The 281,028-nt window shown below is 53.3% G+C and overlaps 6 protein-coding genes and 3 non-coding genes across 19 annotated transcripts; 3 read left to right on the top strand and 6 right to left on the bottom strand.

Moving 5' to 3' along the window:
• The first annotated feature begins 6,236 nt into the window (after window positions 1–6,236).
• VPS16 (VPS16 core subunit of CORVET and HOPS complexes) lies at window positions 6,237–33,754 on the top strand. Its single transcript, XM_039541061.1, has 24 exons — window positions 6,237–6,391; window positions 9,484–9,572; window positions 10,873–10,970; window positions 12,240–12,368; window positions 13,569–13,713; window positions 13,790–13,905; window positions 15,580–15,702; window positions 16,738–16,793; window positions 17,601–17,690; window positions 18,658–18,752; window positions 19,809–19,885; window positions 21,758–21,889; window positions 21,969–22,096; window positions 22,962–22,997; window positions 23,584–23,692; window positions 23,784–23,918; window positions 24,162–24,270; window positions 26,224–26,321; window positions 26,570–26,677; window positions 28,447–28,524; window positions 28,932–29,101; window positions 29,970–30,066; window positions 30,568–30,671; window positions 33,037–33,754. The coding sequence occupies exons 1-24, from the start codon at window positions 6,339–6,341 to the stop codon at window positions 33,179–33,181; spliced, it is 2,520 nt and encodes an 839-aa protein (XP_039396995.1). The 5' UTR covers window positions 6,237–6,338; the 3' UTR covers window positions 33,182–33,754.
• Window positions 33,755–38,089: 4,335 nt separating this feature from the next.
• IDH3B (isocitrate dehydrogenase (NAD(+)) 3 non-catalytic subunit beta) lies at window positions 38,090–57,911 on the top strand. 3 transcript variants are annotated; one of them, XM_039541082.1, is made up of 12 exons: window positions 38,091–38,222; window positions 39,186–39,266; window positions 41,758–41,850; window positions 43,540–43,660; window positions 45,539–45,599; window positions 46,104–46,236; window positions 47,059–47,192; window positions 50,219–50,321; window positions 51,373–51,519; window positions 51,763–51,857; window positions 52,011–52,071; window positions 57,697–57,911. In XM_039541082.1, the coding sequence occupies exons 1-12, from the start codon at window positions 38,187–38,189 to the stop codon at window positions 57,772–57,774; spliced, it is 1,143 nt and encodes a 380-aa protein (XP_039397016.1). In that variant the 5' UTR covers window positions 38,091–38,186; the 3' UTR covers window positions 57,775–57,911. The 3 variants fall into 3 exon arrangements, with proteins under 3 accessions (XP_039397017.1, XP_039397016.1, XP_039397015.1); XM_039541081.1 differs by lacking the exon at window positions 57,697–57,911 and adding an exon at window positions 52,825–55,412 and having other exon boundaries at window positions 38,092–38,222; XM_039541083.1 differs by lacking the exons at window positions 51,373–51,519; window positions 57,697–57,911 and adding an exon at window positions 52,825–55,412 and having other exon boundaries at window positions 38,090–38,222.
• A 1,802-nt stretch (window positions 57,912–59,713) lies between these two features.
• On the bottom strand, window positions 59,714–68,011 carry NOP56 (NOP56 ribonucleoprotein). Its single transcript, XM_039541072.1, has 12 exons — window positions 67,882–68,011; window positions 67,364–67,453; window positions 66,426–66,540; window positions 66,159–66,320; window positions 65,467–65,665; window positions 64,972–65,159; window positions 64,175–64,326; window positions 63,830–63,930; window positions 62,883–63,031; window positions 62,413–62,534; window positions 62,064–62,204; window positions 59,714–60,490 (listed from the first exon to the last, which is right to left on the bottom strand). Exons 1-12 carry the CDS (start codon window positions 67,882–67,884, stop codon window positions 60,314–60,316), a joined length of 1,599 nt encoding a protein of 532 aa, XP_039397006.1. The 5' UTR covers window positions 67,885–68,011; the 3' UTR covers window positions 59,714–60,313.
• On the bottom strand, window positions 62,292–62,360 carry LOC120407214. Its single transcript, XR_005599844.1, has one exon. It is a non-coding gene; the product is annotated as a small nucleolar RNA SNORD57 (small nucleolar RNA).
• LOC120407215 lies at window positions 62,682–62,752 on the bottom strand. The gene has a single exon (XR_005599845.1). It is a non-coding gene; the product is annotated as a small nucleolar RNA SNORD56 (small nucleolar RNA).
• On the bottom strand, window positions 65,230–65,365 carry LOC120407217. The gene has a single exon (XR_005599847.1). It is a non-coding gene; the product is annotated as a small nucleolar RNA SNORA51 (small nucleolar RNA).
• A 1,048-nt stretch (window positions 68,012–69,059) lies between the features above and the next one.
• Window positions 69,060–200,046, bottom strand: DCTN1 (dynactin subunit 1). Of its 9 annotated transcripts, none has more exons than XM_039541053.1 (31): window positions 178,012–178,207; window positions 162,485–162,733; window positions 146,731–146,809; window positions 141,985–142,016; window positions 129,419–129,442; window positions 112,907–112,924; window positions 107,082–107,102; window positions 101,637–101,828; window positions 97,809–98,006; window positions 93,665–93,869; window positions 90,494–90,572; window positions 89,400–89,559; window positions 87,262–87,366; window positions 86,705–86,896; window positions 85,588–85,704; window positions 84,681–84,833; window positions 83,379–83,539; window positions 82,560–82,728; window positions 81,639–81,707; window positions 81,062–81,124; window positions 80,724–80,873; window positions 79,396–79,557; window positions 78,932–79,063; window positions 78,280–78,408; window positions 77,735–77,877; window positions 76,982–77,148; window positions 74,141–74,274; window positions 73,035–73,224; window positions 71,777–71,850; window positions 70,474–70,563; window positions 69,060–70,023 (listed from the first exon to the last, which is right to left on the bottom strand). In XM_039541053.1, the coding sequence occupies exons 1-31, from the start codon at window positions 178,042–178,044 to the stop codon at window positions 69,889–69,891; spliced, it is 3,825 nt and encodes a 1,274-aa protein (XP_039396987.1). In that variant the 5' UTR covers window positions 178,045–178,207; the 3' UTR covers window positions 69,060–69,888. The 9 variants fall into 9 exon arrangements, with proteins under 9 accessions (XP_039396987.1, XP_039396985.1, XP_039396994.1 ...); XM_039541051.1 differs by having other exon boundaries at window positions 71,777–71,853; window positions 178,012–178,206; XM_039541057.1 differs by lacking the exon at window positions 178,012–178,207 and adding an exon at window positions 199,912–200,046 and having other exon boundaries at window positions 69,889–70,023; window positions 71,777–71,853.
• Window positions 197,754–207,742, top strand: LOC120406893. Its single transcript, XM_039542069.1, has 5 exons — window positions 197,754–197,849; window positions 199,933–200,057; window positions 204,481–204,638; window positions 204,901–205,067; window positions 205,944–207,742. The coding sequence occupies exons 1-5, from the start codon at window positions 197,754–197,756 to the stop codon at window positions 207,267–207,269; spliced, it is 1,872 nt and encodes a 623-aa protein (XP_039398003.1). The 3' UTR covers window positions 207,270–207,742.
• Window positions 207,743–219,910: 12,168 nt separating this feature from the next.
• Window positions 219,911–257,729, bottom strand: LOC120406353 (retinol dehydrogenase 12-like). The gene is made up of 7 exons (XM_039541088.1): window positions 257,479–257,729; window positions 241,621–241,775; window positions 240,364–240,448; window positions 230,667–230,756; window positions 229,177–229,365; window positions 224,332–224,438; window positions 219,911–220,227 (listed from the first exon to the last, which is right to left on the bottom strand). The coding sequence occupies exons 1-7, from the start codon at window positions 257,633–257,635 to the stop codon at window positions 220,033–220,035; spliced, it is 978 nt and encodes a 325-aa protein (XP_039397022.1). The 5' UTR covers window positions 257,636–257,729; the 3' UTR covers window positions 219,911–220,032.
• Window positions 257,730–281,028: the final 23,299 nt, after the last annotated feature.

The raw sequence follows: 281,028 nt of genomic DNA on the forward strand, positions 1-281,028 counted from the left end.
CCTCACTGCCCCTGGGCTGGCAGGGCAGGGCAGGGTTCGGCCAGCGGGCACAGAGAAGTGATTCTCCTAAGGGTGCAGAGACAAGAAACCAGGTGTCCTGCTTCAGCCAGCCAGCCCTGTCTCTCTGGGCATAATACCACCCCCGGGAGGTGGAGCTCTCGACTCTGAGTACCTCTCCCCTGTTGCTCTGTTTCTTTCCTGAGACCTGCCCCTTCACTGAATCACCCTTTTAGCGCCTGCCTTAAAGCCTGGCATGGGCCCAGCTTTGCCAGGAGGAACCAGTCAGTGGGCCAGAGCCCCAAGGGGGTCTCACCCTGCAGGGTGAGCCGCACGGCTTCACAGCCTCTACGCTGGACCTGTGGGCCTGCACCAGGGCCGTCCTTAGGATTTATGGTGCCCTAGGCAGGATTATTAAACTGGTGCCCCTGTGCCTGTCTTGTTCTTAGCAACACAAACATAAGCTTACACTACTGGAAAACTTGCCACATGCATGTTATTAAAACCAGTTTAACTTAATGAAGCACACTGTAGTGCTGATGGACTAGAGCTAAAGAAGTAGCACTATAGAAAAAATTCTGATTTGACAGAATGATGCAAATAATGTAATTTTTTTAATTTGTCAACATTTTATTGGAAATTTATATGAAGAGGTATTGAAACAAGGATTAGTTTTTAATTAAAAGCATCTTTCTGGCTTTTTTGGCTGCAAAATCAGTAATAACGTAATTGTATGACAAAGACAAAGTGATGTCTTGTTTGACTGCAAGAATAGCAAGACCAGTCAAGTGTTCCTGACTCCTTGTAGAGCGGAGATAGTTTTTAATGAGCTTTAGTTTTGAGAAACTCCGTTCTCCTGATGCTCCTGTTACAGGAATTGTCAGTAGAATACGAGTGGCAATGTACACATTAGGATATATGTCAACAAGTTTGCTGGTATGAGTAAACTGTACAATGTCCATCATCGATTTTGCATGTGGCAACATTGATGACAGTGTACTCAATTCTTCGTACAGTTCAAGTCCATTTAAATCAAAATGATTGCTGTGCTTCAGGAGGCTCTCTAGGTCAGGGGTCCACAACGCGGTGCCTGCGGGTGCCATGGCGCCCGCAGGGGCCTCTCAGTGCACCTGCGTACTGGCTGGCAGATGAGCATCCGCCGAAATGCCGCCAAAATTCGGTGGCATTTCGGCGGCGACGCCTCTGGATGATGCTGCTTGCCGCCGATAAGCAGCGTCATCCAGAGGCATCGGCGCTGAAATGCCTCCGAATTTCGGCAGATGCTCGTCCACTGCCACGGTAAAAGGTTGCGGACCACTGCTCTAGGTTCTTGCACTTTGTCATTAGTTGCTCTTGTTTTCCTATTTCATTGAATTTAGTCCTGCTCAGCCCGCTACCAGCTAAGTGAATGGAACCCCAGGCCGACAGCGGGTTGAGTGGCTCAGCCAGGGTATCAATTGCCAGCCTGCTCATCCCGCTGCCAGCCTGGGGTTCCTTGGGGGTCCCCAGGCCAGCAGTGGGTGCTGAGTGGGGCTGGCGGCCGGAACCCCGGGTGGCAATGGGGCAGCAGCCAGAACCCCAGAGCAGCGGCAGGCTGCGCCGCTCAGCCCGCCGCCACGTGCCATCAAAAATCAGCTCGCGTGCCACCTTTGGCACGTGTGCCGTAGGTTGCCGACCCCTGCTCTATACACTAGTAAGGAGAGGAGCATATTACAGTTGCTGGAGGGCTCTATTGAGCAGTAACAGGCTATAGGAAAGTCAGTCAATATTTTTTGTTTCTCTGATGAAAACTGGCCCACTCCCTTCCTCATACCAAACTTGTCACAAATAATTGTCAACAACTTAATTTTCTGTTTTTGGCTAAGATATTGATTTTTTAAAACAAAAATATTGAAATTGAATTCAGGATTGTTAGCAAGCTCTTTTGGCAAACAAAGTTGTTAAATGACAATCTATGGCAACACAGCACTGCTTTCATGCTTGGCTCACCCCCCAGCCTGCTGGTCCAACAGCTGCAGTAGAGGAGGAGATAGGTGGAAAACTGCAGGACCCCAAAATCCACCTCTTGGGGTGCAGAGTGGCAACAGCAGCAGCAAACCCTCATCTCCGATCATACGCCAATGGGCACCACCGCCAGCCCAACGACCACCGTGAAGTCAGCACAGCATCTGATCTCAGGGACGGGGCACCCATGGAGCCACAGCAGCTCCTCCTGCCCTGTGCAGCTCCCCCTGGATGAGGTGGATCACTGCCAGCCTGGGGGAGAGACGTGCTCCCCACCTAGGGTGACCAGATCCAGATGTCCTAATTTTTTAGGGCCAGTCCCAATATTTGGAGCTTTTTCTTATATAGGTACCAATTACCCCCGCCTAGGGTTACCAGACAGCAAATGTGAAAAATTGGGACGGGGGTGGGGGGGAAGAGGAGCCTATATAAGAAAAAGACCCAAAAATCGGGACTGTCCCTATAAAATCGGGACAGCTGGTCACCCTACAGGTGAGTTCCTTCCCCCACCCCTTCCCAGAGACCCCAGCAGCCAATCCCCTCCCTCAGACTGTGCTGCATTCGGCTCTCTCTAGGACCCAGCAGCCCTGCTCTTACATGCTCCACTGCTTCCCGTCTGTCCGGGCTCCCGGCAGAGCGGTGCCCCCAGACCTAGTGGTGCCCTAGGCAGCTGCCTGTTCTGCCTATGGCTAAGGACGGCCCTGGCCTGCATCCCCCCTGCTCCACAGCGTGAGCGCCGCTCAGCGAGTCCCATGGAGACGGGCCCCGGTGGAGACAAGTACGCTCTGCAGGGATGAATGCCCCTCACCCAGCACTAGGGCTGCCAACTTTCTAATCCCACAAAACCAAACACCCAAGGCCCTGCCCCCCACTCACTACATTCCCCCACCCTCTCTCACTTTCACTGGGCTGGGGCAGGGGGTTGGGGCACAGGCTTACCTCCGGTGGCTCCTGGTCAGCGGTGCAGTGGTGGGGGCTAAGCCAGGCTTCCTGCCTGTCCTGGCACCATGGACCGTGCCGTGCCCTGGAAGCAGCCAGCAGCAGGTCTGGCTCCTAGGCGGAAGCGCATCCGGCAGCTCTGCACGCTGCCTTTCAGCCGCAAGCATCGCCCCCGCAGCTCCCATTGGCTGGGGTTCCCAGCTCATGGGAGTGTGGAGCTGGTGTTTGGGGCAGGGAGCCCTGTGGCCCCCCTGCCTAGGAGCTGGACCTGCTGCCCACTTCTGGGGTGCAGCGTGGTGCCAGGACAGGTAGGCACTAGCCTGCCTTAAAGCTGCAGCACTGCCAACTGGGCTTTAGAGGGCCTGATCGGCAGTGCTGACCGAAGCCACAGGGTCCCTTTTGGACCCAGTGTTCCAGTTGAAAACTGGACCCCTAGTCACCCTCAGCAACATACCGTGTTTATTTGCTAACTGGCACATGGCACAGGGAGCCTTCGGGTAGTCTAGAGAACTGCAGCCTCCAGCACAGTCCATCCTGGTCAGCAGAGCCCAGCCAGGCTGCAGTGACCCCTTGGTGCAAGCTCTGTCTGACCTGCTTTGTCAGACTCCAGGTGAGAGCCTGACTCCTGCCAGCAGCAGCTCTTCTCTCTCCCCTCCCCACCCCCCTTGGATCTTCAGCTGGGGAAATGCTGCCCAGCCTCCCTGGGAGAGGCCAGGAAGAGCAAGTCCCCCTGGGGTGTTGGCTGCTGGGTGTCAATGGCCTGGTGATTGGATTTGCCATTGTCTTAGCAGACACTGCATTGAGATGGAGACTCAGGCCTGGTCTACAGTGTCCCTTAGGGGTGTGAAATCCACACACATTAAACTGACCTAAGGCTCCAGAGTTAGTGCTAAACGGCCAGGGGAAGCTGCTGCCTCTCCAGGAGGCGGATTACCTCCTAGGTGGACTTCACTGAAGTGTACAGTGATGCCAAACAGCTCCTTGACACCTGCACCTGTGTCTCCCAGCCTGCCGTGAGCACAACCACCCCCTTGCACACGCTGGCTAACCATGGAGCACGCAGGGGAAACTGAGGCACACACAGGACTCATACAAATATTCCTGTTTCTTCAGCCAGCCCCCGGAGCCCGATACCCAAGAGACAGACAGCCATGCACGCCAAGTGGACACTGGCCAGTTTGTACAGACCCTGCTTCCCAGAGAGGAACAATACTCCAGAAATACTCCCTTCCATCTGCTCCTCCGGGAACCCATCAGCCCTACAATCCTGCTACCTTTTAATTGGCTGTGTCTTTGGAACTTAATCCAACAACCATTTACAGAAGCCTCATCCCCAAAATGCCCAAGGGCGACCACAACCGTGCCAGGCCTGTGCTCTAGTTCCCTCCCTTCATAGAGTGGCTGGGAATTTCTCTCTCTCCCCCCCTCGTGGTCGTCTGTCTCTGGGAACTCATGGACGAGGGTTGAGGTCCTGGAGGACTGAGAAGGGCAAGCGTTGTACCTATCTTTAAAACGAGTGTAGGGGCTGTAGAATGTATGTTTGAGGTGCTGGGACAGCTGAAAGGACGCCTGGTTGTACGGCAAGGAAAGAAAGCAGCCAGGGACAAGCTGAGCCAGCAATCTGACAGGTAAACAGCTGGCTCAGCAAACCAACCTTAGTGCCAGGCAGAAAAAAGTGTTTATCCAATATAATGAGTAACTCTGTGCGTGTATTTAAGGCGTGCACCCGAATGTGGGGGTGCTCTTGCATTTAGCCCTATGCTGGGCCCCATTTCGGCAGACTGATCATTCACTGAAGCAGCACATAACATCTTTCTTCAGCTCAAGAGTCTGTCTGTGAACCCAGGCATTTTGGGTGGCAGAAAAGAACTGGTCCACAATGGGAACAAAGAGGCCCCAGGGAATTACAGACCAGTCGGCCCAACTTTGATACCTGGAAAGATACTGGAACAAAATTATTAAACAACCAATTTGTAAGCACCTGAAGGATAATAAGTAACAGCCAATGTGCATTTGTCAAGAATAAACTGTGCCAAACCAACCTAATTTCCTTCTTTGCCAGGGTTACTGGCCTTATGCAGGGGGAAGCAGTAGACATGTTAGTGAGACTTTTGACACTGCACACCTCCGACGTGGCTGCTGGTGTCTCCCACGTGAGCTCACAGGGGCCAATGCACCCGGGCTGCAGTAAGCTCTCTTGTGTGGCTGCTCCATACTGGCGGGAAAGAGCTCCCCCATTGACATAATTACTCCACCCGCAACGAGCGGCGCTGGCTGTGTCGGTGGGAGCAGCTCTCTTGCTGACACAGCGCTGTCAGCACTGCCGCTTGTATCAGTGTAACTTACCCTGCTCAGGGGCAGGGCCCGCTCCAGGCACCAGCACGCCAAGCACGTGCCTGGGGCGGCAAGCCACGGGGGGCGCTCTGCCGGTCGCCGCGAGGGTGGCAGGCAGGTTGCCTTTGGCGGCACGCCTACAGAGGGTCCGCTGGTCCCGCGGCTTTGGCGGACCTCCCGCAAGTGTGCCACCGAATCCACGAGACCGGGGACCTCCCGCAGGCAAGCCGCCGAAGGCAGCCTGCCTGCCGTGCTTGGGGCGGCAAAATACCTAGAGCCGCCCCAGCTCAGGGGGGTGGGTTTTTTACATCTCTAGCAGCATAAATTATCTCCAGCTAAGTGGCAGTGTAGGCGGACCCCACCTGGCTGTGCTGAGGGCCAGCCGAGCCCTGGGGGCAGTTTCCTGTTGTTGAGGGATACGTGTCTGTTACACCGATCGCCCTACGTTACAGTTTGAACTTTTCTTCCATCTTTATTGGAGCCCCGGTGCATTCGCTAACAGCACCAGCTTTCCAGTGGGGGCTCTGCTGCAGCCGGGGGGAGCTCCATGACGTCCGACGACCAAACTCAGCTCTAATCAAATATCGGAAGCACCAGTGGGACCCCAAACCTGCTTCCTTAGGGACAGCACCGTCCTTCCTCCCGCTGGCCACACTGCCAGCCTGGAGAGCGGCTCAGCACCCACAGGTGCCAGGCCTGGCAAACCCTGCTGCCCCCTCAGTGCACAGGGCCCAGCCCCTGCCAGCAGCCCGTCCCTCTCCCCCGCACCGAGTCCCCTGGCTCCTGCCCCTCCCCCCCCGCCCCCCGCGGCCCAGCCCCCGCTAAGTCCCCTGGCCCCTGTCAGGACCTTGGCTCGGCCCCTATGGCCCCGCCCCACCTTAGTCCCGGCCCCGCCCACTCCCTCCCCAGCGCCTTCCCCTTCCCGGGGGGCGGGGCCGCGCGCGCTGCCCTCACTCAAGATGGCGGCGGCCGCGGCGGCCTCAGGCGCGGGGCGCTGAGGGGAGAAGCGCGGAGCGGCCGGGCCCAGCCGCGCGGGATCGGGGCCGTCGGGCCGGGCCGGGGCCATGGCCTGTTACACGGCGAACTGGGACCCGCTGGGGGAGGAGGCGTTTTACCGGTCAGTGCCGCGGCGGGCACCCGGCACGGGCCCGCCCCTGCCGCAGGCCCTCCTCGGCCCCGCCCCAGACCCCTCCGTGCCCCCGCTCCGACCCCGCCCCAGACCCCTCCGTGCCCCCGCTCCTGACCCCCGCCCCAGGCCCCTCCTCCGTGCCCCCCGCCCCTAACTCCCCGCCCCAGGCCCCCTCCTCCGTGCCCCTGCCCCAGGCCCCTGCCCCAGCCCCCTCCTCCGTGCCCCACCCACCCCTAACTCCCCCCCCCCAGGCCTCCTCGCTCCCGCCCCAGACCCCCTCCTCCGTGCCCCCTGCCTCCCTGCCCCAGGCTCCTCCTCCGTGCCCCCTACTGCCCCATCGCCCAGGCCCTCTCCTCTGTGCCCCCTGCCCTGAACCCCGCCATCGCTTCACATACCCCACTGCCCCCGTCCCCTCCGTGCCCCCTCCCCAGACCCCATCCTCCGTGCCCCTGAACCCCACCGCCCCAGGCTCCCTCTCCGCCCTCCCTGAACCCCGCCGCCCACATACCCCACTGCCCCATCCCCTCCATGCCCACCACCCCAGGCCCCCTCCTCCATGCCCCCGAACCCCTGCCCCAGATCCCCCTTTGTGCCCTCCTCCGTGCCCCAGAACTCCCTGCCCCAGGCCCCCTCCTCTGCCCCACCCCGAACCTGCCATCGCTTCACCTACCCCCACTGCCCCAGATCCCCTCCATGCCCCCTCCCCAGACCACCTCCTCCATGCCCCCGCCCCAGGCCCCTCCTCTGTGCCCCTCGAACCCCACTGCCCCAGGCCCTCCTTTGTGCCACCCTGCCCCTAACTCCCCTGCCCCAGGCCCCCTTCTCCATGCCCCCAAACCCCCTGCCCCAGATTCCCTTCTCCGTGCCCCCTGCCCCAGGCCCCTCCTCCGGCCCTGAACCCCACTGCCCTCCCTGCTGCCCCAGACCCCTCCTCTGCCCTCCTCGAACCCCAGGCCCCTCCTCCGCTCCACCCGAACCCCACCATTGCTTCACATACCCCCACTGCCCCTGTCCCCACCCCAGGCCCCTTTCTCTGTGCCCCCACCCCGAACCCCATCGCCCCAGGCTGCGCGCTGAGCTCCACATCACCGGCCCCCTGGGCCTCCCATCACCCTAGGATTTTCCTATTGCCTCCTTCCCCCAGCCTCCTTCCTGTTTCCAGCACCCTCCCCCTTGTCCCAGGCTTCTGCTTCCACCCCCAGGTCCCCACTCTGTCTTTGGGGGCCCCCTAGCTCCCCCACCATCCTTCTCCTGCCCTCTCCCCTCCTGGGTGCCCCATGCCTCTCTGCAAACACAGCTTGAGCCATCCCCTTGCCCACCCCAACCGTCCTCTGATGTACCCCCAAAGTGCTTCCTCCCTTCCCTACAGTGTGCCTCTTCCCTCTCAAACCCCACACCCTCGCCCAACCCAGCTTCCTCTCCTGAAACTCTCCATCCCTTTAACACAAGCCCGCCAACCCCCTCTGCTCCCGGCAGGGGGACGGGATCAGCACAGTATAGATTTTATCCCCTCCACCCCAAATGGCCCTTTGTGAGACACCCCAGCCTCACCCTACCCCACACTTCCTCCTTCCCAGCATGGCCCTCAATTGTCCCCTAAACACCCTGCACTGCTGAGCCGGGAGCCCCGAAGGTGCTGGTGCTGCCCCTTTTCTGCACCAGTAGCCGGTGGCACCAGTCACTGGTGGAGCCAGGATAGTGGAGTGGTTGGCCCACAATGGCTGCGCCCCTGGGAGCGAGGCTGGGCAGCAGTGGCTCTGGGTGTGTTTGTGTGCAGCTCTCTCCATCTCCAGTGACACCTGCCATTTGGTTCCAGGTGTTCCCACCTTCTGTGGCAGCAGGGCCAGGAAATGTGTCCAACCCTCATACTAGTGCAGGGTTAATAAATGCTGCATAAAGGAGCCACGTGTCCCTGAACACCCCCCCCCCCCAATAGAGAGAGATGCACTGCTGTTTGTGGGCCCCCCCCAGGTATTAATACATACTCTGGGTTAATTAATAAGTAAAAAGTGATTTTATTAAATACAGAAAGTGGGATTTAAGTGATCCCAAGTAGTGACAGGGAATTGTTTTTACTTTGGAAAAGGATTTGATTTTTTTTTTGCTTTTAGCTTCAGGGAGACACTTATGGGGTCAAAATAATGTGATCTCTGGTGGTCTCTTGGGAATCTCTGAGAACTACAATAATAATAGATCCATAGATTTTAAAACTTAAGGCCTGTGTCTTTGTAATCTCCACCCCTCCCCTGTTGCAGTCAGGATTTTATAACAGTATGTACACAGGACTTATTTTACCATCAGTGAAATGCAGCTGCCTCAGAGGGAACGTGACAGCTGATTAACAGCCCTGAGTAACACTACAGAGTAGCTCAGAGCCAGGAGTGAACACAATCCTTGTTCAAACTGCAGAGGGAATTGAGGGAGGCTGAATGAAGTTACCCAGACTGGAATTTAATCATAACACTGGGTCTTAACCCTTTCACATCAGGGGTTGGATTTTCCTTGGATGGTTTGTCTGCAGCTGATCAATAAGGTGCTCTAATTATGGCAGTAACCACAGTTGTCAGCTGAGATAGAAAAGGAGGGAGAAGGTCTCCGGGCACTGAAGTTTCAGGTTATCCCCTAGAAGGGGCCAAGGGCTGAGTTCTCAGCCACTGAACGGACACCCATCATCAGACCAGTGGGGCAGCCTTTAGAGCCGCTGCCTGAGCTCCCTCCTGTCTCCTCACCCAAGCCCTGGAAGCTGGTTGCTCTTTGCTGGGGTGAGAGGCCTGGCTCCAACTGGGAAATACCATCCCTGACAGAGCAGCTGGTAAATAACGGATACCAGGGTAACGATTTGAATCCTGAGTGTTGCGTGAGCATGCTGAAGGCAGGGGGCTGCTCTGTGGAACCCCCGTCTGCCTCCCTTGTTAGTTACCCTCCCGGCCTGTCATCCTGTGCCGCAGGGGGCTGCCGGCATGGAGTTTAGAGCAGGATTGGGCCTTGCCGAAGGAATGGCTCCGGAGCTGACCGGGAAGGAAGAGTGAGTGATCACTCAGGTCCCTAACTTCTCCTCTCGTTTGTTTGCTTTGCTGCAGGAAGTTTGAATTGTACAGCATGGCATGGAACCTGAAGGAGGATCTGCGGGATTGCCTGGTGGCTGCTGCACCTTATGGGGGCCCCATTGGTACGGGGGGGACAAGCAACCTCTCCTAATGGAGAGAGGGTTGTGGTGTGGGTTGTGTGACCTTTGGATGTTCTCATTCTCCAAAAGCTGCTAGCTCTGCTCCAGGCCAGGGTGGGTGCCCGGTTTGCAATAGGTCCATTTGGATCCTGAGGTGCCAGTTTGTCTCCCTGACCACACGTGTCCCTCTCTCTCCAGGGCTAGAGCTTTAAAGCAGGATGCATTGATTTCAGTCAAAGGGATTTAAATCACTGATTGTAATCCTGGTTTAAATCAGCCAGCTGGAAATCTTTATTTAAATCATCCATTTGAATCATATTTTGCATTTGTACTTTCTAGTTGTTTTCCTAAATAAAGGTTGATTCTCATTGGTTGGTCACTATTTAAATATGTAGATTTCCAACCAAGTTTAGCCTTTACCCTAAACTTCATGCTTCTTTTTGCTAACCAAGAGGCTACACTGTACCTATATGCGTTTAATTAGCAATTATATTTTTTCATATTAATTTTTACATTTTTTATGATGATGGAAAATGGTGAATGATGCATTTCTTATTTACTAGATGGTTATTTTTTATTGTGATTTGGCTCAAGCTTTATTTGGATGGAAATTAAAATGCACAAAACCAACATTTAATTTTTATTTAAGTAAGTAAAAAACCTTAAATGTGCTGGATACTTTTTTCTTATGTATACAGCACGTATCAGAGTTTATCCAAAAAAAACATTTTGCATTTAAACGTGATTTATTAAACAATAATAGGGATGGTGTCCATAGCATCTGTTTGCCAGAAGCTGGGAATGGGCGACAGGATGAATCACTTGATGATTCTCTGTTCTGTTCATTCCCTCTGGGGCACCTGCATTGGTCACTGTTGGACTTTTAAAAATAAACCTGAATTAAATTTTTTTAAAAGAAAATCATAGATTTCCCCCCCCCCCCCCTTCATCCTGCTTTAAAGTGAGTCTCGGTTGGGAAGAGGTTATTCTGTGCCAGCCTTTGTGCAGAGTGCGTCTCAGCTAGACTTCTCACATCTTCCTCTGCAGCCAAACCCCGCAGCACAGGATCTAATGGGGAGAACCCCGAAGGGAAAGCGACCAGACATGGGACACAATCTGAGCGGGACTGAGGGGCAAGGAAGGATTATGTAAATTAGGTGTGGGAAATGGTGATGCAGGGGAGGAGGCTGAGCCTTGTCCCGCTGGGGAGCATGGGGCCTTTTGACATTCTCCTGAGAACGGGGGGGTTTGGGTTTGGGTTTGGGTTCCCTGTTGTTGTTTCACTGCAGATTGTCTCTTGCAGCTTTGCTGAAGAACAACTTCCGGAAAGAGAAGTCACCCGCGTCCCGACCGCTGCTGGAGATCTACTCGGCCTCGGGCGTTCCCCTGGCCAGCGTTCTGGTGAGTGCCTAGCTAGTGCCAACTCCCTGTGGGCCTGTCCTACTGGTAGCACCTGGACACAAGCGATACCCTTTTAGCTCCACCATGTTCATAGAATCATAGAATCTCAGGGTTGGAAGCGACCTCAGGAGGTATCTAGTCCCGCCCCCTGCTCAGAGCAGGACCAATCCCCAAGTAATTCACTTTCAGTTCCTTCCTGTATGTCCCTCCAAGGTGTCTTCAGGAGCTTGGAACTGATTGGGCTATCGGGAAGTCTGGAGCACAGGGCTGCCTAAGCAGAATGGAAGCAGTGACGTGTGTGGTGGTATCCCGCCTCCAGCAGTGGGCAAGGCCCGGTGCTTCAGATGCCAGTCTGACAGTGGCGTATGGGAGGAGGGGCTGGAGACAGCCCGCCAACCCTGGCAGCAGTCAGGAGACGTCCTGAAGCAGGAGGGTGGATTATCCAAATTTTAGCTGCTATTTATTTCCAGTGAAGCCCACAATGCACTCCGTACCGAACAGACCTAAAGGCAGGCTCGGGCCCTGCCCCCAGAAGCTTGCAGCCGGGGTGGACTAGGACTTACGAGATCATGTCTCTGCCCCTGCCTTCCTGTGAGGCCTTGGGCTAGTCATTTAGCGTCTCAGTGCCTCACTCCCCTATCTGTCTGGTCCATATTGATTTTAACGCTCTGGGGCGGGGCCTGTCTCTGACTATGTGCACGGTGGGGCCCCAATCTCAGCTCGGTCCACGTCTGTAACAATGAATACCGCAGCCTGGGGGAGCCAGAGCTAGTGCCCAGGGTCCGGGTGTGGGCAGCCAGGGTGGTGGTGGTACCAGCAGTGACAGAAGTGGTGACGTGGGGAGGGCCTGGCCATGGGACGTTGACCTCCTGGAGAAGACAGACTGAGTTGGAGGCGGAGAGGCTGGGAAGGGAGGGGCAGATCAGTGGGTCAGCAGCACAAGGACGCACTTGAAGCTGTATAGGGGGGAATATGGGGAGAAAAGGAGGGGGCCTGTGGGACCCCATGGAGATGGGGATCAGCTGGAGGGGAAGGAGGAGAACCAGGGCAGGGTGGAGTCGTGAAAGGCCAGGGACAGCCAGGTGCCAAGGAGAAGGGCCTAATGGCAGAGGCTGGAGGCCCAGAGAGGTGGCTTGTGGCTCCAGCTCTGCTGTGCTGGCTGGTGTGAATTCCGCAGCGTAGTCACAGGGGTTTCCTGTCACTGTATGAAAGTGACCCCTCCTGGCAGCGGGACTGATGTGCAGAGCGTGGTTCTATCCTTCCCCGCAGTGGAAGAGTGGCCAGGTGGTGCAGCTGGGTTGGACTGCCAGCGAGGACCTGCTCTGCGTCCAGGAGGATGGCACCGTCCTCATCTACAGCCTCTTCTGTGAATTCAAGCGGCACTTCAGCATGGGCAACGTGAGTGTGGATGGTGCGGGCTGGGTGGCTTTGTCAGCAGAGGGAGGCTGGGCTGGTATTTGGATCAAGAAAGTGAGAATCAGGACTCCTGGGTTCTGTTCCCTGCTCTAGAAGGGAGTTGGGGCTGGGAGGGGGGGGTTCTGGGATCCCAGGACTCCTGGGTTCTATTCCCATCTGTGAGATGGACTGTGTAATCTTGTGGTTAGAGCATGGAACCATGAGCCAGGACTCCTGGGTTGTTTCTTTATCTGCCATTAATTGCTGCATGACCTGGAACAAATTAGTTCCACTTGGGACTTCATTCTCCTTTTTGGAGCTGAGGAGTGATGAGCCTGGCCTGGCCTGCCTCCCAGGGGATGATGTGAGGCTGACTCAGTCACAGTGTGTACCGAGCTTTCACCCTCGAATGGCGGGGGCAGAGGGGAGGGTACTGTGTTCTGCTTGCCAACAAACTGGCACGTTATACGCCTTTGACTCTGCGCTGGGGACGGTGAGGCTCCCAAATCCATCCTTGGCCTGGATCCACGCATGAGTCACTGCCTGGGCCCTGGGAGGGGGCGGCCAGGAAGCTGGGCACAGCTGTCACTAGGGCTGCGAACTGGCCTGAGGGACCCTGGAGGAGCTGTCAGCAGGTTAGGGCCCCGCTCATCTCAGAACATCCTTTGAATTGAGGCGCGAGCTGTGTGCGATTTCAGGTTGGCTGGGACGGCAGGTGTCCCTTGGGCAGAGCTCCTGCTGAGCCTTTCCTGAGGAGACAGGGTGGAGCTGGGCTCATGGTATGAGCTGGAAATGCGATTGTGCAAATGGCATCTCTGCCGTGCTTCTCAGGAGCCCTGCCAGTGCCAGGAGACCGGGATTCCTGTTGGTGCCGGGATCTCACCTGGGCACTGGGCTCTCTCTGCCTCTGGCACCGTGACCTGCAGTACCGGGGGTTTAGCTGACAACCGCGGCGAAGAGGCTGAGGCCTGTACCGCCGGCTCACCCACCCCTAACAGGCTGGTCGGAGTGAGAACTAGCTAGCGGCAGTGCTGGCCGTGGCTGTGATAGAGTGAGAAGGGGCTGCCCCAGTCCCTCATCCGGCCGTGTCCGTAGTTCAGGGTCTCGTTCTCTGGCCCCCCGCTGGCGATCCCATTGTCTCTCTGGCGCTGAGCTCTCCCCAGTCTCCCTGGGCCATGCCCCTGTCTCTGTCTCGTGGCTCAGGAGGTCCTACAGAACCACGTGCGGGAGGCGAAGGTTTTCCACACAGAGTACGGCACGGGCGTGGCCATCCTCACTGGAGCGCACCGCTTCTCCCTCACCACCAACATCGACGACCTCAAGCTGCGCAGGATGCCGGAGGTACCAGGTACGCCACCCCCGCCCCTGCCCTTTCCTTCGGGGCTGGGCAGGGGGCCTGACCACCTGTGTCTGCCCTCCGGCAGGTCTGCAGAAGCTCCCCTCCTGCTGGGCCGTCCTGTCCCAGGACAGAGTGACCATCATCTTGTTAGCTGTTGGCCAGGACCTGTACCTCCTGGACAACACGTCCTGCTCCGTGGTGGTGAGTGAGCGATGGGGAAACTGGTGGGAGGGGTCAGATCCAGACCTGGAGACAAAAGGCCTGTACCTCCCCGCACAGCTCCAGCAACGCGGCACCCTCCCTTTATGTCATAAACTCTTGAGCAATAGTCAACATGGTTTCTGTAATGGGAAATCGTGTCTTACTAATCTATTAGAGTTCTTTGAAGGGGTCAACAAACATGTGGACAAGGGGGATCCAGTGGACATAGTGTACTTAGATTTCCAGAAAGCCTTTGACAAGGTCCCTCACCAAAGGCTCTTATGTAAATTAAGTTGTCATGGGATAAAAGGGAAGGTCCTTTCATGGATTGAGAACTGGTTAAAAGACAGGGAACAAAGGGTAGAAATTAATGGTAAATTCTCAGAATGGAGAGGGGTAACTAGTGGTATTCCCCAAGGGTCAGTCCTAGGACCAATCCTATTCAATTTATTCATAAATGATTTGGAAAAAGGGGTAAAGAGTGAGGTGGCAAAGTTTGCAGATGATACTAAACTGCTCAAGATTGTTAAGACCAAAACAGACTGTGAAGAACTTCAAAAAGATCTCACAAAATTAAGTGATTGGGCAACAAAATGGCAAATGAAATTTCATGTGGATAAATGTAAAGTAATGCACATTGGAAAAAATAACCCCAACTATACATACAATATGATGGGGGCTAATTTAGCTACAGCGAGTCAGGAAAAAGATCTTAGAGTCATCGTGGATAGTTCTCTGAAGATGTCCACGCAGTGTGCAGAGGCGGTCGAAAAAGCAAACAGGATGTTAGGAATCATTAAAAAGGGGATAGAGAAGAAGACTGAGAATATATTATTGCCCTTATATAAATCCATGGTATGCCCACATCTTGAATTCTGTGTACAGATATGGTCTCCTCACCTCAAAAAAGATATTCTAGCATTAGAAAAGGTTCAGAAAAGGGCAACTAAAATGATTAGGGCTTTGGAGAAGGTCCCATACGAGGAAAGATTAAAGAGGCTAGGACTCTTCAGCTTGGAAAAGAGAAGACTAAGGGGAGATATGATAGCGGTATATAAAATCATGAGTGATGTGGAGAAAGTGGATAAGGAGAAGTTATTTACTTATTCCCATAATACAAGAACTACGGGTCACCAAATGAAATTAATAGGCAGCAGGTTTAAAACAAATACAAGGAAGTTCTTCACGCAGCACACAGTCAACTTGTGGAACTCCGTACCTGAGGAGGTTGTGAAGAGTGGACTATAACAGGGTTTAAAACTGGATAAATTCATGGTGGTTAAGTCCATAAATGGCTATTAGCCAGGATGGGTAAGGAATGGTGTTCCTAGCCTCTGTTCGGCAGAGGATGGAGATGGATGGCAGGAGAGAGATCACTTGATCATTGCCTGTTAGGTTCACTCCCTCTGGGGCACCTGGCATTGGCCACTGTTGGTAGACAGATACCGAGCTAGATGGACCTTTGGTCTGACCTGGTACGGCCATTCTTATGTCCCTGGGGTGGCCCTGCCGCTGCTTGCAGGCTGGAGAGAGAGCGTCGCTCTTTGGGGCTCTGCCCTTTCACAAGCACTAGTGGTGTGTCCGGTGCCAATCCCCCCAGCCTGCGCCCTGCTGAGCTGCCGCTGTGTCCGTCTGTCCCTTTATCACCTGTGTCTTGTTCTCCCTGCATTGTAGACTCCACCTGGAATCAGCCCCCACGCTGGTGCTTACGTGCAGATGGCAGTGTCCTTCAACTACTACTACCTTGCCCTGTTCACCGACACGGGCTCTATCTGGATGGGGACATCCTCCCTGAAGGTGAGTGCTGCCCCTAGGGCACTGCCTGTCTGTCACCTGCCGGCCGCGGCTCCAGTCTGCTCTCCTAAGTCCCCGGAGCCTGGGGTGCAGGCAGCTGGGTCTGAGACAGCCTCAGTGAATCCTAGAATATCTGGGTTGGAAGGAACCTCAGGAGGTATCTAGTCCAACCCCCTGCTCAAAGCAGGACCAAACCCAACTAAATCATCCCAGCCAGGGCTTTGTCAAGCCTGACCTTAAAAAACTTTAAGGAAGGAGATTCTACCACCTCCCTAGGGAACCCATTGCAGTGCTTCACCACCCTCCTAGTGAAATAGTGTTTCCTAATATCCAACCTAAACCTCCCCCACTGCAACCTGAGACCATTGCTCCTTGTTCTGTCATCTGCCACCACTGAGAACAGTCTAGGTCCATCCTCTTTGGAACCCCCTTTCAGGTAGTTGAAAGCAGCTATCAAATCCCCCCTCATTCTTCTCTTCTGCAGACTAAATAACCCCAGTTCCCTCAGCCTCTCCTCGTAAGTCATGTGCTCCAGCCCCCTAATCATTTTCATTGCCTTCTGCTGGACTCTTTCCAATTTTTCCACATCCTTCTTGTAGTGTGGGGCCCAAAACGACACAATACTCCAGATAAGGCCTCACCAGTGCTGAATAGAGGGGAATGATCACGTCCCTCGATCTGCTGGCAGTGCCCCTACTTATACAGCCCACAATGCAGTTAGCCTTCTTGGCAACAAGGGCACACTGCTGACTCATATCCAGTGGTGCATTGCTGGGTGGGGATTGTCCAGCTTTGGGCTCTTGGCCAGGGCAGATGGAGCAGAGCCGTACCCTGATCTCTGTGTGGACGTGGCGCTGGTGTTCCTGGGGGCACAGACAGCACCAGGGTGCTAGTGACCAGCTCAGAGCGGCACGTGCTGCCAGGGAGGTTCCTACAGTTGCCCCGGCGGAGGATCCTGTTGTCCCCATCTGAGCAGAGCCTGCACTCCTCTTACTCCTCAGATGTATCTCCCTGTAAATCGCATCTTCTCCCCTGCAGGAGAAGCTGGGTGAATTCAGCTGCGACTTCCGAGCTCCGCCCAGACAGATGGTTTGGTAAGTGGGGCTCTTGTTTCGTTCTGGAATGTGGCATCTGCCCCCTCGAGCTGTCTGGGCCCCCATCCTCCTCTGGGGTGCTGGCCTGGAGCAGGTACCTTGCCAGTGGCTGTGTGGCTCCAGGATGGCGCCGATGCTGCCGTGGGCTGAGAGTGACTCTGGGAGGCTGGCGGGGCAGTTTGGGAACGTCTGCGGAGCAGCAGGAGCAGGCCGGGGAATTTGGCTGAGAGGGGCTGAGTGGAGGGAGGCTGGCGGGGAGGTTTGGGAACATCTGCGGAGCAGCAGGAGCAGGCTGCAGCAGGCCAGGGAGTTTGGCTGAGGGGCTGTGCGGAGGGAGGCTGGCGGGGAGGTTTGGGAATGTCTGTGGAGCGGCAGGAGCAGGCTGGGGAGTTTGGCTGAGGAGCTGTGTGGAGGGAGGCTGGCAGGGTGGTTTGGGAACGTCTGCGGAGCGGCAGGAGCAGGCTGGGGAGTTTGGCTGAGGAGCTGTGTGGAGGGAGGCTGGCGGGGAGGTTTGGGAACGTCTGCGGAGCGGCAGGAGCAGGCTGGGGAGTTTGGCCGAGAGGGGCTGTGCAGAAGGAGGCTGGCTGGCGGGGAGGTTTGGGAACGTCTGCGGAGCGGCGGGAGCAGGCCGGGGAGTTTGGCTGAGGGGCTGTGCGGAGGGAGGTTGGCTGGCGGGGCGGTTTGGGAACGTCTGCGGAGCGGTGGGAGCAGGCTGCAGCAGGCCGGGGAGTTTGGCTGAGGGGCTGTGGCGCTGGGCACAGCCTCACTCCATTGTGTCCTAACGGAACAGACTTCTCGTTGCGACAGGTGCACGCGTCCCCGGAGCAAGCAGCGGGCAGTGGTGGTGGCGTGGGATCGCCGGCTCGTGGTGGCTGGGAACTCCAAGGAGTGTATTCAGTATCCTTTGGAGCGGGGCAGCAGGGCAGATCCTGGGGTGTCGAGGCAGGAAGTGCTTGGGGGGCTGGGATCAGATGATTGAGAAGCACTTTGGGGCCTCAGCCCGTTTCCCCAGGGGCCGCTGTGGGACGGTTGCCTCTGTTACGTTTTCAGTGCTTTGCCATTTCCCTCTGGCGCTGCGCTGGCCATCAGGAGCCTGATCATCCTGTTACTTCCATTTCTCCTACCCCTACATCTACCCTCCTGCCCCGCCCAGCACAGCCCCCCCTCCGGTGCAGCGTTTATCTCCTCAGAGCTCCTAGATGGCATCACATCCCCTTGGCCCCGGGTCAGCCCAGCTGGGTGTGACAGCAGAGGCTCCTTCCTCACCATCTTTTCTCTCCTCATATGGGACCCATTCCAAACCCCTAAGCATTTTAGTTGCCCTTCTCTGAACCTTTTCTAATGCTTAGTCGTTTCTGAACTGCAGTGCTTGTTCGAGTCAGAGACGTGAGTCGAGGGACCCCCGGGGAGTAACACTCGGGTGGTTAGAGCATGGGATTGCGAGCCAGGAGACCTGGATTTGTGCCTCCCTCTGCCACTGACTGGGGCTTGTCAGAACGTAGGAGCTGCCAGACGGGCTCAGCCCGGGGGCCTGATGCGGCCCCACCAGCTATCCCAGAGGAAGGTATAAACCCCGCCGTAGCCAATGGGAGGGGAGGGGGTGTAATCGGGCCCCCATGAAAGTCTCCTGATCCCTAATAGGTGGAGATCAGCTGAGTCCTGTGAGCAGCAGCCTGATCTCCTGTCCCAGCGTGTTCGCGTTAGCGATTACCACTCTGGAGAGACTCGGTCTCTCCACTGGGCCCTCTCCTGAGCAGGGCTAGTGCCCCAGCCTTGTGACAGGGCTGGCTCAGCGGGATGGCCTGGCTGGGAGGGGCTCCTGGAGGCATGTTGCACAGCTGTGGATCCTTAGTGGAGAGCGTAGGTTTGTTCTGGACGAGGATTCCTACCTGGTGCCGGAGCTGGACGGGGTGAGGATCTTCTCTCGTACCACGCACGAGTTCCTGCACGAAATCCCTGGTGAGCCTGCGGAGGTGGGGATTCGGTTGCTGTTGGACGCGGATTTCCGAATTTCCAAACCCGATTGAGATCCAGGGAGGGATGGGGAGGCAGCCTGAACGACACGGACTCTGTTGGATGCCAGATTGCATGGCCTCATCGTCCTTAGCAGCCGGCAGCCAGTGCTGGCTCTGGAGGCGAGGGAGCTGATAACCTGGGGTCGAATGTCGAAAAACTCCCTTCCTCCCTGGTGCCCCCTCCCTGCCTATGCCCCTCGCTCCGAACCCCTTCCCCTCCCCCCCCCTGCTATTCCAGACCTGGTGCCCCCTTCCCACCCAGCCCTGGCCATGCCCCTCAGACCTGACCTGCAGCACCCCAGCTCTTCTAAGCTTGAGCCCTCCTCCCTCTGCTGCTGATGCCCCTGGCTCCTGAGCAGCAGAAGTTGCGGCTGAAGCCCTGCCTGGCTCAGCAGCACCTTCTTCCTCTCCTGAGCAGCTGTAGCCAGGTGTGTCCTGGTGGCTTGGCCATGCAGGAAATTTCTCCTGGAGGTTGGTCTGAGACCCAGACGGCTCCTGTCACCTGTCAGACAGGTCAGGCTAACCTGCAGTGCCCCCGGGAGAGCCCTTGTTTCCTCCCTGGTGGTGTGAAGCCAAGGCCAGAAGCCAGGCCTGTGCTGGGGGATTAGGGGAGCTCGGTGTCTCCGCAGAGCGCCCCACGGGGCTCTCTCTTCCCAACGATCGCGGCCTGTGGAACACAGCGGGGCGAGGGAATTGCTGCAGTGAGCTGGGAAAGAAGCAGCTGCAGTGGAGAAGAGCCTGGGCTGGAAGTCAGCACACCAGGGTCTGGGTCCCAGCTCTGCCCTGGACTTGCGGGCTGGCCTTGGGCAAGTCACTTCCCTGGTCTGTGCCTCAGTTTCCCTATCTGTGAAATGGGGCTGTTGGTACCCACGTTCCTCTTTAGAGCTGCGTGTGTGTGGAAAGGTCCATGGAAGATGCATGTGACGGTGGGCTCACCCAATGGCGGGTGGCTCACCCCCGGTCTGGGGCAGCATCTGAGGATGTTCCGTCCTTGTTTCAGAGGCCAGCGAGGAGATCTTTAAAATCGCTTCCATGGCGCCTGGGGCTCTCCTGCTGGAAGCACAGAGAGAGTATGAGGTAAGGGCAGGATGCCATCGCAGAAGTGTCCCGTCCCCGCCTTCCCCTTTGAAATCAGCAGGGGCAAAGGGACAGCCAGTGATCCAACGGAGGGGCCAGGGAGGGTCACAGCAGCCGATGGGTCCCACGGAAACCCCATCCAGAGCTATCCCAGCCCCTCCATAGCCCAGTAACTTGCAGGGACCAATGGCCAAGCCAGAGGGGAGTCTGGCTCTAGACAGGGTGGTCCCTTCTCTTAGGGATCTCTCGGGTACAGCTAAATCTATAGATCATTAGTGGTTTGGTCTTAGCCGGTAACAATAAAATAGGAAGACAGAAGCAGTCAAGCTTGATTGCCTTTATTAATAAAGTTGCCTTTGTTACTTAAGAACAGCGCATACGAAGAATGGAAATACAGTACCCAGGCTGATCCCAGGCCTGCCGGTTCGCCCAGTAACTCAGCATTGCATTTTATCGATAGCCATGGCTGCCATTCGTACACACGTGGCAGTTGCACATGTTCCCTTTTGTCTGTTACATGTTGCAAATTTCCAAGCATGTTGCACTCTCCGGACATCCCATGCTAATGGGGTCAGTGCATTGGGGGTTGTGACAAACAGGATATTGTACCGAGCAACTAACCTTTCCACTCTCACGAACGGTTACACCCCTATTGCAAACGACGCGGAAAGCTCGTTAGGGGGTTGGCCTTTTCTTAGCCATTAAGCCAAGGGGCCTACAGCTGACCTCTGTGAAGGGGCCGTGCAGAGACGGAGCCGCACGTCTCATACTCCTTGCTCCACCCTCGCTCCTGTCTGCTCCTGCCCTGCTCCGAGGTGCAGGGGCCAGGCTTGCTCTGCAGTCCCTGCGGCCCCATCCATGGAGACACCGAGGCGGTTGGCGTTCAGGGCGGGGGTGGGTGTTCTCGAGGGAAGGCCTCTGAGTGTGGAAGTCAGCGCTCGAGGGAGCCGGCTTTGTGTCCTGAGGGTGGAATTTCAGAGCAGGCTGTTTGCACAAATCTTGCTCTCCGCCCCCCAGCAATGCCCGGTGACGTGCCTGAGCCACTTCTTAACCAGTGCGGGGCAGAGGGGCCCCTTGCTCTGGAGTAGGTGGCGCCGAGACGGCCTGGTGACGGCAGCGTGAGGCACCGGCTTGAGGGAGGCTGGGCAGCACGTTGGAACAGCCTCTACTCGGTTCAACATGGCCCTTGGGGGTGCTGAAAACCCAGCCCCCGCCCCCCTTTTCTTTATAGCCTAAGACTCTTTGAGCTGCATGGGGAGGTGGATTCCCAGCCTGACCCCACCGTGCCGAGTGCGTGGGAAGCACCGGGGCTCCTGAGTTCTGCCCAGGCTCAGGTCCCACGCTCGGCTCTTCCCAACCAGGCAGCGTCCCCAGTGGGGAATCCCTGTGTCTGTGCGTGGGAAGCACCGGGGCTCCTGAGTTCTGCCCATGGGCTCCCAAGCACCCTGTACTTGGGAAGCACCGGGGCTCCTGAGGGAATCCCTGTGTCTGCCCCCTCGGCCCTGAAAGATCCCAGAGAAAAGGGGCTGCCTCCACCCTGCACCCAGTGCCTGACCCCCCAGAGCATGGTCTGGGTTTGCTGCATGTTGCTGGGGCCGGGAGGGAACAGGAGACCCCTTAGCGACGGTGCTTTGAGCCCCGGGCGGGGCGTGTCCCCTCGTCAGTGGTCGCTCTGGCTCTAACAACCTGCTCTGCAAACAGCCTGGAGGCAGAGGCCGTGCCAGGGACAGGAGCCCAGCTGAGCCTGGTGGGGCTCCAGCCACGCTGGTCATGGCTCTTCTCCCCGCCGGGCGAAGGTTGCTGAGGCAGAGACGGGTCCTTCAGCTCAGGACGTCCCTGGCCTGACCGAAGGGTTCTCTCGCCCCTTCCCAGAAACAGAGCCAGAAGGCGGACGAGTACCTGCGGGAGATCAAGGACCAGAATCTGCTCGCGGAGGCGGTGCGGCAGTGCATCGAGGCAGCTGGCTACGAGCATGAGCCGGAAACCCAGAAGTCTCTGCTCCGGGTAAGTAGGGGAGGATCTGGGGTGGGGGGCGTCTCAGCGCCCGTTCCCTCCCTGAGCGCTGGCACATCTCTGTCCACAGGCTGCCTCGTTCGGGAAGTGCTTCCTCGACAAGTTCCCCCCGGAGAGCTTTGTGCGGACGTGCCGGGACCTGCGTGTGCTGAATGCCATCCGGGACTACCAGATCGGCATCCCCCTGACCTTCGCCCAGTATCCTTTGCTGGCCGAGGGGTGGCGCTGCAGGTGGATCAGGCTGGATCCACTGGTGTCGGTAGCTAGTGCAGGGACAGGGGCCCAAAAGCCCCACCCCAGTGTAACTTCCCTGAAATCAGCAGTTACACCACAGATGAGTTTGGCCCTGGGAATCAGGACTCCTGGGTTTCCTGACTGGCCATGTGACCCAGGCAAGTCACCTGTTCCCTGTGTAAAATGGGGTGAGGAGTCTCCCTTGGATAAGGAAACGTGGGGGCGTGGCTGGCTGGTTCCTGCTCATATGCTCAGGGTCTAACTGATCGCCAGGTTGGCAGAGACACTGGGGGGGTCTCACCTTGCTCTGAGTGGGGCCACGGGTCGCTTGCCAGGAGCGTCTGGGCATGTCTCACCTACTTGGCTTCGGGCATTGGTGTCCCCCGGTCCCTCCTGTTCTCTGTCCAGTCTCCTGCGGGTGGTGAGACCTTGGCCTAGTCCCAGCTGTCTGGGGGGTGGGGGGGGGTGGCCTATGCTGTGCAGGAGGTCAGACTAGGGGATCTGGGGGCCTCTTCTGGCCTTGCACTGTGAGAAGAACGTGCAAGCCGAGGGGAGAGATGCCGTGACTGCTCAGGCTGTGGGATTGGCTAGCTCAGTGGTTTGAGCACTGGCCTGCTAAACCCAGGGTTGTGAGTTTAATCCTTGAGGAGGCCATTTGGGGATTGGTCCTGCTTTGAGCAGGGGGTTGGACTAGATACCTCCTGAGCTCCCTTCCAGCCCGGATATTCTAGGATTCTATGATTGTTGCTCGTGGTGGGAGCTGGAACTCGCCAGCACAGCTCAGCCCCCGCCGTTCCTTCACCCTGCTGCTCCTTAACAGGTGCTGTAGGTACAAACAGCTCACCATTGAAGTCCTGCTGGACAGGTAACTGCCCCCTCCTGGCTGCGCATGGGACCACTGCATCCCAAATATCCCCTCTGGCCAGGGCCACAGTCACTTGTGTTACTGCATCAGGAGCCCCTGCTCTGACATTCGGCTCGGACTGGCCCTGCCAGGTTACTCAGCCCCCTCCCTGTCCCCATCCGTCTCATAGAAGTGTGGGGAGCGTTGCTGTCTGCACCGTCCAGCAGCCAGGGGTCTCTCGACAAACCTCCATGACACGCACCAGCCTCTGCCGGTGTCCTCCTAGGGCTGGAACTAGCTTCAGTCGCCAGGGCAGCTGCCAGGGACCTTTCACCCCGAGCGTTACGGCTGGGCCCTCTTACAGGGGCACAGCCCTAAATATTTCTCCCCGTCCCCTGCGGGGAAGTGGGAACTAGTGTCACCCCCATCATGGCCCTTTGTGCTGCCCTGGCCAATGCCTAGCAGAGGCGGATGGGGTGTGGTGGGGAAGGGCCGCTCTGGGGAGCTCCGAGGGCTCTGGGGAGCTGGCTGAGTTCCCGGCTGTGCTTGCAGAGCTGCTGATGTTCTCGTCCGGGGGTGTTTGACGTTCCCTTTGCCCGTGTCTCAGGTTAGTTCTGCGGAGGCTGTACCCCCTCGCCATCAAAATCTGTGAGTACCTGCGCCTGTCGGAGTTCCAGGGCGTCAGCAGGATTCTGGCTCACTGGGCCTGCTACAAGGTAGGCGGGGAAGCTAGAGCGGGGGCAGTTCTTGGAGCACTCCCCTTGGGTGCCAAGAGCTGGGCCCAGACCTCCCCTCCCGCCCCTCCAGGTGCAGCAGAAGGACAAGTCTGATGAGGAGGTTGCACACGCCATCAATCAGAAGCTGGGAGACACCCCTGGCATTTCGTACTCGGAGATCGCTGCCCGGGCATATGACTGTGGCCGGACGGAGCTGGCCATTAAGGTGTGTGTGTGGGGAGGGGACTGGGGGGCGCTGACAGGACTCCCAAGCACATGGAATTTGGCAGGGTGGCTGGTGATACCCCCTGGCCCACAGTGCCCCTGTTTAACTCAGCTCACGGTGCTAGAGCAGCACACGGGTACCTCTCTCGGCAGTGCCCTCTTGCCCAGCACATGGGGCCGGGGGTCTGGCTTTGTGCTGTTCCTGGAGGCCTGTGCACTGAAGGGGCTTCTCTCTTGGGGGCAGTTGCTGGAGTACGAACCCAGGTCCGGGGAGCAGGTCCCACTGCTGCTGAAGATGAAAAAGAGCCAGCTGGCCCTGAACAAAGCCATTGAGAGCGGAGACACAGATCTAGGTACGGCTGTGCGGGGAAGGCTCCCAGGGGCTCCGGCGGCCAGGATATGCTGGAGCCTTTCCACTCCAGGTCCTGGCTCCCAACAGGCCCAGGTCTCTGGTGTCTGAGCCATTCTGGGCTGGCTCCAGCGGTCTCTGGGGAATGAGATTGGGTCTTGGACCCATGTGCACCCCAAACCAGCAGGATCAGGGCCCCCTGTGGCCAAGAACTGAATGGGGCAGAGCTGCACCCTCCCCCCCACGACCTGCCCTCCTGCCCCGAGGAATCCCTGCTGGCGTGGGGCGGGCTCCCCCCAGACCAGCTCAGGGCCAGGCTGAGCTCTACAAAAACATAAACTGTTGAGCAATAGTCAACATGGTTTCTGTAAAGGGAAATCGTGTCTTACTAATCTATTAGAGTTCTTTGAAGGGATCAACAAACATGTGGACAAGGGGGATCCAGTGGACAATAGTGTACTTAGATTTCCAGAAAGCCTTTGACAAGGTCCCTCACCAAAGGCTCTTACGTAAATTAAGCTGTCATGGGATAAAAGGGAAGGTCCTTTCATGGATTGAGAACTGTTTAAAGGACAGGGAACAAAGGGAAGGAATTAATGGTAAATTCTCAGAATGGAGAGGGGTAACTAGTGGTGTTCCCCAGGGGTCAGTCCTAGGACCAATCCTATTCAATTTATTCAGAAATGATTTGGAGAAAGGGGTAAACAATGAGGTGGCAAAGTTTGCAGACGATACTAAACTGCTCAAGATAGTTAAGACCAAAGCAGATTGTGAAGAACTTCAAAAAGATCTCACAAAACTAAGTGATTGGGCAACAAAATGGCAAATGACATTTATCCACATTAAATTTAAGGTAATGCACATTGGAAAAAATAACCCCAACTATACATACAACATGATGGGGGCTAATTTAGCTACAACGAGTCAGGAAAAAGATCTTGGAGTCATCGTGGACAGTTCTCTGAAGATGTCCACGCAGTGTGCAGAGGCGGTCAAAAAAGCAAACAGGATGTTAGGAATCATTAAAAAGGGGATAGAGAATAAGACTGAGAATATATTATTGCCCTTATATAAATCCATGATATGCCCACATCTCGAATTCTGTGTACAGATATGGTCTCCTCACCTCAAAAAAGATATTCTAGCCCTAGAAAAGGTTCAGAAAAGGGCAACTAAAATGATTAGGGGTTTGGAGAGGGTCCCATACGAGGAAAGATTAAAGAGGCTAGGACTCTTCAGCTTGGAAAAGAGAAGACTAAGGGGGGATATGATAGAGGTATATAAAATCATGAGTGATGTGGAGAAAGTGGATAAGGAAAAGTTATTTACTTATTCCCATAATACAAGAACTAGGGGTCACCAAATGAAATTAATAGGCAGCAGGTTTAAAACAAATAAAAGGAAGTTCTTCTTCACGCAGCGCACAGTCAACTTGTGGAACTCCTTACCTGAGGAGGTTGTGAAGGCTGGACTATAACAGGGTTTAAAAGGGAACTGGATAAATTCATGGTGGTTAAGTCCATAAATGGCTATTAGCCAGGATGGGTAAGAATGGTGTCCCTAGCCTCTGTTTGTCAGAGGATGGAGATGGATGGCAGGAGAGAGATCACTTGATCATTGCCTGTTAGGTTCACTCCCTCAGGGGCACCTGGCATTGGCCACTGTCGGTAGACAGATACTGGGCTAGATGGACCGGTACGACCGTTCTTATTAGCTGCCAAGTGGTGGTGCCTCCCAGCCCCTGGAGGTGGGGAGCTTCTCCCCTCCCCCCCCACCTCTCTGAATTCAGCAAGCCCTCTCCTCCCCCCAGGACTTTGCACCCCACATTCTGGGCCCCACTGAGAGCTGGCTGGCTGGACCTCCCCTGATTGCTGTATGTTGCTCACTGCCCTGGCCACTGGGGGTGGGGGAGTCTCGCTGCACCTGTAGCCCCTCTAACGCGCTGTCTCTGCCCCAGTTTACACTGTCGTGTTGCACCTGAAGAACGAACTGAATCGTGGCACTTTCTTCATGACTCTGCAGAAGCAGCCGGTGGCTCTGAGTCTCTACCGCCAGGTGAGAGGCCGGCCACCCTCTCTGTGCCCGTAAGCGGGTGGGGCTCATGGGTGTGTTAAGCTGCCGGGGCACTTCCAGGGCTGTGCTGCCCGCTGTCGCCCCCTGCTGGTGGTGTGAGAGGTGACCAGTGCCGTGCTGGGCCAGGGGGCTGAGCGAGCAGGGCTTCCTGTGACTGTCTCTCTGTAACAAGCCCGTCGACTCTCGTGGGGGCGGGGGTGTCGGCTGTAACCTCGTGTATCATGTCCCAGTTCTGCAAGCACCAGGAGCTGGAGACACTCAAGGACCTGTACAACCAGGACGACGATCACCAGGAGCTCGGGAACTTCCACGTCCACTCCAGCTACTCCAGTGAGAAGGTGGGTCTCCTCGGAGCTGGCGGGGCCTTGCGGGGTGGAGGGAGGGGGCTGCCAGACCCTCTGCTGGCGTTTGCTGGAGGATTCACCCATCTGAGACCAGGGTTGCCAGCCTCTGAGGAGGACTGGACGAACTGGTGCAGAGGGATAAAGATGTGCTGAGACGGGAGATGCCTCTGTGGTGCTGGCCTCCCTGTGGTACGGGGCTGGGGTGGACTCGGGGCCTGACACTAAGGGGACTCTGGCCTCCCTGTGGTACGGGGTGGGGCTTGGGGCCTGACAATAAGGGGACACTGGCCTCCCTGTGGTACGGGGCGGGGCTTGGGGCCTGACACTAAGGGGACGCTGGCCTCCCTGTGGTACGGGATGGGGGTGGGGCTTGGGGCCTGACACTAAGGGGACGCTGGCCTCCCTGTGGTACGTGGGGGGGGACTTGGGGCCTGACACTAAGGGGACGCTGGCCTCCCTGTGCTATGGGGCGGGGGACTCGGGGCCTGACACTATGGGGACGCGGGCCTCCCTGTGCTATGGGCGGGGCTTGGGGCCTGACACTAAGGGACGCTGGCCTCCCTGTGCTATGGGGCGGGGGACTCGGGGCCTGACACTAAGGGGACGCTGGCCTCCCTGTGCTATGGGGGGGGCTTGGGGCCTGACACTAAGGGGGCGCTGGCCTCCCTGTGGTACGGGGCGGGGCTTGGGGCCTGACACTAAGGGGACGCTGGCCTTCCTGTGGTACGGGGGGGGGGGGGGGGGCTTGGGGCCTGACACTAAGGGGACGCTGGCCTCCCTGCAGTGTGGGGGAGAGGGGAGAAGGCTGCTCACATGAGGAAACAGAAGGATCATGGGAAGATTGGAAAGTGCTTTCTCCTTAAACCCCCAGCCTTGGGGCACCGGGCTGGGAGTTGGGTGGCTCCTGATGTGCGATGTGGAGTTGTCCTTCCCCCGAGGCTGGACAGGCTCAGCCTGGCTGGCCCCAGCCCTTTGGGGCAGGCACAGCTGGGCAAGGGTGTGCCCTGCCTGGCACAGAGCCCGAGGGGGTTCCCTGCGCAGGGAGCAGGTCCCTCCTCTCCGTTCCCTGGGAAGGCCTTAGTGTGCTGGGGAGGGGTGCACGGGAGCAGCCTGGCCCCTCTCTTCCCTTGGTGCAGGCTGAGCAAAGACGGGGGCACTTGGGGAGGGAACTGGGCTGGGTGGGCGAATCCCTCGGGACTGGGGTTCTGTCGGGCTGCTCCGTGCCTCTGCAGTGATCTCTGCCTGCTGCTTTGAGCCCGGTGAAGTGCCCATGGGTGGGTGTAACTGCCCGCCCACCCCCCCAGGTCTGTTTAGCCTCCTAGCTGGCGATGTTTGCCAGGAGGCTGGGGCCACTGGGGGCGAGTTTCCCTTGTCTGTGCCTCTGGGCTCCCAGGAGTTCCCGAACTTGTCTGGCTCCGCTGGGGGGCGGGAAGGGGAATTAGCTGCCCAGGGATACTGGACAATAAGGAGCTTCCTGGTCGTTGAATGAATAGTGGGAGGAGCCCAGGTCCCGGAGCCCAGGCTACAGCTCCCACCCATCGGCCATCGCTAGGTAGAACCGTGCCTGGGTAGCCAGCTGCCCCCGTTCCTGTCTCATGGGCGGTGGGCGAGTCCTGCAGGGATGGGACCTTCTCTCGTCCGTTTGTCACAAGTCCTGACCCACAGGCACCTCCACCCAGAAGCGCTGGCTGGCTCGCATGGCTGCCTCACCTAGTGTGTGGGGGAGGCTGTGACTAGCCCGGCGGTTGCTGTGTCCCTTCCAGCGGATCGAGGGACGTGTAGCGGCGCTGCAGAATGCAGTGGACGAGTACTACAAGGCCAAGAACGAGTTTGCTGCCAAGGTGAGCGTGGCTGGAGGAGTGGGGGCATCTGGGTGAGCCGGCAGGGGCCAGCTGGTGCTGCCTCCGGCCAGGCCTGCCTGCAGAGGGCCTTCCTGCTGTCGTTAGGGGCTTGGGGCCCGGCTGGGAGCAGTGCTCGGCGCTGCCAGGTGGGGACCCGGGCAGCAGGGGCTGAGGAAGCAGCGTGCTCTGCTCCTGACAGCCCGTGGGGCCGAGGGGGCCCTGGAACTCCCCTTGGTGCTGAGCTGCATAAAGCACAGTCCTCTTCCAGACAGCCCGAGCCTTCCCTTGGGAGCCCTTCATGTCTCCGGGGATGCCCTGGGGCGGGGTAGCCTTGCTCGTGGAGATGGACGCCCCAGGGGAGAGGCCCAGCCCCTCTGAGGAGCCCAGTCCTGGTGTCTGCTTCACAGGCCACAGAGGATCAGATCAAACTGCTGCGGATGCAGCGCCGCTTGCAGGACGAGCTGGACAAACCCTACGTAGATTACTCCCTGCACGACACCGTCTACGGCCTCATCCTGGATGGCAACCACAAGCGGGCGGAGCAGCTGTACCGCGACTTCCGAATCCCCGACAAGAGGTCAGTGCGGGGGGCGCGGGGCAGGCGGGCGCTGCTCCCAGGAGGCCTTTTGGCACCAGATGAGCCGTTACAAGTACACGCGGCTCATATGCGCACGGCCCCTGGTCAGAGGCTGGGGCAGGAACCAGGGCTAGGGCAGGGTGCTGGGTTGTCAGCCCTGGAGACTGGTGGCCTGTGGTTATCAGCGTCCCTGCGGTGCGGACAGCAGCCGTGGGAGAGCATGTACATGTGGTGAGCTTCTGCTGCTGCTCTCTCACCCGGCTTGGGGAGCAGCACTTCTCCGTTCTCTGGCCCCTGCAGCCCTTGGTGCCCTGACCAGCCCCGGGGAGTAAATACCAGTGTATGTGTGTGATGGGCAGGGGGGTCGGGGGCACGGACGAGCAATTGGACCTGTTGTTGTTTATCTGTATTGCCACAGTGCCCAGCGGCACTGCACAAACACAGAACAGACAGACAGCCCCTCCGGGCTTCCAACCAAAGTGGAAGATGACAGCGGCTGCAGACAGAGGGGGCGGGTACAGGGAAACAATGAAACCCATTGGTCACATGACAGGCAGCCGTTTGCGTAGGGCGCAGGGCCGGCTGGATGCACGCAGAGCCCTAGGCTGCCTGTCCCATTGTCACTCTCTGTTGTTGGGGCCTTTCTCCCCTCACTCCTGACCGTCAGTCGTTGGGGGTGGCACTGCCCAGCGTTGCTGGCAAGGCAGGGTGGGGTTTGCTTTGGGTGGATATGGGGCTGGGCTGATGATTGATGTACTGCCAGCTCCTTGGGAACTGGACTCAGCAGTCCTCGGGGGTTGGGGAGGGAGTGTGTTAAACTAGTTGATCTGATGGCCCCAGTAACAGCCGCGAGGTGTCTGCTCCCCAGGTTCTGGTGGCTGAAGATCGGCGCCCTGGCCGAGCGGGAGGACTGGGAGGAGATGGAGAAGTTTTCCAAGAGTAAGAAGTCGCCCGTTGGGTACCTGGTAAGAGATTCTCTTCACCATAAGAGACCCCCTGGCTGGGAGTGTCCTGCCCCGGCTTGCTCCCAGCTGTCTGCCTTTGGTATGGGTCCCACAGACCAGGCACCAGGCCTTTGGTCTCCACTGGCCAGGAAGGGGGAGCTGAGTGCTGAGCTCAGGCTGCTGGCAGGGAACGTGGGCCTAGGGATGCAGCCCCCTCTGGCCAGCTCAGATGCAGCACTGGCAGATCCCTGATGGGGGCTCAGGTTGTCCCAGCGTGGGAACCTGGAAGCTCACCTCTCCTCCAGCTCCCAGTAGAATTCCACCAGCCCAGGGGACGGAGTGTGAGGTTCCAGGCACAGGCACTAAAGAACCACCCCCAAAGCCGAGGGCAGAGGCAGGTGCAGCGGGTGAGGGCGCGAGGGTTGAGATGAATGAGGTTGGTGGCAGCAAGCCAGAAGAGCGGCCCCATGAGCCAAGCCTGCCGCCTGCACTGATTCCCGTCTCCCTTGTTCTCCATACCAGCCCTTTGTTGAAATCTGCATGAAACATCACAACCGCCATGAGGCCAAGAAGTACGCCGCCCGCGTGACCCCGGAGCAGAGGGTCAAGGCCCACATCCTGGTGAGGTACGTCTGCTGGAGCGTTCACGGGGAGCCGCCCCCTGCTAAGGCAGAGCAGAGTGCTCCAGCTCCCCAGGAGACCCTGCATGGGCAGCGTGTCTGAGCGCGCAGGTGGGGGCGGGAGGGGGTCAGCAGATGGGCATTCCCTGTGTGAATCACAGAATATCAGGGTTGGAAGGAACCTCAGGAGGCATCTAGTCCAGCCCCCTGCTCAAAGCAGGACCAATTCCCAACTAAATCACCCTAGCCAGGGCTTTGTCAAGCCTGACGTTAAAAACTCCTAAGGATGGAGATTCCACCACCTCCCTAGGGAACCCATTGCAGTGCTTCACCACCCTACCAGTGAAATAGTGTTTCCTAATGTCCAACCTAAACCTCCCCCACTGCAACTTGAGACCATTGCTCCTTGTTCTGTCATCTGCCACCACTGAGAACAGTCTAGATCCATCCTCTTTGGAACCCCCCTTCAGGTAGTTGAAGGCTGCTATCAAATCCCCCCTCATTCTTCTCTTCTGCAGACTAAACAATCCCAGTTCCCTCAGCCTCTCCTCATCAGTCATGTGCTCCAGCCCCCTAATCATTTTTGTTGCCCTCCGCTGGACTTTTTCCACATCCTTCTTGTAGTGTGGGGCCCAAAACTGGACACAGTGCTCCAGATGAGGCCTCACCGATGTCGAATAGAGGGGAATGATCACGTCCCTCGATCTGCTGGCAATGCCCCTACTTATACAGCCCAAAATGCCATTAGCCTTCTTGGCAACCAGGGCCCACTGCTGACTCATATCCAGCTTCTGGTCCACTGTAGCCCCCAGGTCCTTTTTCTGCAGAACTGCTGCCCAGCCACTCGGTCCCTAGTCTGTAGCAGTGCATGGGATTCTTCCGTCCTCAGTGCAGGACTCTGCACTTGTTCTTGTTGAACCTCATCAGATTTCTTTTGGCCCAATCCTCTAAATTTGTCTAGGCCCCTGTCTGTGCCCCATTCTGTCAAATGCCGTGACCCCTCTCAGGGAAGGGGGGATTGCTCTCTGCAGGGGAGGAGCTCCTTTCGATGCAGTGGCATCTGGCTCTGTACTGCGACTAACACCTCATCCTGTCGTTCAGAGAGAGGGTTGGGGTTCAGGGTCCCCCACCCCAGCGTGGGAGGAGTGTCACAGGAAGATGGGGAGCAGGTGGGCAGTTAAGCTGGGGTGACAGGGTTTTATGAGCAGGGAAATACCCACCCCTTGCAGAGGAGGCGGGGCTGCCCTCTCCTGCACCTGGGGCACCGAGGTCTGTGTGTGGTCAGTGTGTATCAGGTACTGGGCTGCCATGATTATAGCAGGGCTCTACCCCCGGAGCTAACAGAGACTCAGTGAGCTATTAACTCCAGGGTGAGTCATTCTGCTTCTGCACACTAACGGGCAGTGGGGCACATCTGCTCATCTTCCCCCGCACTGTCCTGTGCACTACAAGTGTTGTGGAAAATCAACCACATGTTGAGTTTGGATCAGATCAGCCTGAGGCTCCTTTATTGATTACAAGCGCAGGGAGGTAACGGCTCTCAGGAGCTGCCCCCCCGATTCAAGAAACACACAAGCCTTTTAAAGCACCGACAAATTACACACACATTTCATGTCGATTACCTTATTTGGAATACAATTACAAAATGTAATAAAGGTCCAAAGCAGAAAGAAACAATCATCTCCCTTATTTGGCTTTTCCTGTTGTTGTTGTTCCCTCTCTAGCTCTTCTGTGGTTTGACTTTTCTAACTTTCTGTGGTTTGACTTTCCATTGTGCTTATAGAAAAACAAGCTTGGCTATGGCAAATTGTGTTTGGGGACTTCCCACTTGGCCGCCTCATGCCGCCTGTACACAGAAGGCCATTTGTTCTGTTTTTGGGGACTTTCCATCCCACTTTTGCCTCTTCCTGCCCCTTACACACACAAGCAAGCTCAGCTAATACTTCAGGCCTACTACCTTGACCAAAGCCTGAGGCTCTCTGTAAATTTTCCTTCACACAAGGAACAGTCCGGCCGCTGTCTGCATGCAGCCAGGAGGTGGGACATGTGCCTGCCTAAAGGAAGGAGTTTCCTCTCCGAGTGCTCAGCCTCTTGTGTGTGCTGCATGGGCCTGTCTGTGTCCCTGGTGGCAGCTGCATACCCCCAGCAGCATGCACCTCGGCAGGGGGTGCACATACCCGCAGCAGCGTGTGCCCTATGGGGCGGGGGGTGCCAGGCATCCCTGAACTGGCTGTGAGATCGCCAGCTAAGGCAGGGTGGTGTCGGTGGGTGGGATGGGGTGGTCCCACAGCAGAGGGAACCAGGGGGAGATGGAATCTGCCTCCCTGACTCTGCCCTGCATGACGCTGACTCTCCTATCGTTTACCGGCAGAGAGTTGGACCAAGCTGCTGACGCTGCCATCGAGCACAAGAATGAGAATGAGATGAACCTTGTCCTGTCCAAGTGCACCGCAGCCACCGACTCCTCGGTCGTGGAGAAGATCAACCGCGCCAAAGCTCAGATCCTGAAAAAATAATCCCTCCCGCCCTGCGCCTGTCCCCTCACAGCAGTCTGCTGGAAGCCGGCCTTCTGTATATTCCCAGGGGGTTGGGGTGGGGGGTAGGGGACATAGTCTTGGTGCTGGTGTTATAAGGACAGGAGGCCTGGAGCTTCTCACACATGCAGATCCAGCCCAGGGGCCCACCAGCATGACCTGGGGCCTTGTATTGGGGAATCTTAGGTGGCAGCAATGGCTGTACCTGGCGTGTGGTGGACTCCTGCCCTCTGGAGTTTAGGGTGCTTGGCTGGAGGTGGGAGAAGAACTTGCCTGCTATGTTATGCTGCAGCTGGCCATCCTGTTGCATCCCTGCTCATGAGTGACAGCCCACCCTGCTTCGCCCCCTGGAGGAAGCTTTATCCCTGCCCTGCGCAGGTGCATGTACCATCTTCCTCCCAAGACCCCCCTTGCCTCCAGCAGTTCTGCCTCTCCCTCTGCTGCAGCAGCTTCCCCCTCTCAGCACAAAAGCTGGTGAAGGAGCCACTGTTCAGGTAGCACTGGGGCCTCTGGCAGAAGCAGCCTCCTCTCCAGCATAACTGCAGTTCGAGCAGGCCCAGCATCCCCCATCCTGGGGGGGTGGGGAGATCTGCTCAGCTGGGTGAGCAAGGGAGGGGTTGTTACTGCCCCCACCACCAGGCACCACATCTGAAGCTGCGTGACTGGTGAGCTGGGGCCTCTGGTGTCTGGGTTCAGTGGGGGGGGGGGGGGGAGGGGATATGGTGTGTCACCCTGTAACCTTCACTAGGGTAAATAAATGGCTGAGACCCTCCTCCCCCCCATGCTGTGTCTGACTGCTGCCGCCCAGGGGGAGAAGCTGGGATTTCCTAGGGCACGTGTTCCTCAGCTGCCACCTTTCCCGAGGGGCAGGCTCCCTCTTCCTGCCACAGTGCCAGGCAGCGAGCGCTGCCCTGCTCGCAGCCCCCCGGGAGCTGGGCAGGGCAAGCTCCAGCCAGGCTCTGTGGGCATGGGCGGCGAGTTCTATGGGCCCGTGGAGCCCAGGCCCCACCAATAATCCTAAAGGTGGGCCCAGCTCCAGCAATGTTTGGGCCCCAGGCCCTGTGCTTTCCGGGGTCCCCGCGCTGCCATGCCGGGCGCTCTCACTGCAGCAGCAGCTGCCGGCAGAGGCCCCAGCAGCGACAGGGCTCACAGCCATTGGCCGGGAACCCCAGCCAATGGGAGCTGCCGGGGGCGGTGCTGGAGCTGCCTGGCCACGCCTCCACAGCAGGGAGGGGGAGCGAGCCACCGGCAGCGTCTGAGCCCTGAGCCGAGCAGCAGCAGGGTCTGTCCCTATCGGACAGACTCAGCCGGTGAGCTGTGGGGGCAGCCTGAGCCAGAGAAACAGCCGGGGAGGGGGGTTTGGTGGGGACAGACAGACACAAAGACACAGCTGGGGGGCGTTGGTGGGGACAGACAGACACAGCTGGGGGGGGTGGGGACAGACAGACACAAAGACACAGCTGGGGGGGGCGTTGGTGGGGACAGACAGACACAGCTGGGGGGGTGGGGACAGACAGACACAAAGACACAGCTGGGGGGGCGTTGGTGGGGACAGACAGACACAGCTGGGGGGGTGGGGACAGACAGACACAAAGACACAGCTGGGGGGGCGTTGGTGGGGACAGACAGACACAGCTGGGGGGGGTGGGGACAGACAGACACAGTCGGGGGTGGTGGGGACAGCCAGCCAGACACAGCCGGGGGGTTGTGGGACAGACAGACACAAGGACACAGCCAGGGGGGTAGTGAGGACAGACAGACGGACACAGCTGGGAGGTTGTGGGGACAGACAGATGGAGCCGTGGGCGGGGAAAGGAGCAGCAATGGGCACCCCGGGGCTGGTATAAAATACACAGGATGGGGGGAGCTTCCTGAGGGGACTATAGCAACACCCCCCGCAGAGCAGACCCAGGTTGCAGCTGGCTCTGCCCATCACAGCCCCCTGCCCCACAGAGACCCACACAACCCTCTGCCCCCTCGAGAGACTCCCAATGACCCCTGTGCCCCTGTCACTCCTCTCCAGAGAGCCCTCCCCTTTGTGCCAGACCACTCCCCTCCTCCACTGCCTCCCCTCCTCCAAAGCTCCCTACAATCTCCCCCTTTGCCTTCCGCCCCCCAGTCCAGCCCATTCCATTGTCCGGGAGGCTCCCAGTCTAGTGGCTATCAGGGCCCACGGGAGCTGCACATGAGGCAGGGTGCCTGCCTGCAGATGCAGACCTGCCTGGCTGTGCCTCCACAGCACGGGGAGCGGGAGCCACAGGTGAGCAAGCCCTGGTCATCTCACAGGCCCAGTAATTCTCTGGATATTTAATTTCACTAAGGCAAAATGTGTGCAATTTTATGGGTTGAATGATTGAATGACATAATACCCACCTGCCCGCATTGTCCGTCACTAAGTCCAGTAATTTTGTCAAGTGTTTGTTGCACAACATGGTGGTGCCTCCCCCTTACCTTGTGCTTCAGGGGGTGATGGGGTCCAGGGCAGCCTGTTATAGAACTACCTGATTAGTAATTGGATATGTTGGCTGGCATCTTTTTTTACGTGTTTGCTCCCCCTGACGTTAGAACCTGGCTACACCACTGGGGAGGGGAGCTTCCTAGACCTGTGCAGCTGGGGCTTAGGTGAATTTTGTGATACTGTGCCCCTCCCCAGCTACCACCCTGCAGTCCCCTCTCCTGCACCATGCTGGGCAAGGGGCAGCCCCATCCCCAGTGGCAGCAGGGGAGGCCACACGTGATGGCAACCTCCCCCCTCGGTACCCACCATAGGGGAGGCGAGTGGGCTTTCTGGACCTGAGAGGGACCTAGGAGCATGTGCAGTGAACTGCGGGGGAGAGGAGGGGTCCCTCCCCTGGAGCTTGCTGCTGCCAGGGAGGGTGGAGGGGAGTCCTCTTTGGCCCTAGCCCTGGGGCAGCCTGTCTGCACCCCAAGTTCCTTATCTCCAGCCCTGCCCCAGAGTCCTCACCTGACGGGAAAAACACGCAACTTAAATTTGGTGGTCAGTTTAGAGTATAATAGAATATCAGGGTTGGAAGGGGCCTCAGGAGGTCATCTAGTCCAACCTCATGCTCAAAGCAGGACCAAACTCAACTAAATCATCCCAGCCACGGCTTTGTCAAGCTGGGCCTTAAAAACCTCTAAGGAAGGAGATTCCACCACCTCCCTAGGTAACCCATTCCAGTGTTTCACCACCCTCCTAGTGAAAAAGTTTTTCTTAATATCCAACCTAAACCTCCCCCACTGCAACTTCAGACCATTACTCCTTGTTCTGTCCTCTGCTACCACTGAGAACAGTCTAGATCCATCCTCTTTGTAACCCCCTATCAGGTAGTTGAAAGCAGCTATCAAATCCTCCCTCATTCTTCTCTTCTGCAGACTAAACCATCCCAGTTCCCTCAGCCTCTCCTCAGAAGTCATGTGCTCCAACCCCCTAATCATTTTTGTTGCCCTCCACTGGATTTTCCAATTTTTCCACATCCTTCTTGCAATGTGGGGCCCAAACCTGCACGTAGTACTCTAGATGAGGCCTCAACAATGTTGAATAGAGGAGAATGATCATGTCCCTCGATCTGCTGGCAATGCCCCTACTTATACAGCCCAAAATGCTGTTAGCCTTCTTGACAAAGGCCAGAGGAGGGAGTGTTAGTGCCTTTGCGGACTTCTGGGAAGTGCATGGGGTGGAAGGGGATGCTGGGATGCTCTGGAACCACTCCTTCAAAGCCAGTCAGGACTCTGGGGGAGCCTCCTCTCTGAGCAGACTGTCTCCAGGGCAAGAAGCTTACACCTTCCTGGGTCTGACCTCAGAGCATTCAGCATGCCCTTCCACACCATGCACTTTCCGCAGTGAGTCCGCCCAGGCGGGTCCTGGGCAACCAGAGGTCCCTGCACCCCAATTCCACAGTCAGATGTGACTCTCAGCCAGACAGTAAAACAGAAGGTTTATTAGATGACGGGAACACAGTTTAAACAGAGCTTGTTGGTACAGAAAACAGAACCCCTCTGTCAGGTCCATCTTGCGGGGTGGGGAGCCCAGAACCAAGTTCTGAGTCTCTCCCCATTTCCCCAGCCAGCTCCAAACTGACACTCCCTCCTCTGGCCTCTGTGTCTCTTCCGGACAAGGAGGCCACCTGATCTCTTTGTCCCCAACACCTTCAGTTGGCATCTTGCAGGGGAAACTGAGGCACCCACACAGTATTCAGAGAAAATATTAAGAACATTCCCACTTCATCACAACAGGTGCAACAAAATATAATACTGTATATTGAAGTAGGCAAGTGCTGCTTCTGACTTTCCACTTTTAATTGACCCTTGTAATCTTGTGGCGCTGACGCGTTGTAGCTTCATTTTATAACGGCTTACAGGGCGGGAGCGGGGGGGCACCACCATTTTGGGCCCCACCAAAAATTATACAAACCTGCCGCCTATGTCTGTGGGGTGTTTCCTCTCGGGGCGGGGGGGGGAGGTGCTGGGGGGCAGCCCTGTCTCCCCCTTGCAGAGCTAAGTGGGACATTGTCCGTCCTGTTTCCTGGCATTAGGGCCAGGCCCCTGGGGGGGGCTAGTTGCCCCTCCTCCTCCTCGAGCCTGGCATAGCCGGCGGGGGGGGGGGGGGCAGCCCAACGCCCCGGTGCCCACGAGGCTCTGCCCCACTCGGGTCGGGGGAGCTGCCCCCCGGCCTCTCACCTGCCCCTAGGGGGCTCACTGACCCCCCCCCGGGCCGAGACCCGGCTGCAGCCGCCCTCCCCCGCCGGGCCCGGGGTCACAAACTGGCGGGGGGGGGCACAGAGGGGGCACAAGCACGTGGCCAGCGACCCCCCCTGCAGGGAGCCCAGCCCGCGGGGGGGGGGTGGCGGACCCGGGCTCCTCCCCCTTGCAGCCCCGCCCCTCCGGCGCTACCGCCTCCGCAGAGGCATCAATCGGAAGTGACGTAGCTGCGCTCGGACGGTGCTGTCGTCATGTCCGGAGCTGCTTGGCCTTGTGGGATTGCAAGATGGCGGCGATCAGCGGCGTCCGGGCAGTTGCCGGGGTGAGACCCGCGCGGGGGCCGGCGGGATGGGCTCGGGCTCGGGCTCCTCCTGAGGCGGGGGTCGGGTCGTCCGGGACTGGGGCGGGGGAGTGAGGCCGGGGGGGAAGCCGGGGCTGGGCCCGGCTCAGGGGAGGGGACGGGGGAGTGAGGCTGGGTGGAGGAGGGGTCAGGGACCGGGTCGGGCTGAGGGGAGGCCGGGGCTGGGCCTAAGGTGGGGACGGGGGAGTGAGGCTGGGTGGCGGGCGGCGGGGGTCAGCGGACTGGGGTCGGGCTGAGGGGAGGCCGGGGCTGGGCCTAAGGTGGGGACGGGGGAGTGAGGTTGGGGTCGGGCGCAGGGGAGGGGACGAAGCGGGGAGGACGGGCTGAGGGGGAGGGAGGGGTCAGGGGACCGGGGTCGGGCTGAGGGGGCCGGGGCTGGGCCTAAGGTGGGGACGGGGGAGTGAGGTTGGGGTCGGGCGCAGGGAGGGGACGAAGGGGAGGTCGGGCTGAGGGGAGGGTGGGGTCAGGGGACTGGGGTCGGGCTGAGGGGAGGCCGGGGCCGGGCCTAGGTGGGGACGGGGAGTGAGGCTGGTGTCGGGCGAAGGGGAGGTCGGGCTGAGGGGAGGTGAGGTGGGGTCAGGGGACTGGGGTCAGGCTGAGGGGAGGCCGGGGCCGGGCCTAGGGTGGGGACGGGGGAGTGAGGCTGGTGTCGGGCGAAGGGGGGAGGTCGGGCTGAGGGGGAGGGTGACGGGTGGGGTCAGGGGACTGGGGTCAGGCTGAGGGGAGGCCGGGGCTGGGCCTAGGGTGGGGACGGGGGAGTGAGGCTGGGTGGCGGGTGGAGGGGAGGCCGGGGTTGGGCTGAGGGGGAGGGTGGCGGGCAGGGACGGGGGTCGGGGTGGGCAGGGGAGTGAGGCTGGGTGGTAGGAGGAGGGAAGGGGAGGCCGGGGCTGCGAGTTTCTCATTTTCTGTCTCCTTCCCTTGCAGGCTCTTCTGCGCGCCCAGGGTCGTGGGGCCTGGAGGACCCTCAGTGCCTCCGCCGCCCCCCAGCAGACACTACGAAGCCAGGTGAGAGACCTGCTCGGGGAGATGGCGCCTCCCATCCTTCCCCGCTCTCCTGGGGAAGCTGTGGGAGCAGGCGCCAGGGGAGAGAGAGTCCCTATTTCAGGGGAGCAGGGTTGGGCCAGGCACTGCTTGGGAGGGTTTATCAGATTCACTATGGCTCTGCTGCCAAGTCTGGTTCCTGGCTATTCTGTTCTTATCCTATTTAGAGCCCTGTTCCGTGCTCATCACCCTAGTAGCTAAGTGCCTCCCAGTCACTCACGGAGCGATGTGCTCACATATCCTGCATGTGGTGTTTGATCTCCCAGCGGCTAACGCGTGGGCTCTTCCATGGATTTGTTTTCAGGGGTCTGAGTCTTTCTCCAGCAGAGTCAGATTGGGAGTGTAGCAGGTAGATGGATATTTTTCTCTATTCAAGGAGCAAAGATGCAGTGACCACAGCAGAAGAAATGAAGTGCTGAGGATGCATTAAGGAGCCACAGGAAGTAATACGGAAAACACTGTGTGGGATAAAGTGGACTCATCTGAAGAATGATGAGGCAGGGGCTGAAAGAACCGTTTAGTGGCTGCTCTGTGCAATGAAAGGGTAGCCATTGGTGACTGTATCTTGAGGATACAGCTGTGATTGTGAAGGTCTTAGTGTTGCTAACTCATGGTTGTATTGTGATTCTGATAATACCTGGTGTTTTTCTTAAAGCCCCAGCACCCGATGTCAAATGTTAGCAGTTCTCATGATGCAGAGAACTTAAAATTGTGAACCCAAAATGCTCAAAATCCAGAAGGCAAAGAAAGAACCCCACATTATTATTTAAATGTTAAAAGACCTATTTTTTTAACCCATGACTTTTTGGAACTTTGCCCTGGGCTTTTGAATGCTTGTATAGAAGTCCAGAGAGGATAATTACGAGTCCTGAGGTGGAGTTTACCTATGGGGAGAGATTGCAAAAGCTAGGGCTGTTTAGCCTAGGAAGGAGAAGACCTATAGGGACTTGACGGATGGGATTTTATGACTTCTTGTGGAAGTTGGTTAGTGCCTTTTTTTTTTTAACTTTGTCTCATGGGTCATTGAATATTAATGACAGGTAAATCTAGAACATTCATTCATCATTCATGCCCAACCACAGATCTCCAGGGTCTTCTATCCTGGGCCATTCGCCTAGCTGGTTCCAGGTATAGCCCATTTTGCTATCAACCTGAAGGTAGGTATTTCTGTGCCTGTCTGGTGATGTTGGTTGGCTGCATGCCTCATCTCTGCTGCAACCTCATGGTCCTCACGTTCCATGTGCCGATGGTAATCCTCCTGGTTGTAAGAAGGGTGATCAGCCCAGGCTAAAAGTCTCTGTTAACTCTATTGTTGGCATTTCCTGACTTGGGACAGGCAGATGGCCCCAAAGGACCTCTCTGGTGGAGTTAAATCTAGAACAACTAAAAATAAATTGTTTATACAGAACATGGCTAAATAATTTATAGACACATAGGGTCAAGGTCTGATACTAAGATCAGATTTTTAAAAGGGCTGGCTAAGCTTGTAACGAAGACCATTCTATAGAAGTTTGTGCTAAAATGGAGTAATAAAATCCCATGCTTCAGGATCTCAATTGATCACTACAGTTATTAGGAAGGGATATTTTGCCCTATATACAACAGTGGACAGGTGCGCTAAGGTTTTTCATCTTCCTTTAAAGCATCAGGTGTTGGCCAGTGTAGAAGTGGATGGACTAATGGTCTCCTGTGTTAAATATGGGTGCCCTGGTAGTCTTTGTCTTTCTCCATCATGGGCTGAGGAAAAGTTTATGCAAAATCTCCATCTCAAGTGCTTGTTCTCTGACTCTTTAACTTGTGATGCGTGTTGACTGACATTAACTGAACTGTTGTATATAAAGATACCCATTAATTTTGTATATGGGTCAATGTCCTGTGGTTTAAATTAAAGGTAAAGCTGTCTCCTGGGTACAGGGAACAAATACCATGCAACCTCTGAACCTCTGTGCTACTTTCTAGTAGCAAGCTTTGCCCTGTGCATTGGGTCTTATCTGATTTAATCCATCAGAGAGAGTTTCATGGAGGAACTGAATGTTACTATAGAGAGTCTTGGGTCAGTTTCTTCTGGAAGATTCCTGTATTCTCCTGCATCAGAGGCCAGGTGTTTCCCAGAGACATTGACCAACAGAGAGGGTCTTAGCGCCTCCCATTCACCCTTTGAAAGTTGTAAGGACTCAAATCCTGGTACCAGCTCCACCAAGGGGCTTGTCCCTGAGCATACCTGTGAGATCTAGAGAAGTAGGTAAAGGCATTGATTACCCCCAACATTTTGAGAATGGCAATTCTCATCTTGCTGTTTCTGGCAGTAGCGTGAGAGCCACCTCTGACTGGGCTTGCTGTCTCAGAAGAGGTGGGTGCAGTATTGCAGATAGGGCATGCGCTGTCCCACTCTCGTTGAGTGATGTTGTGTAGGATGGTGGCAGGAGAATTAACCCCTCTCTATTTCCTGTTCCAGACAGAGAAACATGAAGGGCTGTTCAAGGTCACCATGCTGCCTGGAGATGGGGTTGGCCCGGAGCTCATGCATTCAGTCAAAGAGGTGTTCAAGGTAATAGCCACTTACTCCTCATTCAGACTGAGGGGGAGATGGAGAAATGACGTAATGGCAGGAGTTGTCTTGCAAGGCACTTGGATTGTGTATGTGACTCTCGCCATATCCAGGCGGGACTGTTATCTTCCGCTTGCTCCCAGACGGTTGTGGGTGGATAAAGCCATTTTAGTTCTTAAACCCTTTTCTGTAAGTTAATTGAAGCTCAACTCACTTCTTCTCTTTAGTGCTGAGGTAGGGTTCTAGACTGAGAATCCTGGAGGGTGATGTCCCCTGTTCTCCCCAGAACAGGTTCAACATGGGTAGCAGCCATGCCAAGCTTCCCACATATACCCCAGGGTGCACCGACCCTAACCTACAAGGGCCCATTTCGAAGAGTGAGAAGATGAGTTCAGTTTCTGTGTCCCAGTCAATCCTTGTGTCTCTGATGTGACTGCCGACAAAATCTCGCACCTGCTGTGGCGGTGGGTCTGATGTTGGGTGCTTGAGTCATCTACACCAGTTGTGTTAGGGGTTACAATGCTGTTGTTGCTCAGATGTTTGGAACCCTCTTAACTGTGTTTTAACCATACCCCCAATCCATCCTACAGCCCTGCCCTGACCAAGGGAGTAGCACAGTTTGGGGACAAATTTAAAACGCAGTTAGACACTGGCTTTTTTACAAGACAAACTTGCCTTTAACCATGGCAGGGGCAACTGTTGTAAATGAATCTCCTGACATGGAGGTAATTGTATAAAGTCTCGTGTGAACTATACTAAGAGACTGGACTGAGATCTGGGACCCAAGTAGTCATCAGATGGCAGAAACTTTCATTTGGAAAAATAATTTAAAATATTTCATGATTGGAGACACAAAAGGAAATGACTTAATCTCTCATAGTAGCTGTTAGGTTACTGATCACCTCCCTTTGGAAAAAGAATCCAACTCCAGAGGAATGGCTCAAAAAAATAGGAGGTGGTTGTTATGGAAAAATTAATACACCAGTTATGTACCCAGAAAACTAGCCAGAGGACAAATAGATACTTTGGCATTTGGTTGCCATTTATTAAATACTCAGAATACATTCACTTTCTAAGAAACCAGCACACCTCTCCAATTTTTTTGAAAGTTAATATTTGATAGACATGATTGGTTTGTTAAATATGCATAATCAGATAATTCACTCAATTGAATAAAATCACTGAAAATGATAAGTCCCGAGTAGTGTCAAGATGCTCTCTCTCTAACACTGCAACACCCTATTACAGAGACCCATTGTTCGTATTTCAGTATAATGTTTATCTAAACCAAAGTTCAGTGGTGTGATGATTGTCTGTCTCCTATAGTTACATGCCTAGGATTTGTAAACCTGTTATAACTTATTAAAAAAAGACATAGTTTCAAAAACAACAGCATTTCACTATGAATCTAGAGCTGGATTGAATAAGTGACCTAGAGATCAGAGGCTCTGATCCCATTCCTAATCCCTAAAACTATCCAGTCCCCTCCTCCTCCCAGTACACACCATCCTCAGCCTATGCTCAGAGAGGAACCAGAGACTTGATGGTGAAAGGCTCCATATCCCAATCTCTTGATCCACCAAGTCACCAAGTTCATTTTGGCTAATACATATAAAGTGATGTAATGAACAGCCTCTGAACTCTGACCCAGCAAAGCCCCGTCTTTATGTCTGTGTCTGTGCTGGGCAGGCTGCTGGCGTCCCTGTGGAGTTTGACGAGCACCACCTGAGCGAAGTGCAGAACATGGCATCAGAGGAAAAACTGGATGAGGTTGTCGACTCTATGAAGGAGAGTAAAGTGGCCATTATAGGTACGGGATGGTGGCAGCTCACTGACTGCATCTGGCAGGTGTACACGGATCTTTGCCCACTCCATGCTACAGAATCTCCCCCAGCCTCCAGACCGCGCTTTCAGACTGCGGGGCTTCTTGTGGGCTGACAATTGGAGAAGGAAACCTGGTGCCAGTTTTCCTGGTTTCTATCTCCAGCTCTGTCACTGAGTTGCTCTGTGACCTGGGAGAGGCTCACTTAACTTCTGTGCCTCAGTTTCTCATCTGTAAAATGAGACTGGTACTTATCTGACCAGCTGGGGAGTCTCAGGACCTTTCTGACCCTTGGATGGAAAGTGTTTGGCATATTTAGTAATAAAAAGGGGGCACTGAGGGTTTGTGACATTTGGTGCAGGAAGATGAGGTGCTTCTATGGTAATCTTACCCCTCCCCACACAAGGAGGGGTCATACTGCTGTCACGTGTCAAGATGGGAAGGAGCAGAAGAGCTTTTAGCTTTCTCTGCTCTGATGTGTTTCATACACCAGGGATCCCAGCGCACTTTGCTCAATGCCAGTTCGGCGGTGGTAGTGCAAGGTCTGTGTAAAGCAGACTCAGCAGCCATAATGCACTTAGCAGTAGCTCATACAGTTCAGGACCACTTTATCTTACACAGTACCTTCTGTACAATCTGGAGCGCACGCCGGCTTACAGATCTAATACAAGGGCACTGCAGCTTGGAATGCTAGAACCTGCTGATGGCTGAGGGAGTTTCCGTCAGGACACCGGAATTGTGCCAGAGTCTTAAAAAAGTGCCAGGGGATTTCAGTCTTCTTCCCAGAAGTTGCCATAGCTGGGTAGTAGTTGTAGTGGTCTGGGTAGTCTTGTCTTCTCCAGCCAGCACTCCTAGTGTCATCCTAGAGCCCTAGATTTTAAGAAGATTTTAAATCATCATTATGATGATTTAGGTTGGCTCATTCATGATGCTGGGCAAAAACCTTCACCCAGTGATTCTTACATAGAGCACCTTAGGGCTCAGCTTTAAACACCCTTTTAGAATGAGAGCCAATTCTCTATGTAAAGATGGAGGATTTACCACATCCGTTGGTGAGCTGTTCCAAAGGGTAATTACTCTGACTGCTAAAAAATTGCATCTTATTTCCGGCTTGAATTTGTTTAGTTCCAACTTCCAGGCATTAGATCTTGTTCTACGTTTGTTTGCTAGATAAAGAGCCCGCTAGTATCTGATGTCTTCTCCACGTATAAGTACTTATAGACGGAGATCAATAAAAAAAAATATTAAAAATTATTAAATTTGCCTCCTAATCTTGTCTTTAGTAAATTAAATAGATTCAGCTTCTAAATAGCCCGTGAAATTCCTTGTCAGAGGATGTTGTGAAGGCCAAGAGTATAACAGGGTTCAAAAAAGAACTAGATAAATTCATGGAGGATAGGTCCATTAATGGCTATTAGCCAGGATGGGCAGGGACAGTGTCCCTAGTCTCTGTTTGCCAGAAGCTGGGAATGGGTGACAGGGGATGGATCACTGGATGTTTCCCTGTTCTGTTCATTCCCTCTGGGGCACCTGGCGCTGGCCACTGTCAGCAGACAGGATACTGGGCTGGATGGACCTTTGGTCTGACCCAGTCTGGCTGTTCTTATGTTATCCTGACCGGGCATAAGTTCAGATTCTGCTGTGAGACTGGCTCACATAATATGCGGCCCAGAGGTACCAAGGGGCCAGTCCCCAGTGAGCTCTACACATGTGCAGCACTATAAGCTCCTTACGCAAAGGTAGAAACAAAATCCCCTTTCATCCCCCCATGTCCCATGCTGTGGGGTTCCGAGGGTTTCTAGTGGCTGGTAGTTGATTTTGTACATGTGCTTTCTACTAGTTCTGCTGACATTTCTGTCATCACAGGAAAGATTCACACTCCCATGGAGTACAAAGGAGAACTGGCTTCCTATGACATGAGGCTCAGGTATGTTTCTGCCTTGCACGTTCAAAGCCCCCTGCACGTCAACAGAAGTCAGTAAGAAATCTCCTACCGCAAATGAGCTATTCAGGGTGTTCTGGACACCTCATTTATGAATGGCATTTAGGCACTAAGCCCAGGGCAGGGGTGAAGCTCATGGGTTATCAGAGCACAAAAAGGCATCAGCAAAACCTTCACTGGCCAGACACTTTTTGTTTTTCTTACTCATGATCTGTTGACTCTGCTTCCTGCCGTGTCTTGGAGATCCTCCAGGAAAAGTCGGTAGGTGGGGTTTGGGATGACGGTTTATGGACACGTCTCACAGAGGGCCCAAGAGGCCTCACTGGAGAAGGGAAATGGAGTTAGCAAGTGGCCAACAACGGAGGCTAGGCTTGTATGGAAGAGTCTCTCTTTAAAATTCAGATCAAGACGGGTCTGTACCATCACACGGGGTTTATTGCTGGCCTGGAGGTGGGAAGAACTCTCCTGATCCTGATGTTCCCCGCACAGGCGCAAGTTAGACCTGTTCGCCAATGTTGTCCATGTGAACAGTTTACCTGGTTTTAAAACACGACACAACAACTTGGATCTTGTGATCATCCGGGAGCAGACGGAGGGAGAGTACAGCTCTCTGGAACATGAGGTAGGGAAGGCTCTGTCCTGCACCCCATCCCTTTCTGTGCCATATGGGGAGGCCAGTTCCGGGCCTTCTATCTAGTACTGCCCTGCATTAGACCTTGGTGAGTGTCGCTGCCCTGATGGCCTCATCCTCAGTTTGGCTCACACCCTTCTCGAGTGGTGGTGCAAGGAGCGTGGGGATATGGGAAGAGCCATCCTGGGTGATGTGGGTGTTCGGAGGGAAGAGGAGAAGATGCTTGTAACTAGACTGTGTGACAGCCAAGGGGGTGAAAAGGGACTAGAACTATCTACGAGGACTGGAAGCGTGTAAAGCCCAAGAAGGAAGCGGGATCAGTGTGGGGCCAGGAGCTGTAACCAGGCGCGGTGGCCTGACTCCAAGGAAAGGAAGAAGGCCAGGGACTGGGAGAAGCTTCCTGCCAGCGTTTGGCTGGAGAATGGTCTCCCAAGGAGAAGTGGTGCTTTGGGGGACATACTAGTCTGGTCAGAGCCCTGGAGAAATGACTTTTGGGGCCAATTCTGCAGTGATGCTTGAGGAGATGGGCTGTCTGGAGTCCCTTGGGGGCCTCTCCCTATGGCGTCATGTGTTTGCTCGAGGGGATGCACTACGTCTCTTCCTCTACTTTGGGGAGTTAAACTCCGCTTCCCTTGGAGCCTGAGCCCAGTGTCAGTCCAGGGGCGATAGCTGCAGCCCAATGCCTTGCAGGCTGGCGGGGCTGAGTGGGATCTCCTCGTTAGGTGTGCGCTGCCAGCTGTGACAGAGCACGGGGATGTGTGGGACCTGGTCGAGCACAGCCAGAGCCGCTAATTTGTTTCCGTCAATGTTCAGAGCGTGAAGGGAGTCATTGAGTGCCTGAAGATCATCACCCGGGACAAGTCGCAGCGCATCGCCAAATTCGCCTTCGACTATGCCACCAAGAAAGGGCGTTCAAAGGTCACAGCAGTGCACAAAGCCAACATCATGTGAGTGTGATGAGACGGGTCTGGTAGCACAGGGATCAAAGAGGGGTGTCTAGCAGTTACAGGATACGCAGCAGCTGCCACCCAGTGCCCTGGGTGTAGGTCTTTGAAGTCCCCTCTTTGTCTCCTGGAAGAGCCTTTCAGTGCAATTCGGAGTTGAGTGATGTTGACGCTTCCTTGGTGTTAAGTATCAGAGGGGTTGTCGTGTTTGTCTGGATCTGTAAAAGCAGCAAAGAATCCTGTGGCACCTTATAGACTAACAGACGTTTTGGAGCATGAGCTTTCGTGGGTGAATACCCACTTCGTCGGACGCATGTAGTGGAAATTTCCAGGGGCAGATATTAGTGCTCTTTGCACATGCTTAAAACAACAGCATGGAGTAACTGAGAGCCCAGCAGTGTGAGACAGTCATAGAATCATAGAATCTCAGGGCTGGAAGGGACCTCAGGAGGTATCTAGTCCAACCCCCTGCTCAAAGCAGGACCAAACCCAACTAAATCATCCCAGCCAGGGCTTTGTCAAGACGGGCCTTGAAAACCTCTAAGGAAGGAGATTCCACTACCTCCCTAGGTAACCCATTCCAGTGTTTCACCACCCTACTAGTGAAAAAGTTTTTCCTAATGTCCAACCTAAACCTCCCCCTCTGCAACTTGAGACCATTACTCCTTGTTCTGTCATCTTCTACCACTGAGAACAGTCTAGATCCATCCTCTTTGGAACCCCCTTTCAGGTAGTTGAAAGCAACTATCAAATCCCCCCTCATTCTTCTCTTCTGCAGGCTAAACAATCCCAGTTCCCTCAGCCTCTCCTCGTAAGTCATGTGCTCCAGCCCCCTAATCATTTTTGTTGCCCTCCACTGGACTCTTTCCAATTTATCCACATCCTTCTTGTAGTGTGGGGCCCAAAACTGGACACAGTACTCCAAATGAGGCCTCACCAGTGCTGAATAGAGGGGAATGATCACATCCCTCGATCTGCTGGAAATGCCCCTACTTATACAGCCCAAAATGCCATTAGCCTTCTTGGCAACAAGGGCACACTGTTGACTCATATTCAGCTTTTCGTCCACTGTAACCCCTAGGTCCTTTTCTGTGGAACTGCTGCCCAGCCATTCGGTCCCTAGTCTGTAGCAGTGCATGGGATTCTTCCATCCTAAGTGCAGGACTCTGCACTTGTCCTTGTTGAACCTCATCATATTTCTTTTGGCCCAATCCTCCAATTTGTCTAGGTCCCTCTGTATCCTATCCCTACCCTCCAGCGTATCAACCACTCCTCCCAGTTTAGTGTCATCTGCAAACTTGCTAAGGGTGCAGTCCACACCATCCTCCAGATCGTTAATGAAGATATTGAACAAAACCAGCCCCAGCACCGACCCTTGGGGCACTCCACTTGATACCGGCTGCCAACTAGACATGGAACCATTGATCACTACCCGTTGAGCCCGACCATCTAGCCAGTTTTCTATCCATCTTACCGTCCATTCATCCAGCCCATACTTCTTTAATTTGCTGGCAAGAATACTGTGGGAGACTGTATCAAAAGCTTTGCTAAAGTCCAGAAATAGCACATCCACTGCTTTCCCCTCATCCACAGAGCCGGTTATCTCATCATAGAAGGCAATTAGGTTAGTCAGGCATGACTTGCTCTTGGTGAATCCATGCTGACTGTTCCTGATCACTTTCCCCTCCTTTAAGTGGTTCAGAATTGATTCCTTGAGGACCTGTTCCATGATTTTTCCAGGGACGGAGGTGAGACTGACTGGCCTGTAGTTCCCTGGATCTTCCTTCTTCCCTTTTTTAAAGATGGGCACTACATTAGCTTTTTTCCAGTCATCCGGGACCTCCCCCGATCGCCATGATTTTTCAAAGATAATGGCCAATGGCTCTGCAATCTCATCGGCCAACTCCTTTAGCACCCTCGGATGCAGCGCATCCGGCCCCATGGACTTGTGCTCATCCAGCTTTTCTAAATAGTCCTGAATTACTTCTTTCTCCACAGAGAGCTGGTCACCTCCTCCCCATACCGTGCTGCAGAGTGCAGCTGTCTGGGAGCTGACCTTGTCTGTGAAGACAGAGGCAAAAAAAGCATTGAGTACACTAGCTTTCTCCACATCCTCTGTCACTAGGTTCCCTCCCTCATTCAGCAAGGGGCCCACACTTTCCTTGACTTTCTTCTTGTTGCTAACATACCTGAAGAAACCCTTCTTGTTACTCCTAACATCTCCGGCTAGCTGCAACTCCAAGTGTGATTTGGCCTTCCTAATTTCACACCTGCATGCCTGAGCAATACTTTTATACTCCTCCCTAGTTATTTGTCCAATCTTCCACTTCTTGTAAGCTGTTTTTTTGTGTTTAAGACGAGCAAGGATTTCACTGTTAAGCCAAGCTGGTCGCCTGCCATATTTACTTTTCTTCCTACACATCGGGATGGTTTGTTCTTGCAGCCTCAATAAGGTTTTTTTAAAATACAGCTAGCTTTCCTCGACTCCTTTCCCCGTCATGTTATTCTCCCAGGGGACCTTGCCCATCAGTTCCCTGAGGGAGTTGAAGTCTGCTTTCCTGAAGTCCAGGGTCTCTGTTCTACTGCTCTCCTTTCTTCCTTGTGTCAGGATCCTGAACTCGACCATCTCATGGTCACTGTCTCCCAGGTTCCCATCCACTATTGCTTCCTCTACTATTTCTTCCATGTTTGTGAGTCGGGCCTGGCCGTGTGTCTGCAGGGTGTTGATGGGGAGGGTGAGATGCTTGTTCGCTCTCTGGGTGAAATTCTGGCCTCATTGAATTCAGTGGCAGAACTCCCACTGACTTCACCTCTGTCTATCATACATACACATACGTCGGTGGGGTGCAGTGGGACCTGCCCGTCTTTGTGCTGTTCTGGGTTCAGTTTAGACAGTGAGTGTTTTGAAAGGAATGGGTTAGAAAGCTTGTTGGGCGGCTGAGTCCATCGTCACGCCTCTGCTCTCCCTGCAGGGGATGCTGGGGCAGCGTGGAGTCTGTTGAAATGAATCTGTCGCTCTTTTTCCTCAGGAAGCTGGGGGATGGGCTCTTCCTCCGATGCTGTGAAGAGGTGGCAGAATTGTATCCCAAGATCAAATTTGACACCATGATAATTGACAATTGCTGTATGCAGGTGAGGTCCCGTCCCCTAGTGCACCCCTCTGGTGCTGATGATTTGCTTGAGCAAATCATAGAATCATAGAATTCAAGGTCAGAAGGGACCATTATGATCATCTAGTCTGACCTCCTGCAAGATGCAGGCCGCCCCATGCCCTCCAGGGCCACAGCCAATCTTCCCTGGAGGAAAATTCCTTCCCGACCCCAAATATGGCGGTCAGCTGAACCCCGAGCATGCGGGTAATCAGGTAAAGAACCTAGCTTGGTAGCCAGCAAGCTCAGGTGCCACTTGGAATGCTGCCTGTGAGCTGCTTTGTGAGGGACACGGTGTTAACTGGGCTGTCGCATCACTTTGTATCATGTCCGGTGTCATGCACATGGACACGCAGCGCCTTCCTTTCAGGGCTATGCCAGGAGCTGTAGGTGCCCAGCACCTCTGGTAATCAGCCCGTCGGAATAATTCCAGATAATCTCGTCTTACAGAATTCAGCTTCCTGCAGGAGCGATTCTGACAGATGAGTACGTTCTCTGTTTCACCATCAGTCCCCCCAGGAAAGCTTGGTGGTACCCAGGGTTTCCGGGCTGGTACTTCTCAGTGACAATTTTGCCAGGTTTCTCTGATTTTCTTTCTGAGAGCGCATAGGATCTCAGCCCTGGCGGTGGGATGTATGGGTGGGTGGCTTTATTTCAGTAATATTCCCAGTGCCTCTTGGTCCTCGGCTGCTGGGGCTCTGGGAGCAGCCACCCATCTCGCTTCTGTTCTGGGGACTCTTGAGGCAGCTACATTGTCATCAGTTCTCCTCTCGGCCCAGTGCGGCTGCTGAACCTGGGTGCGTCCCAAGAAGATGGTTTACCTGTTAATGCCCAGGTGCTAATCTGTGAACGTCATTGCTTGGGCCCCTTGTTGGCTAGTCTAGGGCATGGTGAGATCTGCCCCTTGGGGTGACCCCATCAGCACTGGTGTGCCCTGAAGGCCCCGAAGTGCTGCAGGGTATGCTAGCCCATGCTGATCTGTAGAGGGGAGGGAATGGTCTCATGCACGTCCACTTCTGTTCCCCTCTGCCTAGCTGGTGCAGAACCCCCACCAGTTCGATGTCCTGGTCATGCCAAACCTGTATGGAAACATCATTGATAACCTGGCTGCTGGCTTGGTGGGAGGCGCCGGCGTGGTTCCCGGGGAGAGTTACAGTGCCGAGTACGCGGTGTTTGAGATGGTAAGGGACCCAGCTGTGCCACGGCTTCAGTGTTCCGCTTGGGTGACTTCCCTTGCTCATCCCCTCTCCGTCACACAGCAGCTTTGTACCCTAGCTTCTGTCGTCTTCCCTGTCTCCTGCCACGGGCCGGCAGATCCAGAGAGCCCCGCCCAGGATGGGGCTGGACATCCCCTTCCCCCCACCCCACACACACCCCATGGCAGCAGTGTAGAACATGGTCTGATTGTGGTTCTCTTCGTGCAGGGTGCCCGCCATCCCTTTGCCCAGGCCGTGGGCAGGAACATTGCCAATCCCACTGCCATGCTGCTCTCCGCCGCCAACATGCTGCGACATCTCAAGTAGGTGCTTGTTCTCGGATGCGTGCGCATGCTGCATTCCACGTGTGCGGGTTGGGGGAGCATGCCGGCCTCTGGGTGGGCCAGCCGGGGGGCGGGGGCGAATTCCACTGGCATACACAGGGCTGGAGCTGAAATGTTGGTTCTTTTTGCTAGCTTGGAATATCACTCCAATGTGATCTCCGATGCGGTGAAGAGGGTGATTAAAGTCGGTAAAGTGAGTACCGGGCAGCCCTGAGCCCTTACCTCTCGCCTGTCCTGGTCCAGAGCTCCCGGAGTATCTGCTTCCTTTCTGGAGCCTGCTGGCTGGGACTTCTCTCAGGCTCCCGTCCCCGGGGAGGGCGGGAGCAGCGCACTGGGTTGAGTCTGCAGGGGAATTCCTTAGCCCGGGACTGGCCTTGCGTAGCGGGGGCCTTACTGCACCAGAGGAGACTGATTCGCAGGCCCTGTCGCACTCGTCTCTGGGTCGTTGTTACCTGCACCAGACTGAGTTCCTGTAGTGACAGCGGTGGAGATGTTTGGGCCCCTCCCCAAGGAGTTCTCGGGTAGAGTTCACTCTCCTCAGGAGAAATCAGATCCCCAGGCAGAGGTCACTGTCTCGCCATCTCCATGGCCAGGTTATCAAAGCTTCCACTGAGCCAGGCCGGCCACCTCGTCTGAGCCGTCCGTGTTTGTAGAACGGGACGCAGTTTGTAGAGGTTGCTGTGTTTAACGTCTCGCTCCCTGCTTGTCCTCACACCTGAGGCTAGTCCCTGCTGGCTGTGGGGGGGCTTGGTGTGCTTTAGTGTGTCTTCCAGTTTGCAGCAGGGCTGTGGGGGGAGTGCAGGAGGTTTTCAGGAGGAGGATCAGGAGCTGGGGGAAGCTGCTTTGCTGTCACCATGTTTCCTGTCCCACCTTGTGTTCATTTCCCTGGGTTCACATCCACATTTCTCCCTTTTTGTTTCTCCCCCTCCCTGTGTTGGATTTTTAGGTTCGGACACGGGACATGGGCGGTTACTCCACCACCTCGGACTTCATCAAGTCTGTGACTGACAACCTGCACCCACACTATGGTGTCTAGGTCCCCACCTGAGTGTGGGAGTTCCTTGGACTTCACTCTGTTCTCCAGCACCCATTTCTGGTGTACAAACCAAATGGACCTTTCTCGCCCTGCTCCCACCCCTAGGGGAGAACCTGAATCATGTCACCCACGCTTGGGCTGCTGGAGCCAGCCCGCCTGAAACCGCAACCCAAAGAGGGAAGGGACTCGCCTCTCCCTCAGCCCAGTTATCTGTTACCAGCCTCAATCATGGTCAGATGGTCACCACAAAGAGACGTGGTCTGAGTGCCTGGGATCTGATCCTGGCTCTCCCACTGGTTCATTGTTCAGCCTGGGACGAGCCAGTTCACATCTCTCAGCTTCCCTCTCTGTGCAGTAGGGACAGCACTCACCTCCCTGCATTGCACGGGAGTTCGGGTCAGCTAGTTCACGTTTGTACCGTGCTTTGCAGCTGAGAGAGGACAAAGCCTAAATATTCCATTGCTGCTGTAGCTAAGGCCCCCTGCAGTGTGGCTGGCGGGGCCTATTACGTCCACGTGGCCTCGTCTCGTCCCTGATTGCTGCTGCAGGAGCATCTGCCTACTCCAGAGAGGCTTAGCCGTAGCTTGGGACCACCCGGGGTGGAGACCCCTGTCCACAAAGTGACAAATGAAGTCTAGTATTGGCTTGGAGTGAAGCAGAATTTCATCCCCATTAATCTGAACAATGGAAAGGAGGAAATTTCAGTCTTTCCGCGCGTGTGTGTGTGTGGGGGGGAGCTTTTATCTCCCTGTGTCCTCCTAATTTCATCCCCCTCCCAAGGGACGATGCTTTCCCCACTCTGTTAGCAATAAAATTCAGCAGTGGCCTCGGACAGAAGTCTTAGGCACTGAGCAGAGGGCAGCAGGCCTGGCCCACTGCTCCCAGATCAGAATGGCACCCCACCGGCAGGCTGGCACTCCAGGAGACGTTGATCTTCCCAGCTGACGCAGACCATCCTTGCGGCCTGTCTACCTCTAGGCTGCTGTCCTGCCAACCAGCCTCCCTGACGATGCTCAGGCCCTTCCTCTGGCTGGCTGCTGGGCAGTGCTCTAGGCCGGTTCGTGTGCCTCTGTCTGGTGTGCTTCAGAGCAGAGTGCAGTCCCCATTACTGTAGCATCGTCCTGCCTGTCGTGCACCCTGCCGCCCAGCGTCGTTCACTGAAACACAGTGTGTGCTGGGCAGCCTGTCCCCTTGCATTCAGATGGGGCTGAGTTGTGGGGCGCACCTGGGAGAGGCAGGGGGGTTATGAAGAGCGCAGGGCCCTACAGTGACTTGTCGCATTCCCCACGAGAGCAGAACAGCTGCTCGAGCCAGGCCTCTAAGGAAGAAGAGGCCAGGCCGCGCATGGCTGCATGTATGTCAGAAGGGAGGGGCTTCCTGGGCCGCATGTTTAAAATGTGGCGTGAATGATGCGCTTGCTGCTTTGCATGCATGGTGTGCACTGGTGTCATTGATGCCGGATGCCAGCACCACCCCGTGCAGGCAGTCGTGCTCAGAAAACACACCCACGAGTGCACGTGCACTAGTGGGAGCTTCTGAAACACTGATCCTAACCGGGAAGTCTGGCTCTGAAGGGGTAAGGGACCAAGACTTCTTCCCTGGGTAGAATTCCAGCTGGGCCGGGGTGGGGTCTGGCTGTGGTGGGAGACCCAAAGGACCCTAACAGCAAGGCTGCAGGTAGCTTGTAGGTGATGGATTAGGCAGGCGGGGCTGTGCCAGGCATACACCTCTCTCCGGCCCCTATGCGGTGCTGGGCCACTGCCATGCAGGCCGGGAGCTCCCGTCAGGAAATGCAGGATGTATTTATTGGGCTTTGTAGTAATACTCATGAATAAAGTGTCAAACTTGCCTGCCCCTCCCTCCCTGCCTCTTCTCAGGTGCTGCATGTCTCCGTGAGTTCTAGTTCCAGCCCTGCACGTGGGGCTCTCCCCAACACGTTACTGGGTCTGGCAAGAGGCACCCTCAGCCCTGCCCTGGTAGGCCAGAGCAGGAGCCAGATCGCTCCATAGTGAGAACCTGGCTGTGCTGAGCCCTGAGGGAGTCGGCCCCAGCAGGAGGGCAGCTCCTCAGTGGTGCTTTTTTCCTGGTGGCTGGAGCCATAGAAGTGAAAGCATTGCCTCAGGGAGCCGGCCGACGGTGGAGTATGCCTGGGTCTCTGCGTGGGTCATAGGGATTGGCCCAATACCTCTGCTAGATGTAGTGATTCCTGCTGAGAGCCTGGGGGAGTCGGGTGCCTTGGGAGCAGGAGAGCCTGGTACGCTCCATCCCTGGAGTTCTGTGCCTGCCATGTAGCAAGTGTGCAATGTGTGTGCAGGGGATGAACACGCGCCAAGGACCCTGGTTACAGACCAGAGCCCCAGCCTGCCTGATGCTGTACCCAGAACCAAAAGATGGTTCCTGCGCATTTAAGACCAGGCAGGTGGGGAATGCAAGGAACCAATGAGAGAGTAGGGCTAGGCCGTGGTATCAGTGCCCCAGCAGCCTAACCAGCATCACAGGAGTTCTGCTGCTGATGTCCCGGTGGAGGAGGATGTGGTGGTTTTGTAGCTGTTTACGGGGACCTAAGGGGGAGGGCAGCAGAAGAGACAGCAGCCTGGGGCTCCTTTGAAAATGTAGCATTGGGTGATGGAGGCTCAGCTCATGGGCTGATTGGTGGGAGGAGCTGATAGCTCGGCTGGGGACAGGCTGAGAAGGGCCTTGATGTGCCAGGGGAGGTGTACGGCAGCCTAGGAAAATGAGCCCCAGCAGCACTCTGCATGGGTGGAGGTGGGGCAAGGGGAAGGCTGGAGAGAAGGGCCTGGCAGTGAGTGAGAGCCGGGGTGGGAATCGTAGAGGAAGGCTGAGAGGGCGGAGCTGGGTGGATAGCAGATGGCATCAGCAGTGATGAGGCAGGAGCAGGAGAACCCCCCCCCCCCGCCCTGGTCTGCCCTAGGTAAAGGAGCCTGCTGCAGAGGCTGCATCAGCCAGAGGGACCCAGGTGTCCTGTGCTCCAGGCCTGCTGCCCACACAGCAGCTTTGCCCAGTGGGGGGCACGATGAGCCTGTTCAGACGCGGGGGGACCAGGGCTACTGTCAGTCAGAGCAGGGGGTGTCAGCTGCACACACACCGCCTGCCTCAGACTAGCTGCTGGGCTCCCCTCCCGGCTCGCTTACTTTCTTTAGCCCGATGACGGGGGAGGTCAGTCAGCCTGCAAAGCCCGTGCGTTTGCCCTACCACTGAGCTGGGGCAGCGCAGGCGGAGTCCAGGACACAGTGCGGGGAATTGCTGAATAGCTCAAACTGATCGTAACTGGCCTTGTTACAGTTACCCTCAGGGCGCAGCTCAGCCAGGAAGCTGGTGCCCAGAGCTGGGCGAGGTAAGCTCTCAGCGAGTGGGCAGACGCTGGCCCACCCCTAGGCCTGGTGGGTTTCTGGCCAGCCTGGTTTCCGGTCTCCAGCAATGTGACGTGTCTCTTTGCACGCCCACGGGCAGGAAGAGTTACTCCTAGTGCTGAGCCTCAACTGTCCCCTTCAGCCCATCCCATTCGTCTCGGGGGGTACATCACCTCCCTGCCCCATCATCCCGGTCTGGGGTGGTGGGTGTCACTACACCGCTCAGGGACGTGTGACATCCACACTCCCCGCATGAGGCTGTTACACTGACCTAAGCCCAGGTGTAGACAGCGCTAGCTCCCCAGGAGAATTTGCCCAACTACGGCCTGGTGGGGCGGTGATGTCCCGAGGCTGCCAGGAGACACCCCCCCCCCTTCCTGTGGGCACAGGGCGTATCGACTGTGAAGTGCTGCAGCAGCGCATGTGTAGACAGGGTGTCAGCAAAGCTGGCGCTAGAGCTTGGCTTTCTCTAGCTAAGTCACTTGGCCCAGTCTCTCCCTACCCCTTGTCGCTGGGACGCTCCCGTGCACCCACCACAGCCCCCATAGTGAGGCATGACCATGTCCTTGCTCTGCCATGAGGCTTGGCAGATGCAGCTCACGAGTATGTGACTGTTCTTTGCTCCTAGCTGTAGTGCTCCAGAGCCGCTGTTCCCCACGAGGTCGGTGGGGTTTAAATGCTTGAGGGCAGGTTGGGCGAGTGTTAGAGGCTGAGCCTGGGCGTGGGAGGGGAACGGAGAGACGGTGGCTGCTGGGCACAGTGTGTGTGTGTGGGGGGGGGGGGTCTGTGTGCCAGGGCAGGGAGGAAGGCAGCACACGGGACAGGGATTAGCATGGCACCCTGAGAGCAGGCGTTTGTAAACACTTGCCTGGGGGGAGCCTGGTTTCCATAGCGTGTGGGGGAAGCAGGAGCTGGGTTTACCTGCACGTGCCCAGCTTAATCGTGTGTGTCTGCTCATGTTTCGATTCGTGCTCAGGCTGATGGGCTCATGGCGCTGGTCTCACAGGTGTTTGCGGCTCCTGCCCATTTCGTTTTCTCTGAGAGTGTCATTAACACGCTGCAGGCAGTGTCCTGCTGCAGCAGCGAGCCTGGCCCTTTCCCCGCCACCCTTCGCGATAGGGCGCTTTATTCTCACCCCAAGCTCTCTGGCGGTGGGGACTTGTCCCCAGTGCATAGCCTTGGGCCAGCCCTGCGCTGCTGGGAGTGGGTCTGCAGCTGGCAGGATGCTGACAGGCTAAGGGGCTTTGTCTAAACAGCTGGAGGAACAGATGCCGTCTCCTAGCATCGGGGAAAGCCCTCAGCAGTGCCTGTTTCGAAAGGCCTGGCCTCGGCGCACGGTGCAGAATGCACTGAGGGCTCCTGCACGTACCTGTCTGTGCCATGCTAACAGGTCCCACCCCTCTCTTTGCAGGTGCGCACGGGAGACATGGGTGGATACGCCACGTCCATTGACTTCACCCAGGCTGTGATGGCAGCCCTGGCTGACTAGGCCCCGCAGAGGCTGTTGTTCCTCCCGCGCTCCTGCTTGCTAATCCAGCTGCCTGGTAATTTATTGCCTTCAAGGGGGAGCATCCCCCTGCACAGGCCTGTCTGTGTCACGCACAATAAAGCAGCCTGCGGGCCACATCTCTTGCTGTGGGGGTTCCTGTCAGGAGGGGGGCTGTTTGATCTCAGCACTCCCTGCACCTGACCCTGTGGTGGAGCCCAGGGCAGACACTGGATGCCACATGTGGGGAGATAGAGGGGCTGGGCATACAGCCCCCTCTGCCCCCAGGATGGGGGGGAAATGTAGGAGGGGCTTATAACCACTTCTAGGGAGAGTGCATCCCCCCACCCCCCCTTCAGCAGAGGCCCAGCTGGGTGGGGGCACAGACTGGACATCACTCCCTAGCTGCTAGTTGTAAAAAGGGTCACTCCAGTAGTGTGAGGGGGAGGGGAGCTGCCACCCCTGCTGGCATGGACTCAGCAGCCTACACCTGCTGCTGCAGGGCTCCCACTCACCCAACCCCAGCCTCTTTCCATCCCCTTGCCACCTTCCCCCTGGGAGCAGAGCTCAGGCAGCCGGCCAGGGGCTCTCAGCAGCACTGGTTGTAACAGCTGCTCTGCATTTTGTCAAAGCACCCCCAGGCCTGGCTCAAAGCTAAGAATTGAAACAAATGTTTGGTGCCCCACAGCCTCGAGTCACAACCGCTGTCTGATTCCCCCACCCCCCTTCAGCCCTCTGGCCCCTGGTTTTTGCTGTGCCATCTTTGAGCAGCAGTGACCTGAGTAGCAGCAGTTACACAGTTAGCTCTGATCACACATGACACAGGCCCAAGCCAGGGAGATTCAGATGGGAAACCAGCAGGCAGTGACAACAGCTATAAAACTACACATGCCTGGCAGCAGGTAAGGCCAAACGGGCCCCTGAGATCAGCCAGTCTGTGCTGCTGCTTTCACACCATTAACTGGGACCTGGCTCCCTGCTGCTGAAGCCAGCGATTTTAGTTTGGTTCTCAGGTACCTAGACTGTTCTGGGGGACAGGCAGAGACTGAGGTGCAACCAGGGACTGAGACCCCAGCCATTGCAGGGGATAGAGGTGTTTGAAAACCTGCCCACCTCCATGGCATTTGTCTAACACAGACAGTGCTGGATGCCACTTCTGATCAATTCCACCATTTCGGGGGGCGTTCTAGGCAGCAGTGGCTAGAACCCAGATGTTGGAGAAAATGGGAAGGCCGGGCCTGCTCACTGGCCCTGAGGCTGGGGATGTGCTGTCTCAAACTGGGTGCAACAGCCCTTAACACCTGCTCACCCTCCCTGCCCGGGAGAAAGCAGGCCATCTTCTGCCCTCCTGGCTCAGGGAGGGAGCACCACTGCGACCACGGAGAGGAGAATTGAAGAGTTAAGCAAAGGGACCTGTCTCTGCTGTCAACAAACAGACAAAACCGAACTGCTCATTTCCAGCTTCTGGTCATCTCTGAATCCCCCCGCCCCCCAAATCCCACTGAGGTTTTATCCTCTCCCCCTTGCTTGCTTTTTAGGACAGGGGTTGTAAAGGGCCCCGTTGGGTAATCTAGCACGCGGAGGCGGCAGAGCCAGACCAGTCACCCCAGGGAGAGCACACAACCGTTATCATAGGCAAACGTACAGTGCTGGGGGGCTTAGCTATGATGATGGGGGGGGAACACCCCCAGCTTCACTGTGCACACCATTGCTGGGGTCCTGCCCACGACTCAGTGGGGCAGCCTGAAGGACGGACTCGCAACTGGACACAACCAGCCCTATTTTAAATCTTTACCCAAGAAATTAAAACCCTCTGGCCTTGAGCAACTGTCTTCCCCCAGCTCATGCCCTGGGCAGCTGCAAACCTGCAGAGCTAGAAGCCTGAGGCCAGGCCGAGCTGCGGCAGCACAGGGAAGTCTTGCTCTTAAAAACACACCGAGGCTTGAAAAGCTCGAGACATTTATTGTTAGTGGAAGTTTGATTTCAGTCACAGGTAGGGCCAGGAGGTCGTTCCACTCCCTCTGCTTCCGCAGTAACACCCTGTGCAGAGGACGGAGCTCAAGGCTTGAACAGAAACACAAGCACTGGTCCCTGGCCTAGCTGGCCTCTGGACGCTGCAGTGCAGAGGGGAGGTGGCATTGTCCAGTGGGAGCACACACTGCCGCAGCCGCCCGAGAACGGAACAGCCCAACGCAGGCAGCTCCAGAGGTGCAGGCTCCATGGTCCCAGGCCAGACGCGCTCCAAGGAATAACTGTCTCGGCCACGTCAAACCAGTGGCTAGGCACAGCCCGACGTGCCGTGAATCGAGCCCAGCACTGGAAGTTCTGCCCAGACTCATGGGAGACACCAGAGACCAAAACGCATTTAACGCGGGCTGCTCCGGCTGGGTACATTCTAAGACACGCAGCTGCCTTGAAATGCTGGACAAGAAGCAACAGGTTTAGAGAGCCGGGAAAGGTAAGTGTCCTGCCACTGTCTGGGTGCTGGGCAGCCTGTGCTGCTGCAGCGCAGGTCCCCCGGCACGGCCTGGTAACGCCCCTGCTAATCCTCCTCCTGGACCTTTCGCTTCTTCTTCTTCTTCTTGTCTGACTGGGGGGGCTCTTCCTGGGCCAGTTTCTTCTGTTTCTTGGGCAAGGGCTCCTCTGCCAGCCCGTTCTCGTCCAGTGAGGTCTCCTGGTGCCGCTTCTTTTTCTTCTTCTTGGGCTCTGTGTCGTTTTCCTGGAGCAGAGAGGGGGGGTTAGAGGGGCCCTGTGAACCCCCTGGGGTGTAGCACTCACAGGCCCACGCCCTGCTGGTGCTGGAGGGCCCTGCGGAGCAGCTCAGGCATTCCCTGGGCTAAAGCGCAGTGCTCTGCAGAGGCTGGCATTGGCTGATGCCTCCGCTGTGTGGACATGTGGGTTTCTAGGCCACATCCCCTAGCAAGTCCCCTCAGAGCCACAGCCCACCATGGAGAGCAGCAGCTGAGAGGAGGCTGGCCAGGACTAGGAACAGCCCATTTCACACAGCCCAGGATAACGGCCGCACATCAGGCAGCCCGAGCAAGGTCTGGTGGTCCCAGCCCACTGTTCCCTTTGCTTTCTCCTCACTCCCTGCCATGTGCTGGCTGCCCTGCCTGAGGATCTGAAACCTGGCAGCCAGGGGCTGCTCCCACACTGCACCTGCCATTCAAATCACAGGACTGCCCAGCACGTCGGCCCCAGAGCACCTGGGCTCTGGGACATCATCCCCTGCAGGCAGGACTTGGGCCCTCCAGTCACTAGAGGGAGACGTGCACCCCAGACACATCCCCTGTGGAGGCAGGACACGGACCCAGGAGCAGGCTGTGTGAGCTCACTGGGGCTCCAGCTGCATTCTCCCTTGTCCTCAAACTCTTCCTTTGCAACCCTATAGGGCAGGCCAATTAACAGTGTCGCCAGCCTGAGTCTGCAGGCAGAGGTTTTTAGGACAGGTTGTAAAGGGCCCCGTTGGGTAATCTAGCACGCGGAGGCGGCAGAGCCAGACCAGTCACCCCAGGGAGAGCACACAACCGTTATCATAGGCAAACGTACAGTGCTGGGGGGCTTAGCTATGATGATGGGGCAGGGGAACACCCCCAGCTTCACTGTGCACACCATTGCTGGGGTCCTGCCCACGACATGGGCTCAGTGGGGCAGCCTGAAGGACGGACTCGCAACTGGACACAACCAGCCCTATTTTAAATCTTTACCCAAGAAATTAAAACCCTCTGGCCTTGAGCAACTGTCTTCCCCCGGCTCATGCCCTGGGCAGCTGCAAACCTGCAGAGCTAGAAGCCTGAGGCCAGCACTGCACTGCCCAGACTCATGGGAAACGCCAGAGACCAAAACGCATTTAACGGGGGCTGCTATATTTAACCTAGGAGCTATATTCCCACGTTACGCCCCTTGACCGGTCAGCCCTTGCACTGATTAAAGCCTGCGGGCCAGATCTGTGCAATCGGAGGCATTGCCTTGGGTGTCGTGGGGGCTCAGAGCATCTGTCTGAGCTGCAGGCCCAGGCCCCACTGCACCACTCAGCAATCCCCAGAGCCACCTGCCTCTGCCTTTTGCTGCTGTACGCAGGGGCAGAATTGAAGCCAGGAAACTGCATTGTTCAAGCTCCCTAGGCAGGCAGTGGACCCGAGCCTCCTCCTCTCCCTCTGCTGGGTGAGACAGGACCTGTCTGGGGCACACAAGTCGTGACGGAAATACCAGGTCCAGGCCTCCCAATCAGAGAGCAGCGTGAGGGCCTCTGCAGCCAGCCTAGGCCCTAGGGCGCATTCCTGGTTCTTTACCTCTGCCTCCATGGTTGTCTCCAGCACAGAGTTCTCGGCTTCCTCAGCAGCTGCTGCCACTGCCAAGGCTTCCAGCCGCTTCTTCTCCCGCTTCTTCTTTTTCTTCTCTTTCTTTTTGATTTCGGCAGCCACCTCGGTAGCCTGGCAAAGGGACAACGGAGGCTCCATCAGCACTGACAATACAGACCATCGTGACAGGCAGGCCGGGCTCCCCACTCCCGAGGTGTCGGATCAGCCTCATTAAATCAGTTTTTGCCTCCAGCAGTCGGTCAGGCAGGAAATTTCACATCATGTCCGGCACCCACCCAGGAGTCCTGCAGCATCTCAGGCCCTCTCCCAGCCCCCTCACCTCCACCATGGCCTCCTTCATGACATCCAGATTCTTGCGGGGAGGCTCCCCTGTCTCGTAGAAGGCCAGGCGCTCCTCGACCTGCTCCCGGAGCTTGTCCCCAAAGACGCTCGTCGGGACATCTGCAGAGAGGGGGCAGCGTGAATGACAGGCTGCTAGCTACAGCAAAGCCAACCCACCCCATTCACAGCCAGCTGCCCACTCCCCATCAACCGCCAGCGCCTGCCATCCAGCTGGCAGCTCCCCGTTTCCCAGCCCCAGAGCCGGCTTTGCTCAGAAAACAGGTGTCACCATTCACCACGTGAAATGCTGTTGACGAAAAATATTCCCATCATTGCAGAAGCCGCTGGGATTTGTGTGACTGACACTCCACTGGCCTCCAGCTCAGTGTCTCGTGCCACTGGAGGGACAGCGCCCAGGCAGGACCCTCCCCCAGCCGGGCTTGGCAGGGGCTCGGGTGAAAGCGGCACCTGAGAAGCAGTCTATCCTGGAGGCGATGGTGCACTTGTTGGCCAGGTAGCGGGAGATGCGCCCCTTGTTGCGGGTAGCAGCTCGCCCGATGAAGGTGGAGTGGAATATCAGCCCGTACTTCGGGGTGTTGCCACGAGTCTTCAAGGCCCTGGAACAAGTATGGGAATGAAGGTTGCTCTGGAGCCCTGATCCTGCTGGGCCTGGCGAGCGGCCTCTGGCCAGACACTGCCAACAAAATCCAACCTGCTTGGCCTGGTACAATGCAGCAGCCCAGTGCTCTGGGGGGTGAACGCACCTAGGTGGCTGCAGCTGTACTGCGGGTCTGAAGGCCGCCACCCCCCCGAAACCACCCAGCTCTGCTCCTTCCTGCACCCCCAGAAAGCAGCAGAACTGCAGCTAAGGCACTAGCTCTGCCAGACACTGGGAGCCAGAAGGCGTCGCACTCCTCACACAGCCTGGCAGATGACAGGAACAACGAGAGCAGCTTTCCCTGTGACCAGAAGGCAGCTGGCAGTCACCCTGGAGCAGCACTGACTATGGAGCCTGGGGGAGCCATGGCTCACCAGTACCCAACATCCCAGCTGCAGCAGAAGCTGCCTGGCCCCGTCTCCTTCCCAGGAGTCAGATACATGTGACAGCCAGGCCTGAAATCCAGGCCAGGTGCTGGTCACCTCCCCGCTAGCCCTGCATGGCTGGCACTAGTCTCTCTCAGACACTGTCCGTCACTCCCCCCGCCCAGCGATCAGAATAGCTAACCTGCCGCATGGGTTCCCTTGACAGACCCAGCACCAGGACCCAACCGTTCAGCAAGAGCGAAGGAAAAGCCTCGGTGGTCGCTCAGAGACTGGGGCTGGTTTATCACTGACGCATGCAGCCATGTCTGGCCAACGTGTCAAGCCCAGCGGCCCAGGAGCCTGCCATCACCACGACCACCTTGCAGCTGTACCTGAAGAGGGCCTTCTCCGCCCCCAGGATCTGCACCGTTGAGGCCGGGTACTTGGCCAGGTTCGTCAGGCTGCCGGCGTGGGAGATCAGGCGGGCGCCCACCTGCAGAGACACCAAGGAGACAAGCAGGGTGGTGAGAGCCGAGGTGACTACAGGCCCCAGCATGCAATGCTGCATTCGGTGCCACCTGGGCACAGCTTGGGGGCCAGTATGGGCAGGCTCCCCAGGGCACGGATCAGCAGTGACCGCGTCTCAGCACAGAGCTCAGTGGATTGACAGATTCACACTAGAACATCATTTCTGTGGCCTGGGGGAGCACAGACCACCCCTGCCCCCGGCCACTCACCACTTCTCCGATGAGGGCGGAGAGACTGGGCGCCACCTGGCCCATCTTGGAGCGCAGATACTCCTGCAGGCCCTTGCGGTACTCGGACAGCGAGATCACCCGGCTGGAGAAGCTCTCGATGTTGATGAGGTCAATGGGGGAGATATCCATCCCTGCAGAGAGCAGATGTCAGCGCACGACACTGGGCCAGGGCGACCCCCGGGGGGCGCTGCAACCTAGGAACCGCCACCCCCAAGAGAAGCAGCCGGTCAGAGTCCTGAGCCTCCCCGCCAGCCGCAGCCAGTACTAGCCAACGGGGGTGGGGAGAGAACTCCTCCCGAGCCCCCGCCCCTCCCCATCAGCCTCTGGTCAATGGATTTCCTAATCAAGAAGGAACAGGTCAGATGATATGGGGAGCCCAGAGCAGCTCTGCCCCCCCACCCCACACCGCGAGCCACGTGCAACATACTGAGCCCTCAGACCCCAGTGCCAGCACTACTGATCTGTCCCTCCCCCCACCCCATGAGCCCTCAGACCCCGGTGCAGAGACCCCAGTGCCAGCACTACTGATCTGTCCCTCCCCCACACACATCCCATGAGCCCTCAGACCCCAGTGCCAGCACTAGAGACCTCCCCCCCACACTCATACACATCCCATGAGCCCTCAGACCCCAGTGCCAGCACTAGAGACCTGTCGTCCCCCCCGGCCCACACACACACACATCCCATGAACCCTCAGACCCCGGTGCAGGGACCCGGGTGCCAGCACTAGAGACCCACCCTCCAGCCCTCAGGATAATTTTAGAAGTGCTGCTAACCCATGGATGACCGAGAGGCATCCAGAATAGCCTGGGCCTTGGCGCTGTCCATCACAATCTCCTCCAGCGCCTCCAGCCTCTCCTCACTCAGCTCCTTGCGGTTCCCGATGCACTTGGCCAGGCGGCAGTAGGTGTAGTTGTCACTCACAATCTTGACAAGCTCTGGGAAGTGATACCCGTACCACTCTCTGCAGGAGGCCAGAGGGGAGCAGTCAGGGAGGGGAGATGATGGACCTGCCATCTCCTCCCCCGCAGCAGACATGTCTCCCTGCTAACAAGACAGCCCAGGTCACAGGCTCCCTGGCTGGGGTGTACACAGGGCAGATGCTCTTCCTCCCCTTTCTATGCAGTCAGCGGTGGGCGTCGCGCTGCCTGCGGTAAGCACGGGGAGGAGACGACGCCCGGGCTCCACACTAACCCCCCCATGCCGTTCAGGGCACAAGTGTTCTCCGCACACAGCGCTACCCCCGACCCCGCGGCTGAGAGAGCCCTCACCTGACGCGCATGGAGAAGGTGTTGATGTCCTTGTCCAGCTGGTCCAGCAGGCTGATGGACTGGATGATCATGTTGTCAACTCTGTTGACGTTGAATTTCACTTTGGCACGTGAGTAGCTGTGCCCCAGGCCCAGCTGCGCCTTGGAGGCCGACTGGGCAGTGAGGCCCTTCACCAGGGTGTGGAAGTGCAGGCGGATCCCTGCAGGCACAGAACTTCTGGTGAGCACCGAGCCCCCGCCCGCCCGCGGGACAAGCCACGGAGCGAGGGCAGCCTGGAGTGAGCACCGAGCCCCCGCCCGCCCGCGGGACAAGCCACGGAGCGAGGGCAGCCTGGAGTGAGCACCGAGCCCCTGCCCGCCCGCCCCTGGGACGAGCCACGGAGCGAGGGCAGCCTGGAGTGAGCACCGAGCGCCCGCCCGCCCGCAGGACGAGCCACGGAGCGAGGGCAGCCTGGAGTGAGCACCGAGCCCCCGCCCGCCCCCGGGACAAGCCACAGAGTGAGGGCAGCCTGGTGTGAGCACCGAGCCCCCGCTTGCCCCCGGGACAAGCAAGGCGTGAGCATTGGGGTCCCCTTAATATCCCATCACCTGCCCTCCAACGCAAACAGGGCACTGGGGGACAGACCCAGACGTATCACCCCCAGGGGGCCAGCTGCATCTCCAGGCCTTACTAAAGCCCCCGTCTCCTCTCACCTCGCGTGATCTCTGCCACGACCCCTCCAGTCTGGCACTGGTAGCCCAGCTCCTCCTGGACGGCAGCCCCAATCTTGGCATCGCTGACTCCCAGCAATGTTTTCTTCTTCTTGGCTGGCAGGTTGGTCTCCAGCAGCAGCCTGAGGTCCTCATGGAGAATCCCTGCCCCGGGAAGAGGGAGATGTTAATGGGCTGTGCAGCTACAGGGCAGCAAGTCTCCGAGGCTGTTGCCAGCCCAAAGGGCAGCAGCCGTGAGCCCAGCCTCACCTTCCGAGATGGCATTGACATTCTCCAAGGCACTCTGGGCAGATTTGAATGGGGAGAAGGCCACCAGTCTGACGATGCTGTGGAACTTGCCGATGTTCAGGATGCTCTCCTCCACCTGGAAGGGGCCACAGGGAAGCGGGTGAGTATCACACAGGGCAACCTGGGACCCCAACCCCGCAGGGGGGCCAGCATGGGGCCCAGCAGCACATATACTGACTGAGCACAAAGCCCCCATGAGTAATGCGGCTAAAGCACAGGCTGCAGCCCCAACACACACGGCTTCTCTGTGAGATACCTCGGGGACACTGGATGCTGGGACCTGGCTGTAACCCAGCACCAGCTCCAATCACAAGCACCCTGGGAGCAGCGTAGCTGCAAATACCTCCCAGCCTGGCAGGGCCCCCGAGTGCTCAGACACAGCGTGACATCACTGCTTTCAGTGGATTGACAGATCTCGGATGTTCATCACTGCACTCGCCAGGAGCCCCATTGGCTGGGCCCCCACGCAGCCCAGAGCGACCTCCGGGTCCTACCGCCATGGGACAATCCCACTCCCAGCAGCCCCCCTCCATGCACCTGGGCTTGAGCATCTCGGCTGCTTTCCCTCCCCCCACCCACCCCTGGGGAGGCCAGGGACAGATGGGGGAAGCCCCCGTTGGGCCAGGCACCAAGCTCAGCTCAGGGAGCACGTGTTCCCCATACGCAGTGACAAGCCTAGGACGGGGCTCCCCAAAGAGACCCCGAAACCTCCCGGGGCCCATCCAGCTGAGAGCTGGGCCCCGCCACGCACGTGGGCACCCACTGGCGCTGCTCCAGGGGGAACCCACGAGTGGCTCCAGCACCCCGCGGTCTAAGGTGACCGAGCCGGGGCAGAGGGGCGCGGCCTGGGGCCGGGCCACCCACGTGGCGGCGGCGGGCGGGCGAGCGCGGCTCCGCACCTGGGGCAGCAGCAGGCTGATCTCCTCCACCTCCCGCACGGCGAAGAGCGCGTAGCCGGCCGCGTGCTCGAACAGCACGTGCAGCAGCACCTGCGAGAGGGAGCGTCAGAGCCGCGGGGCGGCCCCAGGAACAACCTCCCCTCCCGGGCCGATCCCCATCCCCGCCCTGCCCCCTGCCACGGAGCCAACCTCCCTCCCCGGCCCGGCCCCCTCCCGGGCCGAGCCCCAGCCCCCTCCCCGGCCCAGCCCCAGCCCCCTCCCCGGCCCAGCCCTCCCGGGCCGAGCCCCAGCCCCGGTCCAAGCCGGTCCCCCGACACCCTGCCCCAGGCCAGGCCCCTCACTCCACCAGCCCCCCCAGCCAGTCCCCCCGACCCGGGCCCACGTCCCCCGGGCCCGCCGCCCCATCCCCCCAGCCAACCGCCCGGGCCCGCCGCGCCCCCCAGTCTCCAGCCCCCCGGGCCGAGCCTTAGCCCCGCCGCGGGGGGGATGGGCTCGGATGGGCCCCGCAGGCCGCTCACCATCCTGCTGCTGCCTCCCCGCGCAACGGGGCCGCGAGAGAGCCACCGGAACCGGAAACTGGCCTCCCCGCCAATCAGAGCCCGTCTTTCCCGTCATCCGCCAATGGGGTAGCGAGAGCGCCCTCAGAGCCCGCCCCATTTCCTCATCCGCCAATGGGGTAGCGAGAGCGCCCTCAGAGCCCGCCCCATTTCCTCATCCGCCAATGGGGTAGCGAGAGCGCCCTCAGAGCCCGCCCCTTGTCCTCATCCGCCAATGGGGTAGCGAGAGCACCTCAGAGCCCGCCCCATTTCCTCATCCGCCAATGGGGTAGCGAGAGCGCCCTCAGAGCCCGCCCCATTTCCTCATCCGCCAATGGGGTAGCGAGAGCGCCCTCAGAGCCCGCCCTGTCTCACTCAGTGGAACCGCTGTAGCTCCCGCGCGCCTCTGACCCCGCCCCCTCCCCCCGCGCACGAGCCGGGATTCGTCCGGGTCCCTCTGGGTCCTGCCCCCCCCCCGCGTGTCGACCTCTGACCCCGGCTCCGGTCACCTGGCAACCACCGGGGCCTTTCCCAGGCACCCGGCACCTCCCCCCTCGCCAGGGGCTGATCCAAGCTCAGGGCCCAGGGCTCTGCGCGCGCATCCGCCAGCGCCCTCAGCGCCCTCGGCTGCAGCGCGTCCGGCCCAGGGACCGGTGCTCGTCCGGCCCCGAACCCCTTCCTGCCCCCCGGGGGCTGGTCCCCGCCCCCTCCCCCGCCGGGCTGCCCAGGGCGGCCGGCTGGGAGCTGAGCGCGTCTGTGCGGACAGAGGCACAAACAGCATCGAGTGCAGGAGCTTCCTCCACATCCCTCCCTCGGTCAGCGAGGGGCCCGCGCTCTCCCTGACCCCCGTCCTGTCGCTAACAGACCCGCAGAAACCCTCCCTGTTACTGCTGACAGCCCCGGCTGGCTGCCACTCCCAGGGGGCTTTGGCCTGTCTGGTTTCACCCCTGCAGCCTGGGCAATGGCTTTATTCTCCTCCCGGGCCGCTTGCCCGGTCCCCCCCTTCCTGGGAGCTGCCCTTTGGGGTCCAACGACCGTTCAGGCCGAGCGGCTAACGAACCTGGGACATCCTCCCACCCAGCTAGTCCAGCCCAAGGCTGGCAGGCAGCCGGCACCACAGGCCCAGGGCAGCCTGGGAATTGCAGCCCTGGCCCTGGGCCCAGCGGGCGGAGCGGAGAATAACCTCACTGGACCACGCTGGGTTTAACATTGTAGCTTTATTCATTTCCAGAGCGCGGGAGTGCTAAGAACTGGTTACAGCAGGGGATGGTGCAGCAGCGTGCGCATGTACCAGCAGACCCAGAGCCCCTCCGCGCACTCACCCACTAGCCATGGGGGAACTCAGCTCCCAGCCCCCTGCACTGATGTGACAACCACAGCACTGGGGGGAGAGAGGTTTGACACCAGCAGCTGGTGGGCCGAGCTTTGAACTCCCCCCACTGCGGGTATCTGTAGTGTTCAGAGCAGGAGCCCCAGGGGCTCCCTTTCCCCTCTGGCATGAACCCTTCATCCAGTGACAGGCGCTAGAGGCACAGCCTGACCGCCTGGCCAGGAACCCAAACCCCTCAGCACCGAGCAGGGCAGAACGGGGGCATCTCTGGCTGGGTTTCTCGTGTTGGTCAGTTAGGCTGAGCTGAGCTGAGCTGAGCAGGGTTACAATGCCGCTCCCCCCCCCCCACCCCCAGGAGAAAGGCAGCTCTCAGACGCCCCAGGAGGGCAGGGAGGAGGAAAGGCAGCTGAAGATCCAGGCAGGAGCGAACTCATACGCACACACAGCTATGCCAGGGTCCCCCTCGGCAGGGCAGCAGGGCGAGTGGTTTCATTAGCTGGAACCTGGTGCTCCAGCCGGGGGCGCTCTGCTGGGGTCTGCTGCACACACAGGCTAGCAAGTCCCTGCCAAGAAGGGCCTGGGAGAAGAGACTCAGCAACGGGCTGGGGAGAGGGGCTGTGCAAGGAACATCCGTCTCTGTGGGGGGGCGGGGGGGTCCCTTAGGAGATGAGGCGGCCGTGCAGCTCACACAGCTGCTCCGGCGTCAGGACGAGCTTGTGCACTTGGCCATGCCCAGGCTGGCAGGGGAAGGTCACTTTGCCGACGTACACGGTGTCGTCCTTCTCCTCTCTGGCCTGGAAGAGCAGAGCGGAGGGTCAGAGGCAGCAGGCCTCAGGCTGATAAAAACCAACCCGAGTGCCAGGAGGGTAACACTTATCTCCTAGGGGCCAGCTCCAGAGGGTGTTTCACACACCCCAGGGCCCGGTCGCCTTTCCTCCCTGCCAGGGAGGGTTGGCAGCAGGCCCATGGAGCTCCATTCAGCCCAGAGCCACGCTGCATGGGGATGGCCTGTGCGACCCCCCATGAACAGCGAACAGCTCCCCCAGCTACAGGTGCTGGGACCCTGCGGCCCCCAGACTGCTAATCCGAACCCTCCAGATCATGGCAAGGGAGCTCCTGCGCACAGGCCATGGGAACTCAGCGCAGACCCTTCTGGGCTTGGCGAGGACACCTGCCAGGCCACGTGCTCCCTCAGCCGTCACCCCAGAGCTGTGGGGAACCCTCCCCGGAGAGCAGCGTCTCACCTTGAGGAAGGCAGAGGATGGGAAGGTGGCGAAGTCGGTGACGACATTGGCCCCGGGGTGCTGCAGGACCGTCTCCTTCATCACTTCATCCTGCAAGGGAGGAAAGGGGAGCAGGGCAGCAGCATCCCTCCAGATGTGCACCCTGCAGGGCACCCGGCACCCCTGCACGCAGGTGTGGGGTGGGGAGCTCCCTGCCTCCCCTGCCAGGGTCTCCAGCAGGCAAGAGCAGCTCCCCCCATCACCCAGGAAGGGTGGGAGGACGGGGATGGCTAACCCTGCCTTGCCCAGGGTAAATGACAAGGTGCCAAAGCGGCTCCACAGGTGGAGTTCCCTTCTCCCCCCGCCCCCCGACACCTGAGTATGCAGCATGCCCAAGGCAGCGTGTGCACAGACCACATGGGCATTTTTTGGAGGGCGGGCGGGGGGGGAAATGTGGCTATCTGGGGTCATAGCCACTTTATTCACAGGTCTAAGGAAATATTTGTTCACATCAAAAAAGCACCACGTGTAACAGTCTCCCCTTAGATAGCAGGGGCTGCAGGTCGGGAGTGAGGGGCACCGGCAGAGCTGGGGGGGAGGGGGGCAGGGCTGGGCTAGCAGGGGCTGCGGGTCGGGAGTGAGGGGCACCGGCAGAGCTGGGGGGAGCCCTGGGCTGGGCTAGCAGGGGCTGCGGGTGGGGTGTGTGGGGCCCCGGCTGGGCTGGGGGGGTCAGGGCTGGGCTAGCAGGGGCTGCGGGTCGGGAGTGAGGGGCACTGGCAGAGCTGGGGGGAGCCCAGGGTTGGGCTAGCAGGGGCTGCGGGTCGGGAGTGAGGGGCACCGGCAGTGCTGGGGGGCCCAGGGCTGGGCTAGCAGGGGCTGCGGGTCGGGAGTGAGGGGCACCGGCAGAGCTGTGGGGGAGCCCAGGGTTGGGCTAGCAGGGGCTGCGGGTCGGGAGTGAGGGGCACCGGCAGAGCTGAGGGGCAGGGCTGGGCTAGCAGGGGCTGCGGGTCGGGAGTGAGGGGCACCGGCAGAGCTGTGGGGGAGCCCAGGGTTGGGCTAGCAGGGGCTGCGGGTCGGGAGTGAGGGGCACCGGCAGAGCTGGGGGGAGCCCAGGGTTGGGCTAGCAGGGGCTGCGGGTCGGGAGTGAGGGGCACCGGCAGTGCTATGAGGGACGCGGCCCCCCAGCCCATGGCAGACTCAGCAGCGCGTTGCTCTCCTGGAAGCACCAGCTGCTCCCTGCCGCCCGCTCGCTGCCTCGGCGTCAGGCGGGGCTGGGGGGCGTTTGCCGAGATGCTTACGGATCACGGGCAGTTGCTGCATTTACCTTCAGCTTGTCGATGGTGCTGCTCAGGGATTTCAGGCGGGCTGTCTGCTCCAGCAGCTGGGCGGCCGGGCTCCCTGCTGCCAGAGAAGAGACCCGGTAAGGGGGCTCCCCGCAGAGAGGGTGCCAAGTCCCCCTCGCCCAGCTGGGAGGAGCTGCCCCGAGCCGGGGTCTCTCAGTGACCGTGGCTAGCAGCTTTCAGCCCCCAGCCCCCAGCCCGGAAATGCAGCTGCGCCGCAGAGACGGGGGAGCACTGGAGAATCCTGGATCCAGGTTATCGAAGGAGAAACACGACACTGCAGGGACGTTCCCGTCCTGGAGGCCCATTGAAAGCAGGGGGAATAGGGCGACTAAGCCCCCGCTCCCCCAATCTCCAGGAGGGGCCAGGATAGGAGAGGCCGGAGTGGGGGTGAACGGGTCAGCGGGACCCTGGCACGCAGCTCCCAGGGCCAGGGCATGTGCCGTCCTTCAGCCCGCGGGAGCTGAGCCCATCCAACAGCTCGGCCCGTCCTGGGCGGGGGCTGATCAGTGTCGTGGGGGCAGTTCTGGGCCCTTCAGAAGGAAACCATCACAGCCCTGAGCCTGGCTCTCCTCGCTCTGCCTACCGGGAGCGCAAGGGAGGCCTCCCGGGGGAGGGCGCCTTTCGCAAGCGGAGGCAGGAAATGGCCAGCCCCACTAGGGGCACGGGGCACGCTGGTGGGCCGCACAGCCAGGCACGGCCCTGAATTCCTAGTGCCCGGCTCCCGACCGGGGGGTCTCAGCGTTCGGTCCCCGGGGATACTGAGCGCAGATACACACAGCGGGGGCACAGTGACGGCACCAGTCATCTCCAGTGAAAATCAAAACCTTGACAGGGGTTAAAGTAACAAGCAAAAGTCTCCAGCCTGCTTCCCCGGACGTCCAGACGTCCCCAGCGCTGGCCCCAGCGCTCACCCCTCGGGGAGCCGGCTGAACGGGCGGCCGCAGCGAGGCGGGGGGGTTACGGACCAGCAGACGGGCTTCGGCCAGAACCCTATGGGACAGCCTGGGCTCCGCCCCAGAGACAGCAGCCACCCCCAGGAGAGGACAGACGTCCCCGGCCGGCTCTGCCCTGGGCATGGGCCGAGAGACGAGCATGCCCACGGGCCCGTCCAACAAGGGCCCACCCGGCCTCTGGCACTGAAGCTGCTACCGCCAGGAAGTTCGCTAGCAGGCCTGGACCTGGGTCCCAGCTGACTCCGCTGACCTGCCTCCTGGAGGCGCCTGCGCCAAGGAGCTGTACCTGAGCTCCTGCGCGTGACGTCCACCACCTTGGCGTTGGCGCTCATCTGGTAGAGGCTCTGCAGCAGCTGGCTCGTCTTCCTGTACAGGGAGCCGGAGGCCACCTCCTCCCCCTGCCGCTCTTTGGGAAGCGAGAGCTTCGGGACGTGCAGAGGGGGCAGCGCTGCCAGCTCCGCCTTCATCTGGGCTCCCTGAGCACGAAGCAAGACAAGCGTGTAGGCCCCGGCCCCCAGCCCCAGCGCGCCGGCCAAGGGACGGGACTTGGAGGGCGAGAGGGGCCCGGCCCATTCTCCGATCGGCAGCCACAGGAGGCAAACAGAGGGACCCAGGGCTCCTTCCCCAGGGATACCCGGCCACCAGCCGAGCCGCACAGTTCCCCTCGTCAGGGGGAGCCAAGACCCTCCCTCCCACTCACCCCAGTGCAAAGCGCGGGAGCCCAGGGACCCAGCCCCCCACCCTGAGACGCTGCCCTTCACTCCACACCCCAGCAGCTCCAGCCGAGGAGAACTGGAGCTGTCCGCCCAGAACAGAGCCTGGGGCCCCGGAGCTGGGGGCTGCTGGCCTGGTGTCGCCTCCGTGCCGAATGGCACAGAGGAGGGAGGGGCCCCTCCCCACTGCACAGCCCTGGGCCCTGGAAGCTGGCGGGGGAGGGGAAGGACAAGGAACAGCGGCCTGAGGCAGGGGAGCCCTTGGCATTTGATCCTTGCGAGCGGCTCTGCCAATGCCCCTCGCAGGGCAGAGAGTCTGACGTGCCTGTGAGTCTCAGTTAGCCATTAGCTTCAGTAATGCCCTGCAGCAGGGAGGGCCACAGGTTAACGGTACATTTCCTTTGCATACCACCGATGGCCCTTTGCTCCTATAAACGGGCCCAGTCAGCCTGTCTCCTCTAGATTCTCACTATAGCTCCAGACTAAACCATCCCAGCTCCAGTGCGGCTGACCAGGCGCACTGCCCTTCCCTGCTCCCCCCGGGGGGGACCGGCTGCAGAGCAATGGGTGATTCCCGGTAGCCAGTCGGGGCGTGTGCAGCCCAGGCCTGGCCGGACGAATGCCCGGAGAGCCCAGTGGCGCAAACCCCGAGAGATGCCCCCCGGAGAGGCCCCCTCACCTTCAGCCGGTTGTTCTCAGTTTTGAGGCGCTCAATGGACAGCCGCATGGCGTCGATCTGCTGGAGGAGAAGAGGCGAATCCTTCACCTGGACAGGTCCTGAGCCACCTCCCATCACCTGGCCAGCGCTGACACCTGCAAACGAGGCGAGAACATCAGTGGGCAGAGGAGACTCCGGAGCCGGCGTGGGCTGTGCATGCAGGGTCGGAGGAAGAGATCAGTGGGGCTGTGCCAAGGAGCAGCAGCAGGAGCGACCCACACGCACGCCCCTGGCCGGGGCACACAGCCATCAGTCACGCAGCCGGAGATGGAGAGCCCTGGGGTCGAACCCATGCAAATACCCTGACAACACCCGTCCCAGGCCAGGATCCCACCCCTGCAGAACAGCCTCTTGGCTCACTCCTGGCGCTGAGTGGCCCTGCACTTCCCCCGGCGGAACCAGCTCTGGGTGGATCCAGCTCCCCTCTGTTCCCTGCCCCTCTCGGACACTGGGTAGCTGCAGGACGCTCTGGCCAGTGAGCCACGCGGCTTCAGAGCAGTTGAAAACAGCAGCACTGGAGTAGGATCCCGCTCCACCTCGACTTCCCAAAGCCTCGGAACCCCCTTCTCACATGCACTGGGGCCTGCCCTCCTGGGGCCTAGAGAGTAGGAGCGTTGGCAGGCCGGAGCAGGTACCGTACCTCTCTGCTGCTCCTCTGCAGCGGAAAGCACAGGAGAGACAAGAAGCAGAATGAAACGCTGAGGAGCAAGGCTCGAATGCAGCTCTGGCCAGAGAAGCCATTGTAAAAATGGCCCCCCAGATCTGCCCCCTCTGCACATTCACACCCAGTCTGCTGCCTCTTACTCCAGGGACCCTCACGGGGCCACGCGGCTTTGGAGAAGGAGCTGGAGTCCATCCTGGCTCCCGGACCGCCTGCCGCAGGGGTGCAGGACCGGAGAGCACAGCAGGCAGTTTCCAAAACCACACACTTCACCACCGGAGCCAATCTGGCAGGACAAGCACGCAGCCCAAGGTGCCATTCCTAGAGCAGCTGCATCATGGGATGGATCCTGAGACCTGCTGACACCTCCCACCGCCTCCGCTGGGCTCAGCCCGCTCCGGATCTGGCCCGCAGGGAGCACGAGGCAGCCAGACGGCCGTATGAACCACAGGCAGAGAAGGAAAGATGCCAGGGCACCAGCAGTTCACGAGCAGTGAGCCAGAGCCGTGAGCGCAAGGAAGTGGACATGGGACTCGCTGTTCCCAGCTCTGCCACTGACTCACTCTGGGGCCTTGGAAAAGTCCCTTTGCTGTCCTGTACCTCGGCTCTCCTGCTGCAAACCGGGGACACCCCCCCACCCCCGGCCGACGCGCGGTAAGCACAGGTCAGCGGGGATTGGAGCAGTGCTCTGAAGATGACAAGGGCTCCTGCTGCAATCCGCACAGCCTAGTGGTACCTGCGCAGTGCGGTGCCGCTGCCTTTCCCGCTCTCACCAGACACAGCACAGACCAACGGTCACTGCAGCTCTGGGGGGAAAACAGGCTAAAATCCAGGGATCAGACCCGCTATGGCCAGCAGCCCACCAGCAGCGGCACTTCACTGAATCACAGCGAGGGTGGTGTGCCAGGAGGCCAGCAGCGGCCAGCAGCACGCTCCATGTCCACGTTAGCACACAGCTGCAGGCATCAGCGCTGGGCATCCCCCTCCGTATAAACACCAGTGGGATCAGGAGTCCCGACGGGCTCCCAGGAGCCCCCTTGGCCAGTCCCAGGATCCTCAGGTTTGGGCCACTGTTGTGCAAGGCAGGCAGCTGAGAACAATGGCGCCCTGGGAATCGCATGGCTCCGGCTCTACGCTAGAGCCTGCAGGGAGCAGAACGCAGCCCCTGTAACGGCCCAGCACTCAGCTCTGCCCCGTGCAGCTCACGCCGAGTGGAGAAAGCAGGGCCGGACCCGAGCACCCCACGCAGCTCAGCACCTCAGGCCGAGGGCCTCGGCCGCCCACCTCTCCCCCAGAGCTGGGGCTGGACGCCTCGCCGCCTGCCATGGCTGGAGAGTTGCCCGTGCCCAGGGGGTGAGGCCAGCGGCTGTGCTTCTCCGCCAGCAGGGGAGGAGAGCCCGGGGAACCGCAGCCTCTCTCGGGAGCGACAGCGGCTGGACGCAGGCCAGGCCTGTGCTCGACATGGGGCTCTGCCGGGGCAGAACGAGACTCTTCCAGGTCCATAGGAACCTGCCACCCCAGCCATGGGAGCCAAGGGGAAGGAGGCAGAGGGATTCCAGCAGCCTGCCAGGGCCTTTCCTCTCCAGCTGTCTGCTCGCTGGGGCGCAGGTCAGACCACGGACTGGCTCTGAACTCACCAGCCAGTCGTCCCCCCACGTGGCTGAGCCCTGCAGCGTTCCCGGCCTCAGGCAGCGGCAGCACGCGGAGAGGATTTCCCTCAGCTGGCTCCTTTCCGCAATCCAGGAGTGGGCGGGCGAGCGCCCAGCTGAGCGCGCGCTGCACGGAGCGTCAGAGTGCAGGGAGGCAGTGCCGGGCCGTCACGCATCCCTCGGCTCCTCCACTGATGCCTGGACATCTCGCTCAGGGCTTCCAGCCTGCGGAGCCACCGCGCGCGCGACCGGCTCCAGATGTCTGGGGAAGCGGCCGGTGCTCATCGAACTGAGTCAGCAGCAAGGCCCCCGCCCCTCCTCTCCCTCAGGTCCAGAGCATTGCTCCCTTCACGGGGCTCACGCCAGCAGCCGCCCACCCACACTGCTCTGCCTCCGGTAGGGTCCCACTCCCCTCCCCGCAGGGCCTGTGCCCCGGGTTCCCTGCAGTAACAGCCCCAGATGCTAGGGAGGGGGCACGGGCGGGTCGCTCACCTCCCGCAATGCCCGAGACGATGGACGCGATTCCGGAGGCAGGGGATCCACGCAGCCCCTCGATGGTGCGCTTGGACTGGTTGTTCAAGCGCTGCTTTAGCTCCATCTTTTCCGACTCCAGCTGGTCAATATCAGCCTGAAGAGCATCCATGGTCTCCTCAAACTCCCTGCAGGGGGAGAGAAGCCACCAGCCAAATGAGAGACGCCCCCAGGAAACGGCACACAGCTCAGCTGGCAGAATTCACAGCCTCTACCCAGCAGGCTTTGCAGGATCTCCTCCGGTTCGGTAACTTCCAGCCTCCTCCCGCATCCATACGCTCCCCAGCCCACTCAGGAGAGAGGGGGGCCTCCACCCATTTCCCTGGGAGGCTGGTCTGTTCTGCAGGTGAAGATCTCACGCACAGGAAGCATCTCCTGACAATCAGCCCTCCGTCCCTTTCCCTTTATCCTGGTTCTAGCTCCATCAGGCTGACCACTGCTCTCTCCCCAGGAGTTCACTCCGCACCAGCACCGGGGTTCGGATACCGGGTCTGGCAATGGTGTGAAATGCCAACGTCCGGCACCTCACAGAAAGCAGCCAGAATGCAGCCTGAGATGTGTCCTCTCTGCCACTAGCTGCCCCGGTTAACGCCACCCCTACCCTCCAGAACAGCCCTGGAAACCATGGCAAGCTGCTATCGCTGCTCCCCTTCTGCACAGGCGCCTCCCTTAGCAGGCCCACCCCAAACCCCTGGCCCGGAAACCCACACTCACTTCTCCTTCTTTTTGAGCAGAGCCTGGGTCTCGTCCAGCTTGGTTTGGATCTTCTCCACCCGGTCATCCGCGTCCTTGGACGCGCTGTCAAGCTTCTTCTCCAGGAGACTGAGGCGCACGTTTGCTTCACTCAGCTCCTCGCCCTGGAGCAGCAGGGGAGAAAGCGAAGTGCTCCAGGCCCCTGGGCATGGCCAGTGTGTGCCGGTGCCCTGGAGTGCCCGCCCCGGCTCCACGGGTGCAGCCAATAGCTGGCACACACCACCATTCCTTACTGGCTCCGGGGCTCAGGTTAGGCGTACACGGACCACCCACCGGGGGAAGGCTGGTGAGTCCCTTATGGCTGATGCCACAGGCCTCTGCTACGTGGGCAGCTCGTGTCTCCCCCAGGCAGCCTCGTGGTCGCTGGGGAAACCGATGCAAAGGGCTGACAGCTCCGCGGGCAGGCAGCTGCTACTGGCCAGGCGAAGGGGGCACCCCCAGGGTACAGGGGTCTGCACCGGCCAACAGGAAAGGCACATTAGGGAACAGACCACGGATGAGCTCACCTTGATTTTGAGCGATTTCTTCAGCTCTTTGATGACGGTCTCTCTGTCTTCCAGCTTCAGTCCCAGGCCCTCGGCATCTGTGATCTCGGCCCGGAGTGCGGCTGCCCTCAGATTGACAGGAGGAGGGGGCTGCAGGGACGAGAACGGGGGTTGCTCGGATATTGCCGGCTGATGGATTCCAGTGCTTGCTCATGGTGAAAATGGGCAGGACGCTGCTGAGGGGACGTCCCCCCAAATCCGCACACGACAGGCAATTGCCTGGCTCCCCGAGTCCCTGACAATGCAGGGAAGGCTGCTCTCGCTGGCTGAGAAGGCGACGGAGCCTCGGCAGGTTACACGCCGTAAGGCTGAAGGCTAAGACACACCTGCTGGTTTGGAAGCATCCGCCTAGCTGCACCGACAGCAGGGGGGGCTCCTCACCTGCTAACAGTGTCCAAGGAGAGCCCGCTGCGCCCAGAACACACCCCACCAAACCCGGCTCCGAGGGGCCGTGCCATCGGTGTCTGCTGGGTGCGCTGCAGCCTGACCATCCTTGTCACCAGACTGCCCAGGTTTTCCATCTCCTCCCGCCATCCACAGGAACCCAGGGCCTCGCCTGGCTCTGTTCGGCTGCCCTGGCCCAGCCTGAAGGCGCCCCCCAGCCGTGCCCCACCTTGGTCTGCGGCCGGTCGGCGTCGTACTCTCCCTCCTGCATTGCAGTGGCCATCTTGTTCATGGTGGCAATGAGGATGTTGCAGGACTGGCGCAGGCACTCGTACGGGTTGACGCCCTGGCTGCCGTAGATCTGCAGAGGACGGTGAGAGAGAGAATTGCCCCGTTTCAAGGTGCGCTCTGCACCCGCTGAGCCAAGTACCTCTGCTAGGTAAGGCTTCCTGCCCTCGCTCCACTGACCCCAGGCCTTGGCGGGCAGTCGGCCCCTCTGCCGACGAGGAGGCTGCAGACCGAGGGGGTAGGTGAGGGGCTGGTCCCTACGCATCAGCGTTCACTGGCTGTCGCTCCACCCAGGCTCATCCCAAGTGCCCAGGGGCTGACGTGAGATACAAGCCCCTCTGAGGCTAACAGGCTTTCGTTCCCCGGGGCAGAGGGCTGTAGGGAAGCTGAGAACTGGGTTCCCACCTGCTCGCTTGCTTTGAAGGCCAGATCTTCCAGCTTCCCGGCCAGGAGCCCTTCGTTCTCCGTCAGCGGGGCGATCATCTGGGCCCCCGCGGCAGCCACTTCCTGCAGCACCGCCACCACCCAGGTCAGGTGCTTGCGGCAGTCCAGCAGCGTGTCCGACACCTGGGGTCAGGCAGACACACGGCGATGACGGGATTCGCTCCCAGCAAAGGCAAGCGGAGGCCTGCCAGGCGGCACAGCACTGCACTCGCCCGACGGCTAAGATCGCGGAGGGCAGTTCAGTTACCATCAGGGAGCAGAGCCGGGCGGCAGGAGGAAGGACAGCCCAGGAAGCCAACAGGGCGGGCAATTCTTGTCACCACCTGAGCCCAAGGTTCCTGCTCTCTGCTTCCCTCACCAGGCTCCTTCCCAGGGCTTCGTGCAGTCCCTGCTGTGACACAGGCCACGTGGGCTCAGGCTTCTTTACCCAGGGAAGTTCCGTTACCAGGGCCACGTTACAGATGGCAGCTCAAGGCCGTGGCTCAGGCAGGAAGACGTAGTCAGGGCGCTCCTAGCTCTGTCGTATGCTCTACCCGCTACCTAACCCCTGTGACTCCTGGCCGCGCCTTTCTCCTCTCACAGCGAGGGCTCTGCCCCGCCCCGCAAGGTGACTCTGCAGTGTCAGCGTCCCACTCCTCCCGCCCCGCCTCTGCGTCCCTGCTCGCGGTTCTCTCCAGCGTGCTCTGATCTGCCCCGCCCCAGCCCCAGGACATTCAGGAAAAGGGCCGGGGCAGACACTGCATAGCATGTTTGACGCACGGCCCAGGCACGCGTGTAACACAACACAGAGAGAAGAGACCCGAGCAGTGAACGCCGCTGGTCCCAGCCAGGCAGGCAAAGACGCCCGCTGGCTCACCAGACAACGCACCGACTGCACCGGCTCTCCCCCACTGCGCACTCTGCCTCTGCTCTGCCCAAGGGACCCTTCAAGCCAGGCAGGTGACAGCATCCCTAGCACCAGACCGGTACTAAAAGCCCCTTACGCCGGCGGGGAGTCACCGGGGGGGTCGGGGGAGGTGAGCGAGGGACAGAAGATGGCGCCTGTTGTGCGGGACTACAATGGAGCTGGCACAAGTGGGAGCCTCCCCTTCAGCGGAACCCCAATGAGCACGGCCTGCTGGGATGTGTATTCTCTGCAGCTGCCTCGCCCAGCAGGAGGGTGGCTGCAATGTTCTGCACCTCATGGTATTTGCGGTGCCCGTGCGGCTCCTGGCAAGCTGCCAGCGCAGCCCCTGGCACAGGTGTTCGGCTGCCCTTTTCCCTGGGACTTTGGCGCTGGCTAGTCCCACCTGCTGTCCGAAGCCGAGTGCTGCGGGTATCCCAGGTGCGTCTGTTCCCGGCATGCGGCGTCTGATCTTCTTGCAGAACTGGCGGATGTCGCTGCAGGAGGTCTCCAGGTCCTTGAGGAGGATGGCGAGGTCGGACGCCTCCTGCCCCGTCTGCCAGGCACACGGAAGGAAGGAAGGGGGTGAGAAAGCTCAACACCTGAGATGCCGAGGGCCAGCGCATCAGCTGGCTCACGCCGGCGTAGCTGCTGACGTCAATGGAGCAACGCCAACGTACGCCAGCCGAGGTGCTGGCCCCGAATGCAGAGGGGAACCAGGGTGGCAGGAAGTCGGCTGCTCACCTGCAGGAAGGACCGCAATCGACCCACCTCCACGCCCATGCAGTCCAAGGCACTCTGGGTGAACTGCGGGACAAGCACGAGCGCCATTAGTTCAGGGCAACGAGACGCCCTTGCCTGGGGACAGAGCAGGGCTGAGCTCTCGGGGATTCCAGGCGGCCAGAGCTCGGGGATTCTGGCTCCACAGGAGCCTGGGCTGCTTTGCTCTAGGGGTGGGAGGCAGCAGGACACAGGTGCTCTCTGACGGGAGGCCTGGCAGCGCCGACTGCTCCGCTGCAGGGACCGGGCTCAGCGCTGTGATCTCAACTCCTCTTCCCGCCCTTTACTCACCAGCGCATTGGCAGGGTGCGAACCCCGAGGGATGCCCGCCCTGATCCCAGTGCTGGTGGGTGAGAGGGGGGCTCGGGCGGGGAGCGGGCAGCTGGTAAGCCCACGCTAGCAGGGGATGCACCCTGGGAAAGAGGCAGGAGTGCGTCTCAGGAGGACGTTTTCCAAAGCCCTCATGAAGGAGGCAGCAGCAGCCGGTGCAGTGACTCCTTCCCAAGGGCCTGCAGCACGGGCCGCACCGCTGCTACTCCACCTTAATGTGGTCCGCCAGCTGCATGGTGCAGTCTTCGGCTTGCTCCACCAGGTGGATGCTGTACAGGTGCTGGAAAGGAGATGGAGAGAGGCGTTAGCTTCCCCAAAGCCCTGCCACAGCCACGAACTGCAGCCAGCCCCGTCTGCACGCAGCCTGCTGGGAGCGGGAGGAGGGCGAACGTTGTGCTGCAGACGAGAACACGGCAGCACAAGCACGCTCATGGGTCTGCCCTTTGGTAACAGCGATAGGAACAGAGGAGTTAATCCAGCAGAGCCACACGCTATCCCAGCTCCCTCACCTGGCTTCAAACGTTTGGGGAGAGGGAAGCGTGCTGGGGCAGGGGGCAGAGGACAGCAGACGCTAAGGGGCTCTCTGGGATACTTGGAGTGGACAATCAATCAATCTTGGGAAGGGGGCCTGATCCCACGGATTTAGCAGAGATTCTCCTGCTCCAGTATCCTCCTCTGTGCTGGGATTACAGGAAGTTCTGGGAGGTCTAGTTCAGTCTCTGACGGGCGGACATGGCCCTGTGGGCTAGCGGTGCCGGTTTCTGCAGCCAGTGTCCTAGGGTGCCCAGATAAGGAATCCTGGCACAAGGGCGGCTAGGCATCTCCCTTCTCTAGGAGGGAATTCAGAGCACTCGGGAACGGGAGATCTAGTCGCGGGCCAGCAGGGGAACCAGATCTCGGTGTCCAGGAGGCAGAGGGGAAAGAAGGAAAGGTGGTGACGGGAACCTAGCTACTTAGCCGGCAGCCTGGGAGGTTTCCCTGAAAGCAGCAATGCCACCTGGGGCTCTGCAAAGCTCAGCCCCACTTCGCTGCTCCCACCCCCCACAGCTCAGCTTGCCCTGGGGCCAGTGCCCGTAGTGCAGAGAGCGGCACAGAGCCGGCACCCGCCTGCGGCACAGACCGCACCTCCTACCTGGTAGTATTTGATAGCTTTGGTGAGTGGCTCCACGTTGACCGTCTCATCCAGCTGGTCCTTGTGCAGCAGCTGAATCAGGAAGTCCAGCGAGCGCTCATGGACACTCATCTCCGGGTAGAGCATCCCCACCTTCTTATAGACCTCAACGCTGCACTTGCTCAGGGCCCTGGCGGAGGAGCAAATACTGTCAGCTAGGCTGGGACATGGGTCTGGTCGCTACAGGGGCCCTGCAGTCTCACGCGGGCGCTCGTTCTGGATGCTGGTCAGAGGTGCTGAGCAGCTCATGGGAGCTCAGCATCCATCCTAGGTCCAGGCCCCCAGGCCAACCCAAGGAGAGGGCACTTCTGGTGACTGGGACCAGCAGCGGCACTAGCTGCGCTGGGGCTACGGGGAAGGGCCACCGCAGGAGAAAGTCTGTTCCAGTCTCTGGGCTGGCTGTCAGGCTTTCAGCATGGACCTAGTGCCGCTGGAGGGGCGCTGGGGAGGTTTCTTTGGGTTTCAGTGGCGCACGTGGGAAGGTGCAGCTGGAAGGATTCTCTGTCTGACCTCGGCAGCAGTACCGTGAAACGCCTGAGCACCGGCTGCGGCAGGCAGTGCTTAGATCTCTGGCAACGCCTTCCTGGAGACCAGAGCCCACCACACCCCTCCCTCGGCTGCGGTGCTCCGGATGAGGCGCCTCCCTGGCCCTCAGCCATTCTGGACACGTGAGAGGTTTCCCCACCCTCTGCAGGAACGGGGGCACCCTAGGTGCTCTCCTCCCCGAGCGCCGGGGACCCACAGGCTGCGTGCACGGTGCAGGACGCTCAGGGTACTCACTGTTCGTATTTGTGCAGCGTCGCTTGCAGGAGGCTGAGCGAATACACCAGCCCCGCAGCAAAGCTCAGCTGCTCCCCTGGGGCACCCCGGAGGCCCGTGCGCTCGGCACAGTTCTCATTCAGCTCGAACTTCTCCTGGGCCTGTTTGCTGATCAGCTCGGCCTGTTCCAGAAGGGACAGAGCAGTCTCAGTCCCGGGCTGCCCAGCACGGCAGCACATCCCTCCTGCTCCCCGCAGCCCAGCATCCCTGCCACAGAGCTGCGCTTGCTGGGACAGGCTCCCCTGGCATTTCACACACTCTGCCATGGGCCTGACCTGGGCAGGCACCAGCTCACGCAGCTTCAGTCAGTCACGGCGGCCATTTTCTTGTGTTTCCATCAGCTTCACTCCCCTGCAGCCTGCCAGCCAGAGACCTCTCAGCTCTGCTCCCATCTCTGGGGGGCCCTGAGACACCAGGACTGCCCCCCAGGCCTCCCCCCTTTTCGTCCCGGGGATGGGGTGTGCTCCCCACACTAGCCCTGCAGGAGCTGAATTAGGCCAGGTGGGCCCACTCAGCTGGTTAGGCTGCAAACGGGAGCTTTAGGCTGGTGGCAAGTGATCAGGGAGACGCTCACCGCTGGAGACAGGCAGGGAGCAGAGGGGCTGCAGAGGCGAGCAGCCTGGCGTTACGCCCTGGGAGGAGGGAGCTGAGAGGCCAGCAAGCCCAAGGAGTGGGGAGGGCCAGGAGGTATGAAAGCGGCTCAGGAAAAGGCAGCAAGGAGCCAGCAGGGAATGGCCCTTGGCTGCTGTGTGGAGGTCCCTGAGCCCCCGGGCTCCCAGGAGTGGCACTGGGACCGCAGGAGAGCGGGATCCTCGATGCCCTGCCCCCGGAAAGGGACGAGGATGCTGCTCCTGCGTGAGAGGAGCTGCAGTGGAGATACTGAGGACGTACCTGCTGGAAGGGCTGTCAGCCTTGACAGACAGAGCAATCCCCAGAACCACCAGGAGGCGGTGCCATCGAGCCGTGAGGCGAGCACCCCCCACAAGCCCCCAGCCCCCATCCTTCCGGCAGGCGCCGCCCAGATCTGATGCCCTTCAGAGCCCAGCAGTGCCGCTCGGGTGGGCGAGAGGGGCTCACTGAAGCCCTGCCGGAGGAAGGGCCTGGCTCTGCCGCACAGCGCCACCCGGAGGCAATGGAGCGGCCCTGAGCACCTCAGCTCGCGGCACAGAGATAAGCCGAAGTGGGATGAAAACAAGCGGCTCCCTGCCCTAGCCATGTCAAAGGAAGAGGTGCTGGGGCAGGGGGGCGCGTGCGCTTGGCTACCTTGCAGATGAGCCGGGGGATGAGCAGCAGCACCAGGATGCAGTCGTGGTCCCCGCCGTGGCGCAGGAAGCTGTCAGGCATGAAGGAGGTGAGGAGGGAGACGTGCTGGTTGGCCTGCTGCACCTCCATCTGGCGCAGCTCCATCTCTATGGCCTGAGGAGACAGAGGGAACATCAAACGGAGCCTGGAACATGTGAGGCGTCTCCCCGGGCCTCCCGCCCGCTGGCTGGCACTACACGGGGGCCCAGCCGGGCCAGTCAGTCCAAGCCCCTTTCCGCCCCCGTCCCAGCACCACATTCCCATGGCTGCTGGAGGGAAGGAGCTTCCCTCTCGCTGGTCCAGGGCAGGCCCTGAAGGGCAGGGTCCCTGCTCCGAGGATGGCAAACGTCAGACACTTGTTACCGTCCTTCCAGCCAGCGCGAGTTCACGTCGGGGGCAGGACACGTTTGTGTCACAAAACCCCATTTTCAAGTACTTGCTGCTGTGCGAAAACCGTTACAGTCTGGGCCCCCGTTTCTCAGAGCAGAGGTTACGCCCCATTCCCGCCCCCACCCAGTAATGCTGGATTTCTCCAGCCGCACCACTCACCCTTCCAGCACCCCTGCCGAGCAGCTCCAGGCTCCGTTTTCACAGCCTGTGCCAGAGCGCGCAGGCGGCCCTGCCTGCCAGGCTCTGCGAGCCCACACGCTAGCCAGTGGGGAAGGAGTGCTTCGCAGCAGTTACGCTGTTCTGCAGCCTTTTGGGTGCTTCACTCACTAGTGACACAGCCCTGGGGGAGGCCTCTGACACCCTCAGAATAACATGGCAGCCTTTGGAAGCGGCCCGAGCACAGGAAGCGATGCCGTCCGCTCGTGGGAATACACACACCTGGGTCCTACACAGCGACACATACAGCTGCTCACCGTACCTTCGCATGGGCCTTGGTCTCTGCAAATTTAATCTTGAAGTCGAACATCTCTGGTGGAGGCTGCTGTTGTCTCTCAACAGAAGCTTCTTGCTGGTTCGTGAGCTCTCGGTTCACGTCCTGATTGCAGGAGGAGAGGGGAGGATTAGCAATACAACAGAACATGAAGGAGCAGAACTGCCATCCCCTCGCCCCCGAACACCGCCGGGGCCAGGCCTCCCTGTGGTGTGGGCAGGCAAGGAGGAGGAAGGGGAGTTGACTATCTGGGTGCATTCAGCTGAGGCGTCTCCCCAGCGCTGGGCCTAGCGCAGTTCCCAAGAGGACACAGGGCAGACTGCTGCGGGCCCAGGAGAACAACCGCGCAGGGCGGGGAGGGTAACTAGATCCGTCTCCCCACCCGCATTTCCATGATGGTCTCACTTGCCTGCTGCCAGCGCCCCCAGGTCCCTTAGGGAATCCCATCCACCTGCTCCCACCTGCAGCCCCCGAGACACAAGGCAACGCCCACGCTTGGGAGCACGTTCGCCCGCTGGTTCCAGAGCTCCCAGCCTGCCCTCCCCCACCGCAGGAGGCAGCTGAGGCACAAGCAATCGGAGGAAGGTTCCCTCAGAGTAAACTAGTGTTCAGGTTGCTCTGGCTTAGCCGGATGTTCTCGGTAAATCCCGTCTAAACCAGGAGCCCAACTCCCAGGGCACCAGCCGCTCGTTCCAGGTGCGTTTGCGGTGCCAGCAGCAGCCCCTGCAGGGCCAGCGTTTGCGGTGCCAGCAGCAGCCCCTGCAGGGCCAGCGTTTGCGGTGCCAGCAGCAGCCCCTGCAGGGCCAGCGTTTGCGGTGCCAGCAGCAGCCCCTGCAGGGCCAGCGTTTGCGGTGCCAGCAGCAGCCCCTGCAGGGCCAGCGTTTGCGGTGCCAGCAGCAGCCCCTGCAGGGCCAGCGTTTGCGGTGCCAGCAGCAGCCCCTGCAGGGTTGGTCCCGTCCCCTCTCCTCTGCAGTGCTCTTGCCTGCTGAGGCCTCTGCCCCCTTGGCACTAAAGCCCTGCCCTGAAGCGGCTGCTGCTCCGATGGGTGCTGGGCACGTCAGCCAGCCCCTCCCCTGGCCCCGCAGGAGGTGCTCGAGGACTTTACCTGCAGGTGTGCGGTCAGCTCCCTGTACTTCTTGATGGTCTGCTGGTAATCTGCCACCGTCTCCTGTGCCGCCTCCACACGCTTCTCCGCCTCGCGGACCCGCGCCGTTGCCATGTCCAGCTGCTCACGCAGCTCCAGCTCAGTCTCCCTGGCATTCTCCTGCAGCTCGTCGTTCATCTCGTTCATGGCTTCCTAGCAGGAAGAAGGGGAGGGGGCTGCCGCTCACAGCTCGGCCTGCCAGGCCCCAGGAGCATGGGGCTTTCAGAGGAGGGAAGGGGCACAGCTTCGGGGCTGACCAGGAGATCAGCTGCGGCCATCGTGCCCAGCAGGAGCGTGGGAGATCAGCCAACCCCGGTGACTTCATTGAGCCTCGCCGGAGCCTGTCCAGCATGGCTCTGCCGTGGCAGGCGAACAGCCCGCCCAGCGCAGCTCTCCCGCTGCCGCACCCCGTCCTGTGGCCAGCCTGGCTGCACACCATGCAGACAAAGGAACACGCGTGGGTTCTGTCTCATCCTCTCTGACCCATGGCAGAGCGCTCTGCCTGCTGGGCAGCTTACCAGGTCGCCGACGGTCTCGCGCAGCTCCCGGACCTTCTCCTCCAAGTCCAGGTTTCTCTCTGTCAGAGTCTCCACCATCTCTTCAGCACCCAGCGCAGCATCCACCTAAGGACACAGGGCTCAAAAGCTTAACCCTGACCTGGCCTCCCACATTCCAGCACCGCTGCATAAGCATGTAATATCCACCATCCTGGGTCAGGCCAATGGTTCATCTAACCCAGTGTCCTGTTTTCCCACAGCGGCCAGTGCCAGACGCATCAGAGAGAGTGACCAGAACGGTAATTATCGAGTGATCCATCCTTTCTCAACCATCCCCAGCTTCCGGCAGTCAGAGTTGTAGACACACCTGGAGCACTGGGCTGCATCCCTGACTAGCTTGGCTAATAACCATGATGAACCTGTCCTCCTTTAACTTATCTACTTCTTTTTTTAACCCAGTTATACTCTTGGCCTTCACAACATCCTCTGGCAAGGAGTTCCACAGGTTGACACTGTGCTGTGTGAAGTTTGTTTTAAAGCTGCTGCCTATTAAATTCATTGGGTGACCCCTGGTTCTTGTGTTATGTGAAGGGGTAAATAACACCTCCCTATTCACATTCATGATTTCACAGACCTCTATCCTATCCCCTCCCTTAGTTGTCTCTTTTCTAATTGAACAGTCCCAGCCTTTCTAATTTCTCCTTGTACGGAAGCTGTTTCATACCCCTCAGCACTTTCGTTGCCCTTCTCTGTACTGTTTCTAATTCTAATATAGCTTTTTTGAGATGGGGCGACCAGAACCGCACGCAGTATTTGTGATGTGGGCGCACCATGGCTTTATATTGTGGTCATAAGAATGTAGTCTGCCTTATCATCTGTGCCTTTCCTAATCACTGGTAACACTGGTCGCTTTTTTGACTCCTGCCGCACATTGAGTGGATGTTTTCAGAGAACTACCCACAATGACTCCAAGATCCCTCTCTTGAGTGGTAACAGCTAATTCAGACCCATCGTGTTATAGGTAGAGTTGGGATGATGTTTTCCAATGTGCGTTACTTTGTTTTTATCAACACCAAATTTCATCTGCCGTTTTGTTGCCCAGTCACCCAGTCCCTGTGGCCCGCACCGCTTCCCCCTGCTCCTATTGGCTGGGAACGGTGAACCGCGGCCACTGGCAGCTGCAGACGGTCAATGTAAAGAAACCGTCTCATGGCCAACAGCGCCTTACCCTGATGGGCTGCATGCGGCCTGCGGGCGCAGGGTGCCCACCATTGCGCTACAGGAACACTCAATGTTCCAGCAGGGTGAGGAGACGGGAAGAGACACCTGGCTTCAATCCTCACAGAACCTGGAACATCGTGACACTAATACCTAATGTACTTTTATGCAACCTCCAGTCAGTTTCCAGTACCTCAAAGAAATCTGTCTTCTCCTGTTTTGCCAGACCTGAGCCCAGCTTTCCAAAGCTCTCTGCTCTGCACCGAAGCCCAGGACAAGTTATGGGTCAGATTTATCAGAGGCATAATGGGAGCTCGGTCTCTTTACATGGGAACAGGAGTCACTCTCTCTCCCTTTGCACGTTATCAAGTGGTGTCAGTGATAATTACCGCTCTCCTACCAAGCCAGGATCGTGCTAGAGCTTCCGCACTGTATCAACTGCTTCTTCCGCAGCAGACGGTCCGTGCCTGCCTCTAGGGAACCCGTAAAATGCAAAGGGGAGCACACTGCCTTGTAGTCGTCAAGGGACCTTCCCCCAGGGGCCCCACAACGTCACTAGAACCTCTGCATGGCTGTGACTCGCCCGTCCTCCTGACCGCGCCATGCTAAGACAAGCATGTTAGGTGGTGCCGAATTCCAGAGGTAAGAAGACATCAGTTAGACTCTCCTTTGGAAAGGTTCTAAGGCACCAGGTGCAAAGCGTCTCTTACATTTAAGGAAGCCAGCCTGCAGCCAAGCATGAACCACAGCCCAGAGTCCGGCACGGCTCGTGCTGGAGAAGGGCAGACTACAGCAGGATCCCCAGGGACTCCTTCACTGCTCTAAGCGTGCGATTTCTAAGCGAGAGCCCCACACCCAACAGTTCACAGGAGACACCGATTTGCCTGGCAGTGGTTCCCTGACCCTCTTTGAAGCCCCAAAGCACCCTGGGGTTGACTCACCTGCTCTTTCAACTCATCAATGGTTCTCTCTGCCTGCTTCACCTCCTCCTGCAGCTTCTCCTTCTGCTGACGCAGGCTCTCCAGCTCTGAATTCTTCTTCTCCATGTGTTTCTGAAGCTTCACGTGCTCCTGCTTCTCTGATGCAGACAGATCCCGCATCCTGAAACAGAGCAAACACACTCAGAGCAAACGAAAAGGGACCCAGGGACTGTGATCACAGCAGCCATCCCCTGTCCTTCCTCAGATGTCTGCAGCCCTTCCGAGTCAGCTGGCTAGGACATCTAGCAGTGACCATCCCACACAGGACAGCTTGCGGTCCCAGTGCTGAGATACGGGGGCAGCCATGCTGAGTGCAAAGGGAACTCATTTACCGGGGGGGCTCAGATTGCCGCTCCGTGGTAAAGAGACAGCTTTGTAGCCATCAGTGCACATTCAGTCAGAACAGAGACCTGCCTTGTAACTTAACTCTTCATGGGAACAGGGCAGATCAGACTCTCGGGCTGTGACCTGAAGAGGCTAGACAATGAAGACTATAACAGGTACATTGGTGGGACCATGCAGGGGAGGCTCTCTCCTAGGACCCTCGGAGGTTGTCCCTGTTGGGGCTACAGAGAGATGCAACATCCATTTCCCAATGCGAAGCAGTTCAGTAGACACCTGGCCAGGAGGTGTGCAGGACACTGCCAGAAGCCATCCTAATCTGGTCACCACAGCAAACACACGCACAGTATCAACCGGCTACTGTATTTAAGTAGCCTGCTCATAGCCAGAGTATCAGAAGAAAGAGTGGCTGCTTTCTGCAGCATCTCACGTTCTCTGCATGTATAACCTCAGCAGACCCACAGAGACCTACCCCACTTCCTACTCCTCTGCGGTTTAACAGATGTGCCCGGAGTTAGAAAGGGACTGAGGGGCATTTGGAGGCGTGTCTGTGGGGGGCTAGGGGGTTAATACCCTGGCTCGAGAACAAGGTCCATGGGTCACTGCTTTGAGGCCGGTTTTGTTGCCAGGTGGCAGGGCGTGGGAGCTTGCAGTGAGGCTCTGCAGAGGTGATATCACAGAGGAGGAGATCTAACAGGGAGGAAGCGTTATACCTGACAAGAGCTTCCTTAAGCCTTGCGTTTTGCTCTTCTAGCTGTTTGACCTGGTAGCTGGATGCAGCCCCATCCGAGCCTGGAGAAAGGGAGAAGCAGAGAGACGTTACCCAGCATTTGCAGGAAAATCAGCTCTTGTCCAAGGCAGGTCTCTCAAGAGCAACTAAGATTTTAAACCTGGGAGTTGGGAGGACAACACTCAGGGGGTTAACCCCACCAGCCTATCGCCTCCTCAGCAGAGCAGCCCTCGAATCTAGTGTATGTCGCAAGCTGAGGTCAGTCGATTAGTGGCCAGGGACTCAAATTAACAACTGCTGCATGGTACAGCACAATCTGCAATCTCGGCTCAGGGGAGCTGCATGGCCAGAACTGCTGGTGCAGGTCAGGCCTGGGGTGCCTAACGTACTCTAGATGATGCTTGTGGGTCCCTTCTAACCCTATGGTTCTATGTACTTACCTGGCTGTAGCCAATGTGATCCCAGTAGCTGCAGCCCCCCATTCTCCTCCTCCATCCACCCCACCGAAGATCCCACATCCCCTTCACTCTGTCCATCTCCCCCATTCCCCCCTTTGCGGCCCCCCTCAGTGCATCCATCTGCCAGCTCCTCAATCTACTGCTCCTCTGGCAGATGCAGGTTCTGTCTAGTGAGCAGAGTCCTGGGGCTCCCAGGTGACCATTCCGCAGGCCTCTGCCATGGAACTCGGCTCATACTGTCAATATTCAATGGCTGCTCACTTCCTTGTCTGTAAAAGCAGCAGAGAGTCCTGTGGCACCTTATAGACTAACAGATGTATTGGAGCATGAGCTTTCGTGGGTGAATACCCACTTCGTCGGATGCATTCACCCACAAAAGCTCATGCTCCAATATGTCTGTTAGTCCATAAGGTGCCACAGGACTCTTCTTTGCTTTTACAGATCCAGACTAACACGGCTCCCCTCTGAAACTTGACTTCTTTGTCTGTGTATTTTTAAAGTCTGCCTTGGCTAGAAAGCCCATTAGGGAATCAAAACAAGGACAAAATATGTGAGATTGTTCCGCGTTTTGGTTTCGATGTCCTGTCCATCGAGGAGCCGAGCAGCTGGTCTGAAATCAGCAAAACGAGCAGACCCTGTGCACTACAGCACAAACAGCTTGTCCCAGAGACACTCCCAGGAGCCGGCATCCCCTGTCTGGGCGAGGGGCAATGAGCGCTGCAATGGCCCGTTTAGCCATAGTGAGAGAGACCTGCATCCCGCCAGCCAGACTCCCACTCAAACTCAGAGGTGATGGGACATGGTGAGTTGCTGATTTGCTGCTTCCTACTGACCTGTCTGTGAATAAGGGTCCTACCACTTCCTACAGCCCAGCGCTGCAAAGCCGGTAATGGGACTGCATGCAAAGGGTTGAAAGCATTTAGCTGGATGTCTAAGGAGCTATCACAGCAATCCCACAGGGGCAAATCCTAACATCAGAACGGCCGTACTGGGTCAGACCAAAGGTCCATCTAGCCCAGTGTCCTGTCTGCCGACAGTGGCCAGTGCCAGGTGCCCCAGAGGGAGCGAACAGAACAGGGAATCATCAAGTGATCCAGCCCCTGTCGCCCGTTCCCGGCTTCTGGCAAACAGAGGTTTAGAGACACCCAGAACATGGGGTTGCCTTCCTGACCATCTTGGCTAATAGCCACTGATGGCCCAGCCTCCAGGAACTTATCTAGTTCTTTTGTGAACCGTTATAGTCTTGGCCTTCACAACATCCTCTGGCAAAGAGTTCCACAGATTGACTGTGTGTTGTGGGAAGAAAACTTCCTTTGGTTTGTGTTAAACCTGCTGCCTAGTCATTTTGTTGGGTTACCCTGGTTCTTGTGTTATGTGAAGGGGTAAATAACACTCCACGCCGCTCATGATTTCATAGACCTTTAGTCGTCTCTTTTCTAAGCTGAACAGTCCCAGTCTTTTTAATCTCGCCTCATACGGAAGCTGTTCCAGACCCCTCAGCATTTTTGTTGCCCTTTTCTGTACTTTTTCCAGTTCCAATATCCCTTTTGGAGATGGGGCCACCAGAACTGCAGGCAGGATTCCACATGTGGGTGCACCAGGGATTTATACAGTGGCATTGTGCTATTTATTATCTACCCTTTTCCAAACATTCCTAACATTCTGTGCCGCTGCACATTCAGCAGATGTTTCCATAGGACCATCCACGATGACTCTAAGATCCCTTTCTTCAGTGGTAACGGCTAATTGAAACCCCATCATTTTATATGTATAGTTGGGATGATGTTTTCCAATGTGAGTTGCTTTGCATTTATCAACATTGAATTTCATCTGCCATTTTGTTGCCCCGGCACCCAGTTTTGTGAGATCCCTTTGTAGCTCCTTTCAGTCAACTCTGGACTTACATGTATTGAGTCATTTTGCAACATCTGCAAACTTTGTCACCTGGTCACCCCTTTTTCCAGATCACTTATGAATATGCTGAATAACCGTGGTCCCGGTACAGATCCTTGTGGAACCCGCCATTCACCTCTCTCCACTGTGAAAACTGATAATTTATTCCTGTCCTTTGTTTCCTCTCTTTTAACCAGTTACTGAGCCATGAGAGAACCTTCCCCATTGTCCCATGACTGCCTCCTTTGCTTAAGAGCCTTTGGGAAGTGATCTTGTCAAAGGCTTTCTGAAATTCCAGTGCACTATATCCACTGCCCACCCCTTGTCCACATTTGCTGATCCCCTCAAAGAATTCTAGTAGATTGGAGAGGCAGAAGTTCCCTTTACAAAAACCATGGTGACTTTCCCCCAACAAATCATGTTCATCTCTGCGTCTGTTGATTCTCTTCTTTACTAGAGTTTCAACCAATCTGCCTGGTACTGAAGTCAGGCTCACCAGTCTGTAATTGCCGGGATAGCCTCTGGAGCCCTTTAGTTATTTTAAAGCTATTGGGTGAATACCATCTAGTCCTAGTGACTTATTACTGTTTATTTCATCAGTGGCAATTAACTCCTCAATGGCAAGGTTCCCACTGACTCCAGCGGGTGTAGGAGAGACCAGTGGAGCTTGGTATTTATGCTGCACTCATCACAACAATGGGATCTCCCCCACACGTAGATTTACTCCCCAACCCAGGTTTGCATTAAAACAGGAGACCCTCCTCCAAGCCCATTTCACAATGGGTGGTCCCCGCACCTCTCACCTTTCTCTTCTATCTCGTGTTTCAGGATCTCCAGGTCCATCGTGAGATATTCCACCTTCTCTTTCAGGGAATCCACCTCCTGCTGCAGGGATTCGGCCCGCTCTTCTGCCATCTCCTTGTCCAGAGTTGCCATCTCGATAGCATCAGCCGTATCAGCCATTTCCTCCATGTAATGCTCCTTGGCTTCTAATGCATCTTTGGCTTCCTGCAGTCAGGCAGAAACAGGGTGAGGACACCTTGGGATGGAAGCCTGATGGAACGGGGCGCTCCTCGGACTCAGTCACTAGCCGGATCCATTACCCAGCTGTACGGCTCAGATAATCCTGGCTGTGACAGCATTCCTGTAGGGGGTCTGCATGGAGTCAAATCCCAGCTAGTAACTGCTTACCGGGCGTGCAGGGGGAAAGGCCACTGCCACAAAAACGGTCTTATTTCTGTTCCAACTCAGCACCTCTTCCCCACTCAGCCCAGCAACTGCACTCCCAACCCCTCCCCGCTCTCCCCAGGACCAGTAACACAGGCTTGAGTGGCCAGGGATTCCTCCCACCCCACTTGGAACAATAAGAGAATCAGTTCCAGTAGAATCATAGAATCCTAGAAGATCAGGGTTGGAAGGGACCTCAGGAGGTATCTAGTCCAACCCCCTGCACAAAGCAGGACCAATTCCCAACTAAATCATCCCAGCCAGGGCTTTGTCAAGCCAGGCCTTAAAAACCTCTAAGGAAGGAGATTCCACCCCCTCCCTAGGGAACCCATTCCAGTGCTTCACCACCCTCCTAGTGAAACAGTGTTTCCTAATATCCAACCTAGACCTCCCCCACTGCAACTTGAGACCATTGCTCCTTGTTCTGTCATCTGCCACCACTGAGAACAGTCTAGATCCATCCTCTTTGGACCCCCCTTTCCAGTAACGCCGCCAGACGCATGCCTGGTCTACACTATAGAGTTAGGTCAAAGTAAACTGCCTTATGTGGACCTAACTCGAAGCATCTACACTGAACTGTCGCTCCCACTGATGTAAGTCACCACACTGACTTCATAACCCAGGCGCTACGCCTCGCGGAGGTGAAGTCAATGTCGTTACGTTGACTCATTGTCAGTGTAGACAGTGTGCTACTTACACTGACTGTTGCTGCCTTTCAGAAACCATCCCTCAGTGCCCCACCCTGGCAGGTCAATGGGTGCATGTGCTCCTGGGGAGGACTCATGCGGCTGACACAAGCAGCGTAGTGTCACCCATTCAGTGACTGTGGTGGCTTAGGGTTGACTTAATTTTGTAGTGTGGACTTGCCCTCAGATTTAACCTCTGCATGATGAATTCCCGACTGCGCCGGTAACCAGGATGGGAGGTACTGACAGGTTACATTCTGACGCATTACATGCAACAGGACACAACTGTTTCATGTTCATTAAGGGAGGTTCCCCAGACCCTAATTGGGGATCACTAAAATCTAAGCAAGGCGTTAGCCTGGCAAAAGGCAGGTGTGTTAAACACACACAAGGATTTGGGCTGCTTTGTTTGTGCATCTTACAGAAGGCGGCAAGCCCCGGCACTGCCTCACGGGCCGGGGCTGCATTTTCAGTGCGGACACACACCAAGCACATTTCATACCTTTCTTTGTAGTAACGGCATTTAGCCGACTCCGTTAAAATGGAGCAGTGACCTCGGCTCATCCTGCCAACCAACCAAACAGCTGCTGGCCCATTCCGGGGGGGTAGCGCCAGCAGACAGTATGAAGCCGTTTGGCAGCTGTATTAGGTTCTAAACTTCTCTTTTATATTGACCCAGTGCCTGCCCCCACTCCACCCCTTCCCCCAAGGCCCCAACCCCCCCCTCCAACTCCCCCCAGTGCCTCCCGCCCACCAAAAGGCTGCACAGATCAGCACCTCCCCCTCCCTCCCAGCCTCCCGCATGCCGCAAAACAGCTGTTTGTGGTGGGTGGGAGGGGGAGGTGCTGATCTGTGTGGTCTTTCAGCAGGCAGGAGGCACTGTGGGGAGTTGGGTGCTGAGCACCCCCAGCAGCCCCCCCCATCATTTTTTCCCCATGGGTGCTCCAGCCCCAGAGCACCCACAGAGTCGGCAGCTATGGCTGGAAGCCGAAGAGAAACTCGCTCATCAGGTACTACGTGGAATCAAGGGAACAGAGCTCCAGGACCAAATACACTGGCTGCTAAACTTGTGATATACGAGGTGGGTGAGCTAATATATTTTATTGAACCAACTTCTGTTGGTGAGGGAGACGAGCTTGGAAAACAGAACTTGGTCCAACTGAAGCTATTCCCTCCCCCACCTGGTCTCTCTAATATCCTGGGACCCACCCGACTAACAACGCTGCCAAAGGCGTGTGACAGCAAGGGGAGGAGGCAGGCCCATTCGTACTTTCAGGTTAAGCGGCACTGGAGGAAGAAAACCCTCGCCCAGAGGGAGCGCACTGAGTGCGTGCAGCCGAACGTGGCCAGACAGGAAGCACAACATTAAAATGCGATCCTGTAACTGACAGCTCCAGCATCCTGGATCCGATCAGAGGCTTGTAATGTGTCTGTCTGATTGCCGGATGGAGCCCAGGCCACGGCATCTCCTCTCCTCCTCCTTTAAGGAATCTGACTGATTGATTAACTACAAACAAAATTTGCCCCCTAGGGCAGATGAAAGAAAAGGATGAGGGAAGCGTTGAGGACGGTGTGTGTGACTGGAGCTGTCAAACAGATAGTTAAGGGTTAAGGTCTCTTTTACCTGTAAAGGGTTAACAAGCTCAGTGGACCTGGCTAACACCTGACCAGAGGACCAATCAGGGGACAAGATACTTTCAAACCTCGGTGGAGGGAAGCCTTTGTTTGTGTTCTTTGTTTGGGGGCTGTTCTCTCTTTGGATCTAAGAGGGGCCAGACGTATATCCAGGCTCTCCAAGCTTCCTGAACTATTCTCTTCTATGCAGTATAGTGAGTATTAGAAAGGCGGATTAGTCTTATAATTAATCTCTGTATTTGCAAATGTGTGTTGCTGGACCAATATTTTACCTCTTTGCTGTACCTGTACTTAAGCTAGAGTCCCTCTAGTTTTTATAAGCTGGACCCTGTAAACTTCCATCCGGATTTTACAGAGATAGTTTTTTACTTTTTCTTTCTTTAATTAAAAGCTTTTCTTTTTAAGACCCTGTTTGATTTTTCCCTTGTTTGAGACCCCAGGGGATTAGTCTGACTCACCAGGGATAGGTGGGGGGAAGAAAGGGGGGGGGGGAGGTGAATCCCTCTTTGTTTAGATTCAAGGAGTTGAATCAAGGTAATCTCTCCCAACAACTAAGGGAGGGAGAAAGGCGGGGGAATGGTTTATTTCCCTTTGTGTTAAGATCCAAGGAGTTTGGATCTGTGTTCCCCAGGGAAAGTTTTGGGGGAACAGAGAGTGTGCCAGACACTAATCTCTGGCTGGTGGCAGCATTACCAGATCTAAACTAGGATTTAAGTTTAGAAGGATCCATGCAGGTCCCCATCTTTTGGACGCTAAAGTTCAAAGTGGGGAATAAACCTATGACAGGAGCCCGTTGCACTTTCCGTGGTTAGGAAGAGAAGGGGGAACCCCTGGGCCCCTCCAGGATGGGAGCGTGAGGGGAGAGGCCTAATGGCCACCGCTCTCCAGAAGATTCCCCCAGGGTCAAGGTGCTTCCATCATGAGCCACAAGTGGGAATCTGCAGACGCCCCTGGCGGAAGGGACACATTATCCAAAGCCGGCCAGCGTGGCTCCATGACAAAATTCTTGCCTCAGATATGGGGAGAAAATAGGCCAAAATAAACCACAGGAAGATGCCACCAGGATAATGGGCCCAGACATATCTAGCGCCTTGTACAAATTAATTCACCACTGAATGTAGTTAACTTCCATTGGGCTTCTGCATTCTCAAGCCAGTACGTGAGTCAATGTTTGCTATGTTGTGGTCACAGGTTGCTTTAGGGCCCACATCTCCTCAGAAGACAGGATTTGGGGGAGTTCGTGTTTTTATGCTAGTGGATGTATCAAAAAATAAAGTAAGAACGCCCCAGTCTGATTTCCAACAATTAAATAGCCTTGAATGTACTGGCTCCCTTGACGCGGCATTAACGAGAGCTGCACAGCTCTGGGGCTGCCACATGCCGCCAGGAAGATGCTCACCTTTTTGGCCTCCTTTAGACGTTTCTGGAGGTCAACCTGTTGTTCCTGCATTTTGCTCTTCCACTCCTGCACCTGCTCCAACTGGATCTTGTATTTCTCCAGCTCTTTCAGCTTTGCTTTGTCTTCATTTCGCTTCATCTTCAGAGTCTCCAGCTTCTCCTCCAGGTCTCTGACTTGAGAACGCAGGTTCTCCTCCTCCTGCACAGCCAGGGGAAAATGGGAGGTTACTCTGAGAAGTAGAGATGTCATGTAACAATGGATTTCTCCAAATACTTCCAATTTAATGCACAGGCAACAAAACCTAAGTCTGACCCAGTCCTCAGAATTCAGTCAACCCTTTTCCAATAGCAGCATCATTAAAGGCCTCTTGGAAGAACAAAGTGAATGAAATTATTCCACTTCCAAAGCCTGTATAATGTTTTAATCTCACTGGGTTTCATTTCACCCACAGTACACGGTTAACACTTCGATGTGCTGAGAGACGGCCTGACCTACAAACGTGCTGTGCACCTGCACTTCCAAGGGACTTCAGTGGGATTTGCGAGTGCTGAGCCCGTCTGAAAACCAATAAGGTACAAAATTAACTCCTCTAATTCCCCTCTCCTGCCCCTAGGGGTCAGAGTAATGACACATGCAAGGAAAACGTGTCTCCACTAACAGGACTGGGGCTCTAATGTGACAAGCGATGTGATTTTAAACTATAGCCTGTGTAATGGCTAATGCTTTAAGGCTTATTTAAATGAAGTTTAACAACTCACAGACACACACAAACTGTGCCCACTGTAAACTGGAGAGTTATTAACTGATGCCAGGGGTTACTCTCCTGAGCACTGAAGGCATCCTAACCGTTTCCCATCTCTTCCCCCGTCAGTCGCGCCAATACAATGGGCGATTACTATACCAAAGGGGGTTAAGCACAGCTAAGAGATTTTGTAGGCTGGATTCTGAAGGTTTTGGAATCATGGCTCTGGACACTTTCATCTCTAGAAGGAAAGGCTCAGTGCAACATCCAGCACACATGTAATTCTTCACCCAGGTAAGGATGGAGCACGGCCCTGATCTCTCGGCAAGTGACAGTGCCATAATGGCATCTCCACTCTGACCCGCAAACTAGCCATTGCGTCTGACTGCAATGCCACTTCCAGGCTTTTCTAACCAGCAGGCTCTGCAGAGACAAGCAGGGTAGATCTTTCCCAGGTAACCAGCATCAACAGGAAGTCACTCAGCTCTGTTACGACAAAGAATCGCTGCCTGAATTTGGGCTGTATCAGTTGGGTTTCAAAACCCAGTTCAAAGACATCCTGAGCTTTTACAGGTGTAGGCCACAGAGGGGTCTGGTGCCAGCAAGCAACACTCCATCTTGATCTGAGCAAAGGCGGCTCAAAGATGGAGCAGCGTCTGCTGGGACCTGAAGTGTCTCCTCCACACCAAAGTTGAAGGTGGCTGCAATCTACTCCAGTGCATGAGAATTAGGCACAGTCCCCAGGCTCCTGGCAAGCTTCTAATGCAGCCCTCTTGCGTCCCACCCCCTTGAGGTGAAACATCCCTTCCTGAAGCCCTTCATGCTCCAAGGGGACTCTGCCTCTCCCTAAAACGTGTGTAAGGCTAACACGTTGTTCCCCGAAAACCTACCTGCCTGGTCACTGGAGAGCTGCCTGCACAGGAAGGAGGCAGCACAAAGCCTGCAAGGTATTATGCAGCCGCGCATGGGATTTTCCTGATGGGAGAATCATAGATCCAAGTGGAACTCCCAGCGCCTGGGTGACCGAGCAGACAAAGCCGTTCTCCCCCTGCACAAACGTTCAGTGAGCAGGCAGTCACCTGCCCTGCGTGAACAAATGGGGTGCTGCTCAGCGTGCCGACGGCACAAAATCCCTTCGGGTGTTTCGGAAGAGTCTTTGCTTGACTACAAATCATACAGCTGCAACGCTGGAACTCGCTCTTGATTTAACCTGGGGTCCCCCCATCCATTGGAAGTGTAGTTCCTTTTTTTAAAAAATAGCTGCAACTAGTTTGGGGTCCTACACCTGCTCCCAAGCACCCCACCAACACCTCGGCATTTTTACAATCACATTTTCCTATTTTCTCTTAATTTCTCCCCCTGCTGCTGTGTGAAAAACCCACACAAACAACAGCACGAACTGACTGACTCTGCAGAGCAACCAGTGGAACTGATGAGGCTCTAAGTGCTGTCAAATACCAGAGGTTTTTTCTTCTGTGTTCTCAGCTGATTTAAGCATCAGTAACAGCGCTAGCAAGTGAGCCGGGTTCAGGCACAGGTCCAGCTGAAGATGAACCCGGGACGAAATGAGAGGCTGGAACGCCTTTTCCCTCCACTAGGTGGTGCTTTTTCCAGCTCAGGACTTCACACAAAACCTCAAATGCTTTTTCACACCTTGCCCTCCTGGCCTAAATCTTTCATAAGCTCGAAATTCAGCTAATTAAGAAGGTGCAGGAGGGAAGTAATGAAAAACTATTTTAAAGAACAAAATTGGCCTAGATAGTAATTATCGGCCATCAAACAAACACCCATTAAGTCACCCAGCCCACCTCCAAGGCCAGGGCAGGTTGTTCCCCACGGGATACTCCCTAGCAGTTTGCCTCGTCCCAGAGAGTGGGGCTTCTCCAACGTCCCTGGGGGAGAATATTCCTCAGCCCAGCACCCTCTCAAGGTCAGGAGATCAGTCTTGATATTCAGGCAAAACAAAACAAAAACCAAAAAACACCCTTTTGACTTTCTCCACCCAAGAGACCTAGAGTTTAAGCCATGGGACAGAGTTGAGAGCCAGGGGTCTAGTCCCAGCTCCAATTGGTGTGACCTTGATCTCTGTGCCTCAGTTTCCTCATCTCTAAAATGAGATGCCGCCATATTCCAGTCTCACAAGGATGCTGGAAGGGTTAATGGTTTTGGTCCCCCCCACTACAGAAGGGACGTGGACAACTTGGAGAGAGTCCAGCGGAGGGCAATGAAAATGAGTAGGGGGCTGGGGCACATGACTTACGAGGAGAGGCTGAGGGAACTGGGGTTATTTAGTCTGCAGAAGAGAAGAATGAGGGGGGATTTGATAGCAGCTTTCAACTACCTGAAAGGGGGTTCCAAAGAGGATGGATCTAGACTGTTCTCAGTGGTGGCAGATGACAGAGCAAGGAGCAATGGTCTCAAGTTGCAGAGGGGGAGGTCTAGGTTGGATATTAGGAAACACTATTTCACTAGCAGGGTGGTGAAGCACTGGAATGGGTTCCCTAGGGAGGTGGTGGAATCTCCTTCCTTAGAGGTTTTTAAGGTCAGGCTTTACAAAGCCCTGGCTGGGATGATTTAGTTGGGGTTGGTCCTGCTTTGAGCAGAGGGTTGGACTAGATGCCTCCTGAGGTCCCTTCCAACCCTGATCTTCTAGGTTTCTACAAATGTTTGCAGAGTGTGAGCTAAGCAGCGGTATTCTCACCACCCTGAATTCCTTTCCAGCCTTGGGGTTTCGCCCCACGTCTGGCCTTGGTCTACTCTTAGCCACGCTACACAGACTCACCTCAGAAGACAATCCATTCAAACCCCCGGATTGTTTCTGCAGCTCTTCTCTGTATCGCTTTCAGGCTGTGGCAGTGTGGTGCCCAGAACTGACTGGGATTTTCCAGGTGCAGTCACACGAGTGCTGTACGGAGACGGAACGAGAGCGCTCCCTGGCCCTTTTTGTCGGAGCATGGATTAGGGTGGGCAGATAAACGGTTCCCCCGCCAGCCTGTTCTCTTGCCTTTGAGCACTCCCCTCCCCCTTTCGCTGCCCCTCCGCCCCCCACTCGGCGAGAGCAATCAGACAGCCACGCACTGTTTTACCTTGGTGGGGGAAGGAGCTGAAGGAGGTGCCACTGGAGAGGTCAGGGAAGGAGTTGGAATGATGGGCGCAGCCAGAGGCGTCTGGGCAGGTGTGCTGGGCTCACTGCTACTCATCTCACCCGCTGAGGCGGAAGCTGAGCCGGAGGGCCCAGCTGTACCACTGGATGCTGCAGAGTTGGGAGTCCGGGTAGGCTGCAAAACAACATCGTCAAGGAGGAAAAGAGTCAGAACAGGGATCTGCCATCACTCACCGCTGTCTCCACCTTTCAGTCGAGCCTCGCTTTGAACTTTGCCTCCATGTTATTCTTAAAACAAGCCCTTCCTGGGACAGAGCATCATTACCAATTCGTCTGGCTGAGGGCCTGAGACTCCCAGGGCTGGTGCCAACACAGACGAACCCAGGGAGTGAAACCCTATAGGCTGTAATTACTGCAGAACCTAAGGACTTGCTGCTGATCCTAGAACACGCAGGCACTGTGCGAAATTCTGCTTACCTGCAAGGGCCTGTGCTGGGCATCAGCACAGTCCTCCCTAAGCGTACCCGGTACCTTCAGAAAAGGGCGTCTGGCAGCGCGAGGGCAGTAACAGTGGGCAAGGGAATCGTAGGTGCTAGCCCAGCGGATCCACGCCACACCTTGAGTCCTATATGCTGATAGGAAGGGACAACGCTATGTTTTCAGTATCCTTTATTCTGAGAGCCCTGCAGAGCTACCACTGCTCTGGGTGAGGGAGCTGGGACCCTGTGCTCAGGTCTGGTGCCTACAAGGCAAGAGGGATGCTGATAAATTGGAGTGACTGAAGGGTTAGAGCTCAGTCTATTTAGCTGAACAAAGAAGTTGAAGAGTGATTTGATCCCAGCCTGTAAGTACCTACATGGAGGAATAATGGGAGCAGAGGAAGGTCTAACATGATCAAATGGCTGGAAGTCAAAGCTAGACAAACGAGCTTTGCAGCAGGTCAGGCTAGATGACCACAATGGTTCCTGCCGGCCTTGGAATCTCTGAATTTTAGGGGAGTAGAGAGGGGCGGATCCCAGGAGTGACAACAAATGAAGCAGCAGTGAGGAGTTTGCTAACGTCTAGCAAAGGCTACACAGAGAACTAATGGAGGTGGCAGAAGAAGAGAAAGCCTGACACGTGTGACAAACAGACCAGCCTTTGGACCTGCAAAACGGGGTCCAATCCCCCAGCCTGGGTCCAGCCAAATATAGCTTTGGATGGAGACTCTCCTACATAACCCCTAAGTCTGCAAACGTCAAGCCAGAGTGCCCCCGAGGCCTCCAGAGCCAGAGTGCCCCCGAGGCCTCCAGAGCCAGCCATTTGTAAATGGCATTTGCCAATTTGCATTTTCTGAACATTTTCAATGTATTATTCAGAATTCAGCAAACAGCTGGTACTGGGTACTTGGAGAGTTTCAATTTTGAAGTCTGAATTGTTTTAATTTCCCATTTCAATCTTGTTTCTTCAGCATACCCTTGCAGATTTCACTCCTGCTTCTTGGGAGAGTTCAGTCGTCTCTCTTGTATACTGTTCTTTGTCTCTAACTTTAGGACACAACATGGAAGTTGGTAAACTCTGACTTCATCTAGAAGGGGCAGGGTTCCCCAGGAAGAGCCGTGCTCGGTAATGAAGCAAGCCTACGACGCGCCATCACAGGCACGGTAACAACGGACATCAGACTGTGGAACGGTGCCTATGCAGCTGTTCTTTGGACGGGTCGGGGCTCCCAGCAGCGTGGCGTAAGAGGGCTGCAGTACAGGTGAGGAGACAAAGGGAATCTGGGGTCTACAAAAAAGCAGCAAACGTCTCAGAAAGTGCTGACTAGAGCTTACCTTCAACTCCTCTCTGACGTGCGTTTCTAACGGCCCCGTCACTGGGGCATCCAGGTGTGTTACAGTCAGTCAGCTAATTTACTGAGCGTTAGCTTAATTTTATCCCTTGGCATTGGGCCTTCAGTGCATACGCCGTATTTATCAAGTCTCAGGGCTGGTAAATACTGAAAACTACCTTGGCAAAGCCAGTTCTCAGGGCTGCGACTAACCCGAGTACACTGCACTAGGTCAATGGAAGGATTCTTCCGTCGACCCAGCTATCGCCTCTCGGGGAGGCAGATTAGCTACAGCCATGGGAGAACCCCTCCAGGGCTGCAGTGAGCGTCTACACTGCAGCACTACGGCTTTGTCGCTGTAGCATTTTAAGTGTAGACGTGGCCTAAGTCCCAGCTGAGCTATACGTTAGCTAGGGTACAGCCACACCATCCCTCCAGATCAGCATGTGCACACGCACTTGAGAGCCATTTACGGCAGTGAACCAATGCTGCCTGCGCAGCAGTCGTTCAACAGGACACTGAAGTCAGGCCCCAGCAAGCGCCACACTGCGGAGTCTCCATGATGCAGAAGTCTGGCCTACCCAATTAACTGACGGAGGTACAGTGCCCTGTGGAGAAGCAGCCTGCTCCATGTTTCCCTCTGAAACTGGGAGCATCCAGCCTTGGTCCTGGGAAGAGCTCTGGGGGCACCAGCCTTTGCCAGGCACATCCCACCTCTGAGAAGCAGGCTACTCTGCACAAGCAAATCTCTTTGCTGAAAGGAATTTCCACAGCACTTTGCAGATAAAACCGCGTAGCCAGATTGAGCCGTCAGCGTCCGCGGGATCAGGGCAGCGTCACCAGTGGAAAAACCCAGGCGAGTCTTCAGGGAGTAACACTGCTGAATGGCTGGAAGTGTTTGGGGTGCTTGAAGGCCACCAACTGCAGCTTGGAGCCTGGACCTCCCTAGATGGGTAGGGCCTGGGGGAGATGTTGGACTCAGAACCTGTTGAGACTGGTAACACCTCTCTAGGGGGGGTAGGACACCAGGCGTTCTGAGAGCAGCATTGCAAGGCCCCTATTCAAAACACCACTGGGAACTAACAACCCTGCTAGCTACCAAATGATCCTGACGCTCCCATTTTGGGAAGCGTTCATGGTGAAGCAGCCCTGGCATTGCCTAGAGCCCTCTGACTTCAGACCTGGGTCTGGGGGAAATTGCATTAGTGGCTCCAGCCGATGGACTCTTCTTAGCCAAGGCTGAGGATATGGTGTTCAGGCCGAGTTAGACTATTTACCATTGACCACAAGGGGCTGTGGACACATCTAAGGCCTGTCAGAGTTAGCTGGAATCCCACTAGTAAGTGTGAGCGATAGCTTTGGTTCTGACAAACACTTGTCTGGGGTCCTGCAGGATTTAACTCAGTCTCCTCTGCTGATCACGGTGTACCAGGGGACACTAGGAGGGGTAGTAAGGAGACATGGGGTATAATGTGATACTCAGCTCTGTGCAGGGTGTATCTGCTAGCGGCCTTGCCCTGGAGGAGCTGGCCAGTGGAGAGAACGCTGGCAAGGCTGGGGGAAGGAGCTGGCAGAACTGGCTAGTATTGGATCAGCATCTGCAATGGGCCACTATGGTTTGTAACCTGGGCTTTAGTTAGATCCCAGGTGCTACTGGATGTGGAAGCAACAAACATCACCAAGGTGCCATGTGACTATCTGGGTGGAGTGGGGTGACTCATGGCCGCGTCGGTCAGATGCGAGCCTACTACCCTTACCCATGCCTTTGTTTCCTTGCGATCAGACCAGCACCAAGCGTTCTACATGGGGCTACATCTTAACATCACTCAAACTGAAGGGGATGCAGAAAGCAGCAATCCATCTGTGCAGTCTCTCTCTCGCTGGGAGCACCCTGGGAACTGCACCGGCTTCCAGGTGGAATTCAAAGTGGTGGCTCAAACTTCACACCCTAAATGGTCTGTCCCATAATTACCCCAAGCAGCCACCTCTCTCCCTTGTGCCACCTGATCAGAGCAGCAATCAGGCAGGAACCCTCTTGCTGTAAGCGAGAGTTTGCTACTGGCAGGGTACACAGGCTGCAGGACTCCAACCGGCCTCGCTTCTTGACCCCTAGGGCAGGTACCTTAACTCTGGTCACACAGCAAAGCCCATCACTTCTCCCCGGCATCTGGGAGGGGACGTTTGAGGGGACGATTTTATTAACTATTGGAGAGTGTGAGTGTAATTCATTTACTTTTGGTGCTAGCAGCAGTCTTATCGGCTGGACTGTCAACTCCTGAAGGCAGGAAGTGTTTACACATATTTGTGCCACACCTAGGTTGGTGGGACCCCAGGCCACACTGGGGTTTCTGGATGCAACTGCCGTATGAACAAACTTCCATGGGGTAAGGACTGAAGATTTCCAGTATTGTCAGAGCACTGAATGGGAGCCCATCGGTGGAACAACAACATCTTTTTATAAACTGAATGAACCAATAAATACATCTTCCCTGCCTGGAGTTACCCACGCAACCCAGTGAAATCAGAGAGACGATCAGAGCCCACCACCTCATGAAATAGAATGCACCCGTTTCGAGAGACGAGGTGGATGAGGTAACATCTTTTACTGACCAATGTCTGTGGGTGAACAAGACAAGCTTTTGAGCTACAGAGTTCTTCTTAGGTCGGCTGAAGAGCTCGTGTAGCATAAAAGCTCGACTCTTTCACCAACACAAGTCGGTCCAATAAAAGGTACCACCTCACCCACCTCGTCTCTCTCATAGCTTGGGACCAACATGGCTCCAACAACACTGCAACCCAAGCAAGGGTTTGCCATTTACAAATCATCATGTAGCCACAGGCGTTTGGAGGATCTGTGTCCAAGCTGTAGTCTCCCGCAACCCTGCTTTTCCTCTGCACTGCTAGCAGCAGATTTTGTTACACACAGCAGGCTCTCCCGACAGCCTTACGAAATCCTGGATAACTGTCATTTTCTCCTTAAAAGAGACTACTCAGAACTCACCCCCCCCACCCCCAAACAACCTCAAGCCTCCTGCAGCAAAGTACTCCATAAGGTAAGGAACAGCAATCAGTGACAGCCAAGGTATAACGTTACCACAGGGATGCCTGGAGGGGAGCTTCGGCCATAAAGTGGAAATAGGATCACCAAGGCATTTTTATGCTCTAATTCATTAAATTAGTTCTGGGTAACAGCAGAGAGTAACAGCCTTGATCAGGGCTGGCTCCAGGCACCAGCCCAGCGAGCAGGTGCTTGGGGCGGCCAAGAGGAAGGGGTGGCACGTCGGGCTCTTTGGTGGCAATTCGGCAGCGGGTCCCTCGGTCCCTCTCGGAGGGAAGGACCTGCCGCCAAATTGCCGCCGAAGAAGGAAGCGGCGCAGTGAAGCTGCCACCGATCACGGCTTTTTTTTCTTCTGCTGCTTGGGGCAGCAAAACCCCTGGAGCCAGCCCCGGCGTTGATGACAATTTGACCCTTAGAGATGCTTCCCTGGGGTGAATCTCTATCTGTAGAGCTTTCCTAGGTTTCACCAAAGGACGGGAAAAGGGCCACAGGAAACAGACACTGGAGTTTAGCCCTCCAGTAATGATCAATGCCCACTGACCACAGCTGTTGGTTCTCACCTTGGGCCGCCTGGTGGTGGTCTGGAGGGCAACAGGAGCAGAAGGCAGAGTAGGAGAAACATTCATACAGGGAAAGACAGGAACAGAGATACAGAGACAGCAGCAGCAGCGGCAGCAGATGCAGCAAAGAACGAGGTAAAGGAAACAAAAAGACATGACCACAATTAGTGTGCATAGCATCAGGTCTCCATGCTCATTCCCCCATGCTCCCACGACAGTCCCAGGTGAAACAGACCCCTGATGTGGCTCACCTCACCCCCAGACTAGAAAAATCTTTCGGTAATTTGCACTGAAGACACCAAAGTTCTACCATGGCCACCCCTATCTTTAACATGCAGCTGCAGGACCGCAAAGATCTTCCCAGCAGGAAGTCTTCCATCCTGACCACTTGGACAATGGAGACGCCCTGCACGCTGAGACCTGCTGTCCTTGCAGCTGCCCTCGGGGCATCCACAACCTGATCCATCTAGTGGACTCCTGGAAAGATCTCAGAAAGGCAAAGGTTGGACTCCCTTGGCTTAGCCAGAGAAACACCCTGCTGAGTTGTTGTACTGCCCAGGACTCTCAAGGTTCTGCTGGCAGGATCCTGGATTTTACGCACACACGCCCTTTTCTAAACGAGGTTACTGAAGCTCAAGTGTCACTAACTGCCCAAAGAGAAGCAGGAGCAAAAGGATTCAAACTACTTCAGTTACAACACCACAGGCTTCGCATTTTGTGATGCTTCACCTCAAACACGGAGGCATTTTCAAGGCAGCACTGCCATTTCTCCCTCGGCTCTGAAGAATAAAATGTGTCATGTTATCAGGTAGGCCCATTCAGCCTAACGCACCTGTCCTCTGTATCAAGGAAGCTGATACAAGATTATGACAACCAATCTGGCAACCCCACACCTACGAATTTTTCACACTATGCGCCTCCTTGCTGTGTGGTTGCAACACAGATTGTCCCATTGTGTGGTGCCTCGTTGACAAGGATTTAACAGAAATCGAGACACCAGGCAGAAGTGAACTTGGAGCAGCTTTCTTTGGCCAGTGTGTAGCAGGGACAGCATGAAGGGATATGCTCCCTGTCCATGTCACTCCCATTACTGGGAGCGAATCAGACAGGAAAAGAGATACACTTACAGGTGGAACTTCTGTTCTGTCACACTTAATGGCCTACACAGTATCACCGGGGCACATTCAAGCCCATTACATTCTGCTTTCCTTTACCACTAAAAGGTAAAACGATGGACTAGAAAGTCTGAAGGTCGGCAGGACCAGAGCAGGTCAAAAGAAACCAGCCATCATGCTCTTCTCCCATTGGGTGGCACTAGGAATGAGGCCTTTAATCACACGACTGGCAACTATCTGGCTGTTACAACCACAGACGCGCTGGCCAATGCAAGGCCCTGTAAAACAGCTGGCCTGTATGTGAGACAGGAAGACAAGGCTTCAGAGTTGAAGCGAGGCAGTGGTCCACGTCTTTACCTGAGGGGGATGGTCTCATTCGCACATAAGACTTTGGTAAACCAGGTAACACATGGCTTCTAGCAATCCCTCTCTTCCTTTTCAATATCAGAATTGCACAGAATAGTCTAAGGGACACACAGTAAAATGCAAATCCCTTCGAATACCTGATATCTGGCACATCCTTTGGGGAGAAATCCTACTTCGCTCACAATTCCAGACGAAAACTTCCCAGAGGGTCTAATTCTGGGTAGCTGCTACTTTTAACACAGAAGTGAAAGATTTACATCCTCCAGAGTAGTTTTCTTACTTTGCAAAACTCATCGGGAAAGTGTTCCCACCAAGCAGTAGAAGCTAAAAAACCCAGGGATTAATTTCATGTTGAGGACTGGCAGCATAAGGTGCTTTGGAAAAGCGGATTCCCTCAAAACATCCACAAGAAAACCCATTCTGTGGAATGAATCTTTGACAACTTGATGCAACTATCTGTTAACTCTGGCCCTCCCCAGGGGGGAAGACTGTAGAAGAGCTTCCATAAAGCAGGCCTGCTCTGAGAAACCTTCTCTTCTCAGGGATTTAGCAACCTAGGCATGTTCCGGTGTTTCACTCCTTGCCAAGCACTGGACGGCCACTACAGCATGTTAAAGAGGAACTCAACAAAGTCTCTATTGTCAGAGAAATGTTGCTTCAAACATGGCTCCTGCTGTCCTATTATGGAATGGTTCGCACCAGAAAAGCCAGAGCCAACAATGGAAATGCTAGCTGAATGGGCCTCTTGGCTTACAAGAAGCAGATATGAGGAGTTCTTGGTACTTGACAAAAATTAGAAGCCAAGGGCTGGAATATTTTAAACTGACAACCAACTTTGCACATTCAAGAACAATGTTAGTACTGCCTGTTCCAACAGATGGATTTATACTAACGATAAATCCCCCCGAGGGTGTTAATGAAGCCCCCTAGAAGATACACCAGTATCTCACATCAACCAACCTTGAAATGGTCACTTCTGGGGCATGAAGGAAGTTGAGGGCATCTTTCCTAGATTAAACCATACAGAATCCTAACAAAACCTGCCTCCTGGCAGCTCTAACTAAAGTTACCCTGCCATTCCCATTAAAGGAAAAACAACTAAGGAGCGGGCAATAGCATTTTTAATCCTTGTGCTGTTCCCCTGGGTTTGGGTTATTAGGTCTAGTTTAAGGGTGGAAGGTCATCAGTTTGGCCCCAGCCCAGCAAACTCGCTTTGTAAAGATGATACAGCCCGAGGTGTCAGCTACAAGATTCACTGGGGGAAGGGCTCATTTCTAAATGAAGGTCATAACAATGGTTCACTGATCTCATCAGGGTGTAGAACAGACTGGTCTTGATGCTGCCTAGGCAGACCTGCTCTGTGTGTGTGTCCTGTATAACATTGCTCGATTCTTCTAATGAATGTTATAAAAATACAATCAAAAACTTCCCTCCCTTTGACAGGTGTTGCAGAGCCCCAGGGTATGTCCACACCGCAGCCCAGGCAGGAAGACTCACGCCAGCGGGACTAGAGCTAGCATGCGACCATGAGCAGAGGTCAGGCTGCAGCTCAGGCTCTCAGGCACACTCAGCTCCTTAGGCCGAGAGCCCAAGCTCCAGCCCCACCTGCGACAGCCAGGCTGCCAATTCTAGTGCACTAGGGTGAGACTCTCTCCGGGCTAGGCGGCTTGCTCCAAGCTGCCGTGCAGACATATCCTCAGGGTCTAGGAAGTACTTGCTGGTCGCCTGCAGAGAGCCAGCTAGTTACAGGTGCTAGCTCGTTTCCAGCCAACAAAGCACTCTAAAATACAGCTGGAAATATATTCCGTACGTTCCCAATACTAATTTTCCATGAGCTGCAGGTACCACAGGGAAGTGGTATGATTGCCAGTTGAAGGGGAGGTGGGCTGCAGGACCACGAACAGTAGAGGTGCTGGTACTCTAGTAAGAAGCGACCCACTGCTATGAAAATGTTTGAGAACCTCTGTCCTACAGCTATGTCTCATACCTGAGCTTTTTGAGGTTCCAGAAGAACAGGGCTACCAACTTTACCAGTTACAGCCTAATGAAGAACTTTGGGACAGCTTAAGAGCTCAGAAAGCTCTGTATCAGGTATTCCAGCCATGAATATTTCATCAGTCGGTGGTTCTGAACTGTGCTGCATAATGCAAATAAATATTTGATGCCATTCTGTAACCTTTGGTCCTCCACAAGTTCCACATTCAGTAGGAAGAGAAGTATCTGGGATCCAAAATAGAAACACGCCGGCTGGGAAAGCTTCGCTGCCAGCATGCAGAAATCAGGAAAGCCACCTGCTAGCTACCAACATCTGGAAGAACAAAGCACGGCCTAGGAAGTCAGCCTTGCCCTGTCCACTTCCTCCTCAATATAAAAGGTGCAGCCCCCAGGCCCTACTGGCCCCAACCCACCCCATTCCATCTGGAGTAGAATGGTCTCAATTTGGATCAAGATAGCAGTGCTCTATGTAGGTGTGCGCTGCACCAGTGCATTGAGCATGACGACAGCTGCATGACTCTTCATTTTAAGAGCTAAAGGTAATAGGTAATAATTGGAGATATACCAACCTCCTAGAACTGGAAGGGACCTCGAAAGGTCATCAAGTCCAGCCCCCTGCCTTCACTAGCAGGACCAATTTTTGCCCCAGATCCCTAAGTGGCCCCCTCAAGGATTGAACTCACAACCCTGGGTTTAGCAGGCCAATGCTCAAACCACTGAGCTATCCCTCTAGGTGTGGTCAGTGGGCTCCTGGTAAGTGGTCACAGGCCCAGCGCCAGGGCTCCGGAACCACAGGAGCCGCATAGAGCTGGAACTCTCGGGTTCCATACTGAGTGCAGGATGGGAGCACACGCTCCTTTTAACTGCATGTTTCCACACAGGCTACTCCTATCGCTCGTGTGAGCGTTTCCAGCCCCAATGGGTGAGCCCTGCTTGCATGCTATAGGAGCTGGCAGGTGCTGAAGCCAGGTATCCTAGGAACACAAACGCTTTACTTCAAGACTGTAGCGCCTGAGTCCATTACTCAAGTCTTCTCCAGAGGATGCTCAGCAGTTGACTGAACCTGCAGGAATTGATGTTACTACCTGCATAGCTCTCCATTAACATAATTACGTGGCTTCTTCTCGAGCTGGTTATTCTCGACAGTCACATGTTCTGGGCATTGCTGCGAGCTGTACCTCACAACAAGAAGCTTTACATGGCACCTTCAAGAATCCCAGAGACCTAGTGCATGATGGGCTTGCTCGCTCTCTCAGAAGTGGCCAATACAGAGCAATCCTATGAGAAAAACATCCTACCAGGAAAAGAAGTTTTATATGCAGGTTCCCTATATTAACTCAGGTAACGACGGCAGATTTTAAAACTTCCCTGGAAGAAATGCAGGCTGGCCCTGCAGCCATCAAATCACCAGGAACTGATGAATATGGAGCCTGGTTTCCAGACTTGGCCACAGCTCCATTATCTTTCTGCTCCCAAGAGCGATACAGAATTAGCATTTGCAAAACTTTTCTTTTGGAAGGGGATTTTAAAGGAGCTTTTAAAAAAAATCACCATACAGGAAAGTGTGTCACTCCCTTTGGTCAGCGTCAGGTCCCAGAGCCACACACAAGGTGCAGTTACTGGAATATAATTAAGAAAACACCTTCTGGCTGCTGCAGGCAAAACAGTGGAAGTGGCAGGGAAAGGTGCACGTTTGCTTTTGGGCTATTTGTATTGTTAACTTATTTCTAGCCGATCAGGTACAAATCCTCACTAATTGCTCGTTACAACTTAAAACTCGGAGATTCTGATTATGCTCAAAAACAAACATCAGGACACCCAGAGAACAAAACTCCGAGTCTGTACTGTAACCTACAGAAAAATATCAGCTCGACACAGGAAAGCCACGTAACATTAATTTGAAATTCTTAACACAGGCAAAAAATAAGAAACAAAAGAGTCAATTAGCCAGCACCGCCAGAGAGAAGAAATAAAAACTATTATTAGCATGCAACTTTTATACAGCAAGCAGCAATATCCTCCAGCAGCAGTGGTAACGCGAAACCCCTGTCCTCTGATGTGAGCTGCAGAGGCACTGCATGCAACACAAACACCAGGCTGTCAGGTGAAATGGAAAAAGGACTTGACCACAAACTCAAAAGACAGACTACAAATGAAATTCAATTGCCTCGTTTTGTCATTACGCACCCACCCGTCCAGCTTGTCTCCCCAGAGACACCTCAAAACTGAGTTGGAAACTCAAAATTAAAGCTCTGCAGTCGTAACATACCAAAAAAAAAAAAAAAAGGCAAAACAAAAAATGTTTCGAAGCAGCGGTAGAAATGATCATGGGGATACAGTGGATTGTACCTTCCGTGTTGTTGGGGCCTGCCTCATCATTGCAGAAAAGACAGACGAAGAGAGAGAAAGAGAAAGAGAGAGGCAGAGAAAGAGAACGTTAAAACATTCAATCACAACAATGCAGCTCTCTGTAGACAGTCTCTCTCAAGCACAGTCTGCCCAGGAGCGCTTGCAAATGGCTGCAGCTTTTCCTTTTTATCTGCCATCCATTGACCCTGATAATCCAGCAACCGCTTCCCGAAACCCAGACTGCTACGGACGCCGTTAATTAGCGAGACTCTAGTGCGCTGGAGTGCGGGTCCATCCTAGCAGCCGGAGCCACGGGCCACACTTCCTTTCTCCGCTGGCCTCTCCAACCACCGCCCCGGGCTCCTCATTACATCATCACTTATGGATTTTTCCCTCCCCTCTCCAAGTTCTTAGGCAGCCCTTGGATCCAGGCACAGCACCAGGGATTGAGCTGATGCTTTCCTTCCACAGGGAGGAGGGATGCACAGGGACGAACGTGCTCCTCTGTAACCTAGCAACACTTTAGGCTCAGCTGTCTCACTGGCTAATTAGAACATTTCTTCACCCCTCCTCCAGCCATAATGGGCCCAGCTCAGCATCTACGCATGCACGCAGAACCCTTGCAAATCTCTTCCCACGATACAGCCCAGCCTCCCTGGCTATTGGGAGCAGTCTACACACCAACCCCTGGATCTACCAGAGCCTAATGCAGGGGTAAGCAACCTATGGCACGCGTGCCGAAGGCGGCACGCAAGCTGATTTTCAGTGGCACTCACACTGCCTGGGTCCTGGCCACCAGTCTGGGGGGGCTCTGCATTTTAATTTAATTTTAAACATTTTAAAAGCTTCTTAAACATTTTTAAAACCTTATTTACTTTACATACAACAATAGTTTAGTTCTATATTATAGACTTATGGAAAGAGACCTTCTAAAAACGTTAAAATGTATGACTGGCACATGAAACCTTAAATCAGAGTGACTAAATGAAGACTCGGCACAGCACTTCGGAAAGGTTGCCGACCCCTGGCCTAATGAACCGGTTCAAGGGCCAAGTTTGTTAGTTTCTGCAATTTCAAACACACACAAGCCACCTTATAGTACTGAGAGTTCACCACCCAAAACTGCTCCTGTATTCCCAACTCCCCCACTCACTCTCTCTCCCACAGACACCCAGCTTCACAAGCACACAGGAAATGCAACAGCAAAGAAGTTTTGGTTTTTTTTAGTTTATTCAATTGAATAGCTGCGTGCCAAAAATAAAGCCACAGTGAAACCCGAATCAGAGACCAGCCTTGAGAGCCTCCTGCCTTGAGAGCTCGCCCCAAAGGGCCGACTGCACGGGCAGGACCTGTTCCACCATCACCAGGAGACACTGCGGTTAAGCAGACATTTCTGAGCACTAACAAACTGGCTTCAGTGCACTGACAAGTTTAAACCTCAAATTTAACCCTTTTAAAGTTTTCTATCGTTCCCAGGCTACCACCTGTTGAGAGGCCAGAACGTATTTCCTTACAACTCAGGCAAAACCCTCACTAATGCTCTAGAACAGAGGTGGGCACATCCGGCCCACGGCACTGCCCTGCCTGGCCCCTCCCCTGCTGTCCCCCCTCCCCCGCAGCCTCAGCTGGCTCACCCAGCCGCGATGCTCTGGGCAGTGCAGCTGCAGAGCCCAGCCTGACCCGGTCTCTGTGCTGCGTGACGGCAGTGGCTGCGTGGCTGGATCCAGATGGGTGGCGGGGCTGTAGCACTGCCAGCCACCAGTGCTCCAGGCAGCGCGGTAAGGGGGCACGGAGCAGGGGAGTTCAGGGTGGTGGTCAGGGGTGTGGGAACAGGGGGTTGGATGAGGCAGGGGTCCTGGGAGGGCCATCAGGAATGAGAGGAGGGGTTGGATGGGGCAGCGGGGGACCGGGGGCGGTCGGGGTACAGGGAGCGGGGTGCGTGGATGGGGCAGGAGTCTGGGGGGAGCAGATAGGAGGTGGGGGCTGGGCCACAACTGCCTCCCCTAACCAGCTTGCAGGCTGGGTGTGTGGGCTAAAGGGGGTCTCTAGGCTGTAACTGGAGAGAATAGTCTCTCATTCATGCAGGGAGGGTGAAAGCGCCAAACCAGGTAATGCTGATGGGAGAATGGTGAAAGAAGAGGGTGTCTGGCCTATGGGGGGAGAGGGGGAGGAAAGCAGGGCCGCGGTGCCAGCGCTGGCACATTAGCTAGGAATTCCCTGATTTACAAGAAAACCACAAACTCTAGTTTGTAAAATTATAACATTCTACAGAATAAGGGCTTGGGCACTTTTTTTTTTTTTTTTGAAATAAAGGAAATATTCTTAGCCCTGGACCCCTTACTGATGTCATGTGTCTGGGAATTACTGACCCTAAATAACTTTTTAAACTGGGAAAGTGAACTTTGTCCAGTGCATCCATAGGAGTTCTCATCTAGGACTAGTGAACTCTAGACCGAGGAGCACTAGAAAAGGTTCAGAAAAGAGCAACTAAAATGATTAGGGGTTTAGAGAGGGTCCCATATGAGGAAAGATTAAAGAGGCTAGGACTCTTCAGTTTGGAAAAGAGGAGACTAAGGGGGGACATGATAGAGGTATATAAAATCATGAGTGATGTTGAGAAAGTGGATAAGGAAAAGTTATTTACTTATTCCCATAATACAAGAACTAGGGGTCACCAAATGAAATTAATAGGCAGCAGGTTTAAAACAAATAAAAGGAAGTTCTTCTTCACGCAGCGCACAGTCAACTTGTGGAACTCCTTACCTGAGGAGGTTGTGAAGGCTAGGACTATAACAATGTTTAAAAGGGGACTGGATAAATTCATGGTGGCTAAGTCCATAAATGGCTATTAGCCAGGATGGGTAAGGAATGGTGTTCCTAGCCTCTGTTCGTCAGAGGATGGAGATGGATGGCAGGAGAGAGATCACTTGATCATTGCCTGTTAGGTTCACTCCCTCAGGGGACCTGGCATTGGCCACTGTCAGTAGACAGATACTGGGCTAGATGGACCTTTGGTCTGACCCGGTACGGCCTTTCTTATGTTCTTATGTTCCACAGGTAGGAGTAGCAGAAAGGGTTTCTAAAACTGAAACCAACTTTTTTTTCCACATCTCATAACAAAACATGGGTTGGTCAATCACTTCAGGAATGTGTGAAGTTCTTCTTATACTTGGTCTCTGGTCCAGAGGAGGAGACGTTTGAGGGCAAACAAAAATATTTGGGGGAGACGACACATTTTGGAGAAGGTGGAAGGAAAAATAGATTTTAGAATGAAAACAGCCTAAATTAGGAGTTTCTAATGGGATGCCAGGATGACTGGAAATGTCCTCAGGTGTCAAAGTATCAGTTTCAAAATCAGGCAGTGAATGAGCTAAGATCACCCCACACTGGTCTAAGAAGTCCCCGCATGTGAATAAATCTGTGCCTTCCATCCATTATCCCAAGAGATTCCCCAGCACCAGATGGGAACTATACTTACAAATAAGAGCCACACATGGAAAACGCAATTCCAACAGTATCAGCAAAAGGGGGGCTCTTACTCCCTTAACCTGAAGTAAGAGCTTTTATTATCCAGCATTTACTATAATTAATTTTGAGGAGTAAAAGATGTTGGTGGAATCAGAAGGATTCAATAGAACAGGTATCAAACTGGGGCTAAACTCACCTTGACAGAGTCCCTTGAAATAAGAGAGGGTTCGCTGCTGACGTCCTTGATAAAAGATTTTTTTAAATTACATTAAAAGTTCTCCCTGACTTTCTCTGCCTCTTCCCCCAACAATACAGGGTCAAGGAAGAGGCGCCAATGGGTAACAACACAGACTCTTGATTCACAGTTCAGTGAGCCCAAATGCCATCATGAACTCGACATCTGGATGTTCCTACCATACCATTTTTCAGGATCTCCAACATTCAGATTTCAAGGTCTTATTCATAATTTTGTTAATATGTAAAAAGAGAAAATTTTCTCTCTGAAAATTATTCATATATTTAGCATTAAAACCACCATTTCCAAGCTCCTTCCCTGGCCTATCAAGCTCTGAAGTATCTTAGAAGCTGACAGAATGAGAAAGGTTATTTGAACAGACCAGCATACATATGGCCACCAGTCAGCTCCACCTTTAATTAAATTAATTGGACTTGATCAGAAATGTGTGTGTTGATTTAAAAGCAATACCAAATGCACTGGGTTCAGCTACAAAAACGTTCAATAGCCTAAAGCTGGTTCTCAACCTTTTTTCATTTGCAGACCCCTAAAGATTTCCACAGGGAGGCGCGGCGCCCTTTGGAAATCTTAGGTGTAGTCTGCGGACCCCCAAGGGTCTGCAGGCCATAGGCTGAAGACAGCTGGTGGGAAAGGGGAAAGGAAAGCCGATTCTGGGTGTGTTACACATTAAGAAAATAAAACTGATTTAGGACAATAGGAGATCAGCATAACAGGCTGCTCACCTATCACAGCCCCAGTTCATTTGGGTTTAAAGAGAGGGATTGCTGAATATTGCTCCTATCAACAGAGGAGAAAGCCCACTTTCTTGTTAACATCTGCCCAGCTGACACTGAACAGGGCAACTGTGAATCTCTTTTGGACAATACAGTACAGGTAAAGCCCACAGCACTCTGTCAGTCTCAAACTGAATTTTTCACTTTAAGCACTATGGACCAGATTCCGTCTGGCTCTGTCCACATCCCTTGCCGTGCAAGTCCTGGGAAGAAAATAAACGATGCAGAGCTTGGTTAAAGTCGGAGGTACAGAAAATGGAGAGCATTTCTAACAATGCTGTGCCACCATTTTGCTGCTAAGCGTCAATTTACATCTGAAACACTAAATTGCCAGGCCAGAGATTGTGTCTTCCTCTTGGGGAGCAGCAGCAACGCCTAAAACCCCTGACGAGTGACAATGGAGAGCACAGACAGGTCCTTCGGGGACTCGGACTTCGTTCATTGGTAGAATCTGTAGCACGTGGCCTAGATAGAGATGACAGAGCAGAGGAGCAGCTTGTTGGCTTCTCGCAAAGGAGCAGGCCTTGGTTCCAAGATGGATTAGATACACACAGAACAGGACTATATTTTTTAGAAATCTGCTTTCTGGCAATAATTTACAGAGCGAGAACACCTTAGCAACAAGAGGGGATTTCTGTTTAATTATTCAAAATATTTTCCTCTAGCAGCATTATAGATAATGGATGTCTTCAAGCACAGAAGCCATTCTAGCTGCCTACAGCATCATCATAATATGGAGGGCAGACACAAGTTAGAGATCCCAGGACGTAACACAGCTACGTACTCAGCTCAAGATGTGGTATTGCAGGCTTGGGCTTATGGTTTCCACAGGCTGCTTCTCTGTTGTCATCTGTTCTGCGCAATTTAGATACAGCCATCTGGCTCCTGGCAGGTGGCCAAGTGCATCCATCAGGCTACTTACCCAGACTTCCTGGTGCAGGGGTCAGAACCTTCAGCAATGCTACATCGCATGGGCTAATGCAACATGGGAGCCCACTGCACATGCCAATCAGTTAGCCAGTGGCTTAGGACCCTTCTGTTCCTGCTGTTGCAGGGTGGATAAGAGGCACCGCTACATTCAGTAAAAGAAGGTGATGCTTTATGGGCAGGTTCCTTTCACTTCCCCCAGCAGGAGGTGGAGGAGCAAGGAAACATCAGGCGGGTTCAGTCAGCATCACCTTCCATAAAGTGGTCTCTGGATGATTTCCAGACAGGGTCTCTTCAACATGCTGAAGGTACTCGAGCTTTTCTGGATCTCTGTGGAATCTGGATAAAGACCAGAGTCTTTCTGGGCATCCACCTTGAGGCAGCAGCTCTCCACACTACATCAACAGCATCACATCCTTGATGTTGGCCATGCCAATGCCTTTCTGTTAAAAGCATGTATTATCTGGCAGTGGTGAAAGCTCTGTTCCATAGCTAGACCTGCCTTTTGCTACGGAACCTGGTAGTCCTGAACCTGTAAAGGAGCAGCTCACAAATCCCAGCAGTACTAAAATTCAGGGCTCTGGGATGCAGTGCCTTTAAAGTTTGGCCAATCTTACCCATGGGCATTGCTACCCCAACCACTACGTTCTTACGCAGGAAAGAGGGTGGGAGATGTAGATGGCAGCATCCCCGGCGTAAGATATCCCGGTTTCTACTCCCTGGGACAAGGAGAGAGGCGTCCTCCACACTTTCAACTACTCATCAAGAATAGGTTACAAAGGCAAGAGCAGTTCTATGGCAAGGCTACTCTGGCCCTTAAGAATTCCCTGAGTGGACCAAAAAGAATTAACTCAATCCAGCGGTTCTCGCAAGCTGCTTTAACGTGGCAAGAAGGCTGGAGTCTCCAGATCAGAATCACTTGTATGTGGCTGTGGATATGTATTTGACCTTTAGCAAATCCTGTGTGTCCCCAGTGTCCAAAAGGTAGTGATAGTCCTCAAGAAAATACCTCTGTTTATTGACACCCCAGGGTGGGTCAGGAAGGGTCAACTGCCAGAGGCAACACAGCAGCAGCTACCCCAGCTGGCACCAAAACCCTTGGAGCAGGTGGTTCTGAAGGTCTCTGCAACTAAATTTTGTTGGCCACGTTAAGCCAGCAAAGCCAACTCCCAGCACACATCTCAATGCAGGATCCTCTGAGCTGCATGTTAAATGTGGCACTTCTGTCTCTGGGATTAACCTGACAGATCAGGCTCTCATCATGCGCTGTAGTCAGAGCTCTTGAATTCTTCAGTTTGGAGCTGCCTGGAGTCGGGCTTCAGCAGATGCACATCTGATGGCAGTTGGCCGCACCTCCTGGGCATTATCAAACATGGGAGGTCTCAGCAGAGCCATGTCAGGGAAACTGCAGCTCAGTACATCAATATGAGCAGCAGGGCCCTCAGACATCTGACAAAGCAGATCTGCTGAACCTAATGGGAAGCTGAATCCAAATCAACCCAGGCACCACAGACTTAAACTCCAGTTCCCAGGGGTGGGACTTGTTTTAGGCATCTGCTTAAAGGATGAACCACCAACCAACCAACAAAAAATCCAATGAAGCAGCAGAGCACCAGAAAGGAGCACTGAGAACAAACCCCCAAGAACTGCGACACTGATGCACAGCAATAACAGAGCTGCACAAATTATTCAAGAGAGATGATTTCACAGAGTCAAGGCCTTCACAGTGCTATGGAAAGGAGCCACCACCCCAAGAGCCCAGCACTCCATGGGGGCCCTGAAAAGTGGGGTGCGCCAGAGTGTTTCAGAGGCAGAGAACTGAAACAGACATCACAATTTTTGACAAAGGAAGGGTCAACCCAAGACTGGATACTCAGAAATGGATCATGCGAGCTGAGCAGAGCCACAGTCCATGTCTAAGTGCAAGTCTCTCTCCACCTTTCTGTGAGTGCTCTTAGATCCAGTCACAGCCAGAGAACTGATGAAGTTTCCGCAGGGATTTATTTATGAACCTTTCACTCACTTTTACCCAGACAGTTATAGCAGAACACACTGCCTTTATTGTGCAATTCTACCCACACCAATCAGTCTGTACAAGGGCGTGGGGAACCCAGATAACACACACCAGCGTACAAGTGCGACACACCGAGAACGTTTCCCAGACCCGAGGAACAGCTCAGTGTAGCTCAAAAGCTCGTCTCTCTCACCAACGGAAGTCAGTCCAACAGAAGATATTCCCTCCCCCGACTTGTGTCTCTGAAACCTTGGGACCGAAACAGCTACAGCTACCTTGTTTTCTAAATGGCATTCCTGGGACTGTGCCACTGGCAGAGTTTAGTGGAATCTAGATGTACACTATGCAATTTGTGTGTATTTCAGTGAAGACTATTGTCTGCTATACACTGGCCGCATGCAGGCCTGGTTTACACTAGAAAATTAAGTTGGTTTAACTACATTGGCCAGGGGTGTGAAAAATCCACCCTCCTGCATGGTGTAGTTAAGCCAACCTAGGTCCCCGTGTAGACAGCACTTGGTCAATGGCAGAATTCTTCCACCCATCCAGCTTCCGGCTCTCAGGGAGATGGACTCCCTACGCCGATGGCGTAGACAGTGCTACAGCCCCGCAGCTGGAGCGGCACAGCCATGCCGCTGGAGCGTTTGAAATGTATGCAAGCCCACAGAGGAAGACTTCTGGACTGGACTTTGAAGGCACTAACAGCTCCAGAGAATCTCTATTTACATTAGCACGTTGCCATGTTCTCAGTTTGGATAATAGCTTTAGTTTGCAATTTTACCCAAACAGCGCCCAACACTCCTCTGGAATAAGGTCTGTCTACTAGCCAAAGGCACCGAGAGCTGCTTGCAGTATGCCCCTTACTTGGCAGTGTGCACAGCACCACGTTCACTGAGTCACCCAAAAGCTGACGGGGGGGTTTCAGTTAAGCGAATCAGGGATCCTATGAGAAGCAGAAAGAGCCAACAGGCCATCGAATGACTCGACGCCAGTGCCTGATTTTAGAAAGCTGGAAGATACGTGCCCCTGTCCAAAGTAGTGTCTGTGTCAATGGGGCACTGGCAGCACCTTTTAGAAGTGCATTAGTCCTGAGACAATTACTCAATAGGTAAAGCTACAGAGGAGAAAACACACCGGTTCCTAAATGGAACAATTCCAAATGAAAAAGGTGAGAAGCTGATCCACACTGTCCAGTCAATAAGCGCTCTGAGCTGGATGGAAGGCACATTGAAAAGTGACTGATTTCATGTTCAGAGGAAGCAATAAAGGGCTCATGGTGCCAGTACACAAACGAAGACATTTAGCCCTTCCCAGCTCCTGTGGGCAGCGAACCCAAGGCCTGCTTCACTTCTGGGTCTTTAATGAAGGAGCTGCCGCCAGGCCGACACTCGAATGGCCCGCGTACGTGAGAACTCCAGTACACACTTGCAACAAAAAACAGCAATGACCGGCTTGTTCCACCATCTACTGCTCCTGCGGAACTCAGCAGCTTTCACCCCGATTAATGCTGAAATAGTTATGATCCCGCACCGAAGATATTGCCAGTAAGTAACAGTGCTCATTCCTTCGAGAAATTACACGTGGTCATCACAGCTTATTGGCTGGGCGAGGGAAATATTTCCCAGCTATGTGACGAATTCACTGTAAAAGAAGAGTTCTCAAGTGCACAGGATCCACTCTGCCCCTCTCCCACAAGAAGGCTCAGGAAACCTGACATGTCCAGCCTGCAATCCAGATGAGAAACACACACTTCAGAACGATCATTTGATTCTTCTTTCATTTAAAACATTCAATCGGGCTTGGGTCGTTCCATTGTCTTCAAAGAAAACCAAGTATCAGAGGGGGAGCCGTGTTAGTCTGGATCTGTAAAAGCAGCAAAGAATCCTGTGGCACCTTATAGACTAACAGACGTTTTGCAGCATGAGCTTTCGTGGGTGAATACCCACTTCTTCGGATGCAAGTAGTGGAAATTTCCAGGGGCAGGTATATATAAGCAAGCAAGAAGCAAGCTAGAGATAACGAGGTTAGTTCAATCAGGGAGGATGAGGCCCTGTTCTAGCAGTTGAGGTGTGAAAACCAAGGGAGGAGAAACTGGTTCTGTAGTTGGCAAGCCATTCACAGTCTTTGTTTAATCCTGAGCTGATGGTGTCAAATTTGCAGATGAACTGGAGCTCAGCAGTTTCTCTTTGAAGTCTGGTCCTGAAGGTTTTTTGCTGCAGGACGGCCACCTTAAAATCTGCTATTGTGTGGCCAGGGAGGTTGAAGTGTCTCCTACAGGTTTTTGTATATTGCCATTCCTAATGTCTGATCTGTGTCCATTTATCCTTTTCCGTAGAGACTGTCCAGTTTGGCCGATGTACATAGCAGAGGGGCATTGCTGGCATATGATGGCGTATATTACATTGGTGGACGTGCAGGTGAATGAACCGGTGATGGTGTGGCTGATCTGGTTAGGTCCTGTGATGGTGTCGCTGGTGTAGATATGTGGGCAGAGTTGGCATCGAGGTTTGTTGCATGGATTGGTTCCTGAGCTAGAGTTACTATGGTGCGGTGTGCAGTTGCTGGTGAGAATATGCTTCAGGTTGGCAGGTTGTCTGTGGGCGAGGACTAGCCTGCCACCCAAGGCCTGTGAAAGTGTGGGATCATTGTCCAGGATGGGTTGTAGATCCCTGATGATGCGTTGGAGGGGTTTGAGCTGGGGACTGTATGTGATGGCCAGTGGAGTCCTGTTGATTTCTTTCTTGGGTTTGTCTTGCAGTAGGAGGCTTCTGAGTACACGTCTGGCTCTACTGATCTGTTTCCTTATTTCCTCGTGCGGGTACTGTAGTCTTGAGAATGCTTGGTGGAGATTTTGTAGGTGTTGGTCTCTGTCTGAGGGGTTAGAGCAGATGCGGTTGTACCTCAGTGCTTGGCTGTAGACAGACAATGGATCTTGTGGTGTGTCCGGGATGGAAGCTGGAGGCATGAAGGTAGGCATAGCGGTCGGTAGGTTTTCGGTATAGGGTGGTGTTAATGTGACCATCACTTATTTGCACCGTGGCGTCTAGGAAGTGGACCTCCCGTGTAGACTGGTCCAGGCTGAGGTTGATGGAGGGGTGGAAGCTGTTGAAATCGTGGTGGAATTTTTCCAGAGTCTCCTTCCCATGGGTCCAGATGATGAAGATGTCATCAATGTAGCGTAGGTAGAGAAGGAGCGTGAGTGGACGGGAGCTGAGGAAGCATTGTTCCAGGTCGGCCATAAAAATATTGGCATATTGTGGGGCCATGCGGGTGCCCATAGCGGTGCCACTGATCTGGAAATATATATTGTCATTAAATTTGAAATAGTTGTGTGTGAGGATAAAGAAAACCAAAACTCAGGCCATCCGTAAACAGACATGCACTTGAGCCCTCTCAAGGACAGAACAGGCGCATCTGCTCAAGAAATGGAGCCATTAGTACAGTACACACACTCCCAAGAGAGGCCCCTGGGAGTGGACACTGCCGGGAGTAGTGGAATAAGAGCCGTAACATGAGATGGACAAAGTAGCAGCAGCTGCTGAATGCATGAGAGATGAGGGAGCCCTGCTTGTTATGAACCTTTTGTACTTGGGCTCAGAATACAACCCTTAAAAAGCACTAGCCTGCTTCTTGCTTGCATATATGTATGATATACATATATATATCAAACATACACACACACACATTATATATATATATATATACACACACACACACACACACCTGCCCCTGGAAATTTCCACTACATGCATCTGACAAAGTGAGTATTCACCCACGAAAGCTCATGCTCCAAAACAGCTGTTAGTCTATAAGGTGCTACAGGACTCTCTGCTGCTTTTACAGATCCAGACTAACACTGCTACCCCTCTGATACTGAACCCTTAAAAACGAGTCCCAGAGCACTGAATGTTATGCTGATAGCTGAATGGTCTCTGGTGCACGCAATGGGGCTGCTTCTATAGGTCACAGGACGAAGCTCTGCACTACGCTCCCCCTCACAAGGGCCTCAGACTTCCAGTATCAGATGGAACAGGCCCTCGGTTTCAGCTCCAGACAACCCTGCCAGCCACAATCTGCCCATTGCGACGGTTTGCCTGACTGCTGCCCTGTCTCCTTTCAGCTCGAACCCGCTAGCGGTGGCTAATTTATAACTCTGGGCAGCGCATCTGCCCAACCTTCAGCTAAACTGTCCCATTTAGTTCTCTCATCTATATTTTCACACAACCCCGCATCTTCTGCCTCTCTGTACAGCGCGAGGCTGCGATGGAGGAGTCTCTTTTGTCCCTGAGAGCCAGCTCCCTGTTCTGAGCGCAGGAATGTGGCAGAGTGGTACTGTTAGTCCATACATGTATGTTAGGTGCAGTATACACATTAATAGGTATTACGTGCATGGTATTAACATAGTACACATTATGTATATGGGTGCTGGGAATTAATATTAACTGAATGTATTACCCTCTTCCCACAATTCTGTTCACCCATGTCAAGCATCCCACAGCGCTTTGCATAGCTAGAGTCAGCTTCGGTGTTCGAAAACTGGACATGTACCAAAGCAAAGATACAGGAATACTTTGTACCAAGTGCAGTTAGCAAGTGCTTTCCTGGCTCATCAACACTTGGAATGTAGCATTCAAAACCGAGACATGAGAAAGTCTAGGGAGGCTCCCAGGACAAAGCTGGCACAAAGTAGTGGGTTAAACTGAAAAAGTGACGTGTAAAGAGTTTTGTAACTTAGAAAAATCACACGGTAAATACTAGTAGCTGAAATGCGCATCTTTGAAGCACACCTGTGTAAGGTGACCACGCAGTGAGAATTCGCTTCGTGTGTCTCCTTCTCGCACTGGACTGCTTTATCTTTATACATTTGACTAAGTTCAGTTATTTAGTCCTGAACATTAAGAACATGTAGTCAAACAATTGGCTACATCCGAGTCAACAGGACACTGCACCAGACTGGGCGTTGCGTACATGAACTCTCCACAGCCACTGTCCGGGGAGGCTGGGACCCCTAAGTGTGGGAACAGGACACTGCCTGTCTTTTTTGGCCGAGGTCAGGCTGTATCTCATGGAAAACAGAGCAGGGCAGTGCCCAGCACAACCATCTTCGGCTGTTTCTGCCCACTGCTATTCCCCAAGTTGCTTAGGGAACCTCAGGCGTCTCTCCCCATTACTGACTGGGGTCAGTCCCCTTAAATAAACTGCACCTTGGAGCACCTCAGAGCTTAAAAACCTTGTCTCCTCAAGGAAGAAGAAGCTGGTGCCTGAGGTTGGTCCCACTAAAATGGTGATGTTGATTACCCACATCTGACCGGAGCTGCTCAGCACATGGGAGCAGAAAGGCTCCTGGCGCCCTGCTTCCAACCTCACCACAACCTGAACTGCCAAGCTCAGGGGGCCCTGTACATAAATGAATGGCTTTTCCGCCACTCCCTGGTGGACACGACTCCAGGCTGAGCTACGGATATGTCCAAGGCAGATACCTACAGGTTTGGGTTCAGACAGAAAGGGATCACGCTTTTTGCTCTTTTAACCCCTCAGATTTCAGTCTTTGCAGCTCTTATGTGCTACTATTTCACTGCAAGGCTGACATTTCAGTGAGGGGGGATGGTCCCGGGTATCTGAGGCAGGATTTGCTCTCTGCACAGTAACTGCCATGCCAGACAGCACTGGAGCAATGAACAGAGGATTGTGAGAGCTGTAATTTCATTCCAAAACTAGAGAGAATGGCCATCTTGCTGCCTTTAAACAGCTAGCTACTCTCCCTTCTCCGCTGGCCTGTCACACTGCAGGTGGCAGGGGGTTTCAGCACTCTCCCGGTGTTGCACTCCCTAGTGAGCTGTTCACTCATAGAATCTCAGGGTTGGAAGGGACCTCAGGAGGTATCTAGTCCAACCCCCTGCTCAAAGCAGGACCAATCCCCAGACAGATTTTTACCCCAGTTCCCCAAATGGCCCCCTCAAGGATTGAACTCACAACCCTGGGTTTAGTAGGCCAATGCTCAAACCACTGAGCTATCCCTCCCCCACTCAGCTGTGTTCTTTATTTGTGCAAGTGCAGCATGGGCCGAAACATCAAGGGCTCCCCTCAGCAGATTCACAACGCCTGCTCTTGGCATCTCCGGCGGGATGAATGCAGAATGACACGAGCAGCGGATACCTTTGGGGAGGAATATGAACTTCATTGCTCTGTAAGACTTTGTGCTACTGCACAGCTCCACCGTTACCAGCAAGAAGCTCCTGGCCTTCCCATGTACCCAGTACGCAGGCCTTAAAGGAAACTGACCCAAAGGCACAGCAGAAGTTCCTTGAGGCGTCATGTGGAAACAGCAGCTGTCTCAATCCTTGAGAGAAATAGGCAACTGGGAGCCCTCGAGAAGAGCCACTCTGACTCCAGTGGAGGCCAGGGTGGAGTTAGTGTTACTCACTGGAGGTCATGAAGAGGCGAGAGGGGACCTATTCCACCCTCCCTGCTGAATACCTGGGCTCCCGATGGCAGGCAGAGTGTGGAAGAGGCTGATTATTTGTATTTGCTCTTTGCCTCAGGTTAAGGGGTGGGCAATCTCAGAGGACTGGGGCCATCTGCCACCCAAAATAGAGCAGGAGGAAACAGCTTTTAAACCGATTAAAGTCCAGCGTGTACCATGCACTGCAAAGAGCTACCTAATCTCATCAATACGGATTTGCCTACTACTACTGTTACTTCTTTAAGCATTAGTAGTTTTACCAAATAGAACCTTGATTCCCAGACACTAAAATGGTCGCAAGGAAAAGAGCTGGCGAGTTGATTGACGGTTTCAACCCTTACAATGGAACTGTGAGGATCAGGGTGAGACGAAACTACAAACGAGCTGAGGCCGGTTTGTCGCACTGGGAGGAAGCTCTAGGACATACCTGTCCGATCTTGGTTTCCATCCCAGGGTTAGTCCCACAACGTTAGGGAGGAAACCCCACTTGCATGACGGGCTCTGTGGTATCGGTTTGACTTGGAATTACTCCTTTTAGAATGAGACCATTAATACCCTGAACAGATGGTACCATGTGTGCCACAGCCTGCCACCAACCCAATTCAGCAGCGATCTTCACAATGAAGTGAGGCAAAACTGGAAAGTAAAAATCCACACGCGCTAAAGGTTTTCCATCAGAGAAAGCATGCGGAGCCAGGAAAGCCAGAGCTGGGGGTGAGTAACAGCAGCATGCAGACAGCCGGGACAAGAGCTAGCAGCAGAGTGAAGTAACAGGGCAAAGCGCATGCAGCTCAGTAAGCTCAGACACATGCAGAGATTTCAGACTGGACAGAGTCACAGAGGAGTCAGAACAAAGAGGCTTGGAACAGTATCGCCCAGAACACCAAACTTCCAGGGGAGCACATCTTCTCCTCCTGCTCTGCTTCCCATTGTGCTCACTCTGTGGAAGGGACAGATGCAGGTCTGGGCTCGGATTCTCTCTCCTCCCAAGTGCCGAAGGGTTACATAGACTGGAAGTGAAAGATCCACAGCAGCACTAATTGGCAGCCTACATGCCATCACTCACAGGAGCAAGCAGGTACTGTCTCACTCTCCTTCTTACTCTCGCTCGTTGCATTTCTAATGGGCCCATCACTGCAGTATCTCGGGGGGCAGAGTTTTTGCAGGGTTTCCTTGTCAAAGTTACAACATGCCCCAGTCAGACTGCTAAGCTCCGCTGAGACCCGCACAGCTTTCCTTTCGATACAACTGCAATTTGAAACAAATGACAGATCTGCGGGGATTTTCTGACCTTCTCTTTTTCCCTGGCTGCTGCCAGGATAGAACAAGGATGGGTGGGAAGGAGATGGCTCTTTCGAGAGAAAAGTTAGTGTCTGAAAAAGAGGGGCTTGGGAAAAACTGTCATTTTACAAGTATTACGTTTAGGCAAAATGGTGACTTGTCTTCAAATCAGAAAGAAAACGTCCGGTAGCCGCACTACCTGCTTCCAAACTCCAATTTTTTGCTCTTTTGAGACAGAGTTTTCCCTATTGCTGGGTTTATCTTCTTGGCTGTCTATTTCGGATACTTTCACAAAATATTCCAGTGTCAACCCACCTCCCTTAGCAAACTGTTACACATCGATTCAAAACCATATGATGCCCTGTGACAGCACCTCTCTGATCGCCTAGAGCAGTCGCTGTCAGTTTTCATTTCTCCCTTTAGACCAGTGGTTCTCAAACTTTGGTACTGGTGACCACTTTCACACAGCAATCCTCCGAGTGAGACCCCCCTTTATAAATTAAAAACACCTTTTAATATATTTAACACCATTATAAATGCTGGAGGCAAAGCGGGGTTTGGGGTGGAGGCTGACAGCTTGCGACCCCCCCCGTGTAATAAGCTCGTGACCCCCGAGGGGTCCCGACCCCCAGTTTGAGAACCCCTGCTTTAGACAAAGGGGCAGGGAGTGAGCCTACATCTATTGTGCACAGCTCCGAGCACGTTGTTGGTGCTTTACACAGGAGATTTACATCCATCACAGCAATAGCTGGAAGGAAACAAGGCAGCAGAATGTGAAAGCCAAGGTTAACGTATCAGCCTAAGCTATGGGCTGGAGATCACAATACTTGTGCTGGGCCTTTGATGCTAAAGCCGACTCGTGCGTGTTGATGTCAAGAATTTCAATACATGCACCCAGAGAGAAATATGATGGGCACATTTCACAAGTACAATAGTTAACTCACACCCAGCCCTGGTGTGAAAGCTTTATCCTGATGCTGTGAAGAAACAGCAGAAAGTTCTCAGAACTCCCAAGAAAAATACCGTTGTTTGGTTTATGAACCCACGTTCCCTACCAGGTTGCGTGGCAGGCTGCGAAGTGGTGAAGGACACCTTCCCATAAAGCAATGCTCCTCCCCCCGTGCATTAGGACTCTGATTACCTAGCATCCTGTAAGCAAGCTGGGCCAACCTAGGGGCCGGAGAAGGGGAACACATGCAATGAGTAAACATGCGACCATACAATGGAAGGCACAGCAGCAATGAGTGACAATGAGCCGAGATGTATTTGGGGGCATTTCATGCGGCCAGGAGATTCTGCGACGTACAGATTAATTGCCAAAAAAACGCACCACCTTTTTAGGTTTCGCTCCGCGCTGCATGAAGAGGGGACAAAGGTTAGAAGTTAGAGTTTACACTGCCTGGACGGACAATAGAAGTGAACCATTCACACAGCTGCACATTACTGATCTGAGCAGTTACACAGCTTGCCCTGCTGTTCCTGAGGAAGGTTCTTGGATCTGTTCTGGTGAAGTCACCAGATCTCAATAAGACGTACAATCAGCAAGGAAGAAAGCACCCAGATTAACCTAAACAAGTCTGTGAAATGTGACCTGCCAGCATGTAGCAGATACCTTGAGGCTCGTGGGCTTTACCCCAGAGTGGCTTTAATCAGGCTTTGGCTCCTAGGGCATTAAGGCTTCTAAGGTTCCAGCAAAGAACATTTTGAAAGGCAAATGACTGCACTTGACAGTTTAGTTAACTGGCAGGCAGTGGGGCCTAGTGGAAAAAGCACTGGACTGGACTCAGGAGACCTGGGCTCTATTCCCAGCTCTGCCACTGGCCTGCCAGATTCCTTGGGCAAGTCACAGCCCTTCCGTGCCTCAGTTTCCCCACCTGTAAAAAACAGATAATGCCATGACTACCGCCCTGCTCTGTGAGGGGCTTCACACTCTACTGACGACAAACGCTACAAGAGCTGGGTATTATTTTGTTTCCAATACCGTCAGTCAATGCATCTGCCCCCAGAAGCCTGGGATTGCTAGGAAGCTAGGTCTGCCCCAACCTCATATTCCAAACTGAGCCCCAGTTCAGCAGCCTCTGCCCAGGTGTGGGGTGGGGAAGCGTGTACAGCCGCTGCCTGCACTACACCTGGTGATTTCTCTGTAGCTTACTGCCACCCACAAGGCAAGTTCCCCAGTGTAAAACTGGAGCTGAGTGAATTAAAACTGGGCAGGCCTGCAGTAACCAAGAGGGACATGAACAATTGCTCATGATTGTGTTATAACTAAGATTTAAGCCTCAAATTATACAAAGATAAGGGCTTGGACATGCCACTTTCCCCATTAGACAGATCTGCCCTGGCTGTGTCGAATCTATCGACCAAACCAGGCCAAAATATGTTGAGAGAGAGAGAGAGAAACAGACAGAGAATTTTCTCCTTTGCCCAAGTAGCACTGACCTCTACAGACATGCTACTATGAGTCACTTCTCCATATCAAAACCAGAAGCACCACCATTATTTCAATTACCACAGCAGTCAGAGTGAGGCCTAGGGAGAAGGCTACTGCTGCCGTATTTACACTTTTGTGTAAGCCTCTTATTTCATCCATGTTAACCCAGGCCCTGTGTCCACCCTCCCAGAGATTAGCCTTATCGAGCAGCATGCTTACTGGCAGGGCGCTCTCAGTCTGAGGTTGGGATGACAGATGCCCTTAGGGAAAATGAACAGGTGGTTCATTCAAATACCAGGAGCTTTTTTACAGAAACAGATTCAACAATAAATGCATTTACTTATCTTCCATTTGGATAAGGACACAACACAAGGCACAAATTCTACGCTATTATAAAGTGCCAAGGGAAGTCTTAAAGCAGTGAGAATCTCTGATTTCTAATTGGCTGGTTTACCATGAGGCAGTCACAGATTACCAGCATTTATCCCTGGGATTAGCAGAAAGGAGTGGAGATAAAATTCACAGGAAATCCACCCCCAGCACAGAAACACATTTGAGTGATGCAGCCTATGTCAGGAAACAACTCCTTCCCCGTCTTAGCCGCACACCGCAGTGTGTTACCATCCGTCTATTGCCCTGCCGGGTTCCCGTTCACACTGCAATGGCTTTGAACCAAGAAATAGACCATTTCATTGCATTCATGAGCGAGCTCCAGCAACGTGGTCAAGACAATATTTGAATTAAGGCAGGAATGTTTCCTAGTGATTAAACCTGGAACTGGGAACCAGAACTCCTGGGTTCCACCCTCAGCTCTGCCACTGACTGGTCGGGTGCTCTTTGGGGGGATGTGCACGTGTTAACAGACACTTCTCCAATCTGCATCTCAGTTCAAAGCAGAAATCCTTACCTACCCCCCAGGGATTTTGGATCAGTTAGTGGCGGTAAGACACAGGATCCTTGGATGAAAGTTGCTATAGAAGGGCAATGTCTTTTTTTTTTTAATTAAACAAAAACATTAATTTAATTAAAAAAAATTAAACAAAGTCTGTAAACACTTTATATAAAAATCTGAGGTCTAAATTATCCCGTGTCCCTTTAACCTTGGGGAGACCTGAAGAAAAGGGAGACTATTTTGGCTAAAGGTGTCATCTCAAAGACATGGCTGGTAACTTGACTATAGGGTGGCAAAATTAGTCCCCAAAGGACCTGGAGACAAACTGTGTTTCCTGTTATGTGCCACGTTAGATCACTGGACACTCTGATGCAGTGTATTGTAGGTTTATAGCTCAACGGAGTACAGAGTGCCCATTTCCCTTGACTCTAGTGTCATCTAGTGGCAAAATACTGTTAATCCGCAGCTCTTGAATGTAAGAGAGGCAACAAACAGCTGTAAAACTCTGTCCTTGGGAGAGGTGGGAAGCTGCTCTGTGATGTCCTCAGGCTTCTCAGACAGTATTTTTACTAATACAATTAGGCTGTTCTTGAAGAGCAGCAGTATTGCCTCAAGCAATGATCAGGATGCTCTGCAAATCCAACATGCAATCATCAAGGGACAAGAGCAGTTGTAAAATGCACTTCAGCACAGAGCAGTAACAATGGGAAAGGTCTTCAGTATCATTCCGATTACAGAGACAGAGAGGAGAGGTTATCGGCCCGAAGTCACACCGAATCAATAAAGGCTTGTCTACACAGGAAGTTAATTTAGATTAAGGTAGGGTGTGAGTTTAAAGCAGAATAGCTATTCCTGATTAACTCCCTGTGTGGATGTTCTTGGATGCTCCTATTCCAGAATAAGAGCATCCACACAGGGAGTTAATCAGAAACTCTCCCCTGTGTAGAGGAGCTTTAAGTAGCTGAGCACTGCAGATGGCCTGAAGGACAGCAAGGCTTGGCTTTGGTGCCTCAGGGCCTGACTTCACGGCCTTGCACCTTGTAGAGTCGTTTACCCCTGAGCAAAGGGGATGTAAAGCATGGACTGTTCTGATTTGCACCCATGTTCTATCGCCTTCATGCTCTTGGCTTTGTGTAACACTCCTGCTGCTTGAAACGGCCTCCACTCCCCATCTGCCGAGTCCCCTCTTCTTCTGGTAAACCCACTTCCTTCCAGGAACTGATCTTTCTTCCTCACTCTTCCTGAGATGCTGTCCCATGACTTGTCTAAAGGAGACCGAGCCTTGTGAGGGCACAGAACACACCTTACTCTAAAGCCTCACGTAAGTGTTGTTTAGTATCAGCCTGAGCCCAGTAACTTGTGTGACTAGCGAGGATTAACTGGATACAGGTCTGGGACGCTGCTCTTTTTGCTTCTCAGAGACCCACACTCGCTACTGAAACAGTTTTCAAGAAAAGGGGACCCAACACCACAACCCCCTGCTGACGGGAAGGAAATATGTCCAAAATAGGCAAAGCAGAGAAATGAGGAGAAAGCTATGACGTCCAGGCGTCTCAGGACTTCATATCAGTCCCACCTTGGTCCCACATTCTCAGAAGCAGAGAAAGCAAAGAGGTACCACGTTAACAAGACAGAACTGCAATGAAGCAGTGGTTATCTGCCAAGATCAACGTGCCAGAAGAGATGCCACAACACAGAAAATCCACGTCTCAGAGACAGATATTGTGATTTCTAAGGAATTTGTGCTAATGACATGTCAGTCTAATCAATGGATAGTCCACTCCTAACAGGCCACGCTTCACACTCAGGGTACGTCTACCCGGCGGCTAGGAGGTGTCATTCCCAGCTTGAGCTAGCACACTACAAATAGCAGTGTGACTGCGACGCCACGGGCCAAGCTAGCCACCCAGTACACACCTAGGCTCTAGCTAGCACATGTACATGAACCTGAGCTAGGAATTTCACAACCCAACTGCAGCGTAGACAGCCTCTGGGACTGCAAGGTAGCAGTGACCACTGCTTCACATGAGCTTGATTTGTTCTTATACCAAACATTCTTTAAAGTTGACTTTACTGTGCAAGGTTCTATTGATAATTTTCTGGACTTAGATGATTCAGTGTCTCCACAGAACGTGCGTCTTTGTATAGGTGCTAAAAACTGGATTCAGGATGAAAAACAATTGTGGCAACGTGTGGTGAAGGCTTGCATAGAGACTTCATTCAGAGTAAAGATGGGCTTCTCAGGCAAAGAGAACCATGAGCTACAAGCAGAGGTGGCCTCCAACAGTGGGCTGGGAACGCTGCTGACAACAAAGCCATGAAGCTCTCAAGTAACCACTTTGGACAGCCCAGTAGCTCTGAGTTTTACAGAGTAACATCTGATCTTTCTTGGCCAATGGAAGGGTCATCACACACAGGAGGAGATGACACTGATTTTGACAGCATTTCCTAAGCTAGTGCCATACTCCCTAGCAAGACACTTGCCATGTACTTTCAGCCAGCAAACGTTGGCTCCTCCATAACTGGCCAAAGAACAGGGTTAGTAAAAACAAGACTTGCTTGTAAGATACCAAATCTGGATCAGACGATGGCAACTTATCAAACCAATCCCCCTTGCAGCACTCAGCTCTTGTAGTTTCGAGTGCGAAGAGCCTCAGGCCCATCAGCAGCAAACAGCAGCAACGACTGACATGGGCAGCAATGCTGGGGAATGCTCAGTCTAGAGCATGGGCTTTGTTAGAGGTTTTGTCCCAGGACTCATTTGGCCCTCAGCACCATAGCACTGAAGAAATGGGCAGAGTCTCCTTGCACGGGGGAACATGCAGTCTCTAAAGCAATCAGTATTGAGCTTTGGCTCCTTTGCCTAGGATCTGATGTCGGCTCAGAGGCAGATGATCCAGTATCTGGGCACAGGCTTGCCACGCGCACACAGAGGGGAGAACTGGGCAGTCAGACTTTTTAACATCAAGTCCTAAAGCAAAGCCCATTCTAAGTCTCATGAGTATCTGTAGGGTACCAGTCAGAGTGTCACTTACGCCCCAAGCTACATGTGCAACTTTCCCCACTCGTGAGCAAAACGCTGTGAGTGCAGCTCAAAGCGTTTAGCCCACGTTGCTTCCATGTGGGCGGCTATCCCAGGGCGCAAGGAAAGCTGCGTAATCAATGCAGCCTGTGCTGGCAGTGCCCTAACTTGCAAAACCAGTTTCCAGTCCTGAAGATGAAAGGAAGGCTGCATGTAGCTGAGCATGCAGCTCCCAGGGGATCCTGGCTGACTGCAGTACATGGCAGTTAAGAGGATGCCCAAAGAACCCTACAGACACGTACAACACTGGCAATGGCCGCAGGAGGAGGAATATCCATCGCACATTATAAAGCAGGAATCACGAGATGCATGTAGCCCACGCTCTGTCTCCCACAGTGGCCAGCATCAGATTCTTCAGAGGAGGGTGCAAGAAAAACCCAAGTGAGCCACCATGGAATAACCCAGCAGTTCTCAAACTGTGGGTCGTGACCCGTTTTAGTGGGGTCGCCAGGGCTGGCTTAGACTTGCTGAGGCCCAGGGCTGAAGATGAAGCCTAGGGCTGAAGATGAAGCCTGAGCCCCACCACCTGCGTGACGTGGCTTCCGTTACAGGCCCACTGCCTGGGGCTGAAGCCCTTGGGTTTATGTTTTGCCTTGGCCCCCCACCCCCCATGGGGCAGTGGGCCATGGGGTCGTGTAGTGATTTTTGTTGTCACTGAGGTTTGAGAATCCCTGGAATTGCCTGTCTCTTGGGGAAGTTTCCCCCAATCCCAGCAGTGAGCATTTGGCTTGTGTTATGAAGACGTACAAACCCTGTGCAGCCTGGCTAATGTAACAGTGAATGTCCTTGGCACCCATATAAATACCGAGCCTTTGATTGGTGTGGTCAGACTGTCCAAAGTCTCCGAAGGGTTAAAACGTGGCATCTATGCCTCTGCTCCAATGTTCTGTTGGCTCAGGAAACAGACTTTAAACTAGGTTTGAGGGGGGCAGGTGACCAAAGCCCACAGGTAAGTCAAGAACCTGGAGACCCGGGAGAAGGGTCGGAATTTGGAGGGGGAACATGGGCTGTTATAGCAGGGATAGAGGAGAGACAAGACAGAACTGGGGCGGGCGGGGAGGGGGGGGCAGGAAATCATATCAGTATCTTAGATGTCTGTATATGAATGCAAGAAGTATGGGGAATAAGCAGGAAGAACTCGAAATACTAACAAATAAAAACAACTATGAGGGAGAAACAGTAGCAAGAAACTTGGAAATGGCAGAGATGCTGAATGACTTCTTTGTTTCGGCCTTCACCGAGAAGTCTGAAGGAATGCCTAACAGAGTGAATGCTAATGGGAAGGGGGAAGGTTTAGAAGATATAATAAAAAAGAACAAGTTAAAAATCACTTAGAAAAGTTAGATGCCTGCAAGTCACCAGGGCCTGATGAAATGCATCCTAGAATACTCAAGGAGCTAATAGAGGAGGTATCAGAGCTTCTAGCTATTATCTTTGGAAAATCATGGGAGACAGGAGAGATTCCAGAAGACTGGAAAAGGGCAAATATAGTGCCCATCTACAAAAGGGAAATAAAAACAACCCAGGAAACTATAGACCAGTTAGTTTAACTTCTGTGCCAGGGAAGATAATGGAGCAAGTAATTAAAGAAATCATCTGCAAACACTTGGAAGGTGGTAAGGTGATAGGGAATAGCCAGCATGGATTTGTAAAGAACAAATCGTGTCAAACCAATCTGATAGCTTTCTTTGATAGGATAACGAGTCTTGTGGATAAGAGAGAAGCGGTGGATGTGGTATACTTAGACTTTAGTAAGGCATTTGATGCTGTCTCACATGATATTCTTATCAATAAACTAGGCAAATATAACTTAGATGGGGCTACTATAAGGTGGGTGCATAACTGGCTGGATAACCGTACTCAGAGAGTAGTTATTAACCGTTCCCAATTCTGCTGGAAAGATATAACAAGTGGGGTTCCGCAGGGGTCTGTTTTGGGACCAGCTCTGTTCAATATCTTCATCAACGACTTAGATGTTGGCATAGAAAGGACGCTTATTAAGTTTGCAGATGATACCAAACTGGGAGGGATTGCAACTGCTTTGGAGGACAGGGTCATAATTCAAAATGATCTGGACAAATTGGAGAAATGGTCTGAGGTAAACAGGATGAAGTTTAATAAAGACAAATACAAAGTGCTCCACTTAGGATGGAACAATCAGTGTCACCCATACAGAATGGGAAGAGACTGTCTAGGAAGGAGTACAGCAGAAAGGGATCTAGGGGTTATAGTGGACCACAAGCTAAATGAGTCAAGAGTGTGATGCTGTTGCAAAAAAAGCAAACATGATTCTGGGATGCATTAAGAGGTGTGTTGTGAGCAAGACACGAGAAGTCATTCTTCCGCTCTACTCTGCGCTGGTCAGGCCTCACCTGGAGTATTGTGTCCAGTTCTGGGCACCGCATTTCAAGAAAGATGTGGTGAAATTGGAGAGGGTCCAGAGAAGAGCAACAAGAATGATTAAAGGTCTTGAGAATATGACCTAGGAAGAAAGGCTGAAAGAATTGGGTTTGTTTAGTTTGGAAAAGAGAAGACTGAGAGGGGACATGATAGCAGTTTTCAGGTATCTAAAAGGGTGTCTGTCACCAGGAGGAGGGAGAAACCTTGTTCACCTTAGCCTCTAAGGATGGAAGAAGCAGCAATGGGCTTAAACTACAGCAAGGGAGGTTTAGGTTGGACATTAGGAAAAAGTTCCTAACTTTCAAGGTGGTTAAACACTGGAATAAATTGCCTAAGGAGGTTGTGGAATCTCCATCTCTGGAGATATTTAAGAGCAGGTTAGATAAATGTCTATCAGGGATGGTCTAGACAGTATTTGGTCCTGCCAGGAGGGCAGGGGACTGGACTTGATGACCTCTCGAGGTCCCTTCCACTCCTAGAATCTATGAATCTATAATTGGCATCACAGAGACCTGGTGGGATAATACACATGACAGGAATATTGGTATAGAAGGGTACAGCTTGCTCAGGAAGGACCAGCAGGGAAAAAAGGGAGGAGATTTTGCCTTAGATACACTTGGACTGAGGTTGAAATGGAAATAAGAGACAGACTTGTTGAAAGTCTCTGGATAAGGATAAAAAGGGTAAAAAACAAGGGTGATGTCATGGCAGAGGTCTCTTACAGACCACTTAACCAGGAAGAAGAGGTGGATGAGGCTTTTTTTTAAAACAACTAACAAAATCATCCAAAGCACAGGACTTGGTGGTGACGGGGGACTTCAACTACCCAGACATCTGTTGGGAAAATAACACAGCAGGGCACAAATTATCCAATAAATTCTTCAAATGTATTGGAGAATTTTTTTATTTCAGAAGGTGGAGACAGCTACCAGGGGAGAGGCTGTTCTAGATTTGATTTTGACAAATAGGGAGGAACTGGTTGAGAATTTGAAAGTGAAAGGCAGCTTGGGTGAAAGTGATCATGAAATGGCAGAGTTAATGATTCTAAGGGATGGTAGAAGGGAGAACAGCACTATAAAGACAATGGGAAAGCAGTGGACATGTTATTCCTTGACTTTAGCAAAGCTTTTGATACGGTCTCCCACAGTATTCTTGCCGGCAAGTTAAAGAAGTCTGGGCTGGATGAATGGACAATAAGGTGGATAGAAAGCTGGCTAGATCGTCGGGCTCAACGGGTAGTGATCAACGGCTCCATGTCTAGTTGGCAGCCGGTATCAAGTGGAGTGCCCCAAGGGTCGGTCCTGGGGCCGGTTTTGTTCAATATCTTCATTAATGATCTGAAGGATGGCGTGAACTGCACTCTCAGCAAGTTTGCAGATGACACTAAACTAGGAGGAGTGGTAGATGCGCTGGAGGGTAGGGATAGGATACAGAGGGACCTAGACAAATTAGAAGATTGGGCCAAAAGAAATCTGATGAGGTTCAACAAGAACAAGTGCAGAGTCCTGCACTTAGGACGGAAGAATCCCATGCACTGCTACAGACTAGGGACCAAATGGCTAGGAAGCCGTTCTGCAGAAAAGGACCTAGGGGGTTACAGTGGACGAGAAGCTGGAGATGAGTCAGCAGTGTGCCCTTGTTGCCAAGAAGGCTAATGGCATTTTGGGCTGCATAAGTAGAGGCATTGCCAGCAGATTGAGGGACGTGCTCATTCCCCTCTATTCGACATTGGTGAGGCCTCATCTGGAGTATTGCGTCCAGTTTTGGGCCCCACACTACAAGAAGGATGTGGATAAATTGGAAAGAGTCCAGCGGAGGGCAACAAAAATGATTAGGGGGCTGGAGCACATGACTTATGAGGAGAGGTTGAGGGAACTGGGATTGTTTAGTCTGCAGAAAAGAAGAATGGGGGGGGGGGATTTGATAGCTGCTTTCAACTACCTGAAAGGGGGTTCCAAAGAGGATGGATCTAAACTGTTCTCAGTGGTACCAGATGACAGAACAACGAGTAATGGTCTCAGGTTGCAGTGGGGGAGGTTTAGGTTGGATATTAGGAAACACTATTTCACTAGGAGGGTGGTGAAGCACTTGGATGGGTTCCGTAGGGAGGTGGTGGAATCTCCTTCCTTAGAGGTTTTTAAGGTCAGGCTTGAACTAAATCATCCCAGCCAGGGCTTTGTCGAGATGAGTCCTGCTTTGACCAGGGGGCTGGACTAGATACCTCCTGAGGTCCTTTCCAACCCTGATATGCTAAGATGTTATGATTCTATGATTTCAAGAAGGCGACTTTAGCAAACTCAGGGAGTTGGTAAGTAAGATCCCATGGGAAACAAGTCTAGGGGGAAAAACAACTGAAGACAGTTGGCAATTTTTCAGGGCACAAAAGCAAACTATCCCTCTGTGTAGGAAAACAGGAAGTATGGCAAGAGACTACCCTGGCTTACCCGGGAGATCTTCAATGATCTGAAAAACAAAATAGAATCCTACAAAAAGTGGAAACTAGGTCAAATTATGAAGGATGAATATAAACCAACAACACAAGTATGTAGGGACAAAATTAGAAAGACCAAGGCACAAAACGAGATCAAACTAGCTAGACACACAAAGGGGAACAAGAAAACATTCTACAAATACATTCGACGCAAGAGGAAGACCAAGGACAGGGTAAGCTCATTACTTAATGAGGAGAAATTAATTACAGAACATGTGGAAATGGCAGAGGTGCTTAATGACTTGTTTGTTTAGTTTTTCACCAAGAAGGCTGGTGGTGACCGGACGTCTAACATAGTGAATGCCAGTGAAAATGAGGTAGGATCAGAAGAGGCTAAAATACGGAAAGAACAAGTCACCAGGGCCTGATGAGATGCATCCTAGAATACTCAAAGAGCTGACTGAGGAGATATCTGAGCCATTAGCGATTATCTTTGAGAAGTCATGGATGACGGAAGAGATTCCAGAAGACTGGAAAGGGCAAATCTAGTGCCCCTCTACAAAAAGGGAAATAAGGACAACCTGGGGAATTACAGATCAGTCAGCTTAACTTCTGTACTCGGAAACATAATGGAGCAAACAATTAAGCAATCAATTTGCAAACATCTAGAAGATAATAAGGTGATAAGTAACAGTCAGCATGGATGTGTCAAGAACAAATTGTGTCAAACTAACCTGGTAGCTTCTTTGACACGGTAACAAGCCTTGTGGATATGGGGGAAGTGGTAGACATGGTATATCTTGATTTTAGTAAAGCTTTTGATATGGTCTCGCGTGACCATCCCATAAATAAACTAGGGAAATGAAACCTAGATGGAGCTACTATAAGGTGGGTGCAAAACTGGTTGGAAAACCGTTCCCAGAGAGTAGTTATCAGTGGTTCACGGTCATGCTGGAAGGGCATAAGTGGGGTCCCGCAGGGATCAGTTCTGGGTCTGATTCTGTTCAATATCTTCATCAATGATTTAGATAATGGCATAGAGTTTGCGGACGATACCAAGCTGGGAGGGGTTGCAAGTGCTTTGGAGGATAGGATTAAAATTCAAAATGATCTGGACAAACTGGAGAAATGGTCTGAAGTAAATAGGATGAAATTCAATACGTACAAATGTAAAGTCCTCCACTTAGGCAGGAACAATCAGTTGCACACATACAAAATGCGCAATGACTGCCTAGGAAGGAGCACTGCGGGAAGGGATCTGGGGGTCATAGTGGATCACAACTAAATATGAGTCAACAGTGTAATGCTGTTTTAAAAAAAGCAAACGTAATTCTGGGCTGTATTAGCAGGAGTGTTATAAGTAAGACACAAGAAGTAATTCTTCAGCTCTACTCCGCGCTGATACGGCCTCAACTGGAGTAGTGTGTCCAGTTCTGGGCACCACATTTCAGGAAGGAGGTGGACAAATTGCAGAGTCCAGAGAAGAGCAACAAAAAATGATGAAAGGTCTAGAAAACATGAGCTCTGAGGGAAGATAGAAAAAAATTGGGTTTGTTTACTCTGGAGAAGAGAAAATGGAGAGGGGACATGATAACAGTTTTCAAGTATGTAAACAGTTGTTACAAGGAGGAGGAAGAAAAAATGTTGTTCTTAACCTCTGAGGACAGGACAAGAAGCAAAGGGCTTAAATTGCAGCCAGGGAGGTTTAGGTTGGACATTAGGAAAAACTTCCTAACTGTCAGGGTAGCTAAGCACTGGAATAAATTGCCTAGGGAGGTTGTGGAATCTCCATCACTGGAGATATTTAACAGCAGGTTAGACAAACACCTGTCAGGGATGGTCTAGATAATTAGTCCTGCCGCGAGTGCAGGGGACTGGACTAGATGACCTCTCGAGGTCCGTTCCAGTTCTGTGATTGGACACCCAGACACAGTAACGGGCACCCATGTAGGTCTTGTACGAGCCACCAGGACTCCTGGACAAAGACAAGTAGGGCAGTATATATAAAGCTTAACTGGAAACTAGGCACATAGCCAAGAAACCCAACAGGTTTTCAGCAGAAAAGGTGAATTTAAAATATGCTGTTAAAGAGAGAGAGAGTGAGTTACTTCCTTCTCTGAAACGTAGGGTCATTTGGAGGGAAATCGCAATTTCACATTACTGGAGAGCATTCAGGGGCAGGCTCTGCAATACTGAATCAAATGAAGAATGACCCCCCCACCCCAAAACAATAGACTGTTCACCTCCCTCCCACCAGTGTGACCCCCCTGTGAGAGGGCTGCTTGTAACAAACCGAAAAGGGTTCTGGTCATTTGGAATAAAGCTATTTTTGCTCTTGACTGACCCAGGCGAATCCCTTGTGGAACACCCAGATAACGCAAACGCCAGATTTTCCTCACTAGCCATTTTATTTGGGGTTTTCCTTTTTTGCCCCCTTTAATCTGCGATGTTCACTGGTTGAAATCCTGGCCCTGCTGTGTACATGTGCATTCGTTCTGAGAGACAGACGTTTGGTTACACTCTGGAAAGGCAGGAAGAGCTAATGCAGGGAATTCAGCAGATTAGCGTGCACAAACCCTCCCCTCCCAAAAGCCAACACACTGACATGATGGAATGAGTTTCTCCAAGCAGGCGGCAGGGTCTCACGCTGAAGTACTCACCAATTTGCTGGCTTTGGCAGCTTCCGAAGATTCTGGAAATAAAACAGAAAAACCAAGAACCATGAGCTGTTTGTGACGTACCACACAGGGCTCTTGGCACATGAACAGCAGGGCAGAGGGGAGTCCCCACTCACTCTCCGGAATCCTGTGTGTCACTATGAGAGTTGAGCCCAAGGTCTAGGTCTAGCTGAAGGATCCCTAGATGTGTGTCTAGGAGGAGGAATGAAAAGTCTGGGGAGAAGGAAGGTCACAGTGCATTGAAGCGAGCAGGGATGCTGAATTAGAAGGCCTCTTCTGGTCCTGCTCTGAGCAGGGGGTACCCCCTAAGGTCTCTTCCAACCCTCATCTTCTATGATTCAAGGAATATCAACTACACCTCTACCCTGATATAACGCCGCCCGATATAACACGCATTCGGATATAACGCGGTAAAGCAGCGCTCCGGGAGGGGGGGCTGCACACTCCGGCAGATCAAAGCAAGTTCTATATAACGCGGTTTCACCTATAACTCGGTTAGATATTTTGGCTCCCGAGGACAGCGTTATATCGGGGTAGAGGTGTATTTCAAAAATATAACAACAAGCCCATGACATCTATCCTTGCCTCTGGTTAGATGACTGCAAGATTTCAGAGAGCTTTGGATCATCTCAAGCCTAAAAAGCCCCTTTTTCAGGGGCACACAAGTAGAGACATGTGACCGTGTCTCCACCAATTAGATTCCATCTGGTAATCAAAGGTGATTTTTTATATTTTTATATTTTTATGTTTATATATATATATAAAAACAGGGCCAGCTAAAGGCATCTCAGGCCTGTAACATCGCTTGGTAAACTAAAATATGTTTCTATAGTTAGTCATGTGAAATTCTCCACATGACTAACTTATGAGCACCAGTCAGATAGTCAGACATCTTACTGAGCACAAGGAAAGTTAGGCATTTAACCAGCTACATGTGTGCAAATAAAATTAAGTGCATAGAAGAGACCAGCTGTGTGAGGCAACTTCTTGCCTTCTGAGCTCCTCTCATAGACTTTAAGGTCAGAAGGGACCATTATGATCATCTAGTCCGACCTCCTGCACAACGCAGGCCACAGAATCTCACCCACCCACTCCTGTAACAAATCCCTAACCTATGTCTGAGTTATTGAAGTCCTCAAATCGTGGTTTAAAGACCTCAAGCTGCAGAGAATCCTCCAGCAAGTGACCCATGCCCCATGCTGCAGAGGAAGGCGAAAAACCTCCAGGGCCTCTGCCAATCTGCCCTGGAGGAAAATTCCTTCCCAACCCCAGATAAGGCGATCAGTTAAACCCTGAGCATGTGGGCAAGACTCACCAGCCAGCACCCAGCAAAGAATTCTCTGTAGTAACTCAGAGCCCACCCATCTAACATCCCATCATAGGCCATTGGGCATATTTACCGCTAGCAGTCAAAGACTAATTAATTGCCAAAATTAGGCTATCCCATCATACCATCCCCTCCATAAACTTATCAAGCTTAGTCTTGAAGCCAGATATGTCTTTTGCTCCCACTACTCCCCTTGGAAGGCTGTTCCAGAACTTCACTCCTAATGGTTAGAAACCTTCGTCTAATTTCAAGTCTAAACTTCCTAGTGTCCAGTTTATATCCATTTGTTCTTGTGTCCACATTGGTACTGATCTTAAATAATTCCTCTCCCTCCCTGATATTTATCCTTCTGATATATTTATAGAGAGCAGTCATATCCCCCCCTCAGCCTTCTTTTGGTTAGGCTAAACAAGCTACGCTCTTTGAGTCTCCTTTCATAAGACAGATTTTCCATTCCTCGGATCATCCTAGTAGCCCGTCTCTGAACCTGTTCCAGTTTGAATTCATCCTTCTTAAACATGGGAGGCCAGAACTGCACACAGTATTCCAGATGAGGTCTCACCAGTGCCTTGTATAACGGTACGAACACCTCCTTATCTTTGCTGGAAATACCTCACCTGATGCATCCTAAAACGGCATTAGCTTTTTTAATGGCCATATCACATTGGCAGCTCATAGTCATCCTGTGATCAACCAAAACTCAAAAGGTACCTCCAAATTTCGAGTAGGTTTCTCCTCCACCTTTGTTAAATGACCATCTATGTTCAGCAACCAATGCTTGTCGACCCCTCAAGAGAGGCTGCACTATACTTGATTTGCACACGCATGTAAGTTGCACACTCAACTGTATCTGTGCAGTTGCCTGAGTTTAACCTTGAAGATCTAGATTACAATGCAATGCATGGAGAGAGCTTAATGCTTCGGGGCTGTGATCCTGTCAGGGCTCCGAGTAAGCAGGGTCAGGCTCTCTCACTACTAGAATGGGAGCCTGCCCAGGAGAACCCAACAGACTGCAGCATATGTTGACTATTCTGTAGCTGGCATTCTTCCTGGAATGATTACGTTAAAGCCCCATAAGTTGTTATGAGGGGTTGTGTCGGTCATAGTTGGTCAGGTGCTCTGTTTGCGCTTTCCTCTATAAAACAGCAAATAGAGCTCCTGACCAGCTCTGACAATCGAGGGTGTCCTGGCATTTAAGTGAACAGGTGCAAACGCTGGAGTCTGGGCTAAAATCCAATTCAACATAAAGGGCATTTTCACTTGGATTCAGGATTTTTCTTCACCTCCTGTCCTGAACTGTTTGTATCTTTGATGTACGCTGTTGAACAGCTGCTGCATTTCACTCCAGAGACAGCTACAGTTTAGTGGTGAGCAAAGTGATTCCCGTGTACAGGAGTGCGTAGGCATGATCAAAATGTACAATTTTAGCATACAACCGTGAGTTAAGTGCAGACGTTGTGTACACCAAGCACAAGAGGAGGATTTGTTTGGGTAAATTTCATCCTTTGTTTTGGTCTTGGATATTTGATGGGTCTGATATTGTGGCTTGCACCATGATAGCTGTTTGTATGTCATTCATTGTGGGTAGCACTCTGTTTGCGTGTGTGTAATAATGTGAACTGAGGCATCAGCTGCCCAGATAATAGACACTATAGAAGCAGCTCATAAATCAAAGACCCCAACCATCTCCACTGTGCTTCTTACACCTTTATTCCTTTTAGCAGAGAAGGTGCTTGATTTATGGGAATTGAAATCTCTGCATCGTATACTGCAGAGGCAGAGACTGCAGCAGACGCTGCTGTTTCTATGGAAACTCCCTGGCATGGAGCCACACTTCATGTGTCTGCATTTTGCTTCTCCAAAGAGCACTGCAGCTGACCCTGTGTGCTCTGACCCCTTCCACCTTCCTCATTCTTCTTGGTCTCCCACCATCACCTCCACCAGCCAGATCCACAGCTCACAGGTTTGAGCAACTCATCTCAAACACCTCTGTCTTATCCCTCTGACCCAGCCAGTGACTGCTCCTCACCGTTCACTTCACCCTCTCTGAACTAGTATCTGCAGAGTGAGTGTGAGTGTGTGTTCGTTCCCCACCCTCCCTCATTTTCTGAGGCAATTCCCCAGATCCCTCTGTCAATATCCACCACTCTAGCCTCTCTGGCTCTTCATGAGCTCTTCTCCCCCAACCTCTTACTTCTTCACACGGCACCTGCTGGGATGCCGCAAGGTACAAGAGTCCAGCTACCAGGGCTGGAGAAAGCAGGGCAAACTGGAGCTCACTCTCCACCAGGAGGTAGGCAAAGTCCAACTCACAACCTACAAGCCTTTCTCCAGAATCTCTCTCAAATTCGGAGCTTCAGAGGGATCTATCAAAGCTACACAGCTGGGCAGCACAATGGCAGATGAGGTTCAGTGCAAGGTACTGCACATGGGAAGGTACTACCTGAACTGCCTGGACACTCTGCTACACTTGACTGAAAACCCAGCACTTGGGAAGGAGACCTGGAGATCGCTGTAAGCAGTTTGGCGAGATCCACTCCTCAGTGTGAAGCAGCAAACAAAACATTAGGAACAGGGTGAGCAAACACTGCTAGCGCTGGCTAACTCCGGGGGATGATCTCCCCTGGATACGATGTTCAGTTCTAGTCACCTCCTCAATGGGCGGCTGGGAGGGGGGAGGACAACGAAGGGCAATGGGGGTTAATAGAGGCCTAGAAAGACTTCCACATGAGGAGAGACTGAACATTAGGGGCTATTTCGAGAGGAGACAGAAATGGGATGACAGGCTCATCATACAGGGACAAACAGAGGCCTAATGACATTAAAAGGCAGCAACGTTTAAGGAAACAAGCTGCCACCCACTGCCCAGCCCCCTTACCACTGGAGGCTAGTTCCTTAGACCGCCTTTCCCCAGGCAGTATGGACGTGCTTCTTGCCTCATTTCCCCATCGCCCACCAGCATTCTACCTGAGCTCAAGCCGGCGTGGATTTCAATACCACTGAATGCTCAAGGACCTGAGGAAGAAACCAGTGATGTTCTCGCCACCCTGGCCTTGAATCCGAACCTTACCTGCATGATGGCAAACTTGACAGCAGCCTCCCATCAACTTCAGAGGGCTCTGGATCCAGCCCTTAGTGGGGCTCCTGGGAGGCCTTTAAAGCCTTTCCCTGGGTGCTTGCTGAGATGCACTTGGAACGCTAAACTAAAGGAGCAGTGCACCAGGAAGTGCTATGCTTGCATCTTCACGTGCCCCAGCAGAGGGAGAAAAGGTAGAAGGGATGGGTGAAGATTTCCCCAAGAGCTCCGGTTCTAGGCAATGCTGGATGTCTGACATATGGATCCCTCTTGGGCTGGAATGAAGGGGAGATAAGGACGCATAAGACAGACGAGTGGACCATACCTCTTTTGGGGACCTTTGAGGCAGAAGAGTCTGGGGTTTCTGGAGATGTTGTATCTGCTCCATCTTCAAAAATCTGGATCTGAATAAATGGAACCAATTCAATGTTACCAGCGAGGAGTGGCATGAACACACAGCAGCCCCATTCTGGAGTTGGGGCTTTAACACAACAGACTTCACTTTGTGCTGCTTTTTAATCTCATTTCTTGGTGTTCCTCCCTCCCCAGCTTCCTGAAAACTTACATTTAAAACGGACTGAAACCCATTGTGGATCTGAGGACCCACTTGCCCAGGCAGTCTCAGCAGTTTACAGGTCGCTATCTACTTCCGTCCAAGCCAAGCTGATGACTTTTGGTCTGTGGATCAGTTTGAGTTTCTGACACATAAGGAGAAGCCAGGATTTTTTTTAAGTATATTTTATCTGATCTGAACAGAATTGTAAGACTCCCACATTCCTCAGTAAGAAAAGCTGCTTTTCTCCAAGATGTAGCAACCTGTGAGGGCTCAGACCACCAATCCAATCAACACAGAGTGAAAAGCTGCCACGCTCTCAGGGAAATCCCAGCACCTGAAAGCAGACACGGTCTTAGGTTTGGGGCAATGCTATGAAATCTAAAGCATGGGTGACCCAGGGGGTCTTTTTAAACAATCTTTTTTGGCCAGGCTCTTGACTGACAAATAATGGAAGACAGGAGGTTTGTTAACAAGCAGGCAACTCTGCTGTAGCCTGCCAGTCTGTAAGTGGTTCCTATGTAGGTAAGGTGCCCAGGACACCACATACACACTTCTTAAACAAGCAGGAAGAGGCACTTTAATGAGACACTCTGCCAGTGGCTCTCCACCTTTCCAGACAGACTACTGTACCCCTTGCAGGAGTCTGATTTGTCTTGTGTATCCCAAGTTTCACCTCACTTAAAAACTACTTGCTTACAAAATCAGGCATAAAAATACGAAAGTGTCCCAGCCCACTAGTACTAAGAAATTGCTGACTTTAGCATTTTTACCCTATAATTATAAATCAATTGGAATATAAACACTGTTCTTACATGGCAGTGTATTGTATACAGAGCAGTATAAACACCTCAGTGTCTGTATGAAATCTGAGTTTGTACTGGCTTTCCTAGGGCTTTTTCTGTAGCCTGTTGTAAAACTAGGCAAATCTCTAGATGAGTTGATGTCCCCCCAGAAGACCCCTGCGTACCCCTGGCTGAGAGCCACTGCTCTACGCTATAGAAATAATGACAACGCCATCGAAGGCAGAGAATACTCAAAGCAGCATTTAAAAGAAGGTGGAAAAGGGGAGGCATCCCGCTGACAGGGCACCTCTCCAACGAAAGCCACGTGCTGCTGATCTCTTATGGGGAGTTCTGTAAAGGGGAGGCTTTTGAGCCTCTCAGCAGTGCACAAGGGAGAACTCTTCACTTGGCTTACAGGAATCCATCCTAGGAGGAGATTATATAGTCTTGATAATGGGGCTTCCCACTCCCTCATAGAGCTGAGGTCATCAAACATGAACCTAAGAATTCTAAGGACCCCTGACTCATCTGTCTGATAGAGATGGGGTTAGATACACTGGGAATGGGATGACCAGCAGTGACATCAGTGTTTAGGACTGTTTTCCTACAGTTGTATTTCATCACCACCCTGATTTCAGGAGGAGACAAACAGGCACTGATCACTTAAAGGTCCCCTGGCACTTGCCCCGGAAGGGTCTGAGTTCCCTCACCGACAATCACATTTGGCCGTCCTAAATTCCTCCTGCGATTTTAACTGAATACAGAATTGTCACTTCTCCTCCCACACCACTAACAAAACCAGCTTTGCAGCGTGGCTAGAATAGAACAGAGGCTGCATTTCCGTTCCAGAGATGGGTGAAGCGACCCCAACAGTACATGGTCTGTAAAGCACTTTGGGATCCACGGACTGTCTGTAATTGACATGAAGCAGAAAGTGAGGAATTAGAGCCATGGGTGGCGGGGGGTTGTTATTTTTCAGTTTAGAAAAGCACAGTAATGTACAGGACAAGGTGCTGAGACATAGCTAGGATTGCTCTGCCTAGAGCAGGGGTCGGCAACCTCTCAGAAGTGCTGTGCCGAGTCTTCACTTATTCACACTAATTTAAGGTTTCGCGTACCAGTAATACATTTTAATGTTTTTAGAAGGTCTCTTTCTACAAGTGTATAATATATAACTAAACTATTGTTGTATGTAAAGTAAATAAGGTTTTTTAAATGTTTAAGAAGCTTTATTTAAAATTAAATTAAAATGCAGAGCCCCCCGGACCGGGGGCCAGGACCCGGGCAGTGTGAGTGCCACTGAAAATCAGCTCGCGTGCCGCCTTCAGCACCCATGCCATAGGTTGCCTACCCCTGGCCTAGAGCCATCAGACCTCTCCACGGCATGGGAATCAGCTGTACTGTACTGGTGACAAACTCGAAGGTCTCCACCTGTTATAGGAGGACTCTGATGCTTAAAATCCCTGCCCCAGTGAATGGAAATCCCAAGTATTTTAAAGCTGCCAAAACATGCGCAGGAAACACATCAGTGTAAACAACTCTCAGTGCTTTGGTGAGCAGCACAGGGGAACGGATGGGAAAGGCACGCTCAGAAACAAAGAGCAGGGAAAGAACAGTGGCTCTCCCTACACCATTCCCAGGCTTGGGTCTGGTACCGCCAGTCTCCTGAGGCAGCTTGCCAGGATGCCAAATCTAACCCACAAGGCAGCCTCTCCTCCTGCTGCTGCAGCAAACCCAAATTCCCTCCATTAACCTCCATTCGGTACTGGCTAGGAGGCACACAGTTCCAACCCAGCCCGGCTGCTCACTAGAGCTGCCTAGAAATCCTCCAACAGAACAGTTGTGCACCAGGGACGACAGATTCACCTAAACAGAAATGTTGCAAAGACAGTAAGATTTTGACGAAGCTCCAACAGAATCCAGACAGCCGAGTCTCCTGCCAGCTCACCCACTAGCTCCTCAGCAGCCCATCTGGCATGCTGCCAGGCACCCTGTCCGTCCAGCCTCCTGCCTGGTGGGCTAATGGGGACCCAAGACCCGAGGAGTTTGGAAGCTGCTGTTTCCAGGCTCCTAGCTCCTCTTCAGCCCGCCAGGCAGAATTGTTTGGAAGGAAGGACTGCTAGGAAGAGAAGGAATCCACCTAGTGAAGAGCGGGAAGAACCTCTTCGCAGGCAGGCTGGCTAACCTAGTGAGGAGGGTTTTAAACTAGGTTCGCCAGGGGGTGGTGACCTAAGCCCAGAGGTAAGTGGGATACCGGGAGGAAACACAAGGAAGAGGGTGTAACAGGGGAGGCCTCCTGATTCATACTGAGAAAGAAGGGCAATCGGCTACTTATCTTAGGTGCCTGTACACAAACGCAAGAAGCCTGGAAAACAAGCAGGAAGAATTGGTCCTGGCACAGTCAAGGAACTATGATGTGACTGGAACAACAGAGACTTGGTGGGGTAACTCACATGACTGGAGCACTGTCAAGGATGGGTATAAACTGTTCAGGAAGGACAGGCAAGGCAGAAAAGGTGGGGGAGTTGCACTGTATGAAAGGGAGCAGTATGATTGCTCAGAGCTCCCGTATGAAACCGGAGAAAAGCCTGTTGAGAGTCCTTGGGTTAAGTTTAGAGGCGAGAGCAACAAGGGTGATGTTGTGGTGGGCGTCTGCTATAGACCACCAGACCAGGAGGAGGAGGCAGACGAGATTTTCTTTGGACACCTAACAGAAGTTTCCAGATCACAGGTCCTGGTTCTTATGGGGGACTTCATCACCCTGACATCTGCTGGGAGAGCAATACAGCAGTGAACAGACAATCCAGGAAGTTTTCTGAGAGTGTTGGGGACAACTTCCTGTTGCAAGTGCTGGAGGAACCAACTAGGGGCCGTGCTCCTCTTGACCTGCTGCTCCCAAACAGGGAAGAGTTAGTAGGGGAATTAGAAGTGGGTGGCAACCTGGGCAGCAGTGACCATGAAATGGTCGAGTTCAGGATCCTGGCAAAAGGAAGAAAGGAGAGCAGCAGAATATGGACCCTGGACTTCAGAAAAGCAGACTGACTCCCTAGGGAACTGCTGGGCAGGATCCCCTGGGAGGCTAATATGAGGGGGAAAGGAGTCCAGGAGAGCTGGCTGTATTTTAAAGAAGCCTTGTTGAGGGCGCAGGAACAAACCATCCTGATGTACAGAAAGGATAGCAAATATGGCAGACGACCAGCTTGGTTTAACAGAGAAATCTTTGGTGAGCTTAAACACAAAAAGGAAGCTTACAAGAAGTGGAAATTTGGACAAATAACTAGGGAGAAGTTTAAAAATATTGCTTGAGCTTGCAGGGGTGTAATCAGGAAGGGTAATCATAGTGTAATCACACTTGGAGTTGCAGCTAGTAAGGGATGTGGAGGGTAACAAGAAGGGTTTCTACAGGTAGGTTAGCAACAAGATGACGGACGGGGAAGTGTGAGACCCGTACTGAATGGGGGTGGCAACCTAGTGACAGATGATGTGGAAAAAGCTGAAGTACTCAATGCTTTTTTTGCCTCGGTCTGCACAGACAAGATCAGCTCCCAGACGGCTGCACTGGGCAGCACAGTGAGCAGCCCTCCGTGGTGAAAGAACAGGTTAAGGACTATTTAGAAAAGCTGGACATGCACAAGTCCATGGGGCCGGATCTAATGCATCCGAGGCTTCAGAGGGAGTTGGCTGATGTGATTGCAGAGCCATTGGCCATTATCTTTGAAAACTTGTGATGATCGGGGGAGGTCCCAGATAATTGGAAAAAGGAAAATCTAGTGCCCACCTTTAAAAAAGGGAAGAAGGAGAATCCAGGAAACTACAGACCGGTCAGTCTCAACCTCTGTCCCTGGAAAAATCACGGAGCAGGGAGCCCAGAAATTCCTGGTCGCCTCGTTCATGCAGAGGGACAAACCCCTGGCATCCAGGTGGAAGCTGCAGCATGCTGCTTTATCACTGCTCCAGCCTCCATGGTTTGTTTTTTATACCTACTGCCTTCTGGACAAGCAAAGGCATCGTTAGAGTGCACAAGCCATAGGAGAGACTTTATACCAGCTTGGCCTGGTGCTGGGGATCAGCAGAGCAGCCTTGTGCCGAGGCCTGATACGGGCTCACTCTCTCTGCGTGTATCTACGCTACAGGCACCACAGAGGCACAGCTGTAGCCGTGCTGGAGTGTAGACACTTGCTATAGCGATGGGCTTCCACTCCTATAGTAAACCCACTCGCTTGGGAGGCCGTAGCTTGGTCAATGGTAGATTCTTCCACTGGCCGAATGGTGTCTACACTGGAGCTTAGACGGATTTAACTAGGTCTCTCCGGAGTGTGACTATTTCACACCCTGAGCTACAGAGCTAAATTGACCGACGTTATAGGTGCAGGCCAGGCCTCTGGAAGAGGTTAGCACTTTCTCACAGGTTTTCTACATCACCACACCTCTACCATAGAGTTTGTTTTTCCTAAAGGGATTTATCAGCTCCAAGACACTTACTGCCTGGTGTATTTAAGATCTCGGAGATTTGTTTTTATGAACAGTCTGTTTTTGAAGCTAACGCTCCACAAACAAGTTAAAAGACTACTGCTGTGTTTTATGGATGCAGTTTCTATTTGCACTCATTTGCAAGGGGGTAGGGTTTGGGTGGTTTGTTTTTTGGAGGGGAGAGTGGGGAAAGTTTATTTGGGCCTTAAGTATCAGAGGGGGAGCCGTGTTAGTCTGGTTCTGTAGAAGCAGCAAAGAATCCTGTGGCACCTTATAGACTAACAGACGTTTTGCAGCATGAGCTTTCGTGGGTGAATACCCACTTCTTCGGATGCTTGCATCCGAAGAAGTGGGTATTCACCCACGAAAGCTCATGCTGCAAAACGTCTGTTAGTCTATAAGGTGCCACAGGATTCTTTGCTGCTTCTATTTGGGCCTTGTATTTCCAAGAAATAGTTTTTATGGGTTTAACAGGACTTTGGTTGCATCAATTTGATTAAAAATCTGTTTTATTAGCAAAAAAAAAAATAAATCACAAAGTTAGAACGCTGCTCAGGAGAGCCTCATTTATTGTTAACATCCCACAGTCCCACATTGCACGTAACCACACAGTAGCGATGTGGCAGTGGCTTTTGAGGGTGACCTAGAGACGAAGTATGGGGGTGAAACAACAGTTTCATTTATAGCCAAGAACATGAGCAGGACATGAATTCTGTTGCAAGTGCCTCTAAAAGAACCTTGTCGTTTTTTGATTTTTTTTTAACTGATTCTTCAAAAAATTAACACTGGTGTTTTAGTGGTTGCTTTTGGTTTCAACTGAAAACAGGAATCCTAACGATAGGTGTGATCCCTTGCTTACGCACTCTGACCAGTGCACAGAACAAGTAACTGAGAGAAAGCAGCATACACAGCATAGCAACACTCCTAACCCCACAATGTGCTTGCATCTTCTCTTTACACGACAAGAGACCTAACCTGCAGCAACCTCCCACTCCAGCTGACAACATTGCTATAGCAACCGAGCGGGGCTCCCTAGCAGCATCAGAAAAAATTTCATTACAGAAAACAGGGAACAAGATGTTCAGCCACCCAGACTCTCAGATAGCCCCCGTTTGTGCCAACCCCCACCCCCCACACTCCCCAAAAGCAAGACAAACACAAAACTATCAATGTTCTTAACCATCTAACTGCTGGATGAGGAAAGGACTGAACAGCAGTGGGCACCTCTCTCTCCAAAGCTGTTTCTATTCATTATTACAGATTGATTCTCCTCCTCTGCTTTCTTTCTGAGCTCTCAGGCTGGAGCCAGTCAGTGAAGGGGAGCTGTGCTCCACAGAAAGGAGCTTGATAAAAAGAGACGTGAACACTCTTACAGGGTAAGACTCTAAGAACAGGCCAAGAAGTTATTAAGCAGCATGCTCCTATCATACGGAGCAGACATGTTAAAACTCTCATGGATTTGGAGTTCACCCTCCCCAGCTCGTGGCTGCCATGCTGGATTTGCCCCTCTAAAGCAAGTCCTTGCGGCTGCTTCAGCGTTCCGCTTGTAGAGGCAATGGTGCGCCGAGGCAAAGTCAAACCTGCCTCATGATTTAAAGCTGAGGAAAGAGAGGTTACTCGCCAGCCTCTGTAACACAAGTGCGCTGCCTCTGCGCAGTAGCAGGATGTGTCCCTGCCCCGTATAGCCCACAGGTGGGCCTGGGCAGAAGCGATGCACTGCGGGTACTGAATAGTAACTCCTTTAAAAAGGACAGCTGGTGCACCTTGCCAGAAGAGGAGGAGAGACTGAAAGAGTGTACAACAAATAATCCAAGAGGAAAGACAGGCAAAAGCACAGCTACAGATAGCTATCTGCTGCTCGGGATAAGTCCCTTCCACTTCCAGGAAGAACATTTTAAGAGACACTTCCCTGGAACATAGCAGAATTTGTTGAACTCCCACAAAACAGGCCAGCCCAGGCCAGTAATGGTCTCTGGGATCCAAATCATTAGATGGAACAACTGCCGAGCGGGATGAAGCATGAGAGGACTTCTGACTCAAGAGAATTGGTGACACTAGTAAATGATACAGGGACTCCCGTGCAAAGTCCCAGGGAAGAGTGTATCAATACTGACTGTGCAAGACAGGGCCACCAGTCTGACCTGAGCCTTGTCTGCATCTCTTCTAACCAACAGCTTGGCATAACTTAGCCCTTTGCTCCAGTCTAACAGGAATAAGAACATAAGAACGGCCGTACTGGGTCAGACCAAAGATCCATCTAGCCCAGTATCCTGTCTGCTGACAGTGGCCAATGCCAGGTGTCCCAGAGGGAGTGAACCTAACAGGTAATGATCAAGTGATCTCTCTCCTGCCATCCATCTCCACCCTCTGACGAACAGAGGCTAGGGACACCATTCCTTGCCCATCCTGGCTAATAGCCATTAATGGACTTAACCTCCATGAATTTATCTACTTCTCTTTTAAACCCTGTTATAGTCCAGCCTTCACAACCTCCTCAGGTAAGGAGTTCCACAACTTGACTGTGCGCTGTGTGAAGAACTTCCTTTTATTTGTTTTAAACCTGCTGCCCATTAATGTCATTTGGTGGCCCCTAGTTCTTGTATTAAGGAAAAGTTATTTACTTGTTCCCATATTTACTTTCTCTACATCACTCATGATTTTATAGACCTCTATCCTATCCCCCCTTAGTCTCCTCTTTTCCAAGCTGAAGAGTCCTAGCCTCTTTAATCTCTCCTCATATGGGACCCTCTCCAAACGCCTAATCATTTTAGTTGCCCTTCTCTGAACCTTTTCTAGTGCCAGTATATCTTTTTTTGAGATGAGGAGACCACATTGAGATGAGGAGTACGCAGTATTCGAGATGTAGGCGTACCATCGATTTATATAAGGGCAATAATATATTCTCCTTCTTATTCTCTATCCCCTTTTTAATGATTTCTAACATCCTGTTTGCTTTTTTGACCACCTCTGCACACTGCATGGACATCTTCAGAGAACTATCCACAATGACACCAAGATCTTTTTCCTGATTCGTTGCACTGGTGATTGAGTACGCATCCATTTCTGCTCTGGATTCAACACACTTTGCATTGCTGGTTGGTGTGAAAGGATCTACCAATGGACTGTCACATTTCTTGAATACCTCTACTAACATCTGCTTAAGCAATCACTCATCCTGGTCCTGTACCCTGAAACTTTTCTTGTAAGCTAGCACATTCTCTTTCCCAGCTGAAAGAACAAGAGTACTTGTGGCACCTTAGAGACTAACAAATGTATTTGAGCATAAGCTTTCCCAGCTGAGTGAGCTAAGGGACACACCTGACAGACCAGGTACCAGTCCAGAGGGCCAGCAAAATGGCTGGGAGTGGGCATCTCCTTGCTTGATGATATTGAACATTGCTGTGATGTTGTCTGTCAGTACTGGACCAACAACCCTTTTAATCAGTGTCAGAAAGGACTTCAGAACCCACCTGATGGCTCCTACTTCCAGACCATTTACTTGCAGCTTGGCTTCCCATGTATTCCATCAACAACAGACCATCACGTTTTGGACGTGGGTCAGCCCAATCCGGGGCATCTGCTGAGACTCCCACGGCTGGGGATGGAGGACAGAAACAAGCTGTCACTCAGCACACCACCCTTAGCGACCACAGGGCCACAAACTGGAAGTGAGGAACAACAACTTTTAGTTTTGTCCTGGAGGACACTTGGAGGCAAGGAGTCAGACAACGGCTGGACTGGTTAGCCAGCTCTAACCCCGCCACTCTGTCACGGTGGGACTACAGAGACTTTGCGCTGCTTGGATGCAGTGGGCTGGCCATTCCATTGGAAACCTGCACAAAGGGACCATTAAAGGTGAACGGATGAAAACGGTGTTTGCACGTTGCCTAGGACAACAGGGTCTCGGTTCACGACTCGGGCTCCCAGGCACTACGATAACACTAATACTAATTTCATATTAAAAGTTAAATCCAAGTTACTATCCATACATGTTTAGAGTGACACTACGCCCCACGTTCTTCAGAGAGATATTATTGTGATAGGATTATGGCATAGCTATCATGTATTTTATGCAAGAGAGGTCATGTGCTATGTCATTGAAAAGGTTCTGATTCACTGAATATGATTATCCTATTTGTATGCATGTATCATTTTGGTATCTGAAGTTAGGAATATTGTCTATGCATCTGTTGCAAATGTGTTTACACCTGGGGAACACCCACTAGACAGAATGCAATCAGTCTAGATGGCTGGCTGGGAAGGGCCATTAGGGAAAACAATAGGGCTTAGAAGATGCTAATCTCCCACTGGGGAGCCTTCCTGAGGACGCAGCAAACAGCCTCCAAGTCATGGCTGCTGTGTCCCTACAGGGACATGTGACCAAGTCACCCGGTACTGGACTCCATCTTGGAATACCAGGGTTTTCCCCTGAAAGGCAGGGGAAGTAAAGTTGGAGACAAAGGGTGCCCGCCGTATACAAAAGCTATTTAAGGAAGGGGAGTGACATCATCTAGGTTCTTCACTAAGTCCCGGCCAAAGAAACTGCTGGAAACACCTGAGGAACAAAGACCGGCCTGGGGGAGAAGGGCTGAATTCAGACTAGAGGGATTTCTAGCCTGTGAAAGCAATACCTGGAGTTTTAAGCTGCAAGCAAGTGCAGCTTCCTCTCAAGAATCTCTGCAAACTGCCTAAAACAACATTTAGGGTGAGAATTTGCTACTCATATCCAATCTCTTTAGTATATTAAGTTCAGATTGCATTTTTGTTTATTTTCTAGGTAATCTGCTTTGATCTGTTTGCTATCCCTTATAATGACGTACAGTCCATGTTTCGTAGTTAATAACTTGTTTTTGTCTAAAACCAGGGTGTGGAAATCATAACCGGGGGCAGAAAGGTGTTGCACATCTTCCTCCACACTGAATGAGGGGGCGACTTTCACGAGCTTACGCTGTACCGTTCTCTGTGCAGCGCAAGACGGTATCATTTTGGGTTTACACTCCGGGGGTGGGGAGGTGGGTTCGTGCCTTAGCAACTGGGAGGTGCCTTAGCTGAGACTTCCCATGCAGAGCTGATCTCAGCATCCGTGCGAAGCTGGGTGTGTCCCTACTTGTATGTGTGCTGGAGGGGGCTTGTGGGCCTGTCACAGCAGTACCGTGTAAGGGGAGCCCAGGCTGGTGGGTCTAGTGGGCTCAGTGGCACCCCAGTTCCAGGTAGCACCCCGGGAGAACCCGTCACATAGAGTTAATTCCTCATTCAATTTAAAATGATGTAATTTCCTGCTTCACTTGAAGGTACCTGCCCAGCCTCCACTCCCAAGTTTTCCTTGCTACAGGCAGTTAGGGTATGCCCACACTGCAAAGAAAAGCCTGTGGCACCAACTTTCAGAGCCCAGCTCAATTGACTCAGGCTCACGGGGCTCGGGCTGCAGAGCTAAAAATAGCAGTGTAGACATTTGGCCTCTAGCTACATCCCGAGCTACGAGACCCACCCCCTTGTCGAGTTTCAGAGCCCAGGCTCCAGCTCAAACATCTACACTGTTATCTTCAGCCCCTGCAGCCTGAGCCAACTGACCTGGGCTCGGAGACTCGGAACCACAGTCCTTCATTGCAGTGTAGACATACCAACACTCCTGGGAGTGCGAGAAATGCAGCTCCCCACACTGTGGATTTGGTGGTGGTAACGCCATTCTCTGCTTCATGAAGAACACGGAACTCTTGGTGCAGTTCAGCATCATTTCATGATCCCATCACCTTAACCTGTTGAGACACCCCTCCAGTAATCCGCAGAGGAAAGATTGCTGACAGAATGAAAATGCATCGAATGGTATAGCTAATAGGCCCCCCTTTCTGAAGGGGACTCAGAATTTTGAGCTGCCCAGCCTTCACTCCTTAAGTGACTGAGGGACAGGAGTCCCGGCACTGCCACTCTCCCTGGAGTGAAGGAAATTCACTCCCATGAGTGGGTGTGGAATGTCTCAATTTTTCACCTTTAACCAAGACCCCTTTTTGATCCGGGTGCTGCATACATAGAACCACAGCTATGTAGGGCGGAAGGGGCCTCGAGAAAGCATAAAGTCCAGCCCACTGTCCTGAGCTAGGACCAAGTGAACTTGGACCATCCCTGGCAGGTGCTTTCTCCAATGACCGGGATTCCACAAACTCCTTTGGAAGCCTGTTCCAGAGGCTTGTTCTACCCTTAGAGTTAGAACGTTTTTTCTAAATTTAACTTACATCTCCCTGGCTGCAGATTAAGCCCGTTACTTCTGGTCCTGCCTCCAGTGGACATAGAGAACAGCTGATCACCATCCTCTTTATAACAGCCCTTAACATATTTGAAGACTGTTAGCAGGTCCCCTTTAGTCTTCTTTTCTCAAGACCAAACATGCCTAGATTTTTTAACCTTTCCTTGTAGGTCAGGTTTTCTAAACCTGTTCTTATTTTTGTTGCTCTCCTCTGGACTCTCTCCAATTTGTCCACATCGTTCCTTAAGTGTGGCGCCCGATACTGGACACAGTGCTCCAGTTAAGGCCTCACCAGTGCTGAACAGAGCATGATAATTACCTCCCCATCTTACATACAAAACTGCTCTTAATACATCCCAGACTGATCTTAACCTTTTCACAACCGCAGGACACTGACGACTCATATTCAATTTGTGATCCACTACAACCCCGAGACCCCTCCCAACAGTACTATCATCTAGATGTTATTCCCCATTTTGTAGCTGTGCATTTGATTTTTGTTTCCTAAGGGCAGTATTTTGCACTTATTTTTATTGAATTTCATCTTGTTGATTTCAGACCAATACTCCATTTTGACAAGGTTGTTTTGAACTCTAATCCTCTCCTACAAAGAGCTCACAACACCTCTCAGCTTGGTCTCATCTGCAAATTTTATAAGCATACTCTCCACTCTATTATCCAAATCATTAATGAAAACATTGAATACCACCAGACACAGGCCTGATCCCTGCGGGACCCCACTAGATGAGAGCTCCCTGTTTGACAGTGAACCATTGATAACTACTCTGAGCATGGGCTTTCTGTGACCGTAGCAGCCTCCCAATGAAAGAGGGAAAAGGGCTCTCTGCAGAGAGTTCTGGATGCCGAACCGGTTCAGTGAACCCCACCTCATGAATACCATAACCTGCATCTAAAAGGCGTCATGTAGGATAGCAATAGAAAGCTAACAACATACTGATCATTAACATTATTGTGGGGTATATGTATGGAGGACAAATGCAAAATTACAAATATGTTGGGAATTATGTCCTTAAAGTGTGTCTGCCAAGCAGGGCTGAAGTTACCCCTCCCTAGCCAAAGGAATATGGCTCTGCCACCTTGAAGGTACTTCCAAGGTACATTAAGAAACAATGGGAATTCATTTACATAGAAGGTAAACAGAACCATCAAGCTAACAAGGGAAGAAGATAACTACTCAGCATCACAGCAGTGCGAGGAGATTGGCGGAACAGATCAATCTGCATTTTGGCAAACACCAGCAGTGGAAGAAACCAGCATGAAACTTCCTTCACCACAAGACTCCATGTCATCTTTCTCACAGCTTGAATGAACTTTACTTTGGGGGGTAACCATCAGAAAAATCTATTTCAAAGGTTCACTGGACTATACAAGGGGCAGAGACCCCAAATTATCTTTCACCCAAGACGACAATGGAATGGAGCACTTTGGACTTTAGGGGGCATCCTGGCCAAGGGGGTGGTCAGCCATCTTGCTGGCAGGTAGTGTGGTGAGAATCTGACCTTGAACCAAGACTGTAGTATTGTTAAGTCTTAGTCTCTAGAAAGAGTTTTTCTCTTTTATTTGCTTGTAGCCATTTCTCACTCTCCTTTATACTTTAACTCGCTCACAGTTCTCTCTCCTTTTGTTAATAAACTTGTTTTAATTTAATCTAAACAACCCAGTGCTGTCTTTGAATTGAGGTGATAGCCTGACTCCAGCTGAAGCGAAAAGCTGGGCACTTTGTCTCTTCAGAGGAGCACATGAACCTTATTGCTTGGAATGGTCCAGGAAAGGGCTGGACATTGCAGAGCACACGGTTTGGGGGAAATGACGGGGGGCGTTGGGGCATGTTCCAGGTGTAACCAAAGCTGGTCGAGGCCAGAATGTGGCTCTGATGTAACAAGCAGGCTGCTCCAGTCGGAGCTGCTGGCCCAGGGTGGTTTATCACACAGACACTCAGTGCACAGTGGACGCAGCCAAACAAGGGAGCTATAGCAGCAAAGCACTTTAAAGGCAGTTACAGGGCAAGTGATAATCCCTCACTGGTCTATATCACACCCCAGAATGTGACATCCACCTTAGAGTCATTCCATCTAGACCAGTTTGCTTATGAGAATGTGTCAGAAGCCTCACTAAAATCAAGATACATCACCATCTATTGCTTCGCTCACCCCAATCTACTAGGCCAGTAACACTGTCAAAGAAGGAAATTAGATTGGTTTGGCATGATTTGTTCTTGGCAAATCCATGCTGGCTATTCCTTATCTCCCTATTATCCTCTAGGTGCTTACAAACAGATTGTTTAATCATTTGTTCCAGTATCTTTCCAGGTATCAAAGTTAGGGTGACTGGTCTATAATTCCTCAGGTCCTTTGTTCCTCCTTTTAAAGGCAGGTACTATGTCTGCCCTTCTCCAGTTTTCTGGGGCCCCACCTGTCCTCCAGCAGTTCCCAAAGAGAATTGCTAGTGGTTCTGAGATTGCTTCAGCTAGTACTCTAGGATGAATTTCATCAGGCCTCCCCAACTTGAAAATATCTAACTTAACCAAATATTCTTTAACATGTTCTTTTCTTTTTTTGGTTTGCATTCCTTCTCCTGGTTGTGAATATTATTTGTGTTGAGTCTCTGGTCACCATTAACCTTTCCAGTGAAGCCTGAAACAAAATGGGCATTAAACCCTTCCGCTTTCTTGATATCATCAGTTATTGGCTCATCTTCCTGCTAAGTAGAGGACATACACTTTCCTTCGTCTGTCTCTCACTTCTATTGTATTTAAAGATCCTCTTCCTATTGCATTTTTTGTCCCTTGCTAGGTGTATCTCATTTTGTGTGTTACAAGCTTGTGCTATTCTTGCTATCAACAATCAGCCCATGTTTCCACTTTTAGTAATATTCTTTTTTGATTGTCAGGTCATTAAAGAGCTCCTGATGGAGCCATATTGGCCTCTTACTATTCTTCCTATCTTTCCTTCACATGAGAATAGATTGCAGTTGTGTCTTTAATAACGTCGTCTTGAGAAACTGCCAGGTCTCCTGAACTCCTTTTTCCCTTAGATTTTATTCCCCACAGGACCTTAGCTACCAGTTCTCTGAGTTTGTTAAAATCTGCTTTGTTGAAGCCCACTGTCCTTATTCTGCTGCTTTCACTTCTTCCTTTCCAATGAAACACGAAATCTATCATTTTAGGATCACTTTCACCCAAAACTGCCTTCCAGCGGGAGATTTGCTATCAATTCCTCCCTGTAGGTAAGAATCAAGTCTAAAATGGCTGTCCCCTTGGTTACATCTTCCACTGCCTTAGAACAAAAAGTTGTCCCAGATGCATTTCAATAACTTATTGGATATGTTGTGTTTTGCCATATTACTTTTCCAACAGATGATGGGTAGTTAAAATCCCTCACTCCTATCAGGTCTTGTCTTTTGCATATTTCTGTTATTTGTTCTAGGAATGCCTCGTTTATCTTCTTTTCCTGCCTTGGTGGTCGATAGTAGACCCCTACCATGACATCACCCCTAGTTTTTACCCCTTTTATCTTTACCCACAGACTCTCAACTGGTCTGCCTGCCACGTCCATCTGGATCTCAGAACAAGTGTATATATTCTTGGTGTACAACACCTGCTCCCTTTTTACCTGCCTGAACAAGCTTTACCCCTCTATACCAGTATTTCAGTCATAAGACTTAACTGCCATCACAGACTGGGTGGGGTAAGTCATACGTTAGTTTGTGGACCAATACTTCTAGTTCTTCCTGTTTACTCCCCATATTCCTTGAACAGACAGCTAGGATGTTGAGCAAATCCCCCCATGGATTCCCTCTGATTTCTCCTTTGACCCTATTGCATTTTTCCATGTCCCCCACAACATCTAGCCTTCTGTTCAGGTCACTTATCTAGTCTATACTGACCTGTGAGCTTTTGTGACCTATCCCCTTTTAACCTAGTTTAAAATCCCCCTCATTAGGCTGACAACTCAGTAGCAGCAGTCTGGCAGGCACAGACCAGACCACGCTGCCCAGAGGAAAAACATACCTGTGACTGTCGCACAAAGATGCCATGGTTCTCTTCACAGGTGAAATACTTCCTGCCCTGCACAGTTCCATCGTTCTTGCCCTTCGCTTCATCCAAGATGACTCCAACCCACTTTCCCGTGGCGAACAACGTGGCTCCAACATATGCCACTGTACCACGGTATCCCTTTCCGATGACTTCCACTCTGGAGCCCACTTTCAAGGGCTTGCCACTAGCTTCCACACTCATCCTGGTTCCGGTACTTGGCACCTAGAGGAACAGCAGGAGAATAAAAATGTCAGCAAGTGAACATCTGAAGTTACTATCAACTGTATTTCTCTCACTATTTAGGAGACTGAAATCTCTTTCTCAGTTCAGCCGAAAACAACCACCATGTTTGATGTGACCTACGTGAGGGCAGCGTGCGTCTTCCATTTTAGGATTTCGCCTGGAGTCAGATGAGGTGGAAGAAAAGGTTTTGAGCAAAGTAGGCCAGTCATCATGAGAGTCATTTCTACAATTTGTTATTTTCAGAAGCAAACATAATAGATGCCCTCTCACCTTGGGGCTGCCACAAGCATTAAAATCACGCACACCAGCAAAGCCTCTGAAATATTAATTACTGCTCCTATTAGTTTTGAATACACACCCTAAGCACATATACAGTATATATTTTGGGAAGACCCATTCAGTGGCTTTGGGAAAGAGCAATATGAAGCAGCAGCCCTTTAGCAAGTCACCATATACATCTGACACTGTGACAGACGGTCACAGATCATCTTCCAGTGTGGAAAGCACAGGATCACTGTCTCAGAAGAGCAACAAAGAATCCTGTGGCACCTTATAGACTAACAGACGTTTTGCAGCATGAGCTTTCGTGGGTGAATACCCACTTCTTCGGATGCAAGTGGGTATTCATGACTATCTCCCTGCAGCATCCCTAGCCTCTAGCATTAGAGGCCCCTATAACCAGGGCTGTTGGGTTTGTGAACCCTCCTCTTCCACAGCATCATGCTTTCCTACCTCTCCTCAAAGAGACACGGCTGGTCCATGTCTGATATTTGAGACCTAGCAGCCTATCTGCGTGGATTTAGGAGACAACCTCTGGGCCAGGAGCACCCATTCACAGCTTTACTAGAGCTTCAAATCAGGCACTACGCAGTTAATCAGAAAATACAGACATTAAACTCTCATTATGTTTTCAAGACATTCAGTATATCCTCCTAATCACCCATCCATGCTTGCTAAAGTCTAATGTGCACTACTGCATTTTTAAGTTGTCATCTCAAACCTGTATCTTCTGCCTAGGTACAACGAAATGCATTCCAAGATTCACTTCTGGTGCAGAGAATAAGGCCAGGGTGTAAGCAATTCCATAAATGAAGTGTTTTACACACTCAGATTCCTACACACGTGTTAATGTAACTGTGAAGCACATGCCTCCATTTTCAATTTACTTTTCCAGGGGCTGTGGGCCCCCTCCGTTCTACTGTTGGGCGAGATGTCACTCACTGAAAAGCAGAGTTCCATCTCTATTAATACCACCTGCCTAGACAATAATGTTGCTGTCACATTTCACTGGCCTCTCCAGGCACTCATACTGTGTCCAGGACAAAAAGGAGTCTAAAGCTTTACACAGCTAACTGCTATCAGAAAGACTCCATAATATAAACACTTACACACCACTTCAAGGAATCCTTAGCATACAGGGGTTCTGAAGAAAAATGTTCGTAAAAAAGAAAGAAACTGATGTGGGAAGAAAGGGAACCGATCATAAACAGAAAATGCCTCAGCCTCATTTGTCTTCCAGTAGCTCTGGTAACCGGCAAGATATTATTTTATTTGACTGAAGAAGCAAATATTATTTAACCAGATAAGTCCACAGGAAGTTGGATCCATCTTCTAGTGTAAAGAAATATACTTGCAGCTCAACCAATGGCTAGGCTGAGTTTTGGGGCTCCTTATGCAAACACCACAATATTTATACTTCCATTCCTTATTCTAGCAATGTGACCTTCTGTTACAGAAACAGCAAACCCCAGGTTAGGCTCCAGCTTGGCCCAGCAACCGGAGTTTTCTTCCAGATCATGAAGCTGTACAGACAGTATTAACCACCATGCCTGATTTGTAAACATTATACCATGGCCCTGATCTGATGAAACAGACAGATTCCTAAACCCAATTCGTAGTCAGTCATCTTGCCAATGGGCCAGGCCAGGGGTGGGCAAACTATGGCCCGCGAGCCATTTTAAGCCAGCCCGTGAGCGGGGTCTGGGGCTTGCCCTGCTCCGGGGCTCCAGCCGGGTCGGGGGCCGCACCACAAGGCTTCCAGAAGCAGCCGCGTGGTCCTGCTTCGAGGGTCGGGGGCCACACCATGCATAGGAACTGGAGAAGGGACATGCCACTGCTTCCGGGAGCCGCTTGAGGTAAGCGCCACTCTGAGTCTGCATTCCTGAGCCTCTCCCCACGCCCCAACCCCCTGCCCCAGCCCTGATTCCCCTCCCGCTCTCCAAACCCCTCAATTCCCAGCCCAGAGCACCCTCCTACACTCCAAACTCCTCATCCCCAGCCCCATCCCAGAGCCCTCACCCCTTCCTGCATCTCCACCCCAATTTTGTGAGCATTCATAGCCCACCATACAATTTCTATTCCCCAATGTGGCCCTAAGGCCAAAAAGTTTGCCCACCCCGGGCCAGGCTGTCAGGGCCAGAGCCTTTAAGAGTTTTCTCGGCTAAAATCTGTTAAATAGAATTGATGACCTGAAATGACTAATTTCTCCAGATTGGAGACCTCACAGCTCATGTGACCACCTCATGAGAGACATAAGTTCTCTTACAAGTTGAGCTTTCATTTTACAAATGAGCTTTCAGTGACCTCAGCTGGAACTCCCCTCCCTGGTACACAGAAATCCGTAAACAAAGGGTGTCCCAACCCTCGATAGGAGCATGGACATCGACTGTGTAGGTCAGCCTGTTACCAACCATTTCTATTACCTATACAGGCAGGAGGACGATCCCTGCTGGAAAGGGTAGAGAACAGAAGCTAAAACCAAGATGAATGAATGGAATTCTAGAGCACTTGTCACATCAGCTCCAGCGAGATGTTGGGAGAAGGGCTGAAGAGATTTTTGCTTCGCGGTTTCATTAGTAAGCATGTCTCTGAAGGGAGGACTAGGACTTGTGGGCCTCCTGGATAAAAGCATGTTCTCAGGAGGGGCATTCCAAACACAAGGACAGAGGGAAGGTGTGGAGATAAGTGCATGAGGAGGACCTGAACAAGACAATTATCCAACTTAGCAAGAGTGAAGGGAACAGCCAAGCCGGACACCACCAAAGAATCAAGCAGATGAAAGCCAGTGAAGGAATATGAAGAAAGGCCAGATGTGGCTGGAATGAGGGCAAGGTATATAACGCCTGCATTGTTCTGGATGCATTCAAGTGGGACAACGTGAGAGTCATGGAGGCAAGAGAGCAGGAAGTTACGGTACTCAAGGTAGTTTAAAAGGTGACCTGCAAAGGGTTTTAATTCCTTTCCCCTAAAACTATTTTATTATGTATAAAGATGACCTAAATAGTTGATGTTAAAACAAGTGTTTTTACTTCCTTTTACATTAGCAAGATCATGAATGTCAAGTCTGGGTTTGCTGGAGGAATCTGTGAGTATCTCAGATATTTATTGTGAGCTCCCAAAAACTTAACTGAAAGGGTGGGAGTGTTTAATCTTGAACAGATACCCTTTCTCCAAAGCATTCATTAGGCATTGGAGTAAAGCAGGTATTAACAAAAACAAGAGAGTTTTAAACCATCAGATTAAACAGCCAATCCCAGTCACTATCTATGTTATAATAGCTCTCTGACCACCAGAGACTCTTCCAGGGTAGAAGAGACCCGAGCTTTTAATGGGAAAAAAAAGAAGAGTCTCGTAAAAATCACACAAAAGCCTTCTAGCCCTGCTTTCCACATCATAAACTGGGCAGCAAAATGGCAGATGAAATTCAATGTTGATAAATGCAAAGTAACGCAAATTGGAAAACATAATCCCAACTGTACATATAAAATGATGGGGTCTAAATTGGATGTTACCACTCAAGAAAGATCTTGGAGTCATTGTGGATAGTTCTCTGAAATCATCCACTCCAGATGCAGCGGACGTCAAAAAAACCAAACCGAATGTTGGGAATCGTTAAGAAAGGGATAAGTAATAGGACAGAAAATATCATATTGCCTCTATATAAATCCATGGTACACCCACATCTTGAACACTGCATGCAGATGTGGTTGCCTCAAAAAAGATCTATTGGAATAGGAAAAGGTTCAGAAAAGGGCAACAAAAATTATTAGAGGTTTGGAACGACTTCCATATCAGGAGAGATTAATAAGACTGGGACTTTTCAGCTTGGAAAAGAGACAACTAAGGGGGACCATAATAGAGGTCTATAAAATCATGACTGGTGTGGAGAAAGTAAATCAGGAAGTGTTATTTACTCCTTCTCATAACACAAGAACTAGAGGTCACCAAATTAAATGAATGGGCAGCAGGTTTAAAACAAACCAAAGGAAGTATTTCTTCACACAGCGCACAGTCAACCTGGGGAACTCCTTGCCAGAGGATGTTGTGAAGGCCAAGACTATAACAGAGTTCAAAAATGACCTAGATAAGTTCATGGAGGATAGGTCCATCAATGGCTATTAGCTAGGAAGGGCAGGGATGGTGTCCCTACCCTGTGTTTGCCAGAAGCTGGGAATGGGCGACAGGGGCTGGATCACTTGATGATTCCCTGTTCTGTTCACTCCCTCTGGGGCACCTGGCACTGGCCAGTGTCGGCAGACAGGATCCTGGGCTGGATGGACTCAGTATGCCCGTTCTTACAAAGAGGGGGTGTGTGGAGAGAAAGCACATGCCCAATTTTTTTATCCTTTGAAAATCACCTTTTCCGATCAACATGCTGCTTTAAGAATTAGCAGCAAGCACCATGCTACACTCAACGCAGGCAAACACCCTTATTGATCGGATTGGAAATTTCAGAGCATCTCACTTCAAACCCATTTAGACATTCACTTCCCTTCTTTTCAGTTGAAGAGAGAGCACTCAACCAAGAGAAAGAAAGGGCCTTTTCCCCAAGCTGAATAAGCTCCTCCTGAGATTGCAGCAAACCAACCAGATAATGCAGTAGCAAGAAATGAATTCCACATATTTTACTGGAGAAGAACTTGTAAGATTTCATAAAGGTCTGTATCTAGCTAGCTTTTTATACAGTGCTCATCGCCATGTAGCCGAGTACCTTAGCGCTGCATCTAAGCAACTGGAGAAACCCAATGACCAGATTAGAAGAGAGTTAAGAGTCTCTGGAATGTTCTGTGTTCCTGATTATTCTTACACACAAATAAGATACAGGAAGAATACATTTGCAGAACAGAATTATTTTCTGTAATGTTATAAAAGGAAAAACTGTGGCCCTTTCTTATATACATTACCAGACCAAAATCCATTACAATTACCTGAATCCAGTTTAGTGTACAGAAAGCTAACAGACAAGCCAGGACATTCCTGCTGTGCCTTTCATCAGTCTTTTTCTCACCAACTTCCACAACCTTCACTGCTAAGGAAAGGAAGACTTTACTTTTCTTTGCTACATATCTAGTCATACATGTAAAGTCCCTGAAGGTACTTTTAAACTGGTATAACTTTATTGAAAACAGTTTCCTGCGAACCATAAAACAAACATCTCTCTAAAATCATCTGTGAGGGAGAGAGACTCTAGATGCAGTGGACAGAAAGGGATTTATGTAAACAGTCTCTCTCTGTAGTTTTGGAAGCCACTTCCATGAATACCATCTTTTCTACAAGGTTACCAGACGTACTGTTGTATGCAGATGCAGTACATTCTCTAGCCTAGCAGTAAACCTATTAAATCATCCAGGCCACGTCAACTGATGGACAGGTGAACTGGTTGAGCTAATAGTTTCTCCTCTGTAGTAAGAGGAGGCCCTGAGATATAAACCCTCATCAGAGGCCCGGTATGAGGCCTGAGGCCTGAACTAAAGGAATGGTCAAGACTTTGCTAACATAAAGCAAAGTTAAGCTGTGAGCCAGAGGCAGGCCCTGCTCACAGAAGCTGGCAAGGAGAGGGCTGATGCTGCGAAAAGTGACGTACCTAAAAGGTACTGGACACCAGAGATCAGAACATTCGCATACTCGTACACTCCACACAGATAACAAGGAACAGGCTGACCCATCCCAATGACAGGACCAAGAGGGTTCTGGAAGTACACTGAGGATGTACTCTCCCTCACATCTGAACTGAATGGTATTTGCTATTAAGTTTTGAATTAATAAAATGGCATCTAGGAAGAGTTTTGCCTTAATTTGCTTCATTTCTCATTCCGTATTAATGCAAGTGCATTAAACTAACTTGCATGAAAATAGTGTGTCAGTTTCTTAGTTTATTTCTCATTGGAAGTCAATAGTTGGTTGCTATAATTATTATCACAGCTGTCCATTGGTGTCCTAGGGGTACGTGGCACCTCACGTGATTAATAACCCAAGACACCCACATCATTCATGCAAGTGTCATCAGCACCAAATGAGGGAAGAGAAAACATAAAATTAAACCGGGGGAAAAGAGATACTAAAGAAAAGAGTTTCACAGTTTATGGAGGTACCAGATGTGCCTTTATTTTTTTTTAATCAGTTCACACAGCGAAGTTTCATTGTCAAACTAGTAAGAAAGTAGATTAGAAACCTGTTAATCTTGATGGCATGCCCACGCTGCCAGGAGTGCCCAGACATGTCAGGTTTGCAAACTGGAGCTCAAAAAAGCCTATTTTAAATTTACAAACCTATTGTCATCAGTTTGGACACAGCCAGAACGTCTCACAATGGAAATTTCCAGGATGCCACCCTGACCAATGCAGCCCATTACTCCAGGTATATGCCAAAGGTTCCTTTTAAAAAGGGAACTTTACAACTGGCACTGTTTACCAAAACTGGTGAGCTCCGGCCCCAGCAGCCTAGCCAAACTCCTGCCCCCCCAGAGCTTCTGAAACGCTGACAGACAGCTGTAACACCCCAAACCTGCTACGCTGGAATGGCTGCAACAAGGTTTTCTGCAAAGCAAAGTTCACAAGCCTCCCACTGAATCCATCCTACAGGAACTTCCCGACTGCAAACACCTGAAAAACTGATTTTTCAGAAGCTCATTTAGCTCCTCTCTCTAGTTCCCACTGACACTGGAAGATACTGCGAATAGGTCTCTGGTCAGTCCCATGGAAATAGAATTTTTCACTCAGAACAGTTAGACAAGGGAAGCTAAGTGTGATCCCAGAAGTTACAGACTAGTGCAGGGATCGGCAACCTTTGGCCCGTGCCCACCAGGCTAAGCCCCTGCGGGAAGTGGCGCGGGCCGAGGGATGTGCTGGCTGCCGCTTCCTGCAGCCCCCATTGGCCTGGAGCGGCAAACCGCAGCCAGTGGGAGCCGCGATCAGCCAAACCTGCGGACGCGGCAGGTAAACAAACCGGCCGGGCCCACCGGGGGGCTTACCCTGGCGGGCTGCGTGCCAGTCCCTGGACTAGTGAATATTATCTGTAAAGCTGGGGGAGAAAATCATTGGGGACAGTAAAGTTCCCAGGCAAGAACAAAGAGACAAGCCAGTCTGGCTTTTACATGGGCAAACTGCCTCTCCAAACCGCTCGCATTCTTGGGCAACTCTTTACAGTAGATACAAGAAACAGGGCGGACAACTTGGGCTTTCAGAAGGCTCACAAGAAGCTGCCAGAAAAGCTGGTAAACACAAGGTGACAGATCAAGTCCTGTCTCAGACTAGGAGCGGGATAAAAGTTAGGAAGCAAGAAGCTGAACTAAATGGTCAGTTCTCATTATGCAAAGCTCCAGAAGATGGCCTGGCTGATCTAACAAGGAAAGTGGAGCTGCTTACCAAAGGCTCACAGATTCATTACAATGCCTATGTCAACCAGCTTGCAGCTTCGGGGCAGAACCAGAGCCATCAGTCACTGGCAACAGGGGAGTGACCCACTCCCTTAAGTTTCCACCAATTGAAACAACTTCCACAGCCAGGATAATTCAATTGCACTTTCTTAAATTACATATTGTGCTAAGTACAAGTGGAAAACGTACAATTTCCCCTATTGCAGAGCATGGGAAATAACCCCTAACTACCCAAACCCAAATCTTTGCGTGTTAATTTCCATCTAAGTTCTGAATGACAATCTCGTCTCCAGGCTGGGCCATACCTTTGCACTTCACTGCTCAGTGAAAGGACATTTTCAGGTAAGCACAGATACCTCCTATTCTCATTGTGCTAAGGTTCACAGATCTGCTACAATGGGATTTTCACAGGAGCATGTCCTCACTATCATCCTTTAAATATGCACATCCAAAATGAGGTATGTTACACGTCCTCCATCTTCTCCTGGCCACTAAGGTGTGGAGAATGCTTCTGCCAAAAAAAATGACACTGGCTAAAGACTGGTCGGCCAATATGTAAAGTCAGGGTGAATTTGGGCATTGATGGCCATGTGACCACCTAGCAGATCTCAGTGTAAAAGACGCAACTTCTCTGCGCTATGATCGGCAGTGCTCTTAAGGAGCATATTTTGATGATTAGGGATATTATTTCTCCAATTTACCTTGGGATCAAATGCTTCGACAGGAGTGAGGACTACTTGTCTGAACTACAAGTACAATAGCAGTGGCACCAACTGGGGAGAGGGGAGATGATGACGCGGACACCAAGATTTTTGCACCTGCTCCTAGTTCCATTGGCTGCAGAGCCGGGGGGCCATGCCCAACCACTTTTAAGCAGCGTTCCTGTACCACACCAGTACAGCTCCTGCCAGAGCATCGCTCCAGCTGTGTGGTTACAACACCACTCCATGTGACCAGGCCACCCCACCTCCTCCACAGCTGGGCATCAAGACCAAGTTTCAGTGAATGATGATGTGACCTGGCACATGGGGGTCGCAACTCAACTTGGGCTCCTGATAGAGGGGTGGCTGGGCCAACAGTGTTGTAACCGGACACCCGGGACATCTCTTCCTGTACAGCAGAGCACAGGGGGGTCCACTGACAACTCGCCTCTTGGTGGCACCAGCCCATGCACCGTGCTGACAAGAGGGGAGACTCTCTTGCCGAGGGAGACCCAAAGTCCCTACGAGAGGGTGGAGACAAGTGGGGACCAAAAGGGGGTCCTGGATCAGAATTTGCCTTCTCACCCCCCGCGCCGTCTTCCGAAATATCTGAATTGCTGCCTGAATACTGGTCTCATCTGAGAAAGCTCCCTACTTCAAACCCAGCTGATCAGAAATCGGTGCTGCACGGTTTCATTCATGCCCTGGAATTTCCAGGGGTTTCTTGAGAACAGGAATGGGACAAAGCTGTCCCTGCGATTCTTGCACAGTACTACGGATCACTGCCTCTGGCTACTCTCCAGGGACCTCACTTTAACCAAAGCTGCAGGGAGCAATTTACTCCCAAAATAAGAGAGCCTGGCGCCGATCTGTGTCTACCTGCAGACAGGGCTGGTTCGGAGTCAGAGCTCTGAAGTAACAGAGCAGCCGCTGACCTTGCCACAGCAACCTGCACTTGTTTGAGCTACCATTCAAAGAGGTATTTTCTCCTGTTGTAGTTCAGGGATGGCTTCCCCTTGCCACACAATCTGTATTCCTTTCTGTAGCACCTGGCAGGAGCCAGGATTGCAAGTTCACTTTTCTCATGACTCAGAATAGCCTCAGCTTACCATAGAGCTCGCCACTGTATCCGTAAGAAAGCTAGGAACTGATCTGCCCGAGCGTCTGATTTCCAGGGCCAGAACCACATCTATGCCCAAAGGAGGGGGCTTAAACGATACCTGCCTGTACTTGGTGGCCTGGGAGGAGGCCACTTGCAGGTAAAAGAACTGCCCATGTTGGATATTTACCTGGGGGAGAGACTCCAGGTTGGATTTGTACAGGTGCACACCGAGAAAGTGTCTGCCTTTGTGAAATGGAGGCCAGGGGCTAGAAAGAGGTAAAGGATGGGCCAAGGGGCTTGTTCATCTATAACTAGGCTGCTGCCCCCTTCTTCACCCCATAGCCAGGTGCTGGGGGGAAAGGAAGTGCTGGTGACCCGCAACAGCTGCTGGGAACAGCCCAGATGTTAGGATATGGCAACCCACAGCAACAGCCCAATACTCTCCAGTCTTCTAGGTGTGGCAGGAAATCCCTCTCCGTCTATTACAACTTCTAAGGGAACACCAGAAGGGATGCACAGCTACTGCTTGTCCAAGGTGACTGCAGACTTTCTCAGCAGACCTTCACAGTACTCAGAATTCTGAACAGAAAGGGTTTGTCCTCTATTTTGTTATTTTTAATAGAACATAGTTATAATATATATATATATATATATATATATATATATATATATATATATATATATATATATATAACCCCCTAACTCTGATTTGGAGTGCTGGCTCCCCTCTCCAAAGGCAGAAGAATTCTCCTTATGTATGTACACACATGAATCAGCACGTCTATAATAAGAACATAAGAATGGCTATACTGGGTCAGACCAAAGGTCCATCTAGCCCAGTATCCTGTCTGCCGACAATGGCCAATGCCAGGTGTCCCAGAGGGAGTGAACCCAAAGGACAATGATCAAGTGATCTCTCTCCTGCCATCCATCTCCACCCTCTGACGAACAGAGGCTAGGGACACCATTCCTTACCCATCCTGGCTAACAGCCATTTATGGACTTAACCTCCATGAATTTATCTAATTCTCTTTTAAACCCTGTTATAGTCCAGCCTTCACAACCTCCTCAGGTAAGGAGTTCCACAGGTTGACTGTGCACTGTGTGAAGAACTACTTCCTTTTATTTGTTTTAAACCTGCTGCCTATTAATTTCATTTGGTGACCCCTAGTTCTTGTATTATGGGAATAAGTAAATAACTTTTCCTTATCCACTTTCTCCACATCATTCATGATTTTATAGACCTCTATCATATCCCCCCTTAGTCTCCTCTTTTCCAAGCTGAAGAGTCCTAGCCTCTTTAATCTTTCCTCGTATGGGACCCTCGCCAAACCCCTAATCATTTTAGTTGCCCTTCTCTGAACCTTTTCTAGTGCCAGTATAGCTTTTTTGAGATGAGGAGACTACATCTGTACGCAATATTCAAGATGTGGGCGTACCATCGATTTATATAAGGACAATAAGATACTCTCCATCTTATTTTCTATCCCCTTTTTAATGATTCCTAACATCCTGTTTGCTTTTTTGACCGCCTCTGCACACTGCGTGGACGTCTTCAGAGAACTATCCACGATGACTCCAAGATCTTTTTCCTATCGCCTGGTCTTTCTGCATTGATCCACCATGCTGCACTCCATGAAGGTTAGAAGGAGAAGCAAGTACTGATTTTACTTCCCCCTTGGGAGTTTGTCCCAATGAACCTGCTTTGGAAAAAAGTGAGGGGATGAACTGGGCTCAGGTCTCTGAGCTCTCAGTGATCACCCTGTTCTCAAAGGAGGATGGGTTTATTCTTTTCCCTCCCCAACACGGGCCCCTTTCTGGGTCTCTCAAGGAAGGTAGGGTTCAAGAATGGACTTCCCAGAAGCTCTGCTCCTCTCTATTGCATGAGGACTAGCTGGGCCAGCTGGCTGGTTTTTTCCATGGGGTGCCTGGGCTATCAGCAGGGAGCCCTGTTACAGAGATGGCAGCTGGAGGGGGAGCTGGCCCTTACTCACCTCTGGCGTGCCCATGAGGTGGCCGGTGCTCTCTACCCATGGCCCAATGGGAGGCGGAGAAGGAGGAGGCAGCTGAGCTCTGCCATCTGTTGGTGCGAGCCATAGGGGCTCAGTGTAATTTTCCATCTGGCATGCTGCCCCTCTGGCCTAACCCCCACCCCCCAAACTGAGATGGGGGCGCTTGCCCCACAGCCAGGTCTTTTCCAGTACGATGTGTCTCCTTTCCTGCCTAGGGGCAGAGGGCAGAGTGACCCGCCAGGGCCTGGGCTGAGGGAGGGGAATGCTTTCTTCCTCCAGAGCTGGTCACTCGCCTTGAGACTCTCCAAGGGTCTGTCTCTTGTTCCCCCCTCATCTTTCAGCCTCTGGCTTTTCTCACCCGAGCGGGAACCAGCTGCTGCAAACATCTCAGGGACAAATCCCAAAGGGCAAACACAGCCCTGGGATGCAGCTGGGAATTGGACAACTCGTTATGGGCTGAACGGTCAGTCAGAAACGCGGAATAAAGACTGGAGTTTCCCTGCAGCAGGGGAGAGTGGGGAAGCCGGAGGGACTTCAGAGGCAGGGCATTCCCCTTCTGCCAGTGACTGACATGCTGCAAGCAGACTGAGGTAGCCATTGTAATAGATCTACAGACTTTCGAACAATGAAGGACAGTCCTTTGGCAAGTTAAACTTCTATGATAGGCTAACAATAGTGCCCGGCATGGCTGGGAATGTCTGGTATAGGTCTGGTGGTAGTCAGGAAGGTGGGATGTAGAGCAAAGTGGTTACATTTGCCAATTACCAAGTCAAGGCAACAAAGGATTGTGAGGAATTCTAGGAAGATCTAACAAAAGCAAGTAACTGAACGTTATAAAGGCCGATTGAATTCACAGACTAATCCAAGGTGAGGAGCCCTGGAAGGAATAATTTAAACCAGTCATGCACACTGATGGATTCTAAATTAGTTAGAACCCCTCAGGAAACGTATCTAGACATCACTGTGGACAGCTCAATCATAACATCAGCTCAATGTACAGCAGCGGTCAAAAAGGCGAGTAAGCTAGCAGACCATTCTGAAAAGAGACAATGCTCTGGAAAATATGCTGTTATGGAAACCCATTACTCCGTTCCCACCAAGCTTCAGAACCATCAGGTTAGCTCAAAGCCTCCCAGATGCAGCATTCCTGCAAAACTCCTTCGCCCTAGAGGAGTCATCACCCTACTGTGCTTCAAATCTGGGGTGCTGTAGGGAGACTGGATGTCTCAGGCAATTGTGGATGGGACAGATTACTTTTCACACCCAGAAAAACTGTTCAGCTCCTCCCCAGGTCAGTTATATCTCTCACACACACACAGACTGGCATACTAGTTTAAACAATACCAAAAACTGAATATATTTCAACATACTTATGATTTAAGCACAAATATTTGGGTCACTAATATGTGTCGCCTGCACACAACAATTTTAGAGCTTTGTTTCACCATGGCACATAACCCCCTCAAAATGTGTGTGTTACGTTTTGAAGCCAGTATCATCGTGTGGGCGCACAGTGATACCTCCCTACATGCATATGTGACTAATTGCACCCTTAAACTGTCACTCAAAGTATAGATCAAAAGTTTGGGGCAAACTTTGAACACAGCAGCACTTGTCTGGAAGTCTCCCATGAAGAGCTTCATGACTGCAAGTTAAATTTGAGGCTAAGAGGATTTTAAGAGGTAGCTAAAGGGGACTTGAAAAAGGAGAGTCTTAGAAATATTTCTAGTCTTCGTTTGCGGTAAGGCTAGTTATTACTGAATATATAATATCTGGTGCTGCCATATTCGGTCCTCATCAAAGGCGATTACTCAAGGATTAATAACAGACCCATCATCCAGTGACACAATGCGGGCGGCTGCTCTCTCATCTAACAGAATCTTAAGCAGCCTGGATCTGTTGCTGTTCGACGTGTAGATGAACGAGCAGAGCAAGGCGTTGCTGTGACAAAGCTCCTACTGTGCGAGCACCACTCTAGTGCTGGACTCACTCTGGTTTGACACCTAAAAGCAAGCAGTGCAATTTCAAATAAGAGATTAGAAGACTATGGTGGGGCAAGGGCAGGGGAAAACAGGGCACCAATGCTTGTCAACTCAGCAAATGGAAAAAATACGAAGCTGAAACCACTAACCCTATCCCCGGGGAGAGAGACTGGGAATCCCACAGGACATGTATCGTTAATATGGTGTTCCAGGCAAATGGTTTGTGTATTTCTAGCTTTGCCAATACAACTGATCAGGAGTCATTCAGATAATTAACCTGTTAATATATTAGGTGTTGTATTACTACCAACACAAGTGAAGTACCACAACCAACCAGCTCTCTCTAGAGGGGCTCTCACAAATTTGGTTCTCTTGACACTGGAGTCTCAACATGTAGTTTGAGTAAAACGTAGTTAATGTTGACTAACTTCAGACCCAAACAAATCCCAGCTGGCCTTTGCCAGGGAATGGAATGACACACAGCTAACAGAACACTAGTGGGAAAGCCTCCGAGCCACCCCATGGATCAGGGATGGAACCTCTTCGACAATCCGAACTCCAGGAAGCCAGTGGGCGGCACGTACTCCAAGGCCCGGCTGTGGAGAGCCGAGGACAATCATAGGAGACCTAGTCGAGAAGAGGGGTTTGACACACAAACCACGTTCTTTCACCATTTCTGAAGCAGTTTAAGTAACTTTTCAGACACGTTTCCCAAGTGACCATCTTTAGTCTTTCTGGATGGCAGTTGCTCTGCACCATGGCCTATGCTACTTCTATCATCTAGCTAACCAGGGGGTAACAGCAAAGAAACAAAAGCTACTACGTCATTTTGATCATAGAGACTCTTAAGTTAAACACAAAAATCAACCAATGATTCCTTGGTGTGTTGTCAACTTCCCGAGCAATGTTCTTTACTGGGAAGCCAGTACAGCTGCACACTGCATTCTTTCAGTGCTTTTTCCTAAAGGAGGTTTGAAATGAGTTCAGCATAACCTGAGGTGATAAGAAAGGTCTCTTTCTTCTCAGGGTTTGCAAAGATGAAGGAAGACAGAACCATGGCCCGATAGCATTTGTGATCCACCTCGAGTTACAGAGCACTTTGCCAAGTTGGCAAGCACCAAGTAATAGAGAAGCCTGGAAATGCACTAACCCAGCCTCTCCAACACCTAGAGACTCGGACCGAATACCGCTAGAGTCGAGAAAAAGAACAAAACGGCAAAGAAAGGAACTCCAAAGAAAGGCCTCATTGTAAGGCTATTGCTCATTTTAAGTTCTAGTGCTGACTTCACAGTCCAGGCTTAATGGCAATTTGGTAAAACCTTGGGCTTCCAAATATCTGAAAATCATTTCAGCACCTCACAATGCAAGTTGGAAAACAATCAGATGGAAAAAACAAAGGGGGGGGGGGAGACGACAACCCAGAATCTTTGTGCTGAAAAGCACTAGAAAGATTCTGTCATCGCTGGAGGCTCAGCTGACACCTCATTACATTATCAGCAATAACTCACAAGAAAGACAGACTAATTTAAATCAAAATGGAACGACTAACAATATAATTCAGGCTATTTATCTACACCTTCCTCCCCCTCACCCCGGTACGTATTAACGAGTGAGATATTGCTAGTAGCCAGGATGCACAATTCAGAAAATGGGGAAAGCATAGTAAACAATCTATATTTCACAGTAAATATCTAGATCCTTCACTGCACCAGATAACAGTCAGATATATTGTAGGTGTAATACACATAATAGTTTGTAAATAAGTGCAGTCCCCTGCCTGCCACCCTCACGCCCCCCGCAACTTACCCGACTGTATGTGTGTCTCTTGCTCTGGGCCATGCTGCCGTTGCTCTATTTTAATGATTTTTTTTTTTTAAATGATGTTCATGGCTAGTAGTAATTCAGGAAGGATTTGGCTGTTCTGTTCCAGCTGATTCAACCATACCCGCACCCCAAGCCGCGCTCTGTCTGGCCACACAGAGGAAAAACCCTTTTCTGTTAGAGGATTCTTGAATACATGGATATACAAAAATCCAGCCCAGCTGACGGAGACTCACTTTGCGCTAGTGCTGCTCCAGACTCTTGTCACAGATTTTGCCAGCCCCCTGGGTCCTAATGCTAAACAGTTTCCTATTTGAAAGTGGAAAAGAAAAGGCAAGCTGCCTGGGCCGGGGCACTGGAGACACAAAAGCCATGAAATGACACCAGGGAGCTTCTCCGGACCAACACCAAAAGCAGCTACATGGAACACAGCCGTGTCCTGCTTTGGAGGGAAGCGCTGGATATGCCGCGTGATATGCGCCTCACTAGACAGGGCCCTTTGCATGCAGCTGATGATAAATACCCAACATGAAGAATTCGAGTTGCCATGAATTTTACTCAAAAACGTATTTTCAGTTGCTTTTCTCTGCCCCTCCCTTCCCAGCCGGAGCTGCTGGCTTTTCAGGTTTGCTCTACATCCAATCCATGCCTCGCCGGTGCTTCCCTAGTGTCCCCAAACAAATATACAGGAAAACAAAGCTGAAAGTGACCATCCGCCACACAAAGCCATCTTGCTATTTACAGATCCATCGGCCCAAACACATTCTTACCCTTTACTATATGACTTAACGAAATTCTTAAAAAACTAAGCAATGCTGCAACCCAGGTGGGACAGAAGCACAGGTGTGGAGACCAAACAGTTAATCATGAGGCATTTTTAAAATCAATAATTGCTCTTCCTCTGGCTGATCTGAATAGATGTCTAATTAAAGTCATCAGCCTCTCTCTTCAGGGCTGCTTCCAGCATTAATTGCTGCCTGTGAAACAGCAAGCAGGGGCTGGGGAGGAGGGGACATGCCTGACAGGAGGTTTGGCAAAACTGGGGTTCCCAGTGTGTTCCACTCTGCTTTCCTTCATTATTTCAGGGCATCACAGCTGCACTAGTGCTCCAGTAACCATCTTCCAGTTCTTACCCCCTCCCCCGACGCACACTGCAGTCTCTGAAATGGGCCTCTAGGACCCTAGCTTCCCCTGTGCTCAGCACCGACTCGGCAGATGCAACTCAACCTTGCACTAAACTACCTCAACTTTATCCCGTTCATACTCCCAGATGTGACCAAACACACTCCTGCTCTCGTAACACAGCACATCTGGGTTGTTAAATTCTCACCCTTCAGCCTTCCGAAGGAAACAGTGGGGGCAAAGGACCTCCATGACTTTAAGATTAAGCTAGATAAGTTTATGGAGGAAATAGTATGATAGGATAACGGGCTTAGTCAATAGGTCAATTAAGTGCCACACTAATAATTAGTACAATGGGTCAATGATAGGATATTGTTAGCCTTTTTCCAGAGGGTATGGCTGGAGAGTCTTGCCCGCATGCTCGGGGTTCAGCTGACCGCCATATTTGGGGTCGGGAAGGAATTTTCCTCCAGGGTAGATTGGCAGTGGCCCTGGAGGTTTTTCGCCTTCCTCCGAAGCATGGGGCAGGGGTCGCTTGCTTAAGGAGTGGGTGGATCGGCTTATGTGGCCTGCATCTTGCAGGAGGTCAGACTAGATGATCATAATGGTCCCTTCTGATCTTGAATTCTATGATTCTATGATTCCTGATGGGAGACAGGAGTTCTACGGGTATACACTGCCGACTACAGAAGAGAAAATTAAAAGGAGGAAGTCCTGATCCTTCCTTGGCCAGGACACGGACTACAGAGATGGAATAGAGCCTGTTGGCCCATGATTTCCATGATTCTGATGGAAAATTCTAATTATAGAAATGTAGAACTGGAAGGGACCCTGAGAGGTCATGTGCATCCCGCTGTGCTGAGGCAGGACCAAGTATCCCTAAACCATCCCTGATAGATGTTTGTCTAACCTGTTCTTAAAAACCTCCAGTTCCACAGTCTCCTTGGTAATCGGTTCCAGTACTTAACTATCCTTAGGAGTCAAAAGGTTTTTCTTAATATCTAATCTAAATATCCCTTTGTGCAGATTACATCGCCTGCTTCTTGTCCTACCTTCAGTGACATGGAGAACCACTGATCACCATCCTCTTTATAACAGCCCTTCACATATTTAAAGACACGCCTGCCCCTTTTCTCAAAACTAAATATTTCCCTTAAAAAAAAATTCCTCATAGGTCTTACTTTCTAAACCTTTATCATTTTTATTGCTCTCTCCAATTTGTCCCCCCCCCTTTCTTAAAGTGTGGCACCCCAAACTGGGCGCAGTACTCCAGCTGAGGCATCACCAGTACCAAGCTGAGTGGACAAGAACCTCCCATGTTTTATATACGACACGCCTGTTAATACATCCCAGAATAACTTGGCCTTTTTCACAGCTGCATCACATTGTGGACTCTCATTCAATTTGTGATCCACTACAACCTCCAGATCCTTTTCAGCAGTACTACTGCCTACACAGTTATTCCCCATTTTGTATCTGTACATTTCATCTTGTTGATTTCAGCCAAGTTCTTCAATTTGTCAAGGTTGTCTTGAATTGTAATCCTGTCCTCCAAAGTGCTTGCAACCCTCCCAGCTTGCTTCATCTGCAAATTTTACAAGAATACTCTCCACCTCTTGTACAGCATGTAAAGAAGATTATCTGCCACAAAATCTGAAGTTAAGTTTGCAAATAGCTCTCACTTTAACCCTCCCATTTTTCATTTACTGAGAACTTTTGGACAAAGTTTTCTTTTGGGCCGAAAGGTTCAATGCTTGGTCACAAGTCCAAAGGATGAATTGTCTTTCTGGGTAGGTGAAAGTCTGAGTTAGCTTAGTGGAGAGAGAAAGCATTTTTCCTATTTTAGACCAATCATTTTTGCAGGTGACTAGCTCAAAAATGGCTGAAAAGGTTACATTGTGCAGGTGGTTAGATGTCAAAGGTACCATTTGAACAAGATGTAAAATCAACTAAGATTAAAAGGAAATTTTTGATTAAATATAATACACAAATTTCTATTAGGTGTTTAGTTTTCTAAATAGCTTTATAACTCCAATAATGCTATACCCTGAATTCTTATTTTCTCTCTCTCCAACTGCTTTGCCCCTTTAAAAAAATATATATATCAAGGACGTTAGCTGGGAATACCTAAATTAATGCAACAGTAACACTACAAATCTGACCATAGAAAAGTCAGTAAATGCAAAAAGTAGGACTCAGATACCAACTCTGCCACACCGCACATACAGTGTTAAGTTATTGTATACTAAGAACAGAATCAAGACTATTCTATAAATTCAATGCAGCTGAGTCAGTGCTCCTAATGGAACCTGATGTTTTGCATTTCCTGAGAGCATTCAGTTTTTATACACATCTATAGCACCTTTCAATAAGGATCTCAGAGGGCACAAAGATTGAGAAGAATTATTCTGTGGCAAAGGCTGAGAATGGGGAATACCAGAGTGCTGCATTCCCAGCTTAGCCACAGATTTGCTCTCTCTCCTTGGTCTTGTCACTTCATCTCTGTATGTCTCAGATCTCCGTTAACTAGAACAGTGGTTTTCAACCTGTGGTCTGCAGACCCTTGGGGGATCCACAGACTCTCTCTAATGGGTCTGCGAAAGGTTGTTGTTACCATAGAACAGTGGTTTTCAACCTGGGGACTGCAGACTTTGTCTAGATTTCCAAAGGGGTTCACACCTCCATTTGAAAATTTTTAGGGGTTCATAACTGAAAGAAGGTTGAAAACCGCTGCACTAGGATAAAGATAATCTCTCACAGGGCTCTGGTGAGGCTATCTTAAGACCTATAGAGCACTTGGCAGTCCTCAGGCAGAAGGTGCTACAGAAGGATAAATATTACTACTACAGGGCTTGAGGGTGGGATATGCGCTTTGAAATTCAGAAACTTAAGACACCCAGCACCATACTCGACAGGCATTGGGGGCAGGTTCCAGTATTGTGAATGGGGAGTAGGATCCCAAGTTAAAGTATCACCTCTCCTCACTCCCCCGCAAGGAGTTTCTTTTCCTCAGCACACAGGGCTCCCTTCCCAGGGCTAACCCCTTTCTCTGCCTCCACATCGAATACTGACCTGAGAAGCTCCTCTTTGCTCTGTCACACTGCCAGTGTCTACAGCAATGGACAGGAAATGCTGGAAGGTAGCGTGCTGTACACCAGTGCGGCATAAGGTCCCTGCTCAGCCAGGACTCTAGGGACCACAAATTTGCCCACCTTGGGAGGGAAATGGCTGGCGGGATTCTGAAGTGTGTAACCCCCACAACTGTGCAGAGGATTCTGTAACTGTCTAATTATTTGGGTAGATTAACAAAATTGCCTGAGCACAAGCATTGTCACAAGGTCTGATAATGGATCCAAAGACTTAACAAAGAGTAATGATAAGCTAGCAGGACAGAATCCAGAGCTGGGTGGGGAGGTCAGCGGGTGCCACAGGAGTTAGGCTGATTTAACACAGACGTTCATTTAAGAACAAGGATGGCCTTGCGGCTAACGCACAGGACTAAGAGTCAGGAGACCTGGTGCTGTACAAATGTTACTGCCTGGCCTCAGCTTAACCCCTTTGGGCCTCAGAATTCAGGGAAGAGCAATAACCAACAGTTGGCCAGCAGGGCTGGATCTACGAGGAAGGATTAAAAGAATTAAATATGGGCAGAGCTGTTTGGCTGAACAACTACTACTAAGTGCAGGTCAGAGTGTGCAAACATTGGAAGGGTGCAAACCCCAACCAGAGAGAGGCGTTATCTAGAGACATGTGACAGGGCAGAACTACAAAGGATGGGACAAAAATCCAGAAAGGAAACATTTAGGCTAAATATCAGGAAACGATCTTGACAGTGAATGGCTCTGACTGTAGAATCTCACCCCAGAAGGAGGAGAGCTGTTCTGTTCACTCCCTCTGCAGCACCCGGCATTAGCCACTGTCAGAAGACAGATATTGGGCTAGATGGACCTTTGGTCTGACCCAATATGGCCGCTCTTAGGCCACTCAGCACACTGAAAGCCAGACTGAGCAAAAAATTAGAAAGTGCACAACAGTGAACAATCCTGTGCTGGCCACTGAGCGAGAACTAGATGAGACCTAGTCTTCTCTCTCTAACATCCATACATTTGAGTCTGTTATGTCTAGATTCCTAGAAGTAATGAGATATAATTAAGCAAAGGGAAAACTGAGGCTGAAAATCAGGAAGACTTCTCTACTAATAAGGTCAACTGTAGGGAGGAATAGTTGGAGCACTATCTTTGCGTTTAGACCTGAAAGCAGAAAATATAAATATATGTATATATACATACATATACACACACACACACACACTTTTCCCACTTCCTTCAAGCAAAATTTAAAATATATGGTTAAATCCTGCTGTTTTGCTTTACTTTTTTTAATTTCCCCATGGAGCCAGCCCCCAACTTTGTTGAGGTGTTGCAGCATTGTCCAATTAAAAAGCCAGTTGCTCAAATGGTCAACGTCTGTCAATCAACTTGCAAATAACGTGACCTACACCTTCACCAGGCCACTTGAGTGCCTGCTGACAGTGCTGGTGTGGAGGCCTTCACCAAGCCCACACAGTTCCACTCTCACCAGCACAACACACGTTGTCAGTGCCAGTACTGTCCAACTGATGATGCATTTCCACTCATAGTAACAGCAGCAGCAGATTCATATGGCTATGATGTAGCCATAGTGGCACGTAGAATGGATTTCCATCTTAATAGTCCCTTGCAAGTCTTCTTCCTTCGGCAAGAGTCAGCATGGAGGATTTCGGTTTCTTAAATCCCTCAACATTGCATCTTCCAACCTCATTCACAGTTGACTTTGTTGCTCTTCTTCCTTCAACCTGAGCTCTATAAACCTTCTGTAAAAGCATACATTCTTCTGCACGTTGGACATGACCCTGCTACTGCAGTCATCTTGTTCTCAACTGCTGCAAGATTGCAACTTGCTGGGATCATCTAAATATCTCCTCATTTGTGACAAAAATCAGACCACACGGTTAAGAAGTTTCAGAGTAGCAGCCGTGTTAGTCTGTATCCGCAAAAAGAACAGGAGTACTTGTGGCACCTTAGAAGCTAACAAATTTATTTGAGCATAAGCTTTCGTGGGCTACAGCCCCCTTCATTGGACGCACAGACTGGAACATACAGCAAGAAGATATTTATACATACAGAGAACATGAAAAGGTGGAAGTAGCCATGCCAACTGTAAGAGGCCAATCAATTGAGATGAGCTATCATCAGCAGGAGAAAAAAAAACCTTTGAAGTGATAATCGAGATGACCCATAGAAGGTGTGAGGAGAACTTAACATGGGGAAATATAATATGTTAAGAATATACTGTAACTTTCGATCCTGACAACTGCTTGCTTTCTGCTCCTCGGCTGCTTTTAATTGCCATGTTTCTGATCCATTTAATAAGAGTTATCACTACCAAGTTGAACACACAGCTCCTGGTTGTCACACAAACATCCCACAGAGGCTTCTGAAGATCCAATGCCAGTGATGCAAGACTGATCCAACGTAAGACTTTTGACATAGAACCTCCTGTTGTCAACTGACTACCCAAACAGATAAACCTATTCACCCATTCAATGTCACTGCCATCTACATGTAGTGTTGGCAGGTCATTCTTTTCTGTTTTATAGGAGGCACACGTAGCTCCTAGTATATCATGCATTTTAATAGCTACTCAGGGACTTTGATATCATCATATAGAAGCTGAAAATATTTATATAAAACCTGGGAGGAAAGTCTCTTATTTGACAAACAAAAATACAGTTAACCCCAAAATTGCTATTTTCACCCCATTTTTAAACCCCAAAAATCTAAAAATAAAACCTGATAGAGACCATCTTACAAAGGAAGTGGTGGAGGCCTCGTCTTCTGGGTCACCGAAGGGAACACTTCTGCCTTGGCTCCTAGTAGGACAGGCTACACAGAACCAAAGAGGGCACTCGTTTCTCATTTCTAGAGTTCTAGAACCGGGTAAGCACAAAGTTCTGCCTCCTCTGTGACGGAGCCTCTTAAAAACAGTGATGCCACAAAATGACTCGAACGTGAGCAGCAGTGACGGCTGCCAAATGAGCCTTCAACAAAATCCCTTGAAATCCTGCCACAAAGAGAAAAGATTCCACAGCTATTGAAATAGGTCAAGAATGAGAACAGAGCCATCTGTGTCTCATACTTATGGAAAGTCTTTGCCACTTAAAGGCACGTGTCTCAAGAGCTGAGGCTTGAGAGATTCCAAAGTTTAATACCTCCCACTCTCTCTCTCTCTCTCTCTCTCACACACACAGCCAGCCCAAGAGCCAACATGCTACATGGAGGAAAAACTGGATCAGCATGGAGAGGATTCTGTTCCTTGTAGGAAAGAGGGAAATACAAGAAGAAAAGCATCATGAATAGAGGTGTCTGAAAACAGAGACGGTTCAGGAATCGTAGCATCTGGTTGGGCCTGCTGGCTAATAAGCACCACTGTCCTGCCTTGCCCCACTGAGCACCTTGAGAAAGAGAGAAAAGCAGCTGCCAGGAACAGAGCTTTCCCAGGGAGGCAGGAAGACGTCCATAAGTCCAGGTTAACCAGTTACACTGCTAAAACGTTCAACTGGTGGCTATGGCAACGCAACCGCCAGAGGTAACTCCATTAGGGGAGCGTCCTCTCTGTAGGTACATCTACACTTCTGGTGGCACTGCACACCAGCTAGCACAGCTATGAACAGCTGTGTAGACAGCGAGACATGGTTTAGGCAAACAGACTAGACCAGCGCAGAGCACGTACTCTACATGCCTGAACCCTATGGAATACACCACACAGCTCTCTACACGCCCAAGCAGTGCTTCCCACATCTAAACTCCTACTGGGAGCGGTGTAGCGTCCCTCTGCCGAAGCCTATCCCGCAGCAGGGAAATGCTCTGGCAGGGGGAAGGCTGCCGGGAAATGCTTGCAACACACACATAAGGGACCCTCACTCCCTTCAACTCAGACTGGTGACTGCAAGTATACTACCCCCTGCAACAGGCAAGCAGAGACCATCTCCTTACCTAAGAGACCTGAGCCCTCCCACAGATGATTGAGACAGGCCACTGCTACTGAGCAGTCGGCAAGGATCTGGAACAACCTGGCTGGGATCACTAAGGAAAGTGCCAGAGTCAAACCTATAGTTCATAACTGTAGCTGCAGTGGCCAAGAAACTTGTTTCTATAGCTGTCCTGCACAGCAGCCCTGATCAGGGTTTGCTAGGCACCAGCTGTCCTGCACAGCAGCCCTGATCAGGGTTTGCTAGGCACCAGCTGTCCTGCACAGCAGGGTTTGCTAGGCACCAGCTGTCCTGCACAGCAGCCCTGATCAGGGTTTGCTAGGCACCAGCTGTCCTGCACAGCAGCCCTGATCAGGGTTTGCTAGGCACCAGCTGTCCTGCACAGCAGCCCTGATCAGGGTTTGCTAGGCACCCGACAAACACTTAGGAAGACACGGTCCCTGCTCTAAAAAAAACTTATAATCTAACTCGACACAATGGAGACAAATGGAAGTAGAAGGGAGACTAGTGTACACGCAAAGTGAGCAGGGTGATCTTTGGCACATGATATGTTAGCTCTGGCACTTTAAAAAATGTATGAACTTACTTTTATTTAATTTTATTATGGGGCCAGGTATGGGGCATTAGCAGGAATAGGTAGGAGCAAGGGAGTGGTGGGAGGGAAGGAAGGGGAAAGGAGGGGAACTGAGGGGGAAAGGGAGCAAAGCTGGTAGAGGAGGTCTGAGATGGAGGGAGTGCGGGGCAGTCAGACAGTAACATCCAGACTCAAACCGCAGACAGCAGTCTGCGGGTACCAGCGGCCTGCCCAGGGCACACAAAGGTATTAAGAGCCCTTGCTGCTCCCAAGGACTGGCTGCAACACTAGATGTCCCTGTTGTACTGTCCCCTCCTCCCGCCCTTTGAACCTCAGATGCGGACAGCCTTTTCTTTCGGATGCTGACACTGCCACAGCTCTCTACGCCTGTGTCACTCCCAGACACTAGTGCTGTAGTGTGCTTCGCACAGGGACCAGCTGGAAATGAAAAGCATTGCAGAACAATGCCACACATTTAAGCAGTGATTCATAGACAGCGCCCATTGCATTGTAGTTCCCACGGACTCCAATTGGCTTTAGGATGGAGTCCCCGGATAGGTCTATACTGCAACCACAGGGTGTGACCGCAGTTCAGTTAGACAAAGCTGAGCTAGCTCAGGAACCAGAGCAGCAAAGCCACAGCAACATGCATGCCAGGGCAGGCTAGCTGCCCAACTACCCAGCGGTCCAGCTAGGCTTGTACAGCCCATGCTGAATCTCAAGCTGCCGTGGTTTCACTACTCCAATACCTAAGCTAGTTAGATTAATGCTAGCTCAGGTACGTCTACACATGCTGCAATCCCACCCAGCAACTGCAGTACAGACGTTCCCAAAGATGTTTGTCTTGGCCTTGAGAGTGCTAAATGGCTGGATCACGGCCACCGAAGAGTCTGCCTTGTTCCATGACCAGTGCAGGTGCTCGAGCTCGCCAGCCCTGGTTTCAGAGGAGAAGACTGCGTGCAGGTGCTTTCCATGCGACTCTAGAACGTGCTCCCCCGAGTGCTGCTCAGGGCATGAGCCTTTTGTCAGGTAGGTCTCAAAAGCCTCTGGGGCAGGGTCCCCAACGCGGCGCCCACGTACTGGCTGGCTGACGAGCATCCGCCGAAACGCCGCCGACAAGCTGCGGCATCCAGAGGCGTCGCTGCCAAAATGCTGCCGATTTTCAGCAGTATTTAGGTGGTGACGTCTCTGGATGATGCTGTTTGTCGGCAGCGATGACTATTGATGTTGCCGCTTGTTGGCGGAATTTCAGCGGATGCTCATCTGCCGCCACGATCCTCCGTGGCTCGTCATCTGGCGCCCGCCAGACGAAAAAGGTTGGGGACCACTGCTTTGGGGGCTCTATAGCCTATAGGTCACAATCAACAGAATTCCCAGGAACCCCCTTATCAGCCAGTGCAGATCACAAGAGCACCGACATCACGCGCTCCAGCAAAGTGCCCTGTTTAATGAGCAGGCTACGATACATTGCACCAGCCTCCGTTCTGGGGGAGGAAGTGTCCCTAAGATCATTTCTGTATTAATGATGTGGGCTACGCTAGGAAAGCTTTGGGGAACCCTGCTTAGGGCACTGTGAGATTTACTCTTTGTAATACACAAGTAGAGGCCCCAGCCATGCCTCACACACACAGAGGCAGTCCCTGCCCCAAAGAACTTGCAATCCAAGTATAGAATCGGAGACAGCAGGTGGATAGAGATTGGGGGGACCCACAAGGAACAGCGAGACAGTGAGTGTAATAAGCAGCAAACAGCACGCTAATTGTCTTGCATTTTGCAGGCATCGTGGCAGAGGTGAGTTTTAAGGAGACATTTGGCAGCTAATATAGTTGCTTTGCAGATATTTACAGGGAGCTTGGTACGAAGTATGAAATATACAAATACATGCATCCCACGAAGTGGGTATTCACCCACGAAAGCTCACGCTCCAATACGTCTGTTAGTCTATAAGGTGCCACAGGACTCTCTGCTGCTTTTACAAATATTTTGTATTTTATGGTATATTTTTCCATGATCCTTAAAAGCCAAGTCAAAATACGTATTTACTACATAGGTTTACATTGGCATTCACGACTGAATTCGATGAACTCAAGGCAGAACACAAGTAATGAGGTCATCTCTGCTTGACTCGGTGCGTTTTCCACCATGACTTGCTCTAATCTGTTCAAACAGGAGCGCTGCTACACAACTGGCAGCTTCCGCACCTTTCTAACAAAGGAGTCGGTGGCAAAAGCCATAGTTCTACCAGCTAGGAGATTATTTTCTGCCAGACTTGCTATGCACACTGATGTCCAATGGTCTTGAATTTTCACTCTGCATTCAAGGTTTCCCTTGAGTCAAGAAGTTAACTTCTGAAGCAGGATCTAGCCAGGTGGTTTATAATGAGCACGAAATAGAATAGTCGACTATCACAGCAATAAGCACCTTAGAAAAAGCTGATAAAAGAACCACATTGTAGGGACTCATCCTGCACTGACAAGGGAATAGACGACTGCTCCTCAGTTCACTGGCCAGCAGCGTCAGAATCCTCCCCTTCGAGGAGTAGCAGGCTACTGTACCTCACCAGCCCTTCCTTCCTGGGGAGTGAGACCCAACCAGCCAGGAGGTCATCCGGCTAGAGCCACGGCCAGTGGTGTTTTTCCACCAGTGCTATAGAGGTGAGTCGTCATTACTGGACCATCGCTAACTAGCTCACAGGAGAGGACGGCTGGTCTTGTCGTTAAGGCAGTGGACACGTGGGCTCTATTCCTAGCTCGGCCACAGACTTCACCCCACCTCACAGGGGAGGTGCCAGGAGAAACTCAGCACCGCCGAGGTTCTGACGTTTTCGTAACACGCACTACATTTTAAATGGCGAGTCAGTGCCTCTCAGGCACTTCCTCGCATTTGCAGTCATAGAACATCCCCGTCGCACTTACAAGAACAATCTAGGTGAGGTGCTCATATGCCAGTGAAGAGTGCCACAGATATTACCCTAAACGTCAACAACAAAGCCAAAGTTTTTCCACTAAAAAACCAAACCCTAAAATGTCACAGGACATGGGGAGTCCACTGGAGAGAGCAGCTGCCACATTGTAAGAGCAACCTGATAATTCGGTCAGCTGAACTGAGCAAAAAGTTTAAGAACCTCCACAAGTGTCAACGTAATTTATTAACAAACAGCAAAATTCTGTCAGCCTATGTTACGCTTAACATGCTACTGGGGTCCCCTGAAATAGCTTCAGCACTTGTCAAACCTCTTGCGGACCTTTCAGCAGCTTGGAGTCTTGCAGCGAGATGCTGGTCTGAAAAACGATTCTAAAAACAACGCCTTGAGTTTCCATCTTTACAGTGTCAATCTGACTCCAGACCAAGTCTGCTCAATTTGCAAGCAAGAAGATGGTTTTTCTAACTGCCAGCCCTGCAAACTCCCCTCGGTACCTGAAAGTCAAGCTGGGTTCTTGCTTGTTCACGCTTCAAAAACAATAAGACTCTGCAGGCCAGATTCTGCCTTCAGTTACACGTATGCAATGATCCCATCCTATTTAAAGCCTGCCCTCAGTTACACCCCTTTAGGTGTAAGTAAGGACAGACTTTGGCCCTGCAGTTGGAGCTTCTTAACCCTACAGTTGATGCATGAGCCAGAATAAAACCCAGCTCCCTCTGCTGTGGCTGTACTGGCTCCTGGAAAGCCAACAGGAGTAAAATCTGATTTTTTCCCCGCACACTGTGCAGCTGTGACCCCAGTACATACAGGGAGTAGATCTGCTGAGTCAGGAGGATCACTCCTTAAAACTCTACTCCATGATGCCCACAAAAAACTGACAACAGCTAAGCACCTCATCATGCTGACCAATTCTGCCATATTGTCTTTGTACTCAGTCGGTCTGCAACCACCTGTTGTCTCGTGTCTTATATTTAGCTTGTAAGTTCTTTGAGGCTGGGATATTCTTTTTTCTGTGTTTGTACAGCACCTAACACAACCAGGCCCTGTCTGTGATCGGGTCTCTTAGGTGCTTGCTACAGTAATATTTACAGACACTTTTCAGAATAAAATCACAACAACTGTCAGATGTTCTGTCTATACGGCAAAATGGAACCCTAGCCTGGTAAGTTTAGGCACTGCCACAATAAAGGTGTTAAAATAAGAATGAATAAACCCCACTCCACAAAGCAACAACCACTACAACTGCCACTTTCCTCCATGGGGAAACGGAGTCAGGGCAGGGCAGGCCCCTGCCCTCTCTGTAGGGATGGGAGTGGGGTGGGGTGATGGCTGGTGCCCCAAACAGTAGCTACTAGGTAAGGGAAGCTGCTGAAAGTTCAATAGACTGAGAGGCCACTGTCATTAAAACACTAGAAGTCAGGTTCCTATGACCCTGTCTGTCATTCAAGACCAGCAAACAGGAAAAGTTTGTTACAATACACTTAAGGCAAATCACTGCCAACTCTGACCTGCAAATAGTCAGAATACTAGAGGTTAGGTCCTAGCTATTAGCTAAAATTCTGACAATCAGGTCAGGTACTTTGTTCACTGCAGGAAACCCCAACTTCATCTTAAAATGAGAATTGATCCACTTGGCACTAGGACCCTGCAGATGGTGAGTGCTGCAAGCCTGCGCTCTGAAAAACTGCACCATTTCACAACTTCAGCAACAGCCAGAGCAGCAACAACGCCAGACTGCAAGCACTGACGGACAATGAGGTTGTTATTTTTGTTTTCTATTCCTTATGACACCCATTCCACGTTTTTTTGGTTAGCTAAAACTGAAGCGATCAAGATTGCAATCAATCTATCAGAAGCACCTCATTGAAAAGGTAACCATAGCAACACACTGAGGAACACAGGATGCTGCATCCAAGCTACAGCTGTCTGGTAACAGGAGGAGGTTAGTCAATTTCAGCTCAGGATCATCTCCATCAAAACAACGCACCCATTATTTCACAGCTGAACCCCTTTCCATAGTCATCAATAGCTCTGGCCTTTAACCATCCATTCACTGTACATAGCATTTAACCTTCATTGTTTCTAACTGTACCCAGGGGAAACCCTTTTAAAAATACGCCTACTCTGCTCTTAGAACTCAAAGATTTAAAGCAACCAAAACAAAGGTTTTCACTGTTCCTTCCTTATTTGGATTTCAACGATATTGCTGACAAAACAGAATTGCTTTTTACCTATTAGCCGCACTCCTGTCATTTTCCTCCACCCTCTGAATGATTAATACACTTTTTAATTCAGCTCATCTCGTTCAGTGCATTGCTGGTTTTCTGACATGCAACATTATTCTTTATCTTCAAAATACTGAAAAACTGAAATTAAGGCTCATTTATAGAGGTACCTAGGAAGAGACGCAATATAACTCGATGAGAAATCACCCACATTGCAGCATTAACACATACACGCAAATCATGTAACCACCCAAACAGACAGATGGAGAAGAACATTCATCGGGATGCTGAAGGGGAGATGAGGCTCAAGGTTAATTTTATATCTGAGTGTATCACAATCCTCATGGATTTTCTAAATTATTTCTGTTCTGACTCATGTGGTCATATATTATTCTTTAAACTGGATTTACTCCAGACCTCCCAAGCCCTCGAAGGGTAAACTCAGAAACCCCTGCAACTCAGCACCCAAAGGTCCCAATGGGGATTTGGGTCTTTATGCTGCAGACATCTCACAAATGAAGGCCCAAACCGACAGCTCCAGAGATGCCCCCCCTCCTAGTAATCAGTTAGACCTGGTGCTGCTAGACCTGTCCAGCAGAGGATCGTAAAGTGCTTTGCATTTCACTTAGCAATGAATTTGTGAAGTGTGTCGATATTACTGACCCTATGTGAAGTGGGGAGACCTGCCCGAGGTTACCTGGCAAGCCTTTGGCAGAGCCAAACGGAATCCAGATCCCCCACGTCCTAGTTTGAGACTGTCCCTCCCCACCTACCTAATAAATGATGTGATGTTACAGGACTCCACCAAAGGTGCTCAGTGAATCTACTGGGCTGCACCTGAATGAATTGGAAGGAGTAGTGAATTTCGGCTCACAAAAGAGAGAAAAAAAGAGCACTCTACTGCGAGTTTCTCTTAGTAGTCGGTGCAGTGTACTAGAACGCAGCCATTCAATCAGGGGCACTATCTAGGCCGACACATCCTTGTGTGGGTTACTGTCATTATGAAATGGCCTGATTCAGTCTGGAGTGAGTCCCACTGAAATTGTTTCTTGCCATCAAAGCCATCTGGAGGAATGGTTTAATTTGTAATAATGAGATTTAAGGTCTGTAATGGCATTTACGCAACACAACTGCAGTATGCAAGTTAACTGGGGACAGTGACTATTAGTCATTTATCTTTGATGTCAAAACACGAGCATCACCAGGCCGAGTTTTCCACACGGAAATGAGGGTCGTTGGCGTGCCGTGATAAAACGATCCACCTGATAATGAAGCAAGCGGAGGGGAGCTCTCTGCTCTCTAACTCATCCATTAAAGGTCGTTGGGAAGAATTGGTTACCGGGGCTGACTCTCTCAAGAGAAGTGCTGGAGGATGAAGAGGGTGTGCAGGGGTAGGCAGGAAGAAGGGCATAGGAGGCAGTCAGGCCTCTCAGCTGTGTGCTTTGAGGGAAGGAATCCATGGAAGCGAGCTCCATCAAGGAAGAGTGCAAACAAGAGAGGTCTGGAGGGTGGAGGAGAGAAAGCAGGTCACCATGGACCTGGTAGTAGTCAGAGACTCCTTCCCTCTTTGTGTTATGTCATATCTGTATGGTAGTAGCACCTCAAAGGCCCGGTCAGAATCAGGGCCCCATTGTGACGGGCACTGCACAGACACATAGGCAAGAAGAGAGCCTGCCACTACCAGCCTCCCCCAAAGATCTGCTATTGCAGATCCTGGTAGCTTACATCATTCCACGTTCCTGCTGAAGAACCAGGGCTGCTTGTTTGTGACTCTCACGGAAGGGTGCTCGCTCTCTCTCTCTCTCTCCGAGCACGGGAGGAGGAAAGAGACGTTCCTTCCTTCCCTGCACTAGTAGCACAGAAGGCCTGCTGTCTTCCTAGCTCCATCTCTCACCTCTGATAGAAGTCCCCACTAGGCCCTGGGCAAACATCCAGCGCTGTCACCAGAGCAAAGGGCCATCCCCAGCTGCTGCACTGTTAGAGGCGTCATCCTTCACACCAGCATCACACCAGGGTTCCCTCTCCTCATTGCCAGTGGCTGTTCACCTGGAAGCTAGAGGGTATGGGGATGTTCTCACGCTCAGTACCGGGGTGAGGTACCCACTGAGTGCAGAAAAGCTGCTCACAGCGTAACTGCACCAGCAACGTCTACCTCGTTATGTACAAAAGGAGTTACAAAATACCAGCTTCTATTCAAATACCTCATGTGGAGGTTCATGTTTATCAAGTCTTTTACAGATGACAGCTTACATTGAGCACAGAAGTAAACACACTGGCCAGTAACAATGAGGCAGCGCTAGGATGACTGTCTCAACAAGCACTGCTGTATTTACCCAACGCCCAAATATCAACACTAACACGAAATTACAGAGCTAATCAAAGACCCAGCTTTCAGACACCCACTTAAGAACATAAGAGCCGCCATGCTGCGTCAGACCATCTAGCCCAGTATTCTGTCTTCCAACAGTGGCCAATGCCAGGTGCTTCAGAGGGAATGAACAGAACAGGGAATCATCAAGAAAAAGTAGAAAGCCTACAAGGAGTGGAAGATGGGAGTGATCAGCAAGGAAAGCTGCCTTATTGAGGTCAGAACACGTAGGGATAAAGTGAGAAAGGCCAAAAGCCATGTAGAGTTGGACCTTGCAAAGGGAATTAAAACCAAGAGTAAAAGGTTCTATAGCCAGATAAATAAGAAACAAAGAAAGTAGAAGTGGGACCACTAAACACTGAGGATGGAGTGGAGTTTAAGGCCCAATATCTAAACAAATACTTTGCCTCAGTCTTTAATGAGGAGCTTAGGGATAATGGTAGGATGACAAATGGGAATGAGGATATGGAGGTAGATATTACCACATCTGAGGTAGAAGCCAAACTCGACCAGCTTAATGGGACTAAATTGGGGGGCCCAGATAATCTTCATCCAAGAATATTAAAGGACCTGGCACATGAAATTGCAAGCCCATTAGCAAGAATTTTTAATGAATCAGTAAACTCAGGGGTTGTACCGTACAACTGGAGAATTGCTAACATAGCTCGTATTTTTAAGAAAGGAAAAAAAAGTGATCCAAGTAACTACAGGCCTGTCAGTTTGACATCTGTAGTATGCAAGGTCTTGAAAAAAGTTTGAAGGAGAAAGTAGTTAAGGACATTGAGGTCAATGGTAATTGAGACAAAATACAACATGGTTTTACAAAAGGTAGATCGTGCCAAACCAACCTGATCTCCTTCTTTGAGAAGGTAACAGATTTTTTAGACAAAGGAAACGCAGTGGATCTAATTTCCCTCGATTTCAGTAAGGCATTTGATATGGTTCCACATGGGGAATTATTAGCTAAATTGGAAAAGATGGGGATCAAGATGAAAATTGAAAGGTGAATAAGGAACTGGTTAAAGGGGAGACAACAACAGGTCATACTGAAAGGTGAACTGTCAGGCTGGAGGGAGGTTACTAGTGGAGTTCCTCAGGGATCGGTTTTGGGACCAGTCTTATTTAATCTTTTTATTACTGACCTTGGCACAAAAAGTGGGAATGTGCTAATAAAGTCTGCGGATGACACAAAGCTGGGAGGTATTGCTAACACAGAGAAGGACCGGGATATCATACAGGAAGATCTGGATGACCTTGTAAACTGGAGTAATAGTAATAGGATGAAATTTAATAGTGAAAAGTGCAAGGTCATGCATTTAGGGATTAACGACAAGAATTTTGGTTATAAATTGGGGACACGTCAGTTGGAAGTAACAGAGGAGGAGAAGAACCTCAGAGTCATCCTGTGATCAACCAGTATTCTGAGCTGCCAATGTGAAATGGCCGTTAAAAAAGCTAATGCGGTCTTGGGATGCATTAGGCGAGGTATTTCCAGCAAAGATAAGGCAATGTTAGTACCGTTATACAAGGCACTGATGAGACCTCATCTGGAATAGTGTGTGCAGTTCTGATCTCCTATGTTTAAGAAGGATGAATTCAAACTGGAACAGGTACAGAAAAGGGCTACTAGGATGATCCGAGGAATGGAAAATCTGTCTTATGAAAGGAGACTCAAAGAGCTTAGCTTGTTTAGCCTAACCAAAAGAAGGCTGAGGGGAGATATGATTGCTCTTTATAAATATAATCAGAGGGATAAATATCAGGGAGGGAGAGGGAATTATTTAAGCTTAGTACCAATGTGGACACAAGAACAAATGGATATAAACTGGACACTAGGAAGTTTAGACTTGAAATTAGACAAAGGTTTCTAACCATTAGAGGAGTGAAGTTCTGGAACAGCCTTCCAAGGGGAGTAGTGGGATCAAAAGACATATCTGGCTTCAAGACTAAGCTTGATAAGTTTATGGAGAGGATGGTATAATGGGATAGACTAATTTTGGAAATTAATTGGTGTTTGACTATTAGCAGTAAATATGCCCAATGGCCTGTGATGGGATGTTAGATGGGTGGGATCTGAGTTACTACAGAGAATTCTTTGCTGGGTGCTGGCTGGTGAGTCTTACCCACATGCTCAGGGTTTAACTAATCGTCATATTTGCGGTCAGGAAAGAATTTTCCTCCAGGGCAGATTGGCAGAGGCCCTGGAAGTTTTTTGCCTTCCTCTGCAGCATGGGGCATGGGTCACTTGCTGGAGGATTCTCTGCACTTTGAGGTCTTTAAACCACAATTTGAGGACTTCAATAACTCAGACATAGGTTAGGGGTTTGTTACAGGAGTGGGTGGGTGAGATTCTGTGGCCTGCGTTGTGCAGGAGGTCAGACTAGATGATCATAATGGTCCCTTCTGACCTTAAAGTCTATGAGTCTAAGTGATCCGTCCCCTGTTGCCCATTCCCAGCTTCTGGCAAACAGAGCCTAGGGACCCTCAGAGCACAGGGTTGAACCCCTGATCACATGAGCTAATAGCTATTGATGGACCTATCCACTTATCTAATTCCCTTCTGAACCCCATTATAGTTTTGATCCTCACAACATCCCCTGGCAACAGGTTCCACAGTTTGACTGTGCGTTGTGTTATATTTTGTTCTTGTGCCCAAGAAACGACAGTGTCTGGCACAGAGCAGATGTATTTAGAAAAATATGCAGGATTGAGGAATCAATGCCATTGGCTAACTAGAGCTCCAACCTGTGCCTTAGGGGACATCTGACTGGCAGAATTCTCAGCCAATCAGAGAAGTAAGCTACTCTTACCTTTAGAAGTATTTCTCAAGGACTATATACCAATAGCCAATAAGAAAGCAGGGATTTGCATGAAGAGCCTCCACGAGCACATATCCACTTGTACTAATGGGATATTATCTGAGGACTCAGATTTCCTACTGCCCTCAAAATATGGCACTTTTCGCTGCAGCAAATGATCAGCACCTCAACTTCTGCCCTGGCAACATATGCTCCCCAGGAAGGCCTACCCCATAAAAGAAGCACACTTTTAAAGCTTCCCCTCCTTATGAACGTGCTTTCAGATGGCAGTCTAGACTACATAAAAGTTCACTTACGGTGACAAAGATGTGCGGCCAAGGACTCGTATTTTGGATTATCTTGTGTTTTGTCCCTTAGAAGAGTTTCATACCAGGAGGCAGGCAAATCTGTAGTTCTAGAATGCTGTAATCATAACAGAGTGCCTCAAAACCACTAAAAGATAAAGCTTTTTAAATCCACACCTGTGTCGGGAAAAGAGTTTTATACATGTTTCGCAGATGCATGTTAAACTTGAATCTGTTGTTTAAAGCATTCTGAAGATGTTATACATGTGAAATGAACTGGAATACTTTTAGTCAGATTTGGGTTTCTATAGGCAATCCATAATGATTTTGCTTTTCTGTGATTTTATTACACTCTGCAGAGTTCTTGGTCACCAAATGCAAGATGTTTGAAAGAATATGTAACTACAGTCAGCAAAATGAAACCTGCTTCCATGCCTTAGATGGGTTGAAGGTTGAAAGCATCCCACCAAGGAAAAAGGTGAATTACACTGAAATTTAAAAAAATTGTAGCAACAAGCAGCATCTGAGTTAAACTGAAAAAAATGGTGTTTTTTTAAAAGTTCTATGCAGGCGTCATTATGTTTAAGAACAATCCCACTTCTGTAAGAGTCTCTGGGGGTATTTTGGCCTTTCTGGATATGCTCTCATTTGTTTTTAAGTTTGCTGATAGGAACAGCTGCACAAAAACAGAATCTTTGTTTCTACAAATAGGTCACCTGCTTGGAAATAATTGTTACCAGACTGTGGAAATAGTTCATTCATTGACATTTGTACTAGCACTTCTCTTCCTAAACTGTGAAAGAAACACCTTTCCACATCCCTCCAACAGAGCCACTGCTGTATGTGTGTGAACTGTATCACAGTGCGGTCTGGACAGCACTGATACAAGCAGAAAGGGCTTTACACATGAATAAATACCACTACTAATGTTTGGGTCTCCAGGTGGGGCAGAAAGCAAATGAATTAATAAACAAAGAACCGGTTTTCATGCAATTATCCCTAGCAACATTATCAATGGGGAATATAAAGATTAAATAAAGCAGAACTGTTTCTAACCACACACTGGTTGTGGTCTCAGATGAGAGCTAGGAGCCCAGAACTCCAGAGTTCTAATTCCAACTATGCCAATAACTCACTATGGGGAAATTATTTCACTTCTTTGTGCCTGAGGTTTCCCGTCTATAAAATGGGAACTCTGCCACCTACTTACCTCATAGGGGAAATGCAAGGCTCTATTAATGTTTACACAGCACATCAAAGAGCACTATCTAGAACAGGGGTTCTCAAACTGGGGGTCGGGACCCCTGAGGGGGTCACAAGGTTATTACATGGGGGGGGGGGTTGCGAGCTGTCAGCCTCCACCCTAAACCTTGCTTTGCCTTGGGCATTTATAATGAGTTAAATATATTTAAAAAGTGTTTTTAATTTATAAGAGGGATCGCACTCAGAGGCTTGCTATGTGAAAGAGGTCACCAGTACAAAAGTTTGAGAACCACTGATCTAGAGGTTAAGTACACCCCTATTAAAGAGGGGATTTCTTTTTTAATTTACAGTAAAACATTAGCAAAATTCCATCATATGGGAACCAGATTAGGACTGAAAACAGCTGCCAAAGCAATGGGCGATTCAGTCTCACTCTTTTCTTGAAGCATTTTATAGCCACACTGATTTCAAGAGAGCTGGATTAGGCTTCACCACCACACGGAGACAAAGAGAACGCCTGCTGGGCTACGGTGCCCCCTTTCCGCAGAAATGCCAGGGTGAGCTGGGTACTGAGCAATGCTAAGCGTCGCTCATTTCCTAGGCACTTGATCTCTTTACACTACATAAACCAGATCCTCAGAGCAGGAGTTCTTTGGGGCAGGGATGGGAATCCACCTCCTCCCTGTGTCCGTGCAGCTCCCAGCCCGCCAGGGCCGGAGCCCAACCAGGCACCACTGCAATATTAAGACTAAACCTCCAGACAAAAGGCAGGTCTGGGCTGCAAGGGCCACATCAGCAGCCAACAGGAAATCGGCTGCAAAGAGAAACTTCTGCAGTGCCCCTCCCTGGCACCAACCCGGGGCAGGGAGGTGGGGCTGCCCATCCCAGCGCCAACCCCCACAGATGGGAGCCCCCCCACTCCGGCCCCCAGGGGCCACCCCCCATTCCCCAGAGGGCTGCCCATCCCAGCGCCAACCCCCACAGATGGGAGCCCCCCCACTCCGGCCCCCAGGGGCCACCCCCCATTCCCCAGAGGGCTGCCCATCCCAGCGCCAACCCTCGCAGATGGGAGCCCCCCGCCCTGGCCCTCAGGGGCCACCCCAGCCCCCAATCCCGGGGTCTGCCCATCCCAGCGCCAACCCCCGCAGACGGGAGCCCCCCCACCGAGAGGGGGAGGGGAGGGGAGCCCCGCCCCGCAGAGGGGGCCCTGTCCGGTGCCGCGGGGGGTCGGTACCTGCTGCCCGGCCGCCCCCTGGGCTGCTCACCCTCGGCTCCGGCCCCCAGCTCCGCCCGCCCCGCCCCTTGCCCGCGGTTGGCGATCGCGCCACCTGACGCACCCACACTCGCCGGTTCTTCAGTGCGGAACTTTCCGGTCAGGCATCGCCACGGGCAGCCCGCAGGGGTCCTACGGAAAAGGTCGCGCAGGCGCGGTGAGGCGCGGAGGCCAAGAAGAAGCGGGGCGTGAGATCACTGTACGGCAAGGGTAAGGGGACATAGGGGGCGGAGCCTAGAGCAAGGAGGGGAGGGGCGGGGCAGGTGTCTGAGAGCGGGGGACCGGCGGGTGCACTGCGGGGAGGGGCTGATCCTGAGGGACCCGGTGTGTGGGGGCGGCGCCAGGGAGCTGCTGCCGGGGCGGGGGTCTGAGCACACCAGCGCCTACAGACACGCACACCCCCCTACTTCTAGTACTCACCCCCTAGTTCCAGCACCTACACACACACACACACCCCTAGTTCCAGTACTCACACCCTAGTTCCAGCACCTACACACACACACACACACACCCCTAGTTCCAGCACCTACAGACACCCCCTAGTTCCAGCACCTACAGACACACACACACACCTCTAGTTCCAGCACCTACACACACCCACCCACCCCCTAGTTCCAGCGCCTACAGACACACCTCTAGTTCCAGCACCTACAGACACCCCCTAGTTCCAGCACCTACAGACACACACACACACCTCTAGTTCCAGCACCTACACACACACACACACACTAGTTCCAGCAGCTACAGACACCCCCTAGTTCCAGTACCTACAGACACACACACACCCACCCCTCTAGTTCCAGCGCCTACAGACACCCCCTAGTTCCAGCACCTACAGACACACACACACACCTCTAGTTCCAGCACCTACACACACACACACACACTAGTTCCAGCAGCTACAGACACCCCCTAGTTCCAGTACCTACAGACACACACACACCCACCCCTCTAGTTCCAGCGCCTACAGACACCCCCTAGTTCCAGCACCTACAGACACACACACACACCCCTAGTTCCAGCATGTGCCAGCAATGCCCCTCTGCTATGTACATCGGCCAAACTGGACAGTCTCTACGGAAAAGGATAAATGGACACAAATCAGATATTAGGAATGGCAATATACAAAAACCTGTAGGAGACACTTCAACCTCCCTGGCCACACAATAGCAGATCTTAAGGTGGCCACCCTGCAGCAAAAAAACTTCAGGACCAGACTTCAAAGAGAAACTGCTGAGCTTCAAGTATCAGAGGGGGAGCCGTGTTAGTCTGGATCTGTAAAAGCAGCAAAAAGTCCTGTGGCACTTGCATCTGATGAAGTGGGTATTCACCCACGAAAGTTCATGCTCCAGAACGTCTGTTAGTCTATAAGGTGCCACAGGATTCTTTGCTGCTTTTGCTGAGCTTCAGTTCATCAGCAAATTTGACACCATCAGCTCAGGATTAAAACAAAGACTGTGAATGGCTTGCCAACTACAAAACCAGTTTCTCCTCCCTTGGTTTTCACACCTCAGCTGATAGAAGAGGGCAACTAACCTCGTTATCTCTAGCCTGCTTCTTGCTTGCTTATATATACCTGCCCCTGGAAATTTCCACTACTTGCATCCGACGAAGTGGGTATTCACCCACGAAAGCTCATGCTCCAAAACGTCTGTTAGTCTATAAGGTGCCACAGGATTCTTTGCTGCTTTTACAGATCCAGACTAACACGGCTCCCCCTCTGATACTTAGCTAGACACTAAAAATCATGGTCTTAAGTTACAACCATGTGTAACCCGCTAGCCCTCCTTTTTGTCCTGTGGCTGCAGGGGCATCCCCTGGGGGGATCCCTAAACATGTGCTCACTACCTATGTTGTCCTGTCTGTGGGATCTTGTCTTTAGCTGTGACCCTCGCAGTACGTTTCCCACGCTCGGAGAAGAGCTCTGTGTCTCTCTCACTGACAGAAGTTGGTCCAATAAAAGATATTTTCCCCCCCACACACACACACTTGTCCCTCTGATATCTTGGGACTGCTCGGCTACAACGTGCTGCCTGTGCCTCTTTAGACAGCAGGAGGCGAGGAGAGGAAACTTTCTCTCCCCTCCCTCGGGAAGGCGGGGCCAGCCAGCCACTGCCTTTGGGACAGGAAGCAGGAGAGCTCAGCTGTTGGGGAGGGCTGAGGTGGGGTGGAGTTGCTGCTGCTAAGGAAGGGGCTGTCACTTTGGAATTGTGGTGCCAGCCCAGGTTTGCCCTGTCTGTGCTGCGGTCACTGGGATCCTGTCTCTGTCGCTGTTTCGTAAGCTGAGGTGGGACGGTGGGAAGCGAGAAGGGCTGGAAAAGGGTGGATCAGACCCAGGAAGCGGGGAGGGGGGCATGTAGATGGGATTGTTAAAATCGAGTAATGGCAAATGAAATGTGAGAAACCCGCAGTAATAAATCGCCTCGGCAGCTTTCAGACTTCCAGTGGGGATTCAGCCAAACCTCCGGCTCATGCTGGAGGCCTCTGTCCCCGCCATGGGCTAAATCCACGGTGGAGGGAATGGATGGGGAAACTGGCTCTGAAAAACATGGTGGGTGCGATTATATCTTGTATTGGACCAGCTTCCGGTGGGGAAAGAGACACGCTCCAAACAGCTCCAACCACACTACAAACAAGGAGAGAAACAAAGGCTGGGCCCAGGGGGCTGGACCAACGTGAATAGTGGGGTGCTGAGAGCCACTGAACCAAACTGTAACCCTGCATGTGATGGAAACCGCCTCCAGCCAGGGGGTGCGGCCAGCAGCCCCCCTACATCCAGCACCTATGGCAGAGCTTGGGGGGTCTCCTGGGGTGGTGTGCATGCGTGCCAGAGAGAGCGAGCCTGTGCCTAGAGCCAGGGGGAGTGGAACACAAACACTGGACTAGCACATCAGCCCAGGCGTTTCCTGGCTCTGGCAGGGGTCGGGGCCAGGCCACCTGGCTCTGAGGGACTGGCTGGCGCTTGGCCGGTAGATGGGGCTGCCCACCCTGCTGTGCTGTGCTGTGCTCCCAGGAGGAGAGGCAGCCTTGCCTCCTGCTTCTCTCGCTTTTCTTGAGGGTGCTCCCTGCTCACCCCTCTGCCCTGGCCTTCTGGACCACCTCATCGGGCCCCACCCTGCAAGCCTCCCCAGCACACCCCTTGAGTCAGCCAAACGACATCCAGCCAGCCCGTCTGAGCCACACCCAGGAAACAGCTGTACACGCTCTGCCTCAGACCAGCCACTTCCGTGCCCTCATGTCCCACCCCGACCTGCTGCCAGCTGAGGGGGGCGAGGAAGGGCCGGTCTGTGCTATTCTAGTTCCCCAGTCTGCCTGGGAGATCAGCTGGCAGCTCCTCCATGGAGCTCTGAGCATGGCCCGTACCTGGCGCAGTTCATCACTCCCCTGGCATCTGTTCCTTGTGCAGCTAGAGGGAGACGCTGGCATGTGTCTGTGGAGGGTGCGTCACGTTGCAGCCCCTCCTGAACCTCTTCCTGAGATTCTGGCCCCACCCCTCCTAATTCACACCCCCACCCCCCATCCATGGCCCCACAAAGTTGTGGGACCTCCTCCTGGCCATCCACCATCCCAGGAAGATAAAGCTGGAGGTGATTGTAGGGCCTGTTCCTGCTCTGCACAGTCATGCCACCGAGCAGAGGTCCTCTGGGCGGCGTCCACCGACACCTTTGAGGAGCAGGAGTCGTTCTGTGATCCTCAGGCCCATTCCAGTTTTTTTCATTAGTCGTCCCCCGTATTTACTTTATAGATGGCGCTATACCGATCTCGTAGAGCTGGAAGGGACCCTGAAAGTTCATCGAGTCCAGCCCCTGCCTTCACTAACAGGACCAAGCACTGATTTTGCCCCAGATCCCTAGGTGGCCCCCTCAAGGATTGAACTCACAGCTCTGGGTTTAGCAGGCCAATGCTCAAACCCCTGAGCTTCCCTCCCCTACTTGTGGCCTGGGTCCGCTGCCCGCCCCCTTGGTTGAGGGGCAGGTCGTTAGCTTTGGGCAGGCTTAAGCCCACCTCTCCTGGTAACCGCAATGGGACCTGGCTCAGTCCCAGCGGCTTCTGAAGCAGCCAGCCAGGGAACGAGCTGCCCAGAGTGCAGGGGCGTGGGCTGGCAGCGTAGGAACGAGGGCGCAGCAGAGAGGTTTCAGGGGAGAAGCAGAAGAGACAGAAAATCTAGGGGAGAAGGGAGAGCTCCTGGTGTAGGGCAAGAAAGAAACCAGGGGAGTGTGAGGGAGAGAGGCAGGAAGACAGGCAGGAAGAGAGCCCCAGACTGGCCCAGCTCCCTCTTGACCCTGTTAGTGCCGGGCAGTGGGCTGCCCCACGGGGCTTGCCGCAGAGGGCTCTGCGCCATGCCCCTGGGCAGTGCATGCTGCCTCCCCAGCACGCCCTGGTGGCCCTGCATCCAGAGCCCCAGGATAGTCGCATGGCTGAGGCACAGGGACCCCCCGGGGACCAGGCCTCCTGGGTTCTATTTCTGATCCTGCCACGGAGTCGCTGGGTGAGTCCCTGACCCTCCCTGCGTGGCTTCAGTCCCTAATGTGGGCCGGTGCTCTGAGCTCCTTGGCTGGCAGGTGCAGAGAGGGCAGGCAGAGCTGGGGATGTGGGATTCTCCCCTCTGACGCCCTCCTCTGCTTCCCCCCAGCAGCCAGATGCCCAGGAAGAAAGCCGTAGCGCCGCTGAGCAGCCTGTGCCTGGGCAACGTGGCCAGGCACATGCAGAGCGTGTGGGTGAAGGATTACAGCGAGCACTACCTCGACGAGTACCAGTTCCGCTACGTCATGGGGCCCTTCAACGAGCTGGGTGAGAGGCAGGCAGGTCCCTCTGCCCCTGCCACCCTCCCATCCCGGAGCAGCTCCTGGCCTTGTCCCGCTGGGCCTCGCAGCGTGGCTCTGCCTAGCACCCGGGAGGGCGGGGACCACCTGGGCACAGCAGGGAGGAAACGCGCTGACTTCCTGGCCTTGCCATTTCCCAGCCCTGCTGCCCTCTGCCCGCCATGGGCAGCCCCTCTGCCGGCACAGCCCTGTGCCCAGGGAGGCCGATTATCACGCTGTCTCCCACACAGCCGGCTGCTTAGTCCAGGACCTGCTCCAGCTACTGGGCGAGAGTCGGCGCCTGTCGCGGGCCGCGCTCCACCTGCTGCTCCTGCCCCACCTGACGGAGCTGAGCCTGCGCTCCTGTCCGGGCCTGGTCAGCAACGCCATCACCCAGCTGATCACGGTGCGGTGCAAGGTAAGCGGAGCCCCAGCGACCTCCTGGGACTCCAGAATAACCTCCTGGGGACGCGCGTCTGAGCAGGAAATAGAGGGAAGGGGTCTGAGCGGATGGACTCCTGGGTTCTGTCCCCAGCTCTGGGAGGAGGTGGGGTCCAGTGGTCAGACCAAGGCGGACTGGGAGCTAGGACTCCTGGGTTCTCTCCCCAGCTCTGGGAGGAGGTGGGTGTCCAGTGCTCAGACCAAGGCGGACTGGGAGCCAGGACTCCTGGGTTCTCTCCCCAGCTCTGGGAGGGGAGTGGGGGCTGGTGGGTTAGAGCAGAGGGGGCTGGGAGCCAGGACTCCTGGGTTCTCTCCCCAGCTCTGGGAGGGGAGTGGGTGTTCAGTGATCAGACCAAGGCAGACTGGGAGTCAGGACTCCTGGGTTCTATGGTTCTCTCCCCAGCTCGAGGAGGAGGTGGGGTCCAGTGGTCAGAGCTGAGCGCTGGACTCAGGACTCCTGGGTTCTATTCCTGCCTTAGCCGCTGATAGGCTTTTGCACTGAAGGTCAGCGGTTCCCCTAGCAGCATGCGGAGTGGGTGTGGTGGGCGGACAGGCTCCCAGTGTAAATAGACGGGGGCGGGATGCTGGGCACGTCACTTAGGGGAGTGTCTGCCTCGCTCCAGCACAGCACTGGCCTGCTGCCTCTCCCCGGGGTCAGGTGAGAAGCCAGGATTGGACAGGTCACTCTCCACCGCGAGGGTGGGGCCCTGCCCTGGGGAGGCTGAGGGGAGGGGAGGGGAGAAGCTGCTCCGACCCCTGCCTGGTCCTGGAGCTAATGGAGGAGCCCGCTGTCCCCCCAGTCATTAACCCCCCAAGGGAAGCGCCTGGTCTATCTCCCTGGTTCCTGTTGCAGAACTTGTCCTCCCTGGACCTCAAGGGCTGCAGCCGGGTGCCGACGGCCGCGCTGGTGGACCTGCTGGAAGGCCTGCCGCGTCTGACCAAGCTGGGCCTGGCGGAGACGCAGGCCAACACGCAGGTGCTGGCGGCCGTGGGCTCCTGCTGCCGGCGCCTGCGGGAGCTGGACGTCTCGCACTGCCAGAAGGTGGCGCCGGACTCCCTGCTGCACCTGGCCTACGACCAGACCGAGAGCGCCCTGTGCTGCCCCGCGCTGCGGGTGCTGCTGGCCCAGGGGATAGAGCCCAAGGGCCCCGGCCAGGACTTGGTCAGAGCCCTGGCCTTTCTGCTGCTGGCTCTGCCTAGCCTGGAGTTCCTGGCCAACAGCCACCTGCGGGAGGCCCTGGCTCTCATTCACACGCAGCAGTTCAGCGGCGCGCAGGCCTTGCTGGGATTCCCCTCGCTGGAGGAGCTGGCCCGGCGCAGGCAGGGTGCCCATGCGGCCGGGGGCGACTCCTGGCTCACGCTGCCGCTCAGGCGGGTGGAGGAGGTGGAGGAGCCCTTCCTCCCCGTCTTCTGCTCCGTGTGCCCAGCGGTGGCGGAGGCAGCCGTGTCTCTCAGCGACGGCCCTGGCACCAGCTGGGGCAGCCTGGCCTGGAGCCGCCTCACCCAGCTCACCGTGCACTGCACGGGGCACCGGGGGCGGGGGCTGGCCGAGATGCTTCCCCTGGCTCAGGGCCTGGGAGCCCAGCTGCAGTCCCTCTCCCTCCACGGCTTCTCCTACGATGACGAGTTTTCCTTCTGCGCCCTGCTGAACTGCTGCCACAACCTTGCCGCCTTCAGCAGCCACCTGAGCGCCCCCGCGGGGCCCGGGCAGCCGGCCGAGGCTGTGCCCAACGGGGAGCCTGCCGCGGAGCTGCAGGACTGGGAGCTGGACATGCTCCGCCACCCCTTCCCCAAGCTCCGGCACTTCAGCTTGGGCCTGGCCAGCTCGTGTCAGCCTCTCCCTTCCCAGCATGCCGCCGTCCTGCGGGCAAGCCTGGCCTCGCTCCTCAGCCACTCCCCGCGCCTGGAGACCCTGGCCCTGCTCAGCATCCCCTTCTCCCTGGACGGCGTGTTCCAGAAGGTGCTGGCTGCCCCCGGCGCCGCCCTCCGCAATCTGCGAGAGCTGTCGCTGGCCGAGAGCCTGGTGTCCAGCCCGACCCTGCACTGCCTGCTGGCCCTGGACAATGGGCTCAGCTCCCTGAACCTGGCCGGCTGCCCGGCCATCCACCGCCGCGACTACGACCAGCTGCTCCGCACCGTCCGCAAGGAGAGGCTGGAGCTGGACATCGCATGGCAGTGAGGTGTCCTGCCTCGCCTGGGACGCTGCCCCGTGCCGCGGGAAGGAGCCCACACGCACGCAGGCGCCAGAGAGCTGGATTTAATAAAGCAGAGTGAGCACAGGGGGGAAGCTTCTGTCACCCTCCCTGGGACTGCGCTTTCCTCTGCACAGCCTTGAACCGGGAGGTCCCTTGGCTCAGCCCGTTGTGGGGGGCCCTGGGGAGACAGCGAGGGGCCCAATGCCAGGCCTGCCCTGTATGCTGCCAGGACAGGGGCTCGGGCTCTGAGGAGGTTTCTAAATGACTTCTCCCTCCCCGCATCAGCATCTGCACTGTAGAGGCCCCTCCAAGCAGAGGCCCCACTGGAGGAGGGGGTAGACAGGGCCCTGCCCTGCCCTGCCCAGGCTGGCCCTGGACTGTTCCCCAGATAGCGGGCGGGGCTGCCACGGGCGGCAGGAAGGGTGGAGGAGGAGCTGGCACTCGGCAGCACAGAGGCCAGTGGGCCCTTGCAATAGGATTGCCAGGTGTCCGGTTTTCGACCAAAATGCCTGGTCGCGCGGCTCTCAGAAGCAGCAGCATGTCCTCCCTCTGGCTCCTAGGCGTAGGGGGCAACCAGGGGGCTCCGTGCACTGCCTATGCCTGAAGCGCCAGCTCCCCAGCTCCCATTGGTTGAGAACTGCAGCCAATGGGAGCTGCGGGGGCAGCACCTGCGGATGGGGCAGTGCACAGAGCCTCCTGGCCACACCTCCGCATAGGAGCCGGAGGGAGGACATGCCGCTGCTTTCGGGAGCTGCTTGAAATAAGCGCCGCCTGTCACGGAGTGTGGGGGAGTCCGGCCCTGCACCCCTCTTCCTGGGACTCACAGTGACTCTCAGCCAGCCAGTAAAACAGAAGGTTTATTGGACAACAGGAACGCAGGCTACAGCAGAGCTCGTGGCCAGAGCTGGGAACCTCTCAATCTGGCCCTTCCGGGGGTTCATAAGAACATAAGAACATAAGAAAGGCCGTACAGGGTCAGACCAAAGGTCCATCTAGCCCAGTATCTGTCTACCGACAGTGGCCAGTGCCAGGTGCCCCTGAGGGAGTGAACCTAACAGGCAATGATCAAGTGATCTCTCTCCTGCCATCCATCTCCATCCTCTGACGAACAGAGGCTAGGGACACCATTCCTTGCCCATCTGGCTAATAGCCATTTATGGACTTAGCCACCATGAATTTATCCAGTCCCCTTTTAAACATTGTTATAGTCCTAGCCTTCACAACCTCCTCAGGTAAGGAGTTCCACAAGTTGACTGTGCACTGCGTGAAGAAGAACTTCCTTTTATTTGTTTTAAACCTGCTGCCTATTAATTTCATTTGGTGACCCCTAGTTCTTGTATTATGGGAATAAGTAAATAACTTTTCCTTATCCACTTTCTCAACATCACTCATGATTTTATATACCTCTATCATGTCCCCCCTTAGTCTCCTCTTTTCCAAACTGAAGAGTCCTAGCCTCTTTAATCTTTCCTCATATGGGACCCTCTCTAAACCCCTAATCATTTTAGTTGCTCTTTTCTGAACCTTTTCTAGTGCTAGAATATCTTTTTTGAGGTGAGGAGACCACATCTGTACACAGTATTCGAGATGTGGGCGTACCATGGATTTATATAAGGGCAATAATATATTCTCAGTCTTCTTCTCTATCCCCTTTTTAATGATTCCTAACATCCTGTTTGCTTTTTTGACCGCCTCTGCACACTGCGTGGACATCTTCAGAGAACTATCCACGATAACTCCAAGATCTTTTTCCTGACTCGTTGTAGCTAAATTAGCCCCCATCATGTTGTATGTATAGTTGGGGTTATTTTTTCCAATGTGCATTACTTTACATTTATCCACATTAAATTTCATTTGCCATTTTGTTGCCCAATCACTTAGTTTTATGAGATCTTTTGGAAGTTCTTCACAATCTGCTTTGGTCTTAACTATCTTGAGTAGTTTAGTGTCATCTGCAAACTTTGCCACCTCATTGTTTACCCCTTTCTCCAGATCATTTATGAATAAATTGAATAGGATTGGTCCTAGGACTGACCCTTGGGGAACACCACTAGTTACCCCTCTCCATTCTGAGAATTTACCATTAATTCCTACCCTTTGTTCCCTGTCCTTTAACCAGTTCTCAATCCATGAAAGGACCTTTCCTTTTATCCCATGACAGCTTAATTTACGTAAGAGCCTTTGGTGAGGGACCTTGTCAAAGGCTTTCTGGAAATCTAAGTACACTATGTCCACGGATCCCCTTGTCCACATGTTTGTTGACCCTTCAAAGAACTCTAATAGATTAGTAAGACACGATTTCCCTTTACAGAAACCATGTTGACTATTGCTCAAGAGTTTATGTTTTTCTATGTGTCTGACAATTTTATTCTTTACTATTGTTTCAACTAATTTGCCCGGTACCGACGTTAGACTTACCGGTCTGTAATTGCCAGGATCACCCCTAGAGCCCTTTTTAAATATTGGCGTTACATTAGCTAACTTCCAGTCATTGGGTACCGAAGCCGATTTAAAGGACAGGTTACAAACCTTGGTTAATAGTTCCGCAACTTCACATTTGAGTTCTTTCAGAACTCTTGGGTGAATGCCATCTGGTCCCGGTGACTTGTTAATGTTGAGTTTATCAATTAATTCCAGAACCTCCTCTAGTGACACTTCAATCTGTGACAGTTCCTCAGATTTGTCACCTACAAAAGCCAGCTCAGGTCTGGGAATCTCCCTAACATCCTCAGCCGTGAAGACTGAAGCAAAGAATCCATTTAGTTTCTCCGCAATGACTTTATCATCTTTAAGCGCTCCTTTTGTATTTTCATCGTCAAGGGGCCCCACTGGTTGTTTAGCAGGCTTCCTGCTTCTGATGTACTTAAAAAACATTTTGTTATTACCTTTGGAGTTTATGGCTAGCCATTCTTCAAACTCCTCTTTGGCTTATTACACTCTTGCACTTAAGTTGGCAGTGTTTGTGCTCCTTTCTATTTGCCTCACTAGGATTTGACTTCCACTTTTTAAAGGAAGTCTTTTTATCTCTCACTGCTTCTTTTACATGGTTGTTAAGCCACGGTGGCTCTTTTTAGTTCTTTTACTGTTTTTCTTAATTTGGGGTATACATTGAAGTTGGGCCTCTATTATGGTGTCTTTAAAAAGGGCCCACGCAACTTGCAGGGATTTCACTTTAGTCACTGTACCTTTTAACTTTTGTCTAACTAACCCCCTCATTTTTGTATAGTTCCCCCTTTTGAAATTTAAGGCCACAGTGTTGGGCAGTTGAGATGTTCTTCCCACCACAGGGATGTTGAATGCTATTGTATTATGGTCACTATTTCCAAGCGGTCCTGCTATAGTTACCTCTTGGACCAGCTCCTGCGCTCCACTCAGGATTAAATCTAGAGTCGCCTCTCCCCTTGTGGGTTCCCGTACCAGCTGCTCCATGAAGCAGTCATTTAAAGTATCGAGAAATTTTATCTCCGCATTTCGTCCTGAAGTGAAATGTTCCCAGTCAATATGGGGATAATTGAAATCCCCCACTATTATTGGGTTCTTAATTTTGATAGCCTCTCTAATTTCCCTTAGCATTTCATCATCACTATTACTGTCCTGGTCAGGTGGTCGATAATAGATCCCTACTGTTATATTTTTACTAGAGCATGAAATTTCTATCCATAGAGACTCTATGGAACCTGTGGATTCGCTTAAGATTTTTACTTCATTTGAATCTACACTTTCTTTCACATATAGTGCCACTCCTCTGCCTGCATGACCTGTTCTGTCCTTCCGATATATTTTGTACCCCGGAATGATTGTGTCCCATTGATTGCTCTCAGTCCACCAGGTTTCTGTGATGCCTATTATATCTATATCCTCCTTTATCACAAGGCACTCTAGCTCACCCAGCTTATTATTTAGACTTCTGGCATTTGTGTACAAGCACTTTAAAAACTTGTCCCTGTTTATTAGCCTGCCTTTTTCTGATGTGCCAGATTCTTTTTTATGTGACTGGTTATCATCTGAGCCGGCCCTTACATTATACTTCTCATTCCTCTGCTCCTGACTATAACCTGGAGATTCTCTATCATCAGACTCTCTCCTAAGAGAAGTCTGTGTCCGATCCACACGCTCCTTTGCAGCAGTCGGCTTTCCCCCATCTCCTAGTTTAAAAACTGCTCTACAACCTTTTTAATGTTTAGTGCCAGCAGTCTGGTTCCACTTTGGTTTAGGTGGAGCCCATCTCTCCTGTATAGGCTCCTCCCATCCCAGAAGTTTCCCCAGTTCCTAATGAACGTGAACCCCTCCTCTCTACACCATCGTCTCATCCACGCATTGAGACTCTGAAGCTCTGCCTGCCTACCTAGCCCTGCGCGTGGAACTGGGAGCATTTCTGAAAATGCCACCATAGAGGTCCTGGATTTCAGTCTCTTCCCTAGCAGCCTAAATTTGGCTTCCAGGACATCTCTCCTACCCTTCCCTATGTCATTGGTACCTACATGTACCACGACCACCGGCTCCTCCCGAGCACTACACATAAGTCTATCTAGATGCCTCGAGAGATCCGCAACCTTCGCACCAGGCAGGCAAGTCACCATACGGTTCTCCCGGTCATCACAGACCCAGCTATCTACATTTCTAATAATCGAATCTCCCATTACTAACACCTGCCTTTTCCTAGAAACTGGAGTTCCCTCCCCCGGAGAGGTAACCTCAGTGCGAGAGGCAACCCCAGCACCATCTGGAAGGAGGGTCCCAACTACGGGAAGGTTTCCCTCTGCTCCCATTGACTGCTCTACTTCCCTGGGCCCTTCTTCCTCCTCAACAGCACAGGAGCTGTCTAAGCGGAGGTGGGACAATTCTACAGTGTCCCGGAAAGCCTCATCAACATACCTCTCTGCCTCTCTCAGCTCCTCCAGTTCCGCCACCCTGGCCTCCAAAGTCCGTACATGGTCTCTGAGGGTCAGGAGCTCCTTGCACCGACTGCACACATACGCCACCCGCCCACAGGGCAGGTAATCATACATGCGACAGTCAGTGCAATAAACTGGATAGCCCCCACTCTGCTGCTGGGCTTCTGCCTGCATTGTCTCCTAGTTAATGGAAGGGTGGTTTACAGAAAGGAGTTTTGGAATGTGGTTCGGTTTATAGGTTTTAGGGGGGGCCACGGGGAAGGGGTTAGGGCTGGCGAGGGACTCCCACTCCCTTCACACTCCCCTTCTAAACTCCCTTGCGAAACTCCCTGTTAGCAGCCCCTGGTCGCTTGTGCGCGGCTTTATAAAGCCCTGGCCTGGCCTGAGTGAATGCCCCGCCCACTGATTAAGGCTCAGCCAATTACCAGGGTTCAGGGTGCTTGGATCCCAGCATAGGATTCCCTGAACTCCCACCACCCAGCCCCAAACCGAAACTGACCCCACCCTCTCCACTCAGCTCTCAGCCTTTGTCTAGCTCCCCGGGCAAAGGTGTTGACCTCCCCCGCCCCCTGCCTAGCTCAGGTTACAGGCTGAATCCCTGTCCCTCACCTAAAGTCCTCCCCGGCTCTCCCAACCCCGACACAGACAGCCCCCGCTCCATCACATCTCTCCCCCCTCCGAGACTGAACCGAGCGGGGTCACTTTGCCCAGTGACCCGGGGAAGTTTGGGACCCCCTCTCCGGGACAGCGCGTCCGCTATCAGGTTGGCACTTCCCTTCACATGGACCACGTCCATGTCATAGTCCTGCAGGAGCAGGCTCCACCTCAGGAGCTTGGCGTTGGCTCCTTTCATCTGGTGCAGCCAGGTCAGGGGAGAGTGGTTGGTGTACACGGTGAAGTGGCGCCCAAAGAGATATGGCTTCAGTTTCTTCAGGGCCCACACCATGGCCAGGCATTCCTTCTCGATGGCCGCGTAGCTCTGCTCCCGGGGTAGCAACTTCTTGCTCAGGTACACGATGGGGTGTCTCTCCCCCTTTTCATCCTCCTGCATCAACACCGCTCCCAGCCCCGTGTCTGAGGCATCGGTGAACACCATACAGGGCTTGTCAAAATCTGGGTTTGCCAGAACTGGGCCACTAACCAGAGCCTCCTTCAGTGCCCGGAGAGCCTGCTGGCACTGCTCAGTCCAGACCACCTTGTCTGGCTTCCCCTTCTTGCACAGCTCAGTGATGGGGGCGGCTATGGCGCTAAAGTGGGGCACGAACCTTCAATAGTACCCCGCTATCCCAATAAAGACCTGGACCTGCTTTTTGGTCTGGGGAGCGGGCCAGTCTTTGATCACCTCCGCCTTGGCCGGTTCTGGCTTTAGGCAGCCGCTCCCCACCCGATGGCCCAGGTAAGATACTTCCGCCATCCCCACCTTGCACTTCTCCACCTTTACGGTTAACCCGGCCTCTCGGAGTCGGTCCAGCACTTGTTTAACCTGGGACATGTGGTCCTCCCAGGTCTGGCTGAAGACGCAGATGTCATCAATATACGGCCACGGCAAAACTCTCCATCCCCCTCAGTAGCTGATCCACCAGGCGCTGGAAGGTGGCCGGCGCTCCCTTGAGGCCGAAGGGCAGGGTCCCAGGGGGGTGATGAAGGCCAATTTCAGCCTGGCATCTGCGTCCAGCGGCACTTGCCAGTAGCCCTTGGTAAGATCCATGGTGGTGAGGTACCGAGCGCCTCCCAGCTTGTCTAGGAGCTCGTCAGGCCTGGACATGGGGTAGGCATCAGATACGGTGATGTCATTGAGCTTTCGATAGTCCACACAGAACCGGATCGACCCGTCCTTCTTGGGGACCAGCACCACTGGTGAGGCCCAATGGCTAGCGGACAGCTGGATCACCCCCAAAGCCAGCATGTCCCTGACCTCTCTTTCTAGGTCCTGGGCAGTTTTCCCGGTGACCTGAAAAGGGGAGCATCTTATAGGGGAATGTGACCCAGTCTCCACCCGGTGGACAGTCAAATTAGTGCATCCAGGCTGGTTGGAAAACAGCTGTAGGTACAGATGCAGCACCCCTCTGATCTCAGCCTGCTGGGCCGGGGTCAGCTGATCCGAGAGGGGAATCACCTCCAGGGGGAACCAGCCTTTGTCCCTGGGAATAGATCCACTAGAGGGTCATCCCCCGGCTCCTCCCAATGTCCACACACGGCCAACACCACATTCCCCCTGTCATAGTACGGCTTCATCATATTCACATGGTACACCCGGCGGTGATGCGCCCGGTTCGACAGCTCCACCACATAGTTTACCTCATTTAGTTGCTTGACAACCTTGAAGGGCCCTTCCCAGGCAGCCTGGAGTTTGTTTTTCCTCACGGGGATGAGGACCATCACTTGGTCCCCGGTGGCGAAGGCGCGGGCCCGCGCCGTGCGGTCGTACCAGACCTTCTGCTTCCTCTGGGCTCGGGCCAGATTCTCCCTGGCCAGGCCCATGAGCTCGGCAAGTCTTTCCCGGAAGGACAGGACATACTCCACCACTGACTCTCCATCGGGAGCGGCCTTCCCCTCCCATTCGTCTCTCATCAGGTCCAGGGGCCCCCTTACCCGCCTTCCATATAACAGTTCGAACGGCGAGAACCCAGTGGATTCCTGGGGTACCTCCTGCAAAACAGCAGGTGAGGTAAGTACTTGTCCCAGTCCTGTGGGTGCTGGTGCATGAATGTTTTTAGCATCATCTTTAGCGTCCCGTTGAACCTCTCCACCAGCCCGTTGGTCTGGGGGTGATACGCTGAGGCCCAGCTGGGTCGGACCCCACATTTCTCCCACAGGGACTGGAGCAGGGTCGACATAAAGTTGGACCCCTGGTCCGTTAAGACTTCCTTGGGGAACCCCACCCGGCTGAAAATGGTCAGCAGCGCATCCGCCACGGTGTCTGCTTCGGTAGAGGACAAGGCCACCGCCTCGGGGTAGCGAGTGGCGAAATCTACCACCACCAGGATGTGGTTCTTCCCTGACCAAGTCGCCTTGCTGAGAAGTCCCACTATGTCCATGGCCACCTTCTGGAAAGGTTTTTCTATGATGGTCAAAGGCCTCAGAGCTGCTTTCCCCTTGTCCCGGGCCTTCCCCACCCTCTGGCAGGGGTCACAGGATTGGCAATACTGTCAAACATGGGTAAAGACCCCAGGCCAGTAAAAGTTCTGTAGCAGCCTCTGCCTGGTGCGCCGGATTCCCTGGTGCCCTGCGAGGGGGATGTCATGGGCCAGGTACAGCAGCTTGTGGCGAAACTTCTGGGGAACCACCAGCTGCCTCCTAATCCCCCATGACTCTACTTCCCTGGGGGGAGCCCATTCTCAGTACAGGAACCCCTTCTCCCACAGGAACCTCTCCTTGCAACCTCTCCTCATGGTCTGTACCACACTGAGGTCGGCCAGGTCCCTTGGCCTCCGCAAGGAGGGATCTTTCTGTAACTCGGCCTGGAACTCGGCAGCTGGGACAGGGATGGGGACCTGCTCTCTCTCGCTGGCTGGGTCTGGAGCCGCCGCCTCTCCAAGCCGTGTCCCTGGGCGTTCCCTCCCCACCAGGTCAGGGTCATCCTGCGCCTCGGGCAGAGTACCTTCCCTGTTGTTGGAGCGCAGTGCCCTGCGCCGACTCTGACTATGGGTCACAACCAGGGCACCTCGGCCGTTGCTTGGCCAGTCCTTGAGGTCCCCCCCCCATTAACACCTCTGTGGGCAAATGGGGGTGTACCCCCACGTCCTTGGGGCCCTCCTTGGTGCCCCACTTCAGGTGCACCCTCGCCACGGGCACCTTGAATGGGGTCCCGCTCACACCCATCAGGGTCAGGTAGGTGTTGGGCACCATCCGATCTGGGGCCACCACCCTGGGCCGGGCCAGTGTCACCTCTGCGCCCGTGTCCCAGTACCCAGTGACCTTCCTCCCATCTACCTCCAGGGGAACAAGGCACTGTTTCCGGAGGTGCAGCCCCATGCCCACCCTATAAACCAAAAACCCTGAGCCTGGAGCATCCAGCCCCTCAGAGGAGCTGACCTGGGGCCCTCCTCCCTCCTTCGCAGGTGGTACGCGGCCAGCCCCCCTTTCCTGCGAATGCTGCCCCTCATCCGGCTGGGTCTCTACCAAGTTAACCCGGTGGGGGGTCGGTCTGCTCAGTTTGTCCTTGAGCCTGGGGCACTGGGACCGTATGTGGCCCCTCTGGCCACAGTGATAGCAGCGCATGTCCCGTTGGTCCCCTCAAATCGGGCGGTTGTCCCTGGCGCTGGGCGTTCCCCTTGGGAGGGGGTTCTCCCTATTCCCCCTTTGGGAGGTCCCAGGATGACTCTGTCTCTGCATCGGGGCAGGCCTGTTCCTTTGGGGCTCCTCCCTGCCACCCCCCAACCGGCTCTTCACATAGTCATCGGCCAGCCGCCCTGCATGTCGCGGGTTCTCTGGCTTTTGGTCCCTCAACCACAGCCTCAGGTCGGATGGGCACCGCTCATACAGCTGCTCCAGTACCAGCAGTTTAACCAGGTCCCCCGGCGTCTGGGCCCCATCTGCCCACTTGCTGGCGTACCCCTCCATGCGGACGGCCAGTTGCAGATAGGAGACCTCAGGGGTTTTATCCTGACTCCGGAACCTCTCCCGGTACATCTCAGGGGTCAGCCCAAACTCGCGCAGCAGGGCCTGCTTGAATGGGTCGTAGTTCCCTTTCTCCTCCTCTCCCAGCTGGCCGTACAATGCCACGGCTTTGGGGTCCAGTAAGGGGGTGAGAACCCGGAGCCTGTCCGCAGGATCCACCTGGTGCAGCTCGCAGGCCGTCTCAAAGGCACCCAGGAAGTCATCCATGTCCTCCCCCTCCTTGCGCGGGGCCAGGATGCACTTATCAAAGCTCCGCGCAGTCCTGGGCCCCCCCTCACTCACCGCCGCCCGGGGCCTGCTGCCCCCCAGCCTCGCCAGGACCAGCTCATGTTGACGCTGTCGCTCTTTCTCCGCCCGTTCCTGCTCCCTCTGTTGCGCCTCATGTTCCCTCTGTCTCTCCTCATGGTCTCTCTGTCTCTCCTTCTCCTTCCAGTCATGTTCCCTCTGTCTCTCACGATCCTCCAGCTCTCTCAGTTTTATCTCTCTCTCCCAGTCCAGCCGCCTGCGCTCCACGGATGCCGAGCGTCGCCGGGACGATCCCCTGCTGGGGGGTGAGCTTCGCCGGGCCGATCCCGTGCTGGCCGGGGGGGTCACGGTGCCCACAGTAGTCGCTGGGCTCCTCCTCACCCTCTCCCTAGGCATAGGAATGGGGGGGGTCTCGGGAAGCCCTCAGCAGCCGGCTGACCACTCCCAGCGGGGACAGACACTGGTGCCTGCGCTGCCTCTGCCAGGCTGCTTCCCTCAGAGACAGGGATCGGTTCATTCACACGATCTGCGTCCTCCAGCTGGGCCATCAGCTGGGCCTTGGTGAGCCTCCCACTGTGCAGCCCCCTCTGCTTGCACAGCTCCACCAGGTCACACTTGCGCCGCTTGGCAAACATCTTCCTGCTGGCCGCTCGCAGGCCGGGGTGCTCGCCGCTCCCCACGGGTTCCAGGGGGACCCCTAGTGTGCCAGTCCTTGAGGTCACCCCCTCTCTGCCAGGGTCGGGCTGCAGACTCCTCCGCCCCTGGGACCGCTCACTGCAATCCCCAGGGGGACCCTGTTACTGCAAAGTCCTGCTCTCTGGGCACACACTCCCAGGGGTTAATCACCCTGGCAATCACCCCTTCTTTTTACTGCCCCCCAGTCACTTACTGCAGGAAGCGCCGTCCATGGGGTGCAGTAGATCCCACCGCTGCCACCAGTTGTCACAGAGTGTGGGGGAGTCCGGCCTTGCACCCCTCTTCCTGGGACTCACAGTGACTCTCAGCCAGCCAGTAAAACAGAAGGTTTATTGGACAACAGGAACACAGGCTACAGCAGAGCTCGTGGCCAGAGCTGGGAACCTCTCAATCTGGCCCTTCCAGGGGTTCAGGGTGCTTGGATCCCAGCATAGGATTCCCTGAACTCCCACCACTCAGCCCCAAACCGAAACTGGCCCCACCCTCTCCACTCGGCTCTCAGCCTTTGTCTAGCTCCCCGGGCAAAGGTGTTGACCTCCCCCCCCCCCGCCTAGCTCAGGTTACAGGCTGAATACCTGTCCCTCACCTAAAATCCTCCCCGGCTCTCCCAACCCCCACACAGACAGCCCCTACTCCATCACACCGCTCAGAGCCTTCACCCCAACCCCCAGCCCTGATCCCCCTCCCGCCCTCCAAACCCCTCTGCCCCAGCCTGGAGCACCCTCCTGCACCCCAAACCCCTCATCTCAGCACCACCAGCCAGAGCCCTCACCCCCCTGTACCCCAACCCACTGCCTCAGCCTGGAGCCCCCTCCCACACCCGGACCTTCTCATTTCTGGCCCCACCCCAGAGCCCGCACCCCCAGCCGGAGCCCTCACCCCTCCCACACCCCTACCCACTAAGCCAGCCCGGTGAAAATGAGCAAGTGAGCCAGGATGGGGAGAGTGAGCGACATGGGGGGAGGGCTCAGAGAAGGGGCAGCAGTGGGGAGTGTTCAGTTTTCTGCAAGTAAAAAGTTGGCAACCCTACCTTGCAATGGCTCAGCTAATTCCCACCTTCCTGCCAGTCTGGCTTCCGCCAGCAGAGCCCGCACCACCCCCGCATCTTCCCTCCTGCTCACCCCAGGTCCCAGCTCCTGCAGGCTACCTAGCCCTGCGCCCGTGGGAGTGGGTGGGTGTGATGATGCGGTGCTGGCGGGACCCAACTGAGGTGCCAATTCAGGACCAATTGCTCAAACAGGGCAGTCACAGCCCTAGGCTGGGGTTTTTCCACCTCTAAGGCAAACCAAACCAGCCAGAAAAAGAGGACTTCGGTTTCACCCCACTGGCTAACCACAAGTCACACAAGCAATTTCCTTAGACACTCCAGTCTCCCAATATCACCACCAGTGCACTCGTCCTGGGGATGAATGGTTATGAAAACCAACACCCCAATAAAAGAAAAAGGTTCCCTCGATCCCAAAGGACCAAGCCCCAGACCCAGGTCAATATACACATCAGATCTTACCCACAAATCACGCTGTTGCCAATCCTTTAGAATCTAAAATCTAAAGGTTTATTCGTAAAAGGAAAAAGGTAGAGAAGAGAGGTAGAATTGGTTAAATGGAATCAATTCCATACAGTGATGGCAAAGTTCTTAGTTCAGGCTTGCAGCAGTGCTGGAGTAAACTGCAGGTTCAAATCAAGTCTCTGGAGAACATCCCCCACTGGGATGGGTCATCAGTCCTTTGTTCAGAGCTTCAGTTTGTAGCAAAGTCCCTCCAGAGGTAAGAAGCAGGATTGAAGACCAGATGGAGATGAGGCATCAGCCTTTTATAGGCTTTTCCAGGTGTAAGAACCTCTTTGTCCTTACTGTGGAAAATTACAGCAAAATGGAGTCTGGAGTCACATGGGCCAGTCCCTGCGCACTTTGCTGAGTCACAAGGCGTATCTGCCTCCTCTCCATGGGTCAATTGTGTAGCTGATGGTCCTTAATGGGCCATCAAGCCAGCTAGGCAGAGCTAACACCAACTTGTCTGGGGTGTCACCCAGCAGCAGAGCACAATGCAAAACACAGACAGTACAGAGCCAATACTTATAACTTCAACTACAAAATGACACACAGACATACAGACAGCATAATCATACCCAGCAACCCAGAGCCTGGTCTTAGACACCTTAGATGACCCCCTTTACCTAAGATTTGGTGCCACTACAGGACCTTGGTTGCAACCCATGTTCTATATGGTCCCAGTTTATATCAATGACGTCACAGCGGGTGCTGCAGGGCAGGGGCGACAGGCTCCATTGTTCACATGGACCCGCTCTCCGCGAGGCCCGTCAGTCGCTCCGACTCCTCCCACAGCTTGCGGGCCAGGCCCAGGTCGCGGGCAGCCGCAGAGGGCAGCACCAGCCTGCAGTCGCTGTCGAAGTACTTCCCCGTGATGCCTGCGACCTCCTCCGAGACGGCGCAGTAAATGGTGCTGGCTGCTCCCTCCTCGGCGGACTAGAGAGAAGAGGGGGGTTAAACGCCGGCTCAGCAGCGGCTCCCCACCACACCAGCCCCTCGCAGGCCCCAGGCACTGCACGGACCCCACCTGGCGGCACCAGAGGGGCAGAGCTCAAGCCCCCCACCGAGGCTTTCATGCCATCCTGGCCCCACAACTGCAGAGACTGGGAGCAGCGCGTGGGAGCAGGGCCCTGGAGCAGGGAGGGAGGGACAGCAGGGCCCGGGCACAGTGTGGACGAGGGGCAGGCAGTAGGCCAGGGTGGGGGTGTGGGTGAGGGCAGGCAGTAGGTCGGCATGAGGGGACAGGCCATGGGTGAAGTTGTGGGGAGCAGGGCTCAGGGCTGCTAGGGCAGAGGGTTGAGTTGCGGGGGGCTGAGGGCAGAGGATGAGGGGTTCAGGGGTGGGAGCGGGGTCGGCTGGGGATTGGGATGCGGGGGTGAGGGGTTCAGGGGCGGGAGGGGGTCGGCTGGGGATTGGGATGCGGGGTGAGGGGGTCAGGGCTGGGGATTGGGATGCGTGGGTGAGGGCTTCAGGGGCGGGAGGGGTCAGGGCTGGGGATTGGGATGCGGGATGAGGGGTTCAGGGAGCGGGAGGGGGTCAGGGCTGGGAATTGGGATGTGGGGGTGAGGGGTTCAGGAGCGGGAGGGGGTCGGCTGGGGATTGGGATGCGGGGGTGAGGGGTTCAGGGGCGGGAGGGGGTCGGCTGGGGATTAGGATGCGGGGTGAGGGGTTCAGGGGCGGGAGGGGGTCGGCTGGGGATTGGGATGCGGGGTGAGGGGTTCAGGGGCGGGAGGGGGGTCAGGGCTGGGGATTGGGATGTGGGGTGAGGGGTTCAGGGGCGGGAGGGGGTCAGGGCTGGGGATTGGGATGCGGGGTGAGGGGTTCAGGAGCGGGAGGGGGTCAGGGCTGGGATTGGGATGCGGGGTGAGGGGTTCAGGAGCGGGAGGGGTCGGCTGGGGATTGGGATGCGGGGTGAGGGGTTCAGGAGCGGGAGGGGTCAGGGCTGGGGATTGGGATGCGGGGGTGAGGGGTTCAGGGAGCGGGAGGGGGTCAGGGCTGGGGATTGGGATGCGGGGTGAGGGGGTCAGGGCTGGGGATTGGGATGCGTGGTGAGGGCTTCAGGGGCAGGAGGGGGTCAGGGCTGGGGATTGGGATGCGGGGTGAGGGGTTCAGGGGCGGAAGGGGGTCAGGGCTGGGGATTGGGATGCGGGATGAGGGGTTCAGGAGCGGGAGGGGGTCAGGGCTGGGGATTGGGATGTGGGGTGAGGGGTTCAGGAGCGGGAGGGGGTCGGCTGGGGATTGGGATGCAGGGGTGAGGGGTTCAGGGGCGGGAGGGGGCTGGGGATTGGGATGCGGGGTGAGGGGTTCAGGGGCGGGAGGGGGTCGGCTGGGGATTGGGATGCGGGGTGAGGGGTTCAGGGGCGGGAGGGGGTCAGGGCTGGGGATTGGGATGTGGGGGTGAGGGGTTCAGGGGCGGGAGGGGGTCAGGCTGGGGATTGGGATGCGGGGTGAGGGGTTCAGGGAGCGGAGGGGGTCAGGGCTGGGGATTGGGATGCGAGGGTGAGGGGTTCAGGGGCGGGAGGGGTCGGCTGGGGATTGCGATGCGGGGTGAGGGGTTCAGGGAGCGGGAGGGGTCGGCTGGGGATTGGGATGCGGGGTGAGGGGTTCAGGAGCGGAGGGGGGTCAGGGCTGGGGATTGGGATGGGGTGAGGGGTTCAGGGAGCGGGAGGGGGTCAGGGCTGGGGATTGGGATGCGGGGTGAGGGGTTCAGGGGCGGGAGGGGGTCAGGGCTGGGGATTGGGATGCGGGGTGAGGGGTTCAGCGGGTGGGAGGGGGTCGGCTGGGGATTGGGATGCGGGGTGAGGGGTTCAGGGGTGGGAGGGGGTCAGGGCTGGGGATTGGGATGCGGGGTGAGGGGTTCAGGGGCGGGAGGGGGTCAGGGCTGGGGATTGGGATGCGGGGGTGAGGGGTTCAGGGGCGGGAGGGGGTTGGCTGGGATTGGGATGCGGGGGTGAGGGGTGAGGGGCGGGAGGGGGTCGGCTGGGGATTGGGGTGAGGGGTGAGGGGGCGGAGGGGGTCAGGGCTGGGGATTGGGATGCGGGGTGAGGGGTGAGGGGGTCGGCTGGGGATTTGGATGCGGGGTGAGGGGTTCAGGGGCGGGAGGGGTCGGCTGGGATTGGGATGGGGTGAGGGGTTCAGGGGCGGGAGGGGTCAGGGCTGGGGATTGGGATGCGGGGTGAGGGGTTCAGGGGCGGGAGGGGTCAGGGCTGGGGATTGGGATGCGGGGTGAGGGGTTCAGGGGGGAGGGGGTCAGGGCTGGGGATTGGGATGGGGGTGAGGGGTTCAGGGGCGGGAGGGGGTCGGCTGGGGATTGGGATGCAGGGGTGAGGGGTTCAGGGGCGGAGGGGGGTCAGGGCTGGGGATTGGGATGCGGGGTGAGGGGTTCAGGGGCGGGAGGGGGTCAGGCTGGGGATTGGGATGGGGGTGAGGGGTTTAGGAGGCGGGAGGGGTCGGCTGGGGATTGGGATGCGGGGTGAGGGGTTCAGGGGCGGGAGGGGGTCAGGGCTGGGGATTGGGATGCGGGGTGAGGGGTTCAGGGGCGGAGGGGGTCGGCTGGGGATTGGGATGGGGGTGAGGGGTTCAGGGGCGGGAGGGGTCAGGGCTGGGGATTGGGATGCGGGGTGAGGGGTTCAGGGGCGGGAGGAGGGTCGGCAGGGGATTGGGATGCGGGGTGAGGGGTTCAGGGGTGGGAGGGGTCGGCTGGGGATTGGGATGCGGGGTGAGGGGTTCAGGGGCGGGAGGGGTCGGCTGGGGATTGGGATGCGGGGTGAGGGGTTCAGGGGCGGGAGGGGGTCAGGGCTGGGGATTGGGATGCGGGGTGAGGGGTTCAGGGGCGGGAGGGGGTCAGCTGGGGATTGGGATGTGGGGTGAGGGGTTCAGGGGCGGGAGGGGGTCGGCTGGGGATTGGGATGCGGGGTGAGGGGTTCAGGGGCGGGAGGAGGGTCGGCTGGGGATTGGGATGCGGGTGAGGGGTTCAGGGGCGGAGGGAGGTCAGGCTGGGGATTGGGATGGGGGTGAGGGGTTCAGGGGCGGGAGGGGGTCAGGCTGGGGATTGGGATGGGGGTGAGGGGTTCAGGGGCGGGAGGGGGTCGGCTGGGGATTGGGATGCGGGGTGAGGGGTTCAGGGGCGGAGGGGGTCAGGGCTGGGGATTGGGATGCGGGAGTGAGGGGTTCAGGGGGCGGGAGGGGGCTCAGCGCTGGGGCAGAGGGTTGGGGTGCAGGGGGTGAGGGCTCCAGCTGGGGGTGCAGGCTCTGGGGTGGAGCCAGGGATGAGGGGTTTGGGGTGCAGGCTGCCCCGGGGCTGCAGCAGGGAGAGAGGACTCCCCCCAGCAGCTCTGGGGCTGGGGAGCGGCGCCTCTCCTCGCCTGCGTGGCCCTGGCTAGCCTGCTGTGCGGCCGCGGGGCCGGGCAGCTTCCAGGGAACTTAGGTCCTGGCCTCGCCTCCACCGCAGCTCTGGCCGGGGCAGCAGGGCCAGGTTCTCTGGTCTCTTCGGGCGCAGCGTTGAGGCCCCGTCACGGCCCCTGTGCATGGAGGGGAGGAGGGTTCGAATACCCCCCAAGGGACCTGGCTCAGTCCTGCTCAGTGCAGAGGGTGACGTGCCCTGGAGGTGGGAATTCGGGTAATGCCTCCCTCTACGGCTGCTGCTACTCCCCCGGCGTTTGCTCAGGGACGCTCCCGAGGGACCCCGGCAATGCCCCACCTCCCTGTGTGACTCCCTCCCTGCAGCACCCTGGCACTCCGGCCCTGTGCGCCAGGAGCTCCCCTGCCTGGCCCCTCAGCCAGCCCCACTGAGCTAGACCCCGGGGGCAGGGTGCGGACCGAGGCTTTGGGGATCCCGCTCTACGTCAGCCCACAACAGAGCCAACTGGAAACTTGTGCCCTGTCCCCGAGGGGCTGCGCTAGTCATTCGCTGGCCCTACCCTGCCCCCGTCCCGTGGGGCGAGCGGGCTGCCAGAGCAGCCCATGCCCTCCCGGCCCCCCACTTCTGGGCATTGGGGAGACTCCATCCGGGGCCCCCCACTGCCCCACCTTTGCACGCACCATTATGAAGATGCTGACGATGCTGAAAAGCAGGCGAATCAGCCAGTTGAAGTGGCGCATGATTTCTGTGTTCACAATGCCGGGGTTGAGGGAATTGGCCGTCACCCCTGCAGAGGAGCAGAGCCAGTCAGTGCATGGGCTCTGGGGACAGCGGGGGGGGGGGGGCTATAGTCAGACCCCCCCAGAGCCCTGAGGGGTCGGGGTGAGTTTTGTACTCACAGGCCCAGAGCCAGGGGCCCGTTTATTCCTCGAGCAGGTGCCGCCTGGACACGCTCCAACGTGCCTTCCCCAGCCTGGGAGGACACCTGCCCCGGGGGGCCAGGCCCTTTCAGGGGACCCCGACTGAGCCCCACCTCCCCGTGCGGGTTGGGTCAGGTGACCAGGCCTCACAGGATGATGGGGGAGTAATTAGGAGCGAGGAAGGAGCTGAGGGCAGGCTCCGGCGGCACCTCCCCAGCAGCAAGCTCTGGGGAATGGAGAGACAGCTGGGTTCGGGGGAGCACGAGGCCCCCAGGGGCCGGGACGCAGCTCTCCATGCCAGCCAGGTGGGATGGCCTGGAGCCATCGGCAGGGCTAGGCAGCAGCAGCCCTTCCGCGGGTGCTGGGCCGGGCAGCCTGGCGAAGGTGGCTGGGCGTCTCTAGGGGGTTCAGCTGTTCCTTGATGCTAATAACACAGGGCCAGCCAGGCGAGTGACTCAGAAGCCCCAGGTATCATGGCCTGTCTGGCAGCAGAGAGACTGGGCAGGGCCCCTTCTCATGGGATTCTCCCACCTGGGTCTCATGCTTCCAGGGTGAGGCAGGCTGGGAACGCCCACAGCTGCACCCCAGCTGGCCCGTCCTTCCCTCGGAGAGGCTGTGGGGTGCAGGAGCCTGTGCCAAACTGCCATCAGCGCCCCCCGCTGCCCACACCCCACTGGGACGCCAGCCCTGCTTCTGTGTGTCACCACGGTGCTGTGCCAGTGACTGAAACCCTGAGCCACCCAGTGGCTGCAGCAGTGGGGCTCTTCCTACAGGGCGGCGGGAGCAGGCAGTGGGGAAGCCATGCCTGGGGGGCAGAGGGGAGCTATCCCAGCAGCCGATGCGATTTCTGGATTAGGCCGTCCGGGACGGTGGGAAATCACTTCAGCGGAGCAGAGACCGTCCCGCCCTGCACGGGACGTGCAGCAGGGAGCGGAGCCGTGTCTCTCTCATAGGGATTGAGGTGTCCCCTGGTGCCGATGGCTCTGCTTCCCCAGAGTGGTTCTGCGATGCCTGGCTCCCAGCCCTGCTGCCCGGAGCAGCGGCAGCTCTCCCCCAGGTGATCGCTCACCACCAGGGCACCTTGCCCAAGGCCAGCCCCCAGCCTGGTGTGCTCAGCAGGGCACAGACGCTGTTGGGAAAGGCTTGTGGCTAGAGCAGGCAGGGCCACGTGGCCTCTGTTTCCCGGGTTTCTGACGTTTGAGTTTTGCTGAACTCAGCATTCGGGACGAGCTGAGATACCTCAGGGCAGCCTGACCTCTGCAGGTGTAACCCACACACCTCCTGGGTCCCCGCTAGTGGCACCAAGACCACTTCAAGAGAGAGAGACAATGAGTCTGCTTAACAGCCAGCTGGCCTTTAGCCCATGCAATAGCAGCTCATGCACTGAGGTCCCAGGTTCAATCCCGCCCGCCGACGCCCGGGGTCTGTCGAGGTTACACAGGCCCAAAGGGTTTGTCAGTACCTGATGGTCAGGCCAGCTCAGCTGCAGAGACAGGTTAAAGTAGGGGCCCCTTGCAGACAGTGGCTACTGTAGTATCCTGCGGGAGGGGAGACAAGCTCATAGACCCGTCGAGTTAGAAGGGACTGCAGGGGTCTGGTCTAACCCCTGCCAAGATGTGGTGTGCCTGACCCATCCCAGACAGACGGCTCCAGCCTCCTTTGGAAACCTTCCAGCGAAGGAGCTTCCATGACCTCCCGAGGCGTCTGTTCCACTGTTCTTACAGTGAGGAAGTTTTTCCTGAGATTTAATCTGCTGTGCTGGAGTCTTTCAAGTACCTGAAGTCCACTATCATGTCCCCCCTTAATCTCTTCTTTTCCAAACTAACATACCCGTTTCTTCAGCCTTTGCTCATAGGGCTGCATTCCATCCCTTTGATCAGCTTTGTTGCTCGCCCCTGGAGCCTTTCCAGTTTCTCTACATCCTTTCTATACATTGGTGACCAGAACTTCAGCTGCGGCCTAGCCAGCACCAAGTGGAGCAATACTAGCTCCTCCTGTGACCTGCACGCGAGGCCTCTGTTAATGCAACCTAAAATTGCATTTGCTTTTTTTGCAACAGCATCGCATTGCTGACTCATGCTGAGGCTGGGCTCCACCCTGACTCCCAGATCCTGCTCAGCAGTGCTGCTGCCCAGCCCGTTCTGCCCCATTCTGTATTTGTGCATTTGTAGCACCTCACATTTGCCTTTGTTGAATTTCATGTTGTTGCCTAAAGTCCAGTTCTCCAATTTATCAAGATCCCTCTGGATTTGAGCTCTAGCCTCCAAAGTGTCTGCAACCCCCCAGCCTTGTGTCATCTGCAGACTTGATCAGTCTGCTCTGTATTCCTACCTCCAGGTTATGAATAAAGATGTTAAATAACGTCGGGCCCAGAACAGAGCCCTGTGGACCCCCACTTGAGACCTCCCTCCAATCTGACATAATTCCGTTAACAGTTACTCTTTGTTTGTGGTTGTTTAGCTAATTATGTATCCACCTAATGGTAGCTGTGCTGAGCCCACAGTTCTCCAGCTGCCTTCTCAGAATGTCACGTGGGACTGTGTAAAACGCCTTGTTAACATCCAGGTAGATTCTGTCCACCACTTTTCCCTCATCCACTACATCAGCTGCCCTGTCAGAGACGGAAATCCAGACGCTGTTGGGAAAGGCTTGTGGGTAGAGCAGGCAAGGCCACGTGGGAAAGGAAATCCAGCTGGTTTGGCAGGATTTGTTCTTGGTAAGTCCATGGTGGCTGCTAGTGATCACCCCTCCATCCTCCCGGTATTTGCAGAGGGAATGTTTTATACATGGCTGTAGTAGCTTCCCGGGTATGGAGGACAGGCTGACTGGTCTATAGTTCCCTGACTCCTCCGTTTTCCCCTTTTTAAGGATGAGCACTACCTTAGCCCTTCTCCAGGCTTCCGGGGCCTACCTCGCCTGTCAGCCATGAGTTTGTAAATATTATTGCCAGTGGCACCAAGATTTCTTCAGCCAATTCCTTCAGAGCCCTGGGGTGAATGGCACCAGCCCTGTTGATTTGAATTCAGTCAACTTACTCAGAAGATCTCTGGCGTGTTCTTTACTTCTCCGGATCTGCATCCCTTCCCCTGTGTAGCCTGTGGTGACGTGGCTAGCTGTCTGGTCAGAGGATACTTTTGTGAGCAGACTGAAGCAAGGTAGGCATTGAGCAGCTCTGCCTTCCTATCATCTTCCGTTACCAGCTCCCCTGCTCCGTTGAGCAGCGCACCCACTCCGTCCTAGTGCTTTCTTTTGTGTGTGACGTATTGGGAGAACCCCTTCTTCTTGTCTCTAACATTCCTTGCCAGTTGTAACTCCTTCCTTGCCGTGGTTTTCCTGATTTTGTCCCTGCACACTCACGCTGCCCCATGTATAGTTCCTTGGTGACGTGCCCCTCCTTCCATTTCCGAGCTGGATCCCTTTTCGTTTTTAAAAGCTCCCTGGTACCCAGATCCTCCAGGTCAAGACCAAGGCCCAGAGACCTAATGGGACCCACTGGAGATCACTTGCTGCCTGGGAGACGCAGTGCGTAATACATTCTGCACCAGCTGCAGGTTCTGAGTGGCCTTCAGGTGCACCCGATGTGGAACTAGTGGCACTGACCCACCTGGAACAATGAACAAGAGCCCCGACTTTCGGCTAGCTTCTCAGGGCACAGAGGGCAACACTGTTATCCCCACGGGTATAGAAAAAATCAGAACCCCAGAGATAGATTTCAATGAGACTTAGGCACCAAAATACTTTGAAAATCTGGCCGTTGGGTCTTGATTCCACTGCAGCATCAAGAGAGGGCTGGAAATGTACATGGACGATGAGAACAACCTGAGTTACAGAAATAAAAGCTGGTAATTCCTGCTGCCTGGTTAGCCCAGCCTGGCCCCAAACCATCACCAGTGGGGCCACATGGGAATTGCTGGGAAGTCAAACCCCACCCCACTACCTGGGGTACATGCCGGACCCCTGGCAGCTTCTCACCAAGCCCTAGGAAATGTCCACGGTGCGCTGTCCTCTCCAGCGCCGCAAGCAGCGGAAGGGCTGGAAGAGCTCGCCATGGAACGAGCAGCCCCGGGCGCAGCCAGCCCGGGAAGCAGACGAGCTCTCCTGCAAGGAGACTGCCCCACGCCCCACTCCTTACACATTTCCTGCACAGCTCACAGCCTCCCGGATGAGGAGGCGGTGGCGCCCAGCAGCATCTGTTCCTTACCTTGGGGAGTCACACCCTTGACAGCCTTGGTGAGTAATTTGGACATGTTGCAAGCGGAGACTCCCCTCCTCCCCGCTCCCTCGGTCCCACGACTGGGGCGCGGCTGCCCAGCGGAACAGGAGTCGGGGCACAGCACCCACAGCAGCGGGAACTGGGCCAGTGGGTGCTTGCAGGACAGGGCAGCCAGGCCTGGCCCCTCTTAGCTGGCAGGGCCCTTCTCAGGTGCTGCTGGGTGGGACCCCCCGGGAGGCCTGTCTGCTGGGACGGCGCTGCCGGCTCACAGTGCCAATGGCCATCACTTCCCTTTCTGCCCAGGGGGACGTGAGGAGCGAACGCAGCTGTGGGGGGTTCAGGAGGGGCCCTGGGCGCTGGGGGGTGCTGGCCCCGGGGGGGGTCACACTGACCCGTGCCCTGCAGCCTCCTGGCCAGCTCGTTGGTGAACAGGATGTTCATGAGCTTGGTGTTCCTGTACGAGTGGTCGAAGCTCTTGGGCCGCTCCTCCCCGGTCAGGTGCTTCACGTTGGCCATGCCCTGGACGTGTCTGAAGGACGAGACGGTCACGATGCGGGCGGGAGCGGAGCCCTTCATGGTGTCTGTGCGGGGGAGGCAAAGCGAACAGGCTCATGTCGGGGGGGCGGTGCAGGAGGCAGCCGGGGAGAAGCCCCAGCTCAGACAGACCCTTGGGCAGCAGACGGGGAGTCAGCTGGCAGCCCCGGCACAGCCAGCACAAGGCCTGGGTCCACGCCCCAGGGGAATGCCAGGGGCAGCCCCTCCCCCAGCCCAGCGAGCGCCCAGTGCAGCCCCTCCCCCAGCCCAGCGAGCGCCCAGTGCAGCCCCTCCCCCAGCCCAGCGAGCGCCCAGTGCAGCCCCTCCCCCAGCCCAGCGTGTGCCCTGTGCAGCCCCTCCCCCCGCCCCGCAGAGCCCAGTGAAGCCCCTCCCCCAGCCCAGCGAGCGCCCAGTGCAGCCCCTCCCAGCCCAGCGGCGCCCAGTGCAGCCCTCCCCAGCCCAGCGCGCCCAGTGCAGCCACTGCACCCGCCCAGCGAGCGCCCCGTGCAGCCCCTCCCCCAGCAGATGGAGCGCCCCGTGCAGCCCCTCCCCCAGCCCAGCGTGCGCCCAGTGCAGCCCCTCCCCCAGCCCAGCGTGCGCCCAGTGCAGCCCCTCCCCAGCCCAGCGAGCGCCCAGTGCAGCCCCTCCCCCAGCCCAGCAGAGCCCAGTGCAGCCCCTCCCCCAGCCCAGCAGAGCCCAGTGAAGCCCCTCCCCCAGCCCAGCAAGTGCTCAGGTCCTGGGGCAGCCCCTCCCCCAGCCCAGTGACCACCCAGTGCAACCCCTCCCCAGCCCAGCGTGTGCCCAGTGCAGCCCCTCCCCCAGCCCAGCAAGTGCTCAGGTCCTGGGGCAGCCCCTCCCCCAGCCCAGTGACCACCCAGTGCAACCCCTCCCCCAGCCCAGCAAGTGCTCAGGTCCTGGGGGAGCCCCTCCCCCAGCCCAGTGAGCGCCCAGTGCAGCCCCTCCCCCAGCCCAGCGAGCGCCCAGTGCAGCCCCTCCCCCAGCCCAGCAAGTGCTCAGGTCCTGGGGCAGCCCGTCCCCCAGCCCAGCTCCCAGCCCAGCGTGCCCAGTGCAGCCCCTCCCCAGCCCAGTGCCCAGTGCAGCCCCTCCCCAGCCCAGCGAGCGCCCAGTGCAGCCCTCCCCAGCCCAGCGGCGCCCAGTGCAGCCCCTCCCCCAGCGCAGCGAGCGCCCAGTGCAGCCCCTCCCCCAGCCCAGCAAGTGCTCAGGTCCTGGGGCAGCCCCTCCCCCAGCCCAGTGACCACCCAGTGCAGCCCCTCCCCCAGCCGAGCATGTGCCCAGTTCAGCCCCTCTCCCAGCCCAGCGAGCACTCAGATCCTGGGGCAGCCCTTACCCAGAAGCAAATTGGTCAGAAGAAAAGGGCCCAGGTAGTTGGTGGCGAACATCTGCTCCAGCCCCTCGGCGGTGATGGCGAACGGCAAACCTGGGAGAGAGAGAGGAACGGACTGGCACAGAGAGGCCCTGGCTGGGCAGTCGGGGCTGGGCACCATTCGGATTCGTGCCCCCTGCCTGCCACAGCCCCAGGCTGAGCTGAGCCCCCTGCTTTCTGCTAAGCTCTGTCTGTTCACTGGTGCCAGCCCCCGGCCGGGCTGTGTCCTGCAGGCACCCGGGCTGAGCTGAGCCCCCTGCTTTCGGCTAAGCTCTGTCTGTTCACTGGTGCCAGCCCCCGGCCGGGCTCTGTCCTGCAGGCACCCGGGCTGAGCTGAGCCCCCTGCTTTCTGCTAAGCTCTGTCTGTTCACTGGTGCCAGCCCCCGGCCGGGCTCTGTCCTGCAGGCACCCGGGCTGAGCTGAGCCCCCTGCTTTCTGCTAAGCTCTGTCTGTTCACTGGTGCCAGCCCCCGGACACGGGCTGAGCTGAGCCCCCTGCTTTCTGCTAAGCTCTGTCTGTTCACTGGTACTGGCGGGACAGGCTGAACGAGTACGAAGAGAAAGGCCTCGTGACGGAGCTCAAGGGCTGGGCTCAGACCGGGCCGGGGCAAGGAGAACGGCACAGAACCAGAAATCAGGGGATCAGGATTGGTGCGCTGGAAGCTAGACCTTGCTGCTGGACAGGAGAACGAGGGGACGGGCTGGGACTTTAACAGCAGCAGCAGCTCCAGCCTGTCTCAGCTAAAGTCTTCTCCTTTCCCCGGCAGCACAGTTAGCACCAGCTTTCGCTGATTTCTCTTCTTTGCCGTATCTTTAATAACCGGCTAAACGGACGTTTAATGGGGTGTTTGCCATGGCACTAAGCGGCTGAGGTCTGTGGGTACCAATCTCCAAACCTGTTTTAAACACTGTGTAATGTGGCTGCGTTACAGTAACACCTTTAGCCCATATATTTCATTGAAATTAATACATTTCTGGCACCCAGTGTGGTGCCTAGAGGGTTAATACATACTCGGAAGCCAGCACCTCAGCAAACCTGGAGGTTGCTTATCAGTACCCAGAGGTTCTTCGAGATGTGCGGGCCCGGTGGGTATTCCACGCGTGGGATAGGCATGAACACCTGGGCCTGAGGCCAGAACTTTCTTAGCAAGCCACGTCTGTTGATCCGCACGTGAACCTCCTGCTCCAAACTAAGGAGCCGTGCAGCCTGGTGCCTCTCCGGTTCCTTCTCTTACAGCAAATCCAGATAATCGGCAGTAGAGGGGCTGGAGAGTGGGTGTGGGATACAGATGGGACCACACATCTCAAAGCCTCCATTTCTTCTTCAAGTGCGCAGGAGCTTAGCAAGCAGTGGCCGACCAGGAGGTGGGTGGGAGGAGGTGATAGCTGTCTGTAGGACTGCTCTGCCCACAGCTAGATCTGCAGTAGGAGGCTGGACCAAGGCATAACATCTCATGAAGGAAGGTGTGTAGGGCACTCCGGGTGCCTGCCGTACCTATCTCTGGCAGAGGGTACGTCTCTCGGGGATGCAGCACAGGTTGCTTGAGTTCTGGTGGAATGTGGGCTAGCTGGTAACAAAGAATAAGGCAGCCCGGGGTCTATATCAAAAGCCACTGCTCAGCTAGAGCCTGACCCCTTGATCTCTCTGCTATGGAACAAATAGTTGAGGTGTCCTTTGTCCTTTGTGGATAAAAGGCCAGTGCCCTTCAGACGTCCAGCCTCCTCTCTTAAACTGAGCCCCACGGCTTAGGAAACAAATACTGGTAAGTGGATGGTTGGAGTCGTCTGAAACTACTGTAGGGATGAATCTTGGGTGTGGGCGCAGCGAGAACTTTTCTTTGCGGAAGGTAGCATCTGGCAAATCCACCGTGAGCGCTCCCAGATCACTGGCTTCCGGCTTATGGTGTTGCAACCAGAAAGGCCACTTTCATAGGCCACGTCTAGACTTACCGCCCGTCCGGTCGACGCGTTCGGTTTTCTGAGAACCTCGAACTATCGCGCTGATCGCCGATAGATAGTTCAGCAACCCCGCGAAGCGAACTAACTACTGGCGGGCGGGGCGAGTTGGAGGAGTCTTGGAGCGCGACTTGGAGCCGCGGAGTTCGCTCGCGCGGGTGGAGTCGAGTGAGCTAAGTAAATCGAATTCAGTCACGTTATTATTCGTGCTGAATGCGCGTACTATTCCCGAATTAGGGGCTGTGTGTAGACCAGGGCAGAGACAGATGGGCCATGGAGCACGTGTCTAGGGGTTTGAAGGGGGATCTAGCGAGAGCTGAAAGAATGAAATTGGAGGTCCCACAGGGGCGCAAACGTCACCAACACTCTATCTGAGTTAGGTGGACACATCTTAAGGTCCTTGTGGCAGACAGAAGTTTGGCCCCCAGAAATCTGACACTGACCCACTGAAAGACCACTCCAGACTTTGGCAAGGATTGTTTTGGGGTGCAGACTAAATAAAGTAAAAGCTTTAAGTGGAAGCACTCATGTGCCCTGTTTATACCATCCACCCATCAGGGCAAGGAGCACAGGGGAGGGGGGTTCCGCACGCAGGGGCTGGGCAGACGTGGCTGGTGTGTGGCACAGGGGAGGGGGGTTCCGCACGCAGGGGCTGGGCAGACGTGGCTGGTGCGTGGCACAGGGGAGGGGGGTTCTGCTGGCAGGGGCTGGGCAGATGTGGCTGGCGCATGGCACAGGGGAGGGGGTTTTCACACTCAGGGGCTGGGCAGATGTGGCTGGCACGTGGCACAGGGGAGGGGGGTTCTGCTGGGAGGGGCTGGGCAGATGTGGCTGGCACGTGGCACAGGGGAGGGGGGTTCTGCTGGCAGGGGCTGGGCAGATGTGGCTGGCCATGTGGCACAGGGGAGGGGGGTTCTGCTGGCAGGGGCTGGGCAGACGTGGCTGTCACGTGGCACAGGGGCGGGGGGTTGAACACGCAGGGGCTGGGCAGAGGTGGCTGGCACGAGGCACAGGGGAGGGGGGTTCTGCTGGCAGGGGCTGGGCAGACATGGCTGGCGCATGCCACAGGGGAGGGGGTTTTCACACGCAGGGGCTGGGCAGATGTGGCTGGCACGTGGCACAGGGGAGGGGGGTTCTGCTGGCAGGGGCTGGGCAGACGTGGCTGGCGCATGGCACAGGGGAGGGGGTTTTCACACTCAGGGGCTGGGCAGACGTGGCTGGTGCGTGGCACAGGAGAGGGGGATTCTGCTGGCAGGGGCTGGGCAGACGTGGCTGGTGTGTGGCACAGGGGAGGGTGGTTCTGCTGGCAGGGGCTGGGCAGACGTGGCTGGTGTGTGGCACAGGGGAGGGGGGTTCCGCACACAGGGGCTGGGCAGATGTGGCTGGTGCGTGGCACAGGGGAGGGCGGTTCCGCACGCAGGGGCTGGGCAGATGTGGCTGGCACGTGGCACAGGGGAGGGGGGTTCTGCTGGCAGGGGCTGGGCAGACATGGCTGGCGCATGGCACAGGGGAGGGGGTTTTCACACGCAGGGGCTGGGCAGATGTGGCTGGCACGTGGCACAGGGGAGGGGAGTTCTGCTGGCAGGGGCTGGGCAGATGTGGCTGGCGCATGGCACAGGGGAGGGGGTTTTCACACTCAGGGGATGGGCAGATGTGGCTGGCACGTGGCACAGGGGAGGGGGGTTCTGCTGGCAGGGGCTGGGCAGATGTGGCTGGCACGTGGCACAGGGGAGGGGGGTTCTGCTGGCAGGGGCTGGGCAGACGTGGCTGTCACGTGGCACAGGGGAGGGGGTTTTCACACGCAGGGGCTGGGCAGATGTGGCTGGCACGAGGCACAGGGGAGGGGGGTTCTGCTGGCAGGGGCTGGGCAGACATGGCTGGCGCATGGCACAGGGGAGGGGGTTTTCACACGCAGGGGCTGGGCAGATGTGGCTGGCACGTGGCACAGGGGAGGGGGGTTCTGCTGGCAGGGGCTGGGCAGATGTGGCTGGCCATGTGGCACAGGGGAGGGGGTTTTCACACTCAGGGGCTGGGCAGATGTGGCTGGCACGTGGCACAGGGGAGGGGGGTTCTGCTGGCAGGGGCTGGGCAGATGTGGCTGGCGCATGGCACAGGGGAGGGGGTTTTCACACGCAGGGGCTGGGCAGACGGGGCTGGCACGAGGCACAGGGGAGGGGGGTTCTGCAGGCAGGGGCTGGGCAGACGGGGCTGGTGCGTGGCACAGGGGAGGAGGGTTTTGCACGCAGGGGCTGGTCAGACGTGGCTGGTGCGTGGCACAGGGGAGGAGGGTTTCGCACGCAGGGGCTGGGCAGACGTGGCTGGTGTGTGGCACAGGGGAGGAGGGTTTCGCACGCAGGGGCTGGGCAGACGTGGCTGGTGTGTGGCACAGGGGAGGAGGGTTTCGCACACAGGGGCTGGGCAGACGTGGCTGGCACGTGGCACAGGGGAGGGGGTGTGACGTTATGACTGTGATTCAATGAGATATTGTAAGATGACAGGGCCAGAAAGAGTTAATTAACTCACCGACTGACCTGACCCATGGGTGAACCTTGAGGACGGGTTAAGAAGATATGTAAATGACTAGAGCTTTGAAATGCAAGTCTGCATTGTTAGAGGTAGAAGGGGAGATGTTTGCTCAGGTCTTGTGATGGCAGCAAACAAGTCTTGTCTATTGCTATAGTTTTAATTCAAAGATCAAAAAAAGGAATATTAACATTTATGATGATACTTGAGTAAAATAGTATTATTGTCTGTGTGTCTTTGAAGGTTGTGCTAACCTGTATCTAAACTGTTTAAAGGATAAATTACTCTGTGCTAATTGCCAGGGTGTTTGGGAGAAGGAGAGTTGAGCCTATTGTTTTCTCAGGCCGAAAGGCTGCTGGAAATGTATAAGAACCTGGGACACGATCCTTCTTCATCTCAGATCTGCTTTGGGTTTCAAGAGGGGGAAACCTTAAGCCATAAGGATTGAGATCCCCAGTCATTGACTGGAGCCACCCTGAATATGGACATTGGACTATAACCTATGGACTATTTCTAAAAGGACTTTTGGCAACTACAAGCTTATCTCTGCTGTGTATCTGAACCGCAAGAATTGAATTCAAGTCTGTCTGTAGATTAATCTTTTAACCAACACTCTCTATCTTTTCCTTCTTAATAAATTTTAGCTTAGTTAATAAGAATTGGCTGTAGCGTGTATTTTGGGTAAGATCTAAGTTATAATTGGACCTGGGTATGTGGCTGATCCTTTGGGATTGGAAGAACCTTTTCTTTTATATGATGAAGTAAGATTCTTAGGAATCATCATCATATCTGACAGGTGTGTCTGGACGGAGGCCTGAGGCTGGGCACTTTAAGGGAACTGCGTGGTTTGGACTTCTAAGTGACCAGTGAGGTGCTGTAGAAGCTGTTTTATGCTGGTTGGTAAATCTAAGTATTGGAATAACCACCAGCATTTGGGGTTTGTCTGCCCCGTTTGGTTTGCAGTTCACCCTGATTGAGTGACCTCAGCTGGCTCCCACGGGCAGCACTGTCACAGTGGCGTAGTCGTGCAAGGATCCACAGAACCAGGTCAATTAAGCTTTGGATCAGAACCCCGCGCTATCCAAATTGGAATTTTGGTATTGAGAGTTTGGTTGGTTAAGGAGCAGTTGCAATGGATGAGCAAAGAGCATATGAGGGTCTTGACAAAAAAGCCCTGGAAGATTTGTGTTCAGGAAAGGGGATAAGCTTTAGAAAGAAAGCTACAAATCAAGAAATGAGAGATCTGTTAACGGCCAGTGATCAGGAGGCAGGAGCACGGCCCTTACCTGATGCTGTAGAAACTGCAGAAACAATTAGAATGAATAAGGCAGCAAATAAACTGCAACTGGAGCATGAACAGAAACTAGCAGATCTTCGATTGCTGGAAAGGCAAAAAATAGCTGAATTCGAAAGAGAAGCTGCTGAAAGAGAGAAAGAAGCTGCTGAAAGAAAGAAGGAGGCTGATGAGAGAGAAGAAAAAGCTCGTAAGGGGCGTCTGGAATTACTGGCTGCTGAAGAGAAAGCTCGCCAGAGGCAACAGGAGCTGGAACAGGAGACCCAGAAGATGCAACAAGAAACTGCCAGGCTTCGGCTCCAAGTCAAAAAAGCAATGGAAGAACAGCAGAAACTGTATCCTCTTAAAAGTCCAGTTTATAACAATGTTGATATGTGGTATTATTCTGGGCAGTTTTCTGTGTTTAACCAGTTTTGCTATGGCTGGGGAGAGGGGGATTCTAACCTGGTGGGTAATAGCTGTTTGTCTGTGCCAGAAAGCAGTGTGTCTGTAAATGAAGTTTCTGAATGTCTGTTTAATGTCTCAGAAGTAAATCTGAAGTTAAATCAGGAGCAGAAAGATCTCCTGGGTGAGGAAAATGTTTCTCAAAAGCAAATTAAAGTAAATACTCAAGTGGAAGCCCTAACTGAGGAAGGAGAGGGTAGATTTGTGATGGGTAATGGATTGGTGGCTAGTACAGCTTGTAAAAGTAAACCTGAAAAGAATAACTGTGGTTTGCTGGAAGTAGCTCAGTGTAGTGAAAAAAACAGCAGTTTATCTGTTGGGAGTGGCAATGTGCCTGGCAGGAAAAGTCTGGATAAGCCTAGGCAGCCTTGTGAGCTAATGGCTTTGTCTAGTCAGCAGTTTGGAAAGGGAGGGATAGTGGAAAATAAGTGTCCCTGTCCCTTACCTGTGCCCTGTGTGGAAAAATGTGACAGTGAAGGCAATGTGCCTGTGTCTGTCAGGGGTATTGACTTGCCTATGGAGGGAGCTACCCCAGTCTCCAAGCAGTTGTCTGTGAACAGCCCTATGTGCTGGGACAAGGGAAGTGAAATCCCAAGCTGTGTGTCTGGTGAAGGAGAATGTGTCTCCGGCTATTCTGTGTCTGTGGAGCAAACAGAAGGGGCCTTTCAGCCTGTAATGGTTAAGGGTAATTCAGTTGTCTCGGAGTTGGTTGTAAATACAGCTAAAGCCCAGGAAGGGAATAATCCTGAGTTTGTGTCTGCTGGGGAGAATGGCACTGTGACTAGGTTGCATCCAGTTAGTGTCATAGCAAGGTCCCAAAGACCAGACAGTTCTGGTGCTTGTAGTTTGCCAGTTGCTGATGTGTGGTTGGAAAAGGGTGCAGCAACTCTGTCTGATCAGGGTGATACCCCAGCCAGGGCACAAGGAGAGCATGAAGGTGATTTAATTGTGTTACCGACCGACAGTTTGACAACTTGTAACAAGAAGGAAAAGATTCCTAAACTTGTGGGTGTTGAGCCTGACAACATGCAAGTTGCCAGTGACTATGAGGAAAGTTGCAGAGGGAAGGAGAAAACCTCTAACCTTTTATCTAGTGAGTCTATAAGTTTGCCTAAAAGGGAATTGTGTAGAAATCTGCCTGAAGGGCCAAAGGTGATCATAAATGTAAGTAAAACCCAGAAAGAGTCTGTTGTGGCTCAGGAAAGTGTTCCTTTAGAGCAAGCCCTAGGTGAAGAGGGTAAGAGCAGAATTTCTGTGAAAGGTGAATTATTGCTTAAAGAAGCTGCTAAGGAGAGAAATCCTCCTGGTAATCTGTGCAAGCAGTTTGGTACAACTGAAGGGTGTGAAAGTGATTTAATCAAGGAAGTTTCAGTTCCTAACAGCCAGAAATTTTCTGTTGTGAATGGATCCACTGACTTTCCTTTTGAGAGATCCAGTGTGGGCAGCTTTGAAAAGGTCTCACATGGAGTAGAAGCTGTTAAGAAAGTTGAGCAGCCCCATAACCAAGTGGCTGTGTGTGGCCAGTGTGTTGGAAAAACAATGGTGTTGAAACAGAACCATCTCCATACTAATTCTGTGAGTGAGCAGTCTGTGCTTCAGGGGCTGAGGACAGATTTGGTTACTGGTGTGTCAGGGCAGATCCAATCCACTATTGTTCTAAGTAAGTTTTACCTTAAGGTCGTAAAAAGATTCAATCATGTTATTAAACATGAGTTGGGTAAACCATTTCTGTTATACAGTGACATGGCTTCTAACCCACTACAAGCTGTAATGAGACAGAACCCAGGATGGGGAGCTTTTGGGATGCAGTCAGTGATGTTTATGTCATCCCTTCCTGCATCAATTTTGCGTTGGGGGTGTGACGTTATGACTGTGATTCAATGAGATATTGTAAGATGACAGGGCCAGAAAGAGTTAATTAACTCACCGACTGACCTGACCCATGGGTGAACCTTGAGGACGGGTTAAGAAGATCTGTAAATGACTAGAGCTTTGAAATGCAAGTCTGCATTGTTAGAGGTAGAAGGGGAGATGTTTGCTCAGGTCTTGTGATGTCAGCAAACAAGTCTTGTCCATTGCTATAGTTTTAATTCAAAGATCAAAAAAGGAATATTAACATTTATAATGATACTTGAGTGAAATAGTGTTATTGTCTATGTGTCTCTTTGAAGGTTGTGCTAACCTGTATCTGAACTGTTTAATGGGTAAATTACTCTGTGCTAATTGCCAGGATGTTTGGGAGAAGGAGTTGAGCCTATTGTTTTCTCAGGCCGAAAGGCTGCTGGAAATGTATAAGCCTGGGACACGATCCTACTTCATCTTAGATCTGCTTTGGGTTTCAAGAGGGGGAAACCTTAAGCCATAAGGATTGAGATCCCCAGTCATTGACTGGAGCCACCCTGAATATGGACATTGGACTATAACCTATGGACTATTTCTAAAAGGACTTTTGGCAACTACAAGCTTATCTCTGCTGTGTATCTGAACCGCAAGAATTGAATTCAAGTCTGTCTGTAGATTAATCTTTTAACCAACACTCTCTCTCTTTTCCTTCTTAATAAATTTTAGCTTAGTTAATAAGAATTGGCTGTAGCGTGTATTTTGGGTAAGATCTAAGTTATAATTGGACCTGGGTATGTGGCTGATCCTTTGGGATTGGAAGAACCTTTTCTTTTATATGATGAAGTAAGATTCTTAGGAATCATCATCATATCTGACAGGTGTGTCTGGCCGGAGGCCTGAGGCTGGGCACTTTAAGGGAACTGCGGGGTTTGGACTTCTAAGTGACCAGTGAGGTGCTGTAGAAGCTGTTTTATGCTGGTTGGTAAATCTAAGTATTGGAATAACCACCAGCATTTGGGGTTTGTCTGCCCCGTTTGGTTTGGGAGTTTCCTGAGAGGCTGGGGCAGCTGGGGCTGGCAGCACCGTCACAGGGGGGTTGTGCTGGCAGGGGCTGGGCCGAGGTGGCTGGCACGGGGCACAGGGGAGGGGGGTTCTGCAGGCAGGGGCGGGGCAGACGTGGCTGGCGCGTGGCACAGGGGAGGGGGGTTCTGCTGGCAGGGGCTGGGCAGACGTGGCTGGCGCATGGCACAGGGGAGGGGGGTTCCGCACACAGGGGCTGGGCAGACGTGGCTGGCACGTGGCACAGGGGAGGGGGGTTCTGCAGGCAGGGGCTGGGCAGACGGGGCTGGCACGTGGCACAGGGGAGGAGGGTTTCGCACGCAGGGGCTGGGCAGACATGGCTGGCGCATGGCACAGGGGAGGGGGTTTTCACACGCAGGGGCTGGGCAGACGTGGCTGGTGCGTGGCACAGAGGAGGGGGGTTCTGCACACAGGGGCTGGGCAGACGTGGCTGGCACGTGGCACAGGGGAGGGGGGTTCTGCTGGCAGGGGCTGGGCACACTCTGCTGAAGGCCTGTCCCCATCCCTACGCGACGTCACCAACCTGCGACTCCAGCGTTATTGACCAGGATGTCCAGCCGCTTCTCCTCCTGCCGGATCTGCTTGGCGAAGTGCCGGATGGAGGCCATGTTGCTGGTGCGTGGCACAGGGGAGGGGAGTTCCGCACGCAGGAGCTGGGCAGACAGGGCTGGCACGTGGCACAGGGGAGGGGGGTTCCGCACACAGGGGCTGGGCAGACGTGGCTGGCGCGTGGCACAGGGGAGGGGGGTTCTGCAGGCAGGGGCTGGACAGACGGGGCTGGCACGAGGCACAGGGGAGGGGGGTTCCGCACACAGGGGCTGGTCAGACGTGGCTGGCGCGTGGCACAGGGGAGGGGGGTTCCGCACACAGGGGCTGGGCAGATGTGGCTGGCGCGTGGCACAGGGGAGGGGGGTTCCGCACGCAGGGGCTGGTCAGACGGGGCTGGCACGTGGCACAGGGGAGGGGGGTTCCGCACACAGGGGCTGGTCAGACGTGGCTGGCGCATGGCACAGGGGAGGGGGTTTTCACACACAGGGGCTGGTCAGACGTGGCTGGCACGTGGCACAGGGGAGGGGGGTTCTGCTGGCAGGGGCTGGGCAGACGTGGCTGGCACGTGGCACAGGGGAGGAGGGTTCCGCACGCAGGAGCTGGGCAGACGTGGCTGGCACGTGGCACAGGGGAGGGGGGTTCTGCTGGCAGGGGCTGGGCAGACGGGGCTGGTGCGTGGCACAGGGGAGGAGGGTTTCGCACGCAGGGGCTGGTCAGACGTGGCTGGCACGTGGCACAGGGGAGGGGGGTTCTGCTGGCAGGGGCTGGGCAGACGGGGCTGGCGCATGGCACAGGGGAGGGGGGTTCCGCACACAGGGGCTGGTCAGACGTGGCTGGCACGTGGCACAGGGGAGGGGGGTTCTGCTGGCAGGGGCTGGGCAGACGTGGCTGGCATGTGGCACAGGGGAGGAGGGTTCCGCACGCAGGAGCTGGGCAGACATGGCTGGCGCATGGCACAGGGGAGGGGGGTTCCGCACACAGGGGCTGGGCAGACGTGGCTGGTGCGTGGCACAGGGGAGGGGGGTTCTGCACACAGGGGCTGGTCAGACGTGGCTGGCACGTGGCACAGGGGAGGGGGGTTCTGCTGGCAGGGGCTGGGCACACTCTGCTGAAGGCCTGTCCCCATCCCTACGCGACGTCACCAACCTGCGACTCCAGCGTTATTGACCAGGATGTCCAGCCGCTTCTCCTCCTGCCGGATCTGCTTGGCGAAGTGCCGGATGGAGGCCATGTTGCTGATGTCCACGATCCTCAGAAGCACGTTTGGGTTCCCGGTGGCCCTCTGGATTTCCTCCACCGCCGCCTGCCCCCGCTCTCTGCTGCGGCAGGCGAGAATGGTGCGGGCATTCCTGCGGGCCAGGTCCAAGGCCACGTATTTCCCGATCCCTGCGGACACCCACAGGCCTGTGTCACATGGTGACGCTCTAAGTTCGCCTTCTCCCTCCAGGCCTGAGCCCCTTTGTCTGCCCCAGCGCCCGACATGGCGCTGCCGCTCCCCTGCCAACGTGCACCCCCTCCCCGGTCACTCGCGTGAGCAGGGTGCAGGACACGCCGCGGGGGTCTGGTTTCCTGCAGGTATCGCAGAAGAACTGGGTTTGCAGGAAGGGTTGAGCAGGGGGGCCGGGCAGCGCGGCAGGAAGGAGAGGGAGCCCGGGGGAAGCAGACAGGTAGGAGCAGAGGCTTCCAGCTGCAGCCAGGCTGGACCAACGGCAGCTGGAGTCCTGCAGACCCCAAGGTGACCACGGGAGGTGGTGGGGAAGGGGCAGCCTGGGGGAGATTCGTAGGGGGCAGGACGTGCTTAGGGAGGCAGGTGGGGCAGAGCAGCCTCAGGGGCACTCTGGGGTGGGCAGTCGGAGAGGAGGAGGCAGGACGGGAGATAGGCCGAGGGTATTAGCTGCAGCAAGGGAAGGAAAAGGCCAGGGCCTAGGGACGCGGACACAGGCGAAAGCTGGGCCCTGGTGCCCTGCCCGTAGGAACAGCCTCCCCCAGGCCCAGCAGCAGGGCCGAGCATGGCACTGATCGACTCACACTGCGCGGGGCAGTCGGAGCAACTTGGAGGATGCAGAGGAGCCGACTCCATGGGTGCTGCGGGGCTGGCGCACCCATGGGGGAAAATGAGTGGGTGCTCGGCCCCCCCCGGCAGTCAAGCTCCCCTCTGGGGCCAGGGGGGTGGGGTGGGGTGGGGGCAGGGAAAGCGAGCTGGTCCTGCTCCGTCCCGGTTTCTGACTCCTGGCTACGGCTCTGACCCTTCGGCTGAGGCTTTGGCTTCTGACTCCAGTTCTGCCCTTCAGTTTGGCCCCTCAGCTCTGACACCAGCTTCACCCTGGGACTGACTCCTGATTCCTGAATCTACACTTGGCATTTCTCTGGGCTTCCAGCACAGGCGCCAGGCCAGGTCCTGCTCCACCCCTAGTAGGGGCCAAGGCCCTGGCCGCTTGCAGTCTGAGCACCCTGCAAAGAGCAGACCTAGGAAGGGTGCAGGCTGAATGACACGGACGTCTCTTCTGGAACTACCACAGCTGGAGCCCTGCACCCATAGGTGCGGACTCTGTGGGTGCTCCAGCCCTGGAGGCAGGCCGGGGGGGGGGGGGCTTGGAGGAAGGGGTGGAGTGGGGGTGGGGCCAGGGGCAGAGGTGGGGCAGGAAGAGGCAGCGTGGAGGCGGGGGCTTGAGGAAGGGGTGGAACAGGGGGTCGAGCACCCCCCCAGGTAGAGAGGAAGTTGGCGCCTATGCCTGCACCCCCTTCCAGTGACTCGTAGCCCAAAGCGCAGCCAGCCACTGGCACCACTTCTGGCAAGGACTCAGTGGTTCTTTTACAGCTGAGGAACCGCCCAGCCGAGGGGCCCGGAGCGATCCATGCATTGGGACTGGCAACCAGCTAACAGAACGAGGGCAGGAAAAGACGTGTGTGACGGTGCTGCCCGTGGGAGCCAGCTGAGGTCACTCAATCAGGGTGAACTGCAAACAGAACGGGGCAGACAAACCCCAAACGCTGGTGGTTATTCCAATACTTAGATTTACCAACCAGCACAAAACAGCTTCTGCAGTACCTCACTGGTCACTTAGAGTCCAAACCCCGCAGTTCCCTTAAAGTGCCCAGCCTCAGGCCTCCGTCCAGACACACCTGTCAGATATGATGATGATTCCTGAGAATCTTACTTCATCATATAAAAGAAAAGGTTCTTCCAATCCCAAAGGATCAGCCACATACCCAGGTCCAATTATAACTTAGATCTTACCCAAAATACACGCTATAGCCAATTCTTATTAACTAAGCTAAAATTTATTAAAAAAGAAAAGAGAGAGAGAGTTGGTTAAAAGATCAATCTACAGACCGACTTGAATTCAGTTCTTGAGGTTCAGATACACAGCAGAGATAAGCTTGTAGTTGCCAAAAGTCCTTTTAGAAATAGTCCAGAGGTTATAGTCCAATGTCCATATTCAGGGGGCTCCAGTCAGTGACTGGGGAGCTCAATCCTTGTGGCTTAAGGTTTCCCCCTCTTGAAACCCAAAGCAGATCTGAGATGAAGCAGGATCGTGTCCCAAGGTTTTTATACATTTCCAGCAGCCTTTCGGCCTGAGAAAACAATAGGCTTAACTACTTCTCCCAAACATCCTGGCAATTAGCACAGGGTAATTTATCCATTAAACAGTTCAGATACAGGTTAGCACAACCTTCAAAGAGACACATAGACAATAATACTATTTCACTCAAGTATCATCATAAATGTTAATATTCCTTTTTTGATCTTTGAATTAAAACTCTAGCAACAGACAAGACTTGTTTGCTGACATCAGGAGACCTGAGCAAACACCTCCCCTTCTACCTCTAACAATGCAGACTTGCATTTCAAAGCTCTGTTCATTTACAGATCTTCCTTACCTGTCCTTAAGGTTCACCCCTGGGTCAGGTCAGTCTATGAGTTAATTAACTCTTTCTGGCCCTGTCACCTTTCAATGAGATATTATATCACACTCATAACATCACAACGTGCATCAGCCAACCCCCTTGAACCGGCTCCTTCCCTGCTATACGACCCCAGGTAATCTGCCAGATCCCGAGCCAATGCAGAGCAACCAAGTTCCACCCCAGCTCTCCGCCGATGAAACGGACTGGTGCTGAACTCTAGGACTCTACCTGTGCTATGGGGAATCCAGGCATTTTGCCCAGCCAAGAACCTCTGCCTCTCTGGGTCAGACAACTCCAGGTCCCAGGTCCAGCGGCAGGGCCGGAGCTGGGTCAGTACCTCACTCCACCACACCGTGAGCCACCCCATGGGAATCCTGACACCCCTAACCGGAGCACCCTGACCCACCCTTTCAGCACCCTGCAATGCCCAGCCTCTGCTTGGAGGCACTGCTCAACTCGGGCACAGCTGGTAACTTCATTGATCAAGAAATTGTCACGGGTCATCAGCTTCCTACCCCGCACAAGGACTCCCCTCAGCTGGTTCAGACCCTTGAGGGGTCACGTCTCTCTTCGGGGCCCGTCACCTGTCAAACAGCAGCTCTGGAGGTCAGCAGCAGCAGCGGTCACAGGGAATCATGCACTTCAGGGCGATCTGGGCCCCGCATTCACCAGCTGTCCTTGGTGCCCCTTGGCTTGTTGGCCATGACTCCCTAATCGGCTGGTAATCACTGCTCACTGCAGTGCCAGCGAGATCGCCTCCCGAGCCCCTGGCCACAGCTGACCATGCTCTGAGGTTCGCTCCAACCCCCGAGATGCCAAGAGAGGCAAGCAGCAGGCCCAGACACACAGAAGATTCCTGTCAAATACCTGGAATTTGCCAAGGTGTTTGACAGACTGAAGTCAGCCCCCTACCACCCCACCACCATGACAACTGCCCTACTGAACTCGGCCCGGGAACAGAGGTTCCCTTCGGATGCATTTACGCTCTCTCCGAGCCACAGCTCCAAGCCCCCTGGGAATAGCTGGAGGAAAACCTGTGGAAGGAATTTAACCTTGGTGCCTCTCTATTCTTGGTAGCCAAGAAGGATGGTTCTCTCCAACCCTGCATCGAAGACCTGCCGCTAAATCAAATCACAGAATGCAATTGGTATCTCTGTCCCCTTACTAATGAGTTCATGCAGAGACTCCTTCTCACAGACTCAGTCCTGGATGGAGCATATAACGTGGTCAGAATCAGCGAGGGGACGAGCCTGAGAGCGCTCTGAACCAAGTACGACCTTCTTAAATATGTGATCATGCTGTTTGGCCTCTGTAATGGTCCCACTACCTTCCAGCGTTTTACAAATGACATTGTTAGGGATATCCTTGGTCAGATCTAGAGGACGTTCTCATCTTCTCTGCAAATCAAGAGCTCCGTGACTGCTATGTATGTATCGTTCCAGATAGACTTTGTCAGAACGCACTCTGTGCCAAGCCCAAAACGTGGGACTTTGACAAGGACACAGTGGAGTTCCTAGGTTACATCACATCCCCGGCAGAATTAACCCTGGACCTCAGAACAGCAGCAACCACAGAGTGGAAGGCAACATTTAATGTGTGTGTGTGGGGGGTGGGGTCAGTGATTCTTGGGCATTGCCAACCTTAGCAGGCAATTCGTTAAGGGGTTTGTTATGCTGCACTCCATATGTTTTATGAAAATATGCTAATGAGTGTGAATAGAATTGAAGGGTTAGAATCCATGTGCATTTTATATAACAACCTGGTCTATGGATTGTACCAGCTCTTTTCCAGTCCCAAAGTCCAGAGTTTGGTCAAGAGACCAAAGGCCTAGCAAATAGTGATTAGCTAAGAGAAAGCCGGGTAAACAAGGTAACTGCCTTTGCTAAGACTTGCTTGGTCAGTAGAAATGTCAAACGTGGAAGCAATAACTGAAAACCGGTAATTATGTTTCATTATGTTGCAAATTAAACAAAGGATCCCTGTTCCTATTGTGTCAGTCTCTTCTGTAGGGAACGTTCTTCCCACAGATCCAACCCTGAGTTTATGAGAAGTTGGCACATGTCAGTATAAGATCTGGCTTCCTTCCACCTGCCTTCCCAGGGACCAATGCTGCCTTAAGACATAAAGGGGACAATCTTTATTGCCATATACTTTCACCGTTTCTTTGCTTTAACCCCTAGGAATGTACCTGTTGGACAATCAAAGAAACTGCTCCATTCCTATGGACCCCAAATCAGAATCCAACATAGATATTTTATACTAATAATATTTTATCAAAGTGTTAATTAAATGTTAATTTGCTAACTTAAAACCATGTTGGAGACATTATGTAACCTGTTAACCATTGGCTACTGTGCTATCTTGTCTTGCTGCAAAACCTGTTCCTGGGTGTGGAACTGCCCAGCCCCCATAAACAATCTATATCTTTTATTGTAATTAATCAATTGACAGTGTCTCTGAGCCTAATAAGAAAAATGACACTCCACCAGCGCTGTGTGTAATAAACTCCTGTGCTTGACCTCTACACAGTGTGGATTTATGTCCTTCAATAATGGAACTGGAAATGGACTTTATGCAAAAGGTCTTTAGTAAAGTATCATTACAAAGCTTATAATCTACTGAATGTGTTCATCCTATTTGTATGAATGTATCACTCCTGTGTCTGAAACTAGCAATATGAAGTAGAGCTCTGAGGCCTATTGTAGTTATGCAAAGTGGGGGCCATTAATGGTGGTTTGGAAGCTTGATGGCTCCCATCAACCAGGACAACTGACTGCAGACGGCTGTTTACTTGCAGGCCTTCCTGTGAGTCAGGCCGGGAAGAATGGAGGTTTGGGGTCTCACAGGACATGTGACCATGTCACCTGCTACTGGAATCCAGCTTAAACCTGGGGCTTTTCCATTGAGAAGGAGGGGGGGCAGGGACCCAGAGAGACAAAAGATTCCCACCTTGTGCCAAAGCCATACAAGGGGGTGGAACAGAACAAAGGGGGCTGCCGTCATGAGAAATCCCCTAGTTACCACCTGAGCTGGAGCAAGGGCTGTACCAGGGGACCAGATCGGGCCCAGACTAGGAAGGAGTCTAGTCTGTGAAAGAAGCTCATTGGAACATCTCTGAGGGTGAGATTTACCTGTAATCAGTTTCTTAATGTATTAGGCTCAGACTTGCGTGTTTTTGCTTTATTTTGCTTGGTGACTTACTTTGTTCTGTCTGTTATTACTTGAAACCACTTAAATCCAATTTTTTAAACTTAATAAAATCACCTTTGTTTATTAGTAAACCCAGAGTAAGTGATTAATACCTGGAGGTCAAACAGCCGTGCATCTCTCTCTATCAGTGTTATAGAGGGTGGAGAATTTATGAGTTTACCCTGTATAAGCTTTATACAGAGTAAAACGGATTTATTTGGGGTTTGGATCCCATTGGGAGCTGGGTGTCTGGGTGCTGGAGATAGGTGACTTGCTGAGCTGTTTTCAGTTAAGTCTGCAGCTTTGGGGGCATGGACCAGACCTGGGTCGGTGTTGCAGCAGGCTGGCGCGTCTGGCTCAACAAGGCAGGGTTCTGGAGTCCCAAGCTGACAGGGAAAACAGGCTCACAGGTAATTCCAGCACATCACATGACAGTCCCAAAGGGATCTTTGTGACCAAACCCATCACAGTGGCGTAGTCAGCAGGATCTGTGCACAGCTGATTGCTTTGAGACACTCGTAGTGATTTTAAGTGAGTTTTAAGTGTGGTGGCTGGAGAACAGACAAAGTGGTTACTGGTTTGTTATTTTCTGTTTGCTTATTTCAGGTAAGGGAACAAGAGGCAGAAAATTAACAAAATGGGTGAGAGCGAAGCTCAGAAGAAGCTAGAACTGCACAGGTTGCAAATTGCTAAGAAGGAAAGTGAGAGCCAGCAAGTCCTGGAATTAAAAGACAAAGAACTTGAGACCCAGAAACAGGCTCAAATTGAAGCACAAAAAGCTGCCCTGGAAAAAGAAAAGGCTGCCAGGGAGGTAGAAGCAGCAAGGCAAAGGGCTGCCCACCAGCAAACCCTGCACTTAAAAGACAAAGACAAGCACAAATCGAGACCCAGAAGCACGAACTGGCTGTAATGGAGTGGGAGAGATGCACAGAGACATGTATCCTAGAGGTGGAAGTTGGGGTCCTGGTGACTGCTGCAGTGGGAACAGACCCTGGGAGTCTGTAGCTGGAAGCAAGCCCAACCTGAGTGAAGTTGGGGGGGGGGGGGAATTTTGCTGGCCAGTGAATCGTCTGTTATAGCTGGTAGCTGTGAGTCCACAGCTGGATCAGGATCACTTTCCCTTTTGGGGGACACAGGAGTGTCTGCCCCAGAGAGGAGCCCAGAGAGGGAAGTCCAGATGGAAGGTGAGGGGGGACAGGAGGGTCTGCCCCCCTTTTGTAGGAAGACTTTTCCCCAGGAGGAGGGTGAGGGATCTGCATCTGAAATGCCAGACCCCTCACCCCTGGATCAGGTTTTAAGGGAACACTGGGGGTCAGATCTCCTGGAGGGGAGAGTCCACCCAGCTGACCTTTTGGGGACAGAGAATGGGGTGACTGAGGGGTTCTTACCAATCCAAAGCACCCCACTGAACGATGTTATTCCTGCTACACTTGTAAGAGATCAAACTGTCTCTTCAAGGCAGGAGGAAGAAAAACTTTGCATTTGGGAAGCTTCACAAGCGGGTGGGGCCCAACACAAAGAGATTCCAGAGGGAGGGGCCGAGGGCAGGAATGGCTGCAGTCAGGGACGGCTCTACTGGTTTTGCCGCCCCAAGCAGCGCGCCGAATTGCCGCCATGGATGGCGGGGGCAGTCCGTGCGCCACTAGGGCAACGCACGTTTCCGCGGCGGCAATTTGGCGACAGCTTCTGTCTTCAACCAGAAGACAGAACCTGCGCGGCCGCGGACAGCTGAACATAGAAGCTGCCGCCGAATTGCCGCCGCGGCGGAAACATGCCTGCCGCCCTAACGGCACACAGACTGACCCCGCCATCCGCGGCAGCAATTCGGGGCGCTGCTTGGGGGCAAAAACACACGGACTGCCGCCCCTTGCAGACTGCCGCCCCAAGCACCGGCTTGGGATGCTGGTGCCTGGAGCCGGCCCTGGCTGCAGTGCATCCTTTCCTGGCCAAAACCCCAAACACAAACTGAATTAAGAGCCTTCTCCAGGAGACAGGAGTATCTGTATCTGAACACTACCACGGTACACAAAGGAATTGAAAAATGCAATAGACACTGAACAAACCAAACTGTGTGAACAGAGTCTGTCTGCCACAGACTGGCCGTTAATCTTGTGTCTTTTGCTACTCCCCTGTGCGGCAAGTGACCCCTTTGAAGCTGTTGGAAGCAACTTTTGAACATGCTCGGGATGGTGACAAGACAGTCCCACAAGCACGTTGCTTTTCGGCTTATACCTGTAAACAGGCTGGAAGCTTGGCACAGCAGCGAACGCAGAACAGGCCTACGCTGCTGTGTGGAAGGGGAAACTGAGGCACACCGCCTCATGGCATTGGTGGCTAAATGCCAAGACACCTGCACTTTAACAGATATTGCTGTCTGCATTCTCTTAGCAATACTGCACCCCAACCTGCTTTCAGGCACCCGGGGACCAGGAACCCCAAACCTTGCTAGGACCCCCAGGAATGACATCATAGGCTTTGAAGGTACTGGAAGAGGGTGTGTAACCAGAGACAAACCGGAATTTTCCATGTACTGCCTCTGCCGTGTCCAAGTCTCTGGCTGTAAGTTCAGGAGGAGCGCGCCACGCTGCACTCCATGTGTGTTATAGAAATATGCTAATGAGTGTGAATATGATGTAACTGGAATATGCTTTAGGCAAAAGGTCTCTTGTAAGGTATCATTGCAAAGCTTAGAATCTACTGAGTGTGGTCGTCTTCTGTGTTTGCACGTATCATTCTTGCATCTGAAGCTAGATATATAAAGGGTAACTCTGAGGCGCAGGGAAATCGGGCTCCGAGGGAATTCCAGCCCGTCACGTGACAGTCCCAAGAGGGTCTCTGTGACCGAAACTGCCATAGGGTTTTTCCAACCTGGTTGCCCCTTTAAGCAGGGGGTCAGGCCCACCTGGTCCACCAATGCACAGGCTAAAGAGCCTTCACATCCATGCCCATCCTAACCACCCAGACCCCACTCGGGCCTTCATCATGGAAACTGATCCCCTCAAACTTTGCACAGTGCTTTCTGCCAGCACAGCCACCAGGCAAGGGCCTGGCCACCCCTAGGTAGGCTGCCCAAGCCCCAGCAGCTCACAGCGTCACCCTGAACAGTGGCTGGGGGTGAAGGTCGCTTCCCATTATAAGGTCGATGTTTGTTCCCTCCTTAATCTTCCTCCAATACAACTCCCCATGCCCACTGGAGAGGTCATCACATCCCACATCCTCAGCCCAGCAGAGTATTTTGCTGGGAAGATTTGGGGAAAAAGCTGGAAAAGGAATTGCAAAGCTCAGGGCCAGCTCCTGAGCTAGCAGAAACCAGCACAGGGCTGTGCTGTCCCCAGTAAGTAGGGTGACCAAAGAGCAAGTGTGAAAAAGATCTTGGAGGAAAAAGATCTTGGAATCATCGTGGATAGTTCTCTGAAGACGTCCACGCAGTGTGCAGAGGCGGTCAAAAAAGTAAACAGGATGTTAGGAATCATTAAAAAGGGGCTAGAAAATAAGACTGAGAATATATTATTGCCCTTATATAAATCCATGGTACGCCCACATCTCGAATACTGTGTACAGATGTGGTCCCCTCACCTCAAAAAAGATATTCTAGCACTAGAAAAGGTTCAGAAAAGGGCAACTAAAATGATTAGGGGTTTGGAGAGGGTCCCATATGAGGAAAGATTAAAGAGGCTAGGACTCTTTAGCTTGGAAAAGAGGAGACTAAGGGGGGACATGATAGAGGTATATAAAATCATGAGTGATGTGGAGAAAGTGGATAAGGAAAAGTTATTTACTCATTCCCATAATACAAGAACTAGGGGTCACCAAATGAAATTAATAGGCAGCAGGTTTAAAACAAATACAAGGAAGTTCTTCTTCACGCAGCGCACAGTCAGCTTGTGGAACTCCTTACCTGAGGAGGTTGTGAAGGCTAGGACTATAACAATGTTTAAAAGGGGACTGGATAAATTCATGGTGGCTAAGTCCATAAATGGCTATTAGCCAGGATGGGTAAGAATGGTGTCCCTAGCCTCTGTTCGTCAGAGGATGGAGATGGATGGCAGGAGAGAGATCACTTGATCATTGCCTGTTAGGTTCACTCCCTCAGGGGCACCTGGCATTGGCCACTGTCGGTAGACAGATACTGGGCTGGATGGACCTTTGGTCTTACCCGGTACGGCCGTTCTTATGTTCTTATGTGAAAAATCATAACGAAGGTGGGGAGGAATAGGAGCCTATATCAGACAAAGCCCCAAAGATCGGGACTGTCCCTATAAAATCAGGGCATCTGGTCACCCCAGCAGTTAGCTCCGCTGGATCACACCAGCTGAGGAGCTGGTTCCCGGGGTTTGAAAACCGCCCTTGTCATTGACATTTAAACTGATCCTAATTTTTGGTAACTCACCGCAGCTGCTAGTGGCTTGGTGAAGTCTGCGGGCTTCACCCCCTCTCTGCTGGCCTTGCTGGTGGGTGGGGCTCTCAGTGCCTGAGGCATTAGTAGGTGAGTTACGAAGGGGAAGGATAGAAACAACCCTCGGTAGTTGCTACCCCAGCTATAGCACCCCTAGCTCCTGGAGCTAAGAGCCTAGTTAAACGTAAACTCTCCCACTCCTGTAGAACCCTCCACTGCCCGGGAGTCAGCACATCCCGTAGCAATACAGGCATTGCTCGTTCCTCACCAGACCCTCGTGCCCCCCGGCACACCCGCTCAGACAGCCTGCGGTGCTCTGGGAAATGAGGGGGAGCGAAGCAGAAAGGACTGTGGTGGTTGGTCCAATGGCGCTGCCTGGGTGACCCTGGGAAACACACTTCATCTACCTTGGACCTCAGTTTGCCATCGGTACACGAGGATAACAGCCCTGCCCTCCTCCTGGGGGTTGGGTCTATTAATGGTTGTGAGGCTCAGATTCCCCAGTGAGGAGGGCATTTCAACTGGAGAGGGGTCAGAGAAGAGCCAGGAGAATGAGCAGAGGGTGCCTACAGTGACGGACTCACGGAGCTCCAGAGAAGGTGAAGGGGTGACGTGATCACAGTCTGTAAGTACCTACATGGGGAGAGATTAATAAGACAGGGACTGTTCAGCTTGGAAAAGAGACGGCTAAGGGGGGAGATGCCAGAGGCCTAGAGGGTCACCGTGGTCCCTTCTGGCTTTGGAAGCGATGCCACAGAGAATGACATCAAACGAGCAGGCCGCACCCAGCAAGAGACCAGAGTGAAGTCCAGCTCAGCGTGGCTGGGGGGCGGTGGGGCTGAGCAATGGATCCTGAGACAGCAGGGAGTGGCTGGCCATTTCCAGACTGTCTAGTGAGGGTTCGAAACGGTAGAAAGGGTTGTTGTAGGAAAAGCACCAAGCTCTTTGGGCTGGTTGCCACGGCCTGCCCCTCACAACTGCTTGGTAACTACGGCCCTGTTTGCATGAGCAGTTGCACTGGTTTAGTGGAGGGTGAATTGAAAGCCATGCAGGGAAGTGTGGCGCTCTGTACCCCCGTATTCACCTCTGGCCCACGATTGCAGTAATCGGAGTACAAGTGGACAAGTGCCTTCAGAGGGATCATTGGAAACCTCAGACCTCGCCGATCAACATTGTCCCAATGAAGTGTGTGCGGCAACACTGTACGTCAAGTTGTAAGATTCCACTCTATGGTATCCCTGGGCCCTGGGCTACACTACAGTATTTCTGCGGTGTGATGACGTTGCTCAGGGGTGTGAATAATCCACACCCCTGAGTGACGTAGTTGCACCAGGGTAGTCAGCACTGTCAGTGGGAGAGTGTCTCCTACCAACAAAGCTACCGCCTCTCCCAGAGGTGGATTAACTAAGGCCTGGTCTACACTGCGGGGGTGGGGTCGATGTAAGATACGCAACTTCAGCTCCGGGAATAGTGTAGCTGAAGTCAACATATCTTATTTCGACTTCCCTCCCGTCCTCACGGCGTGGGATTGACGGCTGCGGCTCCCCCATCGACTCCACTACCGTCGCTCGCCCTAGTGGAGTTCCGGAGTCGACGGGAGCGCGGTGGGGATCGATATATCGTGTCTAGATGAGACGCAACATATCCATCCCCAATAAATCAATCACTACCCGCCGGATTGACATACCCTTAGTGTATTTCTAGACTACAAAGAAAAGTCAACTTAAGTTATGCCGACGTCCAACCACTGCTGTAATTAAACCGCTGCTGCATGTCCACACTATGCTCTTTGTGCTGGCAGAGTGCATCCACAATAGCAGCTCTTGCATGGACACAGACAGCAGTGCCCTGTGGGAGCTACCCCACTGGTTGCAGGGTGCTCTGGGAAAGGCTTGCAATGCCTCATGGGGCAGGTACAGCATGACATATGCTGAAGGGTTCTCAGTCCCATCGTTCCATAGGCCAGCCGCCTTTCAACTGCCCTGGTAACCTGCAGCCCAGCCATCTGTCAGAAAGCCTGGACCCTGCACTGTGTTCAGTATTGCGCTGTGCGTTATGAACACAAGGCTAGGAGGAGCCCAAGGGGAGGCTATCCAGCTGGGGATGCCTTGACGGAGCATATTAACCCTGAGCCCCAGGAGTGTGTGTTGCTGTAGTGTGCGGAGCCTGGCACCGTTTGTTTGCACCAAGCTAGGAACCTTGTAACGATCGCTGTGTGCGCTCGAAAAGCAACACGTTGTACATCACTTCTTACATCGGCCCACTGTAACATCACCAAACCGACATCGCTGAACCGTACCAGGAGAAACGGGGGCGAGGGAGAAGTGTGTGAGACGGTGTGTGTGTGCGTCAGAGAGAGACAGTGTGTCTTGGGGGAGTGTATGTCGGCACGCTGTCTCTTTAAATTCAGACAGCAACTGGCAGCAACCAAGCCTGAGGTAGAAGCTGGTGCACAGACAGCTGGTGTCCCCCTGTCCCCTCACCCCGGCTCAGCAGAGGCTGGTACACAGGGCAGGAGGCACCCTGCAATCAGCCCCTGCCTCCCTCCCCGAAACAGCAGCCCACCTGCCTGCCTGCCGCTGTGGCCCTCGTCCCAGGAGAGCAGGATTCTGCACTAACATTCTGATTCCCTCCGCGTTCTCCCGCAGCCCCAGGAGCTCCGCGTTCGCTGCCGGGAGCCGGCGGGCTCAGCGGGGCAGTACAGTAGCTACGGGAGCCGTCCATGCTGAGCCGCAGACCCACCAACAGCAATTCCGGGCCCCAGGGTGGAGGAGCCACTGGGCTGTCGCTGCGCATTGTGCAGGGCGGGCTGGAGCTGGGCCCCATGGCGCACACACACCAGCCGCGCCCGCGCTGACGCAGTCCGCCTGACATCTGGGCGGTGCCGCGCCTGTGCCACTGGTGCCCAGCGAGCTGCTGCCGGCTGCACTGCTGGACACGCTCTTCCGGCACGGCCAGGGCTTCCACCTGCCCACCCGGCTGCCTTCGCCCCTCCGGTGCCACCCCGCGAGCGCCTTGGAGCCAGCGGCCCTGCCGGGCAATTGAAAAGGGCCCTGGGCTCCCGGCCTCCACTGCTGCTCGCCCGGGGCCCTGGGCAATAGCCCCCTTTGCCCCCAGCCCCCGTCAGCAGGCCTGCTGAGCAGTTTCAAACTTCCTGGGAGCCTGACAGGGGAAAGGCACCTGCCTATGTTCCTGGATGCAGGGCAGCGGGGTTCAAAACGGTCAAGGTGGGCATTGTGGGATACCTCCTGGAGGCCGGTAACGGCGATGTAATGAACACAGTGTCTACACTGATGCTTTGTCGAGCTGACTTTGCTCCACGCCTCTTGGCGAGGTGGTTTGGTTTTGCCGGCGGGAGGAGCATCGTGGTGTGTACACCTCCTCGGCTCTGTTGGCAAAGTGGGCTTCTGTCCACAAACCTGTGCCCTGTAGGCAAGGCCTCGGCCAACCGGAGAGCTCTCTCCCGGCAGCTCAGAGATCTTCATTACCGCGAGACAGTGGCGCAGCTCCGGCAATGCAGCATTTTACGGGGAGAGCAACCCTAAAACACCTGCCAAGTCTGGGAAGCAGCTAAACCAGTTCCTCAGAGACAAGCCAAGCTGACACCTCACCCAGCTGTAACCAGGCCAAATGGGCCATCACAGCTACCAGCGATTCACTGGCAGGAAAAGGGACACGCAACCAAATCTGCATTTTAAAAAGAAACGGCTGGGGGTTCCCATCCACACAGACTGTCTCCTGAACCTCAGCTGGAGATGCTTCTCGAAGGAAGGGCAGACAGCCCCCAATCATTCCTCCCTTTCTCTCTTCCCACAGCACCCATGACACCCGAAGACCAAAAGCAGCAGCATCAGACAGGGGGAGGGATCCTGGCTGCACCCCTTCTGTTAACCCCTTCTCTGCCGGTGTGGGGCAGATGCCCCATCACATAACCAATTCAGACTTTGATGTCTCTTTACTTGTATTCTTGTAAATCTATCCTCGTGTAGCTAATAAACGTGTTTTATCTAAACCAGCGTGTTTGAACTGAAGTGTTTGGGAAGCTCCATTTGGGACGACAGGGTTGGTGCGTACGGGGGCACTGGGCAGTACCAGACACACATTGCCGGGGACGTCTGGGCCTGGGCGGTTGCTGGTGTCGCTCTGCAGCGTAATGTACGAGTGGCTGGCTGCGGCCGCAGACACCATAACTGGGAGTAACTCACGCTGTGGCTGGGTGGGAGCAGATCAGGAGTGGCAGCTCCTCCAGCAAAGCAGTGTAAAAGCCCCCCAGGTTAGCGAGCTGAGGGGACACCGCTGTGCGTCAGTCCAGATTGCCCCAGGCAGCCGGTGCGATCCCTGTGGGGCGTCCCTGTTCCAGGCAGAGAGCAGGTTTCTGGCGGGGGCTGGGAAGAGGTTTAAGCTAAACCCAAGCAGCCTCATCAGCCCAATCAGCACATGCCCCCGGAGCTCAGCACCGGCCTGGCTTAGGTCCTGGCTGCAGTTAGAGCAGGGCCCCGTCCCGTCCACTCGGGGCCTTGGAGCGTCGCTAACAGCCACGTCCCCCCGTGGAGTTCAGAGCCCTGAGCAGGTGCTGCCGGGCTAGGCCGTGCCCTTGACAAGGCCGTCATTAACCGCAGGGAAAGCTGTTGCCGAGGGGAAGGAAGGGGAGGAGAGCAAAGGAGTGTGTGTGTGGGGGGGGGGGGTATTAACACATTGGTGCGGGGTGTGGGGGGGAGGCAGGAATGATCAGCAAATGGCTTCCCTCCTGGTGGCATTGGGGCTCTGGGGCTAGCATCAGGCTGGAGAGGAGCAGGGGAAATTGAGGATTACAGAGGATTTGAACAGTCAGCTAAGGAAGGGGTGAGAGGCCCCCTGCCCTGTGTGAGCTATCCAGCCCCCCTCTGTGAGCCGTCCAGCGCTTCCCCCCGCCAACGCCACAGTACGAACCAGCTGCACTCCCCTCCTGTGCTCAGCCCCCCGCCCCGTCACCAGCCCCACCGCGCCCTCCTTCTCTGAAATGCCACCTGCCGGGAGAGGAAATATTCCCAGGCTGCGCTCAGGCATGCGGGGCCCTGTGGGGATCGGAGGCAGAACCAGCCCCTGCATGCACATGTGCATGCACACGCATACAAATGCATCCACCTGCATGCACACGCATGCCCTCCCTGCACTGTGACTGATTCCCCCGCAAGCTGGATCCCTACGTTCACCTCACACACCATTGCTGCATTAATCCGGCCCTTAGTAACACTGTAAACCCCCCTCCCCGCCTGGCTCACTCTGTCTGGCAGCAGTGGTGGGTCCCTTTTCCTCTTTGTGAGCCCAGCCATGAGAGGGCACCACAGCCCACTCCCCCAGGCTGGGCGTATTGCTGTCCGGTCTCCCCCTCCCCACAGGCCCAGGGGAGCAGGGCTTGGGAGCCGCAAGGCAGGGGACCCCCAGCCACCTTCTTCCCCTCTCCCTGCCTGATGCTCCCTGCAGCCCAGCCGCTGCCACTGTGGACAGGGTGTGCAGGGAGTATGGAGAGGCTGGCGCCTCCAGCTGCTACTAGTGAACAGCCCCAAGCACTAGCCAGCCCCCCTGCTGCACCCAGGGGGCTGGGGCCAGACTCACCGCAGTTGGCTCCAGTGACAATGGCTGTCTTGCCCGTCAGGTCAGTGGGAGACATGCCTGGGTGCCAGGACCCTTTTCTCCTGGCTCGGAGGAGCAGGGCCAGTGCCAGCACACACGCAGCCCAGCCCAGGTGGCTGCTGAAGCAGGAGAGCTCCATAGCAGGCTGCAAACCTCAACTCCTCTGGGCTAATCACTGTGGTTAGTTCTCAGGGAGGCTGGCTGGCATCAGGAGCAGGGAGTCTGCCCAGCCGCCTGCCACACCCCAGGATGCATTTCCAGCTGGCTCAGGATCTGAAACTTCTGTCACGCACTCGGGGCTGCCACGCGGGGAGGGGCAAAGGGCAGGCTGATATCAAAACTGAGCACACACTGCCTGGCTGCAATGCCTGGCCACACCAGCCTCCCTCCAGTGACAATCACCCACACTGAGGGGCTTGCAGTTTCCCACTGGGGGCCATTTCTGGCTGGGTCAACCCCCTGCCCCCGTCGGGGAGCCACAGACTCCAGCCCTTCCCCGCCAGGGCGAATCCCAGCCAGCTCAACCCTCGTCAGGGAGCCACGGACCCCGGCCCTTGCCCCCGGGGCAATTCCCAGATGGATCCAGCTCATGGGGGAGCCAGAGGAACCCCAGCCCTTCCCACCCTGGGGCAAATCCCAGCCAGCTCAACCCTAGTCAGGGAGCCACGGACCCCGGCCCTTCCCCCTGGGGCGAATCCCAGCCGGCTCAACCCTCGTCGGGGAGCCACAGACCCCGGCCCTTGCCCCCGGGGCAATTCCCAGATGGATCCAGCTCATGGGGGAGCCAGAGGAACCCCGGCCCTTCCCACCCTGGGGCAAATCCCAGCCAGCTCAACCCTCATCAGGGAGCCACGGACCCCGGCCCTTCTCCCCGGGGCGAATCCCAGCCGGCTCAACCCTCGTCGGGGAGCCACAGACCCCGGCCCTTCCCACCCTGGGGCAAATCCCAGCCAGCTCAACCCTCATCAGGGAGCCACGGACCCCGGCCCTTCCCCCCGGGGCGAATCCCAGCCTGCTCAACCCCCGTCAGGGAGCCACGGACCCCGGCCCTTCCCCCCGGGGCAAATCCCAGCCTGCTCAACCCTCATCGGGGAGCCACAGACCCCGGCCCTTGCCCCCGGGGCAATTCCCAGATGGATCCAGCTCATGGGGGAGCCAGAGGAACCCCGGCCCTTCCCACCCTGGGGCAAATCCAGCCTGCTCAACCCCCGTCAGGGAGCCACGGACCCCGGCCCTTCCCCCCGGGGCAAATCCCAGCCGGCTCAATCCTCATCAGGGAGCCACGGACCCCGGCCCTTCCCCTCGGGGCGATTCCCAGATGGATCCAGCTCATGGGGGAGCCAGAGGAACCCTGGCCCTTCCCCCCAGGGTGATTCCCAGCCGGCTCAACCCTCATCAGGGAGCCACGGACCCCGGCCCTTCCCCCCGGGGCAATTCCCAGATGGATCCAGCTCATGGGGGAGCCAGAGGAACCCCAGCCCTTCCCCCCAGGGAAAATCCCAGCCGGCTCAACCCTCATCAGGGAGCCACGGAGCCCGGCCCTTCCCTGGCAGGCGTCCATCTGGCCTGGTCTCCTGACTCTGACACCAGCCAGTCCCAGCCCTCCAGTGTGAGACTCTTTTGCCAGACGGAGTCAGCAGCAACAAGGGTCAGGTTCAATAGCCAGGGCCCAGGGGCCCCGCTTAACCATACAACACAGAACCGGCTCCATGACGCTGCCCATGACCCCTGCCCTCAGTACGAAAGCGAGCTGTAGCCCACCGCCAGCAGACAGACAGCGGTGCTCAGAAGTGAATACCCAGGCAGCACACGTGGGTTTGAGGAAATAGGGCCTGGTCCTGAAGCCTTGTGCCCCAGCTCGGCACGAGGTGTCAGGGAGAGCTCCCACAGGCCCTGCTTACACGGGGAAGGGAGCTGCGTGTCACAGGTGAGGTGGCCCTCTGGGGCTCAGCGTGCCCCATGCCAGCCTCAGCCCACCGACCCAGGCACAGGATCCCATGGTGGGAGCACGTGATTCAGAACCAGGCCTGCTGGGTGGGGGGGCTGAGGGCAGCCTGAGCTCAGCCTGGGGCGGGGCCCTCCTTTCCAGTGCAGGCCTCTCTACCACGCTTCCTGCAGTGCCGGTCTGGCCACGGCAAATCACTTCACACCTCAGGGATTTCCCCAGCTATTCCTTCCTAAACGGCCGGCTGACTGCCCGGCCGCACCTAAGATCCACCAAGCATGGCCAGGAGGGTTTGGATGACCACGGAGACTTTTCTCGCCTCCTAGATCAAACCAAGCAAGAGTGATGGGAAGAAACGGGTTCGGAATTGAATTTCGAGCATTCCAGTTGCAAAGCCCGGCAAACTACTCGGACGAGGAGTGTCAGTGGTAGTCTGGGCAAGAGGGAATACCCAGACATACCCACTTCCCAGGGGAGCAGTGCGGGCAAAAAACCTAACTGGTGTCAAACAGAGCTTGAGAATTTTGTGAAGGGGGTGGTATGATGAGACTGCCTACAATGGCATTTAGCCGATCTGCGACTGCCAGCAGAAAATATCCCCAGTGGCCGGCGATGGGACATGAGATGGGGAGGGCTCTTTGCAGCATGGGGCACGGGTCACTTGCAGGTTTGAACTAGTGTCAATGGTGGATTCTCTGTAACCCAAAGTCTTTAACTCATGATCTGAGGACATCAGTAACTCAGCCAGAGCCAGGGGTCTGTTACAGGAGTGGGTGGTGCGGCTCTGTGGCCTGTGATGTGCATGAGGTCAGAGTAGAACAGGGGTAGGCAACCTATGGCATGCGTGCCGACGGCGGCACGTGAGCTGATTTTCAGTGGCACTCACATTACCCGGGTCCTGGCCCCCAGTCCGGGGGGCTCTGCATTTTAATTTAATTTTAAATGAAGCTTCTTAAACATTTTAAAAACCTTATTTACTTTACATACGACAATAGTTTAGTTCTATATTATAGACTTATAGAAAGAGACCTTCTAAAAACGTGAAAATGTATCACTGGCACGCGAAACCTTCAGTTAGCGTGAATAAATGAAGGCTCGGCACAGCACTGCTGAAAGGTTGCTGACCCCTGGACTAGATCATGATGGTCCCTTCTGGCTGCAAAGTCTATGAGTCCACAAGTACCCAGACATGTTGGGCAGGTGTCCTGCCCCTGCATCCAAGGATATAGGAGTTTGTCCACCCCCTCTAGGCCTTGAAGGATAATATAGGCAGAGGTAAATATTATTCAGCTACGATTTCAGAATCCAGGCTGTGTCACTCGCTGAACTGTGTCAGGGTGTGAGGAAGTGGCACTGTTATAATGTTCCCTTTGAATACTGTGGGGGGGCCTCAGTTTCTGGTCGACCCTCTGTTGCCTGGCAACTAATGGCCAGGCCTTCCCCCCCTGCAAGGGGATGCTAACGGTATTGGAGACAAAGATTAGGTGACCTCCTGGCCAAGGAAAGGAACTCAGCAGAGAGGAGGGGCTGGAGGGGGTTGTTAGTCTGGAGCTGGCTGGGGATGAGGAGTGAAGTACAGATGTGGGGGTCTGGCTCACTGCCCCCCAGAATGGACCCGGCCGAGGGGTCCGGTTCGCGGTACCTACAAGCTCTGTTTTAGACTATGTTCCTGTCATCTAATAAACCTCTGTTTTACCGGCTGGCTGAGAGTCACGTCTGACTGCAAAGTGGGGGGACAGGACCCTGTGGCTTCCCCAGGACCCCGCCTGGGTGGACTCACTGTGGGAAGCGCACGGAGGGGCAGAGGATGCTGAATGCTCCAAGGAGAGACCCAGGAGGTGAAGCCGTGTGAGCTTCTTGCCCTGCAGACAGGCTGCTCCAAGGGAGAGGAGGCTCCCCAAAGTCCTGACTGGCTTTGTGGGGAGCAGTTCCAGAGCATCGCCCGGACACAGGGGTAACGAGAAAGTTTCCCGGAACATAGGCAGTGTCACTCACTGACCGGTGTCAGGTGTGACAGGAAAGTTTGAACAAGCTTTTAAAGATATATTCAAGAGAAGGCAGGGTAAGCCCTCGCCTGAAGGGGGAATAGAACCAGAGGGAGCCCCAACCTCACGTTTTGTTCAGGAGATCACCCCTTTTAAGCAAATCCTTCAAAAATTTGGGCCCAGTCCTTGGACTGAACAAGCCCTAGCTGATGTCTGCACCATTTCGGATCTAGAGGATAGATTAGAATCATAGACTCATAGAATATCAGGGTTGGAAGGGACCTCAGGAGGCATCTAGTCCAACCCCCTGCTCAGAGCAGGACCAATTCCCAACTAAATCATCCCAGCCAGGGCTTTGTCAAGCCTGACCTTAAAAACCTCTAAGGAAGGAGATTCCACCACCTCCCTAGGTAACCCATTCCAGTGCTTCACCACTCTCTGAGTGAAAAAGTTTTTCCGAATATCCAACTTAAACCTCCCGCACTGCAACTTGAGACCATTACTTCTTGTTCTGTCATCTGCTACCACTGAGAACAGTTGGAACCCCCTTTTAGGTAGTTGAAAGCAGCTATCAAATCCCCCCTCATCCTTCTCTTCCGCAGACTAAACAATCCCAGTTCCCTCAGCCTCTCCTCATAAATCATGTGCTCCAGCCCCCTAATCATTTTTGTTGCCCTCTGCTGGACTCTTTCCAATTTTTCCACATCCTTCTTGTAGTGTGGGGCCCAAAACTGGACACAGTGCTCCAGATGAGGCCTTACCAATGTTGAATAGAGGGGAATGATCACATCCCTTGATCTGCTGGAAATGCCCCTACTTATACAGCCCAAAATGCTGTTAGCCTTCTTGGCAACAAGGGCACACTGTCGACTCATATCCAGCTTCTCGTCCACTGTAACCCCTAGGTCCTTTTCTGCAGAACTGCTGCCTAGCCACTTGGTCCCTAGTCTGTAACAGTGCATGGGATTCTTCCATCCTAAGTGCAGGACTCTGCACTTGTCCTTGTTGAACCTCATCAGGTTTCTTTTGGCCCAGTCCTCTAATTTGTCTAGGTCTCTCTGTATCCTATCCCTACCCTCCAGCGTATCTACCACTCCTCCTAGTTTAGTGTCAAATTAATTGGCTCAGTATCTCCTCATATACAAACCCTCTAGTGCTGCCAAAAGAGATGCAGCAGCAATGTGGTTGTTGTGGGAGGCATGTAATGACTGTTACCTCCGCTTAGCTTCCCGTAAAGAGGAAAAGGCATCTCTACAGGAAAAGCTAAACCGAACGGAAAAGGGAGCAGATAATTGGGAGGTACTGGCTACGAATACTCAGAGCCAGCTAGAAATAGTAAAAGAGGCACTCCGGGAATGCAGAGAGGGAGAAAGGTCTCAGAATGGCAGCCGTGTTAGTCTGTATCAGCAAAAACAACAAGGAGTCCTTGTGGCATCTTAGAGACTAACACATTTATTTGGACATAAGCTTTCGTGGGCTAGAACCCACTTGGTCAGCTGCCTGGAGTGGAAAACACAGTAGCAGGTGTATTTATCCACAGTACATGAAAAGATGGGAGTTGCCTTACCAGGTGAGGGGGTCAGTCTAACGAGAGAATTCAATTAACAGTACGATACCAAGGGAGGAAAAATCCCTTTTGCAGTGGGAATGAGGGTGGCCCATTTCAAACAGCTGACAAGAAGGTGTGAGTAACTGTAAGGGGAAATTAGGTTTTGTAATGACCCATCCACTCCCAGGCTTTATTCAGGCCTAATTTGATAGTGTCCTGTCAGGGTTCCCTCCCCACCCTGAACTCTAGGGTACAGACATGGGAACCCACATGAAAGACCCCCTAAGTTTATTTCTACCAGCTTAGGTTAAAAACTCCCCAAGGCACAAATTCTCTCTTGTACCTTGGATTAGGTAATGCTGCCACCACCAAGTGATTAGACAAAACACAGGGAAAAGAACACTTGGCGTTCCTACTTTCCCCTAATATCCCCCCAAGCCCCACACCCCCTTTCCTGGGGAGGCTTGAGAATAAACAAGATGAGCACAAACCAACCTTGGGGTTGTTTTAGTGGTCTAAAAAACCCATCAGATTTAAAAAAAACCCAGAACTTTATTAGAAAGAAAAAAGAGCAGCACCTCTGTGAAATTAGAATGGAAGATAAACTCACAGGGCGGTCAGATTCAAAACACAGAGGATTTCCCTCTGGGCAAAACTTTAAAGTTACAAAAAGAAAACTAGTAATACACCTCCCTCTCAGCACAGAGAAAATCACAAGCCAAAATAAAAGTGAGCTAACGCATTCCCTTGTTAGTACTTACTAATCCCAATGGAGTTGGGTTGGTTGCTTTCTTGATCTGTCTCCAGCAAGCACACAGAACAGACAGACAAAACAAAGCCTCCCCCACCAGATTTGAAAGTATCTTGTCCTGTTATTGGTCCTTTTGGGTCAGGTGCCAGCTAGGTTACCTGAGCTTCTTAACCCTTTACAGTGAAAGGATTTTGTGCCTCTGGGCAGGAGGGATTTTATAGTACTGTATACAGGAAAGTTGTTACCCTTCCGTCAGGGTTTCTTCCCCACTCTGAACTCCAGGGTACAGATGAAACTCTAGGGTACATGAAAGCCCCCTAAGCTTATTTCTACCAGATTAGGTTAAAACCTGGTACGCTGCCACCCCCAAGTGATTTAACAAGAATCAGGGAAAGGACCACTTGGAGTTCCTCTTCCCCCAAAATATCCCCCAAACCCTTACACCCCCTTTCCTGGGGAGGCATGAGAGTAATATCCTCACCAATTGGTTATAAAGTGATCAAAGACCCAAACCCCTGGGTCTTTGGACAATGGAAAAATCAGTCAGGTTCTTAAAAGAAGGATTTTATTAAAAAGAAAATGTAAAAATCATCTCTGTAAAATCAGGATGGAAAATAACTTTACAGAGTAATCAGATACAAAGAGCCCAGAGGAACCCCCTCTAGCCTTAGTTTCAAAGTTACAACAAAACAGGGATACCTCTCTCTAGAAAAGGTAAAATTCACAAGTTGAGAAAACAAAGATTAACTAACACGCCTTGCCTGGCTGTTACTTACGAGTTTGAAATATGAGAGATTTGTTCAGAAAGATTTGGAGAACATGGATTGATGTCCAGTCCCTCTTAGTCCCAAGAGCAAACAACCCCCAAAACAAAGAGCACAAACAAAAGCCTTTCCCCCAATCCCAAGATTTGAAAGTATCTTGTCACCTCTGCATGGGTGACGAAGGCTGACCTTTCCTTGGCGGATTCATTTAGCGGTACCTGCCAGTACCCCTTGGTTAAGTCTAAGGTAGAGATGAACTGGGCACATCCCAGTTTCTCCAATAGTTCATCTGTGCGTGGCATTGGATAGTTACTGTAACTCGACCAGACATTTAGCTTACGGTAGTCCACACAAAAGCGTATTTCCCCATCTGGTTTGGGAACTAGAACCACTGGAGATGCCCATGCACTGTCAGAGGGGCAGATTACACCCATCTGTAGCATATCCTGGATCTCCCATTCTATAGCAGTTTGAGCATGAGGAGACACCCGGTAAGGTTGGACTCTAATTGGGTGAGCATTACCTGTGTCAATGGAGAGGTATGCCCATTCTGTCTGTCCTGGGGTGGCTGAGAACATCGGCGCGAAGCTAGTGCACAGCTCCTTGATTTGCTGTCACTGCATACGTCCAAGGGTCATGGAGAGGTTCACCTCTTCCACGCCACCGTTACTTTTTCCTGTAGTAGACACCTTCAGGCCACTCAGCGTCATCTCCTCCCTGGGCTGTAAACTGACAAACCTTTAATTTTTTGGAATAAAAGGGCCTTAGAGAACTAACATGGTACACTTTAGGCTTTAGGTTTGAGGTGGGGGATGCTATAAGATAGTTAACAGCTCCCAGGCACTCTTGGACCATGAATGGCCCTTCCCATGACGCTTCCATCTTATGGGCCTGGAGCACCTTCAAGACCATAACCTGGTTCCCTACTTTGAAGGAACGTTCTCTGGCATCTTTATCATACCAGGCTTTTTGCTCTTTCTGAGCCTCTTTTAGGTTTCCTCTAGCAAGGATGGAAGAGTTTCAGAGGGTGTTTTGTAGGTTGCTTACAAAGTCCAGAATGTTAGTTCCTGGAGAAGGCGTAGAACCCTCCCATTGCTGCTTCACCAACTGTAATGGCCCCTTAACCTCGCGGCCATACACAAGTTCAAATGGTGAAAACCCTAAACTGGGATGTGGTACAGCCCTGTAGGCAAAAAGCAACTGCTGCAACACTAGGTCCCAATCATTGGAGTGTTCATTCACGAATTTACATATCATGGCCCTCAAAGTTCCATTAAACCTCTCCACCAGGCCATTGGTTTGGTGGTGGTAAGGGGTGGCAACCAAGTGATTCACCCCATGAGCTTCCCACAGGTTTTTCATGGTCCCTGCCAGGAAATTAGTTCCCGAATCTGTAAGGATGTCGGAGGGCCAACCTACCCTGGCAAAAATGTCTGTTAGTGCTTGGCACACAGTGTTAGCCCGGGTGTTGCTTAGAGCTATGGCTTCCGGCCATCGGGTAGCAAAATCCATGAAAGTCAGTATGTACTGCTTTCCTCTGGGTGTTTTCTTTGGGAAAGGACCCAGAACATCCACAGCTACTCGCTGAAATGGGACCTCAATTATGGGGAGTGGCTGGAGAGGGGCTTTGACCTGGTCTTGGGGTTTTCCCACTCTTTGGCACACCTCACAAGACCGGACATAAGTAGAAACATCCTTGCCCATTTCCTCCCAGTGGAATGACCTCCCCAAATGGTCTTTGGTCCTGTTCACCCCAGCATGGCCACTAGGATGAGCGTGTCAGCTCAGTGTGGGGAGAACCGGGCAGGGCAGGATGGCTTCCAGACATGGTTGCCTTGCCCAGGGCTGAGAGAGGCCCCAGAAAAGGGTAAAACAGCTGGGAGGTCACTGACAGTAACAGAGACCCCTGGTCAGAGGATGACCATGGCCCTGGTGGATTCTCTTAATCAAGAGAGCCCGAAGCACAGCCCATCATGGGGCGGGGGGAGGACTCGGCCCTGGGGGTGAGGGCAGCAGGTTGAATCTTTTTCAGAGGACAAGGCAATACACCACGTTTATTTAAAATGCTAAACAAGTATTAGGAATTAGTACGTAGCTGCATATACTCAAACAAGCGCACACAGGTTCTGCGGCAGGTGCTACGGTTACCAGTCTTTACTGAGGCTCGAGTCAGCCTAGTGGCCAGCTAGACTGAACATGAGTGGGGGAGCTGGGCCTCCGTCGAACGCCTCCGATGCTCTGTTGTTATTACAGAACAACCCAAAGCCTCCTGGCTCTCGCTCAGCTTTAAAGTAATTGTCTTGCAAGTCAGTCTATAGAATTTGCTGTGTCAGCTGGGATCCGTTAATTACAAATCTGCCCTTCTCACAGTCACCTTCCATCAGTGATGTTTGGATCCTCAGTCTTACAAATTAAAGTAGTAAATGCTCTGCAGGCTCCTTTTCTTATTTACTCACATCCTTGCATACCTCACTCGGACAAAGAACTGTACATCCGTCTACGAAGCAATTAGAGGAACAGCACAGAGACTGTTGAACAATTTCACAGATATACAGTCTTCTACTAAGCAATTAAAGGGAGCAGCACAGGTGCTGTTAAACAATTTTCTAACAAGCAGGCTTGTAACTGAGCATCGGGATTTTGAAACAAATCCATCTCATTTACTACTTTAACTCATAAGACAAATTACTAACTTAATAAATCAGGGCAACTTTGTCAGCGATTGGCACTGGGTCTGCTTTGATTAACACAGCCATCAATGCTTCATCTCCTGAGGCTTTCAGTGACCAGGACCTCAGAGTAGCGACTGTCTTATCCCTTGCAGCCCTCAGTGACCAGGCCCTAGCAACAGTCCAGGTGGCAGCAGTCTTACCTGCTGACAAGCTCTTGGTGGCTGGGATCCAGACGTGGATGGGGCACCGTGTACAGGTCTCTCACAACTCTGGTCAGAAGGTAGTTTTAGGACTTAAAGTTTATGCTCCATAATGAAGAGCATAAACTTTAATCTCCCTATCCTTATGGGATCTGCCTTTCAATGAAGAGTGGCTTTTATATAATCAGGGTATATGGGTAGCCACCAAACACCTAGGACACTACAGAAACGTCTACACTGCAACAACAAACAAACAACAACAACAAACCAAACAACTCCTTTTCCTCCCCCCCACACACACACCCTGCTTCAGCGAATCTCAGAGCCTGGGTCAACAGGGGCTAGAAAGAAATAGCAGTGTGGCCCCTCCCCACCAGGGTGTTGGAGCCGGCGCTCCAGCCTGAGTGGGAACGGCTTACACGGCTATTCTTAGCCCCGTAGAGCAAGTCCCATGAGCCTGAGTCAAGTATCAGAGGGGTAGCCGTGTTAGTCTGGTTCTGTAAAAGCAGCAAAGAATCCTGTGGCACCTTATAGACTAACAGACGTTTTGCAGCATGAGCTTTCGTGGGTGAATACCCACTTCTTCGGATGCAAGACTTCTTGCATCCGAAGAAGTGGGTATTCACCCACGAAAGCTCATGCTGCAAAACGTCTGTTAGTCTATAAGGTGCCACAGGAGCCTGAGTCAGTTGACCTGAGCTTTGAAACTTGTTACCGTGGGGGTCTTGCGCAGCAGACGTACCTTGAGAGTGTCTGTAACTAATCAGGAAGGACTCTTGGCTCAAAGAACAGTGTTTAATGCCTGGGGATCCCAGCATACCCCAGTAATAAAAATCCAAAATAACCCCTGAAATGGAGGGAAAAAACAGAAAGCAAGGGGAAGAGAACAGCCCCCAACTAACTACCTAGAGCTAATGAAAACACCGTCTAACTGAGCTCAGCTAGAGTGGGCACCCGGGAACCACTGTCTCAGGCCAACGGCGGTTGAGAAGGAACTGAGGGCGGTTTGCCTGGGCAGCACTATCCATCCTCCACTGGGGCACAAGGATGTGCAGGAGCAGGTGTTACCCGGGGTTCTTTCCACCCAAAGCTCTTGGTAACTTTTCTCTGCGCGAGGTGACGTCAGGAAGCGACTTGGCGGAGACACGGCCGTCGGACAAGACACGATAAATCAATCCCTGATAGATCGATCGCTACCCGCCGATCCGGCAGATAATGTGGACGTACCCTTAGTGTGTGTCAAGCACCTTGTTAGTAGGCAAGAGTGTATCAAAAAGTTGTCAGGCAAGCTATTTCAAAAGCTAAATAAGAGGTTGCCTCAGATTACTAATGAGCCAGATGTGTTCTTGCAGAGCCTGTGTGCCCTGAAAGACACATCCCACAAGGCAAATATAGATCAACTTCTTGTTTTTCTCCTAAAACAGACCTCAGCACTTCCAACCCTTCCCATGTTATACAGACAAAACTACACAGGATCTTTTCAGGGGGCAAGACAAAGATGCCACATTTATTATGATAACAATTTGATGTATGACCAATAACTAATATCTTAATTCTTATACACACACATTATACCTAATACCTATACACACACACATTCACACACACACACATCCATCAGATGTTCTGCAGCTGCTGCATAGTTACCAGTCCTGGACATAGCTTGAGTTCGTGGCTTGAGTTTGCAGCTTGGGTTCGTAGCTTGTGGCGGTAACTGGCCAGGAAAGCCGGGCGCAAGGATGAGCTGGATCTCTGTTGGGCAGGCACCGATGCCCTTCCATGTTGGCAGTAGAATGTTACCCTCCAAAGTCTTCCATCTCACCCATCCTTTTTGTAGGCTTTAGTTTGAATCCAGAGTCCATAGGCTTTGCTGTGTCACGCAGCCTCTGGCGTGACTTTCAGCCTCGGACCTGGCTTTGATCTTCCTTCTGTTGCACCTTTTCTTTTTAGGGTGGTGTGACGTTATTGATATAAATTGGGACCATATAGAACATGGGTTGCAACCAAGGTCCTGCAGTGGCACCAAATCTTAGATAAAGGGGGTCATCTAAGGTGTCGAAGACCAGATTATGGGTTGCTGATTATAATTATGCTGTCTATATGTCTGTATCATTTGTAGCTAAAGTTATAAGTATTGGCTCTGTAATGTCTATAGTTTGTATTCTGCTCTGCCTCTGGGAAGTGTCCCAGACAAGCTGATGTTAGCCCGGCATAGCCGGCTTGATGGCCCATTAAAGAGCCATCAGCTACACAATTGACCCATGGAGAGAAGGCAGACACGCCTTGTGACTCAGCAAAGTATGCAGGGACTGGCCCATGTGACTCCAGACTCCATAATTTTGCTGTAAATTTCCACAGTGAAGACAAAGAGATTCTTACACCTGGAAAAGTCTATATAAGCCTGATGCTTCATCTCCATCTTGTCTTCAATCCTGCTTCTGACCTCTGGAGGAACTTTGCTACAAACTGAAGCTCTACACCAGGGACTGAGGACCCATCCCAGCGGGGGATGCATTCCAGAGACTTAAATTTAACCTGCAGTTTATTCCATCACTGCTGCAAGCCTGAACTAAGAACTTTGCCATTACTGAACTCTATTTCATCAGGACAGGGTGGGGCTGGAGGTTGATTCCATCATTCATACATGCCTCATTCACACATCTAAACTAAACTAATAAGATTACAGTAGGGTTTGCAAAACTGAAGGTTGGAGGAAGCTTTTACAAAATGGAGTGAGCGTTTTAAAATGGGGACTGAATTACAATATGGCAAACAGTGAACAGAAGTTACAATATAGACAAGTGTAGTGAATGGTGAACAGAAGTTACATTAATAAAGTGAACAATTAAAAACAATTTCATTTATCAGTTCTACACCCGTGGTCGCCCAACCCCCCTCCCCTCCTGGCTCAGTCATGCTAAGGCTAGGGCTGCTGCCCAGGTTTGCCTGCTGTTAGCAAGAAGCATGACAATCAGTATTACACTATCGGTAGCGGTCCCTGGCCTTTCACTGGCCCATCAAAATCTCCTCGTACACGTGCACAGGGCAAACGGGCACTGTTACCAGAGTGCCAACCAAAGGCCGGGGGCACCTGCACACCTGAAGTGGAGCACCCATAGGGACCTGACTCAAAGAACTACGGGGTGCCTGACACCCCTCCCCTGACTGACCAGCAGGTAAATACAGGTTGGGAGAACGAACGTCTACTCACAGGACTGGCCCATTGCTGTACAGCAGGCCGTGCTTAGGGGTTCTGCATGGCTGTGAGGCCCAGAAGGCTCAGGCCGGCTGCAAGGCCAAGGCACCACACAGAGTGGCCTGTGCCAGGGCTGAGAAGGCTTTTGATCACGTCGAGTGGGTCTTCTTTGCAGAAACATTGTCCCGGCTGGAACAGCTTTGAGTGCTGGGAAAGCACATTGCATAAGCGGCAACAGCATGGATGCAGACCAGTTCCAGGATGGCGGAGGCACTGACCTTCCTAGAGCAACCAACCAGAAGGGCATCGCTCACACCTGTCACGAGAGTTCTTGGCTTTCGAATTCAGAGTAAAGTGGAACGGGAATTCGATGAGGAAGAGAAGCAGGTCGTCTCTGCCTTTGCCTGTGGATCAGATCCAGCTGCACAATGCCAACAAGCATTGCTGCTTAGACCCATGTGCCCTTTTCTCAGCTCTGAGACCAAACTGGGCAGAGTCTCTCACACCTCCGCTAATACAGGGGGCCAGAGAAGTCATGCTCAGAAACTTGCACCTGACAGCGGCTCCCTGCTGCACTAATACACCCGGCAAGCTCCAGCCAGCCCTGAACAGGTCAAACCCACTGATTGCCATTGACCCTATCAGTCATAGGTGTGAATGTCATTAAAATGCACGTGCTTCCTTTCTCAGAGCCTTCCTCTGCATGACTGACAAAGTGCTCCATGAAAGACAGACAGCTGCCTAGCCAAATGAATAATGAAACTGCTGCCATGAAAAACCCACTGTTCTTTAGAGGAGTCGTGTAGGCAGCTCCATCTCCTGGCGGCTAGTAGAGGACCATGCACTTGTATCCTCTGCTTCTAGTACTTGAAACGCTCTGTCCTTCCTGTCTGATACTGTAACCAGGTTGTTGGGGCATCCTTACAGACCCCACCCTCCTTTCTGAAAGCAAACACAATCACCTGAAAATCCTGCTGACAGAGACATCATCCACGGTAATCTCCTCAGTGGAGGTTTGTTCCAACAATCATATCCAAGTCTCTCAGAATGAGCCTTTTCTGACTCAAACCCTCAGGTAATACTTCACTACCGCTAGGTAGGACTTACCGTTAGCATGGTTAAAATTAACAATAGTCCATCCCCTCATTATTTTGTCCACCAATTAGGTCTAATGTCCAACACACCAACTGTGGTCCATTAATTTCTGTTTTCCTCATGTTTACACATGTACACAAGTGTCTGCAGGATTAGGGCTTTTAAACAACGTCTGCCAGCACCAGATGCCAGGCCAGCCTCTCTGATGTACTGCGGGGAATTTTGACTCCACAACACACATTTACTAGGGTAAGTGAAGGACATGTGGGAATCGGGGCTCTCAGGCCCACCTGAGGGGATGCAGAAAAGTCCAAGCCCAATCTCAAAGCAGCTGGAGGCTGTAGCAGCAGCAAAGGATGAGACGCAGCCATGGCATCCCAAGGACTTTGCCAGCTTGGCAGTGACTGGATCTCAGACAGAATTTCCAGGAACTGCTTTTTCCCTTGCCAACCTGTGCCCCTCGCTCAGACACACAATACAGAGGGAGGCAGATGATGCTCCAGGACTACCTGCGACAGCAGAGCACTGGACTCAGTGATCCAGCTGGCCAGTCTAGTCCTACGTCTCTGTCAAGGCTGATTCCCCACTCTGGCACTCTGAGTGCAGAAGGTGGGTCCCGCAAGGACTCTAAAAATTAATACTGGCCACTCCAGGCTGGTATTAAACTCCCAAGGTCACAGCTTCTCTCTGACCTTGGATGGGTAGATGCTGCTACCACTATGACGAAGTGGGGGGTTTTCTTGGGTTTTCTGTGTTTTCCAGGGGGTTGCATGCAGAGGAAGGGGGACTCAGTGTCCCTGGGTGTTACTGGTTTAACGAGGGAGGGGAGAGGGAGTTTGTTGGGACACAGGACCGGAGAGGGAACTTGGGACCCCAGCCAATGGCCCGGAGAATGGAGACCCCAGCGACTGATGACCTGACAACCCGGAGACCCAGCTCAGGAGTCGCAGCCGATTCTGGCCAGTGGGAGGACAATGGGCTGCAGGGAGAGGACCCTGGTGACCTGACCAGCCGGTTCCAGCCAGAGGAGGGCTGAGAGGAGAGGAGACCCAGGCCTTCCTGTTTACGACTCTGTTTACCTGGAGAGAAGCCAATGAACAGAGGGGGGTTGAGGCCGGGGATATCAGAGGCCCAGCTGGGAGCAGGGGTAGGGTGACCAGATCACCCAGGTCAAATATCGGGACGGGGGGCGGGGGAGGCAGGGACAGAGGGGGAAAAAATGGCGGCAGAGCAAAAAAAAAAAAAATCCCCCACCCCCGATTCCTCCTCCCTCTGCAAGCGCTGGAGGGAGGCCCGGGAGACTCAGGGGAGCGCGGGGCTGGGGTGAGTGTGAGTCTGGCCTGGCCCCAAGCAGGCAGGACTCGGGCGCGGTACCTGGAGGGAGAGTAGGGGGCGGCCTGCAGGGCCAGGCGGCGGTTGTTCTCCCCACCTGGGCAGCGGGACTTGGGAGCAGCCGCTGCTGCAGCTCCCACTGCCGCGGGGGGAGGAAGCGGCCACTGGCCAAGCTCGGCGGCTGCGGCTCTAGCACCCATGAACCCCCCGAGCCCGGGCCTTCTGCGGGGACCCAGCGCGCACCCAGCCCCTGGCCAGTCGCATCTGGGCTGGCTGCCCAGCTGGTGCAATCCCGCGGGCGGCCCCGGAGTGGGGGCAGCAGGCCCCAGCCCCCCCATCCCGCTTGGGTCCCGCAGGAGAACGAATGGGGCTGGGCTGCCAATGCCTCCGCTGTGGGATTGCACCAGCCGGGCAGCCAGCCCAGACACGACTGGCCAGGGGCTGGGCGCAGCGTGCGCGCTGCTGGGTCCCCACAGCAGGCCCGGGCTCGGGGGGTTCTGGCCCGGGCGCCAAAGCCGCAGCCGCTGAGCGCCACGTGCTTGGCCACTTCCTCCCCCCGCGGCAGTGGGAGCTGCAGCAGCGGCTGCACCCGAGTCCTGCTGCCCAGGTGGGGAGAACAGCCGCTGCCTGGCCCCGCGGGCCGCCCCCCTACTCTCCCTTCAGGTACCAAGTCCTGCCTGCTCGGGGCCAGGCCAGACTCACACTCACCCCAGCCCCGCGCTCCCCTGCGTCTCCTGGGCATGGCATGCTTGGCAAGAGGCGGGGATTTGGGGAGGGAGTCAATGGGGGAAGGAGGGGGCAGAGTCAGGGCGGGGGAGGGCGCGAGCCCTTCTGGGCTCCGGAGCCTTTGCTTGTTTGTCCAGTGTCCCGACCTGTTGGGATCAAGGAGACGCGGAGTCAAGAGGTTTGTTAAGCAGGCGTCCCGAGCTCTCTTGAGCTGGGTTTTTATTAGTAATTAGATTAAAGAGCATGAGATCATAGTTACTTGTAACATATTGATTGGTTCCCCCACAGTTATCTCCCCTTGTGCAATATATCATGAATGGTGAAGAGACTACGTGAGCTATTAGAGAGGCTACGTGCGCTATTGCCTAGTCTATGCTTAATCAATAACCTGAGCATTGCTTTACCTTAAGCCAGGAGTAAATGTAATAAACACGTGTGTGGTTTGCCAGCACAGCATGTTTCACTACATCTCCCCCTTTTTGTTTTTAAGCAATTTGCAGGCATAATGAATGCTCTGTTTTGTATTAAGTCGTTGCCAAGGGCAGCCGTGGACAAATAGGCTAATAAGTGAAGAAGGAATACACTGTAATATGCAGCAACAAAGTATTAATCCTGCAGCTATAACAATAACATATGCAAACATTTGCTTGTTCATCATATAAGTGTATGTTGAAGTCAGGGATGGGGTTGCTCAGTCCCTGATGCCACGCCATCCTTGTATGGTCGAACGTATCGTGCAGGTACCCAGAGCGGGCCGCTTGGTGTTGATACAGCTGCGTAACCGCGCCCCCAGGTGATTAGTGGCACAGGTCCGCTCCACTCCGGGCCAGGTAGCTGACGATAGGTTACCTTTGGAGCAGGAAGAACTTCGGTCGTCTGATAATGCCGTTGTGCCCTGGTGAAAAATTGAGAATTGAAAGGTAATAGATTTAAATGATTGAGTGTAAACAGTACTTGAGCCAGCCATTCTTCCTTTTCTGTCAGGCTGCCGGGGACAATTCCCCCTTTTTGTTTTTGCCGCAGGAGAGCAGTTTTTAATGTGCGATTAGCTCGTTCTACAATGGCTTGTCCTTGGGAATTGTATGGGATGCCAAAGGTATGCGTGATTCCCCATCGCGTGCAGAACGCTGCCATCGCTGAAGAGCAATAGGCTGGGCCATTGTCAGTTTTTAAAGCTGATGGCTTTCCCATCACTGCAAAGGAACGAATGAGGTGATTACAGACATGTTTTGCCTTTTCCCCTTTTTGTGGCGTTGCCCATATATATCCAGAATAAGTGTCTATGACTACATGCAAATAGGACCAGGGAGCTAATGGTGGGAACCGAGTGACGTCCATTTGCCACAATTGGTTTGCACCTAGCCCCCGAGGATTTACCCCGATAGCGGGGCCTGCGAGGTTTCCAGTACACTCAGGGCACTGCTGAATAATCGCTTGTGCATCAGATAGTGGTATGGAAAATTGCTTGGCCAATGCCCTAGCATTTTGGTGATGTAAGGAGTGACTTTCCATAGGAGAGCAGGGGAAAGCCTTTAAGGTGTTATCAGCATAGGCATTGCCTTGCGAGATTTCTCCGGGGAAAGGCTGATGACTTCTAACATGTGCAATAAAAAATAGATGTCGTCGGTGCCGTAATATCAGTTGTAGGGAAAGAAATAAACCAAGCAAATTATTATCCAAAGATGCAGTAACACAACTAGAAGCAATATTACTAACAACATTTGCAGCATACAAACTGTCTGTTATGAGGTTAACCGGTTGATCAGAAAATGTGTTAAAGGCAAGAATTAATGCAGCTAGCTCCGCACGCTGAGGAGAGCGTTGCGGTAAGGTAAACTGGGATTTCCACTGGTCATTTTTCTTCCAAGCGACCACCCCTCTAGAGGGGCCACCATCGGTGAAAATGGTAAGAGCTTCTTGTATGGGAACGGGAGATACCAAGTAAAATACTTTCAGTGGAATATGCTGAGCAACTTGGAGACGAGGATCCTTGGGAGTATGGTAAGTTACGGACCCAACATAATTGGCTAGGGCTATTTGCACCTTCTCCGAGTGCATACATGCAACTTCCCAGGTGGCGATGGGGATGGGGATAATAATGTTTACTAAATCCATGGCAAACAAGTTTAGTGCTCGATTGCGTCCTTTAGTGATTAATTGAGCAAACATTCCAGACAATGGGACGAGTGTGTTTTTGTGTGTGTGTGGTAAATACATCCACTCGAGGATAAATTCTCTCTCACTTGTATGTTGAAGTAATGCCCCCATGAATTGCTTAGTGTCCCCAAGAATGATTAAGGACGGGGGCACATCAGGTACTGCTCTATCTACCCATCTTTCTGCCATGGCTTTGTTGACCTTATGCACTACCTCCTGTTGTTTGTTTGTTAGTGATATTATGTCTCCCGGTTGCTTTTCTAATTTTAGGGCATTAAACAGTGGAGTTAGCATAGATGTGGGAATCTTGTAATACGGTCTTATCCAATTTATGGATCCCAGAATTTGCTGTAGTACTACATATGTTAATTTTTTTGGCAAGGTAAGTTTTGGAAGTATGGGCATGGAGTATGCTGCAAGCATTTTATGACCTAAATATTGAAAAGGTTCGGCTTCCTGTATTTTTTCCGGGGCTACTACCAGACCCGATTGACATAAGATATCAGTTAACTCACTTTTCCATGTGGTGGGTAGGGGCCTACCGGCTATTAAGATATTATCCATATAATGGTATACAAGTAGCTTTTTGAACTTATTTCTGAAAGGCTGAAGAGCAGTATTTACAAAATACTGACACATGGTAGGGCTATTTAACATGCCCTGGGGTAACACTTTCCAATGATAACGTGTTGTGGGTTGGGCGTTGTTCAGGACTGGCACTGTGAATGCAAAATACTTTCTATCCTTTTCCTGTAACGGTATTGTAAAGAAACAATCCTTTAAATCAATTATTGCTACCTGGTAGTCATAAGGGATTAAATTTGGATTGGGGAGGCCACACTGCAGGGGGCCCATTTGTTCTAGTATTTTATTAATTTCCCTCAAATCGTGAAGGACCTCCATTTTCCTGATTTTTTCTTAATTACAAAAACAGGAGTATTGTACGGGCTTGTAGTATGCTCAATGTGTCCATCTTTTAATTGTTGCTTAACTAATTGCTGCAAAGCTTCTAATTTGTCTTTAGGTAATGGCCATTGTTCTACCCAGACTGGTTTATCAGTTTTCCACTGTAACGGAAGAGCCTGAGGCTTACTCATCTTCCAAAACCAGTTTTGCCCCTATCTGTTCTAACAAATCTCTTCCCCAAATGTTAAACTGTAAAGGCAATATGCAGGGTTGAATATATGCTATTATGGGGCCTTGTTCCTGGGATTTTACCGGTAACCATTGAGAGCTCTTTTTAGATGCCTGGCTTCCTCCTACCCCGAATACCGCAGGGGCTATCTCAGAGGGCCATTTAGGTTCCCAATCCTTTTCAGCTATGACAGAAACATCCGCCCCTGTGTCCAACAAACCGGTCAGCCACTTACCTTGGAGGTTATACTTACGTTGAGGTTTGTGCAGGGATATTCGGTGTACCAACGCCGCCACCTGTGGGTGAAAGGAAGAGTCGCTGTCGCCTTCAGTACGGGTTGATCCAAAGCCTCCTGTACGTGTTACCTGTGATTTTTCTCCAGGGAGCTCATATGGCAACAGTATCATTTGTGCCCAGGAGTCCCCTCGTCTTAAAGTAAAAGGCAGGTGACTCCAATACTGAACATATATTTTTCCCTGATAATCAGCATCAATCACTCCTGGAACTACCATAATTCCTTGTTTACTTGCTGATGACCGAGGGAGTATAATGCCCACCGTCCCTTCAGGAAGGGGCCCTTTTAGTTGAGTAGGCATTAAAAGAACTTCCCCCGGTAAGAATGAGGATTTTTCTTCTTGATTATACAAGTCTATTCCAGCACTGCCGGTCGTTGCCGGTTGCGCTCTAATCAATTCTTCCGCCCCCGTTGTTTTTCCGGGGCCCGGGGAGGGCCCGATCACTGGTTTCCCTGCCCCAGTCCTGATCGACATTGATTTGCCCAATGATACCCCTTGTTGCATTTAGGACATTTTCTGGAGGGCCTACCCCCTTCCTGGGGTTTTCCTTTATGTGCCCCCCCTCCGGGTGCCCTACACTGGCTTTTAAAGTGTCCCGGTTTTTTGCAATTAAAACAATTTCCTGCTGGTTTATTACCTTGTCTTATAGCCCCTGCCAAAAGAGCCATAGCGTGGGTTTGACTACCGACATCCGCGCAAGCCTGAATCATGTCCGCTAAAGTGTATGAGGGGCGATGTATTATAGATTGCAGTACCTTCTTGCAATCAGCATTAGCTTGCTCATAGGCCAGTCGCTGTAAAAGCTCTGTCTGTGCCTCCTCGTTATCAACCTGCCGCTGTACTGCTTCCTTGAGCCTATCTATGAACTGCGGATACGGCTCTGTAGGCTGCTGCCGGGTGGCTGTGAAAGACCTAGTCGGTTTCCCACTTACGGGAACCCTTCTGAAAGCTCTCATAACACTAAGTTTAGTACGAATATATGCATCTGGGTCTAACTCCAACTGTCCCTCTATAGTGCTAAATTGGCCTGCTCCATAAATCTGGTCAGGCGTGGCAGCTGGGGTTGAGTATCCCACAGCAGCTAACCTAAACTCACTGTCCCACACCATATACTGGGCGGGGGTCAGCACCATACGAAATAAGTCTTTCCAATCTTGTGGAGCCATAATGTAGCCATTTCCAATTCCTTCTAAGATGCCTGCCACGAAATTAGACCTAATGCCTGTCTCTGTGATAGCTTTTCTCACTTCCCTCAGTACTGTATACGGTAGCGCCGTCCACTGTCTGACGGCATCGCCCTGTGCATCGACTCCTGCCGCTATAGGCATTAGCATGGGCAACTCCCCCTCCCACTGATGTTCTTCCTCCAAATTCAATTCCCCCGTCTCACGCGCCAACGCAACCGCCCGGACGCAGCCCCACGATTCCCGGAAACAAGGCTGATCAGTTCCTTTATCAAAAAAAAAAAAACTTGTGGCTTGGACTAACAAAAAACAAAACAATTTGTTGTAGCAGCGCTAGCTGAGCAAAAAGCTCTAGAAAGTGAAGAAGTGAGCAGCTCATGCATCTCAATTTGTGTGTTTTGTTAGTGCCAAGTCTCCTTCCTTTTTTTTGGATCTGAACTAACACGGCTGCTACTCTGAAACCTGTCATTTATCAACGGAGGGATCCGAGAGCCGCTGCCCCGTATCCGACACCGCAGGCGCTGGTGGTAGCACCCGCGGGTACGGAGGCGGTGTTGTCAGCGTGAGAAGCGGGGCGGCAGTGAGAGACGCCTGTGGCCCCAGTTTTCCCACTGCCTCAGTACAGCGCTGCCACATGAGCAGGTGCTGTACTGCTGCTCTCGGTTTCTCAAAGAGCTGTGTTCCTATCTTTTGCCAATCTTCTTGCTGCAGGGACCCCTCTTCGGGATACCAGGGGCATTGACATTCTATTTCCTTAACAAAATCCTCTACATGCCGCAGCGTAACCGCTGGGCAACCGCTCCCCTCAATGAGCTTAAATAATTCCTTAGCATGAGCCTTTTGTGGCACTGATAAATCGCTCCCCATACTCACGAGTGGCTGTTTCCAGCGGGTGCACCTAGACTATTCCAGTCGGATGAGCAGGGGTCCTCGGGATCCGGTGAATCACGTCGGGGTCACCAGATGTTGGGATCAAGGAGACGCGGAGTCAAGAGGTTTGTTAAGCAGGCGTCCCGAGCTCTCTTGAGCTGGGTTTTTATTAGTAATTAGATTAAAGAGCATGAGATCATAGTTACTTGTAACATATTGATTGGTTCCCCCACAGTTATCTCCCCTTGTGCAATATATCATGAATGGTGAAGAGACTACGTGAGCTATTAGAGAGGCTACGTGCGCTATTGCCTAGTCTATGCTTAATCAATAACCTGAGCATTGCTTTACCTTAAGCCAGGAGTAAATGTAATAAACACGTGTGTGGTTTGCCAGCACAGCATGTTTCACTACACCGACCTAACATTGGTCGGGACGCGGGACAAACAAGCAAATATCGGGACAGTCCCGATAAAATCGGGACGTCTGGTCACCCTAAGCAGGGGGCTCAGGGCTGGAGAGGGGGAGCAAGCAGAGCCCCCCTGGATGCAGGGGGCCTGAGATGTGCTGGGCTGAGGGAGTCAGGCCTGAGGCCCTGAGAGTTTCCTGTGCTGGGTTCAACTCTCAATAAACCCTCCTGTGTTACGCTGGCTGAGAGTCGCTCCGGGCTAGAGAACAGGGTTGCATCAACCCCTTGGGGGTGAGGAGGCCCAGGGGGCCCAGAGTGAGGGGACTCCCTGAGGGGGCCCACGGCAAAGACAGACGTGCTGAGGCTCAGAGAGGTGCGGCTCCAGGAGGTGGAGGGGCCTGACCCCAGGAGAGAGTGGACCCCCAAGAAGGGCTGTCGCACTGAAAGAGGCACCCCCCCACGGACCGCACGGGGCCAAGCGTGGGCACGATCTGTGAGTCCGTGACAACCACCCAAGTGCAAAAACCCCTTTGAGAACCCAGGATAGCACCCTTGGGAATTCCTTCCTGTGGGGTACCCTCAAGCCCTTCCCCCCCCCTCCAGGGAAAAGCTGAGAAAGAAAACAAAAGAAAATCAGTTGTTACCACCAGCTAATTAAACAACATGCACAAACCTCTTAGGACACAGAGATCCAATCCTGTTCTTTTAAAAAAAAAAAGGGTAAATTTTATTAAAAACCAAAAGACATTATATTTGGAACTTGGGCTTTTTGCTAGATTTAAAAAACCACCCAATTACAAGGATTAAGCCCCAAGATAGCTCTCTTGAGGTCCAGCTTAAAGGTTACAAGCAAAACAAAAGCACCAGGGTTAGCCCAGAGGAGTCCACAAGCCATGAAGAAATAAAAGGGAGAAACCTAATCGCATCTTCCTAGCCATTTCCTGGTCTACTTCCACAGCTGGGCTTTCAAATGAGTAGTTTCTAGCTATGATCGGGTGATTTTTCATACCTGGCCCAAAGCTTTTTACGCCCCAGTTTCCGCCCTGTCCCTGCCCTCCGGGAGAGCAACACGGACAGAGAAAGGAGAAGTCCCCCCCCCACCCATTTTAAAAAGTTCTAGCCTTCCCATTGGCTCTTTTGGTCAGGTGCCCACTCCCTTCCTTTGACCTGTGGGCTTTTTAACCCTTTACAGCAGGGGTCTCAAAGCCCCAGCCCGCAGGCCGTCTGCAGCCCGAGAACTCCCCGCTGCGGGCGGCCTGCGGAGGA

This window comes from Mauremys reevesii, linkage group 5 (genome assembly GCF_016161935.1).
Source record: "Mauremys reevesii isolate NIE-2019 linkage group 5, ASM1616193v1, whole genome shotgun sequence".
Taxonomy (NCBI): domain Eukaryota; kingdom Metazoa; phylum Chordata; order Testudines; family Geoemydidae; genus Mauremys; species Mauremys reevesii.

Excerpts from the sequence above, each read along its gene's own strand:
- NOP56 (XM_039541072.1), bottom strand. Across the intron at positions 65,160-65,466 it reads ACCTTCTCCATGCGCGTCAG|AGAGTGGTACGGGTATCACT; the intron begins GTGAGGGCTCTC and ends GGCCTCCTGCAG. Across the intron at positions 64,327-64,971 it reads TGCCTCTCGGTCATCCATGG|GGATGGATATCTCCCCCATT; the intron begins GTTAGCAGCACT and ends TGCTCTCTGCAG.
- LOC120406893 (XM_039542069.1), top strand. The coding sequence starts at position 197,754 with ATGTTTGAAAGAATATGTAACTACAGTCAGCAAAATGAAACCTGCTTC. Across the intron at positions 204,639-204,900 it reads GGGGCCCTTCAACGAGCTGG|CCGGCTGCTTAGTCCAGGAC; the intron begins GTGAGAGGCAGG and ends TCTCCCACACAG. Across the intron at positions 205,068-205,943 it reads TGATCACGGTGCGGTGCAAG|AACTTGTCCTCCCTGGACCT; the intron begins GTAAGCGGAGCC and ends TTCCTGTTGCAG.
- DCTN1 (XM_039541051.1), bottom strand. The coding sequence starts at position 178,044 with ATGGCCCAGAGCAAGAGACACACATACAGTCGG. Across the intron at positions 98,007-101,636 it reads CAGCTCCTTCCCCCACCAAG|GAGGAGGAGAACCTGCGTTC; the intron begins GTAAAACAGTGC and ends CTGGCTGTGCAG. Across the intron at positions 81,708-82,559 it reads AAGCTATCAAATACTACCAG|CACCTGTACAGCATCCACCT; the intron begins GTAGGAGGTGCG and ends TCTCCTTTCCAG.
- LOC120406353 (XM_039541088.1), bottom strand. The coding sequence starts at position 257,635 with ATGGAGCTCTCCTGCTTCAGCAGCCACCTGGGCTGGGCTGCGTGTGTG. Across the intron at positions 240,449-241,620 it reads GGATCGTGGACATCAGCAAC|ATGGCCTCCATCCGGCACTT; the intron begins ATGGCCTCCATC and ends CGCACCAGCAAC. Across the intron at positions 230,757-240,363 it reads CAATAACGCTGGAGTCGCAG|GTTTGCCGTTCGCCATCACC; the intron begins GTTGGTGACGTC and ends TCTCTCTCCCAG.
- VPS16 (XM_039541061.1), top strand. The coding sequence starts at position 6,339 with ATGGCCTGTTACACGGCGAACTGGGACCCGCTGGGGGAGGAGGCGTTT. Across the intron at positions 21,890-21,968 it reads CCCAGAAGTCTCTGCTCCGG|GCTGCCTCGTTCGGGAAGTG; the intron begins GTAAGTAGGGGA and ends CTCTGTCCACAG. Across the intron at positions 29,102-29,969 it reads TTCCGAATCCCCGACAAGAG|GTTCTGGTGGCTGAAGATCG; the intron begins GTCAGTGCGGGG and ends TCTGCTCCCCAG.
- IDH3B (XM_039541081.1), top strand. The coding sequence starts at position 38,187 with ATGGCGGCGATCAGCGGCGTCCGGGCAGTTGCCGGG. Across the intron at positions 46,237-47,058 it reads ACAGCTCTCTGGAACATGAG|AGCGTGAAGGGAGTCATTGA; the intron begins GTAGGGAAGGCT and ends GTCAATGTTCAG. Across the intron at positions 52,072-52,824 it reads GGGTGATTAAAGTCGGTAAA|GTTCGGACACGGGACATGGG; the intron begins GTGAGTACCGGG and ends TTGGATTTTTAG.